Source organism: Aptenodytes patagonicus, chromosome 2 (assembly GCF_965638725.1).
Source record: "Aptenodytes patagonicus chromosome 2, bAptPat1.pri.cur, whole genome shotgun sequence".
Lineage (NCBI taxonomy): Eukaryota > Metazoa > Chordata > Aves > Sphenisciformes > Spheniscidae > Aptenodytes > Aptenodytes patagonicus.
The window spans coordinates 67,257,343-67,463,766 of record NC_134950.1 but is presented as its reverse complement, the minus strand read 5'-3'; the positions used below and the strand labels follow the sequence as shown (position 1 = coordinate 67,463,766).

Below are 206,424 nucleotides of genomic sequence, written 5' to 3'. Positions count from 1 at the left end.
ATAGCCAGTACGAGCTGGTGTTTGGCTAACGAGAGTGCACTAACGTAAGAAGCTGTGCTCACAGTTTTCCTCTGCTGGGACGCTCCCCTTGCCCACGAGTCTACCAGAGCTGTTGGCAGTGCTCATAGCCTCCATCCAAAGTTCCGTCGCTCATAGGGCTGCATAACCAGGGCATTAGCAAAGCTCTGCCAAACTCCCAACCGTGAGAGCAGGGCACGGTGATTTCATAGGATTTGCATTCGCTCTCCAGCATAGTGGATTCGTATTTGTTCTGTCACAGGCAGAAACAAAACCCTGAGTGAGAACGTTCCCAAACTAGGCAATTTTGAACTCTACATTGCCTGTACCCAAACGTAATGTCTTCTAACATTTCATTTGGATTTGAGCAGTAGATAGTAGACAGGAAAACAAACTCAGGTCTTTAAGGTAAGGCTCAGATTAAATCTTTCATTTTACACTCTGTGCAGATTTTATCTCCTAAATGTTTGATTTTATCCCTTAAATGCATACTTCCTGGCTCTTCGTTTTGCAAGTGATGAGAACAGATCTAGTCTAGCGACTGTATATCTTCTGAACAGATCACACTGTATGCTTGTGCTGGCAGTCATTGCTTCCTGGATGGAGGAAATGAAAGCAATCAAGTTTTTCACCATCTCGGTGATAAGAGAAATTCAATACCTTCATTGCCTACGCAAGCAGACAGTTTCTTTTTAATCACATAGTACTAAGAGCAAATGAGTCTACCTCCAGATCTCCTACCATGGATTCATAACACCTCCCACATTCATCACATAGAATAATGAATAAATAATGTATGAAAAATGCCTCCTAGTTATGCGTGGCATCCTTATTACAGGAACACATAGCATTTCAGACTGGGGAAATCTGAGGAAACTCACTGAGATGAGTTCTAAAATAGCTGCCATAAAAAATCACAGAAGGCTGGTATGAAATAGAGAAGGCTTTTTCCCCACTAGAAACATCACCGGGCTATTAGCAACGTGGAAAAAAGCTATTATAACTATCACAGAAACAGCAGGAGTAAGAGCCAGCCGGTACTGCGAGAGCACCTCGGCTGCCGCTTCACTCCCAGCGCTGCCGGTGGATTTGCTGGGCGATGGGTATGAGTTCACCCTGTTCCTGCAGCTGCTTCAGTCCTTGCTGCAAGGCAGCAACCCGGCCGCTGGCTGTCGGTCACGCAGTAGTTAGGCCCTTTATTGCTACATGGGCGGCAAGCAGGAGGAGCTGGAAGCCATTGTGCAGCGGGAGAGATATGACTTAGTCGCCATCACAGAAACATGGTGGGGTGACTCTCATGACTGGAGTGCTGCAATGGATGGCTATAGACTCTTCAGAAGGGACAGGCGAGGAAGGAGAGGCGGTGGGGTGGCCCTGTATGTTAGGGAGTGTTTTGATTGTATAGAGCTCAACGATTGTGATGATGGTACGGTTGAGTGTCTATGGGTAAGGATGAGGGGGAAGGCCAACGAGGCAGATATCCTGCTGGGAGTCTGTTATAGACCACCCAACCAGGATGAAGGGGCGGATGAAGCGTTCTATAAGCGGCTGGCAGAAGTCTCTCAATCGCTAGCCCTTGTTCTCGTGGGGGACTTCAACTTCCCAGACATCTGCTGGAAATACAACACGGCAGAGAGGAAGCAGTCTAGGAGGTTCCTGGAGTGTGTGGAAGACAACTTCCTGACACAGCTGGTAAGTGAGCCTACCAGGGGAGGTGCCTCGCTCGACCTGCTGTTTACAAACAGAGAAGGACTGGTGGGAGATGTGGTGGTCGGAGGCCGTCTTGGGCTTAGCGACCATGAAATGATAGAATTCTCGCTTCTTGGTGAAGTAAGGAGGGGGGGCAGCAAAACCACAACCATGGACTTCCGGAGGGCGGACTTTGGCCTGTTCAGGACGTTGGTTGAGAGAGTCCCGTGGGAGACGGTCCTGAAGGGCAAAGGGGTCCAGGAAGGCTGGACGATCTTCAAGAAGGAAGTCTTAAAGGCGCAGGAGCAGGCTGTCCCTGTACGCCGTAAGAAGAACGGGCGGGGAAGACGACCGGCCTGGCTGAACGGGGAGCTCTTGCTGGGACTCAGGAAAAAAAGGAGAGTTTACCGCTTGTGGAAGAAGGGGCAGGCGACTCAAGAAGAGTACAGGGATCTCGTTAGGTCATGCAGAGAAGAAATGAGAAAGGCAAAAGCCCAGCTAGAACGCAATCTGGCCGCTGTCGTTAAAGACAACAAAAAAAGTTTTTACAAATATATTAATGACAAGAAGAGAGCCAAGGAGAATCTCCATCCTTTATTGGATGCAGGGGGGAACATTGTCACTGAGGATGAGGAAAAGGCTGAGGTACTCAATGCCTTCTTTGCCTCAGTCTTTAACAGGCAGACCAGTTATCCTCAGGGTACTCGGCCCCCCGAGCTGGAAGACGGGGACGGCGAGCAGGATGAACCCCCTGTAATCCAGGAGGAAGCAGTCAATGACCTGCTATGCCACCTGGACACTCACAAGTCTATGGGGCCGGATGGGATCCACCCGAGAGTGCTGAGGGAGCTGGCGGAGGTGCTCGCCAAGCCGCTCTCCATCATTTATCAGCAGTCCTGGTTAACAGGGGAGGTCCCAGATGACTGGATGCTTGCCAATGTGACGCCCATGCACCAGAAGGGCCGGAAGGAGGATCTGGGGAACTACAGGCCTGTCAGCCTGACCTCGGTGCCGGGGAAGATTATGGAGCAGTTCATCTTGAGGGCGCTCACAAGGCATGAGCGGGACAACCAGGGGATCCGGCCTAGCCAGCACGGGTTCATGAGAGGCAGGTCCTACTTGACCAACTTGATCTCCTTCTATGACCAGGTGACCCGCCTAGTGGATGAGGGAAAGGCTGTGGATGTGGTCTACCTGGACTTCAGCAAGGCCTTTGACACCGTCTCCCACAGCAGTCTCCTAGAGAAGCTGGCGGCTCACGGCTTAGACAGGTGGACTCTGCACTGGGTCAAAAACTGGCTGGACAGCCGGGCCCAGAGAGTTGTGGTGAATGGAGTTACATCCAGTTGGCGGCCGGTCACGAGCGGTGTTCCCCAGGGCTCAGTACTGGGGCCGGTCTTGTTTAATATCTTTATTGATGATCTGGATGAGGGGATCGAGTGCACCCTCAGTAAGTTTGCAGACGACACCAAGTTGGGCGGGAGTGTTGATCTGCTGGAGGGTAGGAAGGCTCTGCAGAGGGACCTGGACAGGCTGGATCGATGGGCCAAGGCCAACTGTATGAGGTTCAACAAGGCCAAGTGCCAGGTCCTGCACTTTGGCCACAACAACCCCATGCAGCGCTACAGGCTTGGGGAAGAGTGGCTGGAAAGCTGCCCAGCAGAGAAGGACCTGGGGGTGCTGGTCGACAGCCGGCTGAACATGAGCCGGCAGTGTGCCCAGGCGGCCAAGAAGGCCAATGGCATCCTGGCCTGTATCAGAAAGAGTGTGGCCAGCAGGAGTAGGGAAGTGATCGTGCCCCTGTACTCGGCACTGGTGAGGCCGCACCTCGACTACTGTGTTCAGTTTTGGGCCCCTCACAACAAGAAGGACGTCGAGGTGCTGGAGCGTGTCCAGAGAAGGGCAACGAGGCTGGTGAGGGGTCTGGAGAACAAGTCTTATGAGGAGCGGCTGAGGGAACTGGGACTGTTTAGCCTGGAGAAGAGGAGGCTGAGGGGAGACCTCATCGCTCTCCACAACTACCTGAAAGGAGGTTGTAGCGAGGTGGGTGTCGGTCTCTTCTCCCAAGTAACAAGTGATAGGACGAGAGGAAATGGCCTCAAGTTGCGCCAGGGGAGGTTTAGATTGGATGTAAGGAAAAATTTCTTTACTGAAAGAGTGGTGAAACATTGGAAGAGGCTGCCCAGGGAAGTGGTGGAGTCCCCATCCCTGGAGGTATTTAAAAGACGTGTAGATGAGGCGCTTAGGGACATGGTTTAGTGGACATGGTGGTGTTGGGTTGACAGTTGGACTCGATGATCTTAGAGGTCTTTTCCAACCTCAATGATTCTATGATTCTATGATTCTATGATTTTAATTACAGTATTCTCAGTAAAAGGGAAACCGGTGAGGAGATGCCAACCTCATGTGAAATATTCCTGGCTTTAACCCGGACAGTGGCACCAGGAGCTGGTGCGCCTGGCTTTTATTGGTATTTTTAGGTTGTGGCCTGGGGGCTACGCAGCTGTCGCAGCTTTCTCCTGCCTCTCTCCAGCCCCTTAGACGACAAGCGGGTCTGCCCCTCTGCAAGTACTGCCGACGGCTGGTCTGGTGGGGCAGAGCCAAGGAAGGGTTCTGCAAGGAGGTGCTGTGTGCACAAGGGAAGTCTGCCATGTGGGCTGCGCCGCTCAACCCGCTGCTGAGTTACTGCCTTGGCAGGGTTTGCTAGGAATGACAAAAAAAACCCGGTTGCAAAAGAAAACTACATTAATGCGCTGCGTAGGGTTATTAATTTATCTGCTGTTGGGTTTTGAGCCATGAAATTAATAAAGACAATAAATGCAGAGTAAAATTTAGTATAGGTGGTTTATAGGTCATTCAATCAGAATCCTATACACCTTTGTATGCAGAAAAGTACTCATAGTAATGAGCTTTGTAGCACTTTCCTTGTTCATGAAGGTTTTGTGTGTCTTTAGAAAATCTCTCCTCTTTTATTGGTTCATCTCTTGAACTATCTATGCCATACAGGCATCTTATCTTCCTGACACAAGCGTAACTGCCTCGCCATCTGCCACCCAAAGTGCTCATGAAAAGAGTTATCTGTCCCCAGCTAGAGTTGAGTTATCTGTCCAAAGACCAAGTCCTTCATGAGCTTCTATTTGTATTTTGATAATTCATCAAAGGAATTATTTAGCTGTTCACAATACATGCAAAGTAGCAACAATATAATATATCAACCCTTCCTGCCTTAATACACTTTAAATACTCAATTTCCCAACTACCAGCTGGCTGTATGAGAAGGGAGTGACACCATAAATGGGCAAAGAGCTCACTGCTGATGGAAACGAGTGGGATGATCCTCTGGGCTGCTGCAATTCTGGCACTTTGGCAGACCATTTCTAATTGCAAAATAAGAGGAAAGGACTGAAGAGGGATCTGCTGCTTGGTGGAGTCTGTACTTCTATGACTGAGAAATAGCACTGAAAATTGCATTTGCTCCTGAATAGAGTCAGGATGTCACTGCATGGGGATCAGCTCATGTTGGCTGAGCCTCTGTCAAAACAACCTTTGGACTGAATCGTCTCAGCTTTTCACTTACATACTGTGAGAATCCAAAAGGCTTTTTTATGTTTTTCTGGTTGAAATAAAATCTTCTCCTTGCTGAAAATTAATTATTGAGCGTTCTGCTGCTTTATAATGTATTCATGTGTTCTTGGGAACCTCTCCCTTTTAGAGCACAGAAGGCATCATCTTAAGCACAGCTCAGGCAAAAGAAGTGCCCAGTGATGCCTTGCGATGCCTTTCCTCCAAGGAGTTCAGGAGATAATGCTATCAACAGACAGTGCTATTATGCCTGGTACCAGAGTTTCTGAGCATTGGCTATAAAATGGAAGATAACCCTGATGTTCAGGATGGGCTGCTACTCTTATGCAAAGCGCATTGCTCAAAGGGCTTTCCTCAAATTCAGGTTAAGTGAGCACTGTGCAAGCCTGCAAGGAGATATATTCCATTTTCTGCTGAGGTTCATGGCTGGGCTCACGCCCATGGCAAGTGTGCCCTTCCAGGGGCGTGCCAGGTGACGTGACTGGCATCTGCCATAGCTCCCTTATTCTCTTTCCTGTCCCTAAAGGGACAAGCATGTGCAGTGGAGTGTTTTGTTTTGGTGACCTGTTTGCTTCTGGCTTGTGAGGGTTTTTTAAATGAATGTAATTATACTACTTTGTGTGTGTGTTAGGAAAGGCCAGCTAACGAAGAGCAGTTTGGGCTGGTGACTGGATCAAGGAAGCTTGCCAGGTCTTGCAGTAGCCCTCTCCACTGATGTGGGGCAGCTGCTGAAGAACCTGCATCTCCGTCTCAGACAGGTTTTGCTCTGCTCATTGGGCTGTGGAGCAAGCAACGGGGGGGTGAGAGCTCACCCACAGTCAGGTCTGAAAGGCGGAGGCTGTCCTGTGCAGCATGGCTTTCTCTGCCTTCCCAGTTCTCAGAAAACAGGGCTTGAGCAAGCAAGGGTTGCTCACCCTTGCTTGCTCAAGCTCGCTAGGGCCAGGCGGATTCGCTTGGCTGTAACTGAGGGTGAGACTGAGATGAAGGAACAGGAGAGCATGGGCTAAAAGCTCAGTGTATTGCTGTCCTGGTAGCTCCCGAGAGAGAGAAAAGCAATTAAGAAAGTAAACCCCATAAATTCACAGGGCTGGGTCAGTCCTTCTGTTGCTGTTATGCCATTAACATACTTTGTGATCCTCCTACACTGAGTTACTTTCTTCTCATACTTAACCTTGACCACTAAGGAAAAAAAATACCTGGCAACTTCAAATTTGATTATTCATTCCACCAGTTATTGCATCTTCTAAAATGCAATCTACTCTAAAGGCTTAATTGCAGGCTTATTGCCTGCCTCAAAAGTTTAGTGGAAACAGCCTTACTCAGGCATCCTTACAGAGCCAGGCCTGCAAGCACAGCAGTGATGGATTGCTGACCTAACTGCTAAAGTAAGTGGGGACTAGGGGTGATTTCATTACAACGTTCAAGACAAGACCCTTTGCCTTGCTTTAATCGATCACAAGTCCTCAGACTTGGCACAGGGACAAGCGGGCACTCTGGGAAGAGGTGTTTGGATGAGTTGGTGTTAGGCAGCGTCCAAGCCTTGTGGAGCAAGGAGAGAAGAAAAAGAGTCAGGCTGTCAGACAAGGTACTCGGAGGGCAAATCTCAATAGACATTAAAGAAATGAAGAGAAAAACTCTTTGGAGATTTCAGTTTCCTAAACCCTTGTGTGAGGAGGCTCACAGGTGTTCCCTTTCCAACTCCAGCTTTCCTGCCGCCCCCAACGACATCCTCGCTGCACGGCGATGCCTTGCCTTGTCTGCTCCGTTCATCGGCTGCAAGTTGGAACAGCAAACTTTTTGGGTGGAAATAACATTGCTTGGATGCTAAGAGAAAAAAACATCATAATTTGCTCTTAGCAAGGAAAACACAGCAAAAGCAAAGGGCTTGGACTCACTCGATTCTTTATTCAAGATGCAAGCCCTGAATATCAGCTCATGAGTGTAATCAGGTTTGGTTCATGGCCAGCTATGTACGCCTAGCTGTGTTTCAGCCAGGGGGCTTTGCCCACTCACCCCGGGTGTGAGCCCCACACAGGAGGCATGTGGCGCTGGAGAGGATCACCCCACATTTCCCACAGCAGCCTCTGGTTTCACAAACAGCTTCCCAGGCACCACTGGCCACACCTGGAAAGCCTAACATAGATTTGTCTGCCTCACATCTTTCTTTAGCCTCTTCTAAGTCTTAAATTTACTGGAAAACTTGCCAGCAAGATTCAGAGACCAGACTGAAATTAATATAAAATTTGGCTGATGAAAGAAGGCTCAGATGGAGCCAGCACTGCACTGAATATGTCACCAGCTGCCTTTCTTCTTGGCTCCGCTCTGCTCCAAAAGACAGTCTTTCTACTTCAAACAGGCAGCCTTCGTTCTCCACCTTTCTCAGATGTTTTTGAGCAACCTAATTTCACTGGAGAGCAGTCCATGGGGATTGAAGTTTTGTCATGGTTTAACCCCAGTTGGCAACTAAGCCCCACACAGCCGCTCGCTCACTCCCCCCTGGTGGGACGGGGGAGAGAATCGGAAGAGTAAAAGTGAGAAAACTCCTGGGTTGAGATAAAGACAGGTTAATAGGTAAAGCAAAAGCCGCGTGCACAAGCAAAGCAAAACAAGGAATTCATTCACTCCTTCCCACCGGCAGGCAGGTGTTCAGCCATCTCCAGGAAAGCAGGGATCCATCACGTGGAACGGTTACTTGGGAAGACAAACGCCATCACTCCAAATGTCCCCCCCTTCCTTCTTCTTCCCCCAGCTTTACATGCTGAGCATGACGTCATGTGGTGTGGGATATCCCTTTGGTCAGTTGGGGTCAGCTGTCCCGGCTGTGTCCCCTCCCAGCTTCTTGTGCCCCCCCAGCCTACTCGCTGGTGGGGTGAGGTGAGAAGCAGAAAAGGCCTTGACCCTGTGTCAGCACTGCTCAGCAATAACGAAAACATCCCTGTGTTATCAACACTGTTTTCAGCACAAATCCAAAACACAGCCCCATACTAGCTACCGTGAAGAAAATTAACTCTATCCCAGCCAAAACCAGCACAGTTTTTTTTACTTTGAAAATGTGAGACCTTCTGGGCATCAGCTACCAGGAGAGCACCAGTCACCAAAAGCAGGCAGTTTTGGACAGTTACCAAAACTGCTGTAGAGGCAATTCTCCACGGGGAGGAGAAAGGTTCAGAAATTGTTCTCAGCCAGCTTGGTCCACATGGTGAAACCCTTGCGAAAAGGAAACAGGCTTCCTACGTGTCAGTTTTGACATCGCCATCCTGTTTCGTGCCTGTATTTCAGCATGCTAATTGCTTGGAAAGGTGGGGGGTAAAAGATCTTATGCTTAGATCTTCATGTAGGTGTTGTTGCCAAGATGCATGGTGGAAAAAAAAAAAAAATTAACCTTTTTTCTTTTGACTTTGTATTTTTTCCCTATCCTGCCCAGCCTCTGCAGAGGAGCAGGGGGGAGGGGTACCATCCCCATCCCGCAGGAGGGCAGGGTGCCATGGCAGGGACAGCCATCCAGTGAGAGATGGGGAGAGGCTCTCCCCAGGGCTCTGCCTCGCACCGCAGTGACGGCAAAGGTGAGCTGCTGCATGCTGGGCAGTGCCTGCTGCTGCCCGCCGAGCCAGCCCACGCCCGGGCTCCTCCATCCCTGCCGCCCTCCCCGAGCAGTAGCATCACTCCACCTGTCTCCAGAACTGGGTGGGCAGCATTAAGTCAACTTGAGATAAAATATACTCTTCCCCAAGCTTTTTCACAGCCTGTAGCACTCTCCGTGCAGACAGCATGAAGTAGGGCATGCCAGTGTGTCTTCCACAACAGCTGCTTTGTCGCTCACTGTGAGTCGCTACTTTGCTATCACCAATTTGTTGTCCCTTCTGCAATAGCAAATCCTGTACCGAGGCATATGAACTGCCTGTTGTGTAAAATACTAAAACTCATTAACACTTGTACTTCTGACTGAGCTATTTTTTGTTTACTTTGAGAAGCTAACTCCATGTTCCACCGCTGTTTAGGAGAGCCTCTCACTAGCCTCAATATGTGCGTGTGGGGGTGGTCTCTACACAAGAGTTAAGCTTGCTAGAGAAAGAAAATTCAGGAGATGCAAACAGGAAAAAAAGTAATAGCATAGGGTGCCACATTTTGCTGAAAGTCTCATTGCTATTTTTATTTTTCTGTGTTGTTAGGCTCTCTCTGAAGTAGCTCTCTCTGCAAACAAGGCTAGGATGAAAGACAGGCTGATTAACAAAATCAAGGCTGCTGAAGAAACACTGATGCAGTGGGTGGTGATCTTTTCCTGAGCCAGCTAAGTATTAGCGCAGCAACGCAGCAGGAGGGAACCAAAATCCTCGCCATGTACAGTCAGTGGAAGGCTTTAGGTACACTTTACAAGTGAAATTTGTTCAGGATACCATGGTCAACAGCAGCCAATTTACATGTTGATCCATCATTTGAAGGTGGGAAAGCTGTTCCTCACTTCCCATCTTAACCTACTATACCTTTGTGGGGTAGAGAATTGCAGATGCATGTAAATGTTTGCAGGGATTTCCTCATTCTAAGATACTCTACATACATTATCATTTCTTGTCCACCCAGGTGCCAGAATTTATTCCTGGAAGATATGATTGTGGCTCTTCACTTCTTTCTTTTGATGGGCCCTAAATCCATGTCCTTTCTTTTGGCCCTCTGTGCTTTGCAGGGGAGGGAGAAGTGTTACTCTTCAGTTAAAAGCAACCAAGACCACAAATGCCAAATAGTTCTGCTGTGGTCATTACACTGTTTCTGAGCTGCTAATCTCTTCACCAAATTGCAAAAAGTGAGCCACTGTGCTAGAAAAAAAATTAAAATTAAAAAATCCTCTTTTCTGTCCTACTTCATAAGAGTAAAAATGAAGCAATCCCTCCAGGACAGCTATTACCAGCCCTGTGCACATCCAGCCCCCGCGCGTGCGCTGTATCATTTGCTCAAGGAGGAAGGCAAGCAGGGTGGGGATCCCTTGCGGTGAGATTTCCTTTACCGCAGGTTCCGTTCTCAGCTATGCTTTTATTCTAGGGCTTCAGAAAAAGGAGAAGTAAATCCTGCTGTTGCAATTATTCGGAGAACTCGATCCCAGAGTGGCATCGATGTACCAAGAGGTTGCAAATACAAAGCTGGGACATTTTTCAGAAAAAGCTCTCGAAACGTTGCCTGAAAGCCAGAACAGAATAGGCCCATCTCAGCTCTGTATCCTTAACAAAAAAGTTCTCCTCTGCTATGACATGCAAAACAGGCAATATAAGGGAGTTTTTCCATCCTTCAGAACCGTTTTTTTATTTTCCTATAACCAAGATGCTTCGGTTTTAATACAGCCCCACAACTAACTGTGCCATGGTCACCTGCAGTGCATGGGTCAGAAAAAGCAACCAGGGGAGGATCAAAAGTTTGAGTGTTGGCATTGCCACTAAGTTTGGACTTAAATGCTCAGACCTTGGGACCTTGATACCAGGTGTGAGTGACACATGGCCTGGGAGAGAGCACCTAAGTCAGGACCAGTATCAGCAAAGGTTTCGCAGCAACCAGAGTGGGCTGGAAATCAAACTACCTCACTGGTGTCTCCAGCCTGTGGTGAAGCTGGTGTCACATCAGCTTTGCAGTTACCTGTGGGAGCTAGACTGAAGTGATGCCTTCCCACAATGCAGAGGAGGTTCAAGGTTTAGGGCTGTTCCAGCTCTTGCAAAAATACAGCATGGCAGAGGAAGCCCTGCCAGAGAGGACCTGTGGTGTTTGAACCCTCTCTGCAATGTGGTTTGGAAGCAGAGGCATGGCCTGAATTTCATACTTCTTCCTGGAACATTATTTGCAGCAGCAATTCCTTATATCTGCCAGGCCCTGCTAAGTGGTGCTCTGCAAGAGAACTGCAGAATCGTGTTAAACAGTAATTTACAGCATTTTAGGGACCAATGAAAAGAATGCATTGTGGGTGAGGGGGAAATGCTGAGATTTGACAGTGTCCTGGTGATGGAAGAGGCTAAGTCAGGCTGTCTTAGAGAAATGTACGCCTGCTCCTTTTGCAGCTGCCCCAGGCAGAGTCTGAGCCATCTCACAACTGAAGCTGCCCATCTTACCCACAGTTTGTGGGAACATGAGAGAATGTCTCCAAAAATTCCTTTGGCAGAGAAAAAAACCCACATTGTCTTGCAAAATGCCTGGGGTCACTACTGTCAAGAACCATCTCACAGCAGCAGAACGAACACTGTGCTGGTTGGAGCTGGAAGAAGCAGACTAGGGGAGAAGGCCGACTCCTGAACTCCTTGCAGCAGCTGGAGAAACTGGAAACGGTGTACATTTAAGTCCAAACTTAGTGGCAATGCCAACACTCAAACTTTTGATCCTTCCCCAGTTGCTTTTTCTGACCCATGCACTGCAGGTGACCATGGCACAGTTAGTTGTGGGGTTGTATTAAAACCGAAGCATCTTGGTTATAGGAAAATATAGGAATATAGGCAACTGGAAAAAAAAGAGCAGTAAAGGCCCCAAAACTGAATAGTCTACAAGCAGAATTCATTTAATGTAAAGGAGAGGCATTCATCTACAGGCACCATTTGTCTGACAGTGTGACCTGGGAGTCTAAAACAAATGACCCAGAGCTTTCACTCTGTTTCTAATAGTCTACCTAGAGGGAAAGAAAGGGAACTCGTACCTTTATGGAAATATTACTAAAATATTGCTGTGAATCAACTTGTAATACACTTTGCCTGGGATGGAAGACATACAGCTGAACAATGGGATGAGTTTCTTCCCTGTATTTCCTCCAACACCCAAGAAAGTTACTGTTGGGGAAGAAATGTTTGATTAACAAACGGTATGGTAGAGAAAATTGGGAAGGTCTTGTGGCTTTGGCATAGGTATTAGAAGATGGTATAGACCTCTTTTGTTGATTTTAGAATTTGTTCAAGTTGGTAAAAAGATTATATAATTGATGAGTAACCCTTAGTAAGACATAAGGTTTTGATGCTTAGCAGGATTGAGCGTATTTGTTGGTTATGCTGGGGATAGCATCAGCTAGTTTGCATGTTATTACGGCATGCAGACTGCTTCTCTTTAACAATTTATGGAGACAATTTGAAATAATTCTGAGAGAAACCCATGGGATTTACTCATCAAAGGACGAAAAATCCATCATCTGTTCTCTGCTGATGACAATGACCTCACTGGATCACAGAGGAATAGGTGTGAAAATAACTAGAAAGAAAGAATGAAGGCAAAAGCAACCAGATGTGAAGATTTCTTACAGAAGGTAGGGATACTTAAATTGGTTGAAACAGCAAAGATATTCGCATCCCAGCCAAGAGCCACCGAAATGTGCTGAACCCCTCAAGCAGTGGGACAACTTAGCACTCAGCTAAGTGTCACTAAGAAATAAATCCAACAAGTAGAAATCCAGCATTGCTCAATAGCTGCTCTAGCAAAATAGCATTGAGCCTAACCTCAAGAGATCCCCTACTCCCACTGCCCTTCTCTAAGGCGGAATCATCTGTTCTTATATTATTCCCAATAGCTACTTCTCTACTCTGTTCTTCAAAAGCTCTATGGATGCTTTGTCAGTTAAAGCAGCGCTCTGTTTCACTCAGCACTGACTCACCCAAGCACTCACTTTTGCTGCTTCACTGTCTTGACTGTTAGAAAGTTTTTTTACCTAACTTGCTTCTTCCTAGTTTCTACTAGTTTGCTACTTAATTTGCTTCCTAATTTGCTTCCTCCATTCTGCAGCCTAAGTCCATGACTCCTTGTGCACCACAGAGGTGAAGCGGGCTTGAGGACTGCTTTTATCTCCTGTCTTGATCTTCTCTCCCTCAAAGTGGTTCTGGTTCCTCCTATCTTTTCCTTAATTTCCTGTTTTCTAGCCCTCTGAGCAGTCTTGTCGCTCCTCTCAGGACTGCCACCAAACAGTCTCTATCCGCCTTGAACTCAGCTGCCTGAAAGCCGTGTCCTGCCTTGGCAGAGGCCTTGCTAACCCCCACCACAGTGAGAGAATTACCTTGTGTCTCTGCTTTTGATCACACCTGATGGCATGCTGTCTGCTGTTTTCAGGTGTTATAGCTGACTCACATTTGGCTGCCTCCAACCTCTTTTCTGAAAAAAGTGCTACTTAAGCAGCCATCCCTCAGCCTGCATTTATAAGGTTGATTATTCTTGCTTGAGAATAGTACTTCACAGCCCGCTCTCTTGAACTGCATTTAATTTTTTCCAGACCACTTCTCCAGTTTGTCAATATTAGCTTGAATTTTGATTCTGTCCTCCAGTGTACGTACACTCCTGGGCAGCCTGATATCTGCAAATGTAACGAGTGTGATCATTTCCATCTAGGATATTAAAGGATATATTGCATAATACCAGATCCAAGGCTAAGCCCTGCAAAATCACAAATCGTAGAATCATAGAATATCTCAAGTTGGAAGGGACCCATAAGGATCATCGAGTCCAACCCCCTGCTCCTCACAGGACTATCTAAAACTCTTTTGCTAATAAACCATTGGGAACTACTTACTGAGTACAATTTTCCAGATTATATTCATTCTGCAGGGATTTCATCTAGACTGGTTTGCTTCCTCCTTTTGAATGGAAATAGTATTTTGCTATGAGAAAGTAATGATTTACTTTCATAGGCCAAGTGATACTGGAATGAAAAATGGCATAAGAGAGCAGAAGAAAAATTTCTTTCCTGAAAGAGTGGTGAAACATTGGAACAGGCTGCCCAGGGAAGTGGTTGAGTCCCCATCCCTGGAAGTATTTAAAAGACGTGTAGATGAGGCGCTTAGGGACATGGTTTAGTGGGCATGGTGGTGTTGGGTTGATGGTTGGACTCAATGATCTTAGAGGTCTCTTCCAACCTTAATGATTCTACAATTCTATAAAAAAGCCAAAGTCACCTCTGATGGGCCTGGTGGGATGTGCTAGGTGTTGTGGATTGCAGTGACACACCTGAATGGACACACATATAACTCACCTCCAGGGCATGTGATGGGTTCACGGCACACAACATGGCGGGGAACGTGAAGGGAGACAGTACGGCACCAACAACACGTGTGTTGTGGTTCCGGCTCACTGCAATGCACATGTCCGCTGGGACATCGACTGCAAGGCCACAGGCAAACCTCTCCCCAAGTCCCCAAACCGAGGTGTCCAAGATGGACATGGGCACCGGCTGGGCTAGGGAAGCCAGCCTGCGGTTCTTCAGCCATCATGGCTTTTGCATAGCTCAAGTGCATTGAGCTACATCCCAAACTGGCACCATAACCTCCCTGGCACAGGAGTTCAGTTTTCCCAGAGGCCAGCTCATACACCCAACTTTTCTTCACCATCTAATGCAGTATGGGGGTCCTCAGGAACCACTGTCTTCTCCTCTGGGTGAACAGTTCCTGGAGCCCGCCCTTTTTTCAGCTCTCCAAAATACACAGTGTGTGTTTTATAGCCTCAGGAAGATTTGTGCACAGGGCTCCTAAGGTCTGTGAGGCTGCGTGGAGTGAGTCAAGTCTTCTACTGTCCTGGCCTGATGACTCTCCTCCCGGACAGTAAGAGGGAGAATTTCTCCCAAGTTTTCTCTGGAAATGAATATCCCTATGAGCCTAGTTTTTGGGGAAAAAAGTGCAAAAAGTTTCAAGAGTTTGGCAAATGCAAAATTATACTAAGCTCAGTCACTGACACAGACTGTATAAACATAATCTAAGTCCCTGGAGTCCCTGTAACTTGCAAATGAGTTAACAACTAGACAAGTTATTGTAACTCCATCCTTCAGGTTTCTGAAGAGGATGTTTAGCAGGAGAACTGAAACTGCAGCAACATCCAGAGCAAAACTTTTACAAGTACTCTAAATCCATATGAACACTCCCTTCCCCAAACTGACCAATAACTGGTGTCAACCACCTTTTCCTACTTCCTCCTTCATACTCTCTCCACCTTAGGGTCATCTGCCCTTCCTTTATCTCTTTTTTTCCCTCCTTGTTTTCCATGTAGGTTATCCCCCCAAATGCAATCTTCACCCCCAAAATAGCCCCAGAACAAAGTAAGGCACTAACTAACCCTCTGACACACAACTTTCTGTATCTTGGGAATCCTCCTTGAGCTGGAACAGGAGACGTGAACAGGGCAGAAGCTGTTTAAGACACCTCCCTTCTGCACCAGCATAGCAGGGCAGAAAATGGCCAACTCATCTCTCCTGCTACTTGTGGAGGTGTTGGTAATTCAAGGTAGGGATGAATTAAAACAACCCCATCCAACACAGCTAAACGGCACCATTTTTTACACTTCTTCATAAAGAATGTCTTGGCTTTTAGTCCTGTATCTGAAGATAAAACATCAGAACACTTGATTTTTCTCCTGGGTCAGAAATTCTAATAAAGTAAGTTGCAGGGGAAGAAGAGTAAGGTTTGGGTGATTTAAAGGAGCTATTCTAAAAGCTGCCTCCTCTTGCTTGATCTGCCCTTGTTTTTGACATTTCCCCAGTCTCCCCCACTTTTTGTTGACAGGTTCTTAGAGGATGGGTGGTGGCTTTTTCTGAAAGCAGCATCAGATGTGGTTACATGAAAAACACACACGTGAGAGCTTTGCAGTGACTGCAAAATTGATTCGGGGGATTTTTTGGTGTGGAGTGGGGCTTCATTAGCCAACAGGTGAAAAGAAAAGTTACCGTGTTTTGGAACAGCTCAGCAAGAACAACATAAAAATACTTCTTGTGGGTACAGAGGGAAAAAAAAAAGCTGAGATGCTGCAAAATAAAGCGGGGACGAAGACACTTTGTTAGGCTGGATAGTTGAGAACAGTAAACAGCAAAGACATGGGCATGCAAACTGGCAAAATTATGCTGCCCCAAATGCAAAGATGGGGCAGGGAGAAGGGGAGGCCAGGGCATCCATGCGACGTGGGGCGTTTTTGTCCATGTTAACTTATCCCATCTCGAGGGAAAGAGCATCGCGCTCCCCTGGGGGACAGGTTTCTGGAGGAACGTCTCATGCTGTGGGCGATGTAAGTGAGGCTGCCGTCAAGGGATGATGTGGCAAACGGGAACGAATCAAAGCAACTCCTCTTTGTGCATCTGCAATGGAGGCTGAGTCATTACCATTCATCACCAGCCCGGCTGGTGTGTTCATTCTGGTGACAGTTGTTTTCGGGAGAGAGGACAGCTTTTGATACCTTTTAATTCCCGAAAATAAAAGAAAAAAGGGCTGTGAAGGTAACAGGCATCTGGGGAGGCTGACTGAAAACAGCGGGTACGGAAATAACTTTACATCCCAGAGAAAAGCAGCACAAAAGGGAGCTGCCACAATAACCAGGACAGCATGGCTTGTCCTTCATGTTTCTGAAGAAAGCAGTAAATGGCTAAAACTTTCCATGCTCGATTTACAAATGAGCTCCCATTGCAGGGCAACGTAGGAAAGTTAGCATTGCTGTTGCAGGGTATTTTCTCCAGGTTTCTTCCTGCTAGGCTGGCTATGTATTTTGAGTCATTCACTTCTGTATGTGTAGCATCGCTAATCTTGCAACTTATTTGAATCAAGCCCAAAAAACCTCCTCAGCAGGAACAGTGAAGCCTCTTCTGTCCCACGCTGGTCCTCAGAGACTGATGTGCTCCACAGCACCCACTGACTTTACAAGGGGCTCAAGATTTCTCCCATCCACCTCCTGCTATTTCAAGGAAATGATACAGTAGCATCTGCCCATTGCCAGGAGCTGCTCTTGTCAGGAAGTTTTCACATGAGGTACACCCTGTGACTGCCTTTCCTTCAGCACTTCTCCTTTCCCTCACCCCCGGCAATCTTCTCACATGTTGGCCCCGCCAGGATCTGCAAGCTCAGCGGTTTCCAGCTCTGACCCTGGGTGTGCTTTAGGAGGCAGCGCCCGGAGCGGTGCTGTCCCCCTGCATCGGTGTCCCCTCCCTCCAGATAGATGCTTTTCCTCTGCAGCTTTCACATCTTCATCTTGTTATTCCTCTTATCACACCTCTCTCCTTTTTCTTACTGATCCCCTCTTCTGCTCTGTTTCCCCTCATCACCCTGTAATGGTGTTTCTCTCTTTTTACCACTGTCTTCATCTACTCGCCACCATGGCAGGAGGGCCTTACCGAGGCAGAGGGACTCTCCCATTGAGCGCAATAGGGGTGCAGCTACCACCTAACCAGACATGGTCCTGAAGAAATCACTTCAAATAAGCAGGGCAGGAAAAAGGGTGAGGGGAGAAGTCTAGAAAGGAGAAGTGACTTCCCCAAGCCTGTCCAGCAGGGCCAGAAACAAGTCCTCTCTCTTACCTGTTGGGCCAAACTGTTGTCCTCACTCCACAGGGACTTAAGCAAGTGTAATTTTAAAGCAAAGCAAAGCAAGAGAGGTGCCTCCTAGGAACAGAGTTCCTCAAGGAGTCTTGCTGCTGCAGCAGATGAAAAACCAGGCAGTCAAGCCACGCTGCCCCTCCAAAAACCATTCCTAGGAGTCTCTTGGCTTCGGCCACATCCATCTAGGAAAACGCAGCTTCCCAGTCCCGGCAAGGCAGCAGCCCCCAGGTTGTGCAGTCGAGACACCCAACGTGACAGCGAGGGAGAGGCACGAGCTCCGTGGGATGCAGTGCCACTTTGCAGGGACCGGGAGGCACCTTACCCTGCACCCACGGGAAGGCCGTGCTTGAGCTGGGAAGGGGATTTTCACTTTCCTACGATCACCAAAGTGCTGCCACAGGATTTGCTACAGGAGCTAATGAACATGGCTCTAAGGCCTGGGCTGGGGTTCGGTCATGCGCTCCAAATGGACCCGTCACGTCTTCTGTCTTGTCTTCTCCATCGGGACTACTTCAAGTTGTGAACTGCCTAGGAGACCAGCTATCTCCATTTTCAGTCCTGCAGAAACCCATTGGTAGAGCTTTAAAAAAAGAAAGCCGTAATAATTAGAGATGAGCTCATTATATCTGCTCGTGACTCATCTCCCGGAAGCTGTAGTGAACACCGCTGCTGTGCTGGGAGTCTCGCTTTCAAGGGTGTGGCAACACGTGCAATTACTACACTGAGTAATCAAAACTCGGTACAGGTTTCCTGTCATTACACACTAACTTCTGATAGCAGAGATGTGAGGGACTACCGGTGTTAGGCCCCTCGCCTGTATTTGCACATGAATATCACCTGAGTGGTCCAATGAAGTCAGCAGGACTATGCAAGGCTCAGACATTACCTGAAGCCCAAATGTATTTTTGTGCAAGCCTAGAGTAAGTTAGTCTGTAGGCATGGTCCTTTCATAAACTGAGAGAGCTGGCAGGAGGGAGTTGACTTGCTTTATCAAATTCAGAAAATGCAGCCACTGAAGGGACCAGCGTGGCAGAATTAGCAGTGACAGGGATACTAAAATAATATGCCTATTATTGACAGAAAGCAAGTTTTACTTTGATGTTCTTATATTGTTCCCCTGATCATCAGGAAGGTACTTAGGTTTGATAACGCACCAAAGACGGTGACTTGGGAAGGCCTCACTGCAAGAATCACATCCCTGCTAGTGCATCTGCCCATGAGACAACTGGTATCACCCATGGCTTTCCAGCTTGTCCACATGCCCATTGTTGTGGGTCACCCCAGCGTGGGTGAGAACATGCTGTCACTGCTGCTGTGCTAAATAAAAAATAACATGTGTGAACACATGGCACTGGGAGAGCCCAGGAGGTCACTCTGGTCAAAAAAGGGGTGAAAGCGAGCTGCTCTGTAGACCGAGCAGGGAGAGTTGTTCCCCGGCTCTAAGTCTGCCACCAGAAAGGATTCACATTCATATGCAAAACCCCTACACTCCAGGCTGAGAGGGCTGCCGCTGCGCAGCGGCATTCAAGGCGACAGGACAGGGTGCATTTTGAGCCCGTCCTCCCTGCCTCTGCTCTCAAAAATCAACTTCTCTCTCAGCAGCAAGGACACCCCACCTCAAAACTCATCTCAAAGGCTGTCCATAAAAACAAGAAGCGGTATTCGTATGAATGAGACTATTTTCATAAGTGCAGATGCGGAAGCTGTTACCACCAAAATGTTTAGGAAACCGGTGAAAGGAAATAGTCGAGCTGTAGCGTAAGAACCAGTTCAAGCACTCGGCTCTGACTGCTCCCCGAGCTGCGTCCTCGCCACGATGCAGCACGCCCAAGAAGATCCGACTGCACCCAGAGAAGAAGATGATGTCTTTGGGGAAGGTAAAGTCATCTTTTCTTAAACTAATCCTTCTCCTACTCAGACTAGAGACTGGTTTCTAGCTTGGGTGGTATTTCTTGCGTAAATCTGAAATTGTCTATGGGTTCCAAGGTCACAGGGTGACCAGACTTTCTTTTTCTCCTAAGAGAATGGAGAACAAAAGCACCCCAGAAACAATAAAAATAACTTTCACACTGGTTCAGCAGCTTGCTTCCTCAGCAAGGAGGTTACTGCAGAAGAAGAAAGCCGGGGGGATACCAAGTGTGTTTTCTACAGTGGCTGCACTATGCAAAGGAGCATGTTGGGCATTCAGCACCGCAGGTGCAGCTGTTGTTAAAGTAGTAGGGACTCTTTACAGGGGCTAAAGGCGACTTGCTACTTAAATTATCTGAGCAAAATTAGCCTCCTCCTCTCTGAGTGCCACAACCCAGGGCACAGACGCAGTGCCATAGCTTCTTATCCCTAAAACTTTCTGCCGGAGCTTGATTCCTCACTGCTTGCATCCTGTGCCGCCACTTATGCGTGTATTGAGCACTAGCTGGTCAAAATAGCAGAGGCAGATGAGCCGACCCAGAGGAGGAGGAAGAATCTGGCCCGCGGTGTCTAATTTCTGCCGTTGCTCACTGGTCCCCTTTGCACTCGAGCGGGGGCTGGGGGGAGAACTTGCTCATGCAAATCTTCTCCCAGCCCCCGGCCCTCCGCAGTTTCCAAGGGAGTTGAAGGCACAAAGAGTTGCCTGGATCCGCTCCAAAGACCGTGAACCTTTAAACTCATTTTCAGCACAGCTTCAGCAAACCTCATTTAAACAAAGCTCAGCTGTGGTTGGTACGGAAAACTTAGCAGTGAATAGCACCAAATCAAGTTATCTGAGCCTCAGTGAAAGGCATCAACACAGGAAAGAAAGCAGCTTCAGTGATGTACTGTCTGTATTCAAATACATTTCTCACGTATATATGCCCCCGCTCCTCACCCTGTGTCCCAGTCCGGGCTCAGAAGGGCAATGGATTTGCAGAAAGGAGAGGTCAGAGCTTTTGCATTCAGGAAGAAATCCTCATAGTCCAGGGAAGACCTGGTGCCACTGGGAAAATCACCTGGCACTGAAAGTACCCTCTTGCGGTCCCTGCATCCTGCCCTCACACAGGTGGATGCTGCTTCTCAGGATAACCGACTCGATATGGACATTTCTGAGTGCTCTGAAGAGCCAGTGGGATTTAGGCTTCCTGGCTGTTTCTGAAACCTCTAGCCCATGTTCTTAATCAGAAACGTAGGAGGGAAGGAGAGGAATGTGTGCAGGTTATTTGACATTTATATTGCACTATCTGAAGGGAAAGATACAGTGCTTAAGAAATCGTTTCCAGCCTCTCAGCTAAGTTGTTTCTGGCAGGGCTGATCCAGCAACAGCTAGAGGAGGCTGGCTTTTCAAAGGCAGGAACATTTTAAAAACCTCTCCATGACCCTGCTTGGAGCAAGAGGTTGGACTAGGTGACCTCCTGAGGTCCTTTCCCACCTGAGTTATCCTACAAGCCTGTGAGTTGGTGACAGCCTCTTCAATTCATCTGCATGTAAGCGGGAACAAATCTACCCCAGCTGCTCTCTCGGCCAGAGGGTCTGTTGGCTCCCAAACCTGCCAGCTGGAAAGCCCAAACAACATAGGCACAGTCCTAGCCTTCCCCTTCAACCTCCTCTCCTCTCTCTTGAACATGTTAGCACGGAAACATTAACTTTTTGGCTGCTATTTCTGGAGCAGTGTTGACCCTGAACAACCCAGCACGCTCCCCGGGGCTGGGTGGGATCCGAGCGGGGAGGAGCAGTGCCTGTTTCGGTCACAGGGCAGCCCCCACCCTGCTCACGCTGCAGAGACCTAGGTGCCAGCCAAAACTTAGTCGCATATTTTCGGGCCAGACAGAGGCGTTTGTCAGGTGCTGAACTCCGACTCCCAGCTCAGCACAGACCACAGCTTTTAGGGTGTGGGCTTTTTTTGGTTTGTTTTCCACATCCAGCTTGATTTGGAAAGCAGTGATGGCAGATCTCCCGTCCACCTTTTTAACTTGTCCCAGTAGTTAGCTACTGTCACAGTTAAAGATAGCTACATCTCACTTCTTCTAGTGTCGATTTGTCTAGTTTTTTGGAGTTTGTTGCCCTCTTGTCCAGGAGAGCAAAGAACTCACTATTGCTTTTTTATATATATCTCTATATAGATCTCTGTCTCATATAACTGTCCACAGACTGTATTCAGGCCGCTCTTACCCTTTACCAAGCAGACTGTTATCAATGACTGTTTCTTTATAAAATGAGAGTTTTAATCTTTTAAGCATTTTCATGGTTATTCTTGGGACCATCCCCTTGGAGATGTGGACACCAGCATGAAGCCCACTGCTCCAAAACTGTTACACCAGGAACAAATCCAGAAGTTACATGATATCTTCAATCATACTTTATAAATATGTGCATATATATATATCAGGATCAGTTCAAGGATCTGCTAATATGTACAAGGACTGCTTGAGTCTTTTGAGGTCGCAGCATCACATGAGGGTCTCCTCTTCATCAGATTTTCCTCTACAATCCTCAAGTCTTTCAGCGACGAAATTTCTCAGAGCAGGGTCAACACTATCCCGTAATTACGCCCTATCATCTCCTTTGCTCCCAGCTATGCTCGTACTAAAACCAGCTGAATCAGCTCACTTTCCCAAGTAGCCTGTTCTCGGAGTGATTTACTACTTCCCCAGACATTGTGCCATCTGCATATTCAGTCAGTCACTATTTAAAGTTCCCTTTCAGGTCACAGGCATAAAAAGAGTTAAATCCCATAGGGACGGAACCAATCTGTGCAGGTCCTCATTAGAAACTGGCATCCCTGATGATTCCTCAGCTGGGTTACATCTGTCATTTGGACTTGGTTTGGACTCATTCAGCGTGTCCCACATTGATCTACTCCATTTCTAGTTTCTTAGTCAAGATCTCATGCAGTACCAAGTCTTATTTCTTACAAAAGTCCAAATACACTATCAACACAATTATTTTCTATAAAACCCTAATGAGTGCCGCTGATTGTATTCCATCTCCTTTAATTTTGCTTGTATGACTCCTGCATCAGCTATTCCATAACGAGCCCAGGACCACTGCCAGGCTATCGCACCATTAGTGACACAACATTAACTCTTAGCTCTCTGGAAATCCTCTGGTGTTTCAAGTTTTTTGAAAAAATCAACAAAGAGCTCCTTGGAGAGCTCTTTTCAAAGCTATATTTTAAAATCCTTCTTTGGGAAAGATAAAGGGAAAAAAATATTTTCCCATTGGTACAGACTGTAAGCTGGCACTGATATTTTCCCACATGCAAACAAAAACATTTGTTGAAAACTTCCGTTTTCTGCACCATTATTGATAATTCCACCATTTTCATCGACTTTTGCTCCAATAGCATTGTTTTTCCTTACTGTACATTGAAAACCCAAGTCACAGAGCTGGGTGTGACAAGCTACAGTATACATATCTTCAGGAAAAATCAGGCTGACTCTTGCAATAGCTATTCAAAGCCTGAAAATGTTCATTCTCAAAGGAAATCTGTTAGTTAATTTTCTTGTTTTCTAGTAACAACCTTGCACTTACATCGTGCTATCTCCTTCAAAGGATCTGCGGAGACTTTGCGAATGACTGTGCTTAGGTTCAGTGAAGCGCAACTCCCTCTCCTCTGCAACGTGGCCACCGTTTAACAGGGCACAGCTGTAGTATGCAGAAGTTTAGAGAAGGAACTATTTTAGCCTCTTGAAAGTACAGGCAGTGAAATGTTTCATTTCTTTTATGGCCTTACTCACTACGTTAATTCGAGGCAAGTGACTTCGGTTAGTCTTACACCTTTGTTAGGTCAAAACACCTACTTTGGGGAAAATGCTTTTTAATTCTTAGTGACTCCAAGTGCCTGAGATTCTGATGTTATATTTCATTAAAAAGAAATCACTTCCACTAGCACAAGGCTTCCCCTCATCACTGCAGCCAAACAGGCGTGGGTTTTCCTTGGGTCTGTCTAAGCCAAGGGAGCCAGGAAGGCTCCTGCGGCTCCCAGGCCCAGGGAGGGAGGGAGATTTGGGCACGAGTCAGCTCTCTTGGCAGACCCTGATTTTCCCCAGGAGAAGAGCTGAGCACCCACACGGAGGCATGACACCACTGCCCCAGCACAGCCTTGGACTGGGGCCAGGGGCTTGGCACGGCAGGAGCTCCTAGATCAATGCAGACACATCCATGCACAGAGTTTGCAAGCACTCAGCAAACACGGCAAGCATATGGGTCCAGGCATTTCATTAGCGGTGATCAACATATCCAAACTGAGAATGCACAGGAGAGAGAGAAATTAGACTGTGATTTAGTGCAGATCCTTTCATACAGCTGCTCCACACTAACCTCTCCTCACATCTCTACCTCCCATCTCCTGTATGTGCCCTCTGGTTGTACTCGTGGTAACCATGACCTGCCTCTCAGGCCAGAGCTGACACAAAATCCCATCCGTGTTTCCGAAGCATGGGGAAAAAAAGCAAAGCTGTCCTTTTCATAACATTCAGTAAGTAAGCGCGTGCTCCAGTTCAGTAGACCAGCGCCCCGCTCTAGATGGGGCACTGCGCGGTGTCGAGTCCCAGGGCCCTCTCCTTGCCCGGGACTGACATGCTGCAAGGGCGCACAGACACGCTCCAGCACTGCCACCCATCAAGGCTCCCAGCAGAACAGTAACTGCATCAAACCTTTAAGGTATGTTTCAAAAACATACCAGATGCCTTTACATCCTTGTAAAGCCTGCCTGCCCCTTTTAAGAGAGAGAAGAGTTTTAGCTCTGGGGTTTGGGATCAGCTTTGAGGCTTAGCTGAAACAAAAGGTAGCTGCTGTTCATGGTTATGTGCACTGCCTGGTGTATTGTAACATCACTGCTGATGTCAGAGAAAAATGAGGATAAAGTCTTGGATGTTAACTTAAAGTCGAGACATGCTCTTTATTCAGCAACAACTCAGGTTAAGCAACCTTTCTCTTCCCCTAAAACAATACAAGACACTATGCTTTCCTCGGACATACAGCTGCAGTGTCTAAAAGTCACGCGGGGAGATCAGTGATGTCACAGCTTGCCCGTGACCCACTGGACCAGGCTTCTTTCCATGCCGTAGCTAGCCGGCTGTTTACCCGCCACCACCACCCCCACTTTGGTGAGAGCCAGCTCATGTATGTCCCCTCCCCACAAAGCACATCAAACTGATGCAACTTTAAGCAAATTATGTCTTCTAAGGATATTCACGTGTACATATCAGTACGGTATTCCAGCAGATGTGTACCTCAGAGATTTACAGAGATACTGTTTTTCCTATGTTTTCACCCCAAACAGAATTTGATATGTCTACTTTTTCCAGCATATGAGTGCCTAATATCTGAGAAGTCTGTAGTAAAGATGAGCAGCCTTGCAATGTATTAAGCATGGGAGCTTCTCCTCCCTGACTGCTGGGAGACTACGGATCATTGTCCTGAAAATGTTTACAGGTCCCACCAGCCCTACCTGTCCTCCCAGCTTATCTCACGTTCCCAGAGACAGAGAACGCATGTGCCATACTCACTGCAGCCCAAAGGAAGAGAAGTCCCATCACTTCATCACTAAGGCGACAGTGTCTGCTTCAACCAGATAGATAGATCGTAGTAAGAGATGTTTGGCCTATAAACTCAGATTGAAGCACCTTTCTCCAAGAGCATGGGCAGACCCACTTAGCGTGCAGGACAAGGACAGTGTGGAAAAAAGGGTGCGCTCTTACGGAGCATTTTTGCTTATTCCTGTTTACGCGAAATGCTTCGCTCACCTGCTTCTCGCAGCTGCTTCTTTTTGGTCGTGGTCCATGGGCAGATAGAGTTATGCAGACGGGTGAGAGAGCTTTTTGTGGTCGGAGGAGGCAGTGCAAGGCGCCCGTCCCCACCCCGGGCACCCCCACCCCAACCCACCCGCAGTGCTCTGGCCCCCTGGCGCTTCCAGCTGTCCTGGGCAGCTGGAGGGCTATTTTTAACAGGGCATCGCGCTCCGTAGTTGAAGCAGAAATGATTGAGTCTATGAGGCCTGAAATTAAAAAAAAGATTTAAATGACAGACACTTTCTGCTTTGTTGTCTCCCTGTTTTTTAATTAAAGATCTTTGATCTTTTTGTTTTTTCCTTCTCCATGTCTTGAAGGCAACATGTTTCGTTCGTATTTGTCGACAATATTTCTAGATCACTAATAATAGCAACAGCGAGAGGAAAAAACAGGTCAAATAAACAAGTGGTATTTAACCAGCCCTCAGAGAAAAGAGGAAGGTACGTACAAGCCAGAGAGAAATCACTGATTAGGTGTGCTTGGGCCACCTTCTAGGCTTTCAAAACAAGTGTCTCACCAAAGGCTGAAGCAAAACTGCCTTCCTTTGCACCCTTTTTTCCCCTCTTGTTTTTAGACAGTGTCTTTACAAAGCTCCGTGAAACACAAGCTTTTTGTCCTCCATCATTAAAGTCACAAAATAAACGTGGCTTGGCTAGCATGAGCTGGTGGCATAAACAACTTCACCCCTTTAACAATTCAAGGCACGGCTCAGCCGCCTCTGAAATGAGCTTCCGCCTGCCTGGATGCTAAAACCAAAGCCTTGTGGTTGGTGTATCAAGGGTGTGACAGTCACAAAACAACTGGCTCAGGAAGTGCAGAGTTAAAAGGCGAGGAGTGAAAACACTCTGAGAACATGAATTAAAGAGAGAGGGGAGAGTAGTCAAGCACTTGACAATGTCACAGAGGCACTAAAAAGTCAATGGTGGGATGATTTCCCAATGGTAGGATTTCTCCTACATCTCACCATCGCTTGGGGGACGAGGGGTGTTGTCAGGCCCCACAGAATTTTAAGCCATATTGTCTTGATCTGGCATCTAAGAGCAGGGAAATGGTTTGAAGACAGGTCCCACTGTGGCTGCCACCTAAGCAATCCTTCCTTACTGCTGAAATTCACAGCTCGACCTACAGACCTTCTGTTAAGGCGGGTGTGTGTGCATCTGCACACCCAAAAAAGATCAGGTGGGGAGGGTGCAGGAAAACATATACGCTGTGAAGAGCCACTGATATTCCTGTGTCTTTGGTAACTGGATAACAGATGAAGCAAAACCACTATGGAAATCCTGAGCACAATAGGCTTAACGCTGCATAACTTACGGGGGCTGACGTTGGCTTACTCTGGTTTAATTGCAACTAGTCTGGGAATTGGAAAGTTCAGAGACCCAGAGCTTGGAAATGATGCCTAGAGTTTAAATAGTTGGTAGAAAGGTGGAAAGACAAAAAGTGAGGTGGAAAGAAAGGAAGCCACAGAGAGAGAGAGTGAGAAAATAAAGTTGGATTTTGGGGAAAGTCCCACTGCGACCCAGCCCCTGCCTGAACAAATGGCAGGGGATAAACACATCTGGGTGCACCCAAATTGGGGCAGTTCAAATCACCTCTATTCCAACCTTCTCAGATAGTTAGGGTCCTAAGTCCTCAAGCTGGCTTCCTTAAGTTCCCCTTATAGTCAATAGTGAGTGTGTGTGTTGTGTGTGTGAGAAGGAGGGAGGGCAGTGGATGGAAACAAGAAGCCCCTCCAGGTGCCAATTCAGAGCATGGAAACGGGGATCCTTCCTTTAATTACCTGCTGGAAGAGCCTGGTTCTTTCCCTGCCCGTGGCAGTCCCCTGCTGCTAGCCTGGCAGCAGTGGGCACAAGCATGGCTGGTGCCCATATGGCATCATACACATCCATAGGGGTGGCTGGTCCCCAGGCAGGGCGACGGGAGGCAGATCCACTGCAGGAGCCAGGAAGCCTCATTTCTGTGATAACGGGTCCCAGCTAGAAAGCCCCCTGCAGCAACCGCTTAGCATTAAAGTGATGCTCTACTTGTACTTCGCCTCTAAACGGGACTCAGTAGCTAGGGTACCGCCTACACAGGTCCAGGGCTACATTCCCCCACTGCACAGCAGTGCTGTTAGTTTTGCCCCACTAACTGCTGGGAAAACTGCCTACACTTGGTGCTGCCCTATTCACTGCAGTGCGGGGGCTCCGCGCCCAGGTTGCTCCCGCAGCATCACTCACCAGACCCGTGCCAGGACAACGCCTGGCCTTTACTGCCCATGTCATGGCATCGCATGAGCCTGCCTATAATTAATAACGATCCATCCCACAGAGAAGAGAAGACACTGAAAATACCCCAGCCCCACAAACACTCAAGCCCACAATCCCTTCCCTGACCGAGGTGAAATGACCACCCTGGGAAGCAAACCCCAAAACTGCCCCAAAAACTCAGACGAAACTGTCTGAGGCGCATGTAGCATGGCACACAAAGGCTTGCAACACCTCCCCTTTCATCATGCCAGGCTCCTCTTGGGGCCAGCCCTGCCTTCCTGCCCGCCCCACGCCCAGCCCGAGGGGAAGTCACCCGCAGTGACGAGCTTTTGTGCAAGTGATCTTCTCTTCATGCCATGCAATACCGGAGTGAGAAGCCCCCCAGGCTCCCCCAAGGAGCAGCAGTGGCCGAGCGGCAATCTGGGAGCTTCCCTGGAGGGGTGTCAGAGCCACCCACGGCAGAAGAGAGAGAGACAGCCTCTCTGAGGGGCTCGACGGGATGGCTAAAAGCTCTGTGAATATATTGTCAGTACCATAGACATTAAGTTTTCAAGGACTCCCACAGAACCCTCTTGGAGACGAGCTTATAAAATCTCACGTCTTTCCCCTATGGCTCTCCAAAGGTTGTGATTAAGATGCCAGTGGCTAATAAGGCTGGCTGGCATTCAGGCTCCACGGCATAAAGGGAGCTTCATTCGCATCATTCTTACTTTGTGGTAGCTGAGGGCAGTGGAAGAGCTCTGCTGTGAATATGGGTGCGACCTACAAGGCACCATGTTCATTTTAGCAGAGTGGTTGTGACCGTGTAGAAGTGCAGTTTGCCAGCTGAGAGCTCCCTGTAAGTTTTGGAGTCCCGCTCACTGGGTTTTCTCACTTGAGAAGGAAAAAGCAACATATAGGACAGGGCCCAGGTAATGTCACGGAGCTAACGGAGGTAGTACCGAGCACATGAGATTTTTTTCTGTCTCAAACATCACCAGCAGACCAGAGGTCACTGTAGTTTCTTAATGGTGGTGATGTAAAGAGCAGAGCGAGCACAGCCTGCTTCCTCTAGAGAACCCCTGAGTTCTGGGGTGGCATCTGGAGAATCTGTCTGATTTATAAATGGAATGGTTTGGGGAGTTTTGGTTACATCAGGACTGAAGGATTGGGTCATAACTTGCAGCCTTCACACTGAACTAACAGATTTCCTTCTCTTGAGCTTCTTGGAGAAAAGAGAGATTTTATAGATGTAGATAGATTTGAAGCTAGATAGCGTCTCTGGGATCCTCCTACATACACATGCAAGGAGTGCCACACTAGCAATACTAGCGTACATTTAACAAGTGAGGCACTTTTTTTATTGAGAGGGGTGGGAATGTTGAAAAGGGTCCATATAAAAATATTCTCAAAGCAAAATGAAGCCACAGGAGGAGCAGAGCCCTCCAGCACTGCTGAGCTCAGCTCTGGAGTTGGATGGCTAGAGCTTTTTTTTTATTTTCCCATGGAAAAGCAGGCAGCTCGGGCGGTCTTGCTCTGCTCTGCCTCTTCTGTCGCTCTGGGGAGCTTCCTGCCCTTTCTATTCCTGATGTCTGTTGTGAGCCAAGGAAGAGTTAGCTTAATCAGCAACACCAGCCACTGATTAGTGCCAAGCTGTTGTCATTAATCACTTCAAAAATCACTGCGCTGAAAATAGTACCCAGGGTCAGATGTTCAAATACTGGCGTGGTTTAACTGGTGTCATTTAACCTCAGCCACAAAGCCAGGCCACATCCCTAAAGAAACACCGTTTCTTTGCTTTACAGTACGTATCATTTGTGATTTTTTAATTCAAATGCACTCACAACCCCAGTGACATGGCACAAAAAGCTGCTCTTCACCTTTCCTAGAGGAAACGACTGCTGCGAGTGGTTAAAAACCTCCGAGTGAAAAGCAGGCTGGACCAACAAGCAACCTGTATTCCCCCCAAAAGATGCATAGGGGTACTGGCCTGAGGGTTTGGTCACGAGCTTCTCCATGCTGCGGACCCCCTCTCTTCTTTGGAATCTCAGTTCAAATATTTGGCAGATGCACTTGGGGCTCATTACGTTACAGAGGCAGCGTGTTCATTGCACTCCCCCGAATGGCATTTCGTGTGCGCTGCACTTGTTTTATATTTGCTATATTTAAGCCACAGAAATATGCACTGATGAGGAAAAGAGGGCTGTGGCGGTATCTTGGAGGCAGGAAGGGAATGAAAATCATTTCTCAAAGCTGTGGTCCTCTGTGCAGAACTGTGGCCCAGGAGAAGGAAAGAGGAGCGCGGTCAGCTCGGGCTGCTGGTCACACTGAGGACCCAGCTGGGTCACCCGTACAGCTGTCCACCTGGAAATGATTTCAGGGCAACTCGGGTTTTATACTAGCGTAACTGAGAATGGAAATTGCTTGGTGCCTTTGCCCCAGAGGACTCTTCCTGGGTTTCTATTATGAAACGGTTATGTTAGGAACATGCAGGAATAGGGGTGTGCAGCACTGCAGGGTTCCTACACAGTACTTGATTTTGAAACTTCTCTGGCATTATTTGCTCCTTTCTCTCCACCCCAGCGTTTGCATCCTTCTCCCACCTGACCATCATTTTCCCCAGACCATGCTCTTCATCCCTGCAGCTCCTCCCCTTCTTGCTGTGACCTGTAGGACACGCTGAGCAGGAGGAAGGTAGAGGCTGTCTCTACGCTGCTGCTGGAGGGCACAGCAAGGCAGGCCAAAGCTCCCAACCCGCTCTTTCAGTCATGGACCTAGGATACCTTCGGTGGTTTCTAACATGTCCCAGAGTGTCTTGCCCCACATAACAACTATCCTTCGTGATCCTTGGTCCTTCCAGGCCAATTGCCTGCTTCATAGCATGGGGTGGACGAGAATGGGGCTGGCCCAGCCATGCCTGGGACTGCTAACCAGAGTGTGCTTGGGCATGTACAAAGGCTTTCTCCTCCTCTGTGCTTCAGAGCTTGCCCAAAATTTGCCTCTCAAGTGCAGGTGAGGCTGCAAGGGGAGTCTGGAGGTGAGCATGGGCAGGGTCTGCATTTTAACTGCAGTCCTGATATAGCCAGCATGTTTCAGCAGTGGGTGCTGCTGTCTGGTAACATGGGTAGAGACAGCATCAATCCCTAAGAGACCCGCAAACACAGTGGGGACCTCAGCCCGCTGTCATGATGGAAGATGAAGTTTGTTGCAGGGAGCCGGGTCTGGGCACTTGAGAGACAAGAAACAGGAAAGAGCCAAGAGATCACTCAAAGATTCAAGAGGATCCCAACAAGGAAGCTTGGATCAGATCAACTTTCTGTCTACAAAGCCGAATCCTTTCCTGGAGACAGTCTAACAGGGCCTTCTTGATCTTACACATGTTGGTTGTACTGGGAAAGGCACTTTACCTGTGCAGCAGCCCCGAGCAAGTATCTCACGTGCTGCAGATCCATGGGAAGAATTGCATCCCACTGTCTGCTCTCCTCCAGGCAAGGTGGGAGCGAGGGTTTCGAGGCAGTCCAGCAGCAGGACTTCAAGCCAGCCCATTGCCAACAGCATGGAAGAGGTTGTCTGACAGCTATGCTCCCAAAAAGCAGACTGACAGCACCGTACCTGTTGCTTCAGATCTCTGATCACTACCATAGCTTTGATCATCGCATTGCATAGCTGACTTCCAGCTGTCCAGGAAAGCAAAAATAAGTTTCCAGAAGTTTTTCATGCGCCTTAAGTAGAAAACAAGGAACGCTTTTCAAAAACGAGGGGGAGGAAAAGTAAGGCCAGAGCCGCAGTACTAGACATGCCATCCACACACTTGGTGTGCACTTAGGAGCGGCTCAGCCAGCCCTGGTCGCTAAGCACTCTGAGAAACTGGAATGTGCTGCTCCCTCCAACCCTCCATGAACTCCCCCCCATTGCCACCCAAAAGCTGCCCAGAAGAGGCATCTGGGCTGATTTTGAAAGGGGGACAGTTCTGGGGGAAAAAAAATGCAATCAGTGGCTCCTTCGTCCTGCTCCCCCAAGTTATATACGTGAAGGCAGGTAGGGTGTATGTTTGTGCGTATGCCTCCCGAAGTTAACTTGCTGTCTTCAAATGGTGGCAGGGGCACAGGCAGTGGGTGGGAAGTGTTCTTGCTCTAAAGGCAGCTATCTCAGACCATCACAAATGCAGCACGGTGGGACGAAGAAGAGATAAAAGAAGGATTACCTATGGAAAGCATTATCTCTCGCAGTGCATTAAAAGCTAAAGGCAACTCCCCTTTCTGTCCCTAGCCCCCTGCCTCCACACGTGTAGCTTGCTGTTCCTCAGTATACCAAGTGTGTCCTGACCACCATGCCACAAGGCACAACCACTGCATTACACTTCCATCATTCCCAAAGATCCAGCTGTGCTGAGCATCTGGCCAGAAGTCCCAGAAGATTGAATCTGTTCCTAAATCCCTGCAGGAGATCAGCTCAAGTAACTTTTTCCCACAGAGTGCCCTGAGAGCTGCAGGTGGAAAGCTTTGCAAAAGCAACATCAAGAAAAATGAGGAACTTGAGGGTGGAGCAGCAACACAGTGATGGGAAGTAAAAGCAGGGAAATGATTGCACAGTGGTTAGAGGGTGTCAGCAGTGAAAAACAAGTGGGTATCAAAAGCTTTTAGAAGGAGAGCAAGAAGTGTTACAGGATGATGATAAGTGCAAGCCAGATGTACTGGGCAGGCTCGTCTGACAGAGAAGGTATAAATATGGGAATGGAGTCAACCCAAAGGGCAGCATGGGCAGGGTGTAGTATAGAGAGTAGGAGAGTTGTGGCAACACTTTAGTATGTTTAGCTGGAAAGAGTAACGGTGAACTTGTCAGCAAGTTAAAGCTCACGTCTTGCCCAGGTTGCTCATGGCAGGGATTGGGCTCTTGCCTTCTACGTCTCCAGTAAAAGCCTTTCCAAGTTATGGTTCTGGCACCTGCCACATTCCCCACTCTCAAATCTTCAAAATGCACCTCTTTTTTTGGACCGAGGTCTCCAGGTAAGAGCACTCAGGTTTGCTACCAGTGTTCCCACAGGAGATTTGCCTGGGTGTGATACCTGCTGGAGACGTCCCGTCGGGCGTCCGTCAGCGATATGAAGATGCACCCCCTTCTGAGCAAGGGAGTTCCACAGAAACACAGCAAAGAGGGGTTACAACAGAAAAAGCCCATGTACAAATTGTCTTCCTTAAAGGCCAGGGCAGGCCTGATCTACCTCAGACATCCAAAGCTCAAAGCCACCACCTGCCCACCCGTCCCCCCACCTCCTTTGGCCTCTCACTGATCCGAACATGCTAGCAAGAGACCTCCATGCGAATTGCTATCTGCATGGTCTGCTGAGCATTGCTACCCACCACCAACCCTCGCTTTCAGGTGAATGTAGTCACCCAGGAATGGGCTAAGTCTTTGTATCTGTGTAGCAGACATACATCCCCACAGTAAGCAGGGAAATTGCAGCAATATCCCACATTTTCACGGGGGTCCTCACAGAGTCCTCCCTCAGAGTATCTTATGGGGGAAAGAGGGTTTCCCCCAGACCACTGGGTCCTGCTCCCCCTTTCCAGGTTTCTCTAGACATGTCTGCAATGGACCTGAAAGCCAGGGGGTCCTCCTGCTCTGCTGATTCGGGGGGATTCAGCGGGCTGGAACCTGTGGGGCGATGGGAAAAGTGAAGTACTTCTCATTATATCCACCCCCCAGAGCGATGTGTAACTGATGCATATCAGCCAGAAAATCCTGCTCGGCCCTTGTGAGAAGTCTTCCAGGTGCCTGGGAGGAGCAGAGCATTTAGGTATTCTCAGACTATAATCTCTTGTCTGATAATCCTGATTTACTCTTTGGCCTGGGAGCAAAGGCTAATAGAAAGCAAAGTGCTCCAGCAAAGCCCAGCAGGTAATTTAGGAACTCTGGCTTAGTAGTCTCAAGTACAATGTGGGGTTACCATTGCTGGGAATTAGTGTTTGTGAAGGTGCACTGGAGCTGGCATGGAGATGGAAGTGCGGCATAATTAGCAATTACTGGTTTGGAAAGGTCACTGTTTTCTGGAGACAAAGCTAGAATCAGCTGTTGTCACTTAGAAATTTCACTGGGGACATTCACGCTGACCTATTTTTAACATAACAGCAGATTACACTGCAATACAGTGAATAATTTCTAGGAGTAGTAGCATGATCACAGCCACAATACAATGGCAGCTTCGGTTCCTGCCTCATTGTGGAGGGAGGCAGAGCTCTCTGGCATTTTCCACTGAATTAGCAAAACAAGACACACGTGGAATGACCTACCCAAGCCTTTCAAAAGCATGTGTGTCAGGATGAATACATGTCCGGAAGGACTAATTTATCTAGAGCATCCTTAAACCTACTCAGTTTCCGGGCAGTTTCGGCAAGCTATAGCACTGGGAGCAGGGGAGTGGGAACGCGTGTAGGGTTGGGGGTGACAGAGAGGAGGAAATTCGCTTTCTGCATTTGCTATGCAAAACTATATTGAGAAACCAAGAGAAACAGCTCATACATCCCTAGCACACGTATTTGCATAGGATAGAGAATATTTCCTTGAAAGAGGAGGCTGCAGATGAATGAGGTATTTGCATACCATATTTTTGAACCTTAAGTTCAAAAAATCTTCTGCAAGATAAGACCAAGAGGGCCAGAGGGAATTTGTAACATGGGTTACACATAGAGTAATTGCCAAGAACTACTGTAGGAGGTTCAAGGTTGAAGGAAGATGCTGCAATTAGTATATGGCACTGAAAACCTTTAACAAATTAACCAGGCTTCCACAGTGAGAGCTGCCACCCCCTAAAAGGCTGAAATGGACTCAAAAGCATATTAAGTATGCACGATGAGACATTTATAGCTTTCAGCATTGCCACAAATATTCCTTCTCCTCTTCCCCTGGCATTCCACAGCCTGAAGCGCGCAGCTGCTTTTTCCAGAAAGCAACTTCTCCGCCTTGGCCTCAGAGCTCACGTCCTATGTGAAACACATGAAACGGGGGCATAGTTGATTCAGCCAGAGACATAGAAAGGTCACCCTAAAAATTTCGCCTGGCAAGCTACAGCACTAGCACTGTGTCAGCAGCAGCCCCCTACACTTTTTCCACTGGAGAAGTGGGTGCCTCTGGAAAAGCCACCGCCGCGACTGCTGTAGAGCACATCTGAACTCAGAAACCTTGGAAACAGCCCTTAGGCCCCAGAGGTCTGCATGCCAGTGTGAAGAGCATCCTTTTCTGCTTTTACTGAATCTGGAGTCGTTTTCTCTCATTTCTGCTTCTTAAGGCTACAGGGCGCTGTTTATTTTCAGCATACAATATAAATAACACATGTTCATTATTACTGCTGAAAATTACTTAAGATGATAGGTCAGCTGGATTGGCAGCTTGGATTTTTTATTCAGTGAGTTTTGTTTTCCACGCACAATGCTCTGTGAAACCCCAGCTATTATTCGTTGTTGTCGTTTCCTAAACTCCTCCATATGGTATCATCCTATGTGTGACAGGTCTGTGTGCTCCATGAAAAACATTTGCATTTGAAAGGGCGAGTCTTCCTATCCTGACCCAAACGGGGAATGATACAGGCATACAGGGAGAGTATCAGTATTGCCTCCTCAAGCCCCCTTCCAAATTGTGTCCATTTACCAAGCCCAAGACTTGCCAGAGGTTCCCTCTGCCCCCCAAAAAGAAGCACTTCCAACTGTTTAAGAGAGACAAGGGAGAGCTTGTTGAAGGAGCTTCAAATGCTGGAAGCGGGACAGCAAATCATACAGAAGATATGACATGGGTGATGGCTGAAGTAAAGTCCAGTATGAAAAAAGCTGCAGAAGAGAAATGGAGAAGTCCTAAGGCCAGCAATAAATATATGCAGAGTCCTTACCTCTAGAGAGAGATGTATTTGTAATAACTAGGACTATGTATTTTGGAAGGAGGACTGAATTTGAAGAAAATACCCCACAATCCCTGGGAAAATACAGCTTTCCTGCCCTTTTATCTTGCTCAGGGTAATACACGAAAGGTGCTCAAAGGAAGAAATGTACGCTCCATTCATTGCAATGTCCTTTCATTTATATTCGTCTTTAACTGCTGTCTTCGGCCCTCCCAATATCCAAATTTAGAGCCCGCATTCGCACACGCTACTGAAGGCAACGGAGGCTACAGCGAGTAGCCCACCGGCCACGGGGAAGAGGAGCGGCGGCGGCCCGTTCCCTGCACCATTCCCCGGGGGACGGATCAGAGGTATTTTGCGGATCTCCCACCTTTTGGCCAAACCGCCCGAGAGGCAACAAGCGTCGAATGAAAAAGGGAAGAGCCCCGCCGCCGCCGCCGCCGCTCCCAAAAAAGGTGCAGAGCCATCGGCAGCGCCGGCTCCGCCGCATCCCGCCGGGGCGAGCTGGGGGGCGCCCGCGGGGGGCCGCGCATCGCACCGCACCCCTCCGCCTCGCACCGCCCGCGGGGGACCGCGCATCGCACCGCACCCCTCCGCCCCGCACCGCCCGCGGGGGACCGCGCACCGCACCCCTCCGCCCCGCACCGCCCGCGGGGGGCCGCGCACCCCTCCGCACCGCAGCGCTCGGGGGGGGGGCGGGCCGCGGCCGCGCAGCGCCGCGCAGCAGCACCGCCTCCTCCTCCTCCTCCTCCTCCTCCTCCTCCTCCTCCTCCTCCGCCTCCTCCTCCTCCCTCCTGCAGCTCCACAAGGAAAAGCCGGCAGCGGCTGCGCTCGCTGCCAGAGCGGCGGTGCGCTGCGGTCGGAGGCGGGGTGCTCCCGCTCCTCCTCCTTTTTTTCTATTTTAAAATTTTAAATTATTATTTTTAAATTTTTATTAGCTATTATTAGTTTTCCGGCTGCGGGCGCTGCCGCCGGGGATGGGGGGCCGCGGTGCCCGAGGAGCGCTGGGCGGCGGCGGCGGCGGCGGGGGAGCGGCGTCCCGGAGCGGGCTGTGAGCCGCGGCGGGCGCGGGCAGCCCCGCCGGCAGCAACAGGTACCCGGCCGGGCTCGGGGGGCGGGGGGGGCAGCAGAAACCCGCGTGGGAAGGAAGGGGGTGCTTCCTGGTCCCGCGGCGGGCCGTGGGCGAGCTGAGCCCGAGGGCTGCGGGGCTGCCGAGCCGCTGTCACGGGAGCGGCTCCCGTCCCCTCTGCTCTGCCGGCGCCCCGCCGGTCGCGGGGGTTAGGCGGCGACAGGTTTTTGAGGAGGGAAAACGGGCTTCTGTGGGGCTTCTTGTGTATGGTTTTAGGCTGGGAATGTGAAGAAAATCTTGGTTGTGGGTGTTCGCTGGGGGATATGAAAAGCTGTGTGGGGGAACTGGTTTAATGTTTTCTCACAGCGCGTGGAAGTGCTTAGCCTGGTTTCCATAAAAAAGAAAAAAATCTCAGCGTTTCCTTAGGTCTTGCCTTTCTATTTCCAGTGGGCTTTTATGGTATTACTGGTTGGAGGAAAGCTTAGACCCTCTTAAGTTCTCCTTTCAGTCTCTGGCTCGTTCCCAAGAACTGATGCAAACATATTACACACTGGCACTGCACTTCAGTTTACCTTTGAATGCCCTGGTTACAAAAGGTCATCCTGGTCCTATGACTGATCTTTCTATTGCTGTGTTAACTGAGCATTTTGCTGTCTCTCATTCAAAGTTTCAAAAAGCTTTCTGGAAACTGTGTGTGCGCGTGTGTGTGCGTGTGGCCATTCTGCCTTTGCACCCTTTCATACATCTCGCTGGGAAGAGCTGAATGTATTTTCAGCATAATTTCTGCATTCATTAATCTGGCTGTGCATTCTGCCACGCTCATCTTAATTACCGTGTTTGAGCTGCTGTCACGCTGCTGGAGCCCGGGGCAGGGAACATGCTCCCAAACAGAAACATTATCTTCATCATCTCCAGCGGCTAATTAGGTTTCACAAGCATCCCCCTCCTTCTGAATAAACAAAAAGTGGGAGCATACCCAAACAGGGGGCTTGAGGAAGGAGGCAAGAGGAAGGTGTCTTTCCTGGAAGATTTCTGTGCTCGCTGCCCAGTCGTCTCTGAGCTCTTCACACACTGGGAAGAGATATAATGGGATCTGGTTTATTGTGGCCAGATTTGAGGAAGATACCCACTGGGACGGGTTAGGAGCCCTGCTGTACAACCATAATGGGCAAACATGACAGATATTGCTCCACACTTAAGTATCGGTAGGTATGTATTAGACAGTGGGAGTCTAAAGGCAGCAAAATCGTATCTTCTCTACAGTAAATTCATCATTTTCTCAGCCAGTAACTAAATCACTAGGACAGTCACTTAAGATGGTGTCTGTGCTGCTTGTAAGTGCAGATAAGCATGTGTGCAATGCGGACTTTGAAAATCCCAGCATCCATAACCTGGTGCTGGTTTAACTTTTGACATCCAAGCAGCACTTCTTGACAAGGCGTGGGCTTTGGGGTTGGCTGGTTTGTTTTTAAGAAGCAACAGGTTGAATTTCTTTCCAGGATCCTGCCTAAGGAACAGAGCAATTAGCTTTTCCGTCTCTCTCTACTCCTCTCTAGAATGACAGTACAGTTACATCTTAGAAGTGTTTCTGTAGCAGAATTAATACTTCTTAAACACTTGGGAACGTGTAAGGGGAGAAGTCTGTGGTTTGTGAAGGAGCATCCCTAGGTGGGAAGGTTGCTTCACCTCCTTGTGGTCTCAAAGCACATGACCATTTTATTCACCTTTATTACAGAGCAAACACTCAGGGTGAGAGCAGTACAAAGCACGGCCTCAGAACTCACAGCAGCACGTTCACACGCCACGCAGGGTTACCTTTGGTTAGTCTTTGATATTTTTAAACCCGAGCAAGCAGAAAGGTAACTTCCAGACAAAGCACGCTGCTGGGAAAGGTCCAGTTCTGGGGGAAGCCGCCTTGCTTCCCCACTGGGAAGAAGTGGGAGTGAGAACTAAAGGCAGCATTGGCTTTTTCCAAAAAAGGGATGGCTGGTCTGACTTCTTTTTTTTCCCCCCTCATGCTGTACATGTGGCAGTGACAAGCTGCTCACGGAGAACCCACTTACTGGGGTAGTTTTCATCAGTCAAGCTAAGCTGCAAGGGGGGGGGGAGATAGGCGGCTTGTGTCTGTAGCCATTCGAGCAGCACAGAGCATCAGCTGAAAGTAGACAGGGAAGGAAGTGAGGAGAGCGATGCCTGAATGCATGCCCCTGGCACGGGCTCGTTAGGGCCAGGACATGAATTAGTATCAGATAGGGGCCTGTCACATCACTTCCAAGCTATGTGGTTCCTGGATGACTCTATTAACAAAATGGGAAGAAACTTGGTTATTTTCCCACTTAGCAGGAGCTTGGAGGTCACTGTTTTGTTCACTCAGCTTCCACTGCTCGCTGCTCTTCTGGTGGCAGGGTTGTTAAAGAAGTTTCTCAGTAAGAGATTTTCAAAATTAATCAGCAAGAGCATGCACTGACTATTTTTTTCCCTGCCAGTTTTGCACAGATTGTGTCACTGACTCCAAGATGTGCTTGCCCTTTGAGAAGGCAGAGAGAAACAATTGGGCCCACTGCGAATTTAAAATCAAATTTAAAGTCTTTTGACAGCAGAATCAACTTTGCCTCAGGGGACTTCACAAACCATGGTGGCTCCACTTTGGATGTGCAACAGTGTAAATGAGAATTTAATTTCCTCCCTGTAGCAAAGTTGCCAACATCTTCGTGTCCCTCACTGTCCTTCAGACAATTTAGTTTTGCCAGAGCAAGGCAGGAGGGCAGTCTGTGCGCAGAAGAGCCAGGCAGCTGGAGGAGGAATGATGGGATGGGCTTTGCCAACTCCCTGTGAGAGGGCTGGGAGGAGAGCGGCAGCGGGAGCCAACCCTGGATGCAACAAACCAGATCATACTATATCTCTCTGCCTAATGTCAGGCATGGCTTAGGTAAGGCTGGGCAGCCAGCACACTTTGAGCCCCACAACCGGCTGTCCCCACATACACTGGATGAGAGCAGCAACTGCGGTGTTTTCCTGCCGCAGCTGCTCAGCAGCTTCATTTCTGCACCGTGGTGCAAATGCCGCTCTTGCCCTCACTTACCGGCACCTGGGTGGGCTGCGCGGCTGGGCTAGGACTGGCTTGTGTCTGTCCTGTCCTGTTCCGCAAAGCTGGTGCTCTGGCTCCTGCTCCAGGCAGGTATTTCAAGGGGAAAGAAGGGACCGAGTATCAGGTAGTCCTCTTCCGGAGCTGGTTTTACCCCCATTTGGCAACCTAGAGACAGCTGCCATGCCAAAACCTGGTCGAGCATCCTCCTGCAGGCGAGCACTGCTTGTTTGCTCCCCGGAACACCTTGCGCTCTTGTTTTATTGCAAGCGGGCAGCAGTTTTATCTCAACTTTGCACCCATGCAGCCTAGGGCTGCATCCAGGGGATTTGGATTCAATCCCCTGAGTTTTGGCTCTCCAACTCTAGTTTTGAAGTATCTTTGCTGCTGGGTCTGGTGCTATTGGGAAGAAAGGGGACCTCCCTCTCCACTCAGGTCCAAGTTAATTGGGAAGTGGCAGCGAGGCTCTGGGAACAGGCTGTATCCCAGCTGTGATCAAAAAGCAGGTCCCGGTACATGCTGCCCCGCTCACTGGAAGGCACAGAGAAGAGCAGGTTCCTTGGTGCTCTTGAGTTGCTTTTTGGCAGCCACAACCACAGATCTTGCCTTGGTCTTTTCATCCAGGATCTATACCCAATGGCCTCAATAAGAAGCGAGTCCTCTAAGCCTGACGCAAGAACTAACTGTTTTTTTTTCCTAAAGTTGTCTTTCTGCTGTGTTTTTATGTTACAAGGGTATCCTGTAATTTTTACCCCCAATCAGCACAAAAGAAATGATGGATTAGCACAGAAGTATGTGAGCATCTTTCTTCTTTTCAATGGGAAGAACAAATTGAAGCTGACAGTTCCCTGGAACCAACGCAATACGTGAAGTAGTCACAATAATACATTTTCTCTTCCAGCCCTTTTAAAGCATCAGAAACTCTCCGATCTCTGATGCCTCCAGTAAGCTGACCTTGGCTGGCAGACCCAGCCACCTCATTACTGCTGTCCCGCTGCTCACAGCCTGTCCTCTCTCCCGGCCCTCAAAAAGCCCGATTAGCTGCAACAGCTAGAGCTTCCCAGGTCAGGCAGCCTGCTGGTAACCCTTCAGTGACACCAGATCAGTTTCAAATAATCTCTTCTGCAAGAAACCACCTTTTTTTATTATTATTATTATTATTAAAAAAAAAATTTAGCTGCAACACCCAGAGATTTGTCAGCCTTGATTTTGTCCTGGAAACATCACCAACAGGAAAGCTTCACGCCATCCGTCAACTCCAAAAAGCTCATGGAGCTGCAGCAGAGAAAATCTATCTAGTCATCATTGAGGTTCTGGTTTTAGCTTGTGCCTTCGCATCTATGAAAAACCAGGCTAGACCAACCCTATTTATTACTATTTAAACCTTTCTATTCGAGCTGACCGAAGGAAGGAACTCATTTACTGCAAAATCTGTTGGAGATAGACAGGCAAATAAGCACCTGCAAATAGCTGCGGGAGGTTCGTGTTTCAACAGATGGGGCGAAGTTGAGCACTGCAGCTTCCTTTCTCTTTCCCCGAATTATCATCTCACTGTCTGAGCAGCCGAAACAGCTTGATTTGTCCCTCAATGAGGTGTCTTCCTTCTTTGTTGAATTTGGCTTGCACCTGCTGGAAGACTGAGGCAAAACAGAGGAAAAAAATATGGTTTGTAGTGAACGCACCCCTTGAAGATGCCTCAGAAGTCTTGGGGAGTGGGGCTTGTGCTTGGGGCTAAGATGGTGGCGCTGGTCCGTGGTACTGCCTCAGGCAGGCAGGTGGGATGGTTGATGTAGCTCTGTGTTCAAAGTCCCGACACGTGTTTTCTAATCGTATAACATGAGGGAAAGGGCCTTTTCCATACTTAAGCAACCTGACATCCTCTGTTGGTATTTAATTTAAACATGTTTGGCTTTAAAACTTTAATTGTGGCACAGAAGCAGGGACATATGTTACAGCTTCGTGCAATAACATCCCCGCAAGTAGTCTTTGGCTAGGGAGTCTCCCTGGGTATGGAGACACCATTTTCTCTGCTCATCCCTGCAAGCATCGCTGGATTATGGTAGCAACAGCTATCCCTGTGCACTTTTCCAACCATACAGGCATGTCTGTGGGTGATGATGCTGTTGAAAAAATGCCACTGCTCAATTAAGTGTATAATGTGTCAAGTCCTGCATGACTGACTGTCCTTTCCTTGTCTCATTCGGTACACCCGCAAAATACCATTTTGTTAGTTCAAAGAAGGACTTGGGTTTTTGCACAGGGATGATTGTGGGATGGGAAGCAATTGGCTGTGAGGTTCTCTTTGAACCATGAGGTGTTTTCCTGAATTCAGTGTAACACTCGCAGGGCACATCTACTTAGATATACACAAAATCTTATTAATCAGAATAGATGTCCACTAAAGTAAACAGAGATTAATGTTTAGTTTATGTTCAGGTTAATAAAACCAAGAGCTGGAAATGCTCACTAAGTCATCTGTGCTACACAAAACCAAACTGAAGCCATATTAAAAATGCTAAGACTTCAGCTGAGGCTGGAAAATAATCAGCTTAAAATGCTGCCTGCATATACCAAGGTTTTGCTTTCTTTGAAATCAGAGGGAGACATTGCCATCATCTCCCCAGATGGCAGCTGGACCACAAAGCCTTGTTTCCATGCACGCAGGTGCTGGACTAGAAGTGCTTGCAATATATTTGATTTCCATGCCCCACGCTGAAAGCAGAAGCTCGCTGAAGGTTAGATGGCTTTTCATCTGCAGTTATCCAACAAGGGGTTGCTTTTTCCCCATTCTTTCCTGGCTCTACCCTTAAAAAGAAAATAATCCTACTTTTCCCTGGTAGAGAACAAGGCACCGGCTGATCCAGCGTAACAGCTCCTACGCGAGCATAAACCGAATGCTGTATGCATGCTTTCTCCAGCTACTGTATTTCTTGTGGGCATGTCGTGCTGCCACCAGGTGAGGAAGACAATTGCTTCCCTTGGAAAAAGGACAAAATAGTTTTCCATCATCATATAAAACCATTATATCCTCCTTTTCCTATACCCAGAACGACGGTCCATTACTATTATGTGACCTGGAAGATGCAGAAACCTCAACAGAGAAGGAAAGGAGAAAAGAGTGGGAGGGCAGCGGAGGACAAACTGCGGGGTCATTCCTATAAGCTGTTCATTAGCCTGCGATGGCCCCAGTGGGTTTTTCCTTTAAATGGCAGGCTGTGGAAAAGCAGGGCTGTGCCAAGATGCGTGCAGCCTTAATTTGTGCAATGAAAAGTTACGCAAGATAATTACCTTGTAGTTCAGCGACTATAAACGCTGTCAGATCTGTTTAATCCATGCTTGGTTTATCCGTAATGTCTCTGGATCTAAAAGACTCAAATCGTAAGTAATCCTATAGCATGGCTGGAGCGTATGACGTTTTAAACTCAAGATTTCTTTTTTTTAGTGTTCACTACAGATTAAATTTACCAATTTAACCTGACTAGATCTACTTACCATATATTTAAGGGTTTCATCAGATTTGCATTGGCTGTGTCTGTGACAGTAAACTATGGGCGTTTGGGATTGATCTCGGGCACTAATGGCAACAGGCACAGACCAGCCTGTATCTGTGGCGTTAAACTCGCCCGTCCTCCAAAAGAGGGAAGCACATGGAGACTGCATTGGGAATGGTGCTTGGCCCATGCTGCTTCCCAAACCATGCCCAGGTAATTGACCCAAGCCAAAATCATGCCAGCGATTGCTCAAATGGTGTAACCTCCTTTGCCCCAAGGAGCAGAAAGCGCTTGCAGATTCGAGAGGGGACAGCTTTTCTATAGAAGCTTCAAAGTCTTCTGAGAAATTTGACAGCTACTGAAATTAAACATGATTTCAGAAAGCGGTGGCAAGGAGAGCAGTTCTCCATAAAATTCTAGATATTTTTTCAAGCGGTTCCTTTAAACACTTGTGTGTCTATAAAGCTGTCCTGCTTTTTGGGCTGGTGGGCTGCGACTGCTCCACATAAAACAGCAGCGTGGGGACAGGGAGCTGGGATACCTGTGCCTTCTGGCAGTCTACATATAGCAGTAACCTTCCTGGTTTCGCTCAGCTGCCCTGTTGGTTGTCAGATCTTTTCTCCAGTACCTGTGTCATTAACACAAGCCTTTCCAACGGGTACTCTTTACCTAGCACAGACCCCCCCCTTAACCCTTTATCCTGCATCAGATCTCTTTCAGCTGCTTTTTACAGTTCCTTTAGTGATCCTGGCTAGAGAAGATGGTGGTGGTTTGGGGGAAGTTTAGGCTATTTGGTGGTATTAGATGTGCACTGTTGTCTCCTACACCTTTAGGAGTTTTTAAAATTGAAAAGACTTTAGTCAGAAGAATAATAACCTCTGCAATAACTTTAAAAAAAGTTTTAGAAGTCATATATGTAAGATCCTCTCTAGCACAAGATTCAAGTCTTGAATTGAAACGACCTGAAGCCAAGAGACAAGAGTTACATCAGAGCGCACAGCCTCTCTTGGTTGCACATGGACAGTGTTCAACTACTTGATGTACTAGAAGAAAGCTTCAGACACATGCTATAGCCAAATATAAATGAAGTAACGCAGGACTTTTATGGCAATGCTCTTGAAATGGCCACACTTGTGAAGTGTCAAAAAGATTAAATAAATCCGTTGCTGCAATACTCGTATCTGGGACAAGAACATCCAGCTTTAAAGATGTTTTGTCCTAAAACATGTAGCGATGCGTCTTCAATAATATTTTAGTGAGCAATGTGCCATTAAGACACCCCTTGAAATAGAACGATCATATAAACATGCAAGGCATTTTAAGTCACCCTAATCCCACATCTTTAAAGAGGAGCAGCAAAGCGTTTGTATCTCATTAGCGACTGAAAGGATTTGACAACAATGGTGTTTTACTTTCCTTTCAGGGATGAAAAGCCTGTCTTATTTGTTTAATTTAGCTCACTCGTGCTTATGTTAGAGCGTACCTGGAGTGGATACTGAGTACAGCTACAGTTTGTCTGTCTTGGCCGAAGCAAAACAAATAATCTCTAGAGCAGCCCACTGGTTACCTAAACCATCCTACATGTGTTTACTTGATGCATTTACTTTCCTGCAGATGCAAAGAGGTAGTAGCCTCGGCTTGCTGTCCTTGCCTGTGCTGCTGCCATCTGCATTAAATGAGGGTTGTAAACAGCAGAAATGCTGGTGCAAAGTAATAAAAGAAAGCAGCACTCTTAAGGATGATTTTATATTGAACACTGCTGGGTCATTGCTTTTCTCTCCTGCCAGTGAGAAGGTTTTTATGTTCATTGCTTACACAGTCTGAGAAAGTGAAGCCACTCTACTGCTTACACTTCACAGACAAATTTAGGTCACTGCTCGGAGTCATCATTGATTTTGCCAAAAGACTCCCACTGGAGTTGCATCTATTGACATCAGGGCTGACTTACCCCACTTGTTCTCGGATCTTACTCATGGGCTCATCCAAATGTTACTGTTGGTCAGTAAGGGACAAGAGACACCACCAGCTCGACTCATGGTTTCCTAGGCCTCCCCTACTGCTAATGCTTGCAAAAGTGCAGAATAGGTTCATCACTTTTTGTGATCTGAGCTGAGAAATTGAAATTCCACCCAACACATGTGGTCAACAGGATGGTGTTCAGCAGCATATGCCGAAGAGGTAGAGAAGTAGCCAGGCTGCTGCTAGACAGAGTAATTCCCACAGCCCGTTTTGCATCCTGCTAGTCTTACTACTTCTCAAAAGATCGCTCCTTGTAGTTTATCTCCTAATATAGGGATAGATAACAGAGCAGCACAAAGTCTTCCACCTTTACTCCCGCGTAGCGCTGCCAGAATGACAGCGTGATTCATTACGTGCGCAGGTCACTCATGCTGAACCGCTGTTACAGATTTGGTGCAAGGTGGGTTTAAAGCACAAGAAGATTGTTCTCAGTTGATTTTTCAGAAATGCTTTTTCTTTAGATTATTTGCTGGCGCTTGAACGGCAGGGGGGCTTTGTTTTAATTAAATCTTTAATTGACATAAAGAATAATCAATGATGAGTAGAATTGGAGTTGACTTCTAATCAAAGATCATTCTGCATACCAGGGTGAGTTTGAAATGAATGAACGTCAAATCTAATTAGACGGCCGGATTCTGATCCCTCAGCCATACTCATACATACTGTTACAGACCAAATTTTGCTTATCTACACTAATACCAGCTGAATATGATTGCTCTGTGTTCCTAGTGCTGTAAGGGAACGGCATTAGCGAGGGCACCGCGTGGGGTTCGTACGCACGCTCACTCCGGCTGCCAGTCCGAAACAAATGGTGGAACTGAAAAAAATGAGGTCAGCTACCATGAACCCATCTGTCGTGCGCAGGAGCCATTTAGGATCAAATTTCTTTTCCTTGGGTTTATTACAGCGAAATAACTCATTTGCATTTCCCTCTCCTTACGTTTTCGGCACATGCTATACCAAGGGTAAGGAGCGGTGCTGTAGGCGTTTCTCTGAGGGGAGGTTAAGCTGAGGAAAGGGCAGTTCGTGGCTCCCCGGTGGGGGAAATGGGGCATGTATTGAGAGCTCTGGTGAAAGAGTAGCTACAAAAAGGGCAGGAAGAAAGCTAATTGTGGTACAAGACAGAAGGGTGCTGCTTTTACCTTAGCGCCACCAGTCATTATTTCTGTGCTAGTGAGGTGGTGAGAGTTAGAGCCAAAGGCATGTTTTGCAGTAAAAATAAAAGATGAAGTTAAAAGTCCCCACACTGTCTTTGGCACCTAGACTGGTGTGAAAGACGACTGATGCTTACTGAATTTATGGAGCTATATTGCAGTGGGAGCATCAGGTATCAGGTCCTATACATTTACAGCCACATATTCTTTACCATTTTGCTATTGACCTGGACTGTTAGCTTTCTTCTTACTATTATTACTGCTTTTTGGTTTATGTACTTCATCCAGTTTGGGTAGGAGGAGCAGAACAAACAGCATGAGCTATTCCAGATGGTAGACAATTTGTGTTTCTGCTCAGGGTGTCTAGTGATGAGCTAGCAAGTACTGTAGCATTTGAGTTGAAAATGTCCTTACATACAACATAAAAAATGTTCTTACAGAAATGAGACCATAAAGTACAAGTCTTGCTATTAGTATCAAGTCTCGGGAAAAATATTATTTGAAACAAAAGCTAAAATTTGGTATCGAAGTACCCAAAGCTAACATTTTCTTTTATTAGAAACAGGTAACGGCGCCTTGTGCTCACTCTCAGGGATTTCTGCATGACAAAGTAAAGCTTCCAGCTATGGGCTTAAGTAGAGCTATAAAAGATGCATGAGTTGCATAAACACTTTGTGCATTGTAAAAACTGAATCTACCCAAACTGAAGGTATTGAAATACGACTAATGAAAGAAAGAATCACTGCAGGCGTCACTGACGCAGATAAAGCCGTCAGTGAAAAGTGAGCCCAAGCCTTCAGAGAGATCCCACTGGATAGTCGGCGGCGTGAGAGGCAGGGCTTGGATGTCCAGGGTGGGCCAAGGGGCCCACCTCAGGCTGCCAGCGAGGGCAGGACAAGGTGCGGAGGGTTAAACTAAGATTCTTGTTGCTGCAAGAAATGGGGCAGGAGTTGGCCTCCTTGTGCTGGGGCAGGAATATGTGGGTACCAACGGCTTTGATGCCCACTCAAGCGTGACCCAGGTCCTCCCACATCTCCCGTTTGAAGGAGAGGGAGCCATCTCAGCTATAGCTCCTTCTCTGTGCAATACTGCTTTCCGCAGCCATGCTGGTAAGCCCATGTGGCTCTTTTTCTGTACGCTAAAATTAACGTTTGAAGCTTACAGATCTGCTGGCCTTTCACCGGCTGATGTAGGCTTGGGAAGTGTGCTTGTCAGTACAGCCATATGCTGCTATTTAGGAATATCTCATAGCCTTGGACTTTGATGGAACAAATGCACATGATTTTGTTCTGGCAACCAAGAATAGTTCTTCAGATGGAGCTCACATGTCTGTACAACTCTGACAAATGCTACCCTGCACAAGGAAGGAGCAGCCCAACCACTGGGAGCGTAAAATGTGCCGTGAAAGTCTTAATTCATGTAATCCAATGACCAACAGAAGACGCCCTTCTACAGGTGCTTCCAGGAGATCCCATCCCACAGAAATATTCCTGACACATCCAGGAATTGTAAGCCTATGCACTAATGCCTAAGAGTTTTTGTCCTAAAAGTGTAAAAACTCTTCTGAAAGAATTAAATTTCTTATGAAAGTTTTTATAATGCTCCTGAGCACTCTTACCCATATATTATTGTCAAATTTTTATATTAAAAAACCATTCACAAAAATGTCTACATTATCATCCAAGATGCATACCTCTGTGCCTTCTCGGAGTCTATGGAACATGGAAGCCATAAATTCCAGGTGGTTATCTGGGCTACTGGCCATGCTGGCCTCATATTGCCAGGGTGATTCAATTAAGTCAGAAGGAAGAAGATGGAAAATGAATGTTAAAAATTACTAGACTTAGGCTACAAAAGCAAGCAACACCAGCTGAAGGCATACTGAATGAGCTTAGAATTGAACTGAGCCTGAGTAAGTTTAGAATTGAATTGTGCTCTTTGGGTTTATGAGTGCAAAGCAGAAAGAATTGGCTGGCTGGGAAGAGGACATGACTTCTAGGGTATAATCAGTTTCTTCCGTTATTGGATTTATTCTTTTGGAGATGCATGCTCCTAAAGGGGATCTTACCACAATAAAAAGTTTTTACCTTTGTAAGCTGGCCAGCTAGTCTGATAAGCAGAACATAGACCTTGACATAGATGAGAAAGGAACATACTCTTTTCTTTCATTATTCAAGAAGATACCAGTTAATTCATTAGACATACCCCAGGTTTGCAGTTAAGAAACGTTCCTAGCATGCAAAACAGAATCAGTTGGCTTCTGTAGCAATCCACTTGCATCAGTTTAGTGGACCCCGTCAGCTTACCTTAACCTGAATAATTATCTCCAAATTTTAACAGACAGCCTGCAGGCCACAGATCAGCAGAAAGAACAACATACAAACCATCTCACTGTAGGGATTACGTCTTCTTAGATCCAGAATGGGCCCTGAAACCTGTGTCACACAAAAAAATAATATAGGAACAAAGGATTATCAAGGATCCCTTCAGTCATTGAGTTCTACCCCACATTCCCATTTAATCAAGGGTTATACATAATCCCAAAGCATCCTTGAAGCCTTTATTCCACAAACCCTCAGCTGCAGATGGCTCCCTAACACCCTGCAGCAAACCCTAGACCCAGAGCCATAACTGTAGCTGCTATAAGCAGAGAACAGGAGGAATCAAGGGCACCATAACCACTGGTATATTTATTGCAGCTTTACATGGTTGCTAGCACATGTGTAGCAAAAACAACTTCCCCTCATCATGTGGTGAACAAAAAATACCGTCTCCAGATCGGTCATGGGGAAAAAGCAAACAAAAAGGGACCGTGCAAAAGTCAGCCTAGATTTAGCAAATGTGTTTCTGACTGAATTTCCCCTCTCTTAGCTTAGATTGAAGTCCACACTGTTTATCAAATATTTCGGCATTATGGGAGGTGGAGGTCCATGCTGAGGGTGATGAAGAGAGGGCAGCTCTGTGGAAGTGATGGGCTCAAGGGTCCCTTCCCTTCTCATTAGCTCAGGCTCAGCTGTTTCCCCATTTCCAGGCTGAAAGGAGAGCTGGGAGAGGGGACTTTTATTTCCCCGGGGACAGAGACATCGTCAATTATCTGCCATTCCCTGCCGCAAGCTGTCAGTGAATAGGGCAGAGAAAGAGTACTGATAGGATTTCACCTTATCCCTCGACTCTGCTGATGGGCTCATTATTCAACTGCCGTGCACTTTGCACGGGCAATACTAATTGTATTAATTATGCTCCTACACAGCGCATGCTTATATTAGCAGTAAGCAGACTGGTGACTTTTTAAAATGAAACATCAGTGGTTCATTAGCTATATAGATTTAAAAATGTAAGCCTACTTGTTGGATCCACTGCTGAGGTGGATCTCTCGAATCTCAAAAGCATTTAATACCATTTTAGATGCGCAGTATGCTTTATATTGAGAGTAAAATGCATATTGTATCTAGAAGACGGTAGCATTATATTAGGTAACTACTAAATGCAGACTTAGAAGGTTGGTCACTACATTGGTGTAACACCAAAATCCCCTTAGTTTTCATCTGTAGGGATACCAGTCAGGTCAACAAGAGATCTGGGTAAGTAATTGTGGGCTGTGCCTTATTGAAATTATACTAGTGACTACATCTATGCGTATAATCAGAATACAACTGTATTGTTAAATTCAGAGGTAGGTTTATTTAGTTGATAGCACAGAGGCCTGTGAATGGTTTAAGAGACAGGAAAATAAATCCCCCTCTACAAAGTATATTACAGCAATGTGACAAATACTCATAGCTCAAAGTGTATTTGCTAGATGTAGGTATCATAAATAATCCATCAACGTGGTGCCTGTATGCAGCCACTGTCTGTGTGAATCTGAGCTAAGGGGGTGCTGCTGCTAGGCAGAGTCAGTGCAATTTTGTGAGGTCAGTTGGAAGTATCTGAGATGTCAGCAATATAAGTTTAAATCTTAAGAACAGATTGTGTTTGTACAATAGAGTCAACCTCTAACCTGACAAACTGAAAAGTAATTGAACAGAACTGGGAAGGTGTCATCAGTTCTGACTCTGTTACCTCCTTCTATCACAGTTTTCTTCTGTACAGAAATTAAACATACATTAATCACCAAGATTATATATAACATATAGAGAGAGCACAAGCCTATCAGGGCTCTGAGTTCTGACCATTTTATGCAAAAGCAAAGCAGAAGTAGCTCCAGGCAGGTCTTCAATTTGCATTTCAATTGCACTTCTTCCACACTTCCTTCTGGTATCTTGAGGAAAGTCTTAGCTACTAAAGCATCACAAAGCCATGAGTGCTTGAGCAAAATAAATACAATAAATAAGTAAATTCCTTTTCCAAAATTATTATTCTTTTTAAGTTTCCCCAAAGCAAAAGAAAACCTAAACACTTCCAGTACGTGTGCACACGGTCACACGTGGACACAAAGATTTTGTTCGGAGCGAAACCCATTCATCTTTCATTCACATTGATACAGAAGATATTCATTGTGTGGAAGATGTTAGCATTTTGACAGGAGTTTTGATTCTAAAGTAATTACATTTTTATAGCCAATGTGGTCATGACTAGTACCCAACTTCAAGTTTGGTTTTATTCCCCTTATTTTCTGAGGAACGGCTGATGTTTATGCAGTTAAATCTCCTCTGACTGTCAGTGTTTAGCTTCTACCTTCATAGGTCTCCAGATGCTGTCGGGGGAGTGTTAATCATCCTGTCAAACAGGGCAAGTGCTGGACACTTGCGAGGGATTTTCTGCTCCTTGGCACTCTGGACCCAACTTTTAATGCAAATCCTTGTATGCAAATGGGAGCATACAGCATGCAGCTTAACTGTCTTAAGGTTATTTGCAAAACCAAAGGGAACTTGCTGCGCGGACCCCCAGAGTAGTGTGATCAGGGGGTTTCTGCTTTGTCTCTTGGGAGCTGGTTCTCGGTGGGGCTTGAACTGTTAGACGTCAGCTGGCGTGGGTAGAAGCAGTACCATCTACAGGGATGCAAGGTTTGACCCTGGAGGTTGCAAAGTGGCTTCTGCCAAGTGCTGGGTATCGGCAAGCCTGAGCAGAGCTCAGCCCTGCAGAGGTGTGCTGAGAGCCTTAAGGAGCTAGGGGTGAGTGTAGGGCCAAATTTGGGCTCTTATTGACTGAAGACTCAAGTATCTCCAGCTGTGGCTGGAGCATGTTTATCCCTGTATGAGTTAGCCGAAGTGCATCCTCACTGCAGTTTCTCCTGAGCCTGCGAGGAGTGGCTGTTCCCAACCCCTCCTGCTCCCACCCTCTCCCTTTCCCACATCTTTCCTGGCCGTGGGTTTCTGCCCAGCACGGGTGCTCACGGCCCTGGTCTGCCTGAGAGCAACTTCTCTGTCCCAAGGGTTTTTCCTTGCTGTGGTTAAACTAGCTCAGTCCTGAGCTGGACGCGCTGTGTCGGGCTCGGCCAGGGACATGAACGGTGGAGCACTGTTACCTGCTGGCCACAGCGGAGGAGAAAACTGGCCTTAATTGCAGCCCAGGTGGTATCTCTGAGGGCTGTCCAGTCACATGGGGCAACCCTCGCTTCCAAAACAGAAAGATGTACGCTGTTTTGGTTGTGCAATGGAGAAAACTTCACGTTACCAGTAGCGCTGGCAATGCTGGGACTGGAAGAAGTATTTCTGGCAGAGCTCTTGCAGAAATATTCCTGACAAAGCAGTTCCTCGGGCAATGCAGTCCTTTCCATGGAGAAGCAGTAGACATCTACTGCCACCTCAAAGAGTATTTGCCCAGCTTAGTGCTACAAATTAAATATAACTGGATGGTGCACAACGTTTCCCCGTGTATTTGCTTTCTCCAGTGAGTGTTTGCCGTGCATGCGCCACGTAGCTCTGGTGCTTATCTTTAATAAATACGTTCAGTTGCGAAGGCTTACACTGCAAATCTGTGGCCTTCACAAGTGGCTGCTTTTTTGGGCGCTTGTGATCAATCCTTGTCTGTGGGGATGAGAGGGTGGTTTAGATTCACTGTCAGCCCCTCAGCCCCGTAGGTCACGGTTTCACAGAGCATCAGCTCCGTCACCTGCAGGCAGCTCCAGCCCCTGCCACACCATCCTGCCTCAGCACCAAACTCACCTCTTGGCCCAGCTGTTGGAGTGAAATGAACTGGGGGCATGGGGCGTGCCGGGTCCAGCTTTTAAAATTGATGGGGGAAAATATTATTAAAAAATCTCTTTTTCATTTTTTGTCAGGTTATTTTTAAGCTGGCCTAGTTTCTCAATCCACTTCACAGTGCAACGGCATTAGCAGCCATGCTGGCATCCCAGGAAGGAAGGAGGCGGTGAGAGGATGGGTCCTGCGGGTTGGGGGAGCCAGTCCCTGGCAGCACCCGCTGACCAGTGCCCTCTTCTGCAGCATCCCCCTTCCCCTCCCGCTCCCTGCCCTGCTGCCTGGCCTCAGCTGGCCGTGATACTCCTCAAACGGCTCGGTGAGGCCATTCACCTCGCCAGAGCAGCACAAAACCAAGGCAGCAGAAAAATCTGCTTCATTGTCTGCGGATGGCAGCAAGTGCTGGGGTCGAGACAAGGAAAACAGCAGATCAAGGAGGAAAGGAAGAGGGAGGCGTCCCCCTTTCCCCTCGTGGCAGCAGCAAGCTGATGGAGCTGTTGTGAACCACGGCACTTGTTTGCTATTTCTTTGCGGGTGTGTTGAAATCACCTTAGTTTGGTGCAGATGCTGAGCTGGGCCTTGAAAATGAGCACACACACAGAGCAAGGGCTTCCTCCCAGGGTGCTGAGGCCCCCCCTGGACACATGAAATGCAGAGCATACGGTGCCTGGAGCTTGTTCACCCATCTCTCGTCGTGGTGGAGAGAGCATCCCTCTTTCATCACGGCATGCCGTGACTGTGCGTACACCCACCGCGTCTTCCTTCTCAGCAACCAGGCGGGAACAGCCACGGGGAAAATGAGCAAGTATCAAAGGGGAGCTGCAGGACTTGGTTCATGCTGAATGAACCCTCTTTTTTTAACTTTACTATACGTAATAACACTTTGCAGTGATGGTGAGTGCCCCCTAAGAGCTCTGCACACTCCCAAAATAATCTCCGGGACACCCTGATGTAGCAGATGGGGACACCAGGGCTGGGGAAGAAGCATGCCAGGCATGGCAGAAATCAGGGATGGCATTGGGATTATCACGCTGAAGCATCTTGTTTCTAGTCCCACATCCAGACCCTCTTTGTGTTTCTGACACATTTTCAGTAGGCCCTGGGCCATAAGTCTGAAGTGAAAATAGGACCGTTTTATTTTTGAGGCGGGATGATTTGGCAACACAAACAGATTCATGCCCTGGCTCGCGGCCCCTCGTGGGGTTCAGTTACCCCTTACCATGACTGATGGACACCAGGCAGTCCCAGCCTCACCACCTGCCTCTTACCCTCCATCGTTGCTGACCTGCTTTCTGGTTTTTTTCAGGAATATCTTCCAGGCTCCCCGAAATCATGTCAATAGGATCACATTCATTCTCTCCAGGAGGTCCTAATGGGATTATTAGAAGCCAGTCCTTCGCTGGCTTCAGCGGGCTTCAGGAGAGACGCTCCAGGCAAGTGCCGTGCTCTCTAAGGGGAATTTCCAAATCAGGCCCTAAGGGAGCCCTGGGGTTTATGCGGTGAAGGTGGAAAAGAGGCAAGAGAGGACTGCCTTCTCTCGGACTTGCTAAAAAAAGACTTCTAGGCTAAAATCTATATATATATTGTTTGTATAACTAAGCTGTTACCCTCTGCCTTAGCTACCAAGTGCCTGTTTGCCTCTTCCCCATTAATTCCCTCTCACACGCCTCAGAGCTGTGAGAGAATTTCAGAGAATCATTTTAATTTACTAACTTATGCAGTGATCTTTTCAACATGTGAAATGTGCAGGAACACGATACGCTTCCCACCGCCCCCAGTTTAAGACCATTGCTACCTAAAAGACAGTTTTCTCATTGCCACGCTGCTATGAATTAAAAACAACTCCGTTTCCCTTGCAGGGCTGCCTTCATGTCCTGCTGGAAACAGGGCAGAGCTCGGCTGCAGAGCCTTTCCTTGCACCGCCCTTTAGCTAGACAGGACTTAGGGCTTTGAGTCAGGCACTTACCAACTCATCCAGTCCCTGATGCCCCCAGAGGCTACTTTCCAATTAATTTTAACTTGTGTAAAGTCTCTGAGTGCCAGACCACCAGTTAGCAATTGAGGAGGAACGGCAGGCAAAGGGTTGCCTCCCATTGTCAACTCAAGTCAGTGATGGTTGTTAGATGCTGACCTACCCCCAGCAGAGTCACGGAAGAGGCACCTATATGCAGCGCAGCTGTCCTCCGTTTGCTGTACAGAGCTACCTACGGTCCATGCTCAAGACCAGCAGCATGATGCTGCCCTCCAGACACGCTCTTAAGTGGACCCCAATCTTCCTTAGGAGCCCGCAGGCTTTACGCCTGAGATTATCTGGGCTCCCCTTTGTTTGTAGCACCTGGATGTAGCTCAGCCCTTTTATGGCTATGGCTATGGCTGAGCAACGTGAGGCAGGACAGGTATGGTGTAAGACAGAGAAACATCTGATGAGCCTCAGACTCAGCCCAGCGTTTCCAGACCAGCATTTGTATCTCTGCAAGGCAACTGGCATATCAAGAGCTGACAGCGCGTGTCCCAGGCTGCTCAGACTTCTTAACCTGTAAACAAATGCAGTCCTTTAACTGGCAGGCACAGAAGCAGATTCGTTTCTGCTAGCAGAGATAGTATCAGAAGATTTCCTCGAGCTATGCTCCTTTGAGGTCGTTATGATTTACAGGGATTTCCTCCTCTTTCATGTTCATTTTGCAGGTGTAACTCCTTTATTGAAAATTCCTCTGCACTCAAGAAGCCCCAAGCAAAGGTGAAGAAAATGCATAATTTGGGCCATAAGAACAGCACCACGCCCAAAGAGCCCCAGCCTAAAAGGATGGAAGAGGTCTACCGAGCCCTGAAGAATGGCCTAGAGTAAGAGCCTTTATCCTGCTTGTTGATTGAAGCTTTCTGTGACATTTTAGAGCCTAGAGAAACATATCACAGGAACAGGGATCCTTAATTGTAGGAGGGGAAAATATAGCTCTTGGAGCCTGGATTGTAACACTTAGGATCTGAAATATTTGTATGGGAAACAGGGGGCAGAATCCCATTTCCACTCAAATTGCTAGGAAAGCTCCCAAAGACTGGGATTTCAACATCAGATTATTTTTTTTTTCCTCCGAATTTCCTAGAGTCCTATCAAAGGCTTGTATCACCCTTAAGATACCGTCCCAGATGATAACAGGACTTTTACCAGCCAGATACAGGAGCAGTGATTGGAAGACACCAGCCTGTAAACTAAGCAGCAGATTAGCTTCCTTGAAACTGGTTGTTCAGTGTAAGAACACCGAGCTCTTATACACAGCTAAATAAGTGGCTCCTATTTATTCCCAAAAAGGCAGCATGGAGCTGCTTTTAGGACAGATCAATATAAATGAGTTTTTGTCTGAAAACGGATCCAATGAGGAGAGCCATTTTTTGCACAGATTTTCTTTTAGGATGGTCAGCAGCCAGCTCGGTATGTGCTGCAGAGCTCGTGCATCCCTTCTCTGGTTTGTGTTTACAGGGAGTATCTGGAAGTTCACCAGACAGAGCTGGATAAGTTGACTACTCAGTTAAAAGACATGAAAAGAAACTCACGCCTGGTATGTGTCACGCTTTTTCATTGTGCAGATGCACAGTAACCTTCTCGAGGTGCTGGAGCAGCCAGGGGGTGGGAGCGGGATACAGGGAATTTGCGTTGATGCTCTTCTTCTCTTCCAACCTTGGTCTTGTTTGTGATTTCTATTGACTGACAAAGATTACTTTCTCGTGGTGCTATTATGTTGCAAAATTAATCACAGTTTTATCTTCTCTGTTGCAGGGAGTCCTGTACGATTTAGATAAGGTACGTTATCCCCTTTGACACTGATTTTGCAAGGAAGCATTAGTATCCATACGGTGTACGTAGCTGGCATGGGAAACCTCTCTCAGCTCGATCTGCTAACCAGGCCAACACCATCGAGGGAGAAGTTACCTGACAATTTGCACTTGCGAAGGAAGAAGTCCCGCTCCCCTCCTCTTCCCAGGGGCTCTGCTGTTGCCTGGCGCCTCCGCCAGCCAGCTGTCCTCACTAACCCGGCATCAAACTTACCCCACCAGCCCTTCCCCAGGGTCTGTCAAGTTAAACTGGCTCCGCGACGGGCACAGGGAAGGAGGCAGATCCCTGCCAGGGGAGGAGGGAGGCAGAGGAGTGAGACCTCCTATTTCTGTCAGCTGCCAGTCGTTAAATCCATCGCCTTGGGCAACTTTGCCCTGCCAGATCCAGGTGGGTGGGAGTCTGGCAGGGGCACGCCAGGGGCGGCTGTGGGAGCCAGGTCAAGCCCTGGCTCATCCCTGCTCCTGCCAGTTCTGCGGAAGAAAAAATTGAAAAATTGAAGATATTTTTCCCCGCAGGAAAATTTGGGTGAAACAAAAGGAAAGCTTTCAGAAACGTTTCCTGAACAAGTCTGGCTTTTTTTCAGTCAAAATGCCAAGCTTGGTTTTGCTTTCAAAAACAGTTTGCTGAGGAAGAGAATGGATTTTGAAATGCAAAACCCGATCAATTTTAGTACAGGTTTTCAAAGTACTGAGAATATTGTATTTTGAACTAAAAAAAGCTCAGATCCTTTTTTTTTTTAAAGAATTCAAAAAACTAAGGAAATCCCATCAAAGAAAAACTTGTATTTGTTCAAAAATACATTAGGTACAGAAGTCAGTGAGCTTCATTTTCAGCAGCAGATTAATGGTAGTAAGGTGGGACAGCTAACTCCAGATTCACGGGCAACAAAACCCTGCATGTTTTAAGGAGGAGTTTCTCAGCCTCATGGGGACCTGAAGACCCGAGCAGAGCTAGCCTGGTGATGACTTACTGATTTATTTAAATGTGCCTCACCCTCTGCCTCTTCCTTTCCTTCAGCAAATCAAAGCGGTCGAAAGATACATGAGAAGGCTGGAGTTCCACATTAGCAAGGTAATGAGCGCTCCTATCATCTTTCTTCTGCATCTGCTCCTATGTTATGAGGAAAACAAACCCTTGGCCTCCTGCTACCCCTCTGCTCCGGGGAGGCCGCCTTGATGAAGCCTCTCCCAGATTCAGTATTTTTACTGCGACGGGCTGGTGGTCAGAGCCAAAGAAAGGGTTTCCACGTGGTTCGTAGCCCCCGAGGTCCAGCCGTGCCCCGAGACACTCCCGCCTGGCTTTTAGGTACAGAGAGAACGCAGGATCAGGCGCCTGCTGAGAAACATCTATCTCATTGCATGCTTATTGTTAAACTATAGCTAGAGAGAGAGTTGCATCTGAAAGTAGTTTAATTCGGCAGTTGTCTCTACTGTACGCAGCAGCTAGATTGGACTTACTCCTGGATTCCACTGCTAACGCTCTTGCTGTGTGGTTTGGGGCCCACATCTGCTTGATTACATTGGTGAGAATAGTCAGTAGAGGTACTTGTGATTTATACTAATACATTTTAGAGCTGGACAAAATCCATGGCATGTATTCTCTTACTTACAAACATATCTGCTAGCGATTAGTTGCTTTTCTGAGCCTGACAAAAGAATGAATTATTTTTGATGGATGAAACGTCTTTTGAGAGTCATTTGAAAAGCGTTCGTGCAGCTTGAAGTGCTCCAATTATGACAACCCATCCAAACCTTTTAATTTCCGTCGTCTTTTACTTTTGGAGCTGGAAAAAAAACATCAGGCGTTAGACTGAAATTTTGTTCCCCAAACGACCTTCTCTCTTGCTGGCAACATGAATGGCAAAATTAGTGCTTAAAGAACATTTCCATTCAAGTCCTTCCCACTCCAGCCTGCTCAGAGCTAATGGTTTCAGGGCTTATAATAGGACTGAAAAGCACCAAACACAAGAGGTAATGCTGGTCAGTATTACTCAAGCTTGCTGAGTACATTAGTTCACTTTCTGTAACCCACAGCAACAGAGACAAAAGGAACAGAGCTGTGCTGCGTTAAAACAGACGGGCTTGGGCAGGTAAAGAAACATCTTTGTTTCTAATGATAGAGAAGTTCTTTTTCAGCTGTACCAAATCAGGGCCGCAGCGATGCCTTCCGCCACCAACCTGCCACTGCTCTGTAGAGGAAGCAGAGCGAGGAAAACGGGATGCGCAGCAGCAGACCCCACATATTTAGGCGGGCAGATGAGCGTGCCCTAGCCATGCTCACATGGGCAGGGGCAGGACGTCAACCCTGGGCTAACGCTCTACCCGGATGGCAGAAGTAAATACCAAGTGACAGCTATTTATAGTAGCTGTCTTTAGCTTGCTGACTTGCAAGAGAAATAGGAGTGGATATTACTCCAAGAAGCTTTTTTTGTAACTTTGAAATGGCAAAATGCTACCTGTGCCTCCATTACCCTTTGCTGAACTCTTTCACTTTGCAAAGCAGTCCCTGTTTTGGTTAGGGATCCCTCAAGTCAGAGGCTTCGGCCACCAGGTATCCAAGCTAGCCTTGTAAAAGTCAGCCTAACACCTTGAAGCTGTCGGGAAGAACAGTCCCGCTCCAAACAAATAAGCAGCAACAAGCATTTTGTTAGCGGTTAAGCAGGCTTGGAAGATAGGATTTGGAACATGCCTGGATTGTCACGTCAGGCTCATCTCTAATGCAGCAACACAAAGCCGTAGATTGAGGAAGCCAAGGCGCTGGAAGCTTTCATAGAGAGCAACTCTGCTGTGAAAATCCACCACTGAGCAATAAGCACCATGGGGCACAAGGCGATTGCTTGATGTCACAGATAACAAAGGAAAAAAGTTATTCTAGGTAAAAGCCAAATATCGTCCTATCTTAACAGGGACATTAGAAGCAGAAAGAAGAGACAGCTTCCTCTGTTCCTTTCCTTCTCCTCACCCTGATACAGGCAGATTAGAAAACCTACATTTCCTGTATCTGGCAGATTAAGTTTATATAAATATATACCACTATATATAGCTGGTGTATATATATATATATACACACCAGCTATACCATTGTAGACTCCCACCGAACAGCTCAGATGGAGTAAATGTATACATTCAGTGCAGGGATCAGAGGGAAAAGGGAAACCAGAGCATGAGACACACGTAAAGCCACTGCACTCTGAAGCTAGATCCAGCTGAGACTTTAAACTGTGTGTGAGTAGGTTTTGCAGAACTGCCAGAGTGCTTACAAAATGTTAGGTGCCAAAGTCATGCCAAAGGACTTTTAAGAAGATGACTAGGAAATTACGTGAATGCCTGTGGAGCTGAAGTTGAAAACTTTCTTAATTTGACATCAGCTCTTTCTAAGTCCTTTACTTGTGCTGATTCTGACTATGACTCCCAGTTTCTGGAGGACAGGCAGTGAGAATTCAAAAAGAATCATTCCCTCCTTCCTGCCATCCACGGCTGGCATTAGCAATACAGGAGACGTTGCTGGCCCTGTGTGCCATAAATGTGCCATTTAGTGCGTCCAGTCCCCTTTGGCAGTGTGGACGTTGTAGTTGCCTTTGAAAGAACTCTTCCACACCAATATATTTGAGAAGCTTGCTGCATGCCTGCCCTACCGTTACGATTGTACGTAGCCCAGACAGGGGGGAAAGGGAGTAGCAATGGTTAAAGGCATGTGGGGCAGGCAGGTGAATTGCTGGCAGCATCTGGTGTTGCTGTAATGAGATTTTTACAGTGGAAGTTATTTTTATCTTGTGTTTCTTTTTCATAGACTGTAACAGTATCACAGCTTCATTTGCTCACCCCTTTCAATGGATCTAACAGTTGGGCTTAGTTTCCTTGTAATGCAAATGACTTATTGTTTGTTGGTTTTATTTTGTTGGGTTTTCTCAGGTTTTTTTCAATGTACCCTCATTGTTCCCACTAGGTGGATGAGCTTTATGAAGCCTATTGTATCCAAAGACGTCTCTGTGATGGTGCCAGCAAAATGAAGCAAGCCTTTGCAATGTCTCCTGCCAGCAAAGCAGCTCGAGAGAGTTTAACTGAAATCAACAGGAGTTCCAAGGAGTACACAGAGGTACATCCTCATCAGTTTAGTCTTTCGCTCTCACACTGTTTGAAGGCCATGGGAACTTTGACACTGATTTCGGAGAGAATTTCATCCAGATAAAAGAATTAAAAGCAAACTCAGCAAAGATGAATTATTACTTATTTGTTTGTCTTCCGGTGAATACCTGATGACTTACAGAGACAGGTTACATGGGCCCAAAGACTTCCTTGAAATAATAATGTTTGTGTCCAACAAGAGCAGGGTTATACACAGGAACCGCTGCACACAAAAAACCCATAAATCTGCCCCAAACCTACATATATTCTAACTACGTCTTTCCCGCAGATTTTGGGATGGCAGGTTGGCTGGAACCCATGTGTATACGGACATCTGCTGCATCCTATCCAGTTTTACTTGCTGTGATCAGCATCTATGTTATTAAACAGGCAGTAGATGAAGAAAGGTCTAATAGTGTTACAAACATCCCAGCACACAAGCTGTGACAGCCTTCCGAAATCTGAAGGAAGAACTGGAGAGGGTCCGGTACCCGTCTCCCAGTCTTTTTTTTCTTAATGTAGTCCACGTTTCTTAAGAGATTGAAAACATGCTGGGAGCCACTTTGGCCTGAAGCTGCTGCTGGCACATGTCCTGGCTGGAGAGGACTGGGACAGTGACCAGGTTACGCTTCAAGGGCCGTAACTGCCCTCTGCCAGAGGGAGGATTAGAGCGCAAAGAAGAAGAGCACGGGGTTACATTCAGCTTCAGAGTGAGCCGGCATAGCTCAGCTGTCATTTTTAGGGCCAGACCTAGTTAAACAGCAAGGATGGCTCTGGCAGATTGATTTTATTGCAAAATATCTTTCATCTGCATAGCAGAATCTTTCCTTCCAAATAGACCTTAAAAAAAAAAAAAAGAAAAAAAAAAGGCAGAAAGCGGGTTTGTCTGACCTCACTATTCTCTTTTCCAACACAGAACATGTGTACCATAGAAGCAGAGCTGGAAAACCTATTGGGGGAGTTTTGCATCAAGATGAAAGGTAATTGCCTTTTCACCTTTCCCTTCTTTCTCCCTGAACAGTAGCGGTCTCTGCACGTTAGTGGGGGCAGCGAGACACGCTAGTTTGACGTGTATTTATGATATGCGTGGCTTTCCCCCACCGCACCCTTTGCTGAACCTTCAAACCCCCAACTTACACCCCTGCCCAGTGGAAAGGATCACAGAGCCAGGAACATCAAAGCTTACAGAGAGACTTTGTGAGATGCTGCTGCTTCTTTTCAAGGCTAATTACCTCCTTCAAACGCTCCTTCCAACAGCCAAAGCAATTCAATTTTGAAGGCTGCTGTACCTTTTGCCTCTATTTCCATAATCCTTTAAGAAGATGACTGGAAAATTATGTGAATGCCCGTGGAGCTAAAGTTCGAAATACTTCCTTAATTTGACATCAGCTGTTTCTAAGTCCTTTACTTTTGCTGATTCTGACTACTACTATTTTTGAGCAAATGTAAAAAAGCAAAGACCTGGGGGTAGTTTACCATTTAAACACGTAGATAACTCAGTGGTGGCATTCACCTTTCGGTTTATTCCCTGTCTTTACGACAGGGGACTTTATGGGTTTGAAAACAATGGAATCAGTTTTACCTGAAGCCTCAGTGAATCACCAGGTATTGCTAACACTGTTATCCCTTTAAGACTCAATGTCTTAAAGAAGAGATTGCGGGGGGATCTTTTTTGGCTCTTCAATCACTGCCATGAAAATAGTTCTATAAACCAAAATCAGCATCTAAATATTCATGCACTCTTAATTCTTCATTTGAAATCTTGCCATTTAAAAAATTCGCAGTATTGCTGGTGGAGTTTTTAGAGCTCACAAATCTCATACAGGGTTTTGATTCTGCCTGCCTTGTCACAGTTGTGAGTTAGTTGTGTCCAGTGGTTGCAGTGCATGAGACATGATCTAGCTTAGATCAAGTTCAAATAGTTATTCCATGCTTCCATACGAGAGAAAACAAGTGCAGCAGCTATTATAGTTCTCCTAGCTGCATCCCACAGCACCAAACCTCAGGTTTTAAAGCCCCCACTCTTAGGTACTGCAAAGGCAGTCAAAGATGCATAGATGTGAAGTTACAAGACGGACACACAGAGCCTGAGCCAGGTATCTCTATACAAAAACCCACAGCAGAAGTGCAGCGTGGACACGCTGAGGGAAACGCGAGGTCACACAGTGCAGAAAGGGAATTGCATCAGGCCAGGTCCCTCAGAGCGCTTCCTTACTTGCTGTAAATGCAGTGCAACGTACAGTTCCTGACAGCAGGACGTGTTGCAGAAGGTGTCATGGCATCGCAAATGACTGGCCCCTTCTCTTCTGAATGCCCAAATCCTCCCGCAAAGCTCAAGAGCTCTCAAGGAGCCAGGTGCTGTGCTCACATGCAGGAGCAGAGCACAAACCACAAGCAGCTACTTCTGAACACAGTTCTCGTAACATAAAGAAGCCCAAATTAGAAAATAGCAAAGAAAAATGTCATATCGTTAATTATTCTCTAATTAGGACATCTAAGATTTCTACCTAGATAGTTTTCCCTAGGAATAGGAATCCAATAGGACAATCCAGCCATTGCTATCGCGAAAGTTCACAACAGCTCTAGCACAAAAGCCTACAGATCATGCGGCAATCTTCCCCCTTATGTTATACTGCAGCATATCCAGCTAACTTTAGGATCTAATCTAAAATCAAAGCATTCCTCTCCCCAAAGCTTATCTGTTCCTCGACATTCCAGTGAAAGTTATTTTTATTTTGTGCCCTCTGTCACTTATGCTGAAAGCAAGCCAACCTACACAGTGCTGTCAGGAAGCAGGGGACCCACACTGTTTTTATGACTGATATTTAAAAAAAAAAAAAAGCCTAATCATTTTATTATCTTTATTTTGAAAACTTGCCAGCAGGCTTTGACTACTGCTCAGGATTAATCAGCTGTTGAAATTAACCAGGGAAACCCAGTGTGGAAAATTAGAAGTCCCTGTATGGAATCTGCGTGTCCTGTTACGATGTATGGGGAAGTGCCCCTACACCTGTTGGACGTGCCAGGACAGCAGGAGGTGAAATGCCCAGCTGTTTCACACAGGGAGAGCAATATGCTGGCCTGACGCACCAGGGGCTCTGCAGCACCGACCCCAGCACAAGCACCAAAGTCCACGTGTCCAGCATCCTGCACATGAGCAGAGCTGTACATGCTGCACAAACTGATGCCTTCAGGTGGCCCTGCCTGCGAAGGACACTAGTACCCTGCCACCTTACCACAGCCACGTAATGGCCCTATCCCCTAATTACTTGTGCTGAAGCCCCAGGAGCAACCTCCCATCCCATCTGCATTACAAGCTCAGGACAGTGCTTTTACGAAGGCGCGACATTTGAAATGGTACGATAGAGCCATTGGCTCTTGCCATACATTTAGTCCCTAAGTGCCACTCAGTTACCAAAAAGTACCTATCCCCTGTAATCAAGTCAGTGCTTAGCCCCCTCTTCATCAGGCTGAAGAGACTTGACCAGCGCCTGCTGCTGCAGGAGCTCAGTTCCAGGTTCACCTCTCCTGCTGCTTCCTTCTGCGTCCATCTGCCCAAACCAGTGCCTGGTCGGGCCAGTCACTGCTCACGGACCTCGACTCCAGACAACGTCCATGTCGAGTTTTAAGCTGTTTTTCCCCATCCTCTGAGCAAAGAAAGGACCTTTTATTTTCCTCAGATACTTTCAGTGATGTCCCAGCAGAGATCAAATTCACTTACAAAAGCATGCCTGGGGAGAGAGAAGCAGCAGTGGAGTGCTAGAAAGCTTAAATTATTTATAAACAGTAAATAAATTAGAAAGGAACTGGTAATATGAGCTCTGCACAAGGGCTTCTCTGTTCTGCTAAGCAGTAAGATGAGCGAAGAAAACTCTTCTCTGGTCAAAGAAATGGAAGAGGAGCAGCAGATCACAGGGACAGGCCATGACTGCATGCAGGGGTCTAGTTGCTCCTACAGTCCGGCTAACAGGACTAATTCAGCCCAGTAAATAAAACCAACATTAGCGTTCATCTTACTTGCCTTGATTTTAACACACCCATATATGTTCAACCACGGCATTTTAGGATAAATGCAGCCCAAAGACCCCGGAAAGTTTGTTTTCATTCCTTCCTCTGCCACAGGCTTTGTGTGTGTCCTCAGACTGGTTTCTTTGGGCGTTGCAACACTAGAGGCACAGTTTTAGGCTTAACCAGGCAAAGCTAGGTAAATTTTTATACCAAAACAAGTGCAATAGCGAACTACTGAGGAGACCTGTGAGAAAGGAGAGGTTCCCTCTGTGGAGGCAGAGGATTAGATTAATGAAAACCAACCAGTTGCATCCAGTAGAAGAACAGATCGCAAGGCCAGGAGAGGGATGGTAACGTCCTTGGGATTTCAGGGTGGTCACAGGCCTCAGGAAACTTTCCATTTTACATACACATTGCCAATATAGAAATAGCATCATCATGTCCTACCTTTAAAGAAAAAAAAAAAAAAATCAAGCAAACATATACCACAAGTGCTTTGCTGCACTACTTCTCCCCCTCTGGGGAAAGACGGGATAAATCTTATATTACAGATGTCAGTCATGTGTCTTGATGTACTTACTATTGAAAGATACTCGGATCGTATGGGAATGATAATGTTATGGAAACGCCAAACAGAAGGAGCCGCTCTTGTGTTTCTATTAAGATATACTAAAAAGGAATCTGGGTTAAAATGTATAGCTCGGTCGGATTAGTGTTAAGCAGCAAGCGCTAGATGGTGATGAGCAGCTCGCCTACGCATCATGATAGTAAGGGTGCTAAGCTCGGTTTCTGAAGCCAGATGACGTCAGGCAGCTGTTTCTTCTTTTTCTATAACTATTATGGAATAATCCGAGCTGTTGTAGGAGAAAAAGCTGGAAAGTGCCAATCTTTGATACGCGAGAAACCACAACCCAATGAATTGTATACCAAAAAAAAAAAAAAAAAAAAAAAAAGGAAAGAAAATTAATTCCGGGGGCGGGGCGGGGGGGGTGTTAGTCTTGGTTTGGAGGGCGCTAAGGCAGCAGTAAGAGGGGGTTTAAAAACGCCTCCCGGCGGAGCGGCTGCCGGGGGGCTGCCGCCCTCTCCCGTCCGAGCGCGGCGGCGGCGGCGGCGGCGGCGGCGGCCCCGGGACACCCGGCCGGCGGGCACGGCCGCGCTGGGCTGCCCGGGCCCTCCCGCAGCCCCTCCCTGTCTTTCCTTCTCAGGTCTGGCTGGCTTCGCTCGGCTCTGCCCGGGAGATCAATACGAGGTACGTCTGGGTTGGTTTATGGTTGGTTTGACAGCAGAGGAATCCAAAGGAAGGCAGAGTCCCGCCGCTTTTTACATCGCAATGAAGAAAGCCTTTTCACGTCAGCACCCCAAGAAACAGCTATTATTTTTCCTGTATATGCTCTGAAAAACCTTGCGGTTCTCTTTATGTCTGCCTATGTCAGGGCATCTGTCAGAAGACCTGAAAATTATACTCAGAGCATTGGATGATGGCTATTCGAAGAACTACAAGCTTTTTTTTGTTTTTAATTTAAAAAAATTAAATTAAAAGAAAAAACAAACCCACAAGCAAAACCCCCTTATTTTTTAAGTGTCTCCCAGAACGAGGGCGTGCTTCTCCCTGTCTTATTCGTGACAAACACTTCTAATTCCCCCGGAAAAAAGCATATGCCCCATCCCATGCACGCAGAGCAAATTGAACAAGTCCTTGCAAGCATCCTTTACTGAATGTTTAGATTTTACTTCATCATAAAGCAGAGTAGCAGAAAGATACAGAATAACCATTTCTTGAGACCCAGATGTTACCTTCTGTGAGGCTGTGTCAGGATCTCTGGTCACTGCAGCGTTCCAGTGGAGAACATCAAGCACGTTAATTGGAGGTGGATTAAAATAAAAGCCTCCAGCTCTATCCAGAACAGAGCTAACCCTGCAAGAAATCCGCAGCGGCTGAATAACGGATCCCCCCAACCTGTACTTCCCTGCTGTCTTGATCATCACTTCATTTGTTCCCACTCATTCCCTGTGACAAATCTCTTCTGCTGCTTTCATGCCTGCAAGCAGCGTGTGCTTCCTCTGCGGGGCCGATCAGTTGGAGCAGGTCTCTCCCAGCTGGCCCCGCAGCCCAAAACGGGCTTGCTGCTCTTACCGCTTCAAATTATGTTACTGCACTGTGGGTCTCATTCATTTTCCATCACCAGCCAGCCAAAGCCTCGCAGCTCCGGAGGCCTCTGATGGGGGATGGCCAAAAGCTCACCTACCCTCTCCCCTGCCTGGGAAGGCGCAAGCTGTAGGTGTTAGGAAAGGTCACAGGGGCTTTTATCCTGCCCTCCCAAATCTTACACACACACACCACCCCCCCCCGCACTGCAGCTTTCCCTGTAAATAGAGTTAAAACTCCTGCAGCTTCTTTGTTATGAGTCATCGAGTTATATGAAGGTGAAAGTTGGGGTGAGGGGTGCCTTACCGAAAGGAACGATTAGGAGAGCTGAGAGGCAGCTCTCCTGCAGGATAGACCTTTTCCTTCGGGCTCGATGGGAAGCAGAAGGGCAGCACCTACACCACTAACTCTTCCAACCTACTTCAGACCCTTTCCCCAAGTCTGTTTCTGATATTCGTGCATCAAGAGAGCAGATTTCTCAAGAAAATAAGAGGGTTTTTCTTTTTCAGATTTTCATGCGTTATGGTCGCCAGCGATGGAAACTGAAAGGCAGAATAGAAGTGAATGGCAAGCAAAGCTGGGACGGAGAAGAAATGGTTTTCCTCCCTCTCATTGTTGGACTGATCTCCATTAAGGTATGCAAGCAAGGCAGGAGTCAAGAAGCTGCCTTCTCATGCACCATCAGCAAAAAGGCAGCAGCAGATCATTAAACTCTTTGGAAGTGAGCCAGCATTAGTATTTCCAACACACCTACTAGAATGAAGTGCTATAGTATTGTCCAATCTAGATGCTACAAGACTGTAATCAGTTTGGGAGTCCTGTGGGAGACGTTGTCCTAACTCTCCCCAGGCTGCTGTCATAGCCGTACTAACACGACCTTTGCCTCACATTGCTCTCCAGCAACTCAGATTATTTGCACCAAAGCAAGGGAACACTAGAAACTTGTTTGCTAACAGTATTCAGGAAAACAACAGCAATGAAAAACTCCAAACCAAAAAAATCCCACTACTGATGAGTTTTTTAATACTGCTCAGGTAAGAGAGCAGCATCTGCTGATCTGGAGGAATACATAGGGCTCTCATTTGAACACACACAGGGCCAGCTGGGCATAAGCTGGAACAGTCCTGAGGTCCAGTCTCACCACCCTGTGCAGAACAGCAGTGCTACGCTGTGAGGTAGCAGCGCTGTGAGGTTTCTGCTCACAGTGAGATGGAGGTGCGTAGAAAAACCACTCTGACCTTTTTAGCAGCTTCCTAGAGCACAGAAGTTCCCAAAATTTCTTAATGAAAGTCCCTCTGGCTCCATGCCCTGTCCCCCGGGGAAAGAACAACTTTTAGAACTCCTAGCAATCAGCGGCGACTTTTCCTCCTAAACCAGAGTCTTTCCATCACTGCTCCATCCCCTCATTGCCCCAGAGTTACAGGAGATGAATAGAATAGGGCTCCCTTGGGAATTACTAAGTAGGCCAGCTACATCAGGAGATTGCCTGACATGAAAATTGTCAGTTGCTGAGAGAATATTAGACAGGAAAACTTCCAATATGCTCTTCCTGTTCCTACTCTTCCCTTGGGCTCTGCTTATGGTCACTGCAAAAGACCAAATACAAGGTCAGATAGCCCCTTGGGCTGAGCTAGTATGGTTGTTCTCTTCTGACACCCATAAAAACATAAAGAAAACATAGAAGCATGATCATAAAAAAATAATAAATCTAAATTTCCCCTAAGTTATGAAGATGCAACAAACATAGTTACATTTTAGAAGCCTTTTAGGAAGGGCTCCAGGCCAGAAAATCAAAACCATTGCCTTGTAATTAAGGATTGCAATGCCTTGTGTGGTCCTAGATATCCTGTTCTTGTCTCTTACAGGTCACAGAAGTTAAAGGGCTTGCTACTCACATCCTTGTGGGAAGTGTTACCTGTGAGACGAAAGACCTGTTTGCAGCTCGGCCTCAGGTGGTTGCAGTAGACATTAACGACCTTGGCACAATAAAGCTGAACCTTGAAATCACTTGGTAGTAAGTAGAGCTGGCTGGTCGGTCGGTCGGTCACTGGGTCAAGTAGTTGTAAAAATTCAACCAAAGAGAAAAGGTCCATGTGGTCTCTTCTCTCCTTTTTGCTCCCCGCTGAGGCAGATGGGGAAGGAATTGTGGCCCAGGTTTGGGAGATGAGAAATAGTTTGTGGTCAACCACCGTATTCCTGTGTTACCTGTGGCAAATAGGTTTGTACCTAGTTTCTTAGTTGTGCCTATTTCAGCTGTTACAATAGGCGTGGTGAGACATGTGAAACTCATAGTGGTGAGACATCACAGAATTGACTAAAGTGTATACTTCTTCCCCAAGCTCAAGAAAGGGACGTAACTGAGTCTTCATATATTCATTAGTTTTTTCTAATATTAGCATAAAGTTCAGTGGAGTTGCCCTGGATTCATGCTAGCCTAGCCAAGTTCAGAAGCTGGCCCATCTTTAAAAGCTGGCTTTTATGGGCTTCATACATGGCCTGAGGGTGGTGGGAAATCTCCCAGCATTGTCCATCTGCGTTGGTAAGCATAGGTAAGCTGATGGTGTTAGGATTCAAACCCAATTCCCATGGCACTTTAATAAAATTGGTAACTGTCATTTCTGAAGAAGCATTGATGCTTTTAGCTTTTACAGTCATGTATGCTGTTTCTTGTAATGCAATAAACATGAAGCCAGCAGTAACAGCTACTGGTTTCCTTTATAATGCAACAGCTCTATTAATAGTAGAGCACCTTTCTCATTAGTATGTGTGACACTTGTCAGCTCAAATGCAAGAATACTTTTCATGTGAGAAGAATAACATCAGACTACGCTACATAAATGATTTCTGAGAGTAGAATACTTTTATCAGAACCGAAAACCACACTTCTGAGCCTGCTGTCTAATTAACATTTTCTTTTAAACACTTCTGTTAAAAAACTTGCTACCTCTGGGTTTTGATGTGCTAATAAACCACCTTTTCAAAAATCCCTTCCATGGACCTGAAATTCCTTCTCGCTCAGCCTAACAACCATTTTTTTTCTGCTTGTGCGTCCATAGCCCCTTTGATGTTGAAGACTTGACCCCGTCCACAGGAAATGTGAGCAAGGCATCTGCTCTCCAGAGGAGACTGTCCATGTACAGCCAAGGCACTCCAGAAACGCCAACCTTCAAGGACCACTCATTCTTTGTAAGCTCTGTTTGGCTTCATGTTTATGTAATGAGAAGCCCTAGAGCACTTCAAACACTGCAAATGCTTCATTGCTTTACGCATCTAAGCTTTTTTTCCCTGGTTCCAGCAGGTTACCCTTACAAATGCTTCTAAAGCAAGTGCATTCCTAGCTGCTAGTCCTAAAAGGTGACTGATCGTGGCATCTTTGAAACTATGTGGCCAATTATTGCATACCTATTCTTCTTGCCTGACTGCTATAATACTTGAATAATCTTTATGAAATGTGTGTTTGTTTTGTAACAGTAACAACCATTATAGCACTAGTATTTTTAATGCATCCCATGGTCAAGTTTGCCCCTGTACCGAAGATATTCACAGGGTGCTCTTACATTTTGCATTAATCAAATTCTGAATGCTTAATCAGGACTGTGTATTAAGCCGAATAGGCCATCTGTACAGATAGGAATTTTACAAGTGCTGCATCCCATGCCTGTAATTTAGTACTCTGCTACAAAGCGTTCCTTTAACTTGCCCCTCCTCACACCCTGTTTGCTTTAACTGTTGAAGAAATGGCTGCATCCCCTGCAAGGCAGGCCAAAGTTGACAATCTTAGATGCTCTGCAAGACACTTTCTTTGACAAGCTTCGCCGCAGTCGCTCTTTTAGTGACCTGCCATCGCTCAGGCTAAGCCCAAAAGCAGGGCTAGAGCTATATGTGAGTCCTGGTTTTCGTTTGGTGAAGGATTTTTTCGGTCCCCGTGTGGCATCTCCATTCCCACGCATGCTTCATGTGTTGCTCTCTGTTGCAACTCACTCATTTTGCTGACTGATTAGAGGGGAGAACATGACCGTGAGAGCCCATGCTGCTCGCCTTAAATGAAAGTTCCTCTTGGTTTCTACAGGGATAATGATCAGAAGCCAACTATCTGTGGGCAGAGAGCAGGGCAGGAATACAAGCCAACATGGTATTCTTAAAAATGGCCTGCTACGCTGATTGATGTTATACATTTGCCTAGTAACATGACTTTCAGATGCTAAAAGTATACCCATGTCGGGGGAAAGAAGAAATGAACCTTTCAGTATAATTACGTTTAGGGAAAAAAGCTGCTAATAGTGCTGGGAAAAAAAGATGCGAGTTTTGGACACTTTAACCTTATGCACCTTACCAACATGCGAATGCCTACAGTTCTTTCCAGCAAATTGTCAGCAAAACAGTAGTTGCCTTTCATCTGTGCTGTGCATTTCTGTGAGTTGGCCACATAACAGAGCAAGGTTTGTAGGTCAGATAGGCAGGTTGTGACTCCTATAGTGATTTTTCCCCATAGGTCAGTCAGAGAGATGAACATATGTATATGCTGTGATCATTTTGGGGTCTGTATACGCTGTTTTTGCTTCCTAAATGATAAATGTCCTGGTCAATACACCACCACACAAATTCTTCTGTTTCATTTCGGCAGAAACTCATGTTGAACAGGACTCCTGTGTAACTCATGTTCAACAATTATTAGAGATGTCCATGCCACAGGCAGAACATACTTTCAACAGAAAAGAAATAGCATAGTAACATCACCATTAAAATGCCATGACACTAGAGAAACTTTTGGAGCAAACTGTGCTAAATTTTAGGGATTGCTATTTTAGAAGTCAGAAAATAAATACAACGGAAATCTATAATGGGTACGAAAATGCAGCCAAGGTGGCTTAAGTGCAATCCCATTAAAAAGAAACATGCTGTAGGAACTAGAGCAGTGCAGTGGAAATGCTGCCTGAGGGAATCTGGTAGGACGAGCAGAATTCATGTCTCTGTTCTGGGACTCGCTTCCTAGAGCTTTCTTCTTACCAGAGAGACGCTAAGCCCAAGTTTTCCAGCAGTTTTCCTGCTGAAATCAGGAGCCATGCCAGATGAAAGCAGAAGTTGGATTTGAAATATTTTCCCCATCTCTCAAGTCTTGAATGCTTCTTTAATCTTTTTCCTTGCGTTTTTCTCTCCCAGGCACATACTGTATTTTTTTTCTCTTTCCAGTGCTACATGAAAAACATTTTCTCTCTTCTCTATTATCTTTTCAGTCGAATTTGCCAGATGACGTCTTTGAAAATGGAACGGCAACCACCGAGAAGCGACCTCTTTCTTTCACTTTTGGCGACCTGCCTTATGAAGACCGCGTGCCCCCTGCCAATGCAGCAGAGTCCTCTTCTGCTCATGTCAGCTCCAGCCCTGACATTACCGCGACCCCCACCCAGCACCGAGCTCTCCAGTCCTCCAAGAGCTCAAGCCTGGACTGTAGCAGCAGTGACTCCCGCAGAGACTCTGTCGCTGAGCCGAAGGACCTGCCGTCCCAGGGAGAGGGAGCAGTGGTTGAGAACAAGGCCACCCCACGGGCAGCTCCTGAAGTTTGCCAAAAAAACTCCGACGCTGGGAGCGATCGTGTCTTTATAGAGACAAGCGTCCCGGTGTCTCTCCTGCAGGACACAGATGAAGGTTCAGAGCTCAAGCCTGTGGAGCTGGATACCTATGAGGGCAACATCACGAAGCAGCTGGTAAAAAGGCTTACATCAGCAGAGGCACCCATGACCCCAGAGAGGCTGCCGTGTGAGGGATCGATTAGTGGGGAATCAGAAGGATATAAGTCTTATCTCGATGGAAGCATTGAAGAAGCCTTGCAAGGGCTTCTCTTAGCTCTTGAGCCACATAAAGAGCAGTATAAGGAGTTTCAGGACCTGGACCAAGAAGTGATGCATCTGGATGACATCCTAAAAGTGAGTACGTTTTCGGAAAATACTACCCTAAAGAAAATCTGAGCAGGTAGAATCTCCTCCCCTGCCTCGCAAACATCAAAGTAGGGTTTTTGGAGATCAGTAAAATTCGTTAGTAGCAGTAGATTTGCTCCTGCTTGGAGCATCCCTTCACAGCGTTGCATTTTTAAACTTGTCTGCAATGTGCTTACCATAGCCTTGTATCCTCAAGCAATGGATCTTTTAATCTACTCGAACCTGGGGGAAAGAGAAAAAGGTGCAGTGGCAGAGGGGTAATTAAATTATACCCTTCTGTGAAGAAACTACTTGTGAACCCATTGTTTGTGCCATACTGGAGATCAGATTATATCCAACCTTCTGTCTTTAAAATCTGTGGGTGACATCCTCAGTGGGTTTACTGTAGCATACTACCCCTGAACTCCGTGGAGCCGTGCAAAACGACACCAGCTGAGGATCAGGCCTTGTAGCCATAGAAGCTGAATTTTCTAGATTGCCAAAGAGATTTAGAAGCATAAATCTCACTGAAGGTTGCCATCCCCACATCGCCTAGGCTTTTTCCAAGCCTTTTCTTTTTCCCCCATCCATTTTTAAAATGAGAGACATCCTGTCATTACACCAGGATGGACATAATGTTGAAAATTAGAAAGAAGAAAAGGGTTTTGCATGTGTGTTGTTAATACGTTTCCTGCCGATCACTGTGACTCATACCTCCCCTATGAATAATAACTCATGACGCATTACTGTGCAAAGAGTATTATATGGGAAATAATAATTTCAAATGCTTCATATTCATATGCAAGTTGGTCTGCTAGTCATTTAAGCCTCATCATTTAAAAACATGGCTGAGGAGGAAGGAGGGAAGCATTTACCCTTCAGCATTATCTTTTTACAAAAAAACTGTGTTAACATCTTTGTTTCCATTGGTGTTTGCAACTGCATAGTACTTTCCCAAATTAAGTGCTTTTTTGACAGCCTGCAGCCCCTGTTTCTTGCATTATTTCCCAAGGAGGCTCAAGCAGGCAAAGCTACCATTAATATTATTTTTTAACTTCTTGGCTGCTCTGCAGCTTGTACAAAGAGGTCAACTATCCAAACAGCAGAGGGACAATGGAGACTGTTTATTTACGCTCCTTTTATCAGAAGTTACAAAGGGACAGACATGGGATGGGGGGGAAGACAGAGGACAGACGTGCGCAGACAGGATTCCTGCACACTGGAGAAGGACGCCTTTTCCAGATATGCTTTATGTCTGCGTGCCGCCTATTGATCAGCTTGCAGACCAACACCCAGCATCGCCAGCAGCCGTGCTGGGCTCCCCATGCAAAAAGGTTGAGCTTGAATCCAGCTGTGGCTGAAGAAATCTCTCTTGGCAATATCAGACGGGCAGAGAAAAGGAGAAGCCCACATGTTGCTGTTTGCTTTTGCCTGAAGAAGCTCCGCTACCAGCCCTGAAAGAAATGGTAGCTAAAACCATCGGCGCCGCAGAGGAAGCGAGATACAGCACCCACCTGTGTCACGGAGGTGTTGGGAAGTGTGTTTGATCAGCTAATGACTGTACGGTCAGTTTAAGGTGTCAAGCATCGTAAGTGCTAACATATGACCATTATAGCATTAATATTGTGTGCAAATGAATTGGAAACAAAACTCCAAGCCTCCTCAGCCTTAGAGGAGGTGGTGCTGAGTCTGAACTCGAAGGCCAATGCATTTCTTTCTGCAAACCAAGACAAAGTCCTGGCTCCTGGCTGGGACTGGAAGATGTGGCTTGTGGAACAGCACCGGTGGCTCCGGGCTGTTTCTGGTCAAATAACGACAGTGCTAAAGGTGTTGAAGTCATTGCACAAACCAATGGAGGTGATCCCTCAAGTTATATCTGATCCTGCAAGGTGACCCTGGAAGCAACTCTGTGGGCATGTCTGGATGAACCGCCACATGGGACCAGGGCCTTTGATATTTCCTACAGCAACAGCGGGGCTTCAGTTGCATTTTTTCCCAGCAGTGAGACAGGATGGCTTCGCCCCTCTCTAGCACTGTTAATTTCCAAGTTACAATACTGCCTTTCTCTGTCACTTAGGTGTCTGATGCCTGATTGCTTTTCCTTGATAAGCCATGTGGCTTCAAAGGCCACAAAAGTCCATTCATCCCATGAATAAATCTGCAGATATGGGACCAAATTCATTCCTGCCTAAGGTCCGTTGGAGTTACAGCTGGAATAAATCCAATAGTGCCATTGGATATGTGTAAATTGGCTTCTGCAGCTAGGACAGCAGTTATGGAACGTGCCTTCCCCTTTCAACTTCCAGTGCGTTAATTGCCGTCTCTCCTTTTGGAGGGCACCGAAAGCTGCATCGCTTGGATTCAAGATGTACTTCTCATTTCTATAAAACACATCAAATTTTGCTTTTGAGGGTTTTCCTTTCGGGAAGAGAGGGGGTAGGATGGGGAGGGGAGGAGGAAGGGAAGGGTTTTTCCAGTTCTCAGGCTTTGATTGTATATACTATGAATATGAAGGTTTGAAATGAATAGCCAATAAAATGAAGTTTTAAAAATAAAATGAAGAATTTGAAAGTTTTAAGCTTTATCCTTTTTTTTCTTTTCTTTCAGTAGTAGCTAATATCTGGGGTTTTCATTGGTTTGTTCTGCCTTTGCAGTGCAAGCCAGCAGTAAGCCGAAGCAGGTCCTCCAGTTTAAGTCTAACAGTTGAAAGTGCTTTAGAAAGCTTTGATTTCCTGAACACCTCTGACTTTGATGATGAGGATGGTGGTGGTGTGGAGGTTTGTAATGGTGGAGGAGGTGCAGACTCGGTATTTTCAGACACTGAGATTGAGAAGAATAGGTAAGTTTGTAGTAACTGCCAGCTGTGCTTCGCCAAACTGATACCCTAGCTCTTTGTCGCTAACAGGGGATCCCGGTGCACACATTATTCAAGGAAGACTGACTAATCCTTGATGAGTTTATAGGGTCAGAGGGTTCCCTGTGGCTGCTGCATACAAAATCTTTAGCTTCCAGGATCATTTTTTTCCTGTTCAAATATATGCAATCTGTCCTCCAAAGGAGAAGGGTAAATTAAATTAAGCTGATATCAATACTGGCAGAGCCTCTTCCTTGACATAGGTTTGGACCTGGCTTTCCTTGGATGTAATTACTAATTCCTCTGTGGTTTTTCCCCCCCTCCCTTTGTCTTTTCTCTCTAGCCGAATGAGTCTTTGCAGTGGATTAAGCTTGTCAGTAACAGTAACACAGGGCCAGATTTAAGCAGCATGGTGTAGGTTTCCTTTGGAATGTAAGAGTGATGACTGGTACTCTGTTCATGGCCCTGCGTGTTACCTGCCCTTCTTTCATCACTTTTGGTCTTTCTGAGAAAAAAAAAAAAAAGCAATAAAAAAAAAGCTGTGGTGTTTGTGTCGTGGTCTGCCGTTGTTGTGTGACCTTAAGATGCTGTGTTTCAATCATTAGATCCTAAAAGCATGTTTGCATCCTCGGAGCTGACACGATGCCCAGCAGGCACGTAAGCGGCACAAGAGATGGGAAAAAAGAAAAGAACATGGTTCCCTTGCACCCCACGCTTTCCGACCAGGGAGCTATACTTCTCACAGCTTATCGTGGCCTGTTTAAAACAAGTTTGAGTGCAAACAAGCAACCACCATGAAGTTCCCATCATCTCACTGCATATCCTCTTTACAGAATAAGACTTGGTGGGAAGAAAAACTTGGAAAATTGTGTTGCTTGCTAAATTGGCACTCTGAGCTCAGTTCAGTCTGCCTTGATTTAAGGGTCTGGCTTTAACCAGGCACTTTTGCATAAATTTAACTTAAGCAGCAAAAATTTAAGTTTGTTATAAGCTGACTTAGAAAGCAACTAAAATCTTTTAAGTTAAAGTAGAAGTTAAAATTTCATTTTTTTTCCCCTCTGGCTCATCCCCGGGCAGTGTAGATTCCCGCTTCCATTTTTAGATGTGTAAATGTGTGACTCAGTGTAAAGATTGCAAGTGTTGAAACTTCTGAACTTGCAGCCAAATACACTTGCCATCTGGGGACTGACCTCAGACTTTGCATTTAAACATAGGGAGGACCATTTGGACAAGAAGACAATGTTGGAAATAATGATTTAAAACACAGTGAGACCAGCTTTACGCTCTTACAGAAACGATTGGCAAAGTAAACTGTACGTGTTGTACCTAAAACAGCATATGAAAACATCATGTCTCTTACTCCAGCAGTGGTTTTCCTTTCCTTCTGCAATGAGCATTAACTTTGGCACCAGGAGGACACCGAAAGCACGGAGCTGTTCTTAGCAGCTCGGTGCTTGGGATGGCACAAATTGTGATGGTGCTTAACCCAGAGTGACTGGGGAGATGATTTACGAACAGATGGGAAAAAAACACTGTCACCACCAAGTGACAGTAACTGGGGATTAAAAAGGCTTTCTGGTGAGGGCATCGCATCGCTCAAGGCAAACCAGTCAGGGGACAGAGAGCTGTCCCCTCGGTGGGTGCAGCCCTTCCATGCCTGGCCAGGGCAGCACTGCTGCTTTGTGATATGATGTGCTCATTGCGAGGTTTCTGGCTGCTTTCAGCTCTTCTGCTGTGCTTGTTGCTCGTTGCCCTGAGTGAGCGTGTGCGTGTGTGTGTCTGCCGTGGCGGTGGTCGGCCCTGCACTGACGTCCCTCATCCCTCCCTCCTCCGCAGTTACAGGACGGAGCACGCAGAAGCCAGAGGCCACCTGAGCGAAGCTCTCACCGAGGACACGGGTGTGGGCACCAGCGTGGCCGGCAGCCCTCTGCCTTTGACCACAGGGAACGACAGCCTCGATATAACCATAGTTAAGCACTTGCAGTATTGCACGCAGCTCATTCAGGTACTAGGCCCAGCTCATTTGAGGCATACGTTTCAAAATTTTTCCTCCAGGCACTGGTGTGCCCGTGACATGGGGTATGAGCAGGCTGGCAAGGTCAGCACTGCTCCTGGGAGGCAGCGGGAGTGCAGGGCAGGGACAGCCGCTGTGATGGGGTAGGAAGGCGACACCCTTCACTCTCAATGGGAAAAGCCTCCATTGTTTCCATCCTGGCCCATCTCGGAGCAGAACTGACATGCAAACTATGGGGCACTTTGCAGGTGCTGCCCAGCAGGACTGACAGGCAGCGCAGCAGATAACAGGGGCAGCCCCTGCTCTGGGTTACAAATGTTCACTGGCTTCACCAGGAGGTCCTAAATGAGATTGGTCCCCAGTTAAGGCAGGCCATGCCTTCAGAGGTAAAGCAGAAGCCCGTGGCCCCACTGTTTAACCGAGCCCCAGACAAGGCTGCGATGTTCAAGAGCAGAAACGAATTTCTGCATGTGAGCTGGAGAGATTGTCTGCAACACACAGAGTGAAGGCAGCGCATGACAGCCCTCCTGGGACATCGAAATTGTATGTTCGTGCTCGCAACTAACTAGCACAACCTTTTAGAGGTTTTTTTTCAGAGCCCAAGCACAGCAAATGTGATTTTAAACCTCTAGCAAGCCACTCTAGCAAGCGAGGGCATCAGGGTTTTCCTGACAAATCAAAACATACTGCAGCTTCCTCTTTGCAATTATTTGACTCTTCCATCTTAGATATAATTAACTTTATTTTCCCAAAGGCCCACTGAAGCAATACAGAGCGAGTATGATTCCAGCACCCTTAGTGCTGAGCTAGACACTCTGCTGATTCAAAAGTATGAGAAAAAGGGAGGTTTTTGGCTTAAATACAAGCGTACACAGTAAATATGCAGCTGGGGGAGGCAAGCTCGAACTATGTCCACACACAGAGCAGATTTGATATGAACAATATTTATGTGGACTGCTGAAGAAAATGCAGATGTCAGCAGCAGGGAGTAGTATCAAGGAAAAAGCACCAGATTAATAAAGACACCTGAGTAGTTGATCAGAGGTGAAACGGAGTGGAGAAAGAGTGACCTGTGGTTTGCCTCCAGGCAGGTATGTCCTGAAAGTCCATGGCCTGTGTTATGCGAAAGTCAGACTAATATTCTTTTCTGGCTTTAATGCTTATAATGATGGATTCCTTTAGCTTTGCAGATTGTACAAATCAGAAATTATTTATGCAAATGGCTGCTTGGATACTCAAGTGCCTGGATCTGGATGTAGATGTTAAAGATGTAAGCAACAATGCATATCAACCAGGACCATAAAATATCCCGGAGACAAAAAACTTTTGAAGTTAAGGAGATCCCATCATTCCAGACAATGAATTTGCCATTGCACTTCTTCAGGTGCCAGGTGTTTTGGAGGTTTTTGTTTTCTTCTGAGGTTTTTTTTGGTTCAATGACTCCTTTTCGTCTCTTCCCATTTGTCTTCACCAGCAAATTGTGTTCTCCAGTAAAACACCATTCGTGGCAAGAGACCTCCTGGATAAGCTGTCCAGGCAGATCCTTGTGATGGAGAATATCGTGGAGATCAGCACTGAGAACTTGGGAAACATCACCTCTCTTACTGATGGTAAGAGACAAGTTAGGGGGTTTCCTTCTGAAAAGGGTTTGTTTGGGCACGTGTGCCTGCTGAAGTAATCGCTGTGCAGAGCTCACCATCACTGCAGGAGATGCCACCGTAGTAAGGTCGGCTCACAGTCACCAGCAGATGTAGCAGTCACCAGAGTTGGTCAGGGGCCTTATTCTGTCTTCAGCACTGGTATCCAGAAATAAGCAGGTGAGAAGAGAAAGGACTTATCCTTATCCTGCTTGATGTGCAGAAGATGCACAGAGGTCGTTGCTGCGGTGGGGTGGGGATGCTGCCACCTCTGAAGAGCCAAAATCTTCCACCTCTCTTTCCTGAGGAAAGACGGGTCTGCCTTATACTATCAGAGACATAATACATCTCCTCGAACGGTTTATCCAAAAGACTATTTTTAGTCATCTCTGTGGAGAACTATTTAAATATTTGTGGTTTTGTTGCATCTATTTTAATACCTTGGAAAAGTTTGACAAACACTTAGTTACTCATCCTTGTGGACACTCTGGCAGGATAGGTAAATATACCATGGTATATTTACTTTGTTTATTAGAAAACTGAGGCAAAATTGAATGACTTATCCAAGGCCACAGAGCAGTGCTAGGACAGGTACCAGTCTTGTGCAGACCATTTGCTGTATTCTCCTAGTATTTCATGGTATTTAAAAGGATGAGACATCAGTTCCCAGAACTGAATCAGGAGCAAGTTTTCTCACATCCTACCATGGGAAACAGAAAAAACATGTTACAAGCTTGGGGTGCGCACATGATCATGCTCTGTGAAGGTAATGGCACAGGACGACCCACCAAACAGTAACAGTGGGCTGGGGTGATATTTCCTCCACTCCTACCATCTTTTCTCTTCTGGAAGTCGATGCTTCCAGCACAGCTTTGTTTCATCGTTCATTTTGTTTTCTCCTCCAGCAATTCCAGAGTTCCACAAGAAGCTGTCACTGCTGGCTTTCTGGATGAAGTGTACTGGCCCTTCAGGAGTGTATCACACATCTGCAGACAAGATGATGAAGCAGCTGGATATCAATTTTGCCACCACTGTGAATGAGGAGTGTCCAGGACTTGCAGAAACAGGTACCAACTGCTGCAAAGAAATTGTGTCGGTCACCAAAATGGAGAACAGTTGTTGTACTGGGCTTTACTCAACCTTCACTGCTTTGTTTTCCAACCCCTTGGAGGCCTGTTTGGCCATGGCTCCAAGATCTCATTTGAAAACTGATGGTACAACTCTTGAAACAGTTTTGGCCCAAAATAATCATATCAGAATAGGAGAAAAAGGTGAGGTCAGCAGAAGAGAAAATGCTGTTTTAAGGTTTATGAGCTAATCGGAAAGTAAGTCTGTTCCAAATACAGGTTTGTAAGTGATTCAGTGAAGTAGGAATCCCCTCAATTTTATGTGTCTGTATAATGTCCATGCCCCATTACAGTTCACTGGGATGGAATTAATACGCATCCAAGTGAGTCTATCTGAATATAGGTTCCTATTTGGAGTGAGATGTACCACATTGACTAGCTCTCCCTGGGCTAGAACAGGGATGTAGGGTGACTTGCTCAGATGTGGGCACCTGCATTGCAGATGCCTACACAGGGCAGCGTTTTTCTTCCTGCTCCATGCTACAGCTCTCACAGACAGTGCCTTAAACTAGCTTTCTGCATGCCACATGCTCACGCAGGATCATAAAAACAAGCAAAGCCGAATCCCGTTTCTGTACACATCTCCCCTACTCCAGTGGCATCATGGAGCTGTAACTGGCAGCGCATGTGGCTGTGTGTTTAGCGATTCAGGATATCATTCGGGTAGAAAAGCTCCTGTATCGGATAGGAAGCTGCACTAGCTGTCCGTAAACTGGCAGAGGTTCATTCTTACTTACAAAGATACCCTTTGGTGATGAGAGCTAGACAAGGAGGTCTATCTAGCTTCTAACCTAACCACAGTTGAGTTTAGAAACATTGGGAAGTATCTGGCTTTGCAAATATGTTTCTTTCTTTCTGGCTTTGAAATGGACTGCGGCATTTTGCCGGCAGCTTTTGCTCTCACTAACGCATCCCTTTGTCTGCGGCTGCCTGCAGTCTTCAGGATCCTGGTGTCTCAGATCCTGGACCGGACGGAGCCCGTCCTCTACTCCAGCATGTCCTCCGAGATCATCACCGTCTTTCAGTATTACAACTATTTTGCCAGCCACAGTGTTAACGACCTTGGAAGCTATTTGCTGCAGCTCGCAAAAGAAGGTAGGGTATATAAATTCTGGCAGCTACGGGGGAGTACATTGGTGTCCTTCTGAGCTCAGCTCAAAACAGTTCAGCCCTGAGGCTGATTTTGCAAAAGAAGGGGGAAAGGAGGCAAGGAAGTACCTTGGATACTAAGTCTGAACGCACCTAAACAGTTGTACGTATCAAGGGAGAGGAGCTGATGCAGATACACCCTCAGTCATTTCTATTTCCATATTCAAATGGGAAAAAACTATGTTGAAAGAGTTAGTTTTTAGGAAATGGCTGATGGTGGTGGGCTGGGCTGAAGGTCAGGGAAGTTTCCTGTGCCCGCAGCTTGGGTGACATTCTGGTCTTTCACCATCCTTTATGGAGAGACCTTCTGAAAGTGCTGAGCTCTTCTCAGGAGCCGAGGGATCACAGCACGTCAGTGTTTGGCAGGCTCTGCCACCGAGAGCTAAAGAGAGAAGCAGACGCTCCACAGAGTGTGCTAGACTTCAATCCCTGGCAAGCCAAATTTTCTTCTTCTCTGTTTGAGAGGCAGTTTGAGGAACGTTGCCTAGTTTTCATTTTTATTCAGGCATACTGGGGAGCTTTTGCTCAAAAAGCTGGAAGGAAAAAGGCATTTCAGCCCACCTCTGAAACACATTAGCCCTGGCTCTTGGTGGCAGACATCAATCTGCCTAGGAAAAGCCTCACAAAGATGCCCTGGAAGGCAATACACTGACAATATTGGGTTTCATTTGTTATAGGGATGATTTACATCTTCCAGCAGCAAGTGAAGATTTGACAGGTAGGCCCTTAACTCTGGGTAGGCGTTAAGTGCTGCAGTGTCCCACCTAGCCCACCTACTCATCTCCTCCTTTGGAAGAACATCTGAGAAACTGGCCCAACTTAAAGCCCAGACAATTCCCCACGCAGACACACCACAATATGGATCCATAGCAATTGCTCAGATGGGGATTTTTCATGTCCTTTATGTGTATAGTAAAAATGGAGGATTCCTAGCAGGGAAAGGAACAATCTGAAATATCGAGAGGATAAAATAAGTAACAAGGACCTTCCTCTTGCACTTCTAGCCTCTGTGGTTCAGATGCTGCAGTCAGTGAAAGATGGAAAACTGCAGCAAAATGTGGCCAAAATAAACTCCAATAACCTTCCGCCACAGCAAGAAGTTTTGAGAGCTTTGGCTTTACTTCTCAATGAAAATAAAAATGAAGTCAGTGAGACTGTGGCATCACTTCTGACAGCTACTGCAGAAAACAGGCACTTCAGGGAGAAGGTAAGTGGCAGAAAATCACCTATTGCATAAGAGACCTGTATCATCATGACATTTTTCCTGCCTGTGTGTCTCAAATGTCTATGCATATAAAATAATTGCTCCAAGCTTGATTTAAATTGATCCAGAGGGATTCCTGTCTAATTTTTCTGCAAATATGCAGGTCTGTTTCTGTCATTATGCCAGTCTGCTTCTACCTGTCATTACACTAAACAGGTACTAACCAAAACTCCTCAAATACTTACCGAGTGCTGTGCTCTCCAGCTATCTTCCACACTTCAGCATTTCTGCTGGCCTGTCTCAAGCTTGGCTTCAGTCCAAGGCTTCAAGGCAACAGTCCCCAGCATCGTCAACGCGCAGAGACGTAGGTCTGAGATTTTTATTTTTTTCCCAAAGGAGGCTGGCATCTATGGGACCTCCCACCATTTCTGGAGGGGATGGACTGCCTTGGGTGAACACAGCTCAGCTGTGAGATCTAAGATTTGAGTCAATCACAGATACCAAAGGCAACAAGCAGGGCCAGATTAAACACAGAAATTAAAGAGAAGGGAGAAGAGGAATAAGAAGAAATTAGGGGTTGGCTTCTACCCTTTCATGGCAGACCTTTCCCTACTATCCTCCTTGTTCCCTGTCAGGAGAGAGTGAAAGAAAAGGCAGCTGGAAGAGTGGCAGAAGGAAGGCAGAGGGAGGAGAAAAAGCAGCTCGCTCTTTGCTGTTCTTCTCTGTCGATCCAGTCTCCTCTTTGCTTGCCCTCCCACTTCATCTTCCATTTTTGCAGCCTCTTGGTATCTCATACCATCCTTCCCCCTCCCCAGCTTCACGGAGGCAGCATCTCAGGGAAAACATAACTTTCTCCTGGAACAGGCATGTGTAGCTGATACCTGGTTCACTGCCTGCAGGAGGACCACAAGGTGCCTTGTATGAGGGCATTACACAGCCTTATGCTGCAGATGAGTTCATGGCGCAGCCGACTGCCACCAAGATTTGCTGTTCACACTGGTTTTGCTTGCTCAGCAATAGCTACTAATTTCTAGGACCAAGCTGGTCTAGCAGCTCACACTAACCTTGTAATAGTTATTTGCAGTCCCTCTGGGGTCCATCCCAGCCTGTTCATTACTATCCCTACATTAGAGAGACCATCTCAAGCGTCAGCTCTTGAGCTATTTAGACTCCAAGGCCCATTTAAGCTCTTTGGCAATTTATGCAGAAAGGCCCTCAAGGGTGCCAGGTTGCGCTTCTCACTTGAACATGAACTTCTCCTCACCAAAAGCTGGCCTGAGACTACTAAACAGTAACTAGTGGCCTGGCCTGGATCTGCTGTAGGGAATTATCCCATCACGTTACCTGTAGCACAGGCTGTGTCTCTCTGTCCCACACACTTGCTATCAAGGAGGCGGGCTGCAATCCCTCTCCCCTTAGTAGGGTAGCAATGCCTCCACACCCCACCCTTCTACTCCACACAGGCACAGACATTTTCATTGCTACTCTTCTTTGTCTGTTTTCAGGCTTTGATTTATTACTGTGAAGCACTCACCCAACCCAACCTCCAGCTGCAGAAAGCAGCTTGCTTGGCTCTAAGATACCTCAAGGTAAGAGACAAGGAATTCATTTGTGGCTTTACTTTAAAAAAAGGACATCTGAGAGGTACAAACGACAAAACAGAAATTGCAATAGCAGCAGCAGTGCTTTTGTTTTGCATTGCTGCACTGCATCCTTTTACAGATACCTTGCTGTTTGGGAACGGTTTAGAAGCTTCATTTCAAAAACAGCCAGGCTCTGCGACGATGATGAAGTTTATCTTTTCCTCCCTCTCATACTGATTTTAGGAGACTTGCTTCCACATCACAGAGAAAAAAATTATTCATCTGCGGAGTACTGACTGAGAGGGGAAAAAATCATCCTCTCCCAGGATAAAATTAGCTGTAATGCACGTGGGCTGCAGTGGGAGAACAGAAAGGGAGAGACAGGTCACAGCTCATTTTGTGACACCACAGAGAGCAGCTGTAAGCAGCAAGTACAAACCATACGGACAAACAGCTGGTACCTCTGGGTGCTACAGCTTCAGCTAGTGTCTGGTACTATTTCTGCACTCCCACGTCAGGAAGGAAAAATGCTGCTTTTGTTTTGGCTGTGCAGAGCCATGGGAAACAGCAGCCACCTAAGCCCGACTGGTATGGGACACTGAGCCAAAAAAACATGTTCCATCAGACAGACCCACTGCAGACTGACTATTTCTCCCTCAAAACTGTCCCCTGGAGAAGACAGCTCTAAAATGTAACGTCATCCCAGCCAGAACTGGTACCATCCAATACATAATCCAATATTGTTTAAATACGGAAAAACCATTTTCCCCTGAACAAGATGCTGGCAGGAATCTCTGAGAGGCAACAGCGAGGGGCATTACACCTCTGCTGCCTGCAGGGCACAGTGGGGTTTTTGATCTCTCGGGAAAAGGCAGACTAGGAACCAGTGGTGGGAACTGGCGCTAGACCCATTTAACTTGAGCGGTGTGGCTCCGATGCATCTTGGAACAGTAAGAATGGCAATTGCTGGGAAAAAAAAACTACTGAGGGAAAGGACCTCGGTCATTTGGGATCTTCAAATAAAAAGCTGAAGCCTTTCTGGCAGATATTATTTCAAGGATGGGAATACTCCAACTGATAGGTGACTGTGGGTGAGCTAACCCAGTGGCAGTCTCATCCACATCAAACCACGTTGGCTGCACCAGGTCCCACTCTGCATCTGTGTTGCTGTGGCCCCATCACTCATGTCAGCATTCGAGCCGTAGTCACCGGTACACACCCACTGCAGACTTGCCCTGAGTCAAGCACAAGCAACCATGTTCAAGATGGGGTGGTGAGATTTTAATGGCTGCAGTAGCTAAGCCCTGATTCAGAGCATTGTAGACCATTCCTGTGCCCCTCAGATCGACAAGGCTTATAAAAATCCCGGCTCTGTGGCTCAGAGCGTCTTCCACGTGTCACACCAGGGCAGTACCTGCCCTTCCTTTCACTCATCTCTCTTATCGTATTAAACAGCCTGCCAGAGACACTATGACAGCTGCTGTCCCCAAAGGCCTGACATTTTTGTAGCAGAGAACAGGGTTATTCCTTGCTTTCTTCCCAAAATAGAAGAGGCAAGGCAAAAACGTGGACATGTTGGTGAGTGCAGGTGTCAGTGAGGAGCCTGCGGTGAAGCGACTGGGCTGGCCAGCCAACATGCCCTGTAGACACAGTTAGGCTGGTGAGAACAGCCTTCTCAGACCTACCAGGTTGGACATGCTCAGTGTGAAACTCATTCTCTTGCCACCTGTCTCCTGTTCTTCTCCCTGCTGTACCCGTGCCCCGGCACCTTTGTGGCCTTGTCCCATGGCCCATCACCCAGCCTACAGTCAGAAGTGGCAGATGCAGCTGGTGAGCCAGATTTATGTATATAGCACATAGGGTAGGAAAATTAGAAAGGGTCCACACTGACAGCAGAAAATATGCCTTCTCCTAGATGCTCCCCCTCAGGGAAACCCCATTCCTCATGTCCCCACCAAGGCCCTCCCCCTGGAGCAGGAAGGGCAATGCAGAGGATGGTCACTCTTTCCACGCAAGGCTGTGAAATAAAACCGTGGTGTACTGGGTGGCTAATGCGGTTCCTTTTGCGCTTCCCAGGCTGCTGAGAGCATTAAAATGCTGGTCATGCTCTGCCAGTCTGACAACGAAGAGATCAGAAAAGTGGCGTCCGAAACCCTGCTCTCACTTGGTGAGTTGCCTGTTTTAGAGCAGTATTTCATTTTCTTTTTTAACAGAGCAGCATGTAAGACACCCGAGTTAAACAAATGTGAGACACTCTACTGAAACAAAACTTTATACCTAGAGACTTAAACACATTAGAAAATATATATTCTTAGAAATCATTAATTTTGAAAATGATGAAAATAGACCAAAGAGAAACTGAATTGTGAGAGTGTGGAGGAGGAAGTGGAAAAGGAAAAATAGCAAAGGAGAAGTCGACAAACAGAAACAATTCATAATGAATTTGAACACCAAGCAGCCTCGAGGAGGCAGGACTGGCGCACCACCTGCTGTGTATCATACACCCTCTTCTTGGGGATCCCCTCCTATCACCCCTGCAGTGCCATTATCACACTCTCAAGTGCCATTAGCACTGCCAAGTGTTCATTGAATCTAAATTATCTTTATATGCTTATTTAGACAGACCCTAGCCTGCAAGTCCTCCTTCACACAGTACCTCAGGCACCTTGCATTGACCTTTGTTTGTCCTTGAGACAACAGATACCCTGTTCATTAACCTGTAATCTGGCTGCATAGCAGTGTTTGACTGCAAGCGTGGCTGTACAGTTTCAGGGCCCCAATACTTCAGTGGCACAGAAAAATTGTATTTATCTGGCCTTTAGGCTGAGCATGGATTTCCACTCCATGGGTGTGTGTCCATCTGTAATTGTAGTTAGGGAAACTCTTCAAACATACTCTCTTTCATTCACCAGTTCGGCAGGAATTTACTCTGCTGCTAGATGGGTTATTGCTCAGGTTATAAAACAATTAGCCCAGGGACAATTTAAACTGTGGGAGATTGTACTGCCATTCTTCTAGATGACATACAGAGAACATTTTGATTCCTAATGGTCAATTCAACACACTAGGCTCAATGCTATCTTCAGGTGTGTACAGGTGACAGTACCTAAGAGAAAAGGGTTTGAGAGACACAAATAGCTAAATTTAGCAAACATACTGCTTCCTCTTTTTCAGCCGTATATAAGTAAAGATGTGGCTAGACTCACTTCTTTAAAGTGCCAGGAAGTGAGAAGTGGCTAAACTTTATATTGTCCAAAGTAGCAGCGGATAAACATCATCTACCTTGAGTGTATCACAGCTGCGGCCGAGACCTTGACAAGCACCATAGCTCATTTAGTAAGACAAGTATACATATACTGTCATCTAGCCATACAAGCCACGTCTCCTTCTGTTTTGCTCTAGATAAAAGCAGCAAACTACAAGAGAAAATTTTAAAAATAATGTGAACATTCACAGCACGCTTAATTTTTCTAAGTAATTTCTGAATTTGCCTTCAGGAACGTAAGAAATTTTAAGAAGGGAAAGAAGTTACTGGCAGATCAGTACTTTCTAACAGCAGAGAATCCAGTATTTTAAATGTTGTAAGGCAATGATATAATACATTATTATGCTTTAACATTTTGCATTCAGGTGAAGATGGGAGACTGGCATATGAACAGCTGGACAAATTTCCCCGGGAATTTGTTAAAGTTGGAAGCCGCCGTGGAACTGAAGCTGCCACAGCTTTTTAGGTGGAAAAGAACCTGCCTACATTTAAGTCATTCAAGTAGGATGGAGCTGCACTTCAGTATGGGGAGCAGAAGGAAGACTTTGAATAATTCTATGAGAATATCCCAAAATGTAGCAATTTACAGACTTCGTAAGAAAAAGCAAAATCTAAAATCCAGCTCAAGAGTTCCTATTGGCTCCTCTTTAGAGGTCATGATGGAACAGGTGGATGCTGAGGAACAATACTTTCTTGACTGATTCGTAACAAATAACGTAATTGCAGTTATTCAGCCTCAACAACCTTCTGTGAGTTTTTAGAATGTGGCATCTTCATATATTTTACTGAGTATTACATTTACTTCCTTGAAGTTGTCGTGAAAGCTTGAGGCATGCGATACTGTGTCTAACGAGGACAAGTAGGAGGCCACCTGAGCAGGACTGCAAAGAAACTCTCTCTTCAACACCGAGCTAAGCATCTGCTGCCATGCAGTGTCCCCAGCAACGCTCCAGCAGCAAGGAGCACCACTCGGGCTTTCTCAGTTTTGTCTCAATAACGAAATATAGAGCAAGTTTCTTCAAGTTTTGCCTCCAGAAACAGCATGATGTAAACCCTGGGAGGTGTCACTTTGGTGACTCATTCTAAATGCCTCCACTGGTCTTTTATTTCCTTTCTCTTGCCCTCCAGCAACGAACCATCATTAATGAAGAGGTTTGTGAGGGAGATCAATCACGCAGGTTTCCGAAAACTAAATGAAAAGGTAAAGCGCATTTATTTATTCTGAGAAGGAGTGAATACAGCTAATTGCGCGAGTCCCCAGAGCCGTTTGGTCCTGTAAGTTGCAGGCAGGATTGGATTTCATACACTCTAATTAGTGGATCATAGCTTCTATACAGTGATTTCAACATAAAGAACTAGAACAAACTAAAGTGGACCTCGGAGGCAGTCATAAACAGAGGGTGAAGTGAATGCGTCCCCCTCCCCCCCCCCCCCCCACTGCAACGATGAAAAACAGAGTGCTTCAAGCTGTTGATTACGAGCCTTAAGTTAACAGAGGAGGTGAATAGAATTTAACAGAAGAGTGTTTTGTACTGTGTTCATTATGCATGAAATGCTATTTAGATGTCAATTAAGTATCCAAATTTGCATAGACTACATAGAAAAGATTGCAAACAATTCACGTCAAAAGGAAGCCTCCTGCGCCTAACACATTGGCAGGCAGGGGTCGTTTTGTTTTGGGTTTTTTACTGTGAATGTTACAACAATGTACATATCTGTATATTTATAAATATATATTCTTCCTTTAATTAAAAAAGTACATTTTGTACATTTCAAAATGCTTACTTGTTTACTGAGGAATATAGACTCTTTTTGCAGAAGGTGAAATAACCATGTTACAGTTTTTATACCATGCCTATCCCATCAGCTGAATTCTTCCACGGTGTCCTTTTGTACTGACTTCTGCTTTTTTTTTAATTTCTTTTTTTTTTTTGCTTTTAGTTATGTGGCATTTGTACTCACCGTATTTCCTATCACATTTAAGTTATAATAAAGATTATTTTTTAATTACTAAGCACATCAGTCCATATGTATAGTCACTGTTTCTATCAACAGCCTCTCCACTGTGGGGCTCATACAGCCTTCAAAACATCACACAAGTCAGCTGCTGGTACCGTAAGTGGCTCAGTAAGAGCCACCTACTTGCAGCTGGATTTGGGGCAAACCATTAGGGAGTTGTTTAATCACATTAAGGGAAAAGGCTTGTGGGGAGTATTTGTCTTTTCAAGCCTGGTCACCAGGACAAGACTTTACGACAATCTCAAAAAGTTTAGCTAAATTACATGAAGTTGCCTGCTAGATTTCTTACAGCGCAGAAATAATTTGTGTTTCATACCATAGCAACTTTGGTAAGACTTAGAAGACCATTACTTTAAGATCTTGCTCTAATTTAGATGTTTTTATAAGTGAACAATACACATAGCAAGGACTACTGCCTGAGGGCGGACAGAGAACTGCAACTTCTGTGCAGGGGGAGAAATGGTGCAATACTAAATCACGGTTTAATATGCACAACTCTTGCATTTTAATCTTTCTGCTGGCCAAGGGGGGGTAAGTGGCAAACTATTTTAGTAATTGAAATAAACACAAACCACAAAAGTAGGAAAAGTAGAGAAGGGATGAAACTATAGTGAAAACGACTGCTCTTAGTTGTACCTCTGTGAGGTCACCCAAAGCACATTTTAAAAAAGCCAGTTTTAAACTAAAGTGCTGTTTTGGAAGCAAGGGGAGGACTGTGCCCTCTCAGTGTTCCTTCTCTGGTTGCTTCAATGTGTGCGTGCAGGCCCTTGCTCCCGTCCCAGAGCATCAGCAAGAGGCATATACTATTTAAAAAGATGAGTATATTCTTACATTCCCATATCTGTCAAAAGCTCCTACCTGTAATACATACTGTCTGTCAAAAGCTTGCTCGTAGATTGCGTATCACAGCACGGAACATGATTTTGTTAAAGCAAAAGCTGTGAAGTCGTCAGGTTGTAGGTGCTACATTCTGAATTGTCGCTTAGGAACAAGTGAGATGAGTTTACTTTCAAGCACACACTAGCACCCTACATTTCTAGCTACTCCTAGTTTAAGTTCAGAGCAAACCAGCTTTGTGTGTCGTTGAAGATACTTACCAAGAAAGGCTCCACAAGGACTAGCAGAAAACATGCTGAAGAGGCTCCAGGACTGTTACCAACCTTTCGCTGATTACTTCTTCCCTTCCGTGGAGGCAGACTCGTCTCAGACAGAAGACACTCTTCCTCTTACAAACATTCAGGCTTACGGCGCAGACCTGGGGAATGCAGAACTGCCTACCGAGCAGAGAGCCAAAGCTGCAGAGAGCATAGGGCTGCTCCCATATACAGGTACCATGTCAAATGGAGCTTGATGTCAAACTTACATCTACTTTCATCTCACTGTAGTTTAAATCCACCCTTTGAGAAGTTTATTAACATAAAGCTGATCTGCTACACCATTATAACCATTAAAAGCCACATATACAGCTCATACGAACCAGACAGGAGCAAATCCTGCTCTCAGTGAAGTCAATGAGGAAATTCACAGGAATGTTAGTGAGAACGGTTAGACCAAATTTAGTTCCTATTGTGGTATCCGAGACTGACAAGCTTGAACCTGGCATATAGATGGATAGAGGTTAAATTTCACTTTGAGCATTAATACTCTTTTAGAAAAGTAAATAAAACAAAGAATCACGTCCTAACATGATTCATGACAACATATGAAAAAAATCACACACTTAAATTAAGAACAAAACCAAACAAAATCCTGTAAGTTTCTGCCCTGAGGGTAACAAACCCTTGTGAACAAGTGAACAAACCTTAAAGCTTCCAAAACAGAAGGCAAGTAAAAAGGAACAAAACATATTTGTCTCATAACTTTCACGTTCTTATGCTCGCAGAGCTGACAACGCTGCCCTTTCCTACCACATTAATGCAAGAGTTCTCCTTTGTGGAGTAGGAAAAACCAGATGCATAGAGGTGATTGTAACAAGACAGACACTTACCAATTAGCAAAGAAGGAACCAGCAGGCAGTAATCATAAAACCTCTTTCTTAGGGCTGCAGCAGGTTGACTCAAACAAATTTAAAGGTCTGGGTCACCCCAGAAAAGTATCTTAGGAAAAAGTTACTGTACCAAAATAACTCAGCAGCAGTGGAGACTGAAGAGGGAGGGAGCTCGCCAGGAAAAATGCGCTCGGGAAAGGGGTTTGCCTGATGGTTTTGTTGGAGGCTTATTCTTACCTCATGCTTTTCATGAACTATGGTGGTTTTCACTACCCCTGACATGCTGTTATTGTCCCTCTGCGTTCTGCCTGGTAGATATAAACCCATAGTGCCTCTATACTATAGCTACAGCAGCAGCTTAAGTTAGGCTGCGCAGAGTTTCACACTGCTATTGGCAAGGCTCCTCCTGTACCCGCTATACCTTTAGGAAAGCTACCTACTATAGCTTTACCCTATGCTGCAGTCTGTTATATACTGATTATTGCTGACTTCAAGCATTCAAAATTAGGAGTCAATAGGACTGCCAGACTGCATATCTTAAGTACGGACCCCTGCTTTGCTGATTTGCAATGGAATTTTCCTGATGATAGGATCCACAGTGCCCCGCTTCAAATGGCTGCGGTGCCCCCGAAGGTACAACAGAGGTATTGTCATACCCAAGGGTTTGACCTTGAACACAGACAATCACATTTCGTTACAGACAGTTGTTGGCAGATCGACAAAGCAGCAGCAAATTAAAGTTCCCAGAACACCATTATCATTTGCTGAACTACTTTGTGTTATTACAAGCATGGAAAGACAAATTAACAATACACAGTAAACATTTCCTGCTGAAGAAAATGTTGATGGTAACAATGCAGTTCAGTTTCAAAAACAGAGCACTGGAAACACACAGCCTCAGCAGATTTGCAAACCTTCTGCTCAAAATCTCAAATCCAGTTCTGAAAACAACCTCGTATGGCCCTTAAGGAAAAGTAAATGAATATGCAGCATGCTTCCTTGCAAAAATCAAGGACCAACTTCATTACTTATATACAGGCTGCAAAATAAGCTGCAACACATGGCAATGCTGTAGGCCCTCATGTAAGCAATACAATGCCAAACACCAAGTGAGTTTCAGCTGCTCAGCCAAGTAGTTATTATGGTCTAATTCATTTCTCCACACATTGTCTTAAATACAATGGGTGTTTACACTAAAATTGTTATTGTTGCTAAACCAATTAAAAGTTCTTCCGCACACAAGCCATCCACCTGCCCCCCAGTTTGCTTGCTTTTGCTAGTCCCTGCACAGCTGTTCCTTCTTGAAACATCCAACACCTGCAAATGGCCTAGTCTCCCCCACTTTAGTCTTACATATCTGAAATTCTGTCCTGTTAGGACATGCACATTTTATGGGAGAAGTGCTAGGACACAGTAGGTGCATCGCACTTCTGAGCAGCCTTAGGATACTTCAGTGAAAGACGAGATCATGGCCATAGCCTCTGCAGTGAGAAGGAGTCAGCATGCTGATTGAGTCAGTGCACAAAAGCATTTATGACTTCTTGGAAAGAATCACATTCTGCAGTTAGGTTCCAGAACCGGTAATTTTATTCTGCTAGACAGAATGTTCTCTGAAATTTGTCTTTAGTGATGTTGATTTTCAGCTGTTACATAGCTATGTTTCAGTGGTAAATGAGAGTTTCCCTATAAACTTAAACAAAAATAAAAGGCAAGATGGTTGTTAAGAGAACTAATTATACAGAGATTTGTGTAATTTCTACACATTTAGCAAGCCTTTCACACATGCATACAAAGTTCCTACATTTACTATATAAGATAGTTCTACTGCATCCATGTTTTAAAAAAATACTCAGGAGTTTTCAGGACAGTAAGTGAAACTCGACCCTTTTAGAACATTTTAAAACAGCAATTAATGCAGCATCATAAAACTTCTAACAAAACTTTCATACATTAATATTTCTGATATAATAGGCATAGGGAGATTGTTTGATCAAGGTCCAGTACATCCGTGACAGAGATACAGCATGTATATGGCTTTTATTCCTACACAATTCAGCTCTCATACCCAGTCTTCTCCTGCAGCATGTTTTTTCAAGAGTTTATACAGCAAACTATTCTCTCTGCTAATGAATTTGCTAATGAATTAACATTAATAAAACCATAGTAGCCTTGGTTTGAAGACTTTAGGTGCAAGTGTACGTACCACTAAGTGGCACATCTTTTTGATGTAAGAAGTTCCTCTATTACAGGTGGGCCAAATGCTGCGATACATCCATCAGCCTACATGAAGAACTTGCATGATTTATTTTGTACACAATTAATTTCAACAGAAAGATCCAGCTACTCAAGGGACTGTCTTGTCTTTGTTATTTACATAAAATCAATCAAGAAAAAGCACAAGATTTAAATCTAATAAGCATTCTTCTTGACCATCTTGATGAAAATAAAGAGCCAGATGCAGATAATGCATGCAAATTCTGGATTTGTTACTTTCTGGCAGTTCTTTGTTCTAACAACAGCACCTGTATTACAGCAGTTCACAGAGCAGGAGGTGAAATGGTGGAAGCGAAGTTGCACTTGCTGTCTCAGTTGGATTGGTCTGCCCGGCCAGCTGATTATGCAACAGCGCTTTCTTCCCTTCTATACTCTCTGCAAATGAAAAATACTCCTGATGTTTAAAAATAAAGCCACCTCTGAAAAATGACTGTTCACCATGAATAACTTAACTAAATTAGAATCATAGAATCATTAAGGTTGGAAAAGACCTCTAAGATCATCGAGTCCAACTGTCAACCCAACACCACCACCCACTAAACCATGTCCCTAAGTGCCTCATCTACACATCTTTTAAATACCTCCAGGGATGGGGACTCCACCACTTCCCTGGGCAGCCTGGTCCAATGTTCAACCACTTTCAGTGAAGAAATTTTTCCTCATGTCCAATCTAAACCTCCCCTGCCGCAACTTGAGGCCATTTCCTCTCCTCCTATCGCTTGTTACTTGGGAGAAGAGACCAACACCCACCTCGCTACAACCTCCTTTCAGGTAGTTGTAGAGAGCAATGAGGTCTCCCCTCAGCCTCCTTTTCTCCAGGCTAAACAATCCCAGTTCCCTCAGCCGCTCCTCATAAGACTTGTTCTCCAGACCCCTCACCAGCCTCATTGCCCTTCTCTGGACACGCTCCAGCACCTCAACGTCCTTCTTGTAGTGAGGGGCCCAAAACTGAACACAGTAGTCGAGGTGCGGCCTCACCAGTGCCGAGTACAGGGGCACCATCACTTCCCTACTCCTGCTGGCCACACTATTTCTGATACAGGCCAGGATGCCATTGGCCTTCTTGGCCGCCTGGGCACACTGCCGGCTCATGTTCAGCCGGCTGTCGACCAACACCCCCAGGTCCTTCTCTGCTGGGCAGCTTTCCAGCCACTCTTCCCCAAGCCTGTAGCGCTGCATGGGGTTGTTGCGGCCGAAGTGCAGGACCCGGCACTTGGCCTTGTTGAACCTCATACAGTTGGCCTCAGCCCGTCGATCCAGCCTGTCCAGGTCCCTCTGCAGAGCCTTCCTACCCTCCAGCAGATCAACACTCCCGCCCAACTTGGTGTCGTCTGCAAACTTACTGAGGGTGCACTCAATCCCCTCATCCAGATCATTGATAAAGATATTGAACAAGACCAGCCCCAAAACTGAGCCCTGGGGAACACCGCTCGTGACCGGCCACCAACTGGATTTAACTCCATTCACCAGAACTCTCTGGGCCCGGCCGTCCAGCCAGTTTTTGACCCAACACAGAGTCCACCTGTCTAAGCCGTGAGCCGCCAGCTTCTCTAGGAGAATGCTGTGGGAGACAGTGTCAAAGGCCTTGCTGAAGTCCAGGTAGACCACATCCACAGCCTTTCCCTCATCCACTAGGCAGGTCACCTGGTCATAGGAGATCAGGTTGGTCAAGCAGGACCTGCCTCTCATGAATCCATGCTGGCTGGGCCTGATCCCCTGGTTGTTCTGCTAAATTGCACTGCATAAAGACTATTCTAACAAGTTAAAATTTATGTTTCCTTATTTACTATTGTTGAAGAACCACTTTGACATGAAAATTGCTTAGAGAGGTTTAAGTCACTTGACAGTATTATCTCTTTCTTTTGAACAGAAAACCAAGGTTACTCTACAAAGCAGTTATCCAGCATCCAGTTTGTTTTCTCTTAAACACAGCATCAGTGTGAGTTAAAGGACACACCTTTGTCACCATTTCTGCACTGTGATGGAAAGGATTATGTCTAAGCACCCTCTAGAGCACAAATTGGAAGGTGTAATCTTTTGTTTGCAGAGTTCCCAGGAAAATATGCCACCTTACCTTGTGGTTACCAGATTCAAGGTGACATGGAAGCCAGACGGAATATGACTTCCTACAATAGTTCTGACATTCCCTGAATGTCACAACTGAAATCAGTTGTAAAACATCTATTAATTTACTGAGAGAGGGAGAGAATAAGATATGGAAGGAATCTAAAGGTGCCAGTCTGGTAGCTCCAGGGATGTGTTCACGCATACCCTGAAGCGCCCATTTCGGCAAGGCCCAATAGATCCATAAGCCAGAATCCCTCTGACTCTCTCTGCCTCCTGAAAGCCACTCAACTTCAAGCTCTTCACAAGATACTGCAATGGCCACCATCTTTTAAAGCCTATCACTGGAAGACCTCATTACTTACAGAACAACTGCTGAGTTCACACAGAACTGGAAGACATGTATTCAACTAACTCTCCCCTTCTACCTCAGTGCTTTCAACTGCAAGCATTTCCCTCCCCCCCCCCCCCCCCATATGGAGGCCAGATAAGGTGCTCAAAGTTTTAAAGAGTGCTTTTTATTCCTGTAAACCCTTCAGAACATTACTATCTTGGTAAAAAGCTGCCTCATCTCTTGGTAAATACCAGAGCAGTACTTTGAAAAAAACATTGAGTTTCCTTTCAGAATAACTCTGAAGTGTAGGCTGCTTTGTCTCCATCTAATTTTCAGTACAGCTGCTATTAGGAGCAAGAACACCCCACCTTTTCTTTACAAGCCAATAAATGTATTCTAAGAGACTGTCTAATACTTTCTGCTTACTTAAGCTCTCATCTTTGAAAAGACTCCCTTAAGAGACAGAGGCAATTATTTAAAAAAACCTGAAAAGCATAAGTCTAAAGTTCAGATCTCAACTCTTATTACCCATTCTTGACTTTCTGAAGCCTCACCAACAGCACACAAGTTTTATTTTGCTTTCCCTATCCACCAAAAACACTGTTCTCCAGAATTCTGCAAATCTAAGGAGTTAAAAACTGCCTAGGCACTCCCTAAAAAACTTGAAAGCTTCCATCTACAGTAGTCACAATTGACTTAAACCTAGAACTAGCCATTCCCCACTCAAGTAAGAGGCTGTTTTGGTAAGGCAAAGATTTATTTATCAATTTTCACTTATGTCACACCAACTGATAAGATATTTACACAACAGTTTGAAATACACAGTATTTGCATTTTATACAAGCAACTAAATGCAGCCCGTAGTAAGTTTTCTACATGGTATCCAGATACTCCCACTGCAACATAATTCCACTTAAAACCCGACAGCCATAATGCTTCCACAAGAGTTTCTTTACCTGAGAAGTTTTAGTGTATCCTTTCAAGAGGAAGCCTGCAATTAAAAGCCACATACATAAGCCTATTTAAAGGTTGTCATTCCAGTTGCAAGTAATTTGCTTCCTTTGAAGCAAGGTCTGATATACTTTCCCTTAAGCCACATGATACTTGTGATGGCCCTTCTTCAGAAGTGCTGTCTGCATCATCGCCACAGTTAAACTCTTCATTTTCTTGTTTGGGTTCCTCTAGAGCCAGACTCTCCAGTGTCTCAAGATTGTCAGGTGCTTGCCCAGTTAGCCTCTAGAAAGAAACAGAAGACAGTGAACTTAATACTTTTTCTACTTAATAGCCAGTGAAATAAGACTGTGCATATTGACCTAAGCAAACTAATGATCTTCATTTGGAGATTGTTGATATAATTAAAACATTCCTCAGTCACAAAAATCTCAGACACTTGAGCTCAGCTCAAATTGCTACCTCTAACTCACAGCCCCCATCTGCTTTGTTGACTGTTAAGTCTTCCTTAACTTCTTCTGTAGGACAGGTTTTATCTTAGGCAACCTAAAATATAGGAAACAGCTTCCCAAGTTAAATATTACTATAGTACTATTTAGGTTTAATTTTAGAAAAATTACTATAAAACAGATTAAGTTTATAATTTTTAATTGGAGATAATGAAGCTACATTAAGCCTAGATGAACTAGAAGACCCAGCAGTTTCTAGCACTTGATCAAACTAAAAAAGTTCCTCACCTAACCTGATCTAAGGAAGAAAAACAGGACTGTAAGAAGCTGCTTTTGAGGCTTCTGGTTATTTGATATATCACTTAAGGCTCATTAAACCCTCAGAAGTGAGCAGCTTACAACTAATAAGTGAACTTAACTGTTGAGAAACTGCAGAGAAGTTCCCAACTACATTAGTTCTTTAAGTCCTTTCTGCCTGTGAGTTTATCACTAACAAGCAGCACTCCCTCAATACCAAAAGAAATTCAAGTGTAGCAAATTAGTGGAGTCTTTTGAGACTGATCTAAATAATTGCACTAACTGAAAATTAACTTGATCAAGTTGCTTGCAATAATCTTCCATTTTGTTTCTACCTCCCCAGTCTAATCAGAGAATCAAAATATTTTCCAGGCACCCAGCTTCATATCCCAGTTGAGAGCTCAATCCCTACAAAAACAACTTAGCTGATAATTTCAGTATCAAGGCTCTATATATTTATCACTGCTTCAGAGGCTGTTACAGACAATCTACTCCTGTTAGAGGAGTCACGGAATCAGTGACACAACTACCCATCCCCAAGGAATTCTCAGAGGAAGCTGTTTTGAAACTTACAAGTTCATCAACCCTACAGACTTTGTGCATTAGCCCTTTTTGGGCCACAAAACTGGCAATTCCTCAGTGAAACCTTTACTTTAAAGAGCATAGGTGCTCCCTTCTCCCTCTCACTGCTCCACTTTGTGTGTCCCTGCTTCAAGTTTAGTTCCTAAAAGGACACAGCCAGTACAAACACTTCATTTAGCCAGCAGCCTCACACAACATATTAAGTATTTGAAAATAATCAGAAAAGTGAAAATGAACCCTTCCTTCCCTTGTTACCACCTCTAACAAGCAAAGCCTGTTCTGTTAAGACAATAGGTTGAATCTCCCCTTCAGAAAACATCGCTCTTATTACTTCCTCATTACTCCTGTGGGTTCTAAGGTGGAAAAACTCATCCCCTGGAAGGGGCTTTATGCCTCTGGATTAGAGCAATACCACAGGAAACAGGTCAGATCAGAAGTCATGATTCATTAAAAATCTCTTTGCTGGTTTCTCACTTTTTCATTCTACAACATTAACAGAACATTCCTTTAGGTACCTCAATCATGCTGGCCATATAATGCACATGTTCAGCAAGGGACATTAGCTCTTCATTTTCTTCTTTTAGGCGGGCGATTTCACCATCTTTCTGTTCGATTTCTTTGTGTAACTGAGTTCAAATAACAAAGTGTTAAAACAGGAAGACAATAGCCAGTGGTAAAGAAGTTAGTTATCTTTCACTAGCTACCTTTTCATTTTCTTGAAGCACTTCATACAGAGCCTTCCTCCTTTCTTCAGCCACTTCTTTCCAATATTGAGATGAAGGACTTCCTGAAGTAAGAAGCTACAGTAAGTCCGTGCTAAGACTGAATTGTTGAGATCACCTTCAGAACATTTGTATACAAGTTAGGTATCTATAAACTATGATAGTAAGAACTCACTCCATATAGTGTTTTCCCAGAGATTAGTTGTAAATTTACAACTAGAGACGTAAGCTTACAGAAAACAGGGATCCTACACTGTATTAACAGCTACACAGGCAGAGTCTTCAAGAAACTGCCTCAAGCATGGCACCAGGCTTTGCAAGTGTCAGTCTCAGTGTGTACTTCATGGAAGACAGAAGTCTTATTCCCAAGTCACTGTCCATGTTGGGCTTAATGGTTCTGAGAAACTGCACACAGCACACTATGGCAAAACAGGCTTTCATGTCAACTTAATTGTTAGTCACTTGAAAGCTCGTAGCTGAGCCAAAGTAACAAGCTACAGGACTTCTTAACACTGCTGCACACAATAGTTCTCAGCTACTGGTTACCATAAACCCATTCTTAAACGTTAGATATCTATACTGTATTTACTATACTATAGAGGATAAGCAACATTAATTCCTGCTAGGCATTACAAAACCACACAAAGCCCTTATCTAACTGACAAAGGAAGAGAGTTTCAAATTATATTCTAATGGGAGCATAGTGTTTAAGTGCAAGAAAACATTTCAGGAATTACCACATACCTTTTATCATGAGATCTACAGCTTGAATGACATCATTCATATTCTCATTTTCTTGCTCCTTGTCCACAGACACCTCAGCTTTACAAGCCTTTGAGGTGAACTTGTTATTCCAGAGTTTCCTTTTGACTGAAGATTTCTTCTGCATAAAACACAGGCAGGTTTAACTTCAGAGCAACATTTCAGCTTTTTTAAAAAGACAAACTTGTAAGTCTGCTCACTCATGAGTGCAAATAAAGTCTTTGTAAGCCCTGCTTTTGTCACATTATAATTCTAGTTTACAGACATCTTCCTTGATACCCATAGGTTTAACAAAAGAAAAATCTCAAACATTTGCTTGAAGTACTCAGAAATTGCTAGTTTTTAATATTATTTCTTACTAAAATAATAGTGAGCTTAAGTTGTGTTACACTAGTTAGCGGACTATGTTTTTTCAAATATATTAGTTTTCAGTTAAAAGCTCAAAGCATTTCACTGAGTAGAAATAATTACACATCTACAGGTTATCTTTTAATTCATACCTCATTACGTCTGCCAATCATGCAACCTGTTGCTGAAGGCTGAATCATTTTAAGAGTTCGTCTTGGGGCAGCACTGCATGTGGTGTCTGTGAGGTACTTCTAAAAAGACAAACATGGCTTCAGACAGTTGCCACTCTTCTCTACATAAACTGAAAGTTTGGAATGTCATGCTTCCGTTAAGGTAACCCATGGTTCATCTTTTCAAGACAAAAAGATGATACTTTAGTCTATGTTAAGGCTTGTGTAAAAAAGGGGATCTAGTTATTTGTAGCAGAGATTGATCTTAATCACAAAGCTATGCTCAGTCCCTGCCTCTTATAAAACCCTTACCCTTCATAAAGGAATGTGAACAGGCCTTATAGCAGAACTATTCTGACTAGATTGCAAGGCAAGTTACAGTGCAGTGATACATGTAAACTTCAGCCAAAGCCCTCAAGTTTGTATTTGACAACAGCAGTATTAGACTTCACAGGGCAGAGACAGAAGTGACTGCAATTGCAAGTTTACCTGGTAAAGTCACACATAAAACTTTAGGCAGTACCTGTTTTTGTTACCTGTGAACACATGCTCAAGTGGTGTTCATTTAGATAGATGTGTTGCTTCGATTATCCATTAAAATGGATCTAAAGCTTCCTTGCTTCAATCCAGACAGGCTATTGTTTTGTATAAACAGTATGTTTATCACCTTTCCTGTCATGCATAAATACCTATTTCCTGCATTAAGGCTTTCTGATTGGGTTGGTTACATTGCCACCATGGGATAGCAAACAATGGCAGACAACCGAGCAAGAATAGCCAGAATACAATGCCACACCAGCGTGAGAAAGTTACTGATTCACACTGTACTTCATATGACAAGAGTTCGCCTTTCCCACGGTAGTTTCTGCCACCAATTATCCTACTGTTGAACTAAAGGACAAACACTAACTGCTGTGGGAACAAGAATCACACCATGTGTCAGACACTGCTTGCTCCTATTGAAGGGTAGAGTTAAGTATACTCCACCAATAAATTATTGGCTAATACTTGAGTTAACCCATTGAAAGTGCAAAAAGCCACACTGAGGAATTTATACCCTAGAATCACTACAGGACAAGAGTACCGTGTGTTTAAGTCAGACTTATCAGCTGGCAATTTTCATTAATACCAGAAATTTCATTACAATCACTCTATCCCTCATGATAGAAGGCTAGTAGCCTCTATTTTATATGCTATTTGTACAATTCCAACCAGGGCCTACATTAAAAGGTTTAACAAAAGAGTCTTGTAACAAGACTGGAATAGGTATAAACTTTAGTAACTTCCTATCAATAACCTCTTAAACACCTAAGTCCTTTAAGCATTTCCACCAATTCCAAGGCAACTATGGTCCATGAGCGTGACGTTAGAAACAGAACTGCCTGCATGAATACTTCAGTTAAAGCATGCTCAAGACAGATTTAACTCTTAGTAAGTTCATCCCTATAAAGGACAGACTACAGAACCTTCTCTACAACCCCTTAGCAGCCAGACTGATTCAGTAACCGAACTAAGGCAGGTAGCCAGTAACTAAAAAAATCATACGGAAAGACAGCAAGATGAGTGTCAAAGTAAAAAGGACTTGCTGAGCAGTAAGAAAAAAAAGTAGCCATAAGCACATATGCCCAAGCAGGACAGAGTGTTCCCAAGGCACACTGCCTGCCAGGAGATTACTCAAGCCAACAGGACATAAGCCAGGTGGAAGCACATTGCAACAGATCCCTTTGTATTCCTTCAGCAGATATAAAACTTGTGTCAGACAGAAGGACCATTTCCCAGAGAATTGAGCACACACCTCAGAACAAAGCAAATTCTGTGTTTGAGATACTCTTTATAAATTTCATCTTCTATTTTCTATCCCTTATCTGCTCCCATATTCTAGCTTCAAGACTTTAAAGCCTATACCTGCAAAGGTCCTGATGATTTTTCTGCATTCAGTTTCTGTTTCATTTTGGAATTCATAGGATCACTGCAAAAAAAAAAAAGTAAAAAATCAGTAACATCCGGCTGCAACTGAAGTTTAGGGACACTGGTTACAGAGTACTACAGTCTCAGTTTATCAACTTTTATGACAGCATCAAAAATTCAGTCCCGAATGGCGTGGTCAGCAGGCTCTTCCAGAGCCCTTGGAGCCCCTCTTGGGGTTCCTCCCCGAGGTATGAGCTGCAAGCGCGCCAGAAACGCAAAGCCCTGAGGAGACACCCCGTCTCGTTGCCACGCCAGCCCACCACAGACGCCACCACGCATTACAGCCCCATTAAACCTTCCCACAGGGATGGCGGCGAGGTGCAACAGTTGCACACCCAAGATGGCGGGGGGCGGCACCCTCCCGCTCCCGCCAGCCGAGGCCGCAGCGCCCCTCCTCGCTCGCCGGCGCGGCCAATGGGGAAGCGAGGCAGGAGCCCGCCAAGACCCAAACGCGGCCATGAAAGCCTGCGGCCCCCCTCGCCCCCAACGGCTCAAGAGAGACGGAGCGCGCACCCCCCACAACGCACCGCCCGGCCCCGCTCACCACCAGCCGCTCCCGCAAGGCCCCCGTCAGCGCGCGCACCCAGCCAGCCGCCCTCTCCCGCCCGGCGTGCGGCTATAAGGAGCGCGGAGGGCGGGGGCACAGTCACGTGATCCGCCGGCCGCTCTCCGAGCCAATCGCAGGCCGCGCTCGCCCATCCCGCCGGCGGAGCCACGCCCCGCGGGCCGCTGGCGGGAGAACGGTGGCCGGAAGGGAGGGGCGAGGCGGGTGGCCTGAGGGGGCCTGAGGGGGCCTGAGGGGGCCGAGAGCCGCAGGAGGTCGGGCGGAGCAAGTGCCTGTGCGGGTGGGCCGGGGAGCGCTTTTCGTCTTGAGGAAGGTGAGAGGAAAACTCAGAGCTCAGCACTGGGGTATGAGACACCTCGGCTATGAACTACACGTCCTGGCCCTGCCAGTGCGGGGGGGGGGGTACGGGCCTGTCTGGTGCAATCTGCCCCTGAGCTGGAGTCAGCCGAACTCCGAACTGAAGCTGTAGGAGATGAAGCACACAAGCATTGCCTGGTGCTCATCTTGGCTATTGCAACGTTGCGTTGGAAGTGTACTGGTTCCATATTCAAACTCTCCCTGTAGCTTGAAACTAGACACAAGGGCGCTCTGACTGCTTTCTCGCTCCCATTAGTTGTTGTATTTTATAAAGACATTGTACCGAAACAAATTTAAATCACGTATCCACTTTATTGTCATCACTTCTATCTAAATACAGTACAATCTGCAAAACCAGGGAAGAAAATTAACATGGTTAAGCCACAACAACTGATACACAACAATAATTTTACGTACAATATAGACTACGACTCTCCATTATGCATAAGGTGCACTGTTAAGTTTGTTAGAGGCCACTCTACAATTACGTTCTTGCCAATATTTGCATGTTTACTTATGCTAATACTATATTTATGCTAATATTATCTTCTGCTGACTTGTGAGTAAACATTTGTAGAGTTAAGGACACGTGCCTTGCAATCAAGGTCTCATAGCTAGCTTAGAGCAGCTATCAAGATTTTTTCCAGGCAATACGATGGAGCTATTAGAAATTAGGATAATTACAGAGAGAAGTATTTATTTAGCATGCCACTCTGTCAGTCTTCTGTTTGGAAATAAACTGTATGGCACTTACGAGAATGTCTTAAGGGGAATGTCATGGTCCGATGAAAGAAAGAAAGGCAGAACATAAAAAATGATGAATTAGGAAATCTTTAAACAAGGATAAGGAAATAAAGCTGATCTCTCTTGCATAAACTTGTTCAGTCTCCCATTGACCCATTTAAACTTTCATTGTCTACAACATCCTTTGGCAAGTACTTCTAGAGCTCAAATAGCCATCGTCTGAAGAACCCCCTCCTTTTTCTTTTCTTTTGAACCCGATTCCTATCGCTTCATTTGATGTCCCCAGTCCTTGTACTGGAAGAGACAAACAATTGGTGCTCATCTAGGCCCCGTTACACAGATTCCCCTCGAGTTCTCTCTCCCAGGTCTACTTAGCCATCCCTTACGTGAAAGCTGTTCCATCTTTCTGCTGTTTTGTGAACTGTATGCCATTTGATTTGCCTTTTTAACTACTGCTGAACATCGGTCTGACATTTTTGTGGAAATGTCTGTCATATCTCTGAGATCTTATTCTTGAATGATGGTCAGGTCAAAGTCTGTTATTTGATACGTGAAATTAAGATTTTTTCCTATGTATGTTCTTTTATGTTCATCTACATTGAATTTCATTGCCTGCTGTATTTGCCAGTTACTCAATTCCATAATGCCCTTCTGCAGTTTTTCAGTCAGCTCTGTTTCTATCATCTTGAATAATATAGTGTCATCAGCAAGCTGTCACATCGGTAAGCTTTGTCTTCTATCAAGAAAATAAAAATAATATGCGCAGAAATGTCTATCTAAATTACTGTTGTACTGTTACAGTAGCAAAAAAAAAAGTGTTCATGCTTTTAAGTTAGTTTAATTCTTGTTGATTCTAGAAGAAAAGTTGAAATTTCCAGATTCCAAAACACTAGCAGATATGCTAAACTCTGATCAAACATACACATAAATCTTACAGCATTAAATCTCCTTTCAGAAAGATCTGGATACAGATAATGTGTACATAAACACAATATCAAAACATTCCTATTTTTATGTTTTATGTATTGTTAGCAATATAAATATGCAATATAAAAATACATTATATAAAACATCTAAATTACATGCATGCATAGATTTATATACGTAAAAGGCAACATGTGTATTTTATGGCTGTGATACAATTTTTTGCAATATTAAAATTTTCAAGTGAAACTTTCTCAAAAATTACCTTTTCAAAATTCGGTTTTAATTTCTAAAAAGTTTTTAGGTAGATTTACAGTTCAGAAGTGGAACAACTGCTTTTGGAAATGTTTGTAATTGGAAAGGGCCCGAGGTAATGGGAGATGGTTCTGATGTGACAGTTCTGTTTGTTTTTCCTTTTAATTTGTTCCTTGCTGGAGGCGTATGAATCTGGAGGTTTATTACAAAGGTGCCACTCCTTCAATTTATCCAGCTGAAGAACATGTCCTATTATGAACCACCGTGTCTCAGAGTTTTCCGTCAGTTCAGTTTCTTCACTTCGAAAGGTTTGTAAAGAATCCCTTCACCGTGTCAGAAAGAACACTGAGAGCTTATTGTCAGAAGCTTATTCATAGTCTTAACTGTGGGAAACCAGTATAATTATATAAAAATCTCACAAAAAGGTTTCAGGTTACTTTATTGTAATAATTCCCATTTTTGTGGCTGAAGGATAAATTTAAATAGGGGTTATGGCCTTTTTACATGTAAAAATCTGTCGACCCACTGCTAGCAGAATCTATGTCTTCAGATTGAGTGCAATATAACGCATTTCAGCTTGTTTGTTTCACAAAAATAAAGCTTTCTGTCATGAATACTTATGACTATTTGCACTGCAAGTGAGCCTAAGCAAACACGCCGAGGTTTCCCATAGAGCTCAGCCAATTTGTTAGATTATTCATGGCAGTAGAGAATGTGTACTTTTTAGAGCTTTTATACTCCATTGCTATTGATAAATGTTATCAGTTTTTACAGCAAACGACAACAGAAAGAAAGCTTCTTGGAGGACTTCACGTGCCTGGGAACGTGGGAATAGGTGGGAAGGCACTCCCCGGTTTCCAGTGACTCTGGGGTCCAGTCTTGCTCAGACTCCTGCGTGTGGAAACTTCCTAAGCATTATACGAGAGAGTTTGGACTTGGCTATCTGAATCAAGAACTGGGAAAACGGTATTTCTACTTGACCATCACATCGTGCCTTTTGTCAAGGCCTTTATTGTAATCATCTAGCTCTGGGGTGCTTAAGGACTCTGTATTTCTACCTGCTACATTAAGCGCAGGTAAATTACATTGTTATTTTGTAAATGGCATTATTATGTAAATATCATAAATGCTTTCCTATTTATTAGTATTTAATGTAAGGAACTACTGTAACTGTTTTAGATGCAGAGAACTACTGTGGAGAGGGTCAAGGGACTCGTTGCAGCGTTGCGCCTCTGAAGCACGTGAATGTCTTACCTCAGTCCTGCTCTGGGTGCAAGCCTTGTAAAAGGGTCCCGGGAAGGAAAGAAGGCCCGAGGCTGGGTTTGGGATGTCTGAATCAATGAACAGGAACTGTGGCTCTCAGGGTCCCTTGCTGCTGTTCTCTTGGCCCTTCTGTCCAGTAAAAAGGCCATTTATTTAAGGGATAAAACGGCTCCCCGCAATCCGCCGGGTGACGCTAGGTGGCAGCGTGGCATCACGTTGCCTAACGCTTCCCCTCCCTCAGCGTCTTGTTTCTGGGCTGTTACGTTGTACAGAAGAGCGTTATCGTGTGTTACCGACAAGAAGTTCATGATTTGTCTTCTTTTCCCTAGGTTAATCAGCACGGAAGGCTGCATGCTAATGAAACTCTGTCCAAAGAAAGGATTACACGCAGCACGATCCAGGTGTAATTCATAATGCAAGCCGATTTTCAATGATGGCCACTGCTATTAATTAAATAGCAGTGGCTAATTTAATTAATTTAATTAATTAAATCTCTCCAGAGAGTCTGCAATTTTCGTGTGTTGGAATAAAAAATTGCCCTGTGAATAGTGATCCTTAGTGCTTCAGAGGTGAAAAGTTAAAAGAAAAATCTACTTCTCACCTTCTGAATTTTTGCCTAGTTACGTACTGTGTGAGTCACTAAGACACCCCTTAAACCAGTTAGGTCCTAACCTTCTCGGCTATGGATTTGCCTTGAAAAAAACATAATTTGTGTAGTGCTAAAAGCACTACATTTAGCACTACATTTAAAAATGAAACATTCTCTATAAAGGCTAGGAAATGCTAATCTAAAGCTACTTCCAATTCTGTTGACTACCAGTATTTAGAATATTATTTGCAGACTGAATAAATAAAACAAGTTGTTCCAAATTTTACTCTTATTCTTGCAAGCACCTGCTGAGCAAACACAAAACCGACATTGGAACATGACTGTCTATGTTTCTGATAGACCAGACAAGTCTAATAAAGACAAATGCATTTGCACAGCGTTACCTGAGAACATAAGTTAAAGATGAAGCAGCAGCACAGGGACAAAGAGTCAATAGTCTTTCAGATACCAAAACACTTTGTCCAACGGAATGTGAATTGCAGGTTTATGTACAAATTGCAGGCAATGTGCATTTCAGGCATTTTCAGAATAAATGCAAAGTTTTAGAGACTGGACATGCATTTGTTATACAAAACAAAGGGCCAAACTGTTTAACAGATCATGACTACCATACTCAGAGAGGCAAACTGACTGGGTGTCAGCGTTGGGGGAAGCTATCTTCTCAGCGAAGGCACTGAGAACCATGTTATTTTTGACACCGTAACTGCACATACTCGGCACTCCTAAACGAGTCAGGAAAGCACAAACTGGACAAGCAAAAAATGAGAACACACATAATCAAGTGTATTTAAATATATATATATACACACACACACAAATTATTAAGATGGAACAAACCCAGCAATATAGTAGGTGTAGTTCAGCCAAAGTGTAGGATCAATACCTCATGCGCCAAAGAATGTATGGTCCATTTTATGGCCACAGCCCTACAACTAGAAGGGAGGACATAGTGAAGTGATAAATGAAGCTTAATATTGTAGCAATAGCTGTGCACTGGATGTATAGTTGTCCACAGCATGATGTAAGGAATGTTTTCTGCATTAAACATTGGCGTTTCTCTACACAAAAGCATTCCTCTTACGGCTTGGAAACTAATGTTTGCTCTAAAGGCAGAAAGAGTGAATTGCAGTATACTCTGAAGTATATGGAAGAGTTTTAATTACCACCTAATTTGTCTTGTTTGAATTTAGAAAGGAATACTAATTTATTTTTGTCTGATGCATAAACATTTGGCACTGAATTAATGATAGTTCTGTTTTTGAAGCAAGTAGCTTCAGGGCTGATACTACTTCTAACATATACAGCCAGTACAGTATGCATGGAAAGTATAAACAAAGAGAACAGACTCCAACTCTTCTCTTCCTAACTATGCCTGTAACATGTACCTATTTGCTACAATCTTTTAAAAACTAATCATTAACTAGAAATTATTAAGTTTTAAGTAACTAATTATTAAGCTGGAAATTAAGAGCAGAGACATTAGAGTACAATCTTGCCCACATGCTTATGAGTAAACATTAAATTCTGAAAACGGGAGTTAGAATCTGAAATCATATAAATTTGGGGGAAAAAATAGCCAAGGTGTTTCTAAAAAGTTATCAATCCTTTTTAATTTACAGAAAACCCCACAATTTATTATGCAACCTAAATGTGAAAAAAACAACAGTGGTTAACTTCACTGAAAACAGCAAGGGAACAATAAAACAGCGAATAGAAAATACAAGTTTTTCAGAGCAGGAAAGGAAAAAATATAGCAGCAACCAGACATTCTAAACTTGCAGTGCTTCTCAAAACTACATTACTCAAAGACTTTCTCTCCCAACGAATATATTTTTGTGACGAGGTCTTTCCTACCTTCACATGGGCTGTTGCCCACGCTGCCTGATTCTGTATTTGCGTAGGATGACAGCTGAACGGTGTCACCCCCCCCACTGCAGAGACTGAAGTCCCTAGGGATGTGCGTGCCTTTGATTCCCCAAAGACTACAGGGCTGCAGCTACACGGTAACGTACAAAGTCCTCCTCGCTTTCGCTGGGAGAAAGACTAAAGGACACCAGCTTATTTGTCCGTGCTATGTTAACCAAGCCGAAGCTGACCGTCTCTACTGACTGTTTTACTCAGCCTGGATTTAACATGCCCAAGAAACACTGGTTTTGCTGTGCTAATGGGATTGAAGCCTAAAAAAAGAACTACTATGTATTTTGCATATACTGCCACAACCTATTCGTCAGGTTTGTTTATATACCACCCACATTTCTTTCTCGTTAATGATAAAGTTTGTATCATTTTAAACCAGATCTGAAGAGAGGCAGGCTGTCATTAGACCAAGCGTTATAATTCTAAAACACACATCAGCTTTCAGGCACACAAGCCTGTCTTATAAATGATACAACATTGCATAACCAGTAAGCAGCATAACAATAATACACAATTATGTGGTTAAAAGAATTATGTATCGATAGCATATATATATATATTTATTTTGCTAAGTCTTAACTCTCCATTCAGTCTTAATAATACCTATTGTAACTAAGATGCTGGTATTTTTCTACTATATGACCTTCTTCATTGTGCACGATAGAGGAAAAGAAGCACAATTGTATAAAAGTAGGACAAGACTCAGCTATTACTCACGGCTTTAATAGTGCAGCTATTTCTGTACATACATGTACAATACACATACTTTGGTTGGTTGGTGTACTCTTGTGTAAACGTTGTCAGGATATCTTTGCCAGCCAATGAGCGAAAAGACAAAAAATCTTCTCTGAGTTTGGTAAGGGAGGTAGTTGCCTATATAAGGAGGAGTGGCAATCTATACACAGGGAACCTGGAGTTATTTCAGTTCCCCATCCCCTTCTGAAATGTTGTGAAAGGATTTGAGTGGCCCGAGTTTGCAGAAGACAGCTGGTGGACGCTTAACACGTAATACTCTGTACCCCATCTCCCGTGTCCTCTAAGTATATATATAATTTCCTCTAAGTCTATATATTCCTCTCCTCATAGCTCTTCTAGAAAGTCCTCCAGAAGAAAAACTGTTCTTCTGCCAGCACTACATTCGACGGAATTTTTTGAATGCATTCCTCGAGCTGGGGCTGGGTAGCTGCCCGATCCCTTGTGACAAAGGGCACTAGCCGTGGCTGCATCCCTGCACCGGGGAGGGCAGCTGGAGTTACTGGGCTGGAAGAAGACTCCTTCCTTTCTCCTCCGCAGGCAGGCAAGGCGCCAGTTCCCTCGGAGGGCCTTCTGCGCCAGGGCAATCCCCACGTCAAGCAGCGCTGCTGTGCCGGGCCTTCTTTGCATCGGCTCTGCCGGCACAAAGAGGGTCACAGGCCAAGCGTGAGTCACGGCTTAAAATAGCAGCAGGCACAAGAGGGAATTTCAGACTGCAGCACAAAATGCCGTACAGGGCAGCACGGCAAACAAAACCGCTTCAACTGAAAAAGCGGGTATCTAAACACAGCTCTCGTTAAGGCCAAACTGATACTACAGTTAAAAAATGTTGGCGTTCTGAAGTAGTCCCAGCGGTGCAGAGCTAATGTAATACTCCTACTTAGATGCCTTGCTTTTTGCCTCCAAAAACAGGGTTATTTTCAATAGGCATTGCCATTAGAAGTGAACCGCAGTCTGTAAGCGGGTAAAAATTACCTGTTTCTGCTCTATTCCTGTTCAAACAACAGGGGAACATTCTGGGTAATGCCCGTGACAGGGAAGGCAAGATGGAGTGTTTGCATCGGAGGGCCTGACTAACGCCGGGTGAAGACAACGAGGTCTAAGGGCTGAGCCACGGCAGCTGCCTGCGACAAGACAGGCAGGGGGAAAGTCAACAAGGTATCCAAGGGAAAGTGTGTAAAGCAAAGGTGTGCTAAAGGGAAATGACTAATATGAAGGTCAGGAGAGAACAAGGGACACCACCAGAGACAAGTAAGAGCAGAGACCAGGGGAAAAAAAGACGGACATCTACTGGAGTTTATTGGAGAGTGTCATTGCCATGGGCGTTGAACCACAATCCAATGAGATGGACGGTGCCTGCACTTGTCTTCCGCTTGTAATCTTTTCAATACCGTTGCTGTTCTGGTGAGTCGCAGGCGCCAGCTTCCAGAAGGAAGGTGGGAGAGATGCCTTCACCCACCCTGGCGGCCCGTGTCTCGCTGTAGCACAAACCAGCAAGTCGCCATCCCCTTTGCTCTGGTGCAGCACAGCGCGAACCGGCGCCGCCAGGCGTTTTAGCAGCACCTTCAGTCTGGGCAATTTTGGGTGGTGAGGCTTTCCTTGGCACGCCTGAGGGGACACGAGGGGTGGGCCATCAAATGCCTGGGCCCAGTGCTGAAGGTGGCGATTCTTCCTACTCGCCTCGGACCTCCCAGAATAAAGAACCCAGCTAAAAGTAAGCCGCGTCCTCGCTTCTCTGTTACTGCAGGGAAGGTGAAAGGTGGGAGGCACGAGCCTTTCCTTTTGGCATAGAAATAAAAATGCTTACTTTTCTCCAAGGATTAGGTTTGCGTCTCTGGAATAGCAATTACTTAGGTATAGAAACTAGCCAGTCTCCTCAGGAAGCGTTTTACAGCCGCGGCGGCGGCGGCACGCACGTTGTTACACAGGGGCCGTGTGCTGCTTTCTGTGGCAAGACCAGTACTGGAGGCAGACCGCCCCCCCCTCAGCTTTTGCTCCAACGCTGGGTTTTATTTTTTTTTTTCATTATTTACAGTTTACTTCACATGTGCACGCTGGGCTGAATACGAACCCCAACGAACGAAATTAACCAAAATGCGCCACCACAAGACTTAAAATCCTTACTTCCCAATAACACCACGACGCTTAAGGTTGAAACAAGTCTAATTATTCCCTTCACGTACGACGGGACCCCGGCAGGGAACCGAAAGGCTAAATTTAGGAAAAAGCCGTTCCTCGTGGCGGTGGGGGGAGGCGGCGGGGGGGTGGGCTGCCCCGGGCAGATACCACCTCAGGCAGGGGAGGGGGGGCGGCGTTCCCTTCCTTCCCCTTCGCCTTCCTGCCCCCCCCCCCCCCCCGAGAACTGCGTTGAGCAACTCCATCCGGGTCCTCGTCCCGCGGGCTATGCCCGACTCGGCATCACGTGGGGCACGAGGGCGGTGACACGAGGCGTGACAGTGCGGGGGGAGGAGGAGCAGGGAAGTGCGACCCGGATTCTTGGCGCGGTGGCGGCTCGGAGACGCTCTGCCGCTGCTGCACTCCCCTCTGTGCCTCGACGGACAGGGAGTGTCCGTGGCCAGCGAAGTTACCGCTGAGCCTTCCTGCCTGGAGCAAAACATTCTGTCCCCCCCGGGGACCCGAGCGCTTGGTACGCGCCGGCAGAGCGCGCTTGCGCAGTGCGGGCAGGGCGGCGCCTGTGTGACTCAGGCGCTGCCATTTTGAGTGGTCGGTCCCGGCCGCGCAGCTGGTCTCCGCGCTCGCTCCCGTGCCGAGGCACAGGCGCAGACCGAGGCGCTTCCGCTCGCTCCTGCCGTCGCCTTCGAGGACGTCCCGGGACCGCCTGGGCGAAGAGAGGCTCTCCTCAGCCCTTTCATCCTTCTCCCGGCCGTCCTCCCCGTCCTCCGCCGCCGCTCCGGGATCTATGCCCGCCGCCCTCCGTAGGAGCCACTAGCGCAGGGACCCGCCGTCGTCTCCTCCTCCTCCTCCCGCTGCTGCCGCCGCCGTCGCCTCTTCCTCCTTCTCCTCTTCCTCTCTCCGCCACCATTTCCCCACTCCCCGGCACCGGGGCGCTGAGCTAGACTATGGGGACCAGGTTGGGGCTGAGCAGCGGCAGAGCGGGCGGCCCGGTCACCGTGTCCACTGCGGCAGGGATGGGGGGGCTCCGCGGCTTCGTGGCTTTATCTTGACATGGCTCCTCTCCGTGCTGCTAGCAGCGCCGCCGCCTCCACTGCTCCTCCTGCGCCCGCCGGCTGCGGGTAGCGAGCGGGCCACGGTCTCGGTCTCTCGTCCGAGTCTCTCAGTCTCTTGCTTAAGTGGGGGGGGAAGTTTTGGGAGGGGTTCCTTTTTTGGTTTTGTTTTCCTTTCTTTTTCCTTTTTGTCAGGAGAGGAGGGGAGAATACTTTTTCCCCCTCTTCTTAACCTGGTCCGACAAATTTATTAACCTAAAAACTTTTAACCCCGCCTAATCAAACACCTGGGGGGGAAAATGTTTGGAGAGAGGAAGAAAATAACCTGATAATTGGGGTTTTGCTTTTTGGGGGGAGGGTGTTTTAGAGGTTTAAAATTGCAACCTAGGCTTGCAATTAAAAAAACCTCGCAAAAATTTTGACACCGAAAACCTGTTTTGTGAGAAAAGCAGGAGCAAAACTCTCCATGTTTTCCAAGTCGTGACCATGAAGTGAGAGGGGAGCCGCCGTGCAACTGTGGGTGTCCCGCTGCCCTGGGCACAGGCCGCCCGCTGCAGCCTCTGCCGTCTTGTGTAGAGAGAGGCCTAAGGAGAAGCGAAAAGCATTGGCCATGCACAGCCTCGGCTAACCGTGCTCGCTGTAGAGCACAGCAGCAGCAGAGAGAGAAGGATTCCCGGGGGATCAGCAGCCCAGGGAGCGTGTGAGGTTTTGAGGGATGTAGGGCGCTCCCACTGGTAAGGAGCCCGGGTTTGGGGCACTGATTTGGATTTTAGTCTCTAGGTGAGATAATACTGTCCCTTGAACCCCTGCCCGCCCCTCGTCTATGGCCATCATGATCCCTCTTCTCTTTGGCAGCAGTAGCCTCAGGGCAATGATGTGCCTGATGATGAGCAGGATGAAGTTAGAAATGACTCCGCTGTTTTTTCTCTTTACTCCCCTTCAAACCAGCACTGTGTTGTCTGTAGTTGATTTTGTTGTTGTTGGCAGAGAAATGTCATACTTCCCAGGATGTGCACTCCTGCTTTGCACCCTTTTCTCTGCTCTCCACCAAGTGTAATAATTCTAAAGAAAAAAAAAAAGACGGGCAACATAGCAATAGTGGAAAGCTGAGAATAATAATCAGTAGAGTCATGAATCTGGCTGGGGTAAAACGCAATTTGTAATTTCAGCTTCATTTTTTTTTTTTAACCAGAGCAAAAGTACCCCCCCATGGATTGGGCTTGTGCCAGTTGCTTTTTATTGTACACATAAATTGTGATAAGATTTGTTGTTTTTTTTTTTCCATTCTTACCCACTTATTCCTGCGGCTAAACTGTTCAAATTTTTGTCTTCAAAATTCTTAGGGTTTTTTTTTTTCTTGGTTTATTGTAAAACCTCTTGTCCAGCCATGGCTGGACAACTACTTACTTTGTTTCTTGATCCCTCCGATACGACACTCTCGTAAAATATTGCCTGAGGTGCGGTTTTGGGTTACATTCGCGTTTTATCTATTCAGTCGTATTCGCAGGAATAAAACGACTTGTTTCTGTTGTACTTGAGTCTTATGAAAAGGTGCCCATAGTTTAGCGACAGTTTCCAAAGGCTTTAGTACCACCTGTATTACAAAATGGGGGACCCAAACTCCCGGAAGAAACAAGCTCTGAACAGACTTCGTGCTCAGCTTAGAAAGAAAAAAGAATCTTTAGCTGACCAGTTTGACTTCAAGATGTACATTGCCTTTGTGTTCAAAGACAAGGTAACTTGTTTTTCATGTTTCTGTCTTACTGTGTTGTCTGTTGCAATGCATGTTAACTGTGCTGTGCAAAATCTTGCTGCCTGATTGCATCTTACGGTTCATCCTGAATAGATTCCATTGACTTTTAAACTTTTTTTTAATTGCTAATTGCTATAATATTTATTTAGTTCACGTTTGTCATTTTGGCTTTTCGTATGTTTGTAGTTTTGTAATGCAGAGGGTGCCAGTGCCTCGTTAAACGATTGCTTGGTAACTTCTGAATTGGGTAAATATTTTTTGAAGTTAATACTGTAATTTTTTAAGCCTAATTGGGTTCTGCATTGCATAATTGTTGGCTGTGAACAGTTGAGTTGAAAAGGGAGACGTGGCTGGAGCGATTGCTAAAGTTACTGCATTTATCTGGTTAAAGCAGAAGGGAGAACCTGGCAGTTGAAGGGAGGAGTCGCAAAATGCAATACTGAAATGCCCCAAGCACGCAGGCATATGTGAAGCTGCTGCTACCATTTTGAAAGGGAGCAGGGAGGGAAAAGAGGAAGTCTTCATTTGCTTGGCTGCCTTGTCTGCTGCTGCTGGATGCTGTGCGTCTGGGCCAGGGTGCGGGGCCTGGTGGTATTTCTAAACCTAACTATAGACCCAGAACTGTAGGAGAGTTTCCGTCTGCAGAAGGTGAAGAAAAGTAGGGGCTTATAGTAAGTGAATGTGCTGAACAAATGATGAGGAAGTGAAGATAGAAGCAAATGGCAACAGAGTACATAATGCAGGAAATGCACGTAGATGAGCACTGAAATTATTTAATCCCCTCAAATGTATAGTTTTTGCATTCGCTGTAATAGTTACGTGTTTTTTAATGAAGACTCTGTTCTTTGAACTTTTTTAGTTGAAAGTTTCCTGAAAATTCCTAAGTTCAATTTGCTTTTGTTCATCAGTTCTAGTGCAAACAGAGATGGATATAGCGGGATGTAATTTCTTGGTACTGTCTCATAGTAATAAAGAGAAATATGAATGTTTAAGCAGTGGTAGCAATTAGATTTTCTTAGATGATATGACTGTAATGGTTTTAGTTGGAGCATTCATACTACTTTCTGGTTGCTTTGTAGAAATTCGTTGCAAATGCCTGTTTTAAATCCTATAAAATTAGCTTATACCACAGTGAACTGAAGATGTCCATCTAGTACCAGTTTGCTTAAAGTAGGAGTTTAGCTCAGCCTAGCTTGGTCAGCAAATAGTTGCCTGTTTATGTATCTTCTGGCTGGGGCTGCGGAGGGTTATTTGATAAAATATTCTTTGTCTGTCATGTAGTTGTTAAATAGGTCAAGACTTCTCATGAGCTATAAGAAAGCTGTTAGAAGCAGACATACAATTTCAAGCGATTTTTACAAACAGCAAAAACACTTCTTCCAAATTCCCCATAGTGTTTTGGCCTTGCTTGAGAGAGTGAAATATTTCTCGTGGGTATAAAAGTTATTTAGCAAATTAAAATAGTCCTCCTTTGAGAAGGTTATGACTTGTAGCTAACTTCAGATTGGATCTTGATCATCCACTGATACCAAATGTAGCATTGAAAGACTTCCCTTTTCATGAAAGGCCAACTTTGAAGTATTGCAAAGGGGGGAAAAAAAATGTTACTTGATTTGCAAAGAGAAGCTCGCAGAGGGCTCTTGGTCAGCCCTTTCCTCATGTATTCTACATGAGGAAAGGGCAGTTCTGTTAATGTTTAGATGCAGCTTTAATGTTTGCAAGACTGGCATGTAAATCTGCATCTTTGGAGACTACAAAAACATGTTGAGCTTTTTATTAAAAAAAAAGTTGTTGGGCTGATTCTGTTTAATTTATAAAACTTTGCATGTAAACTTCAGTGTGGTTTGTGTCAAAGTCCTAATTTAGGTGATGTGCACTTTATACACGAATGCTAACAGAAAATCACAAATTGTGAATTAAACTGTTACATATAATTGCCTAGAAAGGATTGTAATCTTAATGTAACCTGTGCTTTTTTTAGAAGAAAAAGTCAGCGCTTTTTGAAGTGTCTGAAGTGATACCAGTCATGACCAATAATTATGAAGAAAATATCCTGAAAGGTGTGCGGGATTCCAGCTATTCTTTGGAAAGTTCCTTAGAGCTTCTGCAGAAGGATGTAGTACAGCTTCATGCACCCCGCTACCAGTCTATGCGCAGGGTAAAGTTCCTCTTTACACGTGCTGAATTTTAGTTTTTCAACACTTGTGCTTTTCTTTGTGAATCTTAAGGCAAATCCTGCTTTTTTTTATTTTCTCAACTTGTCTGCCGCACGAGGGTTCTGCGGCCATGTGTTTATGGGGTCTAGTTTGAAGGGTAACAGCATATGTATTCTGAAATTCTGTTTAAATATGTAGTGCTCAAGCTTTACCTTTCATCTGTTTCATGCAAATACGCCTTGGGAATTATATCTTCTTGCCATCCTTGTCCTTTAGTAGGCATGTGTTAATTCTTGCAGCAACTCTCGCTGTACAACTAAGTGGTTTTGCTTTATGAGTATTGGAAGATAGTCTTTGCTAATGTTTTCTTAAAGTTGGAATTTATATTAACTGGATACTGATATTAAAACTCAACGGAAGGCAAGGAAGACTTTAGTTGTGCTATGAGTAATAGAAATGGAACATTACACAAACATGGTAATAAGTACCACCTTTAAATTATGTGCCTGTATAGATAAATTGCTTATCTGTATCTTTGACTAATGGAGGGAGTGTAAGTACAGAACTTTGCTACCTACAGGATGTGATCGGCTGTACCCAGGAGATGGACTTCATTCTTTGGCCTCGTAATGATATTGAGAAGATAGTCTGTCTCCTGTTTTCTCGGTGGAAGGGATCTGATGAACCCTTTAGGCCTGTTCAGGTATTTGTTTTTGTTTTTTAACTTCAGTAAGTAACTTACTGAATGAAACTAGGGAGTTCTTTAAATTGTGTCAAGACCCAAGTGTGTCGTTGCTGTGGTCCCCAATTTCTGCTTTTCATAGATGAGAAAAGGAAAGAAATAAAAGTGGTTGTAAAGCCCCATATTGAAAAATAATTAATTGGTTAAACGTGAGCTTTAGCATAACAAGTATTTTATTCCCCTCCCTCACACAATGCAGGCCAAGTTTGAATTTCATCACGGTGACTACGAAAAACAGTTTCTGCATGTTCTGAGCCGAAAGGACAAGACTGGAATTGTTGTCAACAACCCTAACCAGTCAGTGTTTCTCTTCATTGACAGACAGCACTTGCAGGTAAGCTTATCTTGTCCCTCTTTTTAACAAGTGTGTTTTAATCATAAAATGCTTTTTCTTCTTAGGAACATCTGATGTGATGTTATTGCAAAATACTCAAGTAGAAAAACTGATTGTGCATTCATGCTTGCATTTCGGCAGTTTCAGAGGAAACTTATGCTATAAATAGGATTCATGGATGCAAAAACTAGCTATAGGCCACAGATGTGTTCACGTAGAATTAATTTAATGTTCTTGGATTAAAAATTTAAATAAGTTCTAAAATACTTAACAGTGTTGTGGGAAAAATAAAACGTTGGCTTAATTTGGGTGATACTACAGGAATTATTCAAGTGAAGAATGAACAGAATAGCGAAAACATTTTGGGCATTAGAGGTCGCAGGTTGTTTATACGGATGAAATCGTAGCTTTTAAATGTCTGTGGTGTTCCTCCACAACCAGCAGCAAGCTAATAATTGGGCTGGATCTCCTGGGGGTCTGCCTATTAGTCTTGAGTTAACTTTCATGTTTAATAGCTTTTCTTTGGGTTTTCTTTGCCTCTAGACTCCAAAAAACAAAGCTACAATCTTCAAGTTATGCAGCATCTGCCTGTACCTGCCACAGGAGCAGCTCACTCACTGGACGGTTGGTACCATAGAGGATCACCTCTGTCCTTACATGCCAGAGTAAGGTACTGGCCAGCAAAATGGGGAAGATCACAGAATGCAGCAGTGGATTTTCACTTTCCTCACCACTTTATTCTTTCAGAATTTAGAAGAAAATGGACTCATGTTCAGAACACTATACATTGTGAAACTTGATCATCCTGGATTTTTTTTATCATTTGTATCTCAGAACTTTACAATTTTTTTTAGATGTTTTCTGCATGGACCTTGTGAAAGAGAGGATGCTCTGCACACTTCTGCACTGCATCAGCATCTTACTAAAATGTGAAATGAAGGGACTGTACACTGAAACAAATGTATCTGAAAGCACAAGGTGATCATTTGTGGTGGTGTTCCCATTTGTGCTGGTCATGCCCCCTAACATCTATAATGTTAACCATCAGTATTTGGAGGGTGAGGAGTGAATGTAACGGGTATAAAAGCCTTATAGCTTTGCTGTTAATGATTGTATCAAAGAGCACTATCATTCATTTTAATGAACAGGAAAGTGGCTATTACAATAGGAAGTAAATGCGGGAAAGAAATCTTTCTTTAAAAAAAAGCATCTCATTTAATGTGTAGGCATTTTTTGCCTCTTTTATTTTGCTGGGCCATGTCTAAGTTTACTGGCACTTTCGTTTTGGATCTCTTTCCCCAAGTTGCTGTATAACTGTATGAAAGTATTCTTTTGAGTTGGATGCGTTTATACAGATGAGGCAGACCTGGAGTCTGAAGTTGCTAAAGCAGCTAAAAATAAAGTAAAATAATAGCTGCAGAAACAATGTTGGTAGAGGATTATTTTTTCTTGAGAGTTGAGACTTGTAAACTTGCAGGTGAACTGTGCAGGAAATACTGGTTTCTAAAACATTTCTAATGGAAAACCCATTGAGGTTTTTTTTCTTTTGGAATAGACATTATAAAACAATGTAAAATAGTGTTTGGAGTGTCAAAAGTTGGTTCTGACAGAACATTTTAAGATTGTGCAATGATAAAAGGAAGACTACTGTATAGTTTTGATGACAAAGAAGGCTCTGCTTAAGGGTTGAGTACTTTACTGGAGTAAAACTGCATAAGCCTGCTCCCTTTGGATAAAACTAGTGCTTACCTGTTTAAAACTTGTATTTAGCTTTTGTTTGGAATTGGAAAAAATTGGAACTTAAATAAATTAGGTGAAAGATGACTGGTCTTATTTATGGAAATCCTATGAATTGAATTTTAGTAGTGTCTTACATCTTGACAGCGTCACCCGGTACAAACACTGAAAACGTACAGACTGTAAAATGGTATTAACAAAGATTAGTGGCAAAGGTGTTCTTACATATGTGGGCACTATGTTTGTTTTGAAAAGTAGCTGTCAGAAATAATCAAACTACTAGCACACTTTGTATTGGTACATGGATATTTTTAGTTCTTTGGTCAATAAGGTCCTACAGGTTAAACTGGAGCACCCTAGAAAAACACCACCTGAAAGCTGCAACTTCGCATTAATAAATGCCTGAAGCTACAAAGAAATATCTTGAAAGCGCTGCTCTACAGAATGCTAAGACTTTCTAGAATATTTAGTAAGCACCATACCTGCTAACAGTACTTAAAATTTCCCGGCTTTAAGTGCCCCTTCTTTGAATGGCCTGTAAGACATAATACCAAGTGTCTACATGAAGCTTGAGATAGGCTTTGTAGCGTCTTGAACCTTCAAGTTTCGTGAGTTTGGATTTTGCTTCCTAAGTGCAATCCCTTTGTTTCTTCTTAATTTCTCATTTTGGACATCATCTCACAGCAGTGAGAATATGGCCATAGTTATCTTGGTTGGCAAAGCAAGTGACTTAGTAGTTCTCGCAGTAGGAATTTTGGTTTTCTTCATTCTGGTTTCTCTTAGAGCCTCAAGATGTTGGCCTGAGCGGCTGTGTACAATGCTTTTTAAGTGTCAGCAATGGTATGATCCATAACTTTAATTCTCTGTATTACAGGGACCAACCTGTTCAGTTTAATCGCTTTTTTCAGGTTTGTATGGGATGCACGAGACACACAGGCTACTCGTTTGTTCTTTGTGACAGCGATCGCAGAGTTAAATAATACTGTTGGGAGAACATAGTTGTATAATACTAACTTTGTTAAATGTGGCTATTCTACCCAGCTAACAAAAGTTACGCTTTTGCTGTGCTATCAAATTGAGTTGATAACCATCTGCGTTGTGTAAGTTGTGGGGGGAAAAAAAAAGGTGAAGGAGAACAACAGGCTTCAGAGCATGAGAATCTCGGGGAGTGTATGCGAGTTTTAAATCATTTGGCAACTTTGAAAGGTGTCTCTTTCTCCACTTAAACAGGATGATTTCTGAGGGAAAAGATTAAACTTGAAAAGAGTCCCACTCTTTCTCAACGGAGCTTCTAGTTCAACCTCAGAATATTCTCCTTGTAAGTTACTTCAGCAAAATGCCCTTCAGAAGTGAATGGAAGCAGTTCACAGTATCTAGCTTTTGGTTTCAGGCCCTCTTTATATCAGCTTAGTGGCTTTTCGATAGGCTTTCTTAACTCCAAAGTGTAGGTTTTGTCTCACAAAACTAATGTTTACAAAGCACAGTTTGTGACTGTAAACCTAATTAGTTTGTTCAGTGGAGCTGTTTGTAATTACAAAAAGGGCTCTTTTATAAGTCGAGAATTTTGGTTACTGCCTGCTGTTGACTGCTTGTGTGGCTCCTCTGGATATGCTAATACCAAGGATTGAAATACGCTCAATATCTCACCTGAATATGGGAGTTTTACCAGGCTATTGCTCGAGGATTTGTCATGTGAACTGGGCAAGTGCGGATGGGGCAGGGACAAATGTGGAGGCAGCAAAAATAAGTAGGCAGAGGCCCATTAAATCTCTTGCATCTAAATGAAGTGTCTGATGAAGGGAAGCTTGTGTCGGGTGCTTCCCAGATGATGACAAGAAACTTCTTACATGTCATAGCCTGCACATGGCTCTGTAGTTTCCCTTCACTTCTCAAGCTTCTTCAGCTCCACAAGCTGAAGTTACCAAAAATACGGTAAGATGGACAGAACTGCTTGTACAAGCACTGCCCAAATGTAATAGGCCTGTAGCTAGTTTGCAGTTGATGCCCTTGTCACATCTGTCTCAAACAAAGCATAAATCGCTTCTCGAAAGCTATTTTGTTAAATTAAAATTGCTGTGTTAAGTGATACATCAGGTACTAGAAACACATTGGGATTATTCAATGTTTCTCTTGAAAAAATTAAAAAATGGTTACTCAAACTAGAACTAATCTTTGAGCATTGAAAGTGTTAGATCAAGGTACTGATCTCTTGCTACCAGTTGACTTTTTTTTTTACATAGCAAAATGTTAAGCCTATTAGAAACAAAGCTGGTGGAAAGATGGTAATTTTGCCGGTCCAATTTTCCAGACTTTTCAAAAAATTAAATCTCTGAAAGACCTACTTGATCGGCATTTACAAAATACAAAACAAGTAGAGGATCAGCCCTCACTACAGGTAGGTGCTCTGGTCCTTGTGAATGACCACATCTTTTTGTTGACACATTAAGGCATAACGGATTAGCTTTAAAATTACTTTAAAACCTGATACAAGTGCCATAAACTCCTGCTCCTTGTACGTACTCTCAGCTTGTGAGCTCTACAGGCGTCCTTCCCTGCCCATTTCTGTTCTGCTGCTGGGAGAACACTGCATTTTCTTGCACCTGTCGTGTGCCGAGTCATTAGGTTACTTGCAGTTAATGAACGCCATCTTGTGTTACATCTGGATCTCGGGGGGGGGGGGGGGGGGGGGGGGGGGGGGGTTGAGCAGTGAGAATGGTCACTTAAGGGTTTTTTGCTCCTGAAGTGTGAGATGATTCTGGTGGACTGTTACAGGCTTCATTTAAGATTACGTTAAGGTTCCTGCCACTAGCATGATAGTTGTTAAAGTCAAGAATTACTAGACTACATTTACATCCACTAACAGCTAGACATGTGGTACGAGTTTACTTAATTGCTATTTTCTTTTATTAGCCTGGAAAAGCTTCTCCCATATTTAGTTTTGCATTTATTGCAGCAGCAAATTCAGCAGCTGTATAAGCCTACAGATTCTGGAACAGCTTTCTGGAATGAAGTAATGAGATAAAGGATTTTAATAGTGTTTTACAAAAGGGAAAAAAGTTTAGCATGGATGTTTGAGGCATGGTACTAGCCTGAGTGGGATCTATTCTAGAATTCCTTTTGTGAAATTTTTCAGTAATCTTTACATACAAACCACTCTTTCCCAAACCATAAGGCCAATGTTATTACTTGTCCCTTAGTATCATTAGCACACAAAAAGGACATTTCTGTGTGTAGGTTTAGCCTTCATTTGCACCCGTACTACTTGATGCTGTGCTGGTGCTGTTGAGAGCAAGGCCTCAGCTTGTAGGCGTCTTCCGTACCTGCAAGGCTACTTCCGCTTTGCTGCGGGAGTTCAGCGTGACGGTGAGTTAAAAGGTTCGGACACAGAGGGCCTCTCACACTAGACCTGGAAGTTCCCTTAGCTCTTTCCCTGCTGTAGTGCACAGGGGCTAGGTGCTTTGTATTAGTTTGGTGCTTAAATCTTCCTTCTTGTGGTGTTCTTGGAGTACAGATGAACTCTGCTGTCAGGAATGCTAAGGAGGAAACCGCAGTTCCATCTACAGTAGTAGGTGCTGCTTTCTGGTTTGTGCACCGCAGCTGGGAGTTCACGAGGCTGACTACAGCGCTGATGCCGTGGAGGGGTGCATCAGCTCTACAGCTTAACTGAAACAAGCTAAGTGGTAAGCAAGTGTAATTTCTCTTCTGCATGGCTGGCTGAAATGCTTTTTAGGGCTGAAGATATCTCTGACCTAGTTCTGCTTGGAAAGGATTTACGTATGGAAGGGTCCCTCAACTTGAGCACAATTACTGCATGCTAGAGCACCCGCTCTACAAGCCACGTTTCTGGACTCTTGAAATCTATTCAAGCAGCTACTGCTTTTAAGCAAAGGAAATCAAAGATCTAGAATTTTACTACAGCGGTACAGCCCCAGGTACTGTTTTGGTGAACAAAAGTAGGTTGGTTGATTGGTTGTTTTTTGTTTTGTGGTTTTTTTTCTTTTTCTGGAGGATAGCCAATGTGTCTTGTTTGATTAGAGTTTGTGGGTAATTAGCTCCGGTTCAGGCAAGAACTGTATATGCTGCAGTGTCCCACAACCATGGCAGCTTGGGGACAGGGGATCTGGTAACGGCAGTCATTCAGTGAATGCATTACAGAATCACAAAGGTAATAACTCTCATCGTGTTGTCCCTGAACTCTTAAGTAGCAAAATAGGAATCAAAGTGCTTTTTTCTTCATTCCCATGGACAATGAGGTAAGGGAGAGGTTCTGGGGTTTCTTTCTACTGGCTAAATGGTTTCTGCAGACAGAGAATTCTAAAATGGTTAGTGATAAAACGCAGTTGGAAATTCTTCCATGTGCCCTGGCGGTGGCTCAGAGCCAGTCAATGAAGCTGAACAGAATTGAACTGCTGTTCAGAACAGTTACTTAACAACCTAATTCTCAACTAGCTCGTAATTAAATTGGCAGAGTAACCTAGGTGAGGCAGCTCAGCCATGAGACCCCCGTGACAGGTGGCTCAACCTAAAAGACTAACAAGGAGTCCTGATTGTTTGTCACTGCTGAAACAAGCGTTATCCTTCCTTACCCTCTCCTTTCCCTGGTTCGGCACTGACAAGTCGCTTCTTCCTGAGAGCTGGAATCCTTAATGACTAAATCCCTCCTCACAGCACCTTAATCTGTGATCGGGATTTGCCCTGATGAGTACCTGGACTCTTAGTTTTAAACACCAGTGGGAACGATTCTGTTCCAATTCCTCATTTTCCCAAGGGAGCTGTAGTGCACAGTTCTACCGTGGTGCGAATACCCGGGTGTCACTCTGAATGCATTTGTGCAATAGTAGTGATGTGAAACCAGCGTGAAACACTTGGCTGACCAATACCTTGCATGAAGTGGGAAGCTGCGGTTACTTTCACCAATAGAGACAAACTGTTCCACACCATGTTACGTAGTGCTATGTGAAAAGTGTGGCCCTCCATAAGGGCAGACCTCTAGGCATCAAAGAGTATGGTGTAGGTGTTTGGTATGTTTAAAAAAAAAAAAAAAAGAAAAAAGAAAAAATCTGGGGGGGGGGAACCCAAACAGCACAATATGGGAGGGGACAGTCTCACTTGCAGCTGTAAGATATGGAGCTTACAGATGTCTGTCAGTTATTGGATATGTAATCTGGTATATTAACAAGACTCACAAGATGATCTCATCAAGTCACTATTTGCTTGCTTGTAAGGGAATTACGCCTAAATCTGTGGTGATAGAACCAGGTCAACCCCACAGGAAATCTGTTTGTTCCAATGCCAGGTGGAACATGTACCATTTGTCCTTATTCTCCGTATTTATCTATCATCTAAGGTAAGATAGATACAGATTTTTCAACATGTAGGTTAGGGTGAAATCAGTAAAGAACACTTCCAAATATTAAGTCTGATGTTTGACAGTTTACTCCCAAAGCTGAGCAAGCTCAACAGTGACAATTCCTTCTAAGATCATCTCCAAGCCTAAGTTAAGTTGTGAAATAAATTATGAGGTCAACATGCTGCTGCTGGTGGAGGGATAACAGACAAGGTTGTCTTAAAATAATCAGTTTAATGAACCACTTCTAAAATAACTGGCCTGCATATTAATGATGTCCCTCTTTCTTATTAATTAGGCAGCGCTAAAATACTGTGTTGAACAGTCTGTTATAAGGGAGAAGAGAATTCACTTGTTACTTCAGGAAGGGGGTTTTTTTCTGTTTCCCTCTCAGCCTGCAACAGTCCCTGCCAGGCTGGAACGGGAACAGGAGGATACTGTTGTTTCCATGTTGAGGTTTGCCACTCTTAATTTGCCTGGACACTTTTCAATTGTAATTATGTAGATATGATGAATGCTAAGTGATAGAATGAGACCACTTACTTAGCTATGGTAGGTTCCTGCGGCTGCCAGCTCTGAGTGAGGGAAGTCGTGTTAAGTTGCAGCGGGACAGTTACACAAGGACAGAGTTGCCCCAGCACGCAGAGCTGAGAGTGTTCTGAATCTTTTGGCACGTATTGAATTCGGCACCTCCTTCATTCTCACGCTCTGCCTTTTATTTCAGACAATACTCAAAATCACTCTTGTGTTCCAGTGAGGGGGGTGGGTTTAATCCTCACTTCTATTTCCTTGCACTCTACTACGTGGGTAACCTATGGAAGAAAAACGGTAAACTTTAAGAATGAGAAAAAAGATGACTGGAGATGCTGGAACATGTTAATAGGAAGACAACCAGAACAGCAATTGCTAAACCCACTAGGTGTGTCCACATGCTATGATGGATCCTCTCTGTCTGCTCATCCTAGTAATTGTAGAGGAGCTGGAGATGCTTAAGTCTCATAATAGAGCCTCAGAGGAAGCTGTAAAGTGAGAAACAATTTAATACAGTGAAGCACATAGTTCTGCTGGGCAAAGATTTAAAACAAAAAAGGTTGCTTCTGTAATACGTATCTTCACAGAACTGCTTTAGCAAAGCATTGTGTTTCTAGAAATGGGATTCAGGGATGATTCTGAGCATGAGTGCAAGCACTGGGGAAAAAATAATTATGAACGTACTGCTGAAAAGAGGATGCTACTATTAAAAAGTTCAACTAGCCACAGGCACATAAGCCACATATGCTTCTGAGATAGCCTCAGAGAAAAAGCTTTGGTTGAGAATGTATATGGCATGAACGACTGTTCTAAACTTGCAGCAAAAATACATGCTGATAGCCTGAGCCCACTGTAGGTACTTTGTTAGAGAACTTCCATTAAAGGCTAAGTTACCATCAGCTGTATCGCTTGTTTGAAAGTCATTTTGGAAAGACTGCTGATATATTAGTAAACTTGTTCATATTGAAAATCAGTCTGCGTGAACAGGTCACTTAACTCATTGGAAATCATTTCTTTAGGTTTAGGAATGCACAAAAAAAAGCCCTAACTGCACATTTAATCACAAAATTCAAATCGCTGAAGACAATGAGTCAACTTCCATGACAAAAAGAATTGTGCATGCCCTTTATTTTTCAAAGCTCCCACTAGAGAAGAAAAACTAAGGTCATGGTTTATGTAAACTTGCACTGCATATGTAGCATCGCTGTTTTTATTACAGTGTGGTCGCCTTGCCAAGGATTGTTTGCCGTAAGTTTGAAGAAAGCGGTTAAACCTGCCCACAACAGTGCATGTGGAGATGAGACTTCAGCTGATGAACAGCAGCTTAACTCTACCACATTCAACCCCAGTCAGACAATCTACAGCCTTAGCCTGATGAAAGGCTCACCAAATTTATTCTGATACATCTCTAACTCTCAGCTGATGATTTTTAAACAAATATAGCCAGAACTTCAAGTGGGTAGAGGTGAAAAGCCCTAATGATGTAACTGCATTTTCACATTCAGGAATCACAGGGAGATGATGAAATCTCAGGTGAGTTTGTGTACAAGGGTTCCACCGCACCCTCTCTCAACCACTCCATGCTGGCAAGCTTTTACTCAGTGCAAAGAGATTACAAAACTATTAAATAATCTTTAAAAAGGTAGTTTCAGAAAGCTTTATTGAATACTTCTGAATTTGTTACAGCATCAGAAAATTACATTTTGTATTAGCCTGCTTTACACTTTCAAACCAGTTTCACACACTGTTACAGGAACTCTGTACTGCCATCTTGCAGAGCAAGTAGTTTAGTTTGTAAGCATATATAGTGTTGTTTCAATGTGATGGTGACGGGCCTGAAGACAGAGTTGCTTTGTCGCATGACGACACCACAGGCAAAGAAAACAGAGATCTCTTAAAACACTGTCATGCTGGTAAACCATACGGCTGGTCCAAAGGCTCTTCCCTTCTGCTATCTTGACCAAAAAAAGCCAGATGCAGTCCCATGCTATCACACTCTGTTGTTCACCACAAAATAGGCACCGATTTTAGGCTTGTAGCAATTCTGGTGGTAATTAAGAAATTTGTTTGTTTATTATGGGAGTGAGACAAATTCACTTTATATAGACTATCAGAACTTTGTGCAGATGATGTCTTACTGCGTAAATGAGAAAATCATTCTCTATGGGATTCTTAAGCCCAACAATTATTATTTTTTAAATTACTTTCTTATATTAATTTCCTAGATACTTTGTATGTCTACCTTGTGCAATTAACTTTCCTGTTGCCTTATTTGTTAAATCCACGCTGGCAAATGCAATATTTCTTCCTTGCTTCAAAATCTGAGCTGTAATCAGTATCTCTTCTCCAATCTTAGCAGCAGAAGTATATCTTCAATGAAGAACAAAATTAACAGGTAAGAGGCTGCACAAATCCAAGAATATTCCTGCATTTTACATCACCACAAAGGGAATTAGCAAAAGTGAGTAATAAAGACACACATCGCACTCTAACTGCCTGCTTGCAAATCCCCACTTCTTAAAAGTCCTTGAGTTCCTCTCAGCACTGCAGTGGTAATGCAGTGTAAGAGTTATCTGAGAAAATGGAGGATAGAAAGAAACCCATTGGCTTGGTTCTGAGGAACCAAGTTCTGTTCCGTTTTGGAGCAGATCTTTGGGTATCAAAGATCTCGGTTAAAAGTTCAGCTCCAAGTCCTATTCCAGCTGCTGCTGGCTCCCTACAGCCTTTCTAAACCAGTCTGGCTGGTTCCGTTGCAAAATGTCTCTGTTAGAACGGCTTCAGAAGGTCATTTCTGTATGGAACCTAAGCATAGGTTAACTGCTTCCCATACCCTGGTCAGAGAAAAGTCATGGAAATCTGGGAGGCCTTCAAACTTCCCAGGTTTAACGCTGTTTCCATTCATTAGATAACTGTTTTTATTTATGTGAGTAGGAGGGTGTGCTTTTAAAACACACTCTGCAGGGAATAGGAAGAAAGTCCCCCACAAAACGCCTGGAGAGAATTAGGAGCAACATGACCCAACCATGATCTGAGGTAAGGGAACAGTATTCAAATGTTAAGAGTTAGAGGAGAATGTATAATTGCTGGATATAAATCTTATTGAGATAAATTTCACCAGCCAGTCCATTTTTACACATGACACCATGTCAAAAGTATGTCAGTCACACCTAATGCTGATGTAGCACAAGCCCCATTAGTTGACAGGGGGCAGGGCTTCAGGTTTGTTTCATTCTCAGAGGCTGCTGCTGATCCTCTTGTGATTAAAAAGAACAAGTTTCTCTGCTTCCCTCTGTTCTTTCCATTACTGAAATAGCTTCCTCATGACAACCCTTTAAAAAGCTCCTTCCCAAAAAGGAAAAAGTTGTATTAGAGCAGTATTCGATATCCAATATCACTTGTTCAATGAAAGCAGTAGTCTGGGTTAAACAAAGCTATTAATATTGCTTCAGGTAACATTTCCTAACGGTTATGCTACTCAATCATTTTGGATCGCCTCCACAGAGAGCACTTTCTTAAGATTTTAGCCCTTATGTAATTGGGTAGGCATATTTGATAGTGTAAATAATTCAGATGTTGGCCTCTTGTTATACTACTGTAGGGGAAAAAAACATAATCATAGGAGAATTTCAGGTTTTCATTTCCAGCGATTTCCTGGTCATCACAGTGGTAGTATAAAGCTTACATAGATGCTCCAGTCCCACCCGCCCAGTGGAGAAATCAGAGGGTGCTGGGGGAGAAAGGAGGGAACCTGGTAAAGATACAGATCACTCCCCACTTTTAAAGCTTTTTTCAATTTTTTTTAAGACAGTTTTGATGAGGGGTTACTTTTCCAAGATTTTTAGTGCTCTGTGTTAGTTATTCCAAGTAGGATTATTTTAGTTCCAATCAGTCATAATCTCTTCATTAAAAGTAACGAAGCAAAGCTGACAAGCTGTGATAGCATGATCAAAGGTTTCAGAACAACTTTTTAAAAAAAAAAAAAAAAAAAGACACTGTGCTTTAAATTTGCATTACAGGAAGAACTATTCTCAATATAAAATCACCTTTAAATGACCTAGAGCAAAGGAGTTTTCCTCCAGTGGGAAATTCTGATTCAATCTGTAATTCACCCTCTATGTGAGCATACAACAGAGCTAAACTGTTTCCTGGTTTAGTATTTCTCCTGTTTTAACATTTTATGGACTAAACACTAAAAGTGTTTACAGAAAGCTGCTTACCCTAGATTTTGGTGTTTGAGGACACACCCTTAACATATCTTCACAAGCGAAGACAGAAGTTGAGCCAATTTCATAAGACTAAAATTTACCACGTATCAACATCCCTTTACATTCTATGACTGAATGGGTACTGTCTCTTAAAGGCATGTAACAAATAAAAGCTTAGGGAAGTCCAACTCAAATTTTGCAACCAAATAGCAATATCCCCCAAAACAATCCCCCCTTAATTTATCACAAGACGACTTCTGAAACCAAAGAAAACACCTTTTTTAAGTGAGTACTACAGCCTAGAAATGACATACAATGGAGTCAATACTGCGTTAGGGGAAGAAAAGTTAGTATGTTCTGGTAAACATGGTGGATGATACCTACGTGATGTTCATGTCCACACTGACCCCAGGCACTGCTCTTTCTGTGTACAGCAACGCTGTTGTTGACACCACATCCACAAGTGTGGCTGTCAAACCTCCATGTAACGTGCCACCTCTGTTTGTATGCTCCTCCTCTACTTTCATTTCACAAACAATTTTTCCAGGAGTTGCAGAAAGAAGTTTCATCTGTATAACCAAAAAAGGAATAAAAAGCTTACTGACAATACCAACACTCAATACTGCCCTGAATCAAACTGAAAGTAAGCCTTGTTTAATTCTGGGACTCTGAGGCAAATTAGAAGATGGAAAACATAGTAATTCAACTGTCACATTAGGTATTTCCATAAATTTTGAGCAGAAGATTGTTGCCTTAGAAAAATTTGTATTTCTAGTGCAGATAAATATTTAAACTGACAGCTTAACAAAACTTCCATACGTGCTACGCTCTCAGGAATTGCTTAGGAGACAACATCCTTCTTCAATTTTCCTTTTGCTTTAATCTGTGACTGAAAAGCCAGATTAGAGGGAACATAAAACTGCTCTGACCGTGTGTACCATAGCTGTGAAGGCGTATTTGTTAGCTCACAACATGGAAACGAGACTGACAGTAATTCATTAATCATTATGCTAGAGCAACCTCAGTAAAAATCAGTATTTTGAAATGAGCACTGGAAATGCTAATCAGATCGGCCTCCCTGAACTGAAATTCATACTCCTGGGTAGAAGTATCTAAGGCTGTATCACACTGTATTACAGCATCATGACTTGAATATACACTGTTATTCCAGCCCATAGGTGTTAAACAGAAAAATTACGGTACATCTATGGTACCATGCTTCCCCCTGTAACCAACACAAGAAGCTGGATTTTTGAGACCAAGAAGTTACTTCAAAACCTGAAGGCAGATGCAAAACTGGGGTAAGTTCAGCTAAGACTTTGAAGTTCAGCATATACATTTACACCTACAACTAGACCTTTAGACTGTCACAAGTGAAATGTGGGCATAATATTTATTATAATTCCTACTAATTTTCTAATTTTCTAATTTTTTTAGAAAGTTTTTTTTAACTTACATGTTTCCATACCATATCAGCTGAGTTGGCTTAAATCTTTTTAATCTTAAAAGGAATTAAGATTGAAATGTCTCCAGTTTCAGTATTCCTTATTTATAATGCAGTGTAAGAGCTCATTTTCAGCCAATGTCCCTTTCTGATAGGCCGAAGTTTGTCCAAATTTTGCAGACAAATGATACCAAGATAAATGATGATGCAGTTAGTACATAGTCCATCTACAAATGGAAAAAGCTGGAATGAAGCAGAGGGAAAATCACTGAGGCAGCGTCCTAATGTAGAAATAGCACCTTGATCAATGAAAATCCCAAGTCCTAAACCAGGCATGCTGTGCTGCACTGACTGGAGGCCTAAGTTTCTGATAGAATTTCTAATGAGGACTTCACTGACGCTTGACACTGCGAGCAGATGGCTTCCACTACTGTCAGGGAGTGCTCCAGTCCATCAGCAAGGCAAGGAAAGCATCTGGTTTCATTTGTCACTGCTCCGATCTGGCACTAGCTGCCTGCTCTCCTTGACGAAAATAGTTCAGTATTCAAACGCTTCCAGGACTTACACAGCTAGAGCTGCTGGTTTGTACTTCTCACAGCCCTTCTGTGCTTGTCCTCCCACGTGTCTGTCTCAGTGAACAGTATGCTGCTTTGGCTTCCAGCCACTACTGCGATGCACTACTTCTTTGGAGAAGAGGCTTTAAAACCCACAGTCGTTAAGCCCTATGCAGATACCACATTGGAATTAAACCAGAAACCAAGTCTGATGCTGGAGCTGAAAAGTTTCAGGCTAAAATCTGTCTTCTCCAGAACAGGAAAAATCTTGAGTCATATTTAGTTACAGTAAGAAAGGCTTCGGGTACCTCCCAGAAAAACAGCAGATACTTTAAATTCAAACAAAACTGTACTTCTACTGTTGTTATGATTATGTTCGTAGCATCATAATCCTAGAAGTAGATTGCAGAAAAAGTCTAAAAGTATTCCAGAGCAAGGAAGGAAGCCTGTCTCCCAAGGCTCACTTCTAGCCAGCTACCTTTATGAGCTGACATACTGCATTTGCTCTCCACTTAGTAGAATTTTAAGGTAAAGGAGAGTGAAGTTATCACAGCGAAGAGGTGACTAAGAACTGATTGCACTCTTTATAAATAAACGAGCTTCTTAAACTTAAAGCTTTACACTTTTTATATACAAGACCAAAATATCTTGGAGAAACAAGACAGTAAGAGTTGCTTTACAAATAGTTACTTTCTATTAAATGCACTGGATCATGGAGCTGTCAATGAAAGCACTGCTTCCAATATTACATTTGCTCCTCTACAATGCAAAATATATGAATTTTGACATGGTTGTTTTTTTTAGATATATTTACTGCATCATTCCATGTCACAGTTACACAAATAAATAGAAATTAAATGGAGAATTCTAGCATTGCAAAATTTAATGAGAACACTGAAACTGCTTCACAGGACCACCCTACACAGGAGCTCAAGAACACATCAGCTATGCTACTGCACACTACAAAATTTAAGACAACACAGTAACGTCACTTCAACTTTTTTGATCATAACGTTGCATTACATTAGAGCCATACCAGTCAAATACATTTCTTTACACTAGGCCTTGTGCAGAAACTCACAGAGCACTGAGGTGCTCGTGCTTTCAGTCTGACTTCAAGGTGAGGTGCAAGATGTTATAAATAGCTACTTTTTTACTTTTAAACAGAGAAGAGTAATAATTTATTTCATAATTTCACAGTCCTGAAAGTTAGCTTAGTCACAGGTACTCCAAAGGGAAGAATACGGGTTACTAAATAACTCATAGAAGGTTATTCAGCACAATCCTCGTCTTCAGAGAGGTACTGGAAGGCAGCCCTAGTGTTTAAAAAGAGTTAGTGAATAACAACTGTGTTTTCTACCGTGTGTTACCATCACGGCCACACCCCCCGTTCGGAGCTCTTGAATCCGGGGAAAACAACGGCAGGCCCGCACCGCCGTGCTCCTGAAGCGCCCGCAGCCATGCCACCGCGGTCGGGGTTCAACTAACCCACCGCAGGCCTCGGCCTTCTCCAGCTCCGGCGGTCCTGGCTCGGGGGCGCCGTTTGCCACGCCGCTGCCCGCCCGAGGCAGCGCCTGAGGCAGTACTGCCCCGGCAGGACAGCACGGCTTCGCCAGACCTCGGCCGAGACTGTAGCTGCGAGACTGCGCCTAAGGAAACACACCTCACCCTGGTTCAAGCCTTTTATTCTGCGAGGGGAAAAAAACGGCTTTTAAACGAGCAGCCCCGCCTCGAGCGAACCGCCGTCTCTCCAGTCAGAGCCTGCCGTTAACGGCCAGCCGCCGGCGGGACGCCCTCCCGTGTGCCCCTCCTGGGGGCCGGGCCGCGCCGCCCGCAGCCCCTCTCCCTGCGGCCCGCCCGTACCTTGCGGAGCACCCGGTCGAAGCCCTGCGACTCCACCATGTACTTCATGGCCTCCCTCAGGCTCTCCACCGTGAACCCCATGCTGCCCGCCCCGCCGACCGCCACCCGCCCGCGCTCCGGAACGGCAACCCCGGCGGGCGGGGCTTCGCCCCAGCTTCCGCCCGCCCGGTCCCGCCGAAGGGGCGTCATGGAGGAGGCGGCGAGGGAGGGGCCGCGAGAGGAGGACGAGGGGGCCCGATGTCCGCAGGCGGGGGAGCCGCTGCCGGAGGAGGAGGAGGAGGAGGAAGAAGAGGAGGAGGCGTTACACCTCGCCAAGCGGAGGAGGGTGCTGTGCTCCGAGTTCGCCACCATCACCAGCAGCGACGCGGAGGTGGCGCGCAGCTTCTTGGTCGGCAACGACTGGCACATGCAGGTACGCCCGGGGGCGGCGGCGCGGGGCTGCCCCGGCGGCGGCGGCCCCTTCTCTGCCATCTGCCTCTGTGTTTCAGAGGGCGCTGAATGCTTATTTCGAGCCGCCGATGGAGAAGGAGGAGGATGAGGCGGCGGCGGCAGGCGGGGTGCCGCCGGCCTGCGCGGGGCCCGGCAGCTGGTAGGTGACCCCCGGGGCGGGGGGTGTGTGACAGGAGGAGGTGGGTCGGGGGCGAGGGGAGCGGTGCTTCCGCCCTCCCCGTAGCTCCCCGGAGGCAGGCTGGAAGGTGCAGGGGCCCCCATACCCGGGGAGAGCCATCTCCCGGGTCGTAGCGTCCCCCGCCCCGGGGAGCAGCGCTCCTCTCTCCGCTTGACTTCACACCTCTGCTGCCATGTGGTGAGGCAGGCAGTTTCCGTTCCTCACATTTATGTTTCCACACTAGTTCTCGTTGTTTCCTAAGGCTGCCCCCTTGGAGGGGAATAGCCAGCTCCTCTTGAGAGGCTGTCAGACTTGCAGGCTGCGCTTTCTCTCTGTGGATGCTTCAGCTGCCTTCCTCTGGGCTAGTAGATTGTGAGCCTTTCGGAGAAGGGACAAGGTAATTTTCTTTTCATTGCCTTGTCTTGTGCAGCAATACATAGGCAGATTTTACTGTACACACACACATTTGTATATGTGTAAACTGTGCACGTATGTCATATACTAGATGTACATGTATTTGTATTTCTATAAATAAAATTGACAGGTATGTGCACACCTTGTTAAATATACCTGTGGAAGTTAAGATTGAAGATCTGTGTCTTACACACACTGATGATCTCACAGCATACCGGTAGGGCATACCAAGGGTATTGAACTGCATGTGGAGTGGAACTTTTACAGATCCCTGCCATTCACAGTCCTGAGGGAGGCTTTTTTCCTATAGATTTATTTATTACAGACTTACATGTTATATAGAAGAGCCCTTATGATCTTTATAGTTATGAATAAGCTGTATTTGATAATAGCATACCTGTTTCTGCTTGATATGTATGTATGTATGTATGTATGTATGAAAAAATGCAAGCCTACTGAACATTAGCATTGGTCTCTAGGTAGTCCATGATGAGTCAGAATGTATCTGTATCAAATTGGCAGCACTTTTTACTTTTCCAGCCTCTGTCTGTCTTTGCACTGTGGGTTCCTTCTTGAGCTGGGGCATGCAGGATGTGTTGGGAGGGAGGACTATTTGGAGACCTCCCAGTCAGGGGAAGATCACTGCAGACCACACAGACTTTCATATTTCATCTCATAGTCCTTCAGGTTACGGTATAAATATAAAAAGTCATCATGGAAATATTGGAGGCACGTACCATGTTATTTACCTACTTAAATATCCCTTAGCTTCCTCGCCTTTGTCTGCTTTTCTTTTTCTGTTCAGTTTAGATTCCATGTGCATGGTAGCACAATCTTACATTGTGCAGCACCAAGTACAAAACCAGCACTAAGTTCTAGGGAATAGATTTGTTTTTGTTCCAGGCCTTATTTTCATGTGTGCATACAAATTCTGTATTTAAAAATAAAACTCTGGTATCCCGACTTTGCCAAGATACAGTTTGTCTAGTGTTAGCTATACTATTTAACATATTTTATTACAGAGTTTCCCTTTACTCCAGGAATTTACATTGGATCAGTGTTGTGGTTTAACCCTGGTGGGCAGCTCAGCCCCACACAACCACCTGCTCATTTTTCCGCAGTGAGATGCGGGAGACAATTGGAAGGGTAAAAGTGAGAAAACTCATGGGTTGAGATAAAGACAGTTTAATAGGTAAAGCAAAAGCCGTGCACGCAAGCAAAGCAAAACAAGGAATTCATTCACTCCTTCCCATGGGCAGGCAGGTGTTCAGCCATCTCCAGGAAAGCAGGGCTCCATCACGCGGAACGGTTACTTGGGATGACAAACGCTGTAACCATGAACATTCCCCCTTCCTCCTTCTTTCCCCCAGTTTTATTGCTGAGCATGACGTCATATGGTATGGAATATCCCTTTGGTCAGTTGGGGTCAGCTGTCCCAGCTGTGTCCCCTCCCAACTTCTTGTGCCCCCCCAGCCTACTCGCTGGTGGGGTGGGGTGAGCAGCAGAAAAGTCCTTGACTCTGTGCAAGCACTGCTCAGCAATAATGAAAACATCCCTGTGTTATCAACACTGTTTTCAGCACAAATCCAAACCACAGCCCCATACTAGCTACCATGAAGAAAATTAACTCTATCCCAGCCAAAACCAGTACAACCATGTGTTAGCAGGTAGAGTCTGATTTTCTTTAGTAACACAGTCCCCAAACAGTTACTACGCTGGGCACTCAAACTTTGACAGCGTTGTTTAGCCTTTATCAAATCAACAGAGTAGACAAGGCCTGTGTTTTTGAGGTGGGATTTGGGGTGAATATTCCCAAAGAAAATGACTATCAATTTGTCACAGAGTGAGTTTGCACATGTACCTCCCTAGGGGGTTTGGCAATTGGAAGAATCTCAGCTGTACTACAAAGATGGGCACATAAAAGCAAGTCCTGGCTGCAGTTCTTTGTTTCTAATATGCTGGAAAGTGTTTGAAAAACTAATGTACACAGCCTGCCTCTGGCATGGGGAAAGAGTTGGATTGCTCAAGTGCTTTGGGACTACACTGGTCACCGTCTGATTAACTTAAATCAGAATGGTAAATGTTACTTTGTGTCTATAAGGAGGAGGAAAAACCACTTACTTGCCTGTGTACTGAGGCTCTGTATGGCTGAAGTCTGTATGTTTTCGTTACTGTGCTTTTAAATTATGCCGAGATCAATACATGTTAACTTATTTGTTGGGAAAGTTTTAGATGGCCACCTGTAAGTTGTGATGGGTCTAAAACATTTTCCTTTAGAAGATAAGGGAGGTAATTGCAGGAAGAATAGTAGTATGCATGTTGACAAACAGGTAAACTCTCTCTTTAGTATCGACCTCACAGCAGATGCAACTACTAGTAATGCAAGTGTCAATAGTACAGACTCAAGGCAACAAGAAGATGACAGCAGCTTCTCACTGATAACCTGGAACATTGATGGGCTGGATCTAGGAAATCTAAAAGAACGAGCTAGAGGAATCTGTTCTTACCTGGCATTGTAAGTATAGCTTCATCTTTGTATTGTCATGTACCCAGCTTTAAAGGAAAAAACAAGCTTCTTGTTTTAGATATTTACAAATCTTCATGCCCAAATTATCTTAACGTTAGATGTAACAATACAATCACTTTATAAATGCTAAATAAAAGTTGATATACTGGTTGGAAGAGGTGTGAACCTATGCAGCATTCCAAAGGTTAAATATTTTGCGATGGCTACTTTAAGAAGCTTTTTTATAATGAACAATACTGTTCAAGTTGCAGTCATACATCAAAAGCATACTTCATACTTCCATCCTGTACATGAGAGAAGGGTAAAACTGCAAGAAGCTTGTTTGTCTCATTCCAGTAGTATGAATAACTTCACACTAGAGCAAACTGTTTGAAACAGCAAAAAAGATTTTTCAGTGAAATGTGAAAAGCGGCTCTCTTGCCATTACTGTTACTTGTCTATCAAAAAAGAAAATGTGCAAGGTAAGATAAAAGCAATAGAATCTGTGAGTACCTTTTATAGTTCCACCAGTGGAAGCCTCCCATGAATATATTTATGAGCGATTTAACAATTACATAAATTGATTTATCTTAATACAGTAACTTATCAGTGTAAATTAAATGATTTAGACAAGTGATAATTTAAGTTCCTCTTAAAACAGCAGAAACCCCTTAACTAAATCAACTTTCACTTGATTTTGTTAATCTGGGGTGACAATATTTTTCTTCTGTAAATAAGGCCTTAGGTTTGTCCTTCACCTGCTTAGAGCAGGGCTATTCAGCAGTGTAGCAAAAATAGGGACAGCTGTAAAGTCATGCCTAAATCAGCATTTTCAGGAGTGCTGCCCCACATGAACTGTTATTGATTGCACAGCTCTAAGAAATAAAAGAGCTTGACATTGATGAGACCGGAGAAAATGAATGGCAGGTTACCTGAGGGCATCTGTTGTAAGGGAATGAGGTGGCGGTTGGAATCTCCGGGAGAACTTGGATGTTGCAGAAGGTGTTCCAAGCTTCTTTGCAGCTCTTAAGTTGAATTCCTCGTGTATGTAGTATATGAAACCTGTGCAAATGTTTGCAAGATCAAGGTATAAGGAAGTAATGCATTTTATTATCATGTCAGTTCCATGTCCATAATAATCATTGTTTCGTCCCTTTTAACAATGGTGATGTGTCTACATGCTACTAAATATGATGGAGAGAGTTTTTTCTTTTTTTAAAAAACAGATTCTTACAATACCTGGGAAGACGAGGACAAGGCGCGCCTGAAGTCCCTGACCCTGTTCCATTTGGCCTCAGAGTGTAACAGTATTACCTTTCAGTAGTTAATTTAAAATCTTGTCTTGCCGATTTCAGATACAGTCCAGATGTTGTGTTTTTACAAGAAGTCATCCCACCACATCTCTGTCTTCTACAGATGGGAGCAAGCAGTTACACTATTATTCCAGGTAAGAAGTAACCCTCAGTTTCTAAAGACAGAAACTGGAAAAAGTAAGTTCAGTTTTATTCTGTCTCCCTTGCCAAAATCCCTGACCATTTGTAGGAATGAAAAGAGTAAAGTGAAGAAGGGGAAGCACTTAAATTACTTTCTGTGTTTTGGTATCAAGATATAGTTTGATGCAAATTATGTATGTGAAAAGCTTGCTTGCCTGGTGGTTTCCTTTGTATTTTTTAAGCATTTGGAAAGACTGATAGCAAGGGTAGCCAAAAAAGTGCCATAGATAAGTCATTTCTTAAATACTTGCATTTAAAAAATCTGAAAAATTCACACTGCTATTATGAAACTTTTAACTAATGACTTTGTACATCTTACAAATTAACGTGATTCTCCCAGGTCATGGTAAAAAGGTCTCTTTCAGAAGCTTAACTTCCTTATGGCATGGCAGAAGATATCCTCGACCATTTCTTTCCCTGTTCCTCTTTAGGTAACATAGGTGGCTATTTCACTGCCATAATGTTGAAGAAACCAAGAGTGAAGCTACTGAAACATGAGATAATACCTTTTCCAACAACCTCCATGATGAGGAACCTTTTGGTTGTGTATGTGAGTGAATCAGATGTACTAAACAGCTGTATTTCTGCCTTCAAAACAAAAAAAAACCAGGAAAGGCTGGACTGGCTTTACTCTGTGACAATCTCAAACAGCAGAAAAACTTCCTGTCCAAACATACAAACCCAGTTGCATTTGATACTAACAAATTTTAGTCTTTTATGTAAGTTACTGGCCGTACTTTATTTTCAAGTCTCATAACCTCTGAAAACGAAACTAAAAGCCTGTTACCCTCCTGTAAGCCACTTTTCCTCAATGTAAAACTAATATTAACCAGAGCCCTGTCATTCAGTAATTTACTTTGTGATTAGATTGTGTCTTTGAACTAACTTCTTATCATGGTGTGGATAATAACATTGCCTCTTTGTTTCATGCACAGGTGAGCATATCTGGTAATGAACTTTGCCTTATGACCTCTCATCTGGAGAGCACTAAAAATCACTCTAAGGAGCGTATGAAGCAATTGCAAATAGTGTTAAACAAAATGCAGAAGGAGTCTGAGTCCCACACCGTTATATTTGGAGGGGATACAAACCTCAGAGACAGTGAGGTAAATAGAAATAAGCAACCCTGTTATTTTGAGAAGGTATTCTGACAAAATCTTCTTAGGCTTTTCTGTTGTCTTTATGAAAAATGACCTGCTTAGGCAGAACAGAGATACGCAACATTTATTTTTAAAAAGTGGAAGCGTGACTAAATAGAAGCTGTGGCACTGCTATGCTGAGGCATTGCTATAGCTGAGGTGATGTATATGAAGAGCTTCCCCCCCACCCCTCAATAACAAAATGCTTTATTGGCAGTATTTGTATCTGAGAAGATGCAGGGATAGTCAATGAAGTTTTGACTTCAAAAGTATCTTCTCTTTTGAGAACCTGATCTTTACTTGCTCAACTCTCCGATTCTCAGAGAGTTAATGCTTGTAGAATCAATGAAAGAAGAGGGTGCTCTGGAGAAATGGATCTTGGGAGTTTAAAATTAATCCCCCATCATTGGGACATTCAAAATTAGAAGTCCTTTTTGGCTGCTGATATTAAAAGTGAAATTTGTGTATTATTACTAAAAGGTCAGTGTTTTATCTTTCCCTATCGTGAAATTCCGTTGCGGTGAACTGGAACGACATTGTTTCAGAGAACATGGTGTTGACCCCCATACCTCAAAATTTCAAAGCTGAATGTTTATTTTGTAACACGTTTTGGATTTAGAAAGTACTACAGGAATTGGTCATGCTTTAGAGTATCCTGAGAAATACCACAATTTAGAAACGTCTCTGATATCTTTAACAACTCATGTTTTGCAGAAAAAAGTGATATTGTCACACATAACTCAGTTCTGTTTTTGAAGGTAAAATTTGTGAATTCAGTATCTTGTGGACTTTTCCCCTCCTTCTGTTTTCAGGTTACTAAACTAGGTAACTTACCAAACAACATTACGGATATCTGGGAGTTTTTGGGTAAACCTCAACACTGCCGCTATACTTGGGACACCCACTCCAATACCAACCTGGATGCAGTGTACAAGTGCAAGATGAGGTTTGACCGCATTTACTTTCGGCCTGCAGCAGACGGAGGACATATTATTCCACGAAGTATGGACTTAATCGGATTGGAAAAACTAGACTGTGGCAGATTCCCTAGTGATCACTGGGGTCTTCTGTGTAACTTTGATGTGATACTGTAAAAAGAAAAAAGGCTTGCATTGTTAGTTTTTTAGGTGATCTGTTCTTGTTTTTACAAAATTTTACCCTCTCAGTTTAAGTAGGATGTATTTAAATTTTCAACCCTAATGCATTCTCTGCTCTTGACTTATGCTGGAATGGCTTCATTTCAGCCGGGGTTCCCTTTTCCTCATTGTATGCATCTGTTCTTGAATCATGTTTTTTAAATACTTCTTTTTAACAATGTTCGCAAATACAAAAACAAATTCTAGTTTTAAAATGGGAGGAAAAACCTGTAAATACAATTCATAAACATACTCGGTGGTTTGAAAGACACTTTTATTTTGGCATGTATTGTAATCTCATAATAAATGCTGATTTTTTATTTTAAGAATGCTTTTATTATGCCTGCTTTGTTTCTTTTGTAGCAATTTCCATCATTCTTTACAAGTCTGTCTTTTGTAGGGTGTTTTGTATTAGCTTCTGAAGCTTGTGTTGTACATACGTACACCTTCAGGCAAGACAATAAAGGAGCTGAGGAAAGAATGACTAGATTCTCACAGAAAAAGGGTTTCTTAAGTAAGAATTAAACAAATATTGAACAGCTTTAAGAACAATATGCCTTCTATTCGACGAGAAAAGGATTTAGGCAGATACATGGAAGTTGTTCACTTTGGATGGTGTATACCTTACTTTGTGTTTATTAACCTGGGTGTGAGCTGCAGATTAAAACGCATTATCTTTCCAGTGAGCTTCTAGAAACAGTGCTCTTATAAACTGCTGTGCAAAGCCTGAGCAGCTCAAGGTCTCACTGACTTTGCAAAAGATCAAACAGGCTTTCTTACTCGGAGAACTGTGTAATCAGTCTCACAGAAGCTGTCATTTTATAGATGGGCAAAGTACTAAGCCAATTTAAAACGGAAAGTCTCCTAACTTTCTGATGTGAAGTTCAGTGCACAGGCATGGAGAGGAAGCACAGACAACCCATGCCAGTGATGCAAAGTGAATACAGAGACTGACAGCCTTAAATTCCTTTACTTGTTTTTGTTGTTGTTGTTTGTCTTTGGTCTTAAGCCCAAAGCTTACAAACAACTTGTGTTTTGCTGGGCTTGTGGTGGGTGGCCCTGGCTGGTAGCCAAGCTCCCACCGAGTCACTTGCTCAGTCCTCCCTTCCCCAGTGAAATGGGAGGAGGAAACAGGAAAAACAGCAACAAGAAAGCTTGTGGGTCGAGATAAAGACAGGGAGATCATTTGTCAATTACCTTCATGGGCAAAACAGACTTGATTTGGGGAAATTAATTTATGGCCAGTTAATTACCGATTGGGGTATTGGGGAGCAAGAAGATGAACATTAAAATTCACCTTTTCTCTCCCCTTTCCCTGGCTCAATGTCACTCCAGGCTCCTCTCCTCCCCCTTGTTATCGTCGCAGGTTGCACTCTGTCCCTTCAGCAAGGTAAGGAGTGGCACAGGAGGGGGTTACGGTCGGCACACAGATAAGCCTCTTGGCCATGCCCTCCCTCTCCTGCTTTTCCTCTGCTCCCGGGTGGGTCCTCCATGGGCTCAGGCAGTATGTGCTCTGCCATGGAGCTCCTCCTCCTCCTCCTCTGACCTTGCTGTTTCCTCTGCTCTTTCTCAACTCTTCTTTTTTCCCTCCTCCTTTGCTTGCCCAGCATTTTCTGCCCTTTCTTACACAGGCTTTACCCAAGGCACCACCATCTTGGCTGCGGGGCTCAGCTGTGCCCTGCCGTGGGTCTGTTGGAACCAGCTGGAATCAGCTGTGTCTGTGTCTGGCACAGGGCAGCTGTGGCCTCTCCTCTCAGAGACCGCCCCGCAGCTCCTGCTGCCAGTGCCTGGGCACCTGCGCCCACTGCAACTTTAAAAAAAAAGAAAAGTATCTTCTCGCACAGGCAAACAGTGGTGGCACCCACCTGCAGCCCTTCCCGCCCAGCAAGGAAAACTCCACTGACTCCATTATTGCTTAGCCTAACACGTCTGCCTGCATGCTCCGACCAGCCAAGCGTAGGGGAAGAAATATGTCCAAACATTGCCCTTCTCGCCTCTGTCTTGCATCCTGAAAACACAGCGAGTGGGGCTTGGTGCGATACCAGGCAGCAGAAGACAAATTTGTAGATCCCTACCCTGAAATAGTCAGGATCCTCAACCAACTCCTCCTCGTCCTGGGAACGGGGAGACCTGAGGTAGATGTGGTTGTCCATTGATTCAACAGGAGGCCTAGGTGACCTTAGTAAACAAGCAAATAAACCCCAGGAGGTTAATTCATCTCCACAGAAATCACCTGCAGAAATCTCCAGTTCTGCTTTCACTTCTTTAAACATCAAACCCCAAATTCCTTTTACTAAAGGTAAAAGAGGCCAGCCTCTTTTGGGAAGGATGTCCAAATCCTTGCGTCCTGATCATTCTCAGCATATCCCATTATTTTGTAATAACTCAGCTTCAAAAACAAGGAGGGAGAAGTCACTGATAATTTTTTTAACTCATGTTGGGCCCGTGATCTCTTCTTTCTATTCCCAAATAAATAGTTCTATAAAAAAGTGAAAAATATCTACAACTGCCAATATTTTCCTTCCGGGTTTAAAATGGGGCTGGCGCGGCCACACCTTCTGACTTGCTGCATGCTATCTTCTTCCTCACCAAAAGCCTTCGAAGAAATGTCATGGTGTTTGTTTTCACCTCTTACACCTCCTCCCCCTCCCCGGTAGTTACAGCCAAAGGATTTGTGGGGAAGGTGAAGGCAGGGGATAATGGTTTAACTTTCCTAAAGGTGTTGGAGAAGGGGAAAGCACAATAAACTCATGCTTTGTCACAAGAAACAGGAGTTTATGTGGCCTTCTGTATTATGGCTGCTTTTGTTTATGCGGCTACAACTTCTGGACTATTTTGGAAGACATGAAAAAGGCTGATTGCTGTTGTTCTAGAATAGGTTTTTAATTTGGGAAAGAATGAACAGAAAAAAAAAGGCTTCAGAGCAGTGTGTGACTTAGCTTGATGCCTAAAGTCCAGACCCATCTCTAGCATTGACTAACTGATCCCTCCTCTGGTCAGCAGTCTTTCTTAACCTTTGAAATAGATAGTGAGTGGGGACATAATATTTTTATTAGGAACAAGCAAAGACATAACACTTTGTAAGGGCCAATTCATTTTTCTAATTATAAAAGATAGGCAAGAGGAAGAGTATATTCAGTGCAATTAGTGGTTAGTCATTCTTTCAGAATGAGGAAATTATGCATACAGCCTTTGAAACTCTTCTTCTTGAACTACAGAAAAAGTGATAGTACTTAAATAAATTTAAGAAGACAGAAATGCTAAATGTTTTACTATTGGATGTGAAGCAATACATCTTTAATTAAATATACTTTAAACCACTTAATAAGCATCCAAATTGCTGACAATCAAGAGCAGTCAGAGCCCTTAAATTAATTTGCCTCTTAATTTAATCAGTGATGTAAAAGGTAAAATATCTGCTGAATATGGCAACTAAACTTAAAGGGATAGAAACAACAAAGTTAAACCAAGCAAAAGATTCCTTGGCCTACAACCTGTAATTTGATTTATTTTCCTGATTCAGTAACATAATATTATGGCACCTATACATCCCAAAGGACTTATACAAACATGTGAATGTGAGAAAACGCAATAATTATCTCCTATTAATAATCAACAGCAACAATGGCCCTTGTGGAAATCATGTACTATTGGAGGCATTATTTTATTAATACTTTGATTCAGGTACCGAGAGAAGCAATTTCTTCTGAGGATCTAGCCAGTCTTAAACATTTCTACATCAAAAGAGCTTAAACTTACTAAAAGAGAAGAGATATACATAGAATGAAATTAAGAAATGTTAAACATCTAGGGAGATAAATAATAAATAGATGGATTAAAAAAAATGGAAAAAAATAGTAGCAGGCAAAACCACAGTAACAGCAGAAAACTGCATTATCATGATTGAAAGTATATACCTAAATAATACGTATGCTTTTGACTGTAGGGAGTAATCTGAAACTATAACTAATAAAAATTTGTTTTACAGAGAGGAAGTACATGGAAGATTAAAGCTATAAACATCACACATCATATACAGGTTTGGAAGTCAATTTGATACAAGAACAGACAAGACATATCCAAAATTACTAGATCAAAATACAATCGTGATAACCTGTATTACGGCAACACCTGCAGAGCCTATTGTTATGGTTGCTGTACTAAATAAAATATGAGAATAATTACACAGAAACAGATGGGCTGTGTTTTGATGAGCAAAATGACATGATTTTCGGTTGTATCAGCTCAGAATTGTTGAAAAACTCCACAAAGGTCATGTTATCACTTCTGCATACCTTAATGTGTTTTTTCCCAGTGGCAGGCAGTCCGGTACAAAATCCTGCTGAAGACACAGTGCCTGTAGATGCTGTCTTGAAATACCCAGTGCAAGTAAACCCCACGCAGGGGTTACAGGGTAACGTCGCTTCATTAGGGTAAATTTCCTGGGTTTTTGTTCGCTAAGAGTATAATAAAGACTCATTAATGAAGATTCATAATTAGCATCTTTTTATGTCTTGGAGACAAGGCTTGTTGTGTAACATCAGCTCGGAGAAAACAGGCTCCCAGCGACTGAGAAGCCATCAGTGTAACACTGCCGTTTTGGTAACGGCTGAGAAAATAAGAGGCTTAAACAGGAGGTGCAGTAGGCAGAAATGTTGCTGAGTTACAACAACTGAAATGAAAGTAATACTGTATCTGCAACAACCCACAGTGAAATCACTAGTGTTATCTTTAGTTATGTATTTATGCACATATGACAAGAAATTGGCCTACTAACACAAGGAGATATAGTAGATCTACAGTTTTGACCAAGGAAAAGGATAAGAGTATTTGTCTGCCTTGATGAAGGATAACACTTCAATGAAGGAAAGAAAGGAAGGATTACACCATGTCATTCTAACATTTTGCACTATTAGATTTCCTGATACTTTACTGGTGGGGCAGAGAAGCTAACGAAAACCTACTCAGAAATCATTTGTTGAGGCAGAAGCTTTACCTGGACGTGGTAGTAGATATTGCATGCGAGTACAACTGGCAATGCTGGACAAATATGGCCACAAAAGGGAACTGTGGCTTTCAAAAATTCTCCCAATTATTGAAGAATCAGGAAAAAATCTGTCTCAGATGCCCCGGAGGTGAATACGATCCTCTTTTTCAGTGTTGGCAGACACTTCCTTGAACTGAAACAGGTCGAGATTTTTACCCATTTAAGATGGGAGGTGGGGAAAAAGGGTATTTCAGGAAAAGCACAACACAATCTGACAAAGGTTTGGTAACCAAACTAGTGCAGCTCCCAGGCCTCTTTGGAATAGATGTCACGTGAAAAACTTCAAAGCAGCTGGTGTAGCTGTGAGCAAGCTAGGTGAGAGGGGGAGGGAGAGCAGGGTGCAGGTTCTGTCCCCGGGGGGCTGTGCCAGTTCCCCTGCAATGGGAGGAACCTCCCTGCGCGCTGCAGTAATGTCATGCCTTGAGTCAGGGCTTCCCTGCTACCAGCACCAAGTGGGTGGCAGAAGGGCTATTTGGTGGTGATGTGGGGGTGCTTGACAGAGGTATCCAAACTACCTCTGGATGTCTGGCAGTGAGTTAGCTGTCCTGGCTGATGACAGCTTCACAGGGCTTTTGTCTGACCAACTGAATGCAGCTACTGCGGAAAGGAGCTGGAGGTAACCAGATGAACATTTACCTAGCAGGCTACGTTTTGGAGCTTTAGTGGTCTTTAGATAGCATTACAGCACACTCAGCCTATTATTTCATCAGTGTTAAGCCCATTAGCTCATCAGTGCTATGAAAGACAATAATTGGCTCAGCAAGAAAATACCATCTTAGCCTCAGCCATCTGCGGTAATCCTGCTTTCTTGGTCTGTTCCTCCATTTCATAGCGTTTCTGGAGTTCGCAGACAGTGAGTAGGCAATAGGTGCTGCTGCTAGTTTTCTTGAGTGGGAGCTGTTGGCTCTGATGCCTTTGTGTTTGCATGGGACTAGCTGCATCCTGTTTGCGCAACGGAGAAGGAAGTCTGTGTGCAAGAAAGTCAAGGGCACTGGACCAGCTACCGCCGTGCAGAGAAAGCAAACAGGGACAGTTGCTGCTCTCATCCTTTCCCCCCCTCCTTTCACTAGGATGGTGGGAGGTACCTCCTAACAGGACGAGCAGAGGGCTTATCTCCCTAAGCCTGTGCTGCACTAAGGAGCCTTTTGCATACTTGCACAGATGGTTCAAAAAGTGCTAGCATTGAGTATACAAGTGCATATTCTTTCCTGCAGAAGAAATAAAAAAAATTGTGCAGCTATATCTGGTGCTTTTGCAGTCAGTAAAATTAGGAACTCACAACCATGCAAAGCATTGGAGGACAATCATCTTCCCCCGCTGGGTCTGTAAATCAGCCCTCGGGGCTGCCAGGAAGGCTGCAAGGCATGAGAAATGGGGCTGCCTCGCAAAGGAAAGATAGCCAGGCTTCCTCCTTCTGCGCACACTTCCTCTTCGAAGCCAAGCAGTCTTGGTCAACATCAGAAAAAATGTAACAGTCTTCTCATTGATCCTTTTGTGTTGTTATTAGAACAATTGTTTTGACATCAAATAAGCAGACTTCAGCCTCCCTAAGTCTGGCCTAAACATGGAAGTCGCAGAAACTGAGGAATCAAACCAGACATAACAACATAGCATGAAAAAAATACTTTAAAAAATGTAAACAGACAATTCCTTTAGGCTCCTTCATATATATCCACAAGCAATCCGGTATTACAGTTCAGAGATTGAATTCCTTGCTTTACAGAGCAAGTACATGAGTTACAGGCTCCTCATACCAAGGGAGATTTGAGTAGCTTCAGGCAATGTCATACAGCCTATTGTTAAAAAAATTGTTAAGGTGGGAATCAGAAGGAAAGTAAAAAGAGGAGGTAAAAACAGTTGTATGCTGAAGAGATGACATTTTTACATCTTTAGAACACCTTTTTCTTTCAGTCGTCCTGTAGCACCTGCAAAATACCATTTTCCTGAGTCAAGCATTGTCAATTTATTAAAGACTAAGCAGAACTCAGAAACTGATGGAAGCAACCATAAAGACGACCTGGTTATAAAGGGAAAAATATAGAGCAGAAGAAGATGCCTGCTGAAATACTGACAGAGAAAATGCCTGCCATCCTGGGAACCAGGAGCATCCCTGGGAATCACAGCTGGCATCTTTGAAGTGCGGCTGGGTACTGAGAAACTGGAGACATCCTGAGATACCATCGATAAGCGCAAAACCAAGGAACTGTAACAGCAACTTATTGTCTGGAAAGGTGAAAAATAGTCTTGAAAAGGGGGAAATCATCCTGAGAAGATAGGAATTGGCAACTGCTATTGGCTGTTCTACCTGGAAGAACAGAAAACAGCCTGGAAAAATAGAAATTGGTCTGAGAGAATAGAAACCATCATCATCTATTAGCTGCCCCAGCTGAAAAACAGAAATTAACAGAATCTATTGGCTGCTCAAAGTGGTACTGTCCTACACCCTCTTATGTCTCTGTAATATAAAAATGACTTATTTTTTACCCAAAAGGGAGCTTCTCTTTCTGAGAACTTCCCGTGCGTGAACTCTTTTCTACAAAATCTCCCAGACAGACTGGAGCCTCGCTGGGGGCACCTGGCTGACTCCAGGCTCCGTGATGTGGATCATAATTGAAGTGAGACTCTCTCTGAGCCCACTTAAGGGAGGGATTGCGACTGACCCCAATTCTGGGATTGGTTTGGTCAGTGTGGTACTGATAACACTTTGAATATATATAGGTATATATTGTTGTATAGGTTAGGAAAATATGAACACCTCTAAACCATTTTTGCTAATAACTTTAATGAAATACTCACTGTTTATTGCATATATTACAATATTTTTATACCCTCCACTCATTCTGCCACAGCAGTTACATGGCTCTGCTCCCAGGTCTGTGCTGACGTACTCCATTATGCAGCTTCCATTTGACAAGCAAGACAGAGCATGGTGGCAAAAATCCCGTTCCCTCCCTTCACAGTAGTCAGGAGGATGCATCGTCCTTGGGTGCTGTGGTCATTGTGCCAGGTTCTGCAGAGACATTTTAAATGGCGAGACCGGCCAAACGCAGCCTCGGGAGTTTGTGCCCTGGGAGAATCCTTGTCATAAATGCGCTCAGGTGTGTGTGGGGGGTTCTGTACGTGGATATGGTGTGTGGAATTTGTCCTTTAACCGAGTTATCTGGCTTTTGGGTTTATCTTCAGAGTTCAGAGTTCAGAGTGATTGTTTTGACTGTCAACGTCTAGGAGACCAATAACATGAATACATTTAGAAATCTGAACAGAGTAAACACTGTCAAGGTGCCCAAAATGAAAATTTGCAGTGCTGTGCATCCTTGAAGTGAGACATTGCTGAGGTATTTATTGTCTTTTTAAAATTAGCAGTTAGCTGCTGGTCTGTTAACAGGATGAGGTTCTTCAGGTCTTAGTAGTAGCTGAAATCTGGCTGTGCTGGTGATAAAATTTTTCAAAGATTTATTCAATAGGTTAGGCCTGGCTCGACTCTTGATTTCATTGCATTACTTAATTCTGCTATACCCTTTTTGAATGGGTGATGTTAGTCAATGCAGTGACATAACGACATTTTTATTTTACTTCCACTCCTGTCCCAATAACTCCTAACAATTCTCTTTGCCTTTTTGACTAATGATGAGAATCAAACTGATTTTTTCCAAAGACTTATCCACAGACTCCCATATCGCCTTTCTTAGTGCTAAGTTAGTCCAGCACTGCATAGATACTTAGGTTATGATTCCATGGGGACACTATTCTGCAACATGTCTGTCCTGGTTTCGGCAGGGATAGAGTTAATTTCCTTCCTAGTAGCTGGTACAGTGCTGTGTTTTGGATTTAGGAGGAGAACAAAGTTGATAACACACCGATGTTTTAGTTGTTGCTAAGCAGAGCTTACACTAGCCAAGGACTTCTCAGCTCCCCATGCTCTACCGACTGAGCAGGCTGGAGATGCAGGAGAAGCTGGGAGGGGGCACAGCCAGGACAGCTGACCCCATCTGGCCCAAGGGACATTCCATACCATGTGACGTCATGCTCAGTACATAAACTGGGGGGAGCTGGCCGGGGGGGCCGCTGCTCGGGGACTGGCTGGGCATCGGTCGGCGGGTGGTGAGCAATTGCACTGGGCATCACTTGCTTTGTATATTCTTTTATTATTGTTATTATCATTCTATTTCAATTATTAAACTGTTTTTATCTCAACCCACGAGTTTTTCTCACTTGTGCTCTTCCAATTCTCTCCCCTATCCCACCCGGGGGTGGGGAGGAGTGAGCGAACGGCTACGTGGTGCTCAGTTGCCGACTGAGGTTAAACCATGACAATGTCCTTGCCTCAGTCTATCAGATAAAAGCTTATCTGACGGGCTGAGAAAACAAGAACAAGTCACGGAGGAAAATTTTACTGCAGCAAATTTTCCACTGCACCTCAGCAGCTTTCACTTCTTAGCTGGCACCTGAGTGATAAAACGGGAAGAAATAAACTCTATGTTCCACGCATCCCTCCTCTTCATCTAGCTACTGCACATCAGTACAGAGTTTCCGCAACTAGAGTATAAGCGATCTTGTGCTTTTGTTTTTGGGGAAAATCCTACCTTATTGACGTCTTTCTTTTGGGGATGCCCATAAGCACAGGGAAAGGGTCAGGTCTGTGAAAACCTGGGAAGCAGGTTTTGGATCAGAGTTGGAGAAATGCCCTTCTGCAAAGAATGGATTACAACGTGCCACTGCAAGGCTGTCACTTTTCTGGTATTTGGAGGGTGGAGGAACCATTATTCTCATCTTTCCTTCTTTTACAGAAAAGTAACTGGTGAAGTAACAGGGATCATTCACACTATATGTGCGATATGTTTTCCACAGGCCACCTGCTCTACTGATTTGCAGTCTGGGATAGATGGTTAAAACTCACCCATCTATCTAACAGTTCTCTTACATCTGGGTGGCTTAGCTGGGCACTAGACATGCTCCATAATGTAATATTATCTGCTGTTACAAAACATCCTGGGGAGAACATGGGCAGTGAGTGAAGTGCAACGTTTTTGATTTCATTGCAAGGAAGGGGAGTTTATCAGGACTGTAAGGTCAGGCTGGCAAAGAAAATAACTTTCTGTGACAGGCTTTTGTTAATAAACTTTGCATGCTTTCTCCCCTCCCAAGCATGAGGGAGGGGAAAAAAGGGACCCTTTTTGTTATAGTTATTTGCAATCTAATTTGCCAGGCCAAAAGACAGGCTGAATGACCTAATTCTTGATATACTGCAGGACCAAGGTGTCGCAGGTGGAGTGAGGCTGCACTTCACTCATAAGAGAGAAGCAAAAATACACTTTATTGATAGAAAACAGTGAATTTAAAGTGTGTTAACAAAGTACAATGGTAAATGCGACCGCGATTTAACAAGATTCGATGGCAAGGTACACTTGATTATTTACTGCATAGGGGACAGGGTCAGACAAAACTGTCAGGGACACCCTCCCATTGAGTCATGAGGTTCAGAAAGGACCCCCTTGCTTTCTAAAATCCTGCTCAGAGAGTAGTCCAGGTGCAGCTGGATCCAATCCTAGTCCCAGACTTGGTCAACGGTTTATGTCTAAAGGATTATATACGCGCAATCAATCCTTTATATCACTTAGCTAAGATTTCAAAGTTTAGCATGCTATTAGTCACTTAACGAGGATCTGTTGCGGCAAGGAATCTCTCAACGTCGAGGAGTAACCTTGAGAGGCGTCCCTACTCATGGGGAGACCCTGGCGTGCAGCCCGCTGCCGTGCAGGAGAGCTCAACGGGCCCTGGGCTGTCCGCTATTTATAGAGTAAGATGATTGACTTACAGTCATATCTGCATATCAGCAAGTCGTTTGAGTCACTGCTGCAGGCAGCCCTTGGTTGCCATCCATTCCCAAAGTCCATCATAAGCTGGATGCAGCCACAACGACCCCCACTGGCGGTCATTGCTTACGTGGGGCAGGGGGAGCACACCGCCACACAAGGTGAAGTACAAATCGTCGTAGAGGATCCAATAATTCTGTTTCAATGGATCAGCTTCGCAGGCAGTTATCCTTCGGTTGAGACTTTTCAGAGAAGTAAAGTAAACTCGGTTGAAAACAAAATGCTACTTCCTAAAATGTGGATTTCACAATGTATTTTTGGTCTGATAGGAGCTTGGTAGCTTTCTTCTGTCTGCTTGAGGCCTCCTGAGCTGCGTGTACAGTATTCTCTCAAAGCTCGGTTCTTTGAGGCTCTGAGAATAAAATACTGCAGTTTCTCCCATTGACTGACTGAAATAAAACAACCTATGATGCATGAACAAGTCTAAATGAAATAATAATATCCTTAGCAGTGAAAACCAGATTGGTAATACAGTAATTGGGCAGATTTATTGCCATCTCCTTGGACTAGCCTGCTGAAACAGCCTGCTATTTTATTTAATCTCATATCAGAGGAATTACTGGCTGGTAATCCATCGTTAAACATCATTTAGAATGATGGATGAAAATGTCAGCTTTTCCAGCATAATCAATCCATATCTCATTAGCACATATTATTTATGATTCTTATAATGGGACCTGCAGGCGTTTCTAGGGGGAAATGGAGACATCAGCTGTTGTTGAAATGAGATGAGATATACTGCATCTTAGGAGTTAATAACTGCATATAAAAAAATACTTGCCCACAGTATTGATTGTCCCTTGCCATTTTACAAAGGATTCGAGTGCTTTGGCTTTCCCTCTTGCTGGGTATAGCAGCTCTTCCTTCTATGCACTTTGTTGCTAATAATTCAATGAGAAAAATATTAAAAAGCATATAAGAAAGACCATTATACAAATTATTTCTAAGACACAGTGTGGGGAAGAGCATTTGAATATAAAGTAATAAGAAACACTTTACTGCTCTGTTGCTGTTTGCTAAGGGCTTTGGGCACTTTTTTCCCCCTCAGTCCCTATGTAGACAAATTGATACATTTCTCCAACTGCAGTGCAGTTGCATTTTAAAGATACTTTCTACTGTATGCTGCTTCAAAGATGAATGAAAAGCAAACCATGATTCATGGACTTAATGCAGTTGATGGTCCAGCAGTAGTCATGGTCGCAATGTCAACTGTTGCCTCAGTTAAACTACATTTGAGAATCATTTTATGCTTCAGCTCATAAACATCAATAAAGGAAAATGAGTAGTAAATGACTGTCTAGAGTACAAAAGACCAACTCATATTTCAGATGAAAATAAGGCTTTGATTTGCCTGTGGATTTCCCATTAACCGCACCACTGGCAGAAGGGAGTTGGATCAATAGTTGGCTGGCTGCAGAAAACAGTTCTGTCCATTCAGCAGGCAATGCAAAAGAAAAACTGTCATAGTGTGATCTTTATCAGGTTATCTTCATTACACCAGACCAATGATATATGTATATGCTGGTCAGCGAGGGGTGCTTCGAATTCCTGGTCCTATTTGTGCTCTGAGCACAACGTGCTCACAAATTACTTGTTTATAGCCCTGAAACACCTTCAGTGTTAATCTCTCTTATTCTTTTTATAGATAATCCATAACGGGGAACTTTCTCCTAAGACCACTTCACTCACTCAATTTTTTAAGAAAGGGCCGTATCAAAACTTATCTCTCTTCCTGCTTAAGAAAGATCTGCTAGCACTTTTTGTTGTTGTTGTTGAAGCTTGACTGAAAGATTTACTGTGTATCCTTCAGTAAGTGCTTGGAGGGTATTTCTACTTTATTACAAACATTTCTGGGCTTATTTGGTCAAAGACAACTGCTGGCTGTGAAGGAAAAACAAACATTCGCTACGCGCTGTTAGCTTTCCAGGCGGCAGCTTGTACGTATGGCGAACGATACATAAACCACAGTGATCTCGTATTTCCCCCCCCCCTAGACCTGCAAAGCAGAGATATTTTACTTCTTTTCAGTGTTCTGTAATTCGTATAGCTTCACCTTAGTGTGTGTGAGGTGAGGGTATGCACAAGACAGCAATTCTGGCTTGGTTGGTGCATGGTTCTTGGAAGATAGGTTTTCAGAGCACAGCACAGATTTTAAAAATGTTGCTACTTACAAATCTAAAATAGGAGGAAAAAAATCACTTCTTCATGCAATGATAACATAAATTACATTATCAAATCCTCTAGCCTAATCCTAAAAGTAACCACATCATTTTTACACTTATTCAGAACTCTATCCATGAGCTACTACAAAACTGATTTTGCAGAACGTACCTCTCTAGAAATTGCAACCATGTTGTCTTCAGATTAAAGAAAGGTACATTTTATGGCAGCTAAAGGAGTCACACATTGGAAGATGGAAAAGATGTCTAACTATGAACTGTTTACAGTTTTAAAATTGCAGAAAACAAATATTTTCATATTACTAAAATATTATCAATATTTTAATATCATTATAGCCCCAGAAGTTTTAAATTACGTAAATCTTCCCATATATTATTATTATTGCAGTACATTTCAATGTAGTGAAATCTCAGTTTTCCCTAACAGAATGTGGAGATTTGGTAGAAGAATGTCTACCCAGCTGAAGTTATCTGTGATAACACTACTGCAGAGAACGATGTAGTCTAACGTATAGCAAAAGGACTGCTTTTTGTATATGCTTACACTGATAAAGAGATAATATTTTGAGCAAACTTCCAGACTGGAAAAAAAGTTCATAGATATATTAACACATTTGACTGTAGCTGAAGACTCCTATAAAATTAACTTTTTAAAGATAGTATTTCACTTTCTGTCCAAATCTCAGCAGTGAAGTCCAGAACAGAAATGGGGATATATATTATCAAAAAATGATTGTCCTGGTTTTGGCAGGGATAGAATTAATTTCCTTCCTAGGAGCTGGTACAGTGCTGTGTTTTGGATGTAGGAGGAGAACAATGTTGATAACACACCGATGTTTTAGTTGTTGCTGAGCAGTGCTTACGCTACCCAAGGACTTCTCAGCTCCCCATGCTCTACTGACTGAGAAGGCTGGAGGTGCAGGAGGAGCTGGGAGGGGGCACAGCCAGGACAGCTGACCCAAACTGGCCCAAGGGACATCCCATACCATGTGACGTCATGCTCAGTACATAAACTGGGGAAATCTGGCCGGGGGGGCCGCTGCTCGGGGACTGGCTGGGCATCGGTCGGCGGGTGGTGAGCAATTGCACTGGGCATCACTTGCTTTGTGTATTCTTATTCTTATTCTTATTCTTATTCTTATTCTTATTCTTATTATTATTATTATTATTATTATTATTATTATTTTATTTCAAGTACTAAACTGTTTTTATCTCAACCCACGAGTTTTCTCACTTCTACTCTTCCAATTGTCTCCCCCATCCCATCTGGGGTGTGTGGGGGGAGTGCGTGAGCGGCTGTGTGGTGCTCAGTTGCTGACTGAGGTTAAACCATGACAATGATGGAAGTCAGAAAACAGTGTTGGTTTCTCTGAATAAACCAGAAAATGCACACATATCTGGTTTAGTGCCTATCTCTAAAATGCATGCATACATCACAAAAAGTCTGAAAGTGACATTTGGAGAATTTTCCTTAGTCATCCTTCTCAGGCGAGGGAAAACAGAATAAAAGGTTGTATCTTATATTATGTTCTCTCTCAAACAATCACAGTTTTCTGAAAAAAAAATCCTTTAAGATTAATCCCTAAGGATTTCTTCAATCAGCTTTATGGCAACAATGGGACAGATACTGCCCTTGGCAGCCCATAGATGGTTGTAAAAATATTAGATGAGGCCATCTTGCTTAGCCAGCCCTTTTCAGTAAGGCTACCGCTGGGGCCTATTTGCTCTTCATATCAGTTAAGAAATATATCAGCAAGAGGAGACGCACAGTCTGCCTTTTCTAGCAATCAGAATATTTTTCCACAAATACTCAGATTTTTTTAAAAGGAATGTTTTTCATTTCTCTTGAGTTTAATTTTGACAATATTGTAAAGACTTCTAAGCAACCTGATGATTCGGTAAAGTTGTTCCTGGCTCTTTAGCACTATTGTGCTTTGCCAGCAAATGAATCGCTTTCACGAAATATGCAATTCAACTTAAAAAAACCATGGAATAATTTTAGTCTGATCCTTTCAGTTGATTTTTGTTTTATTAGTCTAAGCGCAGGGCAAATAAAGAAGCACCAGCAGGGTGTGGCTTTTGGAAAGAGAAATCTGGGCAGCACCGATCACAGTGAGACAATCGTTAAAGCCAAATTTAATTCTGCCGCAAAGAAGGGCAAGGTTTTAAATCGCTACAAATTGAAAACATATGACAATCAAAAACTATGTCTGAAATGAGAAAAAAATGTTGAGAATTAGCAGGCATCAATGGCCTTTTTTAGTATGCTAATATTTCACTTCTAGTGAATGAGAATTATCTGTTTAGGTAACTGAAATGCATTCTTGAGAAAAGATGGTGCTGAAAAAGAGAAGTTTTCATGTTCGTTGTTATGAAATTAGGTATAAGCTCCAAAGAGAGCCACCAGATAGGTTTTTTTATAGCCCTAAAAAAGTGAAAAGTCAGAACTTGAAAAAGGGCCACTGAAAAAAAGCAAAGAAGAGGTGGGACAGAGGATCCAAGGAGCAGAGAGGTTGCAACATGTTTGGGGTGAGGGTGGGGGGTCTGCCAGATGCGATTAGATAATGTATTATTCCTCTGCGGGATGTTATTCTGCGATAAATACTTCAGGGCATTGCTATTTTTCATAATGTGCTATGTGGCTTATAATTAATGCTAGGTTACTACTTTATCATTAGACTAAAGAAATAAAGGCATGTCTCCCTTCTTTTATAGTAACGGCTGATGCTTTGATTAACTTTTGAAGAAGTTTTGGGCCCCTCACTACAAGAAGGATGTTGAGGTGCTGGAGCGTGTCCAGAGAAGGGCAACGAGGCTGGTGAGGGGTCTGGAGAACAAGTCTTCTGAGGAGCGGCTGAGGGAACTGGGGTTGTTTAGCCTGGAGAAAAGGAGGCTGAGGGGAGACCTCATCGCTCTCTACAACTACCTGGAAGGAGGTTGTAGCGAGGTGGGTGTCGGTCTCTTCTCCCAAGTAACTAGCGATAGGACGAGAGGAAATGGCCTCAAGTTGTGCCAGGGGAGGTTTAGATTGGACGTGAGGAAAAATCTCTTTCCTGAAAGAGTGGTTAAACATTGGACCAGGCTGCCCAGGGAAGTGGTGGAGTCCCCATCCCTGGAGGTATTTAAAAGACGAGTAGATGAGGCACTTAGGGACATGGTTTAGTGGGCATGGTGGTGTTGGGTTAACGGTTGGACTCGATGATCTTAGAGGTCTTTTCCAACCTCAATGATTCTATGATTCTATGATTCTAAGTGGATGGTAAAAGAAGAACTGGATGGTGAGCTTTGAGAATACTAAAGCACTGCCACGGACATATTCAGTGCACAGCTAAGACAGAGATGAGTATTGTTTTAAGGCACAGTTAATGTGGTACAGCTTTTATAAATATTTTCCAGGTGGTTGGAGAATTTAGTAGTATTCCACTAAATATTTATGCTAAAATATTATTTTCTGCAGTAAGATAAACAAACAACATAGCACCCACTTTGATAATTATATTCATTACATGCATTATCTGTATGAGCCCGTGATACTTCATATACAGTGTAGGATGAGTGTCTTTTATATCACTGATTTTACAAATAAACATTCTAAGTAAAAATATTAAAATATAAGTGCTTATGACCCTTTACTCTCTCTATAAATTAGTTTCTGGCTTCTTTTGCTAGGAAGAAGCCATCTCTTTTTGCACTTAGTGGGTATACGTAGTTTGTTATATTGAATGAAAGCACCAGTATGCACTGTTTTATGCTAGGAGCTATCAATAGTACGTACCTAATAGATTGTATTGAATGAAAGACTTCATAAATCAGTTATACAAGGGATCATACAATGCTTTTAGTGAATTTCCAGAGAGTCAGAAAACCTATAAATCAATGTATTTTTGATTAATCAACTCACAGTGTCAATGTTTTCAATTAATTCTATTTGCCTGTACAAGTTTACAGTAATGATGTGTTTTTAACGTTTCTTTGAAAACTTCAGAATTGCCTCTCTTATCTGCATAATGGTGAAAGGTAACTATTAGCGATACTGTGCATCCACAATGTGCCAAGCTAGTTTGATTTAAAGCGGAAGGCTCTGGAACTGAATTGTGAGAGTAAGGGGAGATTAAGACACCGGAGTACGCTGAAGGATGATTTCTACAGAGGAAATTATGCTGGGTAGACTTTTCAGATCATTACCAGCCACAATTTGAGAAATATCATTCTTAACTGTGGTGGGTTGACGCTGGCTGGACGCCAGGTGCCTACCAAGCCACTCTATCACTCCCCTCCTCAACAGGACAAGGGGGGAGAAAATAAGATGGAAAAAAACTCGTGGGTCAAGATAAAGGCAGTTTAATAAAGCAAAGGCAAAGGCTGTGTGTGGAAGCAAAGGAAAACAAAAGATTTATTCTCTACTTCCCATCAGCAGGTGACGTCCATCCACTTCCCGGGAAGTAGGGCTTCAGTACATGTAGCGGTTGCTCCGGAAGACAAACGTCGTAATAACGAATGCCCCCCCCGCCTCCTGCTTTCTTTTAGCTTTTATTGCTGAGCAGACATGTCCTGGTTTTGGCTGGGATAGAGTTAATTTCCTTCCTAGGAGCTGGTACAGTGCTGTGTTTTGGATTTAGGAGGAGAACAATGTTGATAACACACCGATGTTTTAGTTGTTGCTGAGCAGTGCTTACACTAGTCAAGGACTTTTCAGCTCCCCATGCTCTACCGACTGAGAAGGCTGGAGGTGCACAAGAAGCTGGGAGGGGGCACAGCCAGGACAGCTGACCCAAACTGGCCCCAGGGACATTCCATACCATGTGACGTCATGCTCAGTACATAAACTGGGGAAAGCTGGCCGGGGGGGCCGCTGCTCGGGGACTGGCGGGGCATCGGTCGGCGGGTGGTGAGCAATTGTACTGTGCATCACTTCCTTTGTATATTATTTTATCATTATTGTTACTATTATTATTATTATTTGCCTTTCCTTTTCTGTCCTATTAAACTGTCTTTATCTCAACCCACAAATTTTACTTTTTTTGTCCCGATTCTCTCCCCCATCCCACTGGGGCGGGGGGAGCGAGTGAACGGCTGTGTGGTGTTTAGCTGCCTGCTGGGTTAAACCACAACAAGACATCATATGGTATGGAATATCCCTTCGGTCAGCGTGGGTCAGCTGTCCTGGGTATGTCCCCTCACAAGATCTTGCCCACCCCCAGCCTCCTGGCCTTTGGGGGTGAGGGGGGAATGTTGGAGAGACAGCCTTGGTGCTGTGCAAGCACTGCTCAGCAGTAGCCAAAACTGGTGTGTTACCAACACCTTTCTAGCTACCAATACAAAGCACAGCACTGAGGGCTGCTGTGGGGAAAATTAACTCCATCTCAGCCAGATCCAGTACAATAAGCATGGAAATGGAAGATAAGATGATATTTCTATCATAGCTTCTATGAACAAAATTCTTGAAACATTCTCATTTCTTGAATGGTTTTGTGGCATAAAAATGACTTTTTATCTTTATGTATACATTGCAGAATATTTGCTAATAGAAAGCCTTCATCAGTCTTTAACTCTCTGCTGAATGCATCTACCAATTCCATTTTCCCTCAGAGAGCCATTTTAGAGGGGTCAGGATATTTGTAGTTGAAGAGGAAGGAAACAGCAGTATCCAAATTCTCTAGCTCAACTCAGCGCTGTAAGCAAAGGTAGCACCACTTTCACTTTGGTACACCATGACATCCATCTGCAAAGCATTGCTTTAAACAAATCTCCAAGAAAAGTCAACAAGTTCTGATTTTCACTAAACCAGCTTGTAAGTCTCTGCTTTAACACAGTGCACTACGATGAGCACGTAGACCCCCTGCCTTTGACAGTTTTTAAGAAGCCTTTGCAATAATGAGTTATGGGAACCCACAAAATTAGGAGTTACAGATTTGAAGAGGAAGTTACAGACACCTCTGTAGCACTCTGTATGAAACCACTGTCGCCTGTACAGAACTAAAACACGCAGCTTCTTTTTCTGAAAATATTCTGGACGTTAAGAGCGCAATAAATGAAAACCTGACACTACGTAACTTAACAGAAGCCTTGCCATTAGCATAAATCTAGATGGGAATTCAACCCAGGTGATCTTCCTTACATCCAAGCATTTCCAAGAACAGGATATGGGGTAAGAGCTGTGTTACTCTCTCTCACTGTAATGTGGAACAAATACTTTTGGTTTTGGTCATAATCTTTAATGTAAGAAAGTCTCATGCATACGTCATATGCTTCCAGTCTTCCAGGCGTTCAAAGTAAGTTTGAAGTATTGCTTTTCCATTCTTGCCCTTCAGAACCTGCTTGATAGTTACCAGGCGCTACAACACTGGTAACACGGTCTTGCCAAGTTTATAAGATATTTAGAAAAATGCTTGTAATTGTAGCAGTTTAAAAGCCTTGACTGTTACTATAAGTACCACTCTTGGACTAAATCTGGTAAGGCTTTTTCAAAATAAATATTTTGAGCAGGCCCTGTGGTGGAGTGCATCAGTCTGATTAATTTATGCAAGAATGAGGCAGTCTTTTTAATTGATAGTGATTAGCAAACTTTCTAAATCTGTAAAACCTCAGCAGGCTTCAGCTTCCAATAAATACCAGTGTCTATTTTTACACCACAGCTGCCATTTAACAGCCTGAAGCTGCTGATGCTGCAAACACCAAAAAAGGGCTTTTATTTCACCTACAGAGCAGCAGTAGCGTCTCCCCACATCAGTTTTTATCTGACCTGCTCCAACCAGACAGCAAAACCTGAGAATTTTTATCAGAGCATTATCTAGAGATCAACAATTTACCTATTGCTACAATCCTGACCCAAACTTATCTTAAGATGGATGATTTAACCAGACAAGAAGTGAGGGTAAGTGAGTGGAAGTAAGTTTAACTTTATCCTTTTGTTGTCTACTGTCTGATTACGATTGCTGCTTGTTTAGTTTTTAAATTTCATTAAACACTGCCTGTGTAAGGTACAGCAACTTTACCAGTTTCCTGGCACAAACTCTGGAAATTTGAAAATTAAATATATACAAATTATGTGACAGCACTATGGTCTCAGCGGGAGCTCCTCTTTGCTAGGCTCTGTGTAAAGGCACTGGAATGCACAGGGGGGAACTGGTATGACACTGGTGTAAAAGGCAGGAGAATTAGAGCTTTTTGGTTAAAGTACTTTCATATTCTGACCATAGCCTTGTCTCCTCATATCTGTTCCACATTGCCTCTTTTGCTGAGCAAACTTGGATCATCATCAACCGCATGAGCAGGGCTCTCTTCAGACCTGGATCAGGCTGCTCAGAGCCTTCTCCAGCTGTTTCGAATGGGACTGAGCTTCCAGTCTGCCTGGGCAAATTGTTCCACTGTGTAACCACTCTTAACATGGAGAAATTTTAGTTTAATCCAGGTGGAATTTCCCTTGCTGCAACTTGTGTCCGTTGCTTGTCCTATGACTGTACAGCTGGTTCTGGCAAGGGATCCAGTTGGGATAAAAATAATCTCAATAAAAGATAGAGTAGTAGCTTCCAAAGGAAGAAATCTGATAAAATTAAAGTATGATAGACACTTCAAACTGGGTGATCTGACCTAATAAGTTATTAGCAAGGAACCATTACTCCTCTTGCATTTTTTTATTGGTAAGGCATTGCCTTTTTGTCAAGATTAGTGGATTATAAAATATTTGTGCTACACAATATAAAGGATCCTACTTATTAATAAGTCTTTGGAAAGATATGCTAAAACTGAATTGCAGTAAGAAGAAAAGTGCCAACAGAAAATTAGGCCTAATTAATGGGCACACATAAATAACCAGAAACAGAGGGAAAAGGACATCGTCTCCATTGATCATTTTGAGGATTAATTGCTGATACGCTCCAAGGACATGACATACCAACTATTACTGTTTTTATAAGGACCATTTCACAGAACATGAAATCCTTGTAACTATGAATGTGTATTGCAATTTATTGCCAGAAGATTATTACACTGTTCACATACCTCTAACTAGTCATTATAATTTTGAAGACTAGAAGATAGAGCTTAAAATGTAATATATAACAAAGGCTTGTTAAAGTCTGCTAGTAAGATAGATATATACATATTTTTTTACTGATATTCATATACTCCGTCTTCTCTGCATGTTTACAGCACAATGGCCCAGGACAAGCCACATTGAAAGTCAGGAGGTGGGCAACATCACTACTACTGTTTTCCAGGGGTTAGGGCCTTGGAGATGCAGGAAATTATTCTTCACATCTCATTCACATAATGGACAAAATGAGTAGAGTTATACAGTGAACAAGCGCTCTGGTCTTCTCCATTTGCCAACATATATAAGGTTTTCTTGGGTCTCACAGCGCTGCTTCCAGGGTGCGTAGCTATGTTCTGGTTTTCACAGACTTATAGAAACTTTCAAAGGCTTTCACTATTGATCAGGAATGTAAATATGAAGCTTTATTGCTGAGTCTTTTAAACAATATATTAGAGAGAGTAAATAGAAAAATGATTTTGTTCACAAAGTCCTCTTTTCTGGGCAGAAGAAGAGAAAGACAATCCATTCATTAGAAATATCCTTGTAAGAATGGTATCTTACAGTGGTCTTTTTAAACCGAGTGCGAGGTGCATCAGGGCTTCTGTATTTGGGTAGTTGTGGTTCTTTGATCTTACAGCTATATTTAGCAGACTGAAGAGAGAGCAAAATAAAATTTGAGAGATTATGCTGATGCACAGTAGCAATTACTAAAGAAAGCACAGTTCTTCTAAACAAAAAGAAGTCTGGAGTCTACTCTCATGACCTTAGGGAGCAGATTATTGTAATGCAGATTTTCTGAAGAATCTCAAGATTTCTCTCTTCTGCAGGCTCCACTGTAATTAGACAAAACCAAAGGGGAGTGCTTTAAAGCTTGAGAGGAAAGCCGTCACCTGAAGTCTGCATGCCTACAAGAGAATAAATAACGGCCCGCATAGGAAGAAAATGTTTCATCATCAAGTTGGTTATATTAGCGGGTGAAAGATTCTTCTAAAGTGCTTGGAGAGTTCAAAGCCATATTCTCCAGTGCTGTATTTGGTGAGCTGCAGAATCTTTATGTGTTATCACTGGATAAGCTGAACTCAAAACCCGTTTGCTAATCAACTGCTTAAAATTAGTTGGGGTTGTTGCAGTTGCTTTTCAGGTTTCTCGTGGCAGCAGGGCAGCTGCATGGAGCTGGTCGGTGCCACACACCCCTCACAAGGCAGTTAGCAAAGAAGGGTCTGAAAAACCCGTTCACATCCCTAAAGGATATTACTCTTGAGTTAATGACAACTTCACTTTCACCTGCAAAGTTGAACTTATAATTGTCTATAAATGTCATTCAGTGTGCCCAAAACGTATTATTTCTTTCTCTGTTCAGTTTGTGAGAAGATAGCAAACTTATGCCCCATACAAGTCATCTGAAGTACATCTAAGTCCATCTAGGAAAAAAACTTTGTTGATACTACTTCAGCTCTGCCTCATTCCTATAGCTTGCAATACTCATAACATAAAACCATATAAAAGAATACCACGTCCGAGTTATTGCTATGTCTTTTGCCCTCTAGTGGCTAGGATAAGAAAAAACCATGAAGCTGTGAGATGCTTCATGAGCTGATGCTTGTATCTGAAGCATTACTGTCCCCAGAACAGCTACTTAAAAAACCCTATATTGCCGAATTCTGATTTGCACATGAATGTTAATATAATCAGAAGGGGAAGCTATTAATTGGAAAAAAAAGTGCAGAAGTAGTAAGCAATAGGGACAATGGTTCTGTTTAACTTTGTTTAGTACAAAAGATACGACATGACAACAAAATTCAAATTCTATTTGTGTACATGACGCAGTCAAGGGTAATTTGTCTTTCACAGGTTAACTCCTTTAGTCTGTTCCACATGGATCAGGACTTTGGATTTTGGCATGGTAGAAGAGTTTCCAAAAATGTGAGTAGTTCCGAGTTTAAATCTTGAGTTGTCTCTGGTTTTATGATGGATTGACTGCTGATGCTCTTTCAGATCCATTTTGGTTTAAATTTGTATGCTTCAAACAGAGATGAGCAGTTTAATTTCAAAAATGCCTACAAGAACTTGCAATTGCAGAGAAAACACATTTTAAAAGAAACACAAGATACCCAGCCTGATAATACTTCACAGACTGCATCACTTCTCTATTTTGTAAAAGGCACTGTCCCTTACAACTCTTGCTTCATACTGCTCAGTTTTGGTATACAGCTGCCCACTCTCTAAATAATGTTCTCTCCTCTCCCTACTCATTCAGAAATAATTGCCAACATTAAGAAACTGGGTTGTTTATCATGCAGGCTTTATAAACCCACCTCATTATCCTCCCATATTGTTCTACAATTCCCAAGTCCTAAATTGCATTAGTATCCACTGATCATAAATCCTAGTGTCTGTCACAAGCTGCTCCATTAAAGAGGAGGCACAACAAGATTCAGAAAGACTTAGAAGAGAAAAACAAAGAGAAAACCTCATGTTGTTGCTAACAATCAGAAAAATATTACCTGATTTATATCTGGTGGCACCAACCACATTCCTAGCAGGAAAAGTGGAATATCATGAAACTTCAAGTTCCACTAGTGAACAATGTTGACGACAATTTTAAACATGAGAAGTGCCCACTGGACATAAATCCCAGCTACTTCCCAAACCACAGGTTCTTTGCATGGGTTAAACCTGAGCTGCTACTCCATGCTACAGTTTGTACTACTGCTGTTTTTGCTACTCTGGCTCCTTACTTTTCACAAGTGTCAATTTGGTTACTTACAGAAGTGTATGACTTACATAACGGTGTTGTTTTTTAGGTTTTTTTTGCCTTTTTGGTCATGTTTATTAATATGGACCCTTATCTGTGCTTTGTGTGACAGTTTTGTAGAACATTAATTGGGATTTCTGATCTAATATTAAAACACCTACCTATTTTGTACATGTGAAGTAAAGTTTCGTGTTATTTGTGCTTTTAGATATAAGCCAGTTTTGCTGCTTCTTATCCTTACAAGCTTAAAGTACCTGCCAATCATTCCACATTTTTTGTACATCTTACTCCTGCCAAGGGCTCTTGTCCTCGTAACACCATCCTCATAACCTTAGGCTCAGCAGCATTCAGAACAAAGGCAGCCCTAGAGCTCGAAGTGCTGTCTTCCAGAAGAAAAGGCATAAGGAAGGGGGATTGCTCTAGAATATGTTGTCCTCCTAAACCACATGATGCATTCAAAGAATTAAATTTTCAACAAGTCATGTGCTGACAGCCTCTCTGCAAGTGCTACTCCCCCAGCTAAAGTTTCTTGTGGTTCCACAAACATTTATAGCACAGGGCTTTGTTATGGAAAGATGCTACATGGAAGCATTTCTGTTTGTCTCTATCTGCCAATGTTTGTTCTCACTGAACAAGGTCAGAGTTAACATCGGGACACCAATATCTGGAAAAAGTACACTAACAAGACAAGCATGGACTTGGTGTCATTGAGTTCCTTGATCCCTTTCCTATTATCTCAAATGGTCCTTCTTTATGGGTGAATACTATGCCAAGTGACAATTACATCCTGAATTGCTGTCTTCTGAAGTGAAAATGGAGCAGGCTTTACGCCATCTAAGAAACACCATATGCAGTCCGTTTTGTGAAATGTCTTCTGCTTACGCAAGGTCGGGTACAAGAGGTGCTGTTTGATCAAAGTGGTCCTGCTGCGTAAGATACCTCCCCGTGCATGGATAGAAGACAGGACTGCAATTTTACCAATTATTAAGCATTAATAGAAAGTCTACTTGATTAGAAGTGAGACTCCTTCATTATACATGACCATTACAGTTTATAGGGGTTTTTTTAGTTCCTTCCTTCAACTTGATTTCTCCGACGATATAATGCAAATGAGTACTCTGACTGCTCCATGACAGTTGCCTTCTTCCCCAGTCATCGTCCTGGCCTGACCTTGACCTATAGGTAGACTTTGGCATTTAATGGTAATGATGTGGTTTGTGGTAGCAGTAACTGCAAAACAGGACCTTCCCAGTGGCCTCAAGCCAGAGTTTTACTTGTCCGCTAACGGTTAGAACGGTAATGGCAATAGATATGGGTGGAAAAATCTGAGATTTCGCATTTCTGTTAGCTTGAAATAAGAAGAAAAATCTATGCTACAAGTATCTGTGATCTTGCAAAGTTTCTTTGATTCTGCAAAGCATGCCTTTGCGAAATTACAGTAAAAACGTATTCAAATATTTTTGTCCACATATGTAGCATCCATTAATGTCTCAGTTGTGTAAATATGGAAAACATTGTTTGTAGGCAAAAAAAAATTCGTAAGTTCATATTTTTCTTTTCCCCAACATCATTTTACTAAAAGAAACTCTTTATGCAAAGCGAGGAGTAAAATTTTGCCATAGGTATGATCATCCACTGAAGTAGGCAGAGTGATAAAAGGAAAAATCAAGGGCAGACTTTGACCTGTCTGTACAACAGCTTTTCTTCTGGCAAGCCGATAAAGTGAAGTATGTAGTCAGTTATGGTCAAAGTATACCCTTCGCTCTGCGTGATGTCTCACATAGTTTTCCAGGTAAGAAAAGTCGTAAGGCTCTGGTACACTTGATCATTTTGACCATGCAAGCTTTGATTGTTGGTATGCTGGTGCAACTTGATACTTTTGGTAAGCTTTTGGTACGTGAGTGTAGTAACCTCACTTTCCACATTGAAGTTTGTGATCTGTTCATCATTTCCCAATCAAAAATTTGTCATCACTAAGTAGCTAGCATGCAGGTGATTCCAGTCTTAGGCCTTAGTCGGTCAAATGAGATCCACCACTGTTTTAATACACTGAAATAATTGATGACAATACTGGCATGATAAAACATGAGGCTGCCTGGAAGGATTGGTGAACACCATCTGCCTGTTCTCAGCCAGTACGGTACTACTGCATGGGTACCCTGGAGGCTTGAAGTCAGCAAAAAAAAATTTAACTTGGAAACGAATCTTAGAAATCAGAAGCTTGCTTTATTTAAGACAAGGCTTTACTTACCCATCAGAACGTCGTGCTTTCCACCCAAACATTCGCATGAAATGTAAAGTACATTCTGGATCCCCACTGCATCAATACCATTTTGATTTATTATCTTTTATGATCTTTTATGGTTACAAGTCACTACCTGCTGGATCTCCCCTTTGTTAAACGAGTTCATCTGTATGGTTCCCACACATGAATTATATCTAAGAACAGATATTACCCCTCTAAAGGGATATTCTAAAACAAGTGAACATGCGCCCTCATGCTTATCGAACCCCAGAGTATTTACCTGGAGGAGTTACACCAGCACCTGTATTCCAGCGCATACTCTTTGGCTACAAGAGTATGTTGGTCACCTTCCCATTTAGGAAGTCCACTTGTGATGGACTCGTGCCTACCATGCATCCTTTAATTTGAGAAATACCTCTTTTGACTTCAGAGGGAGTTGTCCCCCGAATAAAAGCATGAAGATCAGACCAGTAAAGTCTAGGAAATATGAAACACAACACTGAGCCTCCTATGAGGTCCCAGCATAACAGAGTATCTAGCATTAATTAGTACTGCCTGTGTAGTAGACCAAATAAAAAATCAAAACAAAGGCGGCAGAGTCAATTTAAATAAATTCTCAGATAATATTTATCCTTTTGGAAAAGAAATGTATGTCAGCCAATATATGTTATTCAACTCAATATGAAAAGTTTTGTTTGGTTTTGGCTTATTCCTTTCACTTATTTTAGCAACAAAGATATACAATGTAATTCTTTAAAGTTACATGTAGAAGTCAAACAAAATATTTGGACATTATTTTCTACTTCAGCTGAAAGTATTTCCAGTTTGGTAAACACTTTTCAACAGTTTTCCATTTCCTCAAAATCTTTATTTCCCTTGGTAAATAAACTGGTTATCCACACATTTCTGCCCAACTCCAAGTTGTACCATCAACCCAAGTAATAAATATGCAGGTAATTTTGTTCTTAGAACACTAATGAATTCAAATAAGAAACATGATCAGAAAATAAAAGTCTTATTTGATATAAAAAACAGCGCAGCGTTTCACTTAAAGGATTTTACAGTCAGAATGCTCTGCTTCCTTGCCAAGAAAATGTACCTTGACTTTCTAAATACACTGTCATATCTCAGCAGGCTAAAACCAGTGAAACAAATCACACAACCACATACGTGATCTTTGAGATGTGTTCCTCAGTGCTGCTGTGTTGCTTATTTTCAGTAAATTGGCTGTTGAGAACAATTGCCCTACAGGCTCGACATTTTGTAATATTGCTCCACGATTCTGCTAAACAGGAACAAGTAGAAGCCAAGAAAATTACCTGGCTGGTTCAGAACTGGTGGCTGAGGTGACGTAGTTGAAAGACTGGTGCTAGAAACTGTTTCATTCTGATAACAAACTTTGTTCTAAAATGTAAACAGCAGGCAGATGGAAACCAAGTCTTGTTTTACCTGCTGGGGAGCGTTAAGAGCATTACAGAAATATCTAAGAACCTGGCAGCTATGGGAAAAAGCAAAGAAACAAGGGACAACACTAAGACCGTGGCTGTTGTGTGATTAATTACTCATAAAGGCTGAAAAGACACAAGTGGATGAAGACTACAACAGATGAAGAAGCTAAAATACTTTTTTGTTGTAGATTTTATTCCTCACTCTAATTATAACGAGTAAGGGAGTGGTTAATGCTGCAAAGCAATGACTGACTTTGAGTGTTGACAAAATATCAGCATGTGAATCCCTAAATCTGTCAGTGAAGGACATGGATAGGTACAAGGTATTGAATTGATTGAAATAATAAAAATATAATAAAACTAAAAAACGTGATTCAAAACTAAATATGTGATAATACACAGTTTTATTACAATGTGCTTTTGAATAGACCTTCTCATGGCTCATCTCTGCTCCATAGCAGGTTCATTGGATTAGTTGGGGAGACTTTCATATACGCTGCAGGATCTATGTTTCACTGCATGAATTTCATAGGATATTGGCAAGTAACAATTAAGGAACTAGTACTATATTTGGGGTAAGAAGACTCATTTTTATAGAGTTTACTTAAGGCCAGACTTTATAGAACATTTCTTAAAAGCCTATGCCCCAAAAGATGAATCAACAAAATTCTAATTTCTTTAGCTAAAAGCTTTGTGATTCTTTAAATTAATTTTATCTGTCATCCTCAAATTACACAGATTTCTTCCCATTCTTTCCCTTTCCTTCCAGGATTAATTCCTGTTGCTCACCCACCTGGCCTTTTGTCTTTTCAAGACTCTTGCGGGATGTTTTCCTGGATGCTAATGAGCATCTCTGTTCCCTTTTATTCTTAGATCAGTAGAGTGATCTTTGACTAAAAGCCACCTTCAGGTTGTGCAATTCTATGACAGTTTATACTCTCTCAATACTGGTTGTTACTTTTTCCTGAAATTCATGAATCACGGTTGATGTTTTTGTCTTGTTTCATTTATTTATAGGCTCTAAGCTGTTTAATCTGTTCAGAATAAGTCTCACCCTAAAATAAACCTGGATATTGCCTACGTACCTGTTGCAGACAGTTATGAACTATGAAGATGTATGTTAGGACATTTAATGAAACTCTACACAGTGATCTGAAAATCACATCCTAGCAAATCCCTGTAAAATCTTGTGGTTTTTATTGGAAACTCAACAACGTCAACAGCTCGCTGAAATCTTAAAAAGAGTCACTACAGCTAGATCGTTATATGGCTACTCATTGCCTTAAAAAAATCTCCCTACTGTGTCTTTCCATAAGTAGCACTCAAAAAGCCTGTAACCTATTTTAAACTAGCTGTCTTTCTTCCATCTTGACTTGCCTTGCTTTTCCGCCTAAGCTGTAAACTCTTGGGACACGCTGTTTACACAGTGCCCCAGCATAGGGTCCCAGCCCTCAGTACCAGAAACAACAACGTTCCAGAAATAACAAAAAAATGTTTAAAATATCGTTCTTCCTCTGGCTCTATGGTACACTTCAATTTCTCAAGTTATAGTACATACCACAATTATTACTTTGGTGCTCTTTAGAACCGTCAGCATTTAAAACCATTTTTGAGCGCAAGAAGCATGCGTAGTTTCAGTGACTTGTGACAAGAGAGCCAGGAACTGTTGGAGGTCCTGGGAAAACCAAAATGAATATTCATCCTTCCTCCCCACTGCCTTCCCTCAGGCATCACTTTCTTCCCCATCCCACGCCGTACCACTTCCAGTTGCCAGAGGTGCCTCCAGCCACCTGCGCCAACTGGGCTTGCTGGATTGCAGCAGGAAAGCTGCTTGCTGTCCCGGCTACTGTGCCTGCAGCAGGCCCTACAGATTGCTGTTGCTAGCTGACTATGAATATTTATCCATTTCTAGTGGCAGGGATTCATATCCTATAGGAATACAGCTGTATCCATACAGCACATTCTGGGAAATCTGAATAAACCCAAACCCTGTATTTCCTCAGCAAGAAAAAACAGAAGTGAAAGTGGCCACATAACACAGAAATAATGAATTATCTTGAGAATTTATGCATCTGTGCACAGAAACTGCCACATAACCAGTGCATAGAGATAATTAAAAATATTACTCACAGTCAGTCTTGGATATCTATGCACTCCAGATTTTTATAAGTCACCTACAAGGGGATAGCTTCCCAGGAGCCCTGCTTCTGCAATACTTGCTGTAACAGAAATTTCCTCTGCATCCCTTAAAGGCCTAATCTGTGCGTAAGAAAATAATATCTTTCATATGTGCAGAGCTCTGACCTACCTTGAGGCTGTTTTCCAGGCGCAGGACGTTTGCGACTACACGAATTTGCACTGGTGATCTTTTAGGGCTGTACGTGGTCGTAGGTCTTTTTTAAGAGAACATTATCAGTTTGCTAAGTGAGAATGAGAAGAAATTTTGCGGGAGGAGGACATCTAGTGACCTGGTGTGTATTTACACGCCTAGCTGTTTCCTCGTCCAGCTGAGCCAGCCGGCTAGCCAGTTACAGGATTTTTTGAAGAGTAGGGAAGAGGCGGGCAGGGACGCAGTTTGCTTTGCTGTAAAGTAGTAGTCTTGGGGTTTTGATACGACAACATCCAAAACAACACCAGCAATTTAAACACAATTCTCAAATCAAGCTTTCTGAAATTAAATGTTGCAAAGATTTAGTGATTATTGCCACCCTTTTCAGCTACAGCTATGCCGTCTCCCAGTCTGTATTTTACTGACATTAATGACCATTTACACAATTCTTGCAGAGTAGCCATTAAAATCCTGATACGCTTAATTTCAAAAGCTTCCCATGAACTACACAACTGCTCAGCATAGCAACATTGCTGAAATACAGTGATAGTTCTTTTAAAGTTCTTTTAAAAATACTTCTTTTTAAAAAATTCTTAAGAAAGCATGATTTATTACATCTCAGACTGATGGAAACTAGAGCAGTTATTCAGCATTGTAACTCCCCTGAACTAGGTTTTATCAGAGAAACAGTGGAAATTTGTAACTATAAAAACCTCAGATAAATGCAGTAACGATCCATGACACACAATAGTCATTGTTCTTGACCTGCATATCACTTGGAGACAAAAATGCCAGATTTCACTAACATAAAATAAATATCAGTAACAAACGTGAAACCATTAACATCTCCATTTATACCATTTTCAGAGATATTAAAAAATCACATTCATATTTTTTAAAATAAGACAAAGTTATATAACTAGATGTTAAAATATTAAAATAATTAAGGAAAACAGTCAACTTGTTAACCACTGACAACAAAAAATATATTATAAAAATGTTGGTTTAAAAAGGACCTATGTATTTCCATAGCCATAGAGGAAGTCTAAAAAGACATGCATTTGCTTATATACGCTTGTCTCTTGTTTTGTAGTGCAGGGGCTAAAACTAACTGCCCTAGTAAATCTGTAGGTGCACTCTGAATGTACTTTTTTCCTACTGTACTAGCAGCATGATTAACATGTCCCATAAAATCTCATTCCACGATTGATCCAGAAAGATTATCTCAGAAGGACATCGTCAAAAATGCACTTGCATTGCGGAGGAAATAGGAGTTGATCAGTGAGGTTGCTCTCTTCAACGAGATGCGTGACAAAGAAAACACCCGCAGCAGATGTAGCTTCTGATTTAGGCTTTTGTATGTGTGTGCATGGGAGAATATCTCCGTAGTTCGTATTATTGGCCTCTGATAGGCTGGATTTCTCCTGCACAACTTCAGCTTGGAAAAAAAACCCTGCGAATAACATGCAGCTTTCTGTGGCTGTGTTTGCACTGAACTGGTAACTGGCTGGGCTGAAGCTCCGTGTGTACGTTACAAGCAAACACCAATACAAGCGATTTTCAAAGTCACAGGGCACATCCAGAGGGGTTAAAAAATCTTTTCAAACCGTATTAAGAAATCACATCCCTGATTCTGGACTGAAACCTACCCATTCATACTAGAGCAAAACCCAAACTCAGAATGGACTTCTAAAAGAATAGCTTATATTGGTAAATCCAATATAGTGTGGAAATTCTAAATCCGCTTTGACTTTGAGAGGGATCAGTCCTGCCCTACATAATCTTAGACTTCTTTCACCGTATGATCCTTTTAGGTGGCATCCTCTCACCTTCCCCACAAATACAAATATTCCTCAGAAGATCTGATTTTTCTGGGAAGGTAACAGCAGATGATAGCAGATAATAGCGCAAAGCACTACTCAAGGCAGTTCTTTTTATCTCACTGCCTTCCCCATTACTGAAGTAATCCTAATTAGTGTAACCTCCTCTGTAAAACCACTGCTCTCTCCACTGAAACGTGTTCTTGAGGAGTGGAAGGAGCAGCAGAGATCCTCTCCTGCCCTCCCCTGCAAGAGCTTTGAGGCTCTGACGGTGCTGACCCAGAGCCAGGAGCAGAGGATTTGGGGGAAGGCAAGTCCCAGCAGGGCTGAGCTGGTGAGGCTGCACAGGAAAGGGCACAGCAGAGCACAAAACTGATGCTCTTATGACACTATGGAGTATTAATGACTAAGCTTGTGAATCAGTTTGCATTGCCTACATTTACCATGATGATAAAACAAATTAGTTTTTCAATGAGAATGTATGGAAATGGCAAACTTTGGAGGGTTTGGGTAGTAAAGTTTAATTTTCTTTCATTTTAGCCAACATAGCCCACTGAAGTTGGCAGCAGCAAGAATACTGAATAACTTTTTAAGGAAAAACAATGCTGGGTGCCTTTCAGCCTTATTACCATAACTTATTCTTAAACTCCATTGATTATTGAACTAAAAATTCAATTTCCCCTGCACATAGACAATTTCTTTCAGGGAGAGGGCAAGTTTCTTTGTCATGAAGGAAATTTTCATTCCAAAGTTTGTGAACAAAATTGGCATTGATATTGCTGTGATTATTCCAATCAAGCTTCTGATTTTTAATATTTTCAACCTGACAGATTTATTTCTTCTCAAATAAAGAAAAATCCTTCTCAGAATAAAAATATATAGCTTCCTTCCATTTCCTTATTCTGAAAATTACCAGGTGCCAAGCTGTGAACATAAGGAAATTGAAGACCCTTGAGGGTGACCTGAAGAACCACAACGGTGAGGAATTGTGATATAGTGGTTTAGGCAATTGCATTGCAGCTGCTTGGCACTAGAAAAATGAGAAATGGGTTTTCTGTTACTAAATATAATGGATTCCCTTTCTGTTCTGCCACAAATTGTCAAACTTCATTAATGAGAAGAAAGATGTGGTGCATGCACATATAAAGGGTAATATGAATATACATATTTAAAATGGAGAAATGTTGCATATTGCCACAGGAGGATTTTGTTCTCTGCATCAGATATTGCATAACTCTTCTAAATAAGATATTTCAAATTTAGCATATATAGCGATGCAACACAACTTCTATATCTTCAGAGCAATTTGCTATTATTTGCAAAAAATGGCTACATTTTCAAGTGCATAGATACAGCTCAGTGGCTCCATTTCAGGATAACATTTAAGCCACATTTACTTTAAATCTGTGGGTATGCAATAGAGCAAGGCAACCACTTTTTGTTAGAATTAGGTTTAAATATCTTGCTGAATCAGAGCATAAAACACTTCATCATTTAATAGTAACATGACTTACACTTTTAATTCTCTTTGCGATTGTATTAAATTCAGTGTGGCTCAGTTTGATCTTGAGGACAGCAAAGGCTGTCGTTTATTGTTTTATGCAATATATGAATAAAAGTACTGTCAGTAAGAGATGGTCAGAGTTCTCTTGAAGATCACTGTAAAATACTGATAATTACCATTTCAGTTGGAGTTATGACAATAATAAAACTGGAGGAATCCACCTTGGGCAAATTTAGATTTATCCCCAGCCTTTAGCCTAGGCTTTTGTTGGTCAGACTGATCTGGGGATACAGTAGAGGTTACTGGAATCACCCAGGACCCTGCATATTCCATAGAGCTCTTTTAACCCAGCAGATGTCCTGAGGGACATTATGAGTTTACACACAGGATGGGTTCCCCTGTGACCCAAAAGCCTTTCTGGCACAAGACCCAATCTACATTTCCCAACTCTAGTGAGATCAAATTATACCTAAACTTTCCAGAATGTATAAGTAGTATTTAGACATTTAGTAAAGGTAAGACTTCTGCAACTACAGAAATGAAGTACATGTCATGCACTTTTATGGTCCTTGTTGGCAAGTGAAACACGATGGTTTTCTTCTGTACAAAACTGAAGGAATGCTAGTAATCTTCTCTTCTCTTCTCTTCTCTTCTCTTCTCTTCTCTTCTCTTCTCTTCTCTTCTCTTCTCTTCTCTTCTCTTCTCTTCTCTTCTCTTCTCTTCTCTTCTCTTCTTCTCTTCTCTTCTCTTCTCTTCTCTTCTCTTCTCTTCTCTTCTCTTCTCTTCTCTTCTCTTCTCTTCTCTTCTCTTCTCTTCTCTTCTCTTCTCTTCTCTTCTCTTCTCTTCTCTTCTCTTCTCTTCTCTTCTCTTCTCTTCTCTTCTCTTCTCTTCTCTTCTCTTCTCTTCTCCTCTCCTCTCCTCTCCTCTCCTCTCCTCTCCTCTCCTCTCCTCTCCTCTCCTCTCCTCTCCTCTCCTCTCCTCTCCTTTTTCTCTTTTCTCTGCAGTTGCCTCAGAAGTGTCAAAAGGTACATCAGACCTGATCACTGAATATGCTCCAGCTCCACGGTCTCCCTCAGGGCTCCCAAGGTCCATCTGTCCTCAGCCTACACATCCAGCCTTCCCTCCAGTGGAAACCAAGGCAGCAGAGAGATGGTGGGGTAGTTCACATGCACACAGGTTTTAGCCATGTGCAAAGTCAGCACAACAGTATTCCGGTTTAAACAGAGTCAAAGAGATTTTGCAAATGACTTATCCCTCCGAAAATTCGCTCGAGTACTTCTTCCTCTGTTTATGCTTAGAGCATTGCTCTGTCCCACTTATGTAGAACGTGCTCGTTTCTGTTGCTTACTTAGCAGTCCTGAATTTGAGAGACAGACTGGAGAATTTGGTAAAATCTGAAGTTCTGGAAATTAAAACAGAAATGGAAATTTTTGCTTATAATAATAAATAGGAAATCTAAATTTCAGTTCTGCAATAAAAGGTAATTCCATCTTCCTGGAGTTTGCAGGAGCCCATTGCTGTTCATGCCCATATTTGACCTTATAATGATGCTCTTTTAAGCAGAGCTTAAGGCTTAGTTATCTAAATATGTGTGCACGAAGTCAGAGCGTGTATGTCAGGTAGTCACACATAGTTAGCCATATCAGAGACTTCATCCAAACAAATGCAGTTGCACAAGTCTGAGAAAGGGAGGCCCCCCAGTAAATCCCATTCGAGTCACCAGTAATTTCACTAAAATTAACAGGACTAAAAAGTCGTTGAGTCAGAATCTGCTGAGGATAAAGCACATGTTCTTGGAGTGAGAGGTTTCTCGGTCCTCCCTGCAGAGACCTCTAGTGGAGAAAGAGCAGCAGGGCTTCAATTTCTTTGGAAACCACGAAATTGAATTTAATTTTTTTTAACCGATCTGGTAATCCATCAGCGCTCTAAACAGATCACCGCTTTTTCACGTAATGTGTTCAAGAGAGCAGTGAAGGAGAAGACAGGGCAGGCTGCGCTGATCAGGCACAGGGCATGGCCAGACAAGTGAGCTGGCCAGCCAAGTATTGACACACAACCGGCCCTTTTAATCCCCTTACCCCTCTATTTTCCCCACACTTGTTCGTCCCCAAATCACCTAAATCCCTCCTTTCTCCCCGCTTTGGTTTCTCCCCTAAACATCCCATAATAAGTCCTATGCTTATGCTCTTCCAAAATGCTCTTCCCCTGCATCCCATCAAGTGTCCCGCACCCCTAGGCAGCAGCCCCCCTCAGTCCAGAAGGTGCTCCAGGTTTGCCTTGCGGTGGTGGGTGTCACACCTGGACCCTGGGGCTGAGGCTGTCCTGGGACAGCCCTGCGAGTCCTCTGAGTCCTTGACTTGGATTCCTGCGTGCCTTGTGCCCCTGTGCTCCTCTGGGCTTGTGGAGGTGGGTGATGGCTCCTGCGACGGGCCTGGGAGCAGCCAGGGCAAGGTATTATTTGGGCTCTTCCAGCCGCCATTGTCTCTCCATGCTCCTTTGTGGGTGTGCACAGGAGCTTTTACCACATTATCTAAAAGGTAATACATTTATATTTTGATTATATTTAGAATGGCTTATGAATATGATGTCTCATTAATGTTTTTTTTTCAGAAGTATCAAAATAGATGTTGTCAAAGTTTCCCTCACTTAAAAAAAATTTCTACATTAAAGTAAAATAAAAGTTTATTTTGAATTTGTTAAAAATAAAAATTAACTTCAGTTAAACTATTCCACATTTCCTAAATGGACTATTTTGCTTATTTAAAAATACCTTGTTCAAAACAAATACCTTGGTTGGAAACTTAGCAGATATGCAAGTCTGAAAATAGCCCATTATATCCATTCCCCATCCCCTTCCATTTTCCTTGATTTTTTTTTTCTTTCAAGCAAGTAAACTGAGTGTAGGAGTTGTTTGCAGAACATTGCCTTCAATATTTGGCGGGAGAAGACCTTGCAGCGTTCCCTGAGCATGACCCATCTTGGCTGCATGATAACCTCTAGCGACAACGAGGACCTCTGTTGGGAAACGTCCTGTAAGAGCAGCTCAGGGTCCATCAGCCGGACCATCCCTGTCAAGTACGACTGCTTTGGTAGGGTAGCAGACAACCAAAGGGTGGCAGGCCTAAGGATTTGCTGCTTCTGAGCTACTCCTAGCTATTCAGTAAATTTTAATTAATAGGCTTGCCAGTTCCAGTATCCTTTTCCAGTTATACAAAACTGAATAAAAGGAAGACCACACACATTTCTCTACTACTGCACTAAATGTGCATCTCAGCATTTTTAGAACATAGAAGGCGTTCTAGGAGCAGGCATATTTTTATGCATATTTGTGTTATGCATTATACTCCTACAAACAGCTCAAAGGTCATATCTAAATGATCTCATAGACTGTACGTCTTCCACTTGGAAAGAGAAGCACAGCGAGCAATAACTTTGCTTTGCAAAGACAAGAGAAGGTGTTGGGACAGCCTGGAGCAATAAACCCCCCTCCTCCCTGTAAACAGCAATGGTGCCAACCTAGTAGTAGCTGTTCAAAATGTTAATACTAGAATGTAGAGAACAGTTTTGCATAAGATTCAAAGGTAACAAGTCAATAAATAATTACACTGCCACATTTATTTAAATCATATTTCCTGTTTCCTAGGGACACAACAGAACTTGGATAACACTTACGGACAGATGGCAGATTGTCTCCCTCGTTTTATGGAACCTATGCTCTGCAAAATACTGTTCACTACCAGGAAAATCAGTGTTTAGCATAAAAACTGATGGAAACTTTTTTTTCTCTTTTTGCCAAGGTTCTCATGTTAAACCATCCCAATTCAACATAGTTAAAAATGGAGCAAGTAGTATAAGTGCAGTATTATAAATATTAAACGAGATTTCTACTCAATCATGTGCCAAAAAGACAAACATGGAACACAGATTTTGTTTTCTCTAGATTATCACAGCAATAAACATTTAAAGTCTTCTCATCAAGTGTGATGTAACCATGGGATATCACAAAAATGAATTTCATATTATAGAAACTACATCATGTAACTAATCAACTACCTCACTCAGAACTGCCGGATTATATCTCATTTTAGTTGGCATGATAAAGCGAAGAAACGTACTGGGATTTTTAACAGAATGGGAGCTTAGTAACAGTTAAACGTTGCACAGCTCTCGTCCCAGATTTTTTGTTTTTTAATTGTTATTAGAGAGTGGTGTATTTCACTTGCCAATTAGCATAAACTCACCTTCAGGTTACCTGAAGACTCTGTAGCATTTTTCTCCACTGTCTCTCCTGAGCGTGGAGGACTTCTTCAAGACATGGGGTTATTTCTGCTGAGCCAACAGGCTGATACTCTTAGCTGCACCGAGAGTATAAAATTGTCTTTTACGAGTGAGAGGCAATGAGTGGGCAGAAGTAAAGCGGTTTCTTATAGGAGCAGTCAGCCTCAGGAGGAACAAGATTGATGGCTGGCATTAACAGCAAAGATAAACCCAAGGCAGGGTGCCAAGTATTATACAACTCGCATGACATGCATTTGGTAGCCCTGTCCCAAAGGCCACCTGAGAGCTCATATATCTCGCTGGGCTGTGGGCAGGCGGCTGCGGTTTTTCTCCTGCCACACATCCCCAGTGGGCAGAGGTTTTGAACAGGTAACATTTTGTCTTTGTTTGGTTGCATTGTCCTGCAAAAAAACAGCCCAGGAGTCAATTGTAATTTCGGGCTGGGAGACATCCAACACAAAGCGGAGAGAGATTGGAGAGAAACCAGTAAAACAAGTAAAAACATCCCAAGTTTAGTTATGCCACAGGCTAATATTCAAGAGGGTAGGCAGAAGTGTTATATTCCTTCAATATCAGGTGTATGCATTAAACAGCCTAATCTAGTAGGTGGCTGTTCAAGACCTTAAGGTTGGGTGGAAGTTGCTGTTTGTTTTGAAAAGGAATGATGTACCACTCAGGGGGAATTGAGTTCTATTTATTTATTTGTTTTAATTTTATTTATTTTTATTTTTTGTTTATTTATTAAGTGTTAATTTTCTGTGGTCCTGAAGTCTAACCTGTCCCTGAGAAGCCTTGTGCTACGCGATTTCTTTTTACTTGCCTCCTGATCATGAACTACGCTCCTATGATGAAACACCAAACAGTTCTTTGTTGTCAGCCATGACAAAACCACTCATAGCTTATATACTGAGTGTTGAACTCCTATGACAAACTTTTCTGTTCACAATCAATCTACGTGATAAACAAGCCCATGGAATGCACTGTAAGTTAAAGAAAAAAAGAAAAGAATAAATGAATCCGACTCTCACTGCTTGGAGTCCTTCCCAAAGCAGAAAAAGCCTGAAATATGCAATGAAGTTCCCACAAAACGCATCACACAGACATACATCTACTGAATTATATGTTTGTATAACATGTAACAGTACTTCAGTAAGCCCTAATCATGAACCATGACAAGCCGCTCCAATCAGCATGATATAAATGGAAAAATTTACACTATTCCCGTGCAATCACTCCGAGAAACTTCTCAGAAGTAGAACGCAACAAGTGCTTACAACTATCTTCCCCACAACTTAAATTAAAGGAGTGTAATTTTGCTGTGCTTATAAAATGATGTTAACCTAGTTTTTAGGAGTCAAATATGTAAATGGTGAATATGAATATGATATGTACAAGAAGCCATGGGCAAATGAGTCAGCCCTCAGGAATTTCTGCTTATTCTGTATCTCAAACCCTAAAACTCGTCTGTTCTTGCAAGAGAAAGTATTTCGTTTAGTATTGACGTGCCTTTGTTTCACGTCCCAGAAGATGGCAGTAGCCACAGTATTTCACGGATATATAGCAAGCAGTTTCCTCTCCAGACTGGGTGTGGTTTTTTTACAGCTAACTTTCTCTATTGTACCACTTAAGGAGGAAATATTCATTAGCGTTACTTTGGTGCTAACATACAGTTTGTACCTGAGGTTTTTTTAGCACCTATTCACAGTTTGTTTGGTTTTTTAAATTCTACATAAAACTAAAATGAAAATAAAAACATTTGTATTAAAATGCCTTATTAAAGGCCACCTAAAAAGACACGCAATACTATGTATTTCCTACTTGACTCTAGGGAGATATTAAAATCTGTTGTCTCAGATTGGAGAGCAGAAATTTGTGCTGTTAGTTCAAGCTTGAGCTAAGGCGTTTTTAAGCCAATGATAGTTAAAGCTAGTTTAATTGCAGCCCAGAGCAATGAGGAAACAACCACTTGAGCACGTTATCTGTGTCTGCTGTTGCATAAACTGAGGTACAGAGGAAAGCTTTTCTATTTTCATGTTTGTGTTGCTAATTCTCCATTTAATTAGAAATCTTGTATATGGCATTCTCTTAGACCCCATAAAGTGGAACTGTAACACAGTAAAAGCATTAGCTTCTCTTTTTGAAAAAAGTCTATCATACCGTGGTTGCAGAGGAAATTGAAGATCTGAAGCTTCAGAACAAATCCCGTATGAGAGATCGCAAGAACATGGATGGATTCTTTCCAACAGACACCGCCTGCTGCATTTATGGCCTCTTGCTTACTGTGGAAGTTCCTGAGTTGCGTAGGCATTACTCAGTTCAAAATACTGTATCCGGTGTGTCAAAACCTCAACGACACCTGCCTGTGCGTGTTTCACTGAGACTATGCCCCGTCTCTTTGTGTGCATCTTCTCAGTACTTTGCTCCAGAAAGGCTTGAGTTAGATTGGGACTTTTGGATCTTACTTGATTAAAAGTAATACATTACTTGAGTACCATCTTCAGTATTTTTGAAGGTCAGTTTCTCCCCAAGTGTCTTTCAGAGTCTCTAATTACTGGTTTTTTAATTGAGCAGCCAGCAATTCATTGCATTGTGATGAATACATTTTCCCCCTGTTCGCTGTGCGAACTGTAGCATACATTAGAGCTATTTTGAGGACAATAGATGAACTGTAAAGCAGCATTTGTGAAATTACCATGGTGAAATCCTAGCAAGTTCTTCCTTGACTGCTTCTCCTCCTCTTTCTCCGTTCTCTGAACTCAGTTGAGTTCCCGTCTTGATGACTTGAGACTACTTTAAGGATGAGTAAAGAACGATTTAATAAAACAATAATCTCTCTTGACCCTGTTTTTGAGGGAAAAAGAAAAATGTGTTCAGAATAATTCCAAATTCTTCCCCTGTACTTCAGCTGCCAGGAGCTGAATACATCTTCATTATCTTTGGAAAAATGACTGAACGGCCCAATTTCCCTCTCCAAATCCTTTTGAATGTCTACCGCAGTACTGAACTACAATGGGGATGATACAAGGCATTAGAGACCTGTGCAAAATCATGGGGAACCCTTTGAGAGCCCAGTTTCAAAAGTCTAAAAGCTTCAGGTCCCTAAACTGTTACCAACGGGTGAGGATGGTCTGGCGGAAGATGAGTTTGCACCCTGTGCCTATGACAATCTGTGATTAACTTCATTAATCACCATTTTTAAAGTAAGCCGAAACTTAAATGGTTCAGGGTCACAAGATGATGGTGACTGGTTTAACTGGGACTTGTAAGCACCGCAATGCAACTGAATGTGGTCCTGTGGCTCTGGCATGGAGAGAGCCGCTGCATGTGTAAGGTGGCAGTTTAGACGACAGTAAAGGCATTGCCTCCTATTACAAAGCTGCTTAAGAAAGAAATGAGTACAACAGGATTGCAGCAAGGGAAAAACATTTAGGTGTTCACTCATGTATTTAGAAGAACTAATGAAGGCTCTACAGCAGCACAAGACTTTTGGTCTAATCATTTTCATGTAGCACTGCTCTACAACAGAAGAGACCGCTGAAGTCCAGATTCACACCTGTCAGGCTGTTTTCAGGCAGAGTGAAGTTCAGCTCCAGCAGACCTGGCAGCGGGAAGGGACGAATGGAGTCAGGCTGCAATCTCGGCAAATACAGAGCCAGAGCATTGAGCCTTTGTTCCCGGGGGTGAACATACACATACATTATGCACTGCACTGTGCCTCCGTGCAGAGTGGGTGGAGCAAGTAGTAAAACAATAGAGTTTTTTATGCGTTTGTTGCTAGTGTAACAGGTGAATAATAGCTGAAGTTTCCTTTAGTGCCTTATGAACAGAAAAAGGAAACTATCCTTTTGTGAGGATGCAGGGAACTACAGAGCAGTTTTGGTCCCCAGGAAGGTTATGGAGAAAATCCTCCTGGAAGCCATGTACAAGCACAAGAAGGAAAAGAAAATGATGGGGAACATCCAGCTTGCATTCAGTAAAGGCAAGTTGGATCTAACCAACCTGATGAGCTTCTATGAAGATGTGACTGGTTCTGTTGACTAGAGGACAGGAGTGGCTGTTTTCTCACCTTGACTATACCAATGCTTTTTACAGATTCACACAGTAACCTTACAACCAAATTGCTGAAATATGGTTTTGATAGGTGGATGGAAAATTGGCCGGCCTGCCAGGCTCCAAGGGTTACAGCCAGTGATATGAAGTCCCACCAGCAGCCCGTCCCTAGTGGCATCCCTCAGGGGTTAATACTGGCACCAGTACTTTAAATATTTTTATTAAGAACCTGGACAATGGGATGTAGCACAACCTCAGCATATTCACAGATACCAAACTGCAGGCAGCAGTTGATACGCAGGAGAGCAAGGCTGATGTATAAAGAGATAAATCTCACGAGAAATCTCAAAAGCTAATGCAAGGTCCTGCATCTGGGACAGACTAATCCCGCGCAACAGAACAGGCTGGGGGCAGCTGGCTGGACAGCAATTTCACAGAAGAGGTCCTGGCTGACAGCAAGTTGAACATGAGCCAAGTGTGCCCTTGCAGCAATGAAAGCCAGCTGCATCCTGGGCTGTGTCAGCCCTTGTTGCTTGGTAGCTTGCTGCTAGCCCTTGCCATCACTTCCCAAGAGGGGAAGTGGTTCTTCCCCTCTATTAGGCATTTGAGGCCACCTCTGAAGTACCGTATACAGTTTAGGCTCCCCAGACCAAGAAAAACATTGATATACTGGAGCAAGTCCAGTAAGTAGATGCATTTGATGAGACTCCTATGCAATTTCATTTTTATCTAAAATAAATGGATTATATGGAAGTGCAGCAGAGGTCACTTTGAAACCCTGTGGGAATTAACAGTTAACACCTACCTTTGAATCTAGTTCTATAATAAGGGAAGAATTCTCAGCTGTTTTTAACCATCCTATAACACGTAGAAACTCCAGCATTCTCTGTTAAATGCCTAGGTCTTATTCTTTTTACTGAAAAATTCAAGTACAGTCAAAAATACACCAGCCCGGCCAGTAAGGAAATATGGAGACTCTTAGTTCCTCCTCCACAGCAGGAGTTTAGGGTTTGAAGGTGAAGACCCACACAGTAATATGAGCACAGCACAAGGATAGGGGGAAAGAGAGGCACATCAGGAGGCGAGATGCTTTCAGCAACAGCAAGCCGGAGGGCACGCCGTGCCTGTTAGGTAGAGTCAAACACCGCGTCACTGCCTGAAGAGTAATGCAATGGCACAGTCAGAACTAAAAGCAAAGTGTTTGTGATACACACTTGGGAAGAAATTATAGATATTTACGGTGATGGCTATTATTAAATGCTTTAGTACACATCAAATCACATTCCTCAAGCGTGCCTACAAGAATCCAGCATTGTGTTTTGTAAATGTCGCAGTTTGGTTAAATGGTTCCACTTGTACTGCCTTGGCTCGTGAAGCTGGGGGAGGGCTGACACAGGCTTTGTGAAACTCCCATGGGCAAACTAATCTTCTTGCTTGCACATGCTGGTACCTTAGTGCTATTTGCTCTTCTTAAGCAATTTACATTCTGTTTCCCCAGCTATTCCATCGAGGTTTAACAAGAATCCTAAGAGAACTATGAAGAAATAGAAATGAAGAAAACATTTTCCCAATAAAGAAACCATTTTCTCAGGTTTGCAGTGAAAGAGCATGTACTTTGTTTCAACAAAGCTCTTTTTTTTACTTTAAGGAGGAATAGTTTAGATTAGCACTCAACATATTAGAACAATTACACTTTTCATATGACAACAGCGGCAATAAAATGTTTGTACCATGTATAACCTGTAAGTAATTATGATGGTTTTAGTACTCCTTATATTTTGTCAGTGCTAAATATGACACACTGAATGCTATAGAAAAGAAGTACAATCTCTTGACAGTCTGATGTCCTGAAATGCCTAGCTGAGAGGCCAGAATGACAACAGAAACTGATGGAGCCCAGGGTTGTATACGGATTTAGTGTTAGAGACTGGAACAACAGCTCCTAATTTCATATTCCTATATCGATTCCAGGGCCATGTCTAGGATCTCTTCTAAAAATCTTTTCCTTGGTTTCATAAGGAGCCTTGAACCCACCCTGGAAGGCTCTGGACACAAACTCGAGGCTGAGGGAGCCTCCTAGCATGGTCTGAAGATTATCTGTAAGAACCGAATGAAACTAAAAAAGTGAAGAAAAAGGTGGAAACAGAGAGTTTATGTACCTGAAAACTCAGTCCTTACTCACAACCAGTTAGGAAGAAGTCAGATAGCAATGGTTGCCATTTTTAGTGTGTAAAAAAGGATTCTCACGATGTTTTCTTCATACAGACCAAATATTTTAGAGCAACACACTTTTGATTATTTAAGGAAGGTTCTGGCCTAGGGAAGTGCAGAGAAGGGTTTGAAAAAGGCGTCCCAAAGAAAGGTTTAAGTAAAGCTAAAAGGCAACCTCTGCTGTGTCCTGGCATCTCAGCATTTTTAGGTGACTTGTGATATTGGGGCTCTGACTAGCGATTTTGGAAGCTTGAACTTGGCAGCACTGAATGAAGCAATCTGAATTTGTGTTTGGGACTGAAACCAGAACTTTGGATTTTAATCTTACGGTGCTTATCTCATTTTTCTTTGACTCACCTTCATTTAGAGAACTTAGAGTGAATAAGAAACAACCGATCAAAATCTAACAGGTTTTAACACATGCTTTCAGCTTCTCCCTTAATTTCATAATTTCCCATAATAACCCCTAGGGCTTTTTTGAGAGCCCTGATTCCTGAAATCTATACTAGACGTGAGGAACACTAAATATCGATGTTATTTCCTTCCTAGCACTCTATTCTTTCCCTTAAATGAGCTGGCATCAGTGATAAGTGACAAAACATATTCCCCTTAAAACACATTCACAATAATGTTACAGAAAGTTAGGAAAACTCTTTTCTCCTTTCACTTTTATCAATCTGTAGTTAATTTAGAGGTGAAAACGCCCAATTTAAATAATGATGTTTTCCCATCTTGCCTTGGATGCTTTCTTTGATCTAGCAGAGTAGCCTTCTCTGCTAGGCTACTGCTATAAAGCAGTGAACTAAGATAATGAGGTGGTAAGAGTTGAATTTACACTTATTTTCTGGTTATAAGCGCGTGTAGCTTTTTTACATTTCATACGTACTGGAGTTAACAATTGCAATATTTTGCTTTTCATAAACAAGAACCTGCCAAGGGAATGGTTCTTTCTCATCCTTCCCCTCACACTCCCAGATGCAATACATGTTTATAGCAATGAAACAAAAATTATGCGGGAAGCCATGTCAGGTGTAGAAATCGGAGTGAGTTATATTGGCCACAAATCTGAAGGGATTGAAGGTTTCTGCTTAACAGCTACTCCAAACCAGCCATTTGCACACTGGTGCATGGGCGTTTGTACCGGGAGAAGATTTTTATTAAGGAAAGTACATGCAAGTGGGTCTGAAACTCATTGACATATGTCCTTCAAAACAATTTCCATTTTGCTTTTCTGAAAGCAATTTTCACAGTGCATGCTAAATTGCTGCAGATAAATATTTCTCTCGAGCCACTTAATTTTTATCTTTGCTTTCACTCTGCTCAAGAAAATGAAGTAAGGCTGACTCATATAATCTATACTCTCCCAAGCAAAGAATTTCTTCTCCACAATTGCCCACCTAATTAAAGCAGCAAAGCAGGTTTACAGGTGAGGAAAAAGGGGGGATTATCCGGGGCTTCAGACGAGGCAAGTTATCAAATTGCAGCTGGGACACGGGAAAAGGATATTTAATAACTTTGAGGTGGCCTTTCCTTTTTTACCAGCTTAATGCCACCTGTGGCTTTCAATTTTCTTAGCATTGCATCTGTGGTTCAAGGAAAGCACAGTGTAGGACTGCATCTGGCACAATAAACCTTGTAATATTTTTTTTCTGTGAAGTGACATCAAAGCAGACTGATGTTTTCAGAAACTCATGAGGTTATATTAGCTGTATAATATATGCTTAAAGCAAAAACGTAAGTATTAGTAGTCAACTGATACTTGAAATTTGTCAGACTAGGAAACAAAAAGTCCCCTAAAGACTACATTACAAAGTGCCATGCAAGCCTGCTGCAGTACGGTGCTGTTGTGAAAGCAATGCAAACACACCAGGGCACGGGACCTCAAACCTGACTTGTCATCTCCTTGTAATCCTGGCCTGACTGCATGGCTCTTCATCAATCATTTCACTTCCATTTCTCCCACTTTGTCTACATTACCTAGAGAGGTTGTAAATTTTCTTTTAAGTGAAGGAGTTTAGAAGGAAGATGTATTTTTTCTGTAAATTTTTATAGAAAGACAAGTAGCTGATGAAGCTGTCACCACTGATGGGAATTAACTATTTTATGGTGACAAACAACAGAGAGGGTGAAGTGAGAGGAGAGCCAAGAGAAGACCTGAAAGGGACGACAAGTGTTTTGTATTTGACATCATGCCTTTGATTTGATGAGATTGCTTGCAAGATTCTGTTTCAAGGTGCACTTGTGTGAATTATGGGAATGACGCTTCAGTTTCAGGTTGGATCAGTTACTGAGCAGTGTTGATCAAAACACAGGACAATTATGGGAGCTGGATGCTCTAGTAGCCTGGTATCCATCAAGGCTAACAGCAGTCCTTTTTACTTGTCATCAGCTCTGCTCCTTCTGACTATCTTCTAGCAAGTCATACAAATGGGAATCCTGGACTTGTAACCAGAATCCTCAGACACACTCATTTTTGTTATCTTTTATTTTCATTCTTTTATCCCAATTGTTTTCTATTAAGCAACAATGTCTCCCATTTTACCTGCATTTACAACTGTGGAAACAAATCTTTCAGTAATTTCTCTGGATTTGGGTGTTTCAACAATACAATGCTAATATTCTCCTCTGAATTGATCCAAGTTAAGTCTTTAGAGAGACCACTTTCAAACTGTGTAAAACACAGCAAGGTCCCGGCACAACAGATTTCAAATAAGCCAAACAAATAAACAGTTTTGTTGTTTAAATGAATGCACCGATATGAACATAGGTTCCTTGATGAAGCTGGGACAAGGAAGGATCTTCTGTCACAGACTCAGGCAGAAGTAAACCAAGGCAATCCCAGCACTCAGAGAGCTGGTCGGCAGGCTGATAAAACCCATATGAGATATACAACTTTTCCATGCCACTAATGCCACAGGTACATGCTAAAGTAATCCTAACTTGCTTCTTCCTAGTAAGATGTAAGATGCTTTACTCGTAAATAAATGGCTTTATTTCAAATACGGTAAAAAGAGAAAGCCACCAAGTGGGTATAATTGTCATGACAACCAAGCAGCTGTTGGTATGCTAGGTACAACTCCAGCAGTATTCTCAAGCTTCAAGGAGAACCTGTTAAAGCCTACTTTTAGTGCGCATGGACTTTGAAGCTTGAGAACTTCTAGAGCAGTACCTAACATTTCAAGTCTTGCTCACTCGTCACTAAATAACCTTAGGCACAACCATCACAACTCATTTACTACAGATAGAAACATGACATTGAAAAAGTTGCTAAGTGTTGCTTCAACAAAAGTATATGTTTAAAAAAGTTTTGTGGTAAAAATAAATTCAGAGTTTATAATAAATACTCAATGGCTAGATCACACATCACATACAACTTTATAATATTTTAGGATCAATTAGATCCAGCGGCAGTTCTCAGCACCCAAGTCAGAGTGAAAACCCTATCCACACCTTGACTGCCTTTATGCCTTCCTTAAAGACAAGTCCCAGATTTGGAAATAAGTCGGAGAGTCAGGATATATCAGACCCTTACGCTAAGCAGTCTGTAATAGCTGTATTATCTCTGCCTGGCTCTGCATTGTGACAAGTACTCTTTTATCAAGAATTACATCCAAATCTCTTAATGGGTTTGTCTCCTGTGTGCTTCATTGTGTGCCATAGCATCAGGAGCCATTTTATCCCCCTCTAACAGGATCGCCGACCTCAGAACAACACGACCTTGTGCTGGTTAAACCCTTCCCGCGTCCTCCGCCCCTGGTCACATCCACTTTTCATTTCAGAGAAATTGAAGACTATTGCTGTAACTGCATCTGGACCAGATTACAGCCGTCAGGATTTCTGATGAGTTCTGTATTTTAAAAAAATTTTTTTATATTCGGTTATTGTAATTCCTTCACCAAATGGAAATTCACAACCAATTACCGCTCCCAAATACATATGTGGCACTCGCTGAAACACAAGAGAGCAGATATACTGGAGAGTGCAACCACAGAGAAATACTTCATACAATAGTAATTTTGCAGAACAAATAGAAATTAAATAATCATCAGGCATAATTTAAATAATCCTCTGCCTTCTACCTGAAAGGAAGAGTGCAGATGTGGGCTATGTTTCTGAAGGACGAGTGCCTGCACCCCACAGATGAAGGTCTCTGCTTTAAAACTCTTGCCTCCTTTGGTCCCGTAACTGCTCCACCATCATCCTGCTTCCCGTGTACTGGGTACCGTGACAGCATGGTGGATTGGCAGAAAGGCAGCTGTAAGTTTTGTGTCACCACTGAGGTGTAACTTGAAGTGCCTAAAAACTGTGCAGTTCTCTTCTAGACCTTTGGTGTGAATTTTTATACCAGCATCAATGACTTTCTTGCTTAAAATTGCATTATTCCTCATAAAAACCAGAGAAACAGATATCTCCTAGAGATACATATACAGGTAGACCAAACACAAGGATGATGTTTGCACGGTGTTCAGTGCATATTTACTGGCTCATTTCTGACATACTGTCAGGTCTAAGGCACTTAAATACTTTTGACATCAGCGTGAGTGCCATAGAATGACACAGTGATAATAGATTGTAAGTAGCAAAGATTGCTGGCTAGAAAGTGGCCCAAATGCCCGCGTTGCCTGGCTTGAACTTAGGTAAAAGGAAAATGATACCTGAAGATTATTATCAAATGGTAAAAATAAAAGATATTTAACATAAGGTAATATTATAGTCCATTATCATAATTACTTTTGAATGTTAAAAGAACAAAATACAAAAAGTGGAATTCTGTTACATTGTAATCCAACAGTTCTGAAGAGTAACTATAGCAAAGTAAGTCAACTATATGAAAAGGTGATGAAAGCTTATGATACGGTTGCAAAATTTGAGTAATTTTGTGTGCACCCAGCAATTTATATCTAATATATAATTTATAGCTAATACGCTAAGTGATAGAGTTTGGCAAGGGTGAGAGGGTGTGGGTATAAAACTGGATGCTGCTCAGTTAAAGTTTACGAGACCGGATTTTTCTAACTTCCCCCTCTCTGAAAGGATCTCTTGGATGTCTCAGCTGTGTCCTGGCACCAGGTACTCTCAGCATCTCTGCACATCAGCTCCTGAGTTAGCTGAGGCTGAGCTAACTGTGCGCTGCAGATCCAGTCCTTCCTCCACGTGATTCACATCAAATTAATCCCAAACGCAGCAAACCCCAGTTAAAGCAGGGGACCAGCCCTTCTGGCCCTCCCTGAATCTTGCTGTGGCCAATGCCCACAAGGCTGATGCTGCACTCGTCCAGCAGCTCTCCAGGGAATTTGGAGCTTGGTGGCATGTACCTGCAAAAGCCAGGTGATGACTGGGCAAAGCCCAGCCTCAAGCCAAGACTTCTTCAGTCCTGAAGGACTCGGTAAGCCTCCCAGCCCCAGCCCTGGTTCAGAGGCTTGGGCTCCCCTTAAGAGCCGGAGGCCAGGCCTAAGCTCTGCCTTTAGTGAGCGACTCTTTATTATTACTTACAAGAAGCTGCTGCATCCTCAGGCTTACTTAATGTTTGACATTGTAGCTCTGTAGATTTCAGTATCTTGAAAAGATTGTCAGTGTTAGGGGGTGGTTCGTGCAGGAGAAGAGAAATTAGATTTCTTTTGATTCAGGATATAAACCAAAGTCGAAAGCCTCATTTAAAAGCTACAAAGTAGGATATGAATCAGTGGGTTTGTAGGGGCATGACACTAGTCAAACAGTATCCACTGCACAGGTTTTTCTGCTTGTGGGAAGAGCTTTCTTGACAAAGAAAGAAGTTTTCTTGACAATTAAGAGGCCGAGGAGAGGCAAGAGTCATCTTAGCAATGTTTTATGCTTTGTTTTAAGTTTGGAAGTTAATTTTGAAAATTACTTTTTCTCAAACGTGAAGTTTCAGCCTAGCCCGGACTAATTCATGTACCATTACTTGAATTCAGAGCTCTATCAGCTTTCATTATGTAGAAAAAGCATCTGTGTAATTTTTCTACTTCAAGCATTTTTATGCATGCACTGCTGTCTGGCCTCTTTTTTGTTTGATTTTCTAAGTGACAGTCACTTAAAAAAATTGGATAATAGCCATATCACCATATCTATAGTCTTAAATTATGTCTAATAGCATCTCTCCCGATTATTCTGCATTTTATTAAGAAGGACATTTCCTCCCAAGAACTTGGGAGTCACTGAACATCCAAATAAGGAGAACAGCTTTTTCTTTCCACACTTTAATTCACTTTTTATAACTTACACCATTAACAAAATAAATATACATCTGTTTCCAAAAAATAGCAGTGACATGGTATGTTGTTTATCTGTAAATTTACATCTGCTTCATAATAGGTAGTTCTCTCCATATGATGTATTTTTGCAAAACAGCTCAATACATTCTTTGGACACCGAATATTCACTATTAAAACCTATTATCCAGTCTAGCGTTATAGATGTGAATGTGGCTACTTTAGAAAATGTTTACAAGCTATTAAAGTAAGTTCTAGCTAACTCACTAAGATACTAGAACGAAACACACTAGAAAAATGAGAATGAAAGACAGCAAATTTGGATTAAATATTTCCTGATTAATGATCTCAAAAAATGACAAATCCTTTTAATCACTGTTTTGCACTCTCTCTATTATGTAGGAAAAGGATGTAATTCCAAGGGGCCTTACATGGAACAGACATGTTCTTAAATGTTCCTGCATGGGCCTGCATTCAGGGTTGTGTAAAGCAAATGGTGGCCCTAGTCTTTTCTTCAAGAATGGGATGCCATACAGGTATGCCAGGACTCCCTTCTCACAGCTTAGAAACAAAAACAGAGCAAGAAAAAAATGATCACAGCAATGTTATCTAGAGCTGTCCTGGAGCCATAAACTGAACAGAAATCAGAGAATCATTTTTTGGAAGAGGCAAGGTATGATTTAGTGTTCTGCACATGTTAATAAGATAGCACACAAGAGAAGCATTCATTTTTAGTCTTGTTGGGAGAGTGAATATATTTCATTTAGATGAAGTTTACAGAGTTTTTTTTGGTATTGTACATTGCAAATAATTCAAAAGTGATTAGATCATATGGTTATCTTTTCTAATTTCTCTAATATCGATTTCAGAAACTTTAATGCTTCCATTTAACTCAGTTAGGAATATTGACCTTAATGTAATAGACTTTAGGTATTTTGTTAGGATGAATATGGTATCAGATAGAAAGAACTCCAACTAGCTGTACCAGTAAAGCCACATCTTAACAATAAAGAATGCAAATCCTTTAATGGAAAGGTGTGCGATATCATTGCTGCAGTGCATTGGAATGATGTAATATAGTCTAGATTGCTCTTGTCTTAAATACTCTGTGATTCATTATGGGTTTCATAAAATCATTTCATTAGTTGTTTCATCATAATGTTTGCATTTGTTTCAAAGAAAGGTAAAGAATAAAATGAATATTAAAATGAATGAATGGATTCATTAAGGAATAAATCAAGTGAATTTGATATCAGAAATAGAGTCTGCCTATTATGATAGAAATAAAACTGAAATTGTGCAAAATCCTGCCCTTATTTGGGACACTGGCAAAGTTCCAATTGTGTTTTAAAACCAATGGACTAAATTCTGCTTTCATTAACCAGGGCAAGAGGGTGTAGAAAGTGGGATTTCCGTAGAATTATTAGGGATTTATCAGTATTAATCAGAGTAGAATTTGGCTTAATAGCTCCATGCTATGTTGGAGAATGCCTACACTTACCGTTTTTATTATCTTCTTGTTACATCCTCCTATACAGCTCCAGCAGTGTCTTCAGAGTAGTAGAATGAAAATTGTTAACAGGATTTTAGTGCATCATGAATAACAAAATATAAACCTGGAATTTGGAAACAGAAACGTAATGAAATGTGTATTTGGATTCATTGTGCCCAGTCATGGTAATGAGTTAGGAAAAACAAAATGGAAAGAAAATGGTCATAGTAAGTAGCAAAGAGGGGACGCATTTTGGATCCATTTATGAAGTGCAGGAAAACTGGCATGGAAAACAAAGGAGACTCAAAAAGGGGTCACATCAAACAAAGGCAATGTGGTCTCCAGAAATCTCTTCGTAGCAATGCCTCTTAGTAGTCCAGATGAAAACATGATTTCTGCTTCAAATATGGTGTAAGGTTTAATTTTAATCAATAGATGTATGTTTACAAATCTGTATTTGTAGAAGGCTGCAGATCTAAGTGACAGGGGTGAAGAGCAATAGCTCCTTTTACGGTCACATTAACATCAACATGCCTGCCTTTGTCTTTTTCTTCTTCCACTTTGTAAAACATGCATCTTCCTTGTAAAATGATCTTAAAGCTTACTTTTTTCCCCTAATTTTTATTTTTGTTCTTGGAGGAGAGAGTTCAGTCTTCCATGTCTGAGTTACTCTTTATCGTTGCAATGCCTCCTACCCAACAGGTGGAAACAACCAACTGCTCCGAGTTATCACACGCATTTTACAAGGCAATAACCTTTCACCAGATCTTTAAACTCAGCAGGGAACGTGAGCTTGTAATGGTCTAGGCCAAATCTTAAAATTAAGTGCTGTGGAAAGGTAAGAAAGCAAGGGATGAGGACTCCTCGTTATAAAATGGTTAAAGCATACAACGCAGCCTGGACAATAAGCATGTCAAAGGTTTTCTGCTAGAGGTGAGCAGGGTTTCAACTGCTGTCCTGCGACTGGCTTTCTCATGCTGCAGGTGAAGTCTATGGCCCTGAAGTCAGGGGAGGCTGACAGGTAAGAGAAAACAGAAGTTAGATAAACCTAGAAGCATTTTTCCTGTGCCCAACTGTAGATAAGACGACGTACGTTTGTGCAGTGAGGGTTAATGACCATGGGGATATAGTATATTCTCCACCACTTCCAGTTTCCACATTAAGAAAAGAGGTTTTAGGCGAGCTATTCAAGCGGTCTCAGAGCTCTCTCAGAAGGCTACGCAGCAGAGCTGGACGTCCTTGCACATTTACCCAATACACGATCCGTGTATGCTTTCAGTTACTCAGGTAGGAAAGGTTTGTAGGGAGCCGCGATATCTTTAATTAATTTCAGTGATAGAGGTTGGAAGAAACAGAGGAGCTTTCAGCATATCAGCCTTTCTCCCAGCCTGAAAAAGACGTTTCCTGCTTCTGTTTTAGACCAGAAGAACAACTTGTGCCCCCCTCCCCAGACCTCATCTGTGGGTTTTTTTCCAAGCTACAATAATTTAATTTAAAAAATGCTTTTCCTATATCTTTAGACCATCATAGTAACCACAGCATTGCTACCAACTCTGTAAGAGCTGTAAAATCCAGAATAACTGCAGAGGGCAGTATTAATTCATCATTTAAACCACACAGTGCCAGGGAATATCAATGTCCCTTGACAATCCAAAATTATATTTCATACGTAAATAACACAGGGCTTTGATAAACAAGTTCATCATACATTGCCAAGAGCAAATATGGGAGAATTTTGTGATACATGATTTGTTGAAAAAGTACATATCTATATTGCATTAATTCTTTCAGATTCTAAATAGATGGAATAGGATGTGTGTTCTGTAAGTACCTATTTCGTTTACGCTTTATTATGTTATATTACAATATGGTGGCATTCATCAACAGCTGATAGTTTTTTACAATATGAACAAAACCACAAAAGAAAGATTGGCAGGAAAACAAGTTTGACACTCTTCTTGTTTCTCCCTGGTGCATTTCAAGTTAATAAGACTTACTACAACTAGGAACTAGTTCTCTTTAACGTGGTGTTTATTTACATGGATGTCCAATTTTTAGTAGCAGTGAAGTTATTGTTCTCTTTATAATTCCTGGGGCTATAAGACAATTTTTCAGGGAATAGGGCAAACGTGAATCTTCGGTCATGGATAGGTAGTCTTGTAAGCGCAGTCTCCAAGAGAAAGAGTTCCAGCTATGTTTCCTCCTTGTATACAAAATAAGATCCAGATTTTTTTCTCATTTTCTAATGTTCATCCCCAAGCTCACTAATAGTATTTCCCCATTTGCAAATATTTTGTTTTATGGGTCTCAAAATTTTGTGGGAGCTCCACAGCAAACTTTCAGTGCAGAAAAGGAGCAATAATGCACACCCCATTCAGATAGGCGCCTGTTGTATTTCTCGGTCTTGCTCAGTAGATCATTACTTTTCCAGAGTCTGCTACTCCTTCCAGACTCCTGCCACGGTTTGGAGAGCTCATCCAACAAACCTGCCCTTCTGGTCTTCTGATACTGTTTATTCAGTTTAATCTGACCTTGACTTCTCCCTTTCATTACTGCCTGACCCTGTGTGTAGACTAGGTATTCTCTGGTTAATATTATTAGAATATGTAGTTGCACATTTTTCAGTGCCATACCTATGTGAATTTGATCTTCCATTTCAGTAAAATTAAATGTTTCTGCTTTTGTATGTACAGGGGGTGGTGTGTGTCTACACATTGTGGTCCATCTGAAGAAGCTCTGAAGCTCACTCCTCTGGCTGCTCATCTCTGTGGATTCGGATTACAAGAGTCTGACGGGAAACCACCTTTTCTTCTGAGGACACTTCACAACAGCTACTTGCAGCTGCCACATCTGCTCCATTTTTAAGTTTTTCATCAAGAAATTTTAATTTTAGTTTATGTTGTCCATTTGAAAAACCAGAAAGCAGACACTGGATCTTGCCACTAAGCTACTGTTTAAAAAACATAAACTGCACCAAGAAAGATGGGTCTTCCCTTCATCAGGAAGGTCCCCAGTCTTCCCTGTTTCACTCGCAGCACAAAGTGGGATGTCTTTAGCCTGTGACAATATTTGCCTAAAATTTATGGCCCTCCCCCATCTGTTTTTTCTAGTTCATGGGGGGTGTGTGTGTGTATATATATATATATATATGCATATATATTCCTCCTAGTATTTATTTTAATAGAAAAGTTCACTGTTTAAAATAGATGAGGGTTAATATGGAGGTTTACTTAGAATTTATATTCTAGAAAGACTCCACAGATGCAAGTGGATGCTAACTGCCTGCTGTTATAAAAATTCATCTTCCATCCTGAATAATATGTTTAATCATGCCATAACAACAACAGCCAGCAGCATGTTGACGAGCACTGCTTCAGCCTGCACGCTGTGTAGAGACTGATTACATTGGTGCATGAACATATCCCTGGGAAAGAAGCTCTGGCTTTTCTACTTTCTGAAGTTGTCACATATCAGTTATTAAAGTGCAGACAACACAGAGGTTAAAATAATACGGATCGCAGTACTATGATATTTGTTGTCACTTTCAAAGCCTTTTGTCACAATGGATATGGAAATAGATTTTAGGATTTGAGAGGATTAGCTTGGCGGTTTGTTATAAGAGATATAAGAGTATTTGGAATCTTGGATGTAAGAATGAGGTAAGTCTATCAACATATTGTGTATATAGATGATATATATATAAAAAAAGAAAGGTTATATGATTTATGTTAATAGCATAACAACAGCATTACACTGATGGATAGTCATGTTAGGTTTGAAATACATGCAAACAAGGTAATGAATCTGTTTCAACACTGAGGGTCCTTACAGACATTTAAGGTGCCTTCAGAGTTAATATTCGATGATGCTGTGATCCTGATGACATTATAAGGAAGATTTAAGTGCAATTTTTTTCAATAGAAGAAGGTATGGTCTGTGTTTCGTTAGGTAAAAACCAATTCTTTGTACATAGATAAGTGAATTGGATGGTTTATGTGTTAAAAACTGCAACTTTGAGCAGTTTATTCTGATGAAGGAATGGCTTTTTTGCTAAGAGCGGGTAGCTGTTGTCCATTTGGACCACTTTCCACAAAGCCAGATAGACTCTAAGCATATTATGCAACTATTAGGATAATGTTGTCACCATAATGTTCTAACAAACCAATAGCTGCAATGTTGTAAGAAGGAATGTATCTTGCTATTTTTTCTTGCTATTTCTTCTGTACAGTAATTCCTGAAATGATTTTGCCCAGTTTCATGTGACTGCTTTGAAAGATGAACCTAATTAAGGACTGGCTGATTAAACAGCTGGTGTAACTTGTGGCCAGAAGAAGCATCCCTCCGCAGCTTCCCTGGCAATCAGCTCATACTTTAGAAATTTCCCAGCACCTTCTTTGTGAGCTCCCTCTCCGGCGCTCACCTGCCCTGACCAGGCTGAGAGCACTGGGGCTGTGGGAGCACCAGTGTGATACCTCTTCGGGCAAGACCTTTTTGGGGGGTATACATATACCCCCAAAAGATGTCTTTGGCACCTTCTTCTCTGAGATGTATGGTCACTGCCACTACAGTAATCCAGCTACAGGTGAAGGTGTAAAAGGCTCTGATGCATGGGTTAGGGTTTACATCAAAAAGGAGGCAGTAATTTGAAGCAATTTTGTCATCAAATTAATCTGTAGCAATGGCGCTGACGGAGCATGGCTCACACTGATGAGAAGCAGTAGTGAAGCAGGAGCAGCGTGAGGGGCTCTTCTCTGTGAGGATGGTTAGGGAGCCGTGGTCGGAGGCAGAGCCTCAGCACTGCGGCTGGGTGGGAGTCTGACTTCTCCATCGCTAGAAGAGGAAAACAGATACCGTGTTCATATCAAACAACAACTATGTGCATTGTTCTGCTCCAAAACCTACTCTGTGAGATAACAGAGCCAAGCCTGTAAATCATTTCCCTTGTGGCATCGCTGGATGCGTCGCTGTTACCATTGCAATGGGATATACCTTTTGTCGATGTGAGTACAAGTCACATTGAAGTCAGACATTGAACATTTTGCTGCGATTCTATTCACCACCCACAACTCTATCATCGGAAAGATAAACTCGGAGGCTTTCAGGAATGCTGGAAGGTCTACATACTCCTTGGAGATGAAATAAAATACTATGCTCTTTGTAGATATGATAACAGCTCATTAAATAAAGCACGTGAATAAGAAACAGGCAAAGCATATGAAAAAAATATTAGCCGTATCTGGGTTGATCAAATAGCTCACACCTCTGAACTGCCTGTAAGTAGCTCATATTTTTACAGCATGATTTCTGAGCCCAGAACACATTTCAGTATCACCTGTGTAAGACAGGCCTTTTAGAGTGCTCTTACTGCACTTCACAGGCCATTATCATCCCTTAGGTAGAGGAAAAAGCCTAAGCATTGCTAAGTTGTACCCAGTCGTGCCTCTGCTTCTTGCTTCATAACAAACCAACAAATAGTTGCAACCTTCTTATTGCAGGCTTAAAGCAGAAATGCTATGCTGGGAAAAAGGGCAGCTGGCTTTAGTTTAGTGGTTAGTGGATGGATTTTCAGTGAAACATAAATGATTAAAATATATGCAATATGTTTACTTCTTTTAACCTCCTTTCTCTCTTCTGGAAGTCTCCCCCCTCCCCTTCCTCCTGTTGCTTTCTTTAAACAGGCGGGAGCACTGCAAAACTGCAGATATCTATCATTCCTAAGCATTTTGCACGCCTCATTTACCTTCTACAAAGTAATGATTTTCAATGTGGTTTAGCCAAATTTTTCTGAGGTACAAATGAACCATCCAAAGATGCCAAACAAAAAGGTTGAACTTAGGCTGTTTCAATCAGTATTTCAGCTACCAAGCAATTCTTTCCTGGATAGTGCAGTTCCAGTATTTTAAAGTGAGTGTCTATGACACCAGCAAACATCAGGATGGCATTAACATGCAGAAGATGTTGAAAAAATAAATATAGATTAGAAAGTCACTTAGTAACAAGTCATCAGCAATCTTCTAAAATGGACCTTCACAATTTGCCATTCCATGTAGACATTAATTGTTCATTTTGAAATGTAAAACAGGCAACTTTAACTCTGTTGTGTAGCTTCAGAATTGCTGTGCAGAAGGTAGAGAAATGAATATATATGTATTAAAGAGTGTTAGTACCTAATATTTCAATGGACAAGTATACCACCCCTATATTACTGCTGTTTAAATGCCATTGGTAAGTAGGGCTAGTTGAATAAATGATTGCAGGTATAATATTGTTAAGGAAAGATGGAGCGGAAAGATTTCATTGTTGGGAAGGTGAGACAAGAATGCTGCCACTTAAGAGTGCCAGGTGTCCCTATGGGCATTGCTTTAAATGTTGGAGCTGTATAAGAAAGGAAAATGGAATACCTGCCTTGGCAGAAATGAATGCAAATTGAGCACCATTTGGAGAAGGGAGGAAGCAATCACGATGACAACAAATTCAAATAAACACACCCAGTATGTAAAAGCAACCCTAGTGCAAGCCCTTAACGTCTTCAGGTTGTTTTTCTGGTGTGTTGTTAGATCCATCACGTGGCACAGGCTGTCACTTCAGTTATGGTGCAGCACGTCAGGATGTGACATAGCATTGCAGAGCACCTCGGATGGGAATGCAAAATCAGAGAGCACATTGACACTGTTACGCTTTATAGAGCTGAACCCTGAAGATCCAAGATAAGTCAGAACTTCATTCAGGTTTTTCTTCTTTCCCGGTTCCAGGAAATTAACTTTGGAGTTCTGTTACAGACACTGAAGGAGATAATTCATAAATCATAATGTATGTATATATATAATTGATAACGGGAGAATTTACAGATATTTTATAGTCCTTGACTATAAAGCATGATAAAGTCATGCACTTTCAAAGCACTATAAAGTCCATGACTATAAGCATGATAAAGTATATGCAGGATCCTCACTGGTGGTTGATGAGCTTTATCTCTGTCATTCTCCAGCTATCTGATAAATAGCTAACATTTGCTTGATCAGCTGGTATGGCAACAAATCATGGCATTTCAGTTTATGCTCATTTTCTGTAGCAGGTGCTGCTATGAAATACCCATATAACTGGAACTGTCAGGGGTTAGTTGCTGTCATCCAGGTGTAAAAATGTCCAGGAACACAAAGGACAAGCCAAAGAATTTTCTTATTTTCATCATTTTCATTGCTAAAACAAGCAGTAGGATTCAATGAATTAGTTGTAGTTATTGAAAGAAAAAACACCAAAATGTAAAATAGGAGGAGAACTGAGCCTATTTAGTGTGCCCACTATACCACAAATTAGGATTCTTGTTCTGGATACTACTGATGATATTAAGACTTTAGGCATAAGCAAAGCGCCACGTCACAAAGTTTTATATTCCCCATGATGTGGATAATTGCCCTTATTAATACATGCTTGATAACAAAGTCAAGCTGCAAGTGAATATAGGGACTGAGGACCACCCTTAGTTAGGACTAATGACTGAACTTGACAGTAGAGGTAATCAGGGTAGGAGGAAACACTGTAAGAGCAGAAGCAAGTCCAGTTGGCTATCCAACAGAGACAGGCATGTGTGACATATGGCAATGCCTGAGAGCTTTGAAAACTCCCAAATAGATGTCACCCTCAGCAGGAATTTACAGCCCCTGGGCAGCCTGAAGTCAATATAATCTGTTAAGGAAAAAGACCATCATTTTACCCCTCAGCATGTAGCACGTTGAGCATTTCTTGGGAAATAGTAATGTGCAGATCGCTAATCTGATTACTCCGGGACCACATCATCAGTGCGGTAGCGGCCAGTGCAGGAACGTGATTTTCAAACACAGCCTTGTGCTTTACTAGCTGCGAATGAACGTGCTGGTGCAAGAGGAAAGAAAAAGGAACTACAGCTCTAAAGCACATATGCAAAAGCACGCGATTGCTTGTCATGGTGACAGCAGCAGGCTCCACAACGGCAGCAGCCGGTGACCGTTCATGCAGCCGAGCTCTTCAGATTACCAGTGTCCCTGTTAGTGTTGAGTATTCCCCGGGAAGGATGCCATACGGGGGCTAGCAGGGCAACGGCGCTGCTGCTACCGCTGACACCTTTGCGTCTTTGCACTGGTAGCTGCAGCAGCATCACAGGGAAATATCTTTGGCGGGCTAACCTCACCTTTTGATGCTCAGCACTCTTTAACTTTTATTTGCTCTCGCATAATAATTTCATCTGTAGCTGGTTGCCAGGTGCCTCACAATGACTAACTCTGGTAAGAGCACTTCTGCTAGCTGGATACAGCTGACACGGGACCGAAATCTCAAAATGCCTTCATGGTTCACTGCTGTTTTGAACACACTGTGACACTCCAGTGGAACTTGACCTAGTTCTCGTGGCGGCTGCTGCTGCTGATTCTCCCAGATCCTTGCTGCTGAGTGTGGTAAGAAACACAGGGGCTACATAAAGCAGTTGTTTGGCTTTCCTGGACCTCTTTTTGTAGATGATGTCAACAAGATTAAGCAACATCAGCCCCAGTTGCTTGGTGTTTATGGTTTTTGAAGCAAATGAAGGAAAGGGGTGACTATGAATTGTCACAGACATCAAACTTGGATCTTTCTCAGCCAGTAAATGATGAAGGTGAGCCATAAAATTCCACTTCCAGTATCTCTCCTAAAATGACAGATAATCCAGGGTTGGATCAAAACTCAGATGAGTCCATTTTACAAAGCTGCCCCTGGTAGGTATCTGAGCAAAGAAACTCACATCTCATATAAATGCCAGAGGCGTTAGGTGTGGTATTTACAAGCCGTTACGCAGTCTTCAGCCATTTCCAGCTCACTTCCCCGAACTCTGTTCATAATTTCAAACCTTTGAGTCCTCCAGCAGAAACAAGCTGACAAGAATGGAGGCAGAAGCCAGGCTTTCTTTCCCAGTTCCGTGAATGGTAACAACCCAAATGCAGCTGCTGCTGAGATTGGGATTAAAATAATCTCCTCGGTCTATTCTAAACCCCAGGCCTTCCAGAGACTTTATTCCTCCTCAGGTTATTTTACTCAAATTCAAACACAGTAATAACATGCACAGAGTGGAGTTGCGGGGGAGTAAACTTAAGACAAACTGACAGAAGGGAGGTCTCCTTTTTTTGGGAGTCAAACAAGAAATATCTAAAGGTCTGATTCTTTTCAACAGTCAAAACTTAAAACATAACTAGTAGTGGTGGGAACCAATTCTTCTGAAAATCCCTCCTCTTTCTCAGTGCCTCTGAAATTCTAGTGCTTTCTATGAACTTCTAAAATTAAGTTTGAAAATGCTGATTTAGATGTCTGAAGTGAGGCACCAAGCAATGGGATCAACCTCCTGAAGACCTTCATCTGACACAGAAGAGTGAACTACCACCACCTAGTTTTAAGATGTAAGTTCTACCTACAAACTAGTTTTAAGCAAAAAAAAGTTGCCCAGCTGGCCCTGCTAGCTCACATGTAGATAGCTGCTCCTCTCTGGTTACCCCTTCTTTTCTGCTAGTGATTTCTACTATTCCGAAAAAGAGTGCAGTATAGAGAGCCATGCAAACTCCTTGCTGCCTAAATAAAACATTTTATACAAATTCTCTTTTCCTTTTCTTCTCCTACGCTCCTGATTTGTGCAAGGTTGTAAGTTCTTGCCTTAGGTTAGGGTGACCATTTGCTTCCAACGTTCACCTCTGTCTACCTGGACTTCCCCACATTATCTTAACTCTGCGCTTCCTTCCTTCTATGGTACAGTCTCTACCTTTCTACAGAAACACCATCCCATATGAAAAAGCACAGAGTGCAGCACTCCTTCTTTTGTCCCTGCCTTTTCTCTCCTCCGTATATCAGCACAATGCTCCTCCTTGCCTGGGCTTTTCTGGACAGTGTCTTTCTCCTCATAGACCCTAAATACCAAGTCTATATATAGTTATTGCAAAAAGGAGCCCAAAACTCAATAAAAGTTAACATGAGGTGCTATTACCCCTAGGAAAATAATTTTGTACAAACAAAAAATATGTCAAAGGATAAAGAGCTCTGAAAGGTAACTCAAAATTGAATAACAAACCCACAAAAGGAACAGGGAGGAAAACTAATTTGTAGAGACTTTGGTCTCTGCCTAAGCGAAACAGAAACGAACAGAAAAACAGAATCAGGGCATATCCAAACTCAAAATACATCCAAAAAAATAATAATGACCAACAAGGATGAAATAAAAAATTAGTCATAAAATTAATCAATGAGATGCATAAGTCAGAGTGAGTTAATTTTCACAAAGCATTTGTTTTAATAAAAATAAAGCCATTGGGTTGGGGCTTTCCCCATGGTCAGTCTTTCCTGTTCCAGCTTGTCACTTATTTTTGATAAATTTGGAGACACATGTCTGGGAACAGGGATTGTTACCCTGTCACATTGCTGAAGTTCCTTTCGCTATTCCAATTCTATGGTGAATATAAAAAGGACAATAAGATTCCATATATCTAACTGCTGAATTTGATATTTATGTTACCTGTTTTTAAAATGCACAGAGGAGATAAGCAATTTGCCCTCATTCGTCTGTTATCCCAGGGACCCAGATTTATCCACTTTGAGGACAGTCACAGAGACAAATAAGGAACAGCTATTTGCACAAAGTTTTGAATAAACAAATAGATTCAGTGAAGTTGTACACTGGAGGCTTGGGTCTTACACTGCTATCTACTCCTATTATCCCATAGAAATAAAGATTTGCTGATTGCCTGCCCCAGCAAAAAAGCCAGTCCCTTTCCCCAGTTTTCACTCCCAACCAGTTTCACTTGTTCTGGTGTACCGAGTGAGGTGCTGGACTGGGAGGCTCTTCTTCCCAGGCTCAGTGACGAAAGCAACTCTCCCAGGCTGCAGTTCAGAAGAAGGATGTGCTAATGGTCAGTGACCCAGCGGAGACATTGCTCTGCTGCAGATTACTCATGTGCTTTGGAAAACAATGTTGCAATACTCCTTTTCAGATGAAAATCACTCTCACTGTGAAATTTAAGTTTCTTTCTATGTCCTCTGTGTATCACATTCTGGGTATGAGCATGAGAGGCACGTTTTTCAGCCAATCGAAGCTGGTCTAAAACCACGTTGCTGCTGAAGATCTCACACCTCCCCTGGCCTGGACTGTATATTCCCATATGCTGGCATAGTCTCATGAGTTTGACCAGTTTGTTAATCTGACTGGACACAAATCCTTTTTTTGTATATAAAGTTTGTTTCCAGTCATTGCATAGCTACGTTGAGTTCTTTAATGGATAGAAGAATAAGTGAGGGAACGCAGGACCGAAGTGTGGGTGGGGACACCAGCATCTCCTTCCCCCCTTTTGGTGGTACCATGCCCTTAGATTGGCTGGAAGGGATAGAGGAACTAGACTGCTACCTCCAGTTTTGGTTTGTTTAGTAAAAGGGTTACTATCTGATGGTTTTCAACTGCAGCTAGCATTTAAACTATGTAAAATGAGACTCAAAGTCTGGTGTTTAGTTCAAACACTTCACTTTTACAGATTTGCTCTTCCTCCCAGCAGTTTGCTGCGTCAAATTTCATTCCTTTTCTTCTTGCCATGCAAAACTACCTTTTCATCTCTTCCACCTCTCAAATTCCTCCCACCCTGGATTTCATCAGTGAAATCACCTTAGGTTTACCCTAAAATAATTTAGGAGTATTTAAAAGACTGTGAATTGAAATTCAGGTCTCATGTGGTTTTGGTTTTGCAGTGCAAATTATCCCGGAAAACATGGCAGAAGACTGCAGAAACTGGAAACCAAAGACAGTTGTTAGAAGAATCTGTGCTCAGGAATATCACAATAATATATGGAGGAAATGTACAACCAAGCCGAAAATAAAGAACAAATCGGTCCCATGGGTCAATCATTCAGTTGCAGCGCCTGTGCCACACGTCAGGACAAATGTCTTTCATAAGAACGTAATTTGACAGATCTTTGGAGGGCAAACTCTGTTACTGCTGCTGTAATGCCAGTAAATTCTCCCCCAGACTGTTCCTGACGAGTGTGTTGTTCATTCCCACCCACTCCAGCTGAGAAACAGCCTTCCGGAGGGGGTCACCATGTACTTTCTGTGAACCAGAGGACCAACAGCTAAAAGCTCTGCCTATATCTGTCTTCAGACCCATTGAACACCTCCGGATGCTGTCTTCCAAGAGATCAAAAAAGGATTGGGAAAGAGACTCCTCTGGATGCTCTCTTAAAGGGGATCAAAAAGAATTGGGAAAAGGCTGTCCCTGATAAAGTCCGTTGCGGACATGGCAGGTGGTTGCTTCTGGATGAACACTTGCAAGACGTGACCAGTGCTACTGGGGAAAAGATTCGAGGGCAAGCAGAGAAGGTTTAAGTGCAGACGGCTGTTTGAGACAAGTCGTATGAGCCGTGAGTGTTGCAGCAGGACTCCTGGCTGACGCCACCAGAATTTCTGCCGATTACTGGGGGAACGTATGATTGATGTTAAGGGCCGAGCTGGCCCCATCCACATCATTTTGCCTACCTCTGCCAATAGATGCGAACAAAATCGGCAGCTGGTATTATTCTCTTATATTGCCCCAGCTGTCTTTAATGAGGCAGCCTGAGTGCAGCCCTTTCTTCCTGCTTCCCCACCAGCTAATCCCTGGGCTGGGGTAACAGCCCTTGCCTTTCTCTTGGCCACACGCTGTAGTTCTCTATAATTTTGTTTTAAGATGTTTAGAGGCTAGGACTATTTAATTTGCTCTCTAACCTTTTTATTTTGATTCCTGCTATGGGTTTTTTCTTCATGTGTCAAACTCCTAAGAGAACAGCATTCAAAATGTGAAATGTGAAAGCATTAGGAGAGCTGCAACGGTACAATGTGTTATTCTCCTGCACGTAATCTGAATAAGTTGTTAGCAGTAAAGTCCAGGAGTGAGTTTCAAATTTGCCATTCTCCCTTTTTGCAGAAACCACCTTTTTTGAGCCAAGGCCAGTTATTGGTTCAATGGCCTTAAAGGATGCTTTCGTAGCTAAAAACTCGAGAGAAACTCCGGTTGTCTTTGGCTGCAGTTCAAGTGACCAGATACCCTGTTATCACTCGGTTAGATGCAGGCAGCTTTGAGGCCAAGTCTGAAAGCCCACTTGAGTCATACAAACACATCGTAAATATGCAGTTATCACAGAGCTATGATATATTTCAGTTACGTATTATACATGTTGATTTCTCCAGCATGGTCTGTTATTGCCAGAAATGGGAACTAGTGGGACAGTAGATAGGTGACTACTGATGGGTGGGAAAAACAGCAGTATGTTTATTTTATGTCAATTTTGTTAAGTGTATCCCTGCTGATATTTTTTATTTGCAGAGTTTAAGACGTTCAGAAATTATGCTGGGGGAAAAAAAAAAAGACATCTCTGACATAGCAACATCCATAAGCATTGGTATCATTAGCTTATAGGAAGAGTACGTAATTGTACATTTACCTGCAAAGAATTACAGTATCATTTGGATAGCTATTTGTGGAACATTTGGAAATTGGCCATTCTTGCAATTACATGCCAGACCAAGAAATAAAGATGGTAAATAACATCAAGGAAGATTACCCCTGAAGTTATGTCCAAAGGTTCCAGATACAGTCAGGAGAATCCTGCCTTCTCTGTAGCCATTTTAATAGTTCTGGGGACATCTAGCTATAGTTTGTGCAAGCGCACACACAGGTAAACGAAGCAAGCAATGCAAGATCTGGTTCAGTATTTCCTCTTTCAGGGCTAATGCATAGCTAGTTCTTGAATTAAAACAGCTTTCTATTAGTTGTATCTTTGTTTGCTTAAGCATAATTATAGGAGAAGGGAGACATGGATGTAATGAGTTACATTAGGAGCTAAGTTAGTATGGAATAAACAAATGCTAGGTTACCATTGGCAACTTTTACTGTTCCAGTGACAAAAAGAATTGATTCATACTTTGAGTAATTTGTCTATAATAATGCTGATTAATGCTTTCTATAAAAATTAATGAGATTTCTCCCTCATTTTTTACATGAATAATAAAGTATTTTATACATGCTTGGGCTTGGAAATACTGTTTAATTACTTCTATTATAGTGACATATTAGTCAGCACAAAGTACTGTTATTTGAAATCAAGTTCTAAAGCTTTAGTTCCCTTTTTGTCACTGCGAAAGAGCAAGCTAGCTGTACTAGGCATTTGTAATCCCAGTGGGGCATCTTTACTGCTTGTATAACCGTCATGTTC

At 43.5% G+C, this 206,424-nt stretch overlaps 6 protein-coding genes and 1 long non-coding RNA gene across 15 annotated transcripts; 5 read left to right on the top strand and 2 right to left on the bottom strand.

Moving 5' to 3' along the window:
• Positions 1–19,131: 19,131 nt before the first annotated feature.
• Positions 19,132–87,777, top strand: RIPOR2 (RHO family interacting cell polarization regulator 2). Of its 2 annotated transcripts, none has more exons than XM_076330119.1 (22): positions 19,132–19,449; positions 53,695–53,821; positions 55,074–55,229; positions 55,864–55,942; positions 56,161–56,184; positions 57,235–57,288; positions 60,163–60,312; positions 61,258–61,321; positions 65,555–65,598; positions 67,005–67,130; positions 68,361–68,509; positions 69,552–69,681; positions 71,730–72,419; positions 75,608–75,678; positions 77,101–77,269; positions 78,753–78,888; positions 79,821–79,982; positions 80,979–81,137; positions 82,196–82,398; positions 83,901–83,984; positions 86,055–86,145; positions 87,609–87,777. In XM_076330119.1, the coding sequence occupies exons 1-22, from the start codon at positions 19,389–19,391 to the stop codon at positions 87,707–87,709; spliced, it is 3,030 nt and encodes a 1,009-aa protein (XP_076186234.1). In that variant the 5' UTR covers positions 19,132–19,388; the 3' UTR covers positions 87,710–87,777. The 2 variants fall into 2 exon arrangements, with proteins under 2 accessions (XP_076186234.1, XP_076186233.1); XM_076330118.1 differs by lacking the exon at positions 75,608–75,678 and adding an exon at positions 75,065–75,249.
• A 5,041-nt stretch (positions 87,778–92,818) lies between these two features.
• GMNN (geminin DNA replication inhibitor) lies at positions 92,819–102,758 on the bottom strand. 2 transcript variants are annotated; one of them, XR_012994639.1, is made up of 8 exons: positions 102,715–102,758; positions 102,108–102,171; positions 100,185–100,283; positions 99,667–99,805; positions 98,905–98,987; positions 98,716–98,826; positions 96,878–97,157; positions 92,819–93,898 (listed from the first exon to the last, which is right to left on the bottom strand). XR_012994639.1 is itself a non-coding variant. In XM_076330117.1 (7 exons), the coding sequence occupies exons 2-7, from the start codon at positions 102,162–102,164 to the stop codon at positions 96,954–96,956; spliced, it is 693 nt and encodes a 230-aa protein (XP_076186232.1). In that variant the 5' UTR covers positions 102,165–102,171; positions 102,715–102,758; the 3' UTR covers positions 96,246–96,953. The 2 variants fall into 2 exon arrangements, 1 of the variants encoding a protein (XP_076186232.1); XM_076330117.1 differs by lacking the exon at positions 92,819–93,898 and having other exon boundaries at positions 96,246–97,157.
• Positions 102,759–102,998: 240 nt separating this feature from the next.
• On the top strand, positions 102,999–106,765 carry LOC143157408 (uncharacterized). Its single transcript, XR_012994782.1, has 4 exons — positions 102,999–103,048; positions 105,198–105,323; positions 105,781–106,091; positions 106,608–106,765. It is a non-coding gene; the product is annotated as an uncharacterized LOC143157408 (long non-coding RNA).
• Positions 106,766–112,273: 5,508 nt separating this feature from the next.
• On the top strand, positions 112,274–119,552 carry C2H6orf62 (chromosome 2 C6orf62 homolog). Its single transcript, XM_076330116.1, has 5 exons — positions 112,274–114,478; positions 116,478–116,654; positions 117,233–117,355; positions 117,594–117,728; positions 118,272–119,552. Exons 1-5 carry the CDS (start codon positions 114,350–114,352, stop codon positions 118,395–118,397), a joined length of 690 nt encoding a protein of 229 aa, XP_076186231.1. The 5' UTR covers positions 112,274–114,349; the 3' UTR covers positions 118,398–119,552.
• Positions 119,553–125,500: 5,948 nt separating this feature from the next.
• Positions 125,501–133,544, bottom strand: ACOT13 (acyl-CoA thioesterase 13). Of its 3 annotated transcripts, XM_076330112.1 has the most exons (5): positions 133,410–133,480; positions 131,005–131,235; positions 129,933–130,117; positions 127,586–127,713; positions 125,501–125,624 (listed from the first exon to the last, which is right to left on the bottom strand). In XM_076330112.1, exons 2-5 carry the CDS (start codon positions 131,017–131,019, stop codon positions 125,581–125,583), a joined length of 372 nt encoding a protein of 123 aa, XP_076186227.1. In that variant the 5' UTR covers positions 131,020–131,235; positions 133,410–133,480; the 3' UTR covers positions 125,501–125,580. The 3 variants fall into 3 exon arrangements, with proteins under 3 accessions (XP_076186227.1, XP_076186230.1, XP_076186229.1); XM_076330115.1 differs by lacking the exons at positions 125,501–125,624; positions 131,005–131,235; positions 133,410–133,480 and adding exons at position 130,216; positions 130,633–130,866 and having other exon boundaries at positions 126,987–127,713; XM_076330114.1 differs by lacking the exons at positions 125,501–125,624; positions 131,005–131,235 and having other exon boundaries at positions 126,987–127,713; positions 133,410–133,544.
• Positions 133,545–133,581: 37 nt separating this feature from the next.
• On the top strand, positions 133,582–141,034 carry TDP2 (tyrosyl-DNA phosphodiesterase 2). The gene is made up of 7 exons (XM_076330111.1): positions 133,582–133,821; positions 133,898–133,998; positions 136,778–136,945; positions 138,292–138,383; positions 138,861–138,979; positions 139,365–139,535; positions 140,381–141,034. Exons 1-7 carry the CDS (start codon positions 133,597–133,599, stop codon positions 140,660–140,662), a joined length of 1,158 nt encoding a protein of 385 aa, XP_076186226.1. The 5' UTR covers positions 133,582–133,596; the 3' UTR covers positions 140,663–141,034.
• A 19,452-nt stretch (positions 141,035–160,486) lies between these two features.
• LOC143156506 (uncharacterized) lies at positions 160,487–180,672 on the top strand. 5 transcript variants are annotated; one of them, XM_076330110.1, is made up of 5 exons: positions 160,487–160,692; positions 163,691–163,762; positions 173,353–173,414; positions 174,945–174,965; positions 177,584–180,672. In XM_076330110.1, the coding sequence occupies exons 1-5, from the start codon at positions 160,649–160,651 to the stop codon at positions 177,694–177,696; spliced, it is 312 nt and encodes a 103-aa protein (XP_076186225.1). In that variant the 5' UTR covers positions 160,487–160,648; the 3' UTR covers positions 177,697–180,672. The 5 variants fall into 5 exon arrangements, 3 of the variants coding, with proteins under 3 accessions (XP_076186225.1, XP_076186224.1, XP_076186223.1); XM_076330109.1 differs by having other exon boundaries at positions 174,945–175,092; XR_012994637.1 differs by lacking the exons at positions 173,353–173,414; positions 177,584–180,672 and adding an exon at positions 162,667–162,874 and having other exon boundaries at positions 160,487–160,678; positions 174,945–175,445.
• Positions 180,673–206,424: the final 25,752 nt, after the last annotated feature.

Bases quoted from the DNA above. Each gene is read 5' to 3' on its own strand.
- GMNN (XM_076330117.1), bottom strand. From the start codon at position 102,164: ATGAATTCCAAAATGAAACAGAAACTGAATGCAGAAAAATCATCAGGA. The intron at 98,988-99,666 runs GTATGTGGTAAT...TTCTTACTTCAG, and splicing joins TGTAGATCTCATGATAAAAG to GAAGTCCTTCATCTCAATAT. The intron at 98,827-98,904 runs GTAGCTAGTGAA...ATTTGAACTCAG, and splicing joins TGCTTCAAGAAAATGAAAAG to TTACACAAAGAAATCGAACA.
- ACOT13 (XM_076330115.1), bottom strand. From the start codon at position 130,724: ATGGGCTGGAATAACAGTGTATATTCAAGTCATGATGCTGTAATACAG. The intron at 127,714-129,932 runs GTAGGTATCATC...TCTTCATTGAAG, and splicing joins AGTGTGGACATGAACATCAC to ATATACTTCTGCTGCTAAGA.
- LOC143156506 (XM_076330108.1), top strand. From the start codon at position 160,649: ATGGATGATTTAACCAGACAAGAAGTGAGGGTAAGTGAGTGGAA. The intron at 163,763-173,352 runs GTGAGTAGTTCC...GAAAATTACCAG, and splicing joins GTAGAAGAGTTTCCAAAAAT to GTGCCAAGCTGTGAACATAA. The intron at 173,415-174,944 runs GTGAGGAATTGT...TTTTCTCTGCAG, and splicing joins TGACCTGAAGAACCACAACG to TTGCCTCAGAAGTGTCAAAA.
- TDP2 (XM_076330111.1), top strand. From the start codon at position 133,597: ATGGAGGAGGCGGCGAGGGAGGGGCCGCGAGAGGAGGACGAGGGGGCC. The intron at 133,999-136,777 runs GTAGGTGACCCC...CTCTCTCTTTAG, and splicing joins TGCGCGGGGCCCGGCAGCTG to TATCGACCTCACAGCAGATG. The intron at 139,536-140,380 runs GTAAATAGAAAT...TTCTGTTTTCAG, and splicing joins CAAACCTCAGAGACAGTGAG to GTTACTAAACTAGGTAACTT.
- RIPOR2 (XM_076330118.1), top strand. From the start codon at position 19,389: ATGCAGCACGCCCAAGAAGATCCGACTGCACCCAGAGAAGAAGATGAT. The intron at 78,889-79,820 runs GTAAGAGACAAG...TTTCTCCTCCAG, and splicing joins CATCACCTCTCTTACTGATG to CAATTCCAGAGTTCCACAAG. The intron at 86,146-87,608 runs GTGAGTTGCCTG...TTTTGCATTCAG, and splicing joins CGAAACCCTGCTCTCACTTG to GTGAAGATGGGAGACTGGCA.
- C2H6orf62 (XM_076330116.1), top strand. From the start codon at position 114,350: ATGGGGGACCCAAACTCCCGGAAGAAACAAGCTCTGAACAGACTTCGT. The intron at 117,356-117,593 runs GTATTTGTTTTT...CACACAATGCAG, and splicing joins AACCCTTTAGGCCTGTTCAG to GCCAAGTTTGAATTTCATCA. The intron at 117,729-118,271 runs GTAAGCTTATCT...CTTTGCCTCTAG, and splicing joins TTGACAGACAGCACTTGCAG to ACTCCAAAAAACAAAGCTAC.